Source organism: Falco cherrug, chromosome 2 (genome assembly GCF_023634085.1).
Source record: "Falco cherrug isolate bFalChe1 chromosome 2, bFalChe1.pri, whole genome shotgun sequence".
In the NCBI taxonomy this organism is placed as follows: domain Eukaryota; kingdom Metazoa; phylum Chordata; class Aves; order Falconiformes; family Falconidae; genus Falco; species Falco cherrug.
Window position 1 is genome coordinate 12,929,637 of NC_073698.1, and position 288,358 is coordinate 13,217,994.

At 43.6% G+C, this 288,358-nt stretch overlaps 2 protein-coding genes across 7 annotated transcripts; both read right to left on the reverse strand.

The window, feature by feature from the left end:
- Positions 1-1,174: 1,174 nt before the first annotated feature.
- Positions 1,175-216,514, reverse strand: MAML2 (mastermind like transcriptional coactivator 2). Its single transcript, XM_055701500.1, has 5 exons — positions 215,848-216,514; positions 70,074-71,528; positions 14,185-14,388; positions 11,397-11,508; positions 1,175-5,937 (listed from the first exon to the last, which is right to left on the reverse strand). Exons 1-5 carry the CDS (start codon positions 216,253-216,255, stop codon positions 4,958-4,960), a joined length of 3,159 nt encoding a protein of 1,052 aa, XP_055557475.1. The 5' UTR covers positions 216,256-216,514; the 3' UTR covers positions 1,175-4,957.
- A 4,306-nt stretch (positions 216,515-220,820) lies between these two features.
- Positions 220,821-238,985, reverse strand: CCDC82 (coiled-coil domain containing 82). 6 transcript variants are annotated; one of them, XM_055701503.1, is made up of 8 exons: positions 238,854-238,985; positions 237,490-238,045; positions 236,625-236,844; positions 235,407-235,499; positions 233,255-233,379; positions 232,264-232,434; positions 225,544-225,729; positions 220,821-224,977 (listed from the first exon to the last, which is right to left on the reverse strand). In XM_055701503.1, exons 2-8 carry the CDS (start codon positions 238,036-238,038, stop codon positions 224,912-224,914), a joined length of 1,410 nt encoding a protein of 469 aa, XP_055557478.1. In that variant the 5' UTR covers positions 238,039-238,045; positions 238,854-238,985; the 3' UTR covers positions 220,821-224,911. The 6 variants fall into 6 exon arrangements, with proteins under 6 accessions (XP_055557478.1, XP_055557476.1, XP_055557477.1 ...); XM_055701501.1 differs by having other exon boundaries at positions 238,848-238,977; XM_055701502.1 differs by having other exon boundaries at positions 238,765-238,963.
- Between the last annotated feature and the right edge of the window lie 49,373 nt (positions 238,986-288,358).

The window sequence follows — 288,358 nt, forward strand, 5'->3', positions numbered from 1 at the left end:
AGGAGAAAGCCACATACCTTCGAGGCACCTCCTCAATTCAGCATCTCCAGTTGGGATGGGGAGCATGGGCACAGCTGGGGTGGTGGGGCACAGGGCACGTGCCAGCATCCCTCCCCTGTGCAGCCCCTGGATGCCAGGGAGGGACACAGGAGCCATTTGTGGGTGGGAGTCAGATATAACGGAGGGATTGAGCAGCACTAGCAAAAAAATGGGAGGGCAGCAGGCAGCAGAGCTGGGGTCGTGGGGGGCAGCCAAGGAAGGTGTCTCCCTCCTTACCCCGTGGGGGACAGTGAGCAGAGGGGGATTGAAGGGGTGGATGAGCTTCATGGTGGTCCCTGAGCATCACCAACAGCAGTGAAGCAGTTAAGGTGCAGGGAGCCCTTTTGCGTTTGCTGCATCTGAGAATAGCGCAGCGTAGCCTTCAAGCACGGGCAGTGCTGTGCTATTTGTCCCTTCCAAGTGTCCCCTCTGCCACACCTTGCCACTAAGTTCATGGGGTGGGATGAGCCACCCACTTGGAGATGGAGCCTGGCTAAGGAGGAAAGCCTCTCGAGGAACAGGGCATCTCTTCCTTAGGGCTGGCCTGCTAAAACCAGCCTGGCGGGGATGAATACTTGTATGAAACAATCTGCAACCCAGTGTGATCTGGTACATGCTGGAATTTCTTTAGGCTAAAATGAGGCATAATGTGAGACAGGCAGGGAGGGAAGGAGAAGCCTGTGGTCTGATTTCAGGCATCTCATTCGGAGTGTCTGCTACTGGCAAGAGAGGGGCAGGTATCTCCAGGGCATGGTCCAGGGCAGGGCATGGGCTTGGGAACCTGGTCAGCCCTCTCAAGGTACCTAGTTCTTGGGGCACCCGGCTCTCTGCTTTAACTTTAGCAGGGTCCTAGAGCAAATTACTGTGCTGCAAGACTACAGCAATCCATTAACCAGGAGCTAAAATACCATGTGTTACTTGTTAACCCTCGCTAGTAGCGAAACCGTGTCTCCAGTCAGTAGGAGAACATCGCAGCTCTCTTGCAGAGGCAGACTGAGCTCCCAGAAGTTGCCAGATGCATTTTTTCTCACCTCTCCTAAAATATCACTGTAATTTGAATTTACTCAGACGAACGAGCAGTTGACTAAACACACATTCACTATAAAATTCATATTAAGAAAAGAGACACTTGGGATAATTTTGATTGGTTTACTTGGCAGAGTTTTGATAGCTACTGAAAAACATACTATTCATGTTTAGGTGAAAAATAAATGGAGTCAAATAAGTGTCACTGCATAGTACTAAGAGGTATATACAGCCACATGTAAAAATGCATAAACACAAACATTTCTGTACAGCAAGTTTTCCTTTCAGTCTGTATAGAGAAACACTGGTTTATAATATGGGGAAAATATAAAGCAGACATACATGCAACAAGGACATGACAGTTACATAGGTCCCACCTGCCTCCCAAAAGTTGCAATAATAATAACAATAATAATAATAATTATAATTATAATTATAATAAAAGCCTTTTTCAGGGAAATAATTTGAAACCTGGAATGTTTTCATGTTGAGGTTTCCAGAGAGCTTCAGATGTGAAACATATCTGAAGGTGATTTAAAGGCTTGAATCAAAGCCCTGTGAAGGCAATGGAAAGACTCCATTGGTTTCAGTGAGCTTGGGGTCATACCCAGCTATTTAACCACGACCCCATTCTGCCCTCCCCCAAAATCCAAAGTTGAAGTCTGCAGATAAAAATAAACAATCATATCATACAAAAATTTGTGTATAGAATGCAAAAGGTAACCGTTGACTTTTTGTATAAAATACAACTTTTTGATAGTATATTTATTTCACATATGTATAAATATAACCCAAATAATATGATTTTTATTATTCCTACCAAAATATTATTACTTTTTGTTTTGTTTTGTTTTTTTACAAAAGTTTACAAAACAAATAATTCTTTATATTTACAACCCAATACTGCGAAGAGTGCCCGGTCAATGATGAAAAATAGACTATAAGGGTAGTGCACTTAGCCATTGCGAAGAAAGAAAGAAAAGACACTAGCTCTGTTCAAATACACGTGTTCCAAAGAAATGATATTGGATTCAAGTTTTGGTTGCAAGAGTCTTTCACAAGCTCACATTTCAAATGCATCAGGCATATATTTACAGGACTGCAAATGGCCTCTACCTTTGTTGATTTTACTTAAGACAGGGTGAAATTTTGATCCCAGGGATGGCCCTCACAGCCCAGTGCCTTCTCCACGCCAGGCTGAGGCCAACGGGACAAAGCTCAGCATTGAATCCACCGCCGCATGATATCCTGAAGTCTTGGGACCAGCTCCTCAGCTAAGCAATATTTTTTGCATCATTTGTGGATCTGGAAAACAACCTGGTTTTAATAAAGGAACCAGTGGTGGCTTTTTCAATGGCATGTGAGGGTAGTTGAAGTTATCAGACTTCAGTGCCCATTGCTTGTGATGATACTAACTCAGCCTTGGCCTTAGTGGCATCACAGTCATCTGTTTCCACCAGAGCGTCGGCAGTCATGGCTGACCTGCTCACGGATGGCGCGTGTTCCTGTGTGTGTGACAGATGAGCTGATCTTCCCTTCACTTTAAACTCACGTAGCTACTACTTCAGTCTACTTTTGCACAATTTATACGGGACTCCTTTGTCAGACTGCATCTGTATCTGTGCAGACTTAGGTGGGGAGCCAGTGATCTGGGCTGAAAAACTCTGGAAAGATGGAAAAAATTGTACTGGCAATTCAAAGGGAGCACATGCACCCCAGCCAAAACTGGGGAGAAGAGGGAGCTTTCTGGGCAGCTGAGCCACCACGTTACACAGTGCAGGGATGTGTCATGATCACTAGCTGGGGCAGCAGAAAGGACTCTTCAGCAGGCTTTCTCATCCCTCTGATGAAAAATGTATCTGGGAACGAACAGCATCACAGACCAGCCTGTCTCAACTGGCATATCTAGCTAAATGCCCACGTTACACCTTTCCTGGAGGTGCTGATGCTCGTTTGTGTGATGGTGCTTCTCGAAACATCATGAAAAATTGTGCCCACATGACATGACAGGGTGAAATGACTGGAAAAGCCTTATTAAAACCTCTCTTGAGAAATAGGTCAGGTAAGTGCAGAGGCTATTGTCAAGTAGCCTATTCATCCCACTGCCACTAGCAAGGGTGAATAAAGCACTTGCACGGGGCAGAGCAATGCCTTTTGGCGCTGAGGCATGTGAATGTAGGCATTGTATTCCTTTGCCACATCTAGTTTTAGCTAATTCAGAGGAGGCTGAGAAACACGTCAGACCACATCATTTTAAAGAACAGCATTTTCATTTGAATTGCAAGATCTGTTCCCATGTATGAACCCTCCTGTCTAACTCACTGTGGAGCTGCTTGATAGTGACATAGCACCTCCTTCTGATGTGCTTACTGACCAAGTCTATAGGAGAAAATTTAACAGTGGAGACTACTCCCTGGCACCCAGGTTAAGCGGTGTGGAACAACCTGTATCCTTACTGCTCTGCTCTGTTATCCTCCAAAGCAAGGTGGCTGCAGACTGTCTATAGGAATGGTCCTTGCCCCAGGTTAACTGCCTAGTGATACACAGAAGTTGCTCTGGGCAGTGGTTGCTGGGCCATCCCTAAACCCAGAACAGATGGTTGAGTCTAGCACCCAGAAATAGTCCCCAAACCTGTTTCATTTACAAGCACAGATGTGGCTGAGTGGAGCCTCCTGCTGTGAGTAACCTGGGTGGTTATGACTTAAGTGCATGCTAGCTTCAGGGGCAGCGTCTCTCATACTCTGCCTGATGGAGGCTGTGGGGACCTTGGCCATCACTAGACCTCTTTCAACTCTCCCCATGTGGCCAAGGGAAAGCAGAATGGAGCCAAAATGCTGTGCAATCAAAATGGTAGCCTCTTCCCCAGACAGAGATGCTGGCATTTCTGCTGGGGTAAACCCAGATAGAAGAGGACCCGACTGAACTACCTGACACTCGCCATGGGTTAAGATGAAAATGAAGACAGTGGTTTAGCTGATCCACTTCATGCATTTGCCCTCCTCTAATCTGGACTGGGAAAGTAGTCAGTGAGGGTCAGATCGTGAGCACCCTTCTCACTGAAGTTGTCCATTAAGTCACTGGAGTCCCTGGGACAGGGCAAGGTGGCAAAGTGAGGATCCTGAGCTTTGGTGTAGTTCTTCTCATGTTTCCCTCAATGCCCAAAATCGATTGTGCTGCTGGCAGGACAGTAGCGTCCTCTGATACTCGCTGCAAGCACTGATGAAAGGGAGAAAGAGAATGCTAGAGTGCACTGAATAATGCACTGGATGATGTGTTTCCTTCTTCCCTTGGACAAGACCACTTACTCTTTTGTGTGCTACAAAACACAGAGGATTTAAAGCAAAAATCATTGGGAAGGCAAATGTGAGTTTGCACTGTACAGAAGTAAACAGTTTTTGTAATGCAATGAGATTTACACAGGGCCTGATGCTGTCAGCGCTGAGCAGTCCCAAGGAAGTTAAGGGCTGCGAACACAATGACTGAAGAGCTCTGGACCACTCGGGCTCTTAGTTGCACTCAGAGAAATGATGTTCCACGACCCATACCACTGTCTGGTGCTTGCATATATGAGAAGCTAAACACAATTTTCGATGCAGCCCCCATGAGAAGAACTGACAGGTTTGCAATGCTGGGCACCGGTGTGGGGAACAGACCCTTCATGCATTCTCACTCCTTTGTGGCAGGCATGAATATCACCTGCATTATTGTTTCATCAGGGGAGACTTCAGTTTTTTTCCTAGAGCAACTCTTCAAACAGGGCAGTCGCCCTGCGTGGTATTTTAAAGGACAGCCCAGTTATGGAGTATAAATTAATAAAGCAGGTTGTTGGCATCTAAAGAGAAAACTAATGTCCTTACTGCCTCTTCATCTGCTTCACCCTTGGTACTGTCACTTACGAGTGGTTCCCCAAAATCTCATCAAGGTTGATGTCTTTCATCCAGTCATCATTACCAGGTTCTGTTTTCAGTAAAGAATCTATAAAGTCTGAGTCACTGTTGAGCGCGGGTCCTATACTGTCACCTTGCTGGTTCAGAAAGTCAAATGCTAGGTCATTACCATGGTCATTCCCTTGGTAAGCCCGAGAGTTTTGGTTGGTAGATGTAAAACTGGTTGATGGCAGAGATGACGGAGGTGTCATACTTGCTCCTGGCTGATTCAAGGTAGGCACAGTCTGTCCTCTCAGCTGGTTAGGTCTTATGCTGAGACCTCGTAGTGAGCCAGCAGATTGTCCATTTAGAGTCTGGTGCATTTGGTTTAGAGGAGGCCTCATCTGGACTCCAGATGTTAACTGATTGGGAGGTGCCAATGCACGCTGAGGAAAATGCTGGTTGCCTACATTGCGTTGCAAAGACTGGTTAGGATACGGAGTGCCGGTGGGGAAACGGACCCCTGTGGGTTTCAGTACATCCTGCTGCTTCACTGCAGCTTCCTGTGGGGCCCAGTTCTGGGCAGTGGAAGTAGCCGTGATCATCACGTTGGTCGGCCTTTGCGTGGGGATACCTGTGGCTCCATGGTTCAAGCTTGGCCTTACTGGCTGCGAGTTGACCACCGACCCTGTTCCAAAAGCTGCTATGTTGTTTCCCTGCGTCATGGTTTGCTGTCGAGACATCATGGGGTTATTCTGACTGGGCAGGACTTGATTTTGGTTTCTGTGTGGCTGCATTTGGTTCATTGCTGAAGTCACGTTGTATGCGCTTGGTTGGTTGCAAGGAAGGTTCCCGTAGCAGCTCATACTCCGAGCAGCAGGAACAGAAGGCATTCGGGTCCCGGCAGGGGTAGACATGAGGCTGGAGCTCTGGGGCATGATGCTATGAGTTGAAATTGGGTTAGATAGGGACATGTTGGAGCTCATACTCACAGCAGGTGAACCACCTGGAAAGGAGAAAGCAAAAGTGTTAAAACAATCATAAGTGCATCAATGCATGGTGCCATTCAAACACCAACGGGTTAAAAATCCAGTTTTCTAGCAGCAGAATTTCTTGAAGAAGATACTTTGCTCATAAGAGATGAACTTACTTAAGGCCTTGAAAATGCCTACGGTCCGAAGCTTGGTTTGGCCTATATGAAGCTATTGGTGGTATTTCCATCCCTTCAGAGGATATCAGATAAGCCAAAACCAGTGCTTATTGTAAGAGAAATACTGGAACCAGGAAAGACAGACAGAACCACTGGGCAGGAGAGAAAATGTTTCTGCCTTTGTTTACAAAAGCACTAGACACCTCAGACAGGACAAAGCGTCAGTGAGCAGAGGCAGAGGAGATGAAGAACTTTTCCTTACAAGGCACGGCTCATCCTGGCTCCCTCTAGATACAACGGGGAGTGGTTGGCACCGTCACCAGGCCCCTTTTCCACCTTTCTTAAGACACCTACAGCAGTGGTATCTATCACTTCTGGAAATGCCTGCCCCACATGATAGCAGGAGCCAAGATGTCTCACACATCTGCAGGAGTAGGAGCCTCTCTGCCAGCCAGGAGCTGGGAGAGCAGCTCAGCCCAGTCTGTGACCTACTTGTCTTCCCACACGGTGGCTGAGCAGGCACAAGAACACACCTTAGCGCTGTGCCTGGCGAGTGCCACCCATGTGCCCCTTCTAAGCTCTATTCCCAGCTGGGCTATAGCCATTTGCCCCTGCAGAAGCTGAGTTGCCCGTGAGGGAGCCACACATGATACCTGATGTGCAGGCATTTGCTGCACACGAGCATCACCTTTTGTGCATCAAAAATCTAGAAGTTATGATTTGGCATGGATCTACCATTCATGGCTAATTCTGCCCAGTGGAGGATTTTCCTGTACCTGACATCCGCCAATGAATCACAAGAAGAGAGGTTTATCTTCTCTTCAGCCTCCAAACTTCTGTGGCTGATTTGCGGCTACGTAGTCCCTATTTTGAGGCCACAGTAAGTCATTGATGCAATGTAGGCTGATTGCTGGTGCAGTGCATGGCTCTGAATTAATCCCTGAGAGATCAGTTGAAAAAAACAAATGTTTTCTAAGCACAGCCAGTGTAAATGGCACCGTAGAGAATCCCCACCTCTGCACACAATCGGCTGCTCCACAGCTTAATTCACTACTGTTGCTTCCAGTACAGGCCCTACAAGAACTGCAGCTGGGACAAACCAGGTTCAAGGCAAAGGAAATTTGTTTCTTCACACGACATGTGGGTCAGCCAAGGAAATCTTTGCCACATGGCAGAGTACAACATAAATTATCGTACCACCTTGGATGGCTGCCAAAGTGTGAGAAAAGCTGTTGAATGGGCTTGCTACCAAGGTACCACCACATTTCAGGAATTCCCTGAGCCTCTCCCAGAGGAGGAACGGAGGAACATATAGCCCTGGAGCTTTGCTATTTCATAGGTAGCAACTAGAGCGATTGTTGGACATGGGACGCTGCTTTTGTTTGATCCTTCGTACACACAACAAAACCAGACTGAACTTGACTAACTTTGACTTTGTCATCAAATCTTATTATATATTAGTTTGTGTGATTAATTTTGTTAGTTGGTCCATCATCAGTTCCTTCTTACTGCACAGGTGCTTCAGGACTGTGATCACGCTTGCAGTATTCTCCAAATGAATCAGTCTCAGTGTGTGGCATGTTTTCCAGTCCTTTGGTCCTTCTGAGCTCTTTTCAGAACTTGACAGTTTTCAGCATTTGATTTCAAGGCTGTACATCGCAGCTGGTCACAGTAATAGCTCTAGTACATCTCCAACATGGATGTAAAGTAAGCTCTTTTTTTCCCTGTTCAGCATCATCTCAGATTGTGTTTGCCCTTTTGAATACAATCACACAGCCTGTTTACAGTGATACCCAGAGACCTATCAACCGTTTCCTTATGTGCTATGTTAATTTTGTATCGCTCTAGTTTCTTAACCCAAATATCCAGCATGAAGTCAGATGCTTTAAAGGACATTACCTGAACAACTATTACCTCTATCAATCAATCAGAGTTGTGGTTTCATTGAAAAAAATACCACGCGAGTTTGAAAAGATTCTTTTACATCAGCCCACGTTGCCTGATATTAATTATATTCCTTTCCAAAATTCTTTATTATTTGGGGTGTATCAGCTCTGCAGTATTTTTGCTGAGTTCAGCATTAGGTCACAAGGGCTGCAATTACCTACTTACTCTTTTAGGTTTTGTCATGGCATTAGCAGTCTTCCTTGGAGTTTCAAGACTAAATAAAAAGTGACATTAAGAATTTGGAGAACCTCTCAGCCAGCTCTTTTAAAACTCTTGAAGACAAATCATGTGCATACATATTTTAAAAGTCTATGTTTAGGAACAGCTGCTTAATATACTGTTCCTGCTGAAATTGCAACATAATGATGTTCTGTTCCCTCAGATTGGAACCAAAGAAAAAACTGTCATATATTTCTGCCTTTTCTGCATTATTTTTATACACATGCTATTTCCATTTAGTAATGGATGCAAAGGATTCCTTTTTTCCTTAAGTACTTAAAAATAATCTCTTCCCAAATCATTATTAACACTGAGCATGACTCCACAACCACAGCTCCTTGTTCCAAATCAATATAAACATAGATAACTAAATTAAAAGGCTCACCTTATCTCGGAAGGCAGGTTTTTCCACAAAGTGGCTCTAAGCAGGAGACCCTTGACTACAGAGGATCTAATTGTCCTAACAATTACATTGTCCTAACCTAAATTCAGTCCCTGAGCTAGGCAGTCCCTGGGACAGGAGATGCGATGAGAAGTCCACCTGTTTTTACTGCCACAGGGACAATCAGATTCTCACAATCAGAGCTCAGCGGGCAGCCTCACGATTAGCCCCATCTTTGGCTTTGCTAGCGGGTTCTATGTTGCTCACTGCTTTTTGGAAATGCTGTAACATCTTTTTGAAGCAGGGATAGAGATGGGGGCCCTGATTCTTTGCTCCCTTATAGCAGTACAAAAGAGGAGGAATGGCACAGAAATTGATGGCATTTCAAAAGACCTGGAACAGCCATCTGGGGAGAGCTGGTTCTCTCCCTTTAGCTGAACTATAAGTTTGTGAAGCCACTTCACTTGCCACTGGGATAAAGCCCCTCCTGGGGTGATCCTGCCAGCACTGCTTCTGCAAATGCCGTGCTCTTTAAAGAGCACAAGTGGTTGGGACATGGGTTATACTTGTTGTGCAAAAGATGAAGCTTCCTCTTTCTTTGTATTGCTATTTTTATCCATTTATTTTTAAAGCAAATATTTTCCATTCTGATTTCTTCCAGATGGGAAGAAATGTCTTCCCTGGCAGTGCTGTGTACAGCAGCTGGGCACCCCAGGCTACGACAATTTGGAGAAACGCCTACACTGCCCAGTTCACCTGCTCTTGTCTTCGTGTTTCTTGCCATGACATGGCGCCACGGGGAAAAGCGTAGAGGAATAAAATGCTTAACCAAGTATCTCCAAGCCCCTATGTTATTTTCTTTAACTTTTTGTCTCTTCTTGCCTAACCTGAGCAAAGCTATTCCCAGAAAAAGGGAACAGATTCCCTGCTGTTACTCCCTTATACAAGAGTTTCCTAATCACTCCATCTGGTAGCCTTTCTGCGTGCTCCCAGCACAGCCCTTTCTCCCAGGTTTGCCTGAAAAGCTGCTGTACTCCCTGGGCTCACTCAGTGGGGACTTGAGATTTGAATGGACAAGTGCTGCCAATCCCACATGTTTCAAACTAGGCGATGGGCCTCCAAATATCATGAGACTGGCAAAGAGTCCATCAGATTAAGAACAAGAAGAGCCACATAACAATGGAGATCTACTTATTTTGGAGCCTTTCACAGATGTGGCTGCAGTCATTTCCATTTTCCCTCTCGGGCTAGAAATGGATTGTTTTTAAGTAAAAGCCAAGAATCTCAGTTAATCATTTGATTCCAGGAATGAGCCTCTAAACACCACACCAAATCACAGGATTCCCCAGCAAACTGCCAGGGTTGCCAAAGCATTTGTTTTATGAGCGCAGGAGGTACCAAGCCAGCAAGCAGGGCTTTCTGCCCTGTGGCATTGCCCTCACCCTGGGTTATTATGCTGGCATCAGCAATGCTTGTGCAAGTGGACTGAAAATTATAAACAGTCAGTCCCGTTAGAAAGCAGCAGCTTCCGGACTGCAGCGAACTTATTGCTGCTAGAACTTGTAAACAAAGCAAAGGAGTGCCGGAACATTGCCTGAGCAGGCCAGCCCGGCTCTTCCACATGTAGCTGCGCTCTTGATGCCAGGGCCAGCAGGCTGGGCAAAGGGGTAGCATGTGAGCAAGCTGTACTTGGGAACTCATTAAAATCATAACAGAAGCTGAAAAAGTTTTGCAACCAAGGACAGGCAGGTAGGAAGGAAGGACTCAGATCCCTGCCTGAATCTGCAAAGACAACAGCTATGGAAAACCAAACCAAACCATCTTTTTTTCCTCATTGTGTTGTGTACAAAGATATACTAGAAAACAAAGGATTCTTTTTATACTTAAATGCACAGGCGCTTTACAGTATAAAGAACATTCTTTGATCTCATCTGCTGCATTTACCCCCACCTTCTCTCTCTCCTCAGCATCTTTTCCTTACTCTGACTTTGCTCTCAGGGCAGCCTTCAGCTAACCAGCAAGGTGAACAGTGTGAAAAGCCAAACAGGCAGTCCCATGCTCCCAAAAATACTCTCCAAGGAGGTGAGGGCACAAGACGTGAAACAAAGGACCAGTCCAGAAGCGTTGGGCATTTTCTGCCCTGGGCAGTTCTGGCAGAAAGCAGGGGCTTTTACCCTACTGTTTGACTGATCTGTTGAAATGCTGCTTATGAAGCAGCGCTGAGGCCATGGCTGTGGCATATTAAACAGATCAAAAGTTCAGATGGTAGCTCTGGTTGCCCATGATGGTGTCATGTGAGGTACTTAAAAATCAGTATGAGGGTCCTCACGCTGTCATTCCAAGGGAGGGATGGTTCTCATCTCAGTCTCTGAAGCAAGATGTACCACGTACATGAGAGAAGCATCTGGATGCAGTGAGGTTGCATAGTCAAGAGGATACCTCTATATCAAGGATTTGGGTGCACATCTGCCCCAGGAAGTACTAACGGGAGGGGTACCAGTCGCTCCTTCCCCATGCCTGAGGGATGCAGCATCAGTCTGGATGAACCTCCAGCTGGTTCTCCAGATCATACATCAGCACTTCTCAGTGGTGCGTGACAGTAAGGTAAATAGCACAGGACAGCAGCACCCACCACCCACTGCCTCTGTGGTGATGTAAGTGGATACCCAGAAAATTAGGCCCTGGTCATCAGTGCATGGATGTCTTTTCTGGATGGTCTTCCAGCTGGAAGGAAGGAAACAGTTTCATTTAGCCCATGGGTACTTACCAGAATATTGGTTTGCCTGTTGCATGTTGACCATGTTCCTTCTTTGGTCTTTGTAATCTGGTGGTGGTCGTGTCAAGTGTCTGTTCAGCTGATCCTGTGGAGTTATTTTCTCCTAGAGGATTGGAATAGAAATATATTCATTTGCTTTTCTTCATGCTTTCCTGGCTCTGTGTATTGTCCACCTCTTTCTTTCTCTGTATGTACAAAACTGAAGTGTTCCTTCCTTTCACCCTGCCTGGTTCATAGAAGAGCATCTGTAAACCTGTGCCATCACCCATTGTATGGAAACCTTTATGCTGATTGTATTGTGTTTGAGTCCAGCCTAACTTTCCTTAAACCCACTGAGAGTTTCTTAGCCTCTGAGAACATTGGCCACTGCAGAACAAAGTGTCTTGTGATGTCCACACCATCTTGTTCACCATGCTTATCATCAGACAGAGGGTCCTGATGGTTCCTCATGGCTCCCTCCCTGTCTGTGCAGCTGCGTTTGCTTTCAAAGAAAGCACAGAGACAGGGCAAACACCCAGGTCTAACACAAACACACAGCCAGCCAGGATCAGCTGGGGAGCAACAAGGTCCAGACCTGCAAGGCTGACACCTGCCCCTTGGCTGCATCGATGGTCATCGGCCCATTTCGCTCATGCAGCCCTCTCAGTGTGCACAGATGGCAGAGGATGTCAGCTCATCACCTCCATCCATAGGCATATCCACCCCTCACTCTCTCCTTCCTCCTACACCAGAGTAGCTTCCACAAAAATCAGCAAAACCCTTGCTTTGTCCACCCCCATGTGCCTCTTCACCAAGGATACCAGCAGGACTCATGGCCAAGGTTTAGCAAGAACAGTGCTGGGCTGGTTGGTTTTCATGCCCTGTGAATCACCCCTTCTCTGCTGTAAGCCTGGGTTTTGTGCTGGGTTGGCTGCTAGAATGGCTAACTGGCTCATCAGTGTGAAAAAATCACTCTTGGCTGGCGATGGAAGTCCATCAGAGTAATTTGGGGATCTTCTGCCTGGAAAGAGCATGCAAATGGACCTTCTCATGAAAAATCTGTTTTTTCTTCTGCCAGGAGCACCTTAAAACACTGGGATAAGAGCCTTTCTTGCGGTATTTAGGCATTTCCATAATGCACTCTGCGAGTGAGGGGTCTGATTAAGATTTATAAGGCTCATTTTAACATACCGCTTGACCTGAACCCTTGTGATGAAGAAAGACAAGTTATCTCCCAGGAAATCCCTGCAATACATGTAAAAACTGTAGCAGGTTTTGTGTGTATTTCTGTGCACATGACACAAAAGCAAAGGCGAGCTGATAAAAAAAACCCAACACATTCCATAGAGTGATTTTGATTTCTACTTTATTTATTTTTAAGGAGCTATTTGAGCAATTAACTTTGCATTCTGTTAAAAATTCTGACAGAAAACTGCAGCTTGTAGAGCTGACTTGAAGCTTCAGTTTTCTTCTGCATAAATTAAAAAGTCAACAAATATTTCCCTTATAGGACAAATGAAAACCTTAATTTCAAACTCAAGCTTTCTACTTGTGTTTTTGGAATGGAAATAAGTTTGTAAACAAAAAGATATTCTCTATAAAAAAGTGAATCATTTCTGTTTTGAAAACATCCCCACAAAACCATGAATGTTTTTCCAGTTCTGTGTTGTTCTTTAATTACTGAATGTCATCCACTATATGTCTCTGTATTTCTGAGTCTACATCTTTATAGAGAAAAGAAAATTTTGGATTCGAAATGTCAGGCCAGCATGAATGGGTCTGCCCTGTAGGCTGAGAGATGCAGGTTGAGGTAAATATGCTACAGGCTTGGGGTCTGCTGTCCTTGCAGCCTGGGGGAAGCAAAGCAGGTGGCGGTGCCACTTCCATCCTTCCCCAGCATCCTCCCCGCAGCCCTTCCCTAGCTGCCGCAGAGCACCTGCATTGCCTTCTGCCAGCCTCAAGGACATGCCAAGCTCAGCTCCTCTTCTAGGACTTCTCTCTTCTCTGTGCTCTGGCAAGCAAAACTACCAAGGAACAGTAAATATGAGGATGCAGAGAGCATGTGTTACTGCTCTGGGCAGCTGGGAGTCCCCCCGGCATTGCACTGGCCATGGGTGATGGGACATGAAGCACCTTCAGCTGACTCAGTTCATGCAGTATCAATGGCAATGCCAGTTTAGGGGAACTAACAGTTTCTAGCACTTATCACTGCCAACAACAAATATCCCCCACACCTCATAAAATGACCAGAAACTCCCAGCTGGTCTCTCAGATACCATGGGAGAGAGAAGAACTGGCTACAAATAGCTGAAAATGTGAGCAGAAAAAAAGAGAAAGGAGGGCTTGTATGATCCCAGCCAAGCACACAAACTTGTGTTGAACACTAAAATCAACGTACCCGATCCTTGTTTACACACAGGCAATTTTTACCATGCTGCCTAGGTTGCAGAGCCTGGAAGTCAACTTTCTTCTGTGGCGAAGTAGCATAGCAGTGCACCTTGGCTTATTTTGCAAAGAAAACCACTGGCAATATTCATTTGCCTCAAATTAAGCATGCACTTAGATTATTCTCATAACAAAACCACAGTAGCTTAGATACTTGAGTTATTTCACATCAACTGAAGAAGGTTTTGAAAGGGCTTAGCAAAGTGCTGAAAAATACGAAGCACACTCTAGAAGCTCTAGGCATTGCCAAAATGACCTCCAAGTTTTGAGGGCTTGCTTTCTCCTGTCTTAGCTTTCTTTTCTATTGTTTCTGTGATAATCTTTTCCATGTAAAATAAGGAATTGGAAAACTTACAGCTTCTGCCAACATCTGCTGCTGTAGAAGGAGTTGTTTTTGCTCCATCATTTGCCGTTGCAGAGCCTGTTTCTTTTCCATCAGTTGCTGATTCAACATTGATTGCTGGGATGAGTTCATGTAACCACTTCCAGTGTTTGGATTTGAGCAAGAACTGGAGCTTGGAGTGGGGCCAGCTCCCTGGCCTACCACAGAGTGTTGATCCTGAAACAGAAGAAATGGCTTGTGAAGGATGAAAAAAATAACAAGCATCAAGAAAAGGAAATAATCCTTTTTATGCAATTAGCTCAAGTACAGGACACAGCCCACAGGCTCTCAGGACAAGTGACCAATACAAAGGGTTTGACAAAGTACGAAGGGGATTGAGTAACTTCATCACTCATAGAAGACTCTGAAAATGTGCCAGGTGGTTCCAGTGGAAAACCTCAATGTTGTACCAGGAGCTTGGGAAATGTTAACAGAAGTAATGGAGCCGTCCTGGGGATCTTTCAGGAAACTTGCATTGGGCCATATGGCAGTTGGTTTGACCACAAGGGAACAAACTCGGCATCTGCTGGTTCCTACCATCTGGTGAGCAGCAGTGAGAAGCTACAGACTCATTGCTAGAAGTGGCATCTATTCTCAGAAAATACAGAGGTGGTAAGTCGTTACTTTGCAATGGGGTGAATGCTGCTGACTACATTCGTCCCGTCACCTCCCTGACAAGAGCAACCTCTGTGAGATTGCAAATTGACTCCCATTAGTGGCAGGATTAAATAGGCTTAGAGTTTATCAAATGGTAAACCAAAGATGCAACTGGACAGCACTTTGAAGAGCGCTTTAGGGTCTCCCTGGTCTCTGTGACGGATCTAGATCCGCTTCCTCTTCCCTGTGTGCAGCTTCATGAGGAAGCTGATGGCAACAAGCCTTCTCAGAAGGCCAGGGGAAGGCACGTGGGGACTCAAACCATGCACATACAGCATGAGAACGAACATGGGATGACAATACGCTGCTTGTCTTCTTTTAGCCATGGTTTCCCTTGGCAGCAATATGTTTCCTGTCTACTTGCTCCACCAGTGTTTGACCAAATGTAGGAAACAGCTTTCTCAGTCCACACGCAAAAATACTCAGCCTACGGTGGATCACTTGACAGTCAGGTATTCCTCAGCCGCCCAGCTACAAAGAAAATAGGATACATTGGAGAGGTCACAACAGCCGTGAGAAACATCAGTTCTCTGACTTGACTTTGTTGCAATTCACCATAGGAACTAAACCACGTAATTCTGTGTAACCTAATACGCAGCAGCATTTTTACCCCACAACACAAGAATCCACAGCTGGAGTCTGATGCTCCCTGTTACGCAGCAGTTCTCTCAATACTGAGGTGCAATGCCAGGGTCTGACCTACTATGTAGGTAAAGCTCTGCTCCGTGGCCATTGCCTCCCATGGCATCCAGGGAAATTCAGACAGACCAACAGCACAACAAGGACTGGCCGGGCGTAGCCTACCCATACCCTGAAGACCACGGAGCACTGATGCTTATCGCCTTGCAGTCGCCAGGAAAGCTCATTTCTGTGCCTTAGCTTTTGCACACACACTAGACTAATCCAACTTATCTTTCTACCATCTGGCATGGAAGAAACATAGTGATTGTTATGGGTATTTCTATTTTAAAATAATTCCATGGCTTTTAGATGGGACCACACGAGTGCATAGCTAGCTAGCTACAGTATTTGATGACTGTTACTGAAATAAAACCCATGACTTTCTTCTGGAGCCACCTGCAGCCCCCAAGGCAGTGTTACAAACCCACCCTTCAAAATTTATTGAGCTCTTACACAATTATATCCCGCACACTTTCTTTCAGTTCCAGAAGGAATCCAGGATTGCTCGGCACTGCCACATTTTTCAGCCCTTATGTTAGCTGCAAGATAGAAAATACCTCCTCTCAACAGACCTTCTTGCCAAGTTGTTGCGCAAACTTTTTTGTCTTTCTTAAAATATTTTGAAAAGAAAAATATGTTCCAATAAATTGGCTTTGACTTCTATATTCAAATGACAACTCTAGCTTGAACCCAGCCACATGTTACATCCATTAATAGAATTCATCTGTTATGTTTTTGCACAGATAATGCAGGCTCCCCCAAATGTGCTTTCATAGTTCTGCGTAAATAAAAACACAACAAAGCCCAACTTTTTCTCTCCCTCATCCCCTGCCAGCCCATATAAGCTGTGGGGAGGGATTTTGTTGTAAGATAAACTGTGTAGGGTCCATTCACGGTACCTATCAAAGAAAGCTCTTCTGTAAAAGCAATTGACACAAAACACCAGCTGCTTGGCAAACAGGCCCTGAGAAAAGAGTATAAATCACCAACTTGGAGCCAGTTTGGTTTTTTTTTTTTGCATTTGGTCCTTTCTCTGCTGTTCACGAAATGTCCATGTAAGCCTATGAATCTACGATGTGCTACTTCTTCTGCCTGCTGATCTTCCATCGTCAGTGATGCGATGGCAGAAGGAAGAACAGTTGCCTAATAAATCAGGGGATTAGCTGAGCAGCAGTTTGACCCTTCACGAACCACTGCTATTGAGCCTTACTCTCGTCCCACGCTTGCACCACTGCAGATCAGAAGACAGAAGGGCTACACCACTGCCAGGGATGTGGGGCTTTGCCCCTGCGCTTGGACAATATGTGCTTTCCCGCATCCCTGCCCAGGAATGGCAGGTTTGGGTTGGAGCTACCCTGCTTCCATTGAACTGTTTCATCCTGATGTAAGCCTGGCTTTACTGCAGCAGCTTTACTATGACTCCGAACATCTAAAACTGCTGGTGGCCTTCTGAACTTCATTCCTCACTTTCCATGCCTGCAGTTTATGCATTTTAGCTTTAGCAACCCCTGACCGAAGAAAGCCCATAGTGGGAAAGGCATGTCCTCTTGCGAGGGGCAGCGAGGGGTGGAGGCAGGCTACAGGGGCAGCCCAGCAACCCTCCAGCTGGTGCTTGCCTGCACCGTGACACCATGCTGTTTCCTTGCACGGGGAAAGTAACCTGCTCTTGACTTTGCCTCCAAGAAGGTGACGTGACCACGAGCATGTCCCTGCAGCCAGCTGGGTGTCAGGGTTGGGCTGGAAGCATCACACCTCTACAGGTGTTCTTCTGGGGTTGCCCCCAACTCCCGCTCCACTTGCTGACACCACTTGTGCATGCCACACGCCCCCAGCTCTGCAGATGAGCTGCAGCCCTTGCAGGGCCGTGCCCAGTGCCAGCTGGGGCCGGGGCAGCAGCCAAGGGCTGAGCGAGAGTTTACCAAGCACCACAAGCCCCCACCTGCTCTGCTGGTGCTGAAACCCCAGCACAGTGATGCTCTAGGTGCAAAGAAGGTGCATTGCACCCTATTCTCTGATGTTACAATGAGATATAAAACCTACAAAGAGCAGAAAGAGAGGCAGAGACAGTGAAAGCTCCTCAGAGCTGGCAGCACAACTGGGGTTTTGTTCATAAGCATCACAAATTAGCAGTAAAGCAAAACATTTAAGACTGAGTTTGCCTTTCACTATCGCTGCTGCAAGCTGACTTGTGTTCACACAAATGAAGGGAGGTTTTGACTTCTAACACAGATACAGACTTTCTGAAATAGACTTTTCTTTTTTCCTCTCCCTTTTCCTTTCTTTTCCTTTCCTCTTTCCTTCCTTTTCCCCTTCCCCTTTCCTTCAGACCCTTCCAGTGAGTTTGGGTCTGGCTGGATATCACCTCTGCTGCCCCTTTTGGGGCCATTCCCCATGCTTTCACTGAGGAGTACTGCAGGTTGCCTCACCTTGGTCTTCTGCTCACGGTGCAGGACAAGCTTGTCAAGCGTCTGTCCTGCCTGTGCCCTGCCAGTTCTGGCAGCTCACACCAGCGAACCCCTGCCCAGCATCTCCTGGGCTTGTGCAGCTCACTGCTGCAGGCTTTCTCCCATGCCAGGACTGGTTGCATTGCTGCTTAAATCTCTGACACCAAATGCTGCTCTCCAGGCTAAGCCCACAGCAAGGAGCTGCGGGCAATGCTGGGCATCCGCCCCTCCCTCCCTGACCCCACAGCACGCAGGCTCCTTCCACGCCACTCTGAAGAGGCTCCTTCATGGACCTCAAAGAGGTGGATGAAAAGCTCCACAGAAATGCAAAACATTGCTGCATTTACCAGGGAGAGAAGGGGATTTTCCTTATCACTGCTTTTGTATTGAGCAGTAACAGCAGTGTGTGGCTGGAGAGGGATTTCTGTAAGGCAGAGAGCTGGCAGGGGCCTGTGCATCTGGGACGAAGTACCCCTTTCTCCCTTTCTCCTCTTCTCTTCTCTCCCTTTCTCTCCAAAGCTTGTCAGGAGCCCTTGAAAGCCTTTTGCAAGTTGCATTTCTGCATTCCTAGTTCAGAAGTGGTTCAGGGACAGTTGGGTGGAAAAGGATGGGCAAACCTTTTGCCTCTTTCTCCTGGAAATGCCTTGAATTGATGAATTATTTTGGTGGGACAGAAGGGAAACAATAGTTAATTTTTTATTAAACCACAACACCCTTGGAGGTTGTTTGCTTCCCAGCTGGGAGAGCTGGCATCTGTGTCACAGCATGGGCTTCTGCTTCTTGCAGATTTACCCTCAAAAGCGGGGGGTGAATTTTTTCTGCCTTTCTGTTCCTCTGTGGGGCAGCTCATTCTGTGCCCAGTGCAAGGCTGGGAGTCACAGCGCTGACTTTTTCTCTCCTTAGAAACAAAGAGTTAAAGGAAAAGAAAGAAAAGGCTTCAGATCCATTCATGGAAGCCCGCTCAGTGGCAGATGCCTGCTTTTCCAAAAGCTGCTTGCAGGGGAAGAGCTCTGCAAAGTTCTGTTCATTTGGTGACCAAACTTACGCATGATGTTCCCACTCTGAACAGTTTGATTCAGTTGTGTTAATTGGCATCACAGGCTACTTAAAGTGAGGATGGTGGAGATTGAGGCACCTCTGTGGATTTCTTCAGGGACCAGTGGCTGACCACCTGACACTATGAACTTCTCAAGGGCATTATGCTTTGGCTGCAAACTGCCCTGGATACCAGGAACTTGGAGGAGGAGGAGGAGGAGGAGGAGGAGAAAGAGAACTCCAGAAATGGCTCAGTGAAGTCCTGCAACACTGTTCAGGGTGGTGCAAGGCTGGTGGCAAAGCCCAGACCCGCTGTGACCCCCTGGTCTGAACCTCCACTCCCTCAGCTGTCATGCTCCTTTCCACAGCCAGAAACTGAGGTTCCCCAGCAGCCCTCAGGGCCAAGCACCGGGCGAGTACCAGGCTTAGCGAGAAGAACCGATCTCACTCGTGCAACTTTAGGAAGCCAATCACAGTATGCTTCATCGAGTTGGTCTTAGCACCTGCTAGCCTCCTTCTGAGCCACCTCTTTTCTGCTACATCTAATGCAAAAAGAATCCCCCCTTCCTGCTAAACACTGGGGTTTCCATGGATATCTGAACTTCATGCACTGCCTGCTTGTGTCCTTGCCTCAGATGAGAAAACAAAACTGCAGCAGGACCATGGCAGAGTGCCTGTTGAGTATGAACTCTTTTAGCTATAGTGAAAGAGCTGAAGAGTTTTCTTATTTTTAGAAATAACTCCCACTCTTGACTGGAGCGTAGAGGGATGCTTTCTGCGCCAGCGTACACTGTGAGAGGTCCAAGTAGTTCCTGAGGTTACGCTGACCTGCAACAGCTGAAGATCTGATCTACATATCAGGGCTGGAAATAACATAGGCCGGGCAGAAACACAGACAGCCCGATTCTTCCTTGCCTTATTGCTTGTTCAGCACAACGGTGGGAGAAAACAGCATTTTCATGAGCATTTTAAACTCATCCAACCTTTTTTCGTATCTGGAACATACAGCATAAAAGTGAGACTCCTCTAAGTTTAGGTCTCTGACCAAAAACTTAGATCAGATTCTCTCTAAATTGCTTGCTGGGGCTCTTCCTTCACTGTGCTGAGGGACGGGGCTCTAGATGCCCCAGATTAGATCATAGGAACATTCCCTTATATTCCTCATTTTAGATGCTTCTAGTCACACTTGAGAAAGATGCCTGGAAGAATAAGCATGAGCACCCCTTGATCTGCCAAGTGGATCACTTTCTAAGGGTACAGAGACCTAAAAGCCTCTCAAGTTAATCATGCAGAAGACACTTACAGGTTGAATTTCTCCTAACAACCTGCCAGAGAATAGTTTCATGCATTCCAGCAAGATTGCTTTCATGTGTATAAACAGCATTTGAAAAACCTGAATATTGCAAGATCCCAGGACCTGGTTTTGCTGTGTCTGATGCCCAGAGATACAGCTGGCTGAAGACTGCAAAATATTTCCCTTCAGTGATTTTGTAGAGTGCTTATAAGAAGTTGGTTCATCCACATTGGACCATCTTCTGTGTTTGTCTCCTGTGGACATCTGAGCTCTCAGGACAAAAATTTCAGGGCCAGCCATGTTTCCGAGGCACATACACAAGGAATCACAGACACTAGCATTTGCAATTTCACAAGTCCAGGCTGTCTGCCAGAAATACTTGTGCCTTCATCCAGCCAGCGAAAAGAAGCAAATGCTGTGTCACTCCTCCAACAAACCGAGCGATGGAGCTTGAAGAGGAAACGTGGATTAATCGCTTCAGATACTACAAAACTGGAAACGACCATGACAGTAGGAAGCACACACCTGATTTCTGCAGCCTCATGGGTGTGAGTCACCCATTGGAGTGATAGATTTGGGTATCAAGTGATGCAGCAGATACTCAGCATGCAGAGGAATAAGTATTTCAGCACAGCCAACTGCTGCAGCTTTCACTAGGAGAGCAAGGGAGGCCAAGCTTTTTAAAAGGCCGTTTTTTGGACACGCTGAAATAGGTGGACCCCAGAACTATTTTCAGAAATAGACAACTCTCCTGCTACTCAGTGTTGCAAAAGTTCATACAGAAGAATAGCGAAAAAGGACACTGCACAATCTCCTAGGTGAAAATGGGTGATCAGATACTTCAGAGGAGCCAATCCCCACATTGGTGAGAAACCACATAGATCGTTTGTTATTTGTGCAGTTCTCAATAGAAACCTTTCATAGCACTTTGTCTTTTCAGCACCAACAAGGAAGCTCCTCGCTCCTGAGATTCTTGTGAACTGATTTTCAGCTGTTAAAAGATTTATTTCCAGCCTTGCCGGAAAGCTGCATAGCCCTAGAGCCACTAGTAGGCACTCATAACATTCCTACCCCAAGTCCTTAAACTTGGGCAAAGTGGGAGCTGCATCTTGCAGGGTCCAAGGCTCAGCTTCAGCACTTGCACAATCACATAGCAACAGACCCAGGAACAGTTCCTCATTACCAGCCTTGTCCGACAATCAAGTCTTTAACGAGAACAAAGGGTGACAGTGATTAATCATTAAGACATTTCTTGTTCCTTGCTGCACGTGTTGGAGGCAGCCTCCTGCCGAGGCAGTCTGGCAGATTTCCTGTCTGCGCTATACCAGGGCCCGGGTCCGGACACGCAGAGATGTCTTTTCCTAAAGCCAAGCGTACAGATGAACGTCTTGTCTCTGTTTCTGAGCACGGCAAATTCGGAACGCATGTGCATTCTGCAAAAATAATAAACCCTCAGCTGTACATCTGATTGCTGGATATTCAGGCGAAAAGACCTAAAGGGGATTTGTTCACGTCAGAATTTTTCCCAGAGATTTCAAGGATGGATTATTAGTATTTTACCACGTGCACTGTGATGAACTTTTAATGTGATCTTCTGGCATAACGTATATATGAAAGTATCCATTTTTGAAAGATTTTGTTTATTTGTAATGAAAATAACATGCACGTGTTGAAAGTTCAACAGAGGAGGTTATTGTGAAATGTCTGCATCAGAACAGGAATGTTGGCTCCATCGAAGTTAATGGCAAAACTCCAGCTGACTTCAACAGGACTAGAATTTCCTCCCAGGTCTCCATCCAGCCACAGGGGCACAGGGGCACTCTTGGCTTGGAGTGACCTCAGCTTACACCTCCTGCACACGATACTTACCTGGTTAAGACAGACACCAGCAAAAAGCCTCCACTAATATACCTGGGCAAAAAACTATCCTGAGGTCTCTATGGAGCTCTGGCTTTAAATGCCTCATGCGCTCAAACTGATGAAGACTCCTGTCGGGTTTTTGACAAGATCAGACACATAATGAGTTGTTCTACTTCAGCATTACCATTTGCAATGGCTGTAATATGCAATATCCACATTGCAACAAGCCAAGCCCTTTAGTTTATCATCACAAAATTGCAGGAAACCAAAATAGAGAGGTTTAAGAAACTGCCACTCCTCAGCTAGAACAAGAGCTGGTGTGAATGGACCTGTTTTGCCTGGTACTTCAGGACAAGGTACGTGCATGCTTGCAGGCTCTGTGCCTCCGCTAAGGAGTGGTAATTTGCAGCTTAGACAGTGAAAACTTCCTAAACTGATTGAATAAGACATTTGTGATTATCTGTCTGTATCTTTAGTGTGGGCACATATTATCTGTGTGTATGTATAACTTATTCATCTAAATGTTCTTGTCTCATGGTTGTATGGTTATTATCTTTCCCCAAAATTATCTAACCTGAGGGTGATACAGAGCATGGAAAATTTCAGCCCACTTAGAAAAACTATAAGCAATTGAAATCAGGGTGTTGTAAGAGGAAGCACTGGGTGAATTCAGTAATAGGTGGCACTCTCACATGTGCATGCTTATATTTAAATGTCCAGTTCACAAAGCAGTGCTAAAAATGACACTGAAGTCTTACATATAACAGGCTTACATATAACATGTCTTTTTTGGCATGTCATCCTCATACCTTATTCTCACGTCTCCTCCCCTGAGGCAGCTCTGACAGTCCCACTAACCCAAGGGCATATATACCTGGGCACCATACAGGGGAGTGTGGTCCAGAGGTCCCAGAGCTTGTGGAGACCTGCACTGCTATGATCACATGGAACACTGCCAAGTGAACTAGCTAAGTGTGGAATATATATTCGCAAAGGCCGCTATTTGGTCGCAAAGATAAACCATGCTGAGGGACATTTAGCTCAGGAGGATGCTGCATGAATGCAGCCGTCTTCCAGACCCGAACCCACCTGGTATTGTCACTGTAAGATCAGGTCAACACTGCTGCCGTGCTTGCAAAACTATTACTTTCTAACAGATCTGATGGAAGTAGAATAAAAGAGTCTGTGCATTTTATTCTTGATCATAAATACTAATGTGAAATTCTATAGGAAATTACTGTAATTTTTTATCCTCTTGATTTCCAGGCTATTTTCTAGTTTCCTCAGCTTTTCCTACTGGCATTTATCTAGGTTTTCTTTGCACCTTCCATATGCCTCCTCATATAGGTTTCACCATCTCTGTTATTTGTCTGTAGTTTAAACACACACCAAAAAAAAAAAAAGGATGATGACACAATGTGAAAATTTTCCTTAAGCAATAAACCAAAGCAAAGACCATAAAAAGCCATTTTTTTCTGCAGGAGGGTGTGAGGGAGCAGGCAACCTGAACAAAATATTTAATGAAGAAAGAACAAATAATTAAACACAAAGAAAACAACAACAACAGAAAAACCACATCACTGGGACCAAACACTTGAATACAAATAGGCACAACATGGGTGACATGACTGTCAGAGACACATATTAAGATCAAAGCCCTCCTGCTGAGAATACACAGCAAGAACATGAGCATCCTTAAACCAGAGTCTTCTGGGATCCGCTTTCTAAACCAATAGCTCTAAACTCTGCAAGACAATGCCTAATACTGAAAAGCAACATGTGAAGAATGTCTCTGACATGCATCACCATGCACTCACTAAAGCCTCAGGTGGGACATGTGATGGGACTGGATCTCTGTGTTCCAAGTTACCTGACCTGGGACAATGACTGATGTTAACTAAGATCAGCATTTGGGGCTGGGGGCCAAGCGTCACTGGGCACAGAAAGGGTTGAGGGGGGACAACAAATAATTTCCCCACCGTGACAGCCCGCGGCACTGGTGCAAGTGCACAATGCAGGGTTCAACACAGCAGATATGACTGCCCATCTACTCGGTTTCAAGTGAGTCCCTAACACACGACACCAACTGCAGTCTTCCCTCTTCTTGCCAAAGGGCCTTCTCCTTCCTTTGTAATGATCCCTGTCTTAGTTATAAACCAAGTTAATCTATATGGGTGTTAATTTGTAGCAATTGACATCAACCTTAGGCTTCTGCCATCCCCTCTCGCTCTTTTGATGAGTATGATAAAATGGTGCCAGTGGCTGCAGCAGCCTGAGTGTTTGACAAATCTACCTATTCTTCATCTGTCTGTGCCAACAGCAGTTTCCCTAAAATGTGAAAATACCAGGTTTCCGAAAGAGCACTCCTGGGATTTGCCTCATTTTTCACTATGAACTCAAGATGTAGAAAGCAATGTGATCCTACCAGGTATCACAGCAGCTCTGAACACATCTGCTGTGGGTCAGGTGAAGAGTAAAGCCAGGACCCTGAATTTCAGGAAAGCCAACTTCCAGCTCTTCAAGGAGCTAGTCAATAGGATCCCCTTGGAAACTGCCTCCGGGACAAGGGAGCCGAACAGAGCTGGCAGATCTTTAAGGACACTTTCCATAAAGCACAAGAGCTCTCGATCCCCAGGCACAAGAAATCAGGAAAGGAAGGCAAAAGACGGGCATGGCTGAGTGGAGACCTGCTGGTCAAACCAAAGGGCAAGAAGGAAACGCACAGGCGGTGGAAGAGGGACAGGCAGCTGGGAAGGGCACAGGGATGCTGCCCGGTTCTGCAGGGAGGGGGTCAGGAAGGCCAAGGCGTGGCTGGAGCTGAACTTGGCAAGGGACCAAAGAGTAAGAACGGCTTCTACCGGTATGTCAGCCAGAAAAGGAAGGTCAGAGGAAGCACCCCCCCCGTGATGAACATGAATGGCAAACTGGTTACAAGGGATGAGGAGAAGGCTGAGGCACTCAAAAACTTCTTTGCCTCAGCCTTCGCTGGCAGCCTCTCTTCCCACACCTCTCGAGTGGAGGGACTGCAAGACAGGGACTGGGGCACCAAAGTCCCTCCCACTGTAAGAGAAGATAAGGTTTGTGACCACCTGAGGAACCTGAACATACATACTATGGGACCTGACGAGAGGCATCCCAGAGTCCTGAGGGAACTGGCTGATGCCATTGCCAAGCCCCCGCCATGATGTTTGAAAAGCCACGGCAGTCAGGTGAAGTCCCTGGAGACTGGACAAAGGGAACATTGTACCCATTTTTTAAAAGGGTGGAAAGGAGGGCCCTGGGAACTACCAACCTTCAGCCTCACCTCTGTGCCTGGGAAGATCATGGAACAGATCCTCCTAGAAGCTGTGCTAAGGCACATGGGGGACAGGGAGGTGATTTGAGACGGCCAGCATGGCTTCACCAAGGGCAAGTCCTGCCTGACCAACCTAGTGGCCTTCTGTGATGGAGTGACTACGTCAATGGACAAGGGAAGAGCTACAGATGTCATCTATCCGGACTTCTGTAAGGCCTTTGACACAGACCCCCACAACATCCTTCTCTCTAAATTGGAGAGACATGGATTTGATGGGTGGACTGTTCAGTGGAAGAGGAATTGGTTGGATGGTCACATCCAGAGGGTAGCGGTCAGCGGCTCAGTATCCAGGTGGAGATCAGTGACAAGTGGTGTCCCTCAGGGGCCCATACTGGGACCAGCACTGTTTAATGTCTTCATCAATGACACAGACAGTGGGTTAGAGTGCACCCTCAGCAGGTTTGCAAACACCAAGCTGAGTGGTGCAGTTGACACACTTGAGGAATGGGATGGCATCCAGAGGGACCCGGACAAGCTCCAGAAGTGGGCCTACATGAACCTCATGATGTTCAACAAGGCCAAGTGCAAGGTCCTGCACCTGGGTCAGGGCAGCCCTGGTATCAATACAGGCTGGGGGATGAAGGGATGGAGAGCAACACTGCTGAGAAGGAATTGGGGGTGTTGGGGTACCAGTAGATGAAAAGCTAGACATGAGCCAGAAATGTGTGCTTGTGGCCCAGAAAGCCATCTGTATCTTGATTTGGTTAAATCAAAAGCAGTGTGGCCAGCAGGTCAAAGGAGGTGATTCTCCCCCTCTGCTCTGCTCTGGTGAGACCCCACCTGCAGCGCTGCTTTCAGCTCTGGGGTCCTCAGTACAGGAGAAAAATGGACCTGTTGGAGCAGGTCCGGAGGAGAGCCACAAAGATGGTCAGAGGCTGGAGCAGCTCTCCTGTAAGGAAAGGCTGAGAGAGTTGGTGTTCAGCCTGGAGAAGAGAAGGCTCCAGGGAGACCTTATTGTGGCCTTTCAATACATAAAAGGGTGTTTATAAGAAAGATGGTGACAAATATTTCAGTAGGGCAAGCTGCGATATGGCAAGGGGTAAGAGAGTAGATTGAGACTAGATAAAGGGAAGAATTTTTTTATGATGAAGGTGGTGAAACGCTGGCACAGGTTGCCTAGAGAGGTGGTAGGTGCCCCATCCCTGGAAATGTTCAAGGTCAGGCTGGATGGCGCTCTGAGCAACCTGTTCTGGTTGAAGATGTCCCTGCTCATTGCAGGGGAGTTGGGCTACATGACCTTTAAAGGTCCCTTCTGACCCAAACTATTCTATGATTTTATAATTCTTCTCTGGGGGGTGACAGGGTTAAATAGAGTTTACCCACTTCTGCTTTCAGCCCTTCAGAGTTAGCTCTTTGCCTTGCCAGGTTCCCCATCATGGGAGTTTATCTGCTGTCTTACTTCCCCTCTGGTAGCATTACTGGACGTGGCAATGCCACATGGTAGTTACTTTTTTTATCTGGCTTCAGAAAAACAGAGGTTAATCAAAGGTAACAGAGGGCCACTACCAGTGTAAAATGGCACAGGCCCTGCAAGGAGAGCCTAGCATCTCACCAAGCTCAAAGAAAGGTGCAACAGTATTTGCATGTATTGGGTTGTTTGTTCTTTATCTCCAACCTTTAGAAAGCTGAGATGGAGCCAGCTACAGAGGTCAGAATAGCTTGATCCACTGGGGACTAGTCCTGCCTTGGACAGCATGCCTGAGAGGAATTATCTCAGGAAAGGCTTCCTTAAATCAGATGAAGTCAAAAAAATTATACTTCTGGCATTTATTTAAGCTATTTATTGCCCAAATCTTGCAGCGTGGGAAAGAATAACAGACTATTGAGGGCCTGCCGTATGCCAGCTATCAGATAACGTGTGACTCTCGAGAATGGGAAGGGTGGTGCCAACAAAAACCTTGAACTTCTTCCGCTCATTTTGCATTATTCTTGTGCAAGAGCAGTGAAAACCTGTTTTGCATCCCTGCTTTTAAGCAGACCTACTGACGTATGACAAAGAACAGGTGGACAGAGTATCACTGTCATGTTTTCTTTCTCTGGGCAGGGGAAAGCACAAATGCAATTGTCTATGTCTACAAATCATCCTCGAATTATGCTGTGGCATTTCCACATTTGGGAAATAGCAAAGGTCAGTACCTCGCAGTGCAAGGAAGAGGGGTCTCTGGTCAGCCTGTTAACTCATGCTGTCTCCCCTGCCAGACAAGCCCTGGGCTTTGCTGGGGGGGGGCCCAGTGTTGTCTTCTGGCAAGGCCTTTGAGGAGGCATCGGGGAGATTCAAGTTCTGCCCCCATCTTCACATGGAGGTGGGACTTGGTCCATGGCTTGAAGAGTGAGCAGGCCTCTCTCTTTTCTCTCATCCTTTTGTCTAACATGAGTTCTTCATTAAGTTACCGTGAGTGCTAGTGAGCACATCTTAGCAGCAACAGGTTCTCTTTTCTGCTGCTAAACGCTGTGGCTAAATGTTTTGTTTCAGTATTCTGTGCTCCTGCTATCCTGTCCGCAGAGGTCCTTGGGTCCTTGTTTCATGTGTCAGCGCAAATGCAGAGGAAGGAAACTTCACTGTGAACTTTGCTTTCTTGAATGTTTATCCTGGCTTTGGCTGTCACTCAGCCTCTAATGCCCATGGGGAGGAATTATTTCAGCACCCTCCCCACTGCCGCTGTGTTCCCTACTCCAGCCCTTTCCTCCTCAGTCTCACAACACATACTGAAAATATGTAAATAATATTATCTTTAGAAGCATTTAATATCGAAATCCTTTGTCAACATTACATTGCTCAACTTTTCTCCAACAATTTGGAGAGCTTGAATACAATCCATAAACAAGACAGCAAGCAGCCTTGAGAATGAAGGTATTCAGCAGCCTGATGGACACAGCTACACAATTTAATAAACACATAAACTAAGAAAGGATTCAACTTATTGCGGTCAGGCTTTTCAGGGGACAGAGTATATCCTTCTTACTGTCTGGTGGCACAGTTGGGGTGATAAAAGTCCAGGAAGCAACCTTTCATAGGCATCTGCAATGCCTGTTGAGATGTGTTGGACCAGACAGCACAGACAAAACACTGAAGTACAAATACCCAGCTGAGGACTTAACTGTGCTTGCAGGGAGAGAAAGCAAAAGGAGAAACCAGCTGAACTAAATGAGCTACATGGAGTTGTACTACATTCTATAAATACTTGTTGGACAGCACAGAGGTAAAAAAAGGAATTGGCTTGGTTTGATCTGGCTTGGCCTGTAGAGGTCATCCCTTCACAGCCCTGACAGTTGGACAACAGTACAGGACGAGAGAGAAGTGTTCGCTTATTGCAAGCTTGCATTATTTTGGATTTTAGATATTCTAAACCTGTGTATTTGCTCTACTGAAAAAAATATCTTAATCTGTGACATCCTTCTCCCTGTCCTAAAAGGCAGAAGCTGGATTCACTCTTGGGCAATAGACAGCATATACCTCCTTTAATTTCAACATAAGGTTTAAATGGAATTTACTTGACTCATTGGTTTGTACTATCTTGCACAGACATAAATGTTACCCAAAGGCTGCTTTGCAGGTGGCTCATGCAAGTGACCTTCCTTCTGAGCCACATAAAATTTTCTGGTAAGTTTTTTAGATGTTACAGACAGAAGCAGCCTAGCAGGCTGGAGACTGTATTTAAACAACAGGAGGAGACTCTAATACAGAAGAATTCACCTGCATTTGTTAATTAGGGGAAGAGCAAAAATCTTGTGATATTTTGAACTGTGGGTTCAGAATGTTTAGAATATTGTGATAAAGGTTTGATACTGGATAGCAAGGAGTTGTGATGTGACATTTATGGTGTTTGATAAAAAATGCTTGATAAATTGTACTAAACTTACTAGGAGTCTTGATAAAACAACTCTGAAATACTATGTCCCTTTTGTTTTCACAGATATGGAATTGATATGATGTGAAATAATGTGAGTTTTAACCAATGGCATAATGTACCTCAAATGTGTGTTGAAATATGTATGATTATTAAATTATATTGCTTGGGATGTAGGGCTAGAAGGGCAGGTTTATGAAGTGGCTGCTTAGCATGGTAAAGAGCTCTTGCCAAGTTCATCTTGTTCTCCAGACCAAAGAGGTGTCAAATTCAAGGAATAACCCCTTACTAGTGAGATCTTGCCCTGTAAAAATGGTTCCTGGATTTTAGTAAGGACGTTAGCTGTGCCTCTTGATTTCTGCCCTGCTTCTCTGTAATAATTTGTGTGACTAATCAGAGTTGAATCTAACAAAAATAAAGTGTTAATTAAGCTTTATCTAATCTCAATCTAATATGACAGCAGCAACCCACATCTGCTGTTTTGCTGTGCACTCCTATTTGGACCACCTACTATACATGGATAATTAGGTGTCGCAACTACTACAGCATCTAAATTCAAGAGAGTGCCAAGTAATTCAGACAGGCACCGTAACAGCCAGACGCACCAGTCCCTGCCTTTCCTAGACATGCAATGGACAGGAGCTACTGAATTGTTCCACCTAGGAGCCAGAAACAGATGAATGTCATGTCATTAGAAAGTCAGGTATCTAATCCAGTCACTCAGGCTCTCCCTGTCATTCGTGAAGTGACGGCAAGTCATTGCCTCCAGAGGGTTATTGGCCGAGTCTGGCCTCAGAAACAGATGGGGTGAGTCTGGAGGTCTCTGTTCTGCTGAGTGGAGGAGCATGGCAGGGTAACTTGGACACGAGGCTATACATTGAAATGAGACAATTCTTACCTGATGGTAAGAAATCTGAATAAAAAATTGCAGGGCCGTTAAGGCTGTAGATTCGGATGCATCGGAAAGATTCCACTAGGCTTTGGACCAGGCTCTGTCATAAAGACAAGTTATTATCTGCTGTGATAACTCGAGGGGAAGCAGGCCAAAGGATGCACAAAAATACTGCAAACCTCATCACATAAAGGCGGAAGCAAATGACATGTAGAGAAGAGGCACTTTGGGGCAGTGCAGTTGCATGTGTTATCCCTTCTTGCAAAGCTTCTTTGTCATGCTATTCCTCCATTCTAGCCTTGGTAGAAAATGATAATATAACATAATGCCACTGACTAGAAAAAAGCTGGTTTTGCCTTAAAAAAAAAAAAAAAAGGAAAATGTCACTTTGTTACCTTGCTTCCCTGTGTATCAAAGCTGGCAATCAATACCATGACCCAACAAGATGTTTAAGTTCTTAATTTCCTCGGGCTGGTATCAGTGGCATATCACTGCAATCCAAACAGCTCTTTGTAATTACATTTAAAATACTGTTTTTCACAGTTCTGGGTATTTTCAGTGTGTTCACATAAAGACATTTCACATATTTGAAGCAAAGTCCTTTTTCCCAGCTACGAGGATGAACTGAAATTTATTGTGTTTGGGTTGGTCTGGCTGAAAACCAGTTAGACTTTGGAAGTGAGGAAGACTTGTGAATCTGGGCCAAAGTACCAACTTTTTCTGCCTTTGGTTCCTACAAGGCCTATAGAGCCGACACCATTACAGACAGGAGGGCTGAATGGTATTGTTATTTTGAGTCATCAACATACTATTTTCCATTCCTTCTGCTTTTGAAAACATTAACTTGTTAACAGAACAAAAATGGGTCATTACTAGCTTCATTTAGCCTGCAGAAACTCTGGTGCTGGTAACAAATTCTGGGAATGTTGGAACCCAACCTCCTGCAGAGCTCAAGCTGTGGAAGCATGGCTGGAGGGGAAGGAAGCGTTTCTTTGTGCACAACATAGATTTCCAGGTTTCACTGGCTGTTGGTGAACAGAGTACATTTCATCTGGAAGGACAGAGACACAGTCAGTCATGGAGCAGTCGAGTGGCATTTTGGATGAGAAGTATACTTTAGAAAACCCCTATTACACCAAAAGGCATGGAGGGGAATGCTTGCAATAAAATATTGTTCAGGTGTGGCCCTTAGCAGTAATTTTACATGCCTTCAGACATTAAACTGCATGTGTTCCTTGTTCATTACTCCTGTCTTTAATGAATTTTTGTTTTGTGGCCTGTCTACTTGTGGCTGGTGCTGTTAATAAGTGAGGGGCATGGAAAGGGATGTGCAGAGAACTCCAAATCCAAACACTCTCACAGAGATGTGTTTGCTTCTGGCCTGCATCTCTCGAGCTTTTCTGGAGGAATTACTTCAACTAATGCCCATCTTGTACAGTCACTTTGCAAGGATAAAGGGCGATCTAATATATTTTCCTCCCTTGCTCACATCAGACTTATCTAGTCTTTGTCCACACAAACTGTATGACCTGATTTTCCTCTCTGAGATAAGTCTTCCTAAGCTGCTAAAAGCTGGTCTGAAAAGCCAGCTCAGAGGTCAAGTGAGCAGGGTTTCATGATTTCACTGGATATCTTTAAGGAGAAGATGAAAGCTTTGAGTTACACTGCTAGTCTGCCAGTATTAGACATAAACTGGGTCCAATGAGATCTTGCAGTGCTCAGTCCACTGGTAGAAAGCACATCCACCTTGAGATACCAGAAGTCCCCTAGCCAGGGCAGCTATGAGTTTAGATAAACAAAAATAAATGAAAGGGAAAGAAACATAAAAATATTCCTAAGGGCCAGGCTGACACCTTACAATCTGGTATAAGTAAAGGCCTCCAGTCACCACAAAGACTTTGCCATTTCTTTGCTTCATGAGCTCTGGCAGAGAGAAATTGTCTGCTGAAATTAGGAACAAAACTTCCACCAACCTAAGCGAGGCCATGGGCTCCCCGAGAGTTTGCATGGATTTGCAGGGATCAGAAGGATCCCTGGCCTCTGCAAGAGGCAGACATTTAAAGGCACGGCATACTGAAAATATGTGGTATAAATGGCACAATGGTTATATAGATAAGCAGACAGCAGCTGATATATTCCTTCCTAACAAAGAAGGACACCCCTCTTTACAGCTGAGAGACCTATCAGCATCTTTGATATCATTGTTCTTGGGGGAACTGCTGAATAAAGGGTCTCTGTCTTTTTGAGCATAATTACAACTGATTTTTTTTTCCTGATGAAGAATGTAGTCATTGAGCCATAATGACATTATTTGGTGAGTTAAATCCATCCTCTAATCCCTCAAAAATGGTATAAATTATTGAATAAGTCACTCAACCCTATAAAAGCACTTTAAAAACATTTTGTTCAGCACGATAATGATCAGACAGAATGCAGCAAGAGTTACAGTAAATTAGACTCATGCTCCAAGCTGGCTGCCACTCAGTATACTCATAGCTAAATTCTCACCTACTGAGTAAGACACTCTGCCATGGATAAATTAAGACATAGTCAGTTCTAAAGTGTATTGGCAAGGACCTGTAACTCCTTCCCAGTTTTAACAGAGCACATCCATGTGATTTCTGGAGTCAGAGAGCTGCACAATGTTGTGCCTTGGAGAGATGGTGCGGTACCCCTGAGCAAGCTCAGAAACAAGGCAAGTTAGTTTGGGTAGAGCTAATATTTCCAGCACATTTCCAGCATGTAGATTAGCTTCCTAGTTTCTCTGCTGCCAGCCTCAAGCAGTGCCACAAGTTAACCCTAAGGTGCCTACAACTCACCCAGAGGTGAATCTCTGAGTGAAAGCCCTGGTGTGAGCACCTTGTCTCATCCTACCACTTCCCATCTCTTACAAGGCAATCGTGATGCCCCAGTAAGGCGAGTCCTTGCAGTGTTGTGATACTGGGATAGGGAAGTGGGATCCTTACTTGAACTGAGGTCCCTCATGAAAATTACTATCACTTATCATTGGTGATAATAACAACTATAGATAACATACCCGAAATACTCAGCTGAGAACACAGTTCGACAGCACTAGTAATCATATAGAACTTGTTAGTTTTTATTAGTAGTATCAGTGTGACAAAATGATTATGCATGATGTTCATTAACAAGCACATGCTAAATACTTGAGTGTTAACCAGTGACCATGACAGATAATGCATACTGATAATTACAACACTGCTGTAATTTCTGCATTTTCTGAATTGCTGATAGGTAGCTGAGAACTTATAAAGCCGAAATGCCTTCACTAAGCATTCCCATGTGATTCCTTTTACTCCTGCCTAGTAGAGCTGCTACAGCCCTTAGACTTGAGGCACAGTCATGGACTAGCAGATACTTTTGAATCAGGTTCATTCTGAGGAATTTGACCCGTCTCACAAAACACTGCCCAGGTTTGTTTCTGTGCTGGAACGGAGAGCCAGTGTGCTTGGGAGCCAAGCCAAAGCACCAATTCTGCCCAGTTTTCAATGTATTCTGGGAAATTTCTGCCCACAAGCTAAACTTCAGCTTGTTTCTCTTCATCGTAACTGATGCCTCAGCAGAAACGCTGGCCTGATCTTCTCTGCTGCCCTTCATACAGTGCAAAAATCAGTGATACATCCACAATGCAGCAAGATCCAGTGAAAGTTTTCCATATAAGTTATACTTGGTTGTAACAGCTTTCTCCTCTCCTGGATTCTATTCTATTCTAAGAATAGAATTCTAATAATTCTGAGACCATAAGAACCAGTAAACAGCTCCAGCTACCTGAGTATCCTGTTTCCAACAGCAACTGGTACGAAATACCTGGAGTACAGGGAACAGTGTTTCTCCCCCTCACATACCTTTTCGCTGTCATTATTCTTGTATGCCTCTGTCAGGCCCTCCCAGATTTTGCTTGTTCAGGCTGAAGAGTACTGGACTATTTAATCTGTTTCCAGTTGGAGGCCATTCATACCTCCTGATCATCTTTGCTGCCTTTCTCTGATCCTCTTCTAGGGAGAATGGAACTGCAATGCAGCAGTCGAAACGTGGATGAATCATGGGTTGAAACACTGGGATAATTACATTTTGTAGTCTGCTTTCTATTGCCTTTCTAATACTTTTACCTGCTATTTGCTTTTCTGATAACTGTTGATCCTGATATTTTCAGAGAACTACTCATAATAACTCAATTTATCTCCCCTGAGCAATGGCAGCTAAGTCAGAGCTCATTTTTTTTTGTACATATACACAGGATTGTTTCTTTTAACCATGTCTTTACTCTGAATTTATAGGCATTCACCATTTCATATAGTCACTGAGTTTTCAGAAACCTTTTCTCCACTTTTTGCAGCTGGCTTTTGGGTTTACACTGAATAATTTGTGTTATGAGCAAACTTTATCACTCCGTTACCCCTTTTTCTAGATCTATGTGTCTGTTGCACATCAAAGGTACTGGCCTTAATCCCAATGATAAAATTCCCTTATTAAGAACCTGACCATTTATGCCCACAGTTTTTTTCCTAACTTGATCTGACTGTTTCTCTTAGCCCACCAACGGTCTGAATTTTGTTAGGTAAGAGTCTCCACATCTCCTTATTTACATAACAGAACAATAAGAAAGGAAAGTTCTTTTTAAGCCCAGATGGGGAGCAGAAAACAGGTATCTGCTAAAACAGAACCAAAATCCATCCACACCGGCACTCCCAAGTTACATTCTTTCTGTAACCAACCAGCAGACCACTTCTAAAACCCAGGACAAAACCCAAGAACCCCAATATCCTACATTCTGGCATTCAGAGATGCCAAAACAATCCTACATGTGAGCTAAAGCATCTTGAAGTCTGTTCTAATCTATGCCAGCTAGAACAGTCCTGCAGGGACTGCCATCTCTGGCCAAGACTCTCCTTGCATGTCCCTGGCCATGCAATAGTCCCTGTGCTTACAAAGCAGTGCAAGGTATAAATCCAGTTATGCTGGCTTTCTGGATACTTGGGGATGCCTGTATCTGAAAAATCTCAGTTGCCATTCCAGGACAACTGTCCATAGGTTTCATAGCATTGGAGTGACACATTTAAAAATCTCTGTCCTGATCTTCTACATTGGAAGCCAACATGTGAGGTGCTGACACAATGGACAGTCTTCACACCTTGGGGACAAATAAAGCTACCACATCTGTATTATTACCTTAAGATTTGGATTATTACCTTAAGGTTCCTTACTATCACAGGCATACTTTGAGAAGTGAAAAAAAGATAAGGATCATCAAGAGATTCCTGTCACCATGACCTCTGCTGCAATCTTCTGAGGACCGAACCAAGCATACAGCATCTCTGCAGGGAAGGTATGGACTGGAGACTGAATCAGGCCCACTTCCATAAGCTCTGAAAATGTAAAGACTGATACGGGCTTTTCTTCCCTCTAGATATATCAGGCTGGAGCACCATTACATTAAGAGCAAGAGGTGAAATAAGAGCACAGATTTGTAGAAGATATGGAAAGATCTGGAAGACAAGCTTCTGCCTCCTGGAGAGATAATCCTTCAAAGAGAGCATCCAGTGACAGTAATAGCAGGGGAAACTTCCTGATTTGTTTTCTAAGACCTCCCCAACCTTTTCCTTAGAAGACAGAGTTCCATATTTCAATGTCATCACAAAACCAAACAGCATTGTTTTACCTGAGGCCAAGGTCAACCTGACAAACACTTGTGCCAGAGATGCCCAGCACAGAAGTCTGCGTAACCACTGGGCCTTTCTACTTGTTGCCAGACAAGTCATTCAGAAAGATTTGCTAGATGGCTCTGCAAATATATATACTTCTCCTCTTCAGTGTCTTTTCCTGGAGTCATGCTGTCCCTGGCCGATGTTTTAACCTAGCAAGGAACAAACTTTCTTTTCATTCCTTCTCTGATCTTTTGAGATTCCCATCAGTAATGCTGGGAGAGCAAAGCATGAATCATATGAAGCAGGGATGGAAAACTGGCTGAACGTCCTCTGGAGAAGACAGAAGTCAGCTGACCCATTGTCCTCATCACTGCTTTCCATCTCCCACCCCATTTCCTCTCCCTGATTCTGTCTTGCTCTACTCTGTTGAACATTCTTCCCATGTAGATGGGAGATGATTTGTCTGGCAGGACATTCCCTGAAAACCGGCCTTTGCTAAAGTCCGCTGGGCAGCAGCAGCGCTCCCTCCCTTTTGTAAATGACTCAGATGAGTAGGCCCAATGACTCAGTGGTTTGGAGAGCTTAAATATCAAGGGACTATTGAGAATAGCCTTCCCTAGCTTGAGTAAGAATTACAAATCTCAGTACTTTAGGACTCAAAGATTCCCTCAGCACACTCCCAGCTCTTTCAGTTGTTTGTACCCTCCCTCCCCTGTATTGCAAGGCACAATCAGGTGTACTCTGATGAGAAATTGGAAATAAAACATCCTTCCTTCCTGTGGCTCCTTAGGCATTACACTGGGATCCTCAGGGAACAGAGTCTGCATGAAGACATCAGCATTATCCCACAGTTTCTGACCTCACAAGACCCAGAAATGTTTTCGCGTTTTTCTCAAACTGCACCTTCTCTGTCTCTTTCCTCCAAGAAAAGGGAATATAAACATGTAAGATTGTTGCCATGTATCTTCTACAATGCAAAGGAGACAATTGCCAGAAAGCCTCTGAACTAAGTGGCAATGGAAGTTTGAAAGCTGCAGATGAGAGCAGCAGGTCCTCTCTCCTGTCCACCACAATGAATGCACCTGGCAGCCTTAGGCTGCACCAGCAAAGAGTAGGCAGCAGAAAACCAGACATTTCCAGGAGCTGGAACAGTCTGAAAACCACATAATGGGAGATGAGAGTCTGAGCAAAAACAGAGAGAGGTTGCTTCATGTATGAGAGCAAAAAAAAAAAACATGTAAAGAATTATTATTGATTTGCCTGAATGTTCCTTTCCATATATACAAAGGAAGCACCCAGAATCACAGTGACCAAAATAAAGATGCTATCCAGATAAATATGTGTTTACATGTTTACTGTGATGTAGGTTAACAATAAGGAGTAGAGGGGATGAAAATACTCTCAAATAATCATACTCTTAACGGATTACATTAAGCTTTGATACACTGTTCATACATCCAGGCAGGAAGAAAATATTATTTAAAATGAATGTGATTTTGACATATGTAAGTAATTTTGTTTGTCCACATTTTTGTTCTACTTTCTTGAGGAAGGAAAATATGATGTACTGTGAGGGCCTAAAAACTTAATCTTGACATTTATCTCATTTGTTGAAAACAGATCCCTCTGAATTGATTTAATAAAAGCTTCAAGTGCCAAGTTTCCTGCTTGGAGCAATTGTTTTAAACAGTAAATGAAGGTATTTCAGTACCCTTTCCCCTTTTTTTGTTCCAACTCCACAAAATCACCATTTTTTTTTTACTTCCAAATGTTGACTCTTTTCATTATTTCTTAAAAATTTTCAAGTTCAACAATGACACTGTGGCTACTTTTTGTTTTGTCCTAAATCCTGTCAGTACCTTCTCCTGTCAAATCGATATGCAACCAAGTGAAGATGGGAAAGAATAAATACCAAACTTTGCTGGAGGTACTTAGTTTTTTGGCAGTGTGTCTGCTCAAACACATCAAAAGTAAACATTGGCTTGTACATATTTGCAAAAACCGATCAAGTTTTACGACGATAAGAAGGCAGCTGCTTAATGACTCTCCTGATGCTCCAGATAGGATTTCAGAGTGCTAGGACTGACTCATGTCATTTGGCACATTTTGTAGAAGGACAGCGCACCAAATTTTTCACTAGGAGGGAGGAGAATCATTGCAGCACTGGGAACAGCAGTGTTGCTCATGGCTTTGAGTACATGTAGAATTCCTCAAATAGTACGATTTATAACCTCCCTTCTTCCTCTGGCTACTATTATTAATGGAGTTGTTATTAGTATTGTACTAGTTTAATTTAATTACATTGGGTGTATTATTGCATTCTGACAAAGAAGTCCTCTGTTGTTATTGTCTTCTATGGTGTTAAACTCTTGGGACACAAAGAACACTCTTCAGATACAAAAACTAAATTCAGGAAGCTTGGAGAGCTTTGAACTTCAATAGTAGTTAAATCTCAAAAGACACCAGTTTGTCCTGCCCCGCTTCCTAGCAATCCGATTCTTTTATTTTAACTGGAACAAGTAGCAACTGGGAGTGCTTTCTGGAGCCCACATAAAACCCAGTGGTGGCAGGAATGGCATAAATGGTCTTATTCTCCCATCTTCAAGTTTTCGGGAGAAATCACCCAAATTATGTCTCCTTGTTTCTGAAAGGAGCTGGCAATGATGCTGCCAATAGCATGAATTCCCGCTGAAGAGCAGGTCCGTCTGCTCACTCTGCCCAGAGGAGTAGGTGAGCCCTTGCCCCAGAGCGAGGTGCTTCACAGAGTGACCGACCAGGGAAACCAACCAATTTAAGAACCCCAGCAGACTGAAAATCCTTCAGTGGCCAGTTTCAGGTTTGATGCGAGGAGGAAAAGACTTGAACTTTCAAGCAAATGGAACACAGGTCCCCCAAAGGTCACTTTCTTAAATCCCTGGCCAGCTGATTGGCTGGTTGACCACCTACACATGCATCTAATCAGCTACCTGTGTGACTGTCTTATTATTTTTCATCACCGTTTTATCTTAACTCCTCCAAAACTTTGTCATCTGATCTTTGAAGAGCTTTGAAGATTAAACCTTAGGAGTCTCTAACCATTCCCATCCACTCTGACAGGAGCAGAATCACACTGAATCTATCCATTTTTAAATGCCTCCCTGTAAGGCTCTGACCTGGATCTTAGGTAGAGTGGAGCCCCACAGCGATATGTATTTGTATATGTTCAAACTCTGACTCCAAAGAAGGATGCTTGAGCATATTTTAATTCCTATCAAGATGTGCTGTGAGGTACCGTTTCTCCTTTTCCATGACAAACAGACACAGGTGCCTTTTTTACTGTCAGCTCATCCAGCTCCAGTTTATAGACTGCTTCCCTCATGAATGCTGCTCAATGAATCTTATTCAGATGGGCTCCCATGTGTGTTGTGCTTGTTTTCTTTTTCTTTTTTAATCAGCTGGCATAGCCCCAGATATTTCCTGATAAATCATATCTAATGTCTGCCTTGTGGTCTTCTGATGTGAACAACAACAACAAAATAAAAAATCAAAGTGGTAAAAAGCAATATTAAAAACACATTTAGTGCAATCACACACTGGGGGGAAATGAAGAAAGCACTAAACTCTACCTACTTCTCTACAACCACCTTGAAAGTTTGAAAGTTACAGTGAAAACACAGCGGGTTGCAGAGTGAAGCAGTAATGAGAATCAGAGGATTAAATCAAAAAACAATTAACAGTTTTATTTTTGACATGCTTTTTTCTGCTTTCGGTTTGATTTTATCTTTAGCATTCAAGCATTTGCATAAGTGCTTAACTAAGGTGTTAGTAGCATTACTCAGTGAAGTTCAACATTTTGCTGGATTAGAGATACACATTTATCAGACCCTGTTGATGACAATTATTGTTACTGTGGTTCCCGCTACGAAAAGCTTTCCCTTCCCAGGCATCTGTAGGCTCATTTTTCTTCCCACTTACATTTCTAGATTTTTAACCTTGTATTCTCCTGCTGATTGCCCTAAATCTTTCTATTTGACCTCTTTCTCTCTTCCTCTCCACACGCTCCTTCCCAGCCTCACGCGACGGCAAACAGCGGTGGTGGCCGCGGTTCAGCAGCTGCTCGGCCAGCAAGGACTGGACAGCCATCCCACCGGGAGCACAGCGGCAGCTTCAGCGCTCCAAGCTGGGAGAATGAGGGAGGTGGGGTTCCCCCCCAGCCAGTGGCTAGACGTAGAGCGTTAATTTAATCTTCCGTATCATTTGCTCACAGCTGCCTTTCAACTCTGTTTCTCCTTCTGACAATGTCCAAACGTTCCAGCAGATGGCATCTCCTCCTAACGTCTAAGCTCACCATGTGCCCAAGGACAAGAGCCGGCAACTGTTTCCTTCCAAACCAACCAGTTTTACATTCTATCTGTGCAAACAGGAATGAATCTGCCCCATTACACCTTCATTTTGCAGCTTGAGCTAACGTGTTTCCCTCGATGTTCAGAGAGTGAAGGGTTTTAACCACTGGAGAAGGATCAATATTTATTTGCAGGTCAGCTCAAAAAAAGCCACTGAACAATGCAGATAGTTTGCATCTGTTATGACAGGACTCTGACATGACTATAACCTATTACTTAGTGAAGCCAAATGGAAGCAACAATAACAAGGGCAATGAAGGTGATGTACAAGACCTTCCCTTCTTAAGCAACAGCTGTAGAGCTGGAGCAGTTGCAACTCTCAACCCTCAGCCAGACACTGCATGAACACATGCAGTAGGAGAACATTCCCCCACACCCCCCTGCGTAGCTGTGTACTCTTCATTTCACCTCTAAGGACAACGTGAGCGTGACTGAGTGACACCCAAGAACTTTGTCCAAGGGTTCGGGTTTAGACAGGCAGGATTCAGATCAAGCTTTGACTAGTGCTGCTGTGAGCACAGCCACAGCAGCACTGTCAGCTCTGCACATCTGCAGATCCGCCTCCAGATGCTCCCCAGAGCCCAGTTCCTTTGCAGGTCGTGAAAGAGACAAGGGAGGGAGAAGGGGCAGGAAGCTGAGGAGGAGAGGTTTGGAGAAGGATGGTGGGAGAAGCATTTAGGAAAAATGTGAAGGACATATTGATGGGATGCACTGAAGTAAAAATTTAGGACGCTACCTCTTCTTGGGAGACCATGCCGGCTCTATTCTATCTCCAGTTGGCATTGTTTCACTTACCAGTGAAAACCAGTTTACTGGAGGAATACAGATCTTTTTTTTTTTTTTCAAACTTTGCTGCTAGGCTATCAAATGAAGAAATAGAAACGGTGCTACTGGGCTGGTGTGATCACATATAATTAACTGTCACAATTCGACCATGAAATGATAATGGAGAATTCTTCATTAATAGTCCAAAGTTTAAAAACATGCCTCCAGATAAAATAAAGCAATGCAATTATCTGAATTATCAGGAATTTGCATTGATGCCATACAAACAGAAAATTAGAGTAAGTATGCAGAGTAAATGAGACACTTCCTGAGGTCTAACTTTTGAGAAGATGGTCTCCCTTAAATGCAGTCTGCTGAGAGTACCAGTGAGTCACATTCATAATTGGATTTAAGAAGTACATTAAAAAAAATCACAGAAAGGATAGTAAACAAAAGGAGCTGCATCAAAGATACATATTTTTTCTGCATTAAGGCTAAAAAAGCTTGCTCATATGAAATGTCATTAGCACTGGCACACTTCTCATATTTGTTGTATTTACTATCATTATTATATTGCACCACTTGTGTGCACAGTGCTGCAAAGACAATGATCTTAGAGTGCTTTCAGCTACAAGTTGACCTAAAGCTTTTATAATCTGATGCCTTCCTCTTGGAAAAGCAGATAAAGCCAAGTCAGAAACTGAAGATGAAAAAAATAAATCATTTAATTCAAAATCCTGTGTAAATAAAAACTGGATCTCTGTAACATGCTTGCTGGTACTCTGTTCAGTCATGATTTTAGATAACGAGTGAGATTTAATAAAAGCTTTCAGCCAGAGTCTGTTCCTGTTGCAATCACTGGTCATTTTTTTAGTTGAAGAGGGGCAGATAAACTAGTTGTGTGTTTTTGAAATTACCACCCTGTCATTTAACTGGAGTGGTTATTTCCTTTTACATTTTGGACATGAATTCCATTCCTAAAGAGAGAGTAGCTCAACAGCAAGAGCTGCTAATGCAACATGTGCCAATTTCAGAGCATCTACAGTAGTTCATTTAAAGTGGCCATCTAAAATCCCCTGAATTTCTGGGGAAACTGTCTCGGTGGGGACTTTTAAAACATAACCTAAACTATTATTTCAGTTATAGCACGGCTTTTTCTCTTCCTTAAATGCCTTGTTTGACTTCTAATTGCTCTCAAATTTCTGATTTCAAGCACAAAGTAAATGAGCTGGAGGACACACATTTGGTGGTCAGGTTTTCTCCCCAGAGGCAGTTTGGAAAAAGTCAGAGGAGAAGATTAGTGCACCACAGGACCCTTTTTGATCCCTCAGCAGCACAGCAGGAGGTGGTGACCTGGCACCTGGGTCCCTGAGTGGAAGGCAGGCTTCATCAGGGACTTCTTCAAGTCAGGGAGCTTTAACACAGAAGACTACTGGGAAACAATCACAGATTTTAACAGACCTTGGTCTGGGCTTTTACAGGACACCCAGAAGACTCCTGCCCCGGACTGGCACCAGGCTGAGCAGCTCAGGCAGGACGTGGTAGCGGGAGCATCCAAATCCAGGGATGCCAAACCCAAGCCAGGGCCTCAAGTGAGACAGCAGCTGCTGAGCAAGGGATGACAGGCATGGCCAAAATGAAGTCCTAGATGCTATTTATGCAAATATGTGGGGCCACAGGATGCTCTTGGTTCCTTACTGAGGGAACAACTGAAAGCAGGGTGATGCAGTGTGGGTGCATGTGGCTGCTGCAACTGGCACATGCTCAGCATCTTCCCCTCCCCAAGACAGGCTTGGCAAGGTCTGGAGGGCTTGAGGAGGGAGAATCCCCTCAGAATCACAGTCTCTTTTTTACCCCAAGTACCAGCTAAAACACAAAGACACAGGTTTGCCTTCACTGACAGATGCAGTGGAGACCATGGGGGATTTCAGTCTTGGACAACTAAGATCCCCTTCTGCCTATTCACTAAGACTACAGGCTGCTCTGAGAAATGCCTTTGTGCTGGGCTTGTAAGGGGCAGCCTTAATTATTCCCGTTCCTCTTAAATCGTCTCTTTGTGCTATGGGCTCAGTCGTGATGATTTTTCATTTGAGAGGATTGCATCACATCAGACACGGGGCCATAAATCCCCCAGAACAAGCAGACTAGTGACAGCACTGGCCTGTTTTACAGCGGGAAAGTGTAAAGTTTATTGTCATTTTTAGAAGTGAAATGATTTTAAAATGACATAATCTTAAAGAAAAAAAAAACCAAACCACAACACACACTAAAAGCAACACTGCAGAAAGTTAATGTCTTCCCCAAACAAAGTGACCAGGTTATGGGAAGGGGTGGGAGTGGGTGTGTTGGTGGAAGTGGCCAAAGATGAATGAAAACAGGAAAGGAGAGTAGCTCTGATGTGGCTGCCATGGCCCGAACACCTTAACCCTTTGCTGTCCCTGTTGTGTGGCTTTGAGCTGCCTTGCCTCAAAAGATGTTCCAACCCATGAGCTGCTCCATCTGTGGAAGGGATAGATGCGTCATTCCCCAAGGAGTTGCATCCTGGGGCACATCCCTCCCAGGCTGTCTTTTTCCTGTGGACAGCCAGCCATGGGCACAGAAAAGAGCTGAGAGGCCCTGGGATCACGCTTTAATTTGACGAAACATTTGGAAAGGACATACTGAGATTCGGAGGGAGGGACAGCAAAGTGCAGCCCAAAGATCTGGCTTGGCATTGTGCCAGAGCAGTGTTCAGACTTAGAGGGGGAGGATTTTTCCCATGTGCTCTGTACGGGTATTGTGCTGCTCCTCTGAAGCCAACAGCACCCACCCCACACTGAAAACGTCAAAAGCTCCAACCTGGGGTTTTTTGATTCTGTTGTTGCTCAGCCATGTTGAGTGGGAGCATCTCTGGTGTCACCTGGGATTTCCTGAGCTACCAAAGTGGGCTAAGTAGTGCCTCAAGGAAAGGCAGGGAACACAGAGAGAAAGGGACTGAGCCCTGCTCTGCATGCCCCAGTGTCACCTTTAGTGGGTAACTTCTGTCCTTGGCTGGAAAAGAATGAAAAGGCTCCCTTCTGCTCCTGTAGAAGCTGTGTCTAACATTCAAAGCTCCTTTGTGATCACATCAGAGCAAGGCAGGACCAAACACTTCCAAGGAGTCCATTAGTGGCCAGCAAATGCAGACCAGCAGCCCTGGACAACAGCATGTGGTCAGTATAAATTAGCAAAGCAAGGCTGGGAGGTCTGCAGGGAGCCCTGCAGCCCAAAGCCTCCCAAACAGTACTGGAAGCTAATGATGATTATCACAAAGAAGCCTGTCCTGTGTGCCCACAGAGATGGAGCTCCAGCACCGCACTATTTCCAAACCCTGTCCTCAGGGACAGCCCATGCTATTTGACCATGTAACTCTGCCGCACTCCTGCAAATCAGACTCCTCACTTGGTGCCATTACATCAGTTAGCAACATCTCCCAGAAGCCAGCTTTTCCTATATACCCAGCCTCCAGCCCACAAGTATTGGGTTGCATTTTCAATTCAAAAGGGCTTACAAACTCAGGTCCCTTCTCCACAGCGTGCCAGCCCCAGTGTCTCCAGAGGCTACGATGTCTCGTGAACCTAACAAAAGGCAATGTATGCCTTCCCCAAAAAGCCTGACTTCCACACTCAGAGCAAGTGTTTCAGTAAGTTACAAGGGACATTTCTGTTCAGACAAATGCACTTCTGCAGCCAGCTGCAAATCCATCTAACAGTAATGTTTCTATTTCAGTAGGCAAGTCTATTATGTCAGAAACTGTCTAGCCACAATCGTTCAGAACACAAAAGCAATAGCATAATCCCCTTACTCTGTGTGAGATAAGCAAGGCTCCAATAAATGGAGCACTTCTTCTCTTGAGGATTTAATCCCCATTTGAGTTTTTTTTCATTGTTATTATTATCCTTTCTAATCACCCAGGAGTAAGCAAGGATTTCAAATGAAAACTGCCCCTGAAGATTTCCATTTTTATATGTATGTACATATATATAACAAATACGCATGCTTGTATACACACACACATAATGTTGCATATATATATCACTGCATTCACTCATAAGATTCACAAGAACTTCTTTTATTCTGATTCCGCAAGCAGGATCCCTTCCCAACAGAAATATGAAGTGCCGCAGCTCCGTGCCAGTGGTTTCAAGTTGCAGGCTTTAAGCTTTCTCTGACCTTTGTACAGAATTTTAATTCTTTCTTTTCTTCCTTGCATTTCTAGCTCGAGGGTGATGAAGGAGACCTACTGACTCAGAGGGGTCCCAGCACCCCGAAAAGGAACTGGAAAGAATAAAAGTGGTGAGCTTCACAGGAATCATCACCCAGCCAACAAGGTAAGTAATAAAACAAACTTTATGGAAAATAATTCCCCAGATTTCTCTTCTGTTTTGACAGTAAAAGGGAGACAAGCTCTTTTTCATAAGTCACAAGGCATTTGCAGCATGGGAAAGACACCATCTCCCCAGTTCTGAACCAGGTCGTGGGCTTGAACAGCATCCGTCCCTGTTTTGGGACTCTGTGTCTGACACTCAGTAGTGAGTTTCTAGACTTGATCGTCCTGGCCACAGGCCGGGAGAAGGGAAAAAGCAGCTTCAAACCATTTCCTTTGGCCTGGAAAGAACTGTTTTCAGGATAAGTAGCAGATGGCTACTTCAAATGAGGAGCAAGATAGAAGAGTAAAAAGTCTGGAGCTGAGAGAGTGCACCAAGTTTACAAGAAACCTCTTGGTCATGAATGGTTAAGTGTAAAGATACTCCTCCCTGTACTAATGCCTCACAACTAATGCAGCATTTAAAGGATACTTAAGAGATGATATATATGAAACAGATCTTACTGGGAATGCTTTGTCTCAGGCTCAGCCTTCAAAGCCCAACATAGTTTTGCTTATGCATACACGGCTGGCAGGAAGATCCTGCTCCCTCATCACAGCAAAAGTATGAAAGAACAAAAATTTGTACCAAAAAAATGCAGAACACTGAGAGCTGTAGAGTGCCTGGGACAACTTCTGGCACTAAAAGCAGGAGTGCAAAATGAGGGTAAGCGAAACCAAGTCATTCAAGCTTCTTCCTGTAGCCTGGGCCACACACAGATGCAGAGAGGGCATGGCAATAGCAGGGAAGTACCCTACAAGAGGATATGGTCAGGCCACAGGCAGACGGTAGCAAGGGATCAGCTTGGTGCTCTTTAAGAAATCATTGTCCCTTCAACTTGATGCCACTTCATCGGTTTTAATGAAGTGATTTTATTTTGCATTGCAGATTCCAGTGGAGATCCTGGACTCGTGCAGTTACTAAATACCAGCAGAGAGGCCAGACAGATGTAAAAGTGCTACTTCAAAACTGAAAAGGTATCAGCCTTGAAATTTGGCTGAAGAGCAAATAATTTAAAGCTGGTAAAGAGCACACATTGAAACTTCTGGCTCATCTTGTAACCTTGTATAGGTAAAAAGTATAGCAACTCTTTTGGGATAGGTAACAAAAATGCTTTTGTGGCACTTTCCACTAAAGCAATGTATGCGTGAGTAGTTCTGGTTATTATATACATTCAAAATACCACAACAACATATCACAGTTTACAAATGAGTCAAAGAACATGTACAATTTTTAGTGCACAGATTGCCATTCCCTTTCTCATTGAGTGCACTGAGGACAACATGTCTGTGATCTGGCTTGCCTATATCTGCTTTTACAACAGAAGTGTGAAATAATCAGCAGTAATCACTTCTAGTTATATTGTGAACCAAAAAAATCTGATGAAAAAATCTGATGGAAGTTGGATTATTATTAGGAGTAAAATGATGCAAGTGTATAAATATTAGCATGAAGGTATTATATCACAAGCTTCCAGCCTATGTGAACTGATCCATGATTCAGTGACGTCAATAGGAGAGATGAGTGTCTTGCCAGATTTTGAGCTGCTACAAAAATAAAAATGCTACTAGTGTAGGAGTGAGGATGCACATTGTGAAAGGGTCAAGCATATTGTTTTCAAATCATCAGTGTTTTGTGGAGACACTGATACTTCAAAATGTTTTTTTGTTGAGGGTTTTGTTTTAGCAGGTTTTGGGGGTAGATTTCTATAATCTAAATTAAATACTTAACATGGAAATGCAGAAAAAGTACAGAGGGAAATTTTAAAATTTAGTTCTGATAGAAGGGTATTTTTACTCTACTTCTGCTATACATTCAAGTTGCCTCCACATTTGATAAACTTTAGGAGAGCTCAGACTGCACGGATGTTTCATTTGGTTTGATGATAGAATTAAGTCCTTCATTGAAACATGATTTTTAAAAGGTATAGTTAGCATTCCATTTAAATTCAGAAAGAAAGAGATGTTTTTTTTCCTATATCAGAAATCTTTAATACAACTAAATAAATTAAATAAATACAATTAGAAAAACTATTTTATAGAACCAAAGTCATTGAAGTCACCGCAAGAGTTCACATGGACTCCAGTGGGTCCATAGGATAATACTGCAAATTTCAGTGCATTTAATTGAATTAATTTAAACCTTTCTGTTAAACTAAATGAAATAATTCACAAGGCAAATCCTACAAAGGGACCTGCCTAAAGAGTAGGAGATTTGCCCGAGGTTCACTTCTAACTGATTCTTCAAGGAGCTACTGGAAGCCTCTTCCCTCAAACTGTTAATTCAATGGGCGCACAGCATGAGCCCTCCCATCCCTCCTCGCTCCACTGCCAGAGGTCTGGCATTAGCTGGGGAGGAACCACGAGACAATAACAGTGAGAGGAAATGATAAATGCTTTTTGTCTCCATCCCCCTTTTTGCCTCAAGGGCAAAACTTTTTATTGGAGCCTGGTGGTTTCACCTCTGCTATGTGCTGGCAGCATGGAAAAGCTAATGGAAAGCCGAAATGATAGAGGTAGGAAAATGAGTATAGGCGTAAGGTTCATGCAAAATTGGCACCTACTAGGCCCATCACATTTCCCTGGTTAAATGGAATCTGGTTTTGTTAGCAACAAACACAAGAGACAGATTCAACAGTGTGAATACATTGCCATAATCCCAATTTAGCCAGCCTGTTTCATTAAATCTTTTCTCACACTAGAAACGGACTGGAGAATTTGGCCCTTAGGTTGTTAATGAAGAGTCACAGCACACATAGGAGACTGAACAGGACTTTCTTGGCATGAATCTCCTCAGCTGACAGACCAGCCAACCAGTTACTTTATCATTCACAAAATCATTTGCATGGCCCAAGTCCATCTACAGAAATTTTCTTGGGGAGGAAGAAGAGGCCATCCTTTTCTTTCCACCCACTAGTGATGCCTGATGTGGTGAATGGATACCTGGTCTTGGTACAGTAAAACTCCCTGGTTTCAATATGACCTCCTGCTTTGCCCCACTGCCTTCCCTTTCAGCGTTGTTTAAGACCACATCTCTGTCCTCAAAAAGGGCATGGACTGGCTTAGGTTTTATTAAGGTTAGGACTTGTCCCACAGTTGTTGTTTTCTCAAGCAGTCTGTTGATCTATTTTGGAGATTTATACAACATGCTTTTGCATAGTATCTGCTGTGAACGTGGACATTCAGGAGGGCTGGGCTCACATTTTCTTTCCATTGCAAAATCCCTCATTTGTGCTTTCTAGCTGCCAGGACTGTGAACACTACCTGAGGCCTGAAAGTCAGGCTATGTTCTTTTAGCCTGTGCATCATCACAGCAATAAAAACATAACTAACTCTTCTGCTGGTGACCTGAGAGCCAAAGTGTGATCCAGTCAGTCCTCCCTTAGCTGTCAGTGCTATGTGTTGCTAATAGGAAGGGAAAACAAGAGTAAAAACTTGTTTCTGCTAGTGAAATAAGCAGATATGACTCATAACGCACATCGGGGACCAATCAGTTGAGCAAGAAGATATTTTTTTCATTCCCTTCCTTTCTGTCTATAAACCAGTGATGCTTTGGCCTCAAAATGAGTATTGCAATAGCACTACATATAGTCAAAAGCTTATTTTAGATGTTTTTCTCCAAAAACCTTAGAAGTTGGAAGGCAAATGGAAATTTAGACAAGACAGATTCATTTTATTCTCCTGCTCCTTCATTTTACCTACATTGTTCTTCCTATGCTTCCGACAAATCTAACTAGAAAGGATATGGTTGTTCCTTCTTCCAGGGGTGACTGTATCAGGTTTTGATAGAGACCTGCTGCCAAGGGCTGGAACTGAATTATGTTTTAATTTCAAGATTCCCATCAGCTGGGATCACTGAACTTTTCTAGCTGAAAGAATCAGCCAATAGTCCAAACACCTCTCTGAAGGGACTTCAGTGATGTCTACATAGAGTGCTTAGGCAGCAGCAAGTAGTCTGTAGCTAACGCCTCTGTAGCAGTTCTCAGTTGCATGAACCAGTCATTCATCCACCCTTTCAAACTGTAGCTACTCCACATCAAACCTGGGATGACAGCCACCAGCAGCTCTGGATCAGCTTTTCAAAATCCCCCATTTTTGACTTTTGGCACCAATGTCTTTGGAAGAGGTGGATATGGCAGGTGCATGCTGACTGCTAAAAGCTAGTTACATGCATCTGAGAGACAGCCGTCAAGTGAAGAGCTCTAGAAAACCTGACCTCCAGCTTGCCTAAGCATCTCTATCAGAAAAATGATTTGAGTTCTCATTTTTGCAACCTTTCAACATGTAACAGCTCTCACGTCTTGCTCCTTCTATCATTAGACAGCTCTATAGAGCTGAGTCACACAGGACTCATCTGGTGCATTGGTCATGCGCCTGTCACATGGAGGAAGATGGCTCATAGCGTCCACCCAGGTCACAGACATGGCTGACAGCACCAGCCTTGGCCATGGAGGCAGCTCATAGCACCAGCCTAGGCCATGGTGTGGCCTCTGACTAGGCTGCTGGAACAGGCAAGCACATAGCGTGTTGCATCCCCAGCAGCAGAGCTTCCCCATGTGCTTGGTTCCTGCCCCAAAGCCTCTGGCATATACAGCTCTTGAGGGATCACAAATACATCCAAGAAGCTTTGCCAGGCATGGTCTCTCCTGAGACATGGCAGAGGCTACCACACTCCCTGAAATGGAGGCATACCTCCAGGGAGGCATGAGACAGTAGCTCATAAGACTTTTGAGGTCTGAGTTTGGCGTGTCTATGACACTGGCAAGATGCTGGAAGTGTCGTGATCCAGCCACCTACATTGCTCCAGTGAGTTCTGTAGTCCTGAGCTGGACTGGGTCCTAGGCAGGCATTTGGTACCTCCTTAGAAGCTACTAAACACTTCTGGAGATCTGGCTGCAGCTATGCACGCTGAGGGCTTTGGAAGACTAGACACCCTTTGGCTGACTTGGGTGTATGCTAAGACACTTTCAAATCCCTGTGGTGTGTAAAAGAGACTTCACACAGGGGGTGGTACAACCAGGTAATGCTCCAAAGCTCCTTCAGGATGGCAGAAGGAGACCCAGGCTTGTCCACACCAGGTTTCCATCACAGCAGACACTCTGGCATAGCCTCCACTGGAGATGCACTGTATGCTGACAGGAGTCCTTCTGCTGGTGGCTTTACTGTTGCTGAATGACATAAACTAAGATGATAATAACGCTTGTCTGTCAGCATGGTGGATGTATCCACCCCAGTGCTTCAGCCAGCACTGTGACCAGCAAGAAGAAGAAGAGATGGTGGTAAATGCCCACTCCTGCAGCCGGCATTGCTGTGCTGGCCCTGTGGAACTGTGGGTCAGGCCACTCTGCACCTGAATATCATGAGGCTGGGCTTTATCTACCCTGTAGCACATTTATATCACTCTGGGAGCATCACGAGCTTTAAGACAAGGAGAGGCTGTGATTTCTGCAACTAATTTAATGTCCTTGTACATGGCCACTGTGGCAGCATCAGTGAGGATCCAGCTTGTGCATGTTCCTGAGTCATGGCTTTATGTCATGACACTAACGAGTTTGCATCACCTATGTAAAGTTCTTGGGTTACGGCCAGTAATGAGATGAACAAAGAACAAATTCTCATCCTCCCTCTCTGCTTATGATAAGGGAAATATGCCTTTTCTTCAGTAAAAAGTGGAATTTTCCACTAGGAGGAGAGTTTTTGTGCATGTGACTATTTCACACACCTTTACTAGTTGTCAATTGTACGAGTGAATCAAACTTACCTTCATAATAAAGATTATTTTTTAATTACCCGAAAATTATAGATTTGCATCACGAATGACAACTCATATTGCAAAAGAGACAGAACCTTCAAAACATCACTTTAGATCTCACCCTGCTCCAGCATTTTTATTTCTTGTGCCTTCCATGAACCTAAGCTCTTCAATTTTCCCCAATACACATGGTCACTGGGCTGCAAATGGGACCTGGTGCAGCTCCAGCTGGCCGCCTGCCATCTGCATTGATGGGAGCAGAAACAGCCCTGTTCGTAACCATGTTTGAACGCAAGAGATACAGTAGAGTATAATTAGAAAAGATTAACACATCACTCGATCCTAAAGGGTCATATAATCATTTAGGATGTGGGAACAGTGTCAGTTCCTGATTTAGAGGCCTCAGTTACAGGTATGACGTGTTAGCTATAAAGCAGCAGAAAAAAATTCACAGTGCAATCTATCTTGCTTTCTGAACCAAAACTGCCATGAGGTACACAATGAAATGTCCACCAGAACAGGTAAAATTAATGTTCACTGTATCACAGGGTCCAGTTGCAGTCTCGTTTCAGTTATTTGTAACAATACAGCCCAAAGGCCACTCCAACTGCTGCTCAGCAGCACTGAACTAGGGTGAAAAAGGATTTTTCCCATACCCTGCAAGCGAGGTAAGAGTTTTTTCTTTCCTGTCCAAAGACAATGTGGTCAGAGGAATGTTTAGAAGAGCTATACTTTTCTAGCAGATGCACACTTTCTCCCTCAGATCTCTTAAATCCAGTTTTCAGCATAAGATCAGATGCCTGGGAGTCCACAGATTACTTCTGAGGGTCAAAAAGTAACTAAGAAAAGCAAGGTTTCTCTTTGCTGCACTGGGTCTGCAGATTTCCTTGAAATAATGTGGGCTCACCAGCTGGAAGAGGTTGAAGAGCAACATGCTGAGCAGCCTGTCAGAAAGCTAGAAGATGGAGGAAAGTCACAGAGAAGAATTTCAGATTTTAAAGTTTTGTCATGTCCCGTGTCCCTCCCCTCCCCCCCCCCCCCCCCCCCCCCGAGAAATATCTGCATCTCCAGGCTAAATGTTAGCAAATGCATCTCTTCGAGATGTTCTTTTGCCATGAAATAGGCAAACACAAATTTCCCTCATTCCTTACATCCAGTCCATAGAAACTGCTGGTGAATCATAAGCAAAGTGGGTGGTAAAGGAAAGAAGACAGAAAGAGAAAAGAAGGAAATGTAAGAGTCTGCACTGGATCTGTTATCCGTGAGTAATAAGGGCAGTTACGGAGAAAAAAATGTTTATCCCTTGCAATTACTAAGTGTACCTTTCATCTTGATCACAAAATTTTAGTAATGAGATTATGCCATTTGGCTGTGAAAAACATCATTTTAGCTCTACAGTATCCTTTCCCTGAGGATTTGTGCAAACATTACCTCAAACATCAAACATGCATATTTTAATGAACTGTATTAGTCTGCCTTCTATTAAACTACAGTTCAAAACACCAGTGTTAATGAGTTCTCCCCATTTCCAATAAAATAAAAATAGCTAGGAAAAAAATTACTTTTTGCTGACAGGGGGTTTGAAATGATTTGTGTTTAACAAGTTAAACAAAGCTAGTCTTATTTTTATATTCATTTTTACTGTGCAGCTTGGGGGATGAAGCTCAGTGCTGCCATCAGTGAAGCCTTCCTGATTTTCCCCTGTAGGGACCAGCCAGTTCGCTGTGCTGTGCTGTCTGGTGCATGCAGGTTGAACTCTGCCCTGTCATAGCGCCCTGCAAAGTGTAAGTGGGTTTCAGGGCAATTACTTTGGATTTGCACCCAGGTGTAAATGAGAGCAACACCCAAGCATTGGAAGGAGCAAGCAGTGGGGTTCAGGGCATATTTGCTGGGTGCAACGGCAGGGACACCAGACAGATAAGCCAGCCTCACCATGTGCAACGCTTGCTGCATCGGCCAGCAAACACCGAGCTGCTCCTCCGTCCTTACTAACAGGCTGCCACAAATGCCCAGTTGTTCCTGTTATCTGCTCTGACCGCTCACAGCAGCTTCCTCTGTTCCTTCCAAACTAGGATGCAGTCCCACGGGGAGCTGAGGCATCTCATTTTTGGCAAAGAACCTCATTCCCATGAAAGCAAGCGCAGCTTTTACACCACCGTTTAATAACATGGCAACATTCTCATGCATTAGACTCATTTCCTCGCTGCCATGGCTTGAGAAATAAATACTGCTGTAAAGCGAGCTTCCGGAAAGCGAAGCAGTTTGTCAAGCTTGCCTTCTCCTCTGAGACGGTATTTTAAAAATACTCAAACATACTTTTCTCCACCCTGCTCAGTGTCATTGCAGACTTTGTACCCCTCCATAGTATACACTACACAACATCAACCAGCTTATCTAGTGAGGAAAGATTTCTCAAAAGCAACTTCGGTTTAATGTAAGCACGACTGGGGCTGCACACGGTCGCTTAGCCTTGGCTGCAACAGAAGTGGGTGTGAAAATGTGAACGGAGTCATACAACAGTGTCGCTGCAGGACAGAAGGCAGGGGGTGGGAGTGCAGAGGTTTGTCCCAGTCAAAGCTCATAGCCAGAAGTGGAAAGAGCTCACACTGATAAAGACAAACCAAATTGCAAGAGTCTAACCTGGGCTTAAAAGGCTGCACCCGCTGACTGCAGTCTGAGGTGCAGTTTGAAAGCAGCCTGGGAAATACCAGGCTGAGGTGGTTACGTAGTCAATGCCAGCTGCCCAGGTCTACATTTCTTCTCTACCTGTGCCAGAACGGGCTGGTTTGAGACCAAACTCTCAATGCCCATTGCCGGTTGCTTAAAGGCCAGGACTGTACTCACAGCCTGGCCCCAGAGCTGAGCTCATGCCTGCCTGTACACTACCCTGATGGGGGCATCCACCTCATCCGCCTTCAGCTCTCGGAACAGGGTGAGCCACGGCATCACCACCCCCCTGCCTTCGCCGCCACACATCACAGCATCTCCCTTGGGTGTCTCCTGGGGGACAGAGTCATTCATCCCCTGGAGATCCCTGTCTCTCCATTGACTGCTGAGGTAATGGGGATTATAAGCATAAGCAAGAAGCATCGTTTTTAGATAATTATAGTCCAGTGAGGCAGCTGGGAACCTGAGTGATTAGTAGGTACAATTCTTCCTCCAGGCCTTTTATATCATATTCCCTGAAATGCACGAAATGCCAAAAGAGACCTTCATTTGTGGAGATGAAAATGCACCACATTAAGGTTCCTACAGCACCAGACCTTTCTGTCACCATTACAGTGTATTAACAATTTTTAGTGATTTTTATGTGTATGGCATATAAAATTAACAAACATAATTTATTACCCTCTCACACTGTAGCTGAATGTTTTACACAGAGGACCTATTCATCACTCTCTAACTAGTGCAAACAAACAGGGTTCCACAGTGTTGATTGATGGATATATCGGGTTTCTTTACTGCTGCTGCTGCTCATACTGCTCTTGAATTAATAACTTGGAGTTTACTTTGCACATTGTTGTCTCTTTTTTTAAAGAGCATTTGGAACACCTAAAGCCTGATTCTTATTAACACTAAGTCCCTGTTATACTGAAGTGGCCTGAATATGTAATTAAATTTTTCTTCAGTTAAAGGCTCCTTTCTATGGTCATAATGACATAAAGGGGATCTCAGCCTGAATAAGAATCAGAGACAAATTTTTGTGTAGAAACTTGCAATAGCAGGGAGGAGTAAACAAGTTTAATTGTCAGTATTTCCACAGATCACCCTAGTAATCAGCAGAAGTCTTTTGAACATAATGTAAAAAGCAGGCATTAGTGTCATGGAGGTTTTACATACTCTGCTTGAAAGAGATCCTGCAATAATTAGTTTAGAAATCTAATTTCCTTCACTTTTTGCAAGAAACTTGGAAGTGAGCAAGACTAGTACCTTGACACTGTTGCTTTTGGCTTCTCCATAAAATGCCATTCCAGTTTGGATCACTTATAAATGGCTGAAAATCACCATTTCCCTTCCATTGCTCATGTTCCTCAGGACATTTCTGCCACCCTGTGAAAGCAATCATTAAACTTGCCTTGAAGGCAGCAACAGGAGGAGCACATGCATCAGTAGAAACTGCTGGGGGATGCTCTGCTTTCCTAGAGCTCCCATCTTTAAAAAAACCCTTTCCGAGAGGCATGGCTCACAATCACATCGCTGTGCCTGCTCTCACAGCTGAAAAGCAACCAGTAGATCCACTTTCACAAGCCCTGGGGCTGCTGGGCCAAAATGGGTCAGGTCAGCTGGAGACCAGTCAACTGGCAAAATTACTACTGCAATGAGGGGCCAGTATGACAGGTGATCCTAAACTTCACTGGGGAAGACAAAACTAAGATTAATTCCCCCAAACCAGGCACAATTTCTGGCATATTTTGCATTACTAACCTTTTCTGCTATGATCAAGCAGTGTTATTTCTGTGGCACCATACAGAACTGTGTGTTACAGTGGTCACCTTCAGAGTCATCAAGAGATGTTCAGAGATGGACCGTAGGAACAGAGCCACTGTATGCTGGGACTGCATCTAATGTATCTTCCAAATTTTGCCATTTAGGCATTTTGAGTGCAACTTTGCACTCTTTCTACATACTGTCTGGCTGCCCTTCACAAATACTTCTTCTGAATTTCTTCTGCCCAACTCCAGTTTTGAATTCATGCTTACTTTTGCTATTCACAATGTGGTGCAGCAAAGAGACCTACAGAAAGTGCTTCCTGGTGTTAGGTATAAGATGCCTTCCTCTTGCTTGTTTTTCTGCCTGATGATTTCAATAGGTGTCTACAACTTTCCTGCTAGAAGAAACAGTGATTAATTCTTCCCTGTTTGTCTTCTTCATTTCACTCATGATCTCTCTCTGTATCTCCTCTCTCGTACCTTCTCATCTGAGAAGTCACAGATTAATTACAAGGAAGCTGTTTCTTCCTGTCTATATATTGCCCAAAGTGGAAGCACAGATTGCAGGTGGCGTCTGGGATGCAAACACCTAGTGGTACAGTGGCATTATCCCGATGTAACCCTCTGAATTTGTAAGCTAGTTTAAGTTATACAGATTTAAATATTAGTGAAATTAAATTCTCACTGCTTTGGTTGCTGAAACCTCTACATCTTTAAAAGGAAGTTTCCTGAAAATACTCATTGACATTCGTAGGAATCTTTGCCTATCTGAATTTTTGATGGAGGAGTGCTTGGACAAAAAAAAATAATTCGAAAAATTTATAAAAACTGCAAAGTTTGTGCTACCTCTGAATCCAACCCTATTTTGGAGACTAAAATTAAAGCCATACATATTCATCTAAAAAGACGGACTGTTTTCACAAATACTGATCTACTTATTCTCTTCTTGACTCAGTCACTTTATACGAAGACACCTATTTAGATGCACCACATGTATTTCTTATGCTTTAACTTCACAAGCTGTGTTAGAAAACAGTGTTGATCTCACCATCTCGATTTTTAACCTTTACAGAACAAGTTAATAGTTATACACTTCACAGAAGATGTATGGATAAATTCATGTGTAGAAGACTGTTAGCATATATTACATATTTTCATTGCTTCTGCTATCATTACTATCTCGCTGTTCCTAGTAATATTTGTGCATGAACCTAATTTGGTTTAGTTTTCGCTTGTAGCATTTGTGTGGCTAGAATAACACAAAATCTGGGCATTCTACATCTGTTTTGTTCACTAACATTTACAGAATCATTCCAGCTCCTGCATTGTTTTGTTGCCACAAAAAGACCAGAGATGTAAGAAAAATTTGGGAAAAGCACGATAAAGATTCTCCCCAATATTTACCCTGGGGCATGCAAGAGACCAAGAGGTACCTTGAAGACATCGTTCAAGAGGACACAGGGCAGCAGCCATTCACTTGCTTCTTGCCCTTAGAGTAACATGCTATGTTCTCCAGATCGATAGGCTCAGATGCAAATATCAAGACAAAGTTATCTAATTAGCAGCCTCACAGTTGCCTCTGGGTTTTGTATGTTATTTTTGTCAGGCTTGGTTTTGCATAGCAGTCTCCTCTTTGAAAGACTATAATGAAGGTGATTAAAATGATTCATTAACATTGTGCCCATTTGAGAAAACAGTCCAAACATTTCTATATTCCCTGGTATCAAGCGCAGTGATCTTCACACAAATGTCCAAAGGTCTTTTAGCCTTTTTAATTTTTTCCACAGCTTGACTTTAATTAATGATTCATGTGCAAATTTATATACAATTACTGTACCAACAGACTAGCTTTCAATTTGCTTTGTATTCTTTGGGAGGAAGAACGGGAAAATTTCCTCAGAGCTCATAACAATGGTAGACCATATATTTAAACGAATGCTACAATTAAATGTCTGCAAATCTATCTGGTGTCCCTAGCCATGCCATCTACTCCACTTCGCTTAGTAGTGGCCTACGCAGCTCCCCACTAGGTTCCTTCAGAGAAACGGCCACATGAGGCGACAGCCAGAGGATGATTTTGTATTTTGTTAGGAAAGCAGAGGAGTAGAAAGGGATCCCATTTTTAAACTGAGTGCCTTGCTATCACATACCATCTAACAATTATTCTAAATTTTATCTTACAAGCAGCTAGGTTTTTGGCCACCAGCATTCTTCTTGGGAAAGCCAAACAATTTCCCCAATTTCTGGGAATGTTCTGCTAATTTCAAGCCTAAATTTATATATGGCTGATTTCAAAGGTTGTTACTAGGTGCACTGGTTGGAAAACATGTCAGAAGAAAACCAGGGGTGGATATGTTAAAGCTATATGGGTTTTGCACTGACATTCTCTAGATCTGCATAAATATTTTGGCTATCAACATGTAAGTCTCACTCTGCAGCTTTAAGAAGCTCAGGCTTAATAGGGGAATGAATGATTGTATCTCCACAAACCAAATTTTGTTAGTGTTTTCAGGTGGTGAGTCTAACACTCCAGAAAGCATTTCAGGAGGATTAAAAATCTGAAGATACTGCTTTAATGCAGTATATATATGGCTATGGAAAACCCTTCTGAAGAACTGCTCCAATGCTTCCCAGGGCCCTGGAGCTTGGCCCACGGAGATATGCTACCTCTGAAAAAGGCTGCCCTTGACAGCACTTTGAATACGAAGTAAGATTTTGACAACACAGCTGTACTTAGCCCAAGAAGTAGATTTCATGTTTACCAATGAGGCCTGTAATTTGTGGACCAAGAGCTATTTACTTCTTTTTAAAATAAAACTCACCAGTGAAAACCCTACATGAAGAAGAGAAGATGTCAAAATCAAGGACTGCAGCACGTTTGGGTCTCCTGCATTGATGTGGTGGGTACTGCTGCTTTCTTGCTGTGTTCAGCAGCCCACGTGGCTGTGAGATGTTTCTCCATGGTGTTCCAGCTCCCCAGGGCCAGGTGCTGAGAGGAACCAGGGCTGAGAAGGGACAGTCACTAGGATGGAAGTATGAAAGGAGGGCTGCAGGATAAAAAGTAATGATAGGGCTGAGAGGAAGACAGCAAAGGAGGACTTTGCACTCTCCTTATGCCATAAGGCTGGCATTGCACAAAAGGGCAAAACAGAAGAGGAATTTGCATTTCAGGTATTTTGGGCTTTTTGCAGGAAACCCTAGCCGAAGCCAAAAAAAAAAGCCAATCTGTAAGCTATCGGTGGAAATATGTCAGTGAAACAAGTGAGCTGGTCACACAAACAACTTGTTCAACAGAAAGCAAATAAAGTGGAGAAAGTCAGGTAAAGTACAACAGCTGTGACTAGAAGTGAGCCACCCAGATCATTTTGAATTTGCTCTGGTTCAGTCAACGCAGCAGATGAACAGTTAATGCAGCCATTACAGAACAAATGGCAACAATCAAAAACCAACAGGAAAGGGCCATCGCTTGCCATAATGTCAGCGAAACTACTGTACTGAACATCCTCCCTGCTGGGAAGTGGCAGCACCAGATGAAAGCAAGAGGAAAAAAAGAAATATTTTGGAAAAAAACTCTCCATGCCCTGAACCTGTTTCTTCCTGCTGGAAGTTTTTGAAGTCCAGTTATTACTGTTTAGCCAGTTTTGTTCACAGAAGAGGATGGTGGAGCTGAAGAAAGGCTCTATTCTCAGCCTGTGAAATGCTCGTAAGACCCACTTTGGAGTTTGTGGATCCCACGTGTTAACAAGGCCCATGGCCTCTGCTGCAGGGAGAAAATGCCGGAGAGAGACAGGCAGGTTCATACTTGGCATGCTGCAGAAAGGGTTAAATGTGGTCAGTTCATCACTCTTCTGTGTGATGGCTTGGAAGTTTTCACAATGCCAGATGTGCGAAGGAAAAAAAAGAAGAAAGCAAGCACAGCAACACTAGTAGACATCCTGGTGCCCTGGAAGCAGTTAAATTAACACCCAGCAGGGACAAATTTGCAGCTTTGGGAACAAGCTTAAAGTTAGTCTGTTTTCATTCCTGGAGTGAATTTGCAAGTGTATGACAGTGAAGTATAGCCTGGGAAGGAGCAGGCAGCTTTGGATTAAGGATGGATAGCCAGAATTTACTCCCACCCTCCCTCCTCCCACTCTGTTTTGCACTTAGGCTGTGAAGCTCCCAATACTTCTGCTAATCCCTATGTCTTCCCATGTCTTTTACTGGTTCCAGTAGGAAAAAAAAAAGCCATTCTTTTCTTTTTTTTCCATTCTAGCTGAAACCAGACAAGACTGGAGTCACCCCAGCAAAGCCTGCTTTAGCTGGGATTGCAGTTTATAGTCATTCGGAGAAATCTAGTTCTGCAATGGATAAAGTTGGATGCTTTTCTAACCAGAACCAAAGCACTAAATCCTTTAGTCATTCATCACTCACTTGGAGCTAGGCTGTGGCCCGGCTTGCAACCACTGCAAATTATAGAAAGGACTGGAAAAAGAAAAGACTCTGAGAGTACATCTAACTCATCTTCACAGAATTACAGAAAGCCCTCAAAGTCTCTCTCCCTCTTACAGGTTACAGTACAATGTGGCTCCACAGAAATACCATCTTTCTTCATTCTCACACCTTGGTCATTGCAAGTATTTTGGTATCAGTCAATCGTGGGGAACTTTTCAACCAAGGTGGACTATAGAGTTTCTTATGAAGGCCTGAGAGGATCATTCAGTCTCCATCATTCTTCCTCACGTACACCTTCTGCAAGGCAAGAAGACATTTCAAACCCTGGAACAGGCTTCCTAGAGAGCTGGCTGATGCCCCAAGCCTGTCAGAGACATCTGCACTATACGCTTAAAAACATGCTTTAACTTTCGGTCAGCGCTAAAGTTGTCTGGCAGTTGGACTAGATGATCATTGTAAGGTCCTTTCCAACTGAAATTTCTATTCTATTCTATTCTATTCTATTCTATTCTATTCTATTCTATTCTATTCTATTCTATTCTATTCTATTCTATTCTATTCTATTCTATTCTATTCTATTCTATTCTATTCTATTCTATTCTATTCTAATTCTATTCTATTCTAATTCTATTCTATTCTATTCTATTCTATTCTATTCTATTCTATTCTAATTCTATTCTATTCTATTCTATTCTATTCTATTCTGTTCTATACATTTGGTTATTTAATGGCTACACTTGCAGCTGGGGATGGTGGAAGAGCTGTAGGGTTCCCTGAAGGAAGAAAGCCAGAGAATGGAGAATGGGATGCATTCATTTTTTTCCAGTGGGACAAATAATGCTAATTATTCTTTCTCCTTGACTGATGGAGACTGGCAGGATGAATAGCAAGGACTGAAATATGTAGTGTGTCCTTTCAGCTGGCAATTTGAAGGACTTAGAGTGAGGCAGGTCTGGAAAGCTGCACTTTCTGCCACGTCCTGAAGACTTCCTGCAGATGCTTTGGGAACTTCTGGACAAGCCCCTTATGTCCCTTCACGTATTCCTGGTGTAGGATACAGAAACAGGTTCTAAGTGTTACCAGTCTTCCATTCTCCCCTTTGCAAAGACCAGAGGTGCTTTGTGCCTTGTGCATTAGTAGTTCCTGTTCTGCCTCATTCCCTCCCACACGATTTCCCACCTTTGAACTCCCTCTGCCTTACCCAGACTTATTCTCAGCTTCCTCCTCCTGAGCTCCCAATCCTTCTCACTCATTCCCCCTCACCCAAGCACAATTTGCACTGTGTATCACTGCCTTTCAGGCTTCTTCCTACCCTGAGACTCTTGTCCTTCCTGCACATTTGTCCCTGCTCTGGATCCAGTTCCACCCAGCTGTTTCTCTTGCACTAAACTTTGTGCTCCCTGACTCTCTCCTGCCCTCAATTCCTGTTCTTCCACAGCCAGACTCCCTCTTGCAGTCAGTTGTCCGCCTTCCACTCACTCTCTGACCACCCCTGTAGCTGAGGTTCCCCAGCACCAGCCACCTGAGTTTAACGTCTCCACTTCTTGCCTCCAGCTATGTTCTCCTGCCACTTCCCTCGTATTGGTGTTGGCTTTGTTTGACCCCACAAGCTGGAGAAAGTCACTATAAGAAGAGAAAACCAACACAGAGAGATAAAGGATAGTTTTCTGCCGGTTTTGTGAGAGCTCAGACAAATGCCAGAGCTGGTGCCAGAGGAAGGAGTGGACACCGGGCTGGGGTAGGGGAGGACTCTTTGCCCCTTTCTGAAGCTCCTAGCCTTTAGATCAACTCTGTGGTCCTGTGAAACCTCACCTGAGACCAATGCAAAGCCCCTTGTCCTTCCATTCCTTTGACATACTGGCACACAATTCAATGCACTGTAGTTTCAGTCTGCACCTATCTTGCAGGCACAGCAGTACAGCTGGGCTCATGGATGCTGACAGCCTTCTGCAGCAAGGTTGTGCCTCACGTATGTGTCTGGCTTAGGTACTCTGAGCTGCGCCTTCCTCACTGGTCCCATAGGAAGCTTATGGGATTAACACTAAATCCAGATAACTGGTATGATAGAGAGGGATAAATACCCCTCCTTTTATGGGATTTCTGTGTTTTCTATTGATTTACGATATGATGTGGACCTCACATAAATAAATCCTAACCTCTTCCTATGAACCTGGAGAATCATTCAACTCATGTTTCCACAGCTAAGTCAAGACTAAGTATTACTATCAAAAGACTCTATGAAAGGTGTTTGGCTTTTCAGACAGACCAACTACTTCGCACACTCAGCCCACCTCCAAATTCCAGCTGGATTTTGACAAAACAGAGCCTTGTCAGAGAGGATGGAGAAGTGAGGACCATTCTTAAAGAGATCACACAAAACTCAACATGGTTGACCTGCTCAACCCAGTATGAGGCTGCCCTCAAGACCCCACACCTTCCCTACGCACAAGGTGGCAAACAGAATCTCAGGCATAGCCACGGCATGTCCACACATGCATGGGTGTATCAAAGGCCCCCTTGGAGGGTTGTTAAGACACTGGGTGCACCTTGATGGGTTGTTTATCATCAATCTATAGGTACAAAGGGAAAAAAGAGGCATCAAATACTGCTGTAACTGCTTCAGAGGTCTCCTCTGGGGGACTGTGCAGGCTGTGAAGGCTCAGAGCTGTGGATGCTGCAGCTGTAGAGAAGTATCTCAGACCAAGGGACAAGGGGCAGTCAGGTCAAGATGAGCAGATGCGGGTTGATAGGTTCAGGCACTATCCTGGCACACAAGGCAAGTGTCTCTGAGACTGACACTGGGTCTGGTTCAACTTCAGACTCTGCCAGAGGATTCCTCTGCAACAGCTGATGCGTCCTTATCCAACAACTCCAGTGGATTGACTGTAATGGTTTTGAATGAGATCTTCCTTCTCTTTTTCCTAAAATATTTAATATATAAAATACAGAGTAATATTTCCTTCTTCTCAAGGTTTGGCTGGCTTGCTTATTTAGATTATAAATTCTTCAGGGCAAAAGCTGTCTCTTACGCTGTGTGTATACTTTACCAGAAACAGGCATGCAGCAAATGAAGCAGGCAGATGGTTCTGGAATAGTTCTGTTGGAGCATCTGGCTGATTTTCTGGATCAGCATCACATACAAATGGTAAATTCACCCATGAAAACTCATATTAAAGGAACATTACTAGGTCTGTTGCTGTCTTAATGACAGTCATCTGTGGCCTGGGGCAGGTCTCCACCATAAAAACACCAGCAGTAAAAGTGGCTGAGTGGAGGAATAACTATTTGCCATTAAAATACTCCTTCATTTTGAACCCCTGGAGAGACAAATTACTGGGATTTGCTTTTGAGGACTTTGGGGAATTAAAATAATAGGAAGACTCCAGGGAGAGAAATGGGAGCTGGGCCTTGTTAAAGTTTTTTTGTTCCTTGACTTCTTGAGGTATTCATAAATTGCCTACAAACAAGCAAAAACTTACAGGAAAGGGTTTTTCACCATACCAGCTCCAAATGGCTGTAGAATTATATTGTTTTTCCAGGCTGCCTTTCCAAAATCCCTGCAGGAAGTTGACTCAGGGCTTGACTCTGGCCTCAGATGCACACAGAGCAATAGCAGAAATTCTCATTTCAACCAGGTAAGAAGCCCGTATGGATATCCCAGCTTTATTGATGAGATCACAGGTCAAGACAGACTAACTTGCTTCGTAGCAGAGAACCAGACCTGAAACATCCCTGGACCCTTTCTTTCTGGTCAGCATTGCATCTTCACAGTTCCTTATCCCAGACTCATCCTGTTGTGTCTCCTTTCCAGTTAACCTAATAAGCAAATTCATGTCCTGTCTTTGTTAATGGTTCTCTACTTTACCCTACCACCCCAGACCTGTAAACTGTAACCTCAGCCACCAGCACTATGGATCTTCTCAGCTGCCCTTTCCTCCTTGCAGCCACCATCATGCCCTCTTACGTACACACCAGGTACCTTGGCTGTACATCTGCTTCCCTACCCTAGCACATCTCTTCCAGGAGACAGTGGAGTAAAATCAGAGGAGTGAAGCAGCTAGCACCCTTACTGTGCCTCCTGTCTCCAACAGCATTTTTTTCCCCCATGGCCAAGACAAGTGACTGGCTCATGAGGTGCCTCTTGGGTCAATGCAGTCCTCAAATCAACACCACTAGACATATAGGTGGGTAGAAGCTGATATCCTTCAAATTCCCTCTGTATTCTTCGATTCTTACAGAAGCCAGATCAACACTGTCCCTTTGAAACAGGTGCTATTTTTAATCTGAGTTTATCCTGTTCTTCACAAAATGACATTTTGCCCTACCAATGCACCTCCCAGGCACTTTCACAATGCTAATAAATAATAAATACAACTTCAAGTGTGCTGACATTATCAAAGAATTCATGCAGGTAAGTGCATCGGTGTTTTTTATTGGTATCTTTGTGGAAGTACCTTCAAAAAGCAGACCAAATTAAAAAACAGGGGCTACCTCAGCTACCTTCCAAATCCTCAAACCCAGAAGCATTTGACCAAAGTGGTTAATATTCTGCTGTTCTACCATTGTAAATACTTTATGCAAAGAGTTCAAGAAGCCTTATGGAACTGGCAATGTCTCTGGGCCTTTGAATTACAATGTCCTCAGGGACTGACTGTCCACAGTGTGATTGTCTATATATTTCATTCAGTAAACTGAGCATGAGCACTACCAAGACAACTGTCCACCACAACAATATAGGAACTTATGACACTTTCTCTCTGGTTTTCTGCTCATAAATCAGCTATGACCCTGTAATCGATGGTGGTTATCGGGACATACTCAAGTTTTTATCCAGAATATTTAATTCAGAAGCCCTTGCATGACGGAATGCAACCAAAATGGAGCTATCAAGAAAAGCTGTCATCCAAGTATTATTTTTATAGCAGGCATTGAAAGAAAGGTCACATTGTTATTTTCTTACACTATGGAACAGTTTCTATTATTGCAGATTCCAAAAGCCTGGAATCGTTGTTATTTATGATCTGAGTCAAATTTAAGTCCCGGTTTGTACCAATTACCACAAGCCACTCTAGGTTTTCTCTCTTCATTTCACAAATATTTGCAAAATAATTCCTTCACACTTGAAAACCAAGAGGTTGCCTCACCAAAATATGCTCTTCTTTTCTTCTTTAGTGGTAAACACAAAACTCTGGGAAAATATTGTTTTGATATGAATCAACCAAAGAAGCCACATTTTCTCTGAGAAATTTTGGAGGCTAAATTAGACGTGTAAGTTATCACTCAGCAGTGAACGATAACAAGAGTTTTTATATCTGCACTCTCAAAAAAGCCATTAGATCTTTTGCTCCTGGTGCTTCTTCCTCACATAGCACTCTAACAATCTGACAGTTTAACATACACTTCTTATTAAATCCGTATGGTGCCCATGCTTTACAAAAAAAAAGGTAGAAGGCCATATGCTGCTGCTTACTATGCTGCTGTAAGTCCATTTATGCTTTCCTGAAAATAAATTAAATCACCCTGGGTTTATACTGGAGAAAATGAGAGGACAATCCGTCTCAGCATCTCTGCGGAGCTGCCAGGTTAGTTGAAATACTATCTCTATCCATTGGAGATATTTAAAAGCAATGCATATATAGCAGTTAAGCACTGATTTTCTAGGCATTTGAAGAGCTGGTGTAATGGAGGGGGCCTGCAATGGGGGGGTCACCTCAGCAAGCTCCTCACTGTTGTCACATCCCTTGCTGCAATGCTGCGCTGTGGCTCTTCTCCAGCCACAGCAGCCATGCTGTGTCCTTGGGTCGTGGAGCACCTGAAAGGCCACTGGCTACATGCTGGGAAACTCCAGCCCGTCCTGTGGGAGAGCATGAGGCAAGAGGCGCATATGGGACATTCGTGCTTGCAGCAGGTACTGGAGAAGGGACTGCTCCATATTCAGAAGGAAGGGAGACTGGTTGGATTTAAAAGGGAGTCTGTTAAGACCCGGTGAAGAAAATGATCTAAAGCATGCCCCAATTAGGACAAGTAAGGGCAAAAAAAGCCCCAGCTGCAACTCATCACACCACATTCCTGGGTTCTTGGAACAACAGGAAAAAAAAGATAAAAGAAAAAAAGTAGAAGATAATTCCATCCTCAAAGCAATTATAAAGGAACACGGACTAACAAGGCCCTGAGCTCTGCACAAGGGAACACTGTTGTGGGTTGTAACTATATAGGCAACTCTGACGCTTCTAGAGCCATAAAAATAAGGAACACTGGTTGGTTGTGTAAAGTGGGGGCTGAACCTCTCATGATCCCTTGTTAACCTCGCCCCCAATGTCAAGACTAAATAGAGCACATGCCAACATGTAGCAGACAGAGTGGCCTTGCTCCATTAGGGTTCCCATTCTCATGAGCTCAGCCTTCATTTCTCCTCTCCCTTGAGTGAATGAAATTGAATAAAAAAAATTGGAGAAAAAGTCAGCTTGAAATCTTTGAGTTTAATTTGGCTTTAGGTCAAAATCAGAAGGAGATGAATTATATCTTATTTAGTAGATACAGGCTTTTTCTTTTTTTTAATTGTTTTTTGACTTCTTCACTAGTAGACATAGAAGACATAGAAGACTAATGGATCTTATTGAACAAGTCTTAAGGCTATTCAAAAAACTTTGAAAATATGTGTGGAATTTCTTAAGACTAGTTAAAAGCTTCATGTCTTTTGTTCAGAAACCTTAAATCTCGCTTCAGAAACATCTTTCACTGACTGGACTACAATTCTTCACAAGTGGAAAGTTAGGCTTCAAACTCCTGCCCAAGCCCAGCTACAGATTTTCCCCACGTCAGCCCAGGTTCTGTATAAGTATTGCAAACCTAATTAAACTTGTGGAGAATTTGAAGCTTCTAATTATTCCTTAAACAAAGTAAGTATTGAATTTCTAAGAGTTTTTTTCATGCCTGTGCATCTGTTGCATCCTGATAGACAATGGAAAGGTGAATCTTTCCCACAACAATGGAGAATAAAACAGAGAAGCAAGCAAACCCTTCATTCAGATCAACCTTTCAGGAAACCAAGATGATTTCCATCATTTTTATGACTTTTCCCTAGAGGCAAAAGACATCTAATTAGCAAATCCCGCTACAAGTTTGCTCCAATTTGACACAAAGTGAATGTGACAAGCAAAGAAATTATAAGCCTTACATTTCCAGTTAGCCAGCTTGGGTTGATAAAGCCAAGTTCAAATGGTTTTTTTGGATCTTAAAGCTTGGGGAGTAAAAATCCGGATGATGAGCTGGTTCAGCTAAAAATGTGAATTTACTGTGTTCCAGTCAGTGTTATCTGATGGTAATGTCACAGCAGCCCTTTATGAATATGCACTCATATTTCCAGCTACAAAGCATTCCAGCCAGTTCCAAGATGGTCCTTACAGTCCACAATTGTAATGATCTGAGGAGGAGTTGAATGATACCAAGCAGAATCAAACCTTGATTCCTCATGAAGAAATAGGGCATAAGTAAAATAAATATTAATCATGAAGTTAATTAGAAAATGCTGGTAATTAATCATGCATTACTGTTAATGATGTGTAGGAATCCTCAGAGGTAGGAGATAATCCTCCAGGAAAAAAGACCATGCAGCCTAAATGAGGCGACGTCTCCAGTGGGGGACAAATCAGTGGGAGTTGACCCATGAGGTTGCTTTGACCTTTGTTATCTTTATTGGGAGATAATACTAGTGGTGTCTTCTCCCACTCTGATTTAATATTCAGACTGGGCAAGCAGGCCCTGACCAAAGGGTTGGTGGGCCCTTGCAGCTGTGCAGGCAGATGCTAAAGGAGTCCACAGAACTCACAAATCCTACCAGGTGAACGTTATGTTCAAACCATTCCAAAACTGCAATTTATGGAGCAATTGTATTTCTAAGTTTTGTTCCAACAGCTACAGGATACTCTACTGAGAGAGGCTTACTTGAATTTCTGAACTTTGGAACAACTGGTAAGGATCTCCCAAAAAATTCAGTTATCTCTCTAGAGCATAGAAAAAACAGCATTTTTGCTGCAAAAGCCCCACAATCTGTGTCTACAAAGCTTCTAAGCTTCTCAGCTGTGTTGTGGGTCAGGTAGCCATGTCCTGCAGACATAACCATGGACAGTGGTCAGATGACAAGAAACTTTGGAAAGTACTTGCAGAAGTCTATGATGATAGGCAAAACTCCTTGCTTGGTGTAATATCTAAAGTTTGGCTCTCAGCAAAGTTCATTTAGGGCAAGTTTCTTAAGCCAAAAGATCTTGTGGCTTCACAGGTGAGAGATCCCACTACACTCATGATAAATCTTGCAAGTACTACTACAGCCAAGTTGCCAAGTACCATCTTGTTGGCTTGCCTCCCTGAGCAGCCCAACAGGACACAGAGCAAGGAGCTAACATTGCCTCAAGCAAAGTTGCTCTCAGTCTTCTTATTCCTTTCCAGAATGTGACCTTGCATATTTTTTTCAGAAAAATAGTAGTGTTTGCAAAAGTTCTGCCTGTCTCCCCTGTGCTGACAGATTGCTGGAAGCTTCATCATGGCTAAATGAAGGAACTGCTAAAATTCATCTGCCTGCCAGTCTATTAAGAGAATGGGGAAATGCGCCTAAGAGAGCACACAGTGGCCCAAGAAGGAGAGGAAAAGCCAGCAGAGACCTCCCGTAAAACAGTAAAGCTGTGCTTGCTTCCTGCCAATGCTCTTTCTACATCATCTTCCAACAAAGCAACATCTCCCCACCCAAAGCTGCCCATAGGTTTCACCTGATACCTCTTGCTAAGGGATTTTCTGTTGGAAAAAGTCATGGTTAGTTGGCCAGGGAATTTAAAAGAGTTAAAAGGAGAAAGGTGTCCACGCATATAATTTTATTTACTGATTTTTTTCAAAACATCAGACTGTTCACCCAAATAACTCTGCAAAGAAACTCCAGATCTGAATGACTCATGCACAATGCTGCTTCTCTTGGACTTATTGGAAGACTTAGGCTTTCACTTTTCAGTATTTTCTTGTAACTATTTTTCACATCCACAAATGAGCTCCACGTCTATATTGTCATTCCATACCTTCAAATGTGTTGAGCCCAACTCCCAGCAAAACTACTCAGAGTGGCTTAAATGTTCCAAGGTTAAATATGTTTTACTTGTTTCGCACCTGGTTTTCAGTTTCAGGGCTACAGTGAGGTTGCACATTCAAACTCGACTGGCAGGACTGAAACTTGAGATCCTAGTACATGGTGACTTTGCATAGCATAACTGAGCTATAACCACTGATTTTGTCGAAGTACTGTCTCATGATAACACAGTGAGAGCTGGCCATGTGGTATATAATTGTAGACGTATCTGTGGCAACCTTCACCTTCATATCTAAACATGTATTTTATCCACAGAATATTCCCAGAAGTGTACTGAGTGTTTATAAAGCTCACAGATAAGTCTTAGTTTTTCTTTGCCAAACAGATAACAAATGTGCAAACAGTATTTTTGTCATGTCAGTCAAAAAGATATCTAAAACTAGAATTTCCTAACCCTGCCTCCCGAAGGAAAATGATGCATAAAAATTAACATCGTAAAATATATTATCTAAGATAACATAGGAATTCTTTAGAATTTTGCTATTCAAAAAAGCCTAAATTTTTGTAAGCTAGAACTCTTAGATAGGGCTCCAAAATAAGCTTGCATTTGCCCTACCATCTCACCTTTCTGACAAGTATCTACTTAATACATAGCAGTGACATAGTCACTCCACTGCATTAAGAAAAAAGTGTTATGAACATGTCTTTCTCAAATTTCTTATCAATGTGCATCCATGATAGACCTGAAGAGGTGCTAAATGTGCCATCACCTGCTCTGCAGAAGTATGTGCTGATATGGTTATTATCTGCCACCAGTACACATCCCCTGGAGGAATAAGGCCAGGCTGGAAAAGCCTTTTTTACTACTCAGGCCAGAATGATTCTGTAACAAATAAGGAGGAATTTGCCTTACCTGTCTATGCTGCTGAGAGACTGGATACTGCAAACCTGAGATTTGCTGGCTTTGTTGCATTTTCTGAAGCATCATTTTTTGCTGCATTGCGAGGGGTACGTTAGGTGGCCTTTGAAGAGACTGGTTCGGGAGAGGCTGAGCAGGTTGCGGCTGTGGCTGTTGTTGCTGCTGTTGTGGCTGTTGCACAGGGCCTGAACCCTGTGCCTGCTGCGTGTAGTGCAGAAGGGCAGGCTTGTTTTGGGAACCCAAAACTGAAGGCATCTGCTGGTTTGTTTGCTCTGAGTTAAAGTGAAACAAAGGCTTTGTGTTGCCATGGTGCTGCTCTAGTGGTGGCTGAGCACTGTTGATAAAGTTTCTGTTGAGGTCCTGAGGCTTCTGTTGCATGATTAGGTCCATAGGATTGCTCTGGGGAGTGGTTGGTTTATAAACATAGTTGTTCATCCCTTTCGACTGGTTCCCATTCACTGGTACCCCAAGCATTGCTGAGCTTTGTGGGCTGAACTGTTGCTGGCGAAAAGAAGGACTGGGGATTTTCTCTTGCCCAAAGGGTCCAGGGGAAGGTCCTGATGGAGACAGAGTGGACCAGTTGGCTGTCTGGTTCTGCTGCTGCTGTTGCTGCTGAATCAAGGCATGCTGCTGCCGGTTGGCTGCGATCTGTTTGAGCTGCTGTGCATGAGACACCTCCTGCCAGTTAGCCAACGGCCGACTGGATGCAGAAGAAACCTGTGATACCTGTGTTTGACTCTGAGGCACCGAAGGGATGGGTGAAGAGGTGGACATGGCAGTGGTGGCCATAGTGAAAGCTGGACCTGTAGAAGAAGGTCTCATCTGTGGGGAGCCCACAGAAGCCTGATTCATGCTTGGCGCATATTCACTTTTTATCACCATCTTGTCCATCTGCAGAGATCTCACAGGGCCCCTCTGGCTCTGCTGCCCAAGGTCAATGTTGAATGGCTCATCTTGTTTTATTGTGGCATTTATCATATTCTCTAGCTCAAGATCACTCATTGGTGGTACTGATATGTTAGTCAGCTCATTAAAAAGTTCCTGAAGCTCCAGATCCATCATTTGTTCCCACGAGTCTTCCCCATATCTGTTAGGGAACATGTTCTCATGGGATGTCTGGCCATCTAAGTGTTTGCTGCAGGACATCGTTTCTCCTGGCTCTTTCTTTACCTCTTTCAAAGTCATATTAAACATGCCATTCCCACTAGCATGTGTATTGTTTGCTAGGTTGCTGGCCTTTCTTTGTGATCCTTGTCCCACAGACATAGCTCCTGACATTGCCTGGCTTTGGCAATTGTTAACATGTTGTCCGCCTTGTCCCATTGAGATATTATCACCCACTCTTATCCTCTTAATGTCAAGGAAAGAGCTCTCTGAAACACCATTGGGCCTCTTGTTGTTGACAGGTGAAAGATTTACCACCAACTTTCTCTTCAAGGAGCCTTGGAGCTGAAAAAAGCAGAGACCCCAAAAAAATCATTAGATGACAGAAGAAAAAATCTGTAGTCTATCTGCTAGAAGGATCTTGAAAGGCAACTGGCAGGTAAGCGTTGCTTAGTACAGAAAGCTTGTCTGGGCTTTCTCGGTCAACGGAACTACACAGAAATGTAGGAAAACATGCTGTGAGACATCTCCCTGCCACCCCACCCCGTCCTTGTAGCCACCAGCATTTTTTGAGCACTGCTGCCTCCTGTGGAGCCCCTTTGCCCCAAGGGTGTGAGTGGAGGGAGGTGGCCAGAGCTGCAGCTGACAAAGCCTAGGGCATATCTGCACCAGATTTGCTCCCATCTAACTGCACCAGACAGATCTAAAGTATTTTTAGAAAACAGAGACTAATGCGGTCATGAAATCTACCCTTGTGCCTATCCAGTGCTGCAGGATTTCACTCTCGTGATTTTGGTATATGATCCATTTTTGACTGCTGTAGAGTCCAAAGCTCCTAGGACACGTTTTAATGGCACACACAAGATCCAGGCATCCCAGTCTCACACAAGTTTATACTGGCCAGAGATCTGTATAATTAAAGATATTAGCTGTTAACTTCTTCAAAACTGAAACTGAAGCCACCGGAGCAATGTCAGGTTATGTCAGCCAAGGGTCTGGCCCATTGATGTACCACTGGATTTTTTTTCAGAGATGCATATTAATACATTAAGCCCTAATTGTTTATGTCCTGAAACATCTGCTATAAAACATACAGTCCATGCAACACTGCTCTGAGAACTGTAACTGCTTCCTTTTCCTTGAATATTTACCGTGGTATTTTCATCTGCTCCCAAAGCCCTATGGGCCTACCAAAGGAAAAAAGGGTCACAGCTCTGTTCACCTGATCTACATGCATCTGCCAGGGCTATACACACGAACTCCCATCCCACGCACACAAGACATGCATGTAGTTCTACAAGCTGAAAAGTTTGGACTTGGTACATAAGTCCTCAAGTGCAGAAACCCTCAAGTAGAGTTGCTCTGAACGTGGTTCATAAAAGAATAGATCATTTTTAAACAAGCGTAGCTGTCATATCTTTAGCTCTGTACATTAAAGGTGTGCACACTGAGCAGCAGACACGCACACACTCAGCCCTTGCTCAGTCGTCACACACTGTTGGTGTTTCAGCTGTGAGTCGTGTCAAGAAACTCTGCAGGGAAACACGGCTCATCTTTTGCCTTTCTGCACCTGGGCAGAAGTGCATCAGCCTTGGAGGCCAAACACCTGTGTGTGCCAGTGAGAAAACAGCACCCATACAAACTGCGATACCTTGGGAGGCTGCAATGGGCAGAGGTAACACTGAGAACTCTAATTTTGCAGTTAAGTGAGGAAGGATGATTTATGAGATCTTCCAGTCACATTGTTTGTATCATGCTGTTTCATGTACACAAGTCCATAGGCATGTAATACTCTCTTGTGGCCCCTCTTCCCCTCAAATTCAGGCTCACCGATAGGTAAGAGCTCCTCCCAGATAACTCCAGGTGTGGACACTTTTATTCTGGTGTGAATATCAGTGAGTTGCTTAGGAAGAGCTCAACTGATAAACACATACATCCTCCATACCCACCTATCCTTCGAGTGCATCAGCAGGTCCCTGAGTTTAGCCCTTAAAAGTAAAGCTTATAATTTCTCTCTCTGACACCAAAAATCTCACCTAGTATCTCAAGTTAAGTTGCCAGCATAGCTTTTGAATCACAGATTCACGTTTTCATTTCATAAGGACAGACATGTTGGTGCCTAGTTATACAAGTCCATAGACCTTGTGCCTTCAAAAGTAACTAATTGTTATTAGGTATTCCTCTGGGCAGAGAGTTCTAGGTGGTCACCTGCAAAAAGCACAGACTGTCTTTGGTTAACATGTTCCTTCTGACACATGAGTCACGGTACTTTCCTTTAAAAAAAAAATAAATGTTAAGCTGCATTTCCTTTTACTATCAGTCCTTTTGCTGTCAGTGTGTTTATTAAAATCATTCCCTGTCCCCAAATTCATCTTCCTGGGAAATGGGGAAACCCCCAGGTCATCAGAATACATGACTTGGCAGCATGTTTTGCTTTCAGATGTGCTGCTGACAGAAAGGCTGAACAGATAATGAATAATATATCCTCTGCACACATATATGCTTTATGCGGTTAATATGCATTTCTGAGTTAATTTTGCTTTTGCTTGACATTTTAAAGCAGAGGGAACTGTTTAAAATGCCTTCACATTTTCAAAGCACCTGCACCAGGTTTTCTGATACGAGTAAAAATGCAGGTGTTACACTGCGCTGCGCATGGCAGCTGCTTTTCTTCTGTGTTTGAACTAGCTGCAGGGTGGTAGGGACAGCTGCAGCTGCAGCTGGTAGGGATGAGCTGTGAAGTGGTTTTTCCTGGTGACACGCACAAGTCAGCAGCAGAGCCAGGGAGAGCAACACGATCTCCAGACACATCCCTTAACCAAGCGCTCCCTCCCTCAACATGGGCTGCAGGTCTCCTGGTTTCATGATATCTCTGCTGCTGAAGAGCCCACCAAAAAGGGCACTATACGTTTCTAAAGAAGAAGTAACAAGTGCTGGCTTATCACATGTCCCCAAAACCTTGCAGACACTGCCCTCTGAATGCTGGCAACACCTTGGTCAATAGATGTCCCCACCTTAAAGCAGAAATGAAAGTGAGCGAGGCTGTGAAGGTACAGGGGATTCTCAGGTGACTTCACTGAGGCGGCTGGAAAGGTCCTGATTTCACACACCCCCTGAGTTCAGGATGTGGAGGGCAAGGGCATGGGAAGGATGTGAGCAGCCCCCAGGGATGAAGCCTGCTCTCCCTCCTTGCACTGAGCTGTTACCAGTTCTGTGTCAGGGTGGTCTGAGGGGGACAGGTCTGTGTTTGTTCGGCGAGACAAGCAGTGTCTATCACAAGCCTCTCTGTCTTCCTATTTCATGTGAACACTGCCTTCCACAGGACACAGCCACCCCAGCATTACACCTGATTTGGTTTTAGAAGGGAGCAGATCAGGGTTTGATCACTCAAATCTTTGCAGTTTTCTCATTTTTCAACTACTGATTGAAAGTCAGTACTTGAGCTCATTTTCCCCAAGCAAAGCACAGACTCCTCAGAGGGTAAAAAAAAAAGAGCGTGCCAGATTTCAAGCTCCATCTCTTCCAATTTGCAAGCCAGGATTGATTTGGGTCAGTAAACGTTAAGCAAAAGTTCCTATAACACACAGGCACATTCCTCTGATCAAATGGGCTCGCAATTATGCATCTCAAACTGCTTGATCTGCGTAATACTGAAAAGCTCTGTGATGGGAAACAAGTGACATGACAGTAAGCGGAGAGGAGGAAGCCCTCTGTGCAAGCTCCATCCCTCAGGTGGGTGGGCAGCACCGTATGAAGCATCAAAGAGGCCATGCATTTCCTGGCAGCCTGTGTTATTGTCAGACCTTTTGCTAAACAGTCTCTGGTGAGTCAGCATGCTTTCACACTCATACAGCGAGGCAGTGCTGGACGCGTTGATTTTCTGAAGTTAAAACTGCACGGGGTAGGCCTCTGGAGGTCACGCTTGCAAGGTAGCGCAGTGCTGTTACTGGCCAAACTGCAGCGATGTTAAAAGTGGAGGGCAAAACTCTAGAGATGACTTGGTCTAAACGACCCAGCTCGACACAACGTCCTATGCAGAGGGACAATTAATTTCTATTTAAAACTTATTCTCTGTCTTAAAAGGGATTTAAGAGAGGCAGCTTCTTCTCTAATGCTCCCTGACACCAGGCCAAACCATCAGGAGTTCCACCAAGCTAATAATTAGGGCTCATCATAACCTGCTATCAAATAATTCCTCTTTTTGAAAAGAAAAAAAAAAAAAAAGTTTTTTACTTCACCTTTCTTCTGGTTGAAATTTTTTACTAAATGTGAATCTAGAGGATTTTGCTGAAAACTGATTATTCAGTTTTTTTCAGAAAATGGAAACAAAAACTTCTTTGGTGCAAAAGCACAATTTGTCAGTAAGAAATTCTAGAGATTGTTTTCTCCAAAATATCCATATTTAACAGTATTTTTGTCACATTTTTGATCTATTTCTGACATTACCCTTGTGCATTCACCTTATATTCCTTTCCACAAGGACTGTCCAATATGGACAAGAAAAGAATTTGTCTGTGGCAGCAGGAAATCATAAGGACTATCTGGTTTCACTTTCACTGAAAGTCTTATTTTCTGTGCACTTCATTCATGCAGCTTCTTCAGTTGGACGTCCTTTAGAATTTGCTTTTTACTTCATTTAACAATGTGTAGGAGCACAGTGCTTGACAGAAGCCCTAGGTAAACTAGGCAGCAGCCTTGAGTTCCACAGCTCTCGGGACAAGTAAAACACAGCCTGTCCCTCTGACTTGCCCAAGGATCTCCATAGTGCCTGCAGATCTCAAAAAAAATTCATTTCTCAGCACAGCCCATCCTTGTGCTTGTACAGAGATGTTAGTAACACATTTGACTGTTATCTCAAAATATTTATAGCTAGACACTTAAGACTGGACCAAAACACCAAAATGTTCCAAGCAAGCTACAGAGAAAATATCAGTGTGACAGTTTTAAGTCTCCACACATCCTTATTAGCTAAAGACATAAAAAGAAGATCTACCACCTTTACTCTCCCACCTCTCACATTTTCCTACTAAGGTTTGAAGCTTTCTTAGCCTGTGTGGAGGAACAATGGGGACGAAACTCGTAAGGTATTGCTAACTTAAACCCCAAGTGATTATCACACATTGTGAAGCAGGCAGCATGGCAGCATTAGCGATTCATGAGGAGTGATACTCCTGATGTTAAAAAAGCAGCTTTGGATTTTATGCTTTTAATATAGAAGCAGCAGACAAATCCACTTTAAAAGGTCCCTTTTGGACTTCCTAGACTTTCTCACAATAAGTGCTGACTGTATCTATGGCTGCACTGTAAACAAAATCTTTCATGTATCTGGGGAGGCGAAGGGGTAAAGGAATTACATGAAAAATACAGAAAATATTCAAACAATGGAAGCGGCCAAAAACCAACAGAGAGCTCATTCCGAAGGAGGAAAACATGCTGAATGCTACTTCTTATTTATGCTGTGAAAGCACCTTTGCATCCCAGGGCTGGATCCAGCAAGCCACCCCTGGGAGTTAGGGACTGATCCTGCATGACAGCAGCTCTCATTTTTGAAACAGTGGTTTGCAGTGTTTGCTGCCAGCCTTCTGCAGTGCCACCTCCTGCAGTGTCCAGAGCTCAGCCAAGCTGAGGAGCACCCTTCCAGGCAGGGGTTTGGGTTTGCCAGTGCAAAGCCTCCCTGTTGCAGGCATCTTCCCAGCATACAGGAAGACCAGGCATTCCTCTCCTTGTTTTCTCACCTCTTTGGCCAGGCATGATGGTCATGGTGACTCACACCATGGCCAGCTGCAGAGCCACTGAGGTGTCCCAGGCTGTCACAAGGATGAGGAAGGGCCACTGCCCTGAGCTTCCACCTCCAGGGCCATCACAGGTCCTTAACACCATGATCACACATGCACCCTCATGGTCCATTTCTGGTTACAGTCGTACTTTTTAGCAGCAGGCAAAAGGGCTCCCATTACTGCTGGTTTTACACATCTCCTGAAATCCAGCGGCTCTGGCTGTTCCCATTCTTTCCCACACCTAGGGCATCAGGTTCACCCTGATGTCTCTCCTGAATATCTCAATAGCATGGTCCTCTTCTGAGCACCCCTCCCCAGCCCCTCCACTCTGCACTTCCTCTGCACAGCAAGAGGATATTTATTTTTAATCTTTTGTCTTAATTTGCAACTTCTACCTGACATGGCTGAGAATGCAAGCGTGACAGTTGCCTTCAGAGAGATTTTAGCACTCCAGGTTCAGAAAGTCCAATCTGCTGGATGATGCTGATCTGGGAAACAACATTAATTTTTCATACAGGACTGAGTGACAGAGCGGAGGCCCTGGGCGCACCGCACAGCAGGGAGCAGCGCTGGGAGCTGCTGTGTCCTCACAGCACCGGGGCTGGGTCAAGGGGGTACCTCGGCTGCAAAGAGCTGTGCAATAGTAGCAGATGCCATTTCCCACTGCAGCCTGTTTAAACAGGCTCAGCTCCTGGTGCCTCCTGCTGCCTGCTCTGTGTCAGCAGGAAGGGGACCAACAGCTCTCTGAGCAGCGAGGAGGAGGAGGAGGAGGTGTAGGTGCCTTCAGCCCCACACGGTCAGTAAGCACAGCAGCCCAAGCCAGCGCACCTCCACTCTGTCTCGCTCCTCTCTCATTTAGCTGATCACCTCCCAAGACCTCTCCGATCACAAGGAGCAAGGTTTGCTGTCGTAAGAGTTTTGCTCTACACATCCCAAACCTTCCCGTGGCCCATCCCTGTCTTTCTGATCAGCAATTTGGAAAGATGCTTGGTGTCTATACAAGGCCTCTTGTACTGGTGTCCTAGCTCTAGCTGATCCTTAAGCATAAGCACCACTGTCAATAATAATGCTGACTGAGATTTAACATGTTTTTCTCCCTGTTTACTGTAATAAATGTCACTAAAAGAGAATTTATAGTAACAAATAAGGATGTTCCTTGGCTGAAAAGTATCCACTTAATTCTCATTAGCTGGTAACAAGGCTGGAATAGTAATCAGTACGTTAGAAATCCCACAATTTACCTTCACTTATGGAAAAATTACATATCTTGCCAACTGAACATACCAACCTAAAAATGCATCCATATTATTCACAGTGTACTGCCTAGAAATATAACATCAGGGCTTTGGTCCAAGTTGCTGAAGCACAATAATTATATTTTTAATGCAGATTTTACATCTGATGGATTATAAAATATCATGTCTAGCCACAGTCTTTTAGAAGAACAGGAACACAGAGAAACAATAGCACTTTAACTAGGTCAAGATTGCTAATCAGAATGTAACAGTCATTACTGTATGCAAAACAAATAGGCATGAAAGATCTGTATTTCTCATCCTGCAAGCTGTGTATTTGTCTTCTGCAGAAGTATTTTCTGTTCTTTTTTTCTTTTTTTTTAAGATCCTTTTCAACCATGAATAAATTAACAATCACTTTATGTGAAATCTACAGAAATTTATGTCAACATTTATTACCATGAAATGTGGAACAAAGCATAATGCAACCTGAGCTTTGGGAAATGCGAGTGCTTAACTGATCCTATCCTGATGAGAAGGAAATATCAAATGCATTATAAATGTTGACAGGATGATCAGGCATGTAAAAGAGGTCATCCAACACCACCCTCCACATTGTTTACCAGTTTCGTAAGTCAGCTTAAGGTATTAAAAACACATACTATCTTGCATTGGAAGCTCCTAATCCTTAAAAATGTGGCTGTCGTTATTTGATTTGCCTTTTAGAGATCAATAGCGTAGCAGATTTCACCTAAGGAAAGGCTGCTGAGAGCAGTCTGGTCCTGGGTTTCTGTCTAGCATCGCTTCCAAACTAGCTGTGAAAAGGCTTTATAGCTTCATTAGAGCACATACCCATGCCCACACAGGGGCTTTTATTACCTGTCTAAGCACCTGTCTCCTCTGCAACACTCTGTATCAAAAGTTCAATCAATGGAGGAAGACAGCAGCCATCCATCCAGCCTTGGAAAATAAGGAAATATTTAGACTGTTTCTCTCTTCCTGCAAATTAATGCATCACACAGGACACTCATGCCAACTGTTTGGCCTTGAGGTCTTCTGCAGGGTAAGTTACAGTTCACAAGAGATACAGTCATCACTTGTCAATTTGAAAAAAAAAAAAGATCCCTTCAGCATATTACTCAGTCTGCTTCCAGCATCAGACTCCATCAACGAGGAGGACAAGGAGGGCCTACTTCAATGAGAACTGTCTTCCATCACTGCATCAACAAAGACTCTCCATGAGCAAAATGGCTTCTTATTAGGAGGAAGGAATACTGATCCTCTGCCAAAAACTTCCATGGAAAAGTGATATTTAGAATCAAATCCAGGCCTGTGGTAAAAGAATGTCTCTAACAGGGTTGCTGCACTTGTTTGATGGCTGGGTTTGACCTGTATTAGCATCTTCCCCCCGCCTCTCCCCATCACGCATGCTCACCCCATTAAGAAGGGGTGAAAAGAAGGGTAAGAAGGGGTAAACCTTCAGCTTAAACATGCAGTGTCAGGACAGGCCAAGTGCACCCCACCAAGAGTTCGTCCTATAGGAGCAGAACAGGCAAAAGTTTAGTGGGTTTTGGAGTCGAGTAACAACAATGATTTAAGAGCTTTGAAGATACTCCTATGAAGAGAATGGACAATAGAAGGGAGAAATAAAGAGAAAATTATGAAAGTTTATACAATGAGACTAACAGGAAAACCGCAGATCAGGAGAGTACTTAGCAAACTTGAATGGCAGTAAATTCATCTCAGTGAAATGATACTTCTCCTTCCAATGTGGATAGTGTTTGAGGAACTACAGGACACATCCAGAGCTCAGCAAGATCTACAGAGGGACTAAGCATTTATTTGGAAATGGGAAGATGCTGACTTATGAAAGGTGATGATAAAACATTATAGAGGGAATGTGAAATATTAAACATCAAGCTTCAAGCCAGTCTATGGTTCACGGGGACAGGCTATAGGTGTCAGCGGGCAGGGGAGAAAGCAGTAAGGGTGAGGAAAGGTGGGTTTTGCAGGCTTATCAGGATGATCCTGTGTCTTCCCCTGATATATTTGTCATTGTTATCGCTGAGATGCTGCCAGGGTTTAGAAAGGACACGTCTGGCCAAGTTTCACAACTCCTGCACTTCCAACACTGTAGAAGTCTGGAAGAAAACTGTAAAAATTGGAGTCATTTGACCAGTACCTAAACATTTGCTACTAACTGTACTCCTGAGTTTCAGTTTTTGCCTGAAAACACAGGCAGAATGACAGAACAAGAACAAATAGTAAAAATTGGTCTGATACAATTGGAAGATCATCAGCAGGTACAGGAACGCTAAATGTCTTGTTGTCTTAGACTAGCACACGTTGCTGTTCAGTGATTTTTCCCTATTTGGTCTTTCTTTGAGTACCATCTTGATGATATTTTATGAAAAGGTTGAAAGAATCCAAGCCCAAGAAAATGGACCAAGAATAGAAAGGTTTGTAAACAAGTAACCACCCAGGAAAGAGGGCTCCAGGAGCTGGAAAAGGTCGGTGTAGATAGAGGGGATCAGGAGCAGTTCAGGGTAAGAACAAGACCTCTACAAGATAAAAAAAAACCCAACCATTCAGGTACTGAAGAGCTTACAAGATCATGCTTAAAAGGAATGTCAGAAATTACAAGCAGAGTGGAGAGGATGAGTGGAAGATGTTTGCACAAGTAGACAAGGCAAATGCATGGGGACATCTCTGAAGGAAGTGAGAGTAAGTTTTCTGGTTTTCTTTTCTCTCTGGTTAGCAAAGAGAATATTTGATAGTACATATGATCTAGTAGCAAAAGCTTGGCTTTTGCAAAAAGATTTGCTTTGGTAAAAGGAGTTGACATTGCCATAGGGTTTGTGTGTCTCAAGAGCTGTTGATTCTGTACCAGATGCCATCATCACATGGCTTAAAATGTGACAGTAGTCATTGAATAGGTAGGAAGAGTACGTGAAGACCAAATCTGGTGCAGAAAAGGGATAAAAGAGGGAAATAAAACATGAGAGCTATGCCTTGGCCTGTTTGTGGGAGATGGGCTCAATGGCAGTGCCCTCAGCAACCCTCAGATGGACTGAGGAAAGGCTCAAAGAGACAGCACCACAGCAGGACTTGCAAAAAAATGAGGTGACACAGTCTGCACACGGTAGCCCTTCAGCTCCTTTGTCCTGCCCCTCTGAGGCAAAGCCCTGCTGCTGAGCACGCACCGTGCTTTGTGGCCCACTGCAGACGCTCACGTCTCTGCAGCCATCCAGTCTCCTAGGAGCCTTTGTAGTGACTGACTTTATCCCGACTACAGCTTTCTTCAAGGAATTGTTGGCCCTAGACGCATCATTAAGTCCCATGAGACACAGTGGGATGCTAAGCAGCTGATGTAGATACTCCTGGGAGTTCTGGACAGGAGGCCATTCCCACCAGCTACGCATTACATCTCCTGTGGTGGCAAACCACAGAGGGTCACCACAAAACTTTCAGGTGTTTTTTTAGGCCACTATGATAGTTTTCAGTGAATGGGACAGAAGTGGATTTATTACAACTGATGTTTCCTATATGCCATATTTCCGATGTGCACCAATCACTTGAGTGAATTCATGCAAATAGAAACAGCACTGGAAAATGAGCAGTTCTAGGCCTTTCAAGGATAACAGCCACTCTCAAAGTTCTGTTTTCCTCCACAGCAGCCTTAAGCTTGTTTCTAGAGCCAATTGCGATCACTGACTTTGAAAATTCAAAATGAGAAAAATTCCCTGTCTGGCAATGACTGAGTGGAATAGCATCATCCTGACACAACACACTGTGACGAGGGACACACTCCTGCAAGGCTGGACACAGGTACCACAGCCATCACAAGAAACAGTGTTTATTTGGCTACACAGTAAAAATGGCTCAGCCAAGGACTCTAAGGATCCCTCAACCACAACCAAGCTTTGCTGCATCACTTTTGTAGCCTACATGTCGATGATGCATGAGGTATGGCCAGAAGCAAAACTGTTCAGCTTCTCTGCTGACTTGGATAACGAGTCCAGGCACTTAGAATTAAGTCCCCACCAAGAGTCATGCAGTGGAAGCCCTCTGCAGCTATATAGCTCCATAGCTGGGTCTCTTAAATTCAATCTCTGCAGACCCTTAAGACAGTAGAAAGAGTTTATTTGCTACTTGTCCATTTACCATGTTATTCACAGGAAGAAAACAAAAGTATTGTGGCAAGGGTCTTGGTGGAGAGTTCCTTAGAAGAACTTTAGGATCATAAAATGACTTAGCTATGAAGGAACCTCTGGACATTATGTGGTCCAGGCCCTGCTGAAAGCAGAGCTACCTTCAAAGTTACATCATGTTGCTCAGGACATTGTCCAGGCAAGTGCTGAACACATCCAAGGATGAAGACTCCACAATCTCTCGAGGACTCATTCCAGCTCCCCCTTTTTTCCTTTGTGTCTAGTTAGCAACTTGTGTTCCTCTCATCCTTTTGTTGTTCACTTCTAAGACAGATCTGGTACGTAACTGGAAAACTTTGAATGTAGAGTGAATGAAGAAAATGTATAAAGTTGATTTGTCTTTAAGTCAACGATATATATGATAAGGGAGGAGCAGGAGATGGAAGCCATAAATGACAATGCACTTGAGAAATGACAGTCTCAGTTTCTATGCAGATTCCTTCAGGGAAAGCATCATATCAGTAGGTTTAAATGACTTGAACAATCAAAAAGTTGACCGAGCAAACTGATCCTGCATCAAATGAATCCAAGTTGCTAAATGATGCTTTTCCTTAAGCCCAATCTAACATCCATTGAGATATCCCAGTCTGTAAATGGTCTTTGCTAGACTCTGTTTCTCTCTCCTTGATTATAAGGTTCCATGACAAGGACTTTATCTCTATATATTTTTCTGAAAAATACCCTTCATGCATTTAGACACTGTCAAACACATTAATAACGAGCCCTGTTTTCCAGCTACATTCCAAAAGACACTGATGCACATTCAGCGCCTCTGAAAAGCAGACATCTATTTAGGTGTCAAAATATGGATCCCAATATACTTTAGAAAATAATAGACTGGATAAAATATAATTTTCCATTTCGATAACTAGTGTGAAACTTTTCACCTTTGCAGCACCAGTTAATGGTGACAACAAATCATTACAGTCAAAGACCTACAGAGCAGACTGCTATATAGGGAACTCTGGAAGCAGCAGACTGGTTCATAGTGGACAAAAGACCACATAATTCTTGGTGCTAATCAGTTCCTTTTACCCTTTGTATGCTCCCCTTTCTTTTATGAGCCTTAGCTGAGAAGCTCTATGTCTAATGGGCTCAGAGGGCACTCACCAACTTTCCACTCTCAGAAAGACCGACCGCAAACTCAGGGTTATCAAAGCACTTCAGTGAAACTTTGCTTGCATATAACCTAGACTAGACTTGCTTTGGTAGGTAGATATTTATTCTTATTTATGTTCTGGGAATACACATTTTATAGCCTATTAAAATATCTGCAAAAATTCAAAGACATCCCTGTCTAGTAAAGAAGTCTTACTTTGTCTGCACACAGAATTCTGTAGATGGTGGCCTCTACTCAGGAGAAGCCTTTGGAAAAGCAGGCCATGAAGTCTTGCTTGGGACATGGACCAAATCTGAGCAGTCTCCAGGGCAGTTATTGCTCTGGCAGGCACAGATGAGTTAAGTCTTTAGGTCATCGACCAGGCACTTTTCACATGCTCTTTAAAAAACAGAGGTGGGAAGCATTTTGCCATGTTCCCCAAGTGGAATTCAAATTCCAGGCACCCCTTATAAGTTGATATTTGTCTGCATACATTGTGAATCTGTGCTGAAGATCGATGCAACAGTGAGCCAAAATCTCTGTTGCTGTAAACAGATGCAGCTACACTGACCTGTATCAGTGTTTTATGAAGAACCAGCCCTGGAGCCTGAAGTCTGGATTATGAACCAGCACTTACTGGAAGTGCGGATTGCAGCAGGAACTTTTGTTGGATGTCTATTGCAACAGACTCCTTGCTTCTTTTTAAAGTGCCTCTAGTGTTGCAGGCTTTTACTAAGGGAATACAATGAAGCTGGCAGGAAAGCAACAGCTCTTCACCATCTCAGAAGAGCAAAAAAAACCCAGCAGTCCTTAAGGATACAGCACTGCTAGGTAACTGGGACAATGAATTAACAAGGGCTGACTTTTCCCTCCCTCTGTTTTCAAGGATAGTAACAAAATCTGGCAGGCTGAAAAGCCCCTGCTCAGAGGAGAGAGACAAAGAGGCAGGGCTGAAATTCATCGTGTCAGTTGAAAAAGGCAGAGTTTTGCATTTACACAATATGCCCATTCTTGTTCTCCTTGACTCATGGAAAAATATTGAACATCGGACAAGAATGTAGGAATGTGTCTGGTGTCTGATCTCCACAAAAATCTAAACGCCGTTTGCATTCACGTAAGAAATATAGAGTGGCTGTCCAGGCTCCCTTGATCTGTTAAGAAAATAACAGTAGTGATAGCAATATCGTTGTAATAACAGCCATAATATAATTTTTAAAACTGGCTGTGTAACTAGTACAAATAAAGCATGAATCCAGGCGCTTCTAGCCCTTAATCCCAAACACGGCTCAGCAGAGCTTTCTAGACCATTTGCCTGTCACAAGCATCGCAAAGGCTTCTTTCCACCAACTGCATCTGAAGCCACTGTTTGTTTTCCCGGATAGCAGAGGTTAAAGCTTTTTATTGCTTTTTTGACTTTAGATGCCATAATAGTTGCAAGTGCCTATATTACCATCTATGGCAGACAGTCAGCATGTCTGCCAACTGTCAGGCAGCCTATTCATCTCCAGTTGCCTTTTGCCTACTTTCTGCAGCTGAAGAATTTCCCTCCACTTGATTTCATGTGCTGCAGTCCTGTTCCTGCTGACGTTTCCACTGCTTGTTTTTAAACATAGCCTGGCTTCAAGCCGGGGGGGCATGGGGGCCCACAGCCCCAAAGAAGCTGTGGCTCCTATCTTGTGTGCAGCTTGCCAGCCAGCCAGCTATTGCTCTGGGTCTAGGCATCATCATATAGCTGGCAGTATCTGACTGGGGCTTGCTGGATAAACCCACTCATTGACTGGAGGAAGAGGCAAGCAATGGGGTCACCATGGCCCGCCCTGATGTGCTACACTAGGATGTCCCAAAACAACCTCCTCCTGCTTGTCCCATGGCAGAGCTGTGGAACCTGGCTACTCATCCTCTTCCTAAAAGTCCTCTTCTTTCCCCAATTCTTCTCACCCATCCAAGGCATGTGGTCTGTGTGGTGAGGATATCGGTACACGTCATGTTTGGTCACTCCTGACCCAGGTGTTCCTGGAAATCCCCTCAAGTACCTGCCAGCATCCTTAGGGAACCAGCATACCTCTAAAACATCCAATCTTGTGGTATTTCACCATTTTACCGAGGCCTGCTTAGCAAGTAAGCCTGTGTGGGAAGGTAGGATGGGCAGGTCCCCAGGCCATAAAGTCCAGACCCTACAATCACAGCCCTATGCTGTATCACCTTTTGCCCAAACAAATCGTGCTCTTCTTTAAGAGGCTCCCTGAAATGAAGAGAGGCAATGCTGATATCTGCTGGTCTCTTTTTGCTCCCCAGTACCTTAATGATCTGAAAACCTGCAGACCTGCCTGTTCCTGACCCACGGCGTGAGCTAGTGACTCATAGGAGGCAGAGGGAAGGTGAACAGCTCTGCCAGACCTTGTGACAGGGGTAAAATAGATCGCTCAGTTGCATGAGGCTTGTCAGATTGGTGTGTTTATTTTAATTTTTCTTAGATGTGACCCAGACCGTCATCTCCTTACCCAGGCTGTGAGAAGCCCCTTGAAATGTCACTTAAAATCCTAACCGAAAAAGATCAGTCTCACAGTTCACAATTACCAAGCTCCAAGTCATGGGTTGCTCTTCTTGCCACCACTGCTTTATGAAATTGCCTACAGAAAAGAAATGGCACCTTAAAAAACACTCCCTCACACCCCCGCCCCAGCCAGGAAGCCCACAGCCAGAAGCATTTGCCTACCTCCCTGCTCCCTGAGGAGCCCAGGTCTAGAGCTCCTGAAGTCAACAGAAAGACTGTTGTAGACATCAGTGTGTCTTGGATCAGGCCCCAGCTACCCAAAAGAGATGGGCTTTGCAGCCCATCCAGATGGTTAACAGCTTTAACATACAACCGCTGCCTTATTAAATCTACAGTAAATTAAATGAACACTTAAGACACTCAACTGAAAGTGCTATTGACTGTGGTAATTAAATCGAAATACCCAATTAACCACACCAGAATAGGAAATTAATATATCATGGGGCACCACTCTGTAGTGTCTGAGCCAATCAGATGCTGTCTATACCTTAATTTGGGTTGAAATAATTTCTAAAGGGAGTTTATGATTATTTAGAGATGTGTTTATATAGCACATGCATATATATGTCTGTGTGTGTGTGTGTGTGTGTGTATATATCTACAGACACATATTATACTATTAGATTTAAGTCTTCTGTCTGGGCTCTTAGTCTTATGTTGGCAGAGCCATACTTTTAATTCCAGGTCAGCCACCATCTTCCAAGATAAACTCGCACATTATTAAAACATCTAAATCAGAAGGATTATAAACGTCCTGCAGCGGACATTTTTTTTTTTTCTTTATTAAGAACATTTACATGAAGGTGTCTGCAGTTTCAAAGCCATTTCAGACTGAGGCCAAAGTGAATGTTTGGCAAATTAAAAAAAAAAAAAAAGAAAAGAAAAAAAAAAAAAGAAAGAGCCTTTTTCTCTCTGTTTAGCCTGTGCTGTCAGGTCTTTGCCTGCTGCTCTAACCACAGCCACCCCAAAGCAAAAGTTTAGCTTTAATTAAGACATCTAAGCTTTAGGATTCTTAGGCTCTGAAACTCCCTCCCTTTCCTCCCCCTCCTTTTTCCGACCAGGAGTGTAAAGTTCACCTCACCTACAAAGGTACCCTTTGCCCAAATGTTGATAGACTGCAATGATAAACCTCCACATCTTCACTCCAGCCAAGTGTCCTGGTGGAAGGGCTCAGCCACCCCCGGTGACAGGACCCCCACCCCAGAAACGCGGTGGTTTTGGGGCTGCCTCGGCTGGGAGCAGACCTTCACCCTGCTCCTCTGGGGACGCGTGGAGATGCGCACAAGGCCCTGGCCCTGATCTGGCCTTTGTTTGGAGGGGAATTTGCTCTCCACAAATGATGGGACTGCAGCCTTGTAACAGCAGCACTCAGAACGCCAAAGGCCAAATCGGGTTACAGTCACTCAGCCCTACTGAGTTATTTGGGTAGTGGCAAGAGGAGCTATTTTTAATGACTTCACATCCCAGCATCATAGACAATAACCAGATAGTGTCTACAAGCCTGCAGACCTTAATTTTCAGGTCGGGATCCAGCAGATCCTGAGGAAACAGAGAATGTGACAGGGTGGAAGACGTCTTCCAAATTTGGGGTTCTGGGCATGGAACACATTTCTTTCCATTTCCTCAGCCATCCCACCCACCCTGGCATTGCCCCCAGCATTGTCCCTGACTTGCCCTGGGGTGGTGACCAGGTCCAGTTCCTGCCTGGTGCTCCTAATGGCTTCAGGGTCCTGGCACCCAGCGGGCAAAGCTGAGGCAGGCGGCTCTCCTTAATGAAGCTGGACCCTGCGTCCCCATGGAGCCTCCTTCAAAGGGTCTGAAGTGCTGTCATCCACCCAGGCTGTGAAGCTGGGGAAGGCAGAGGTGACCCTACCATGGTTCTGTAGCATTTTGGAGGGGCCACACAGGTACCATTTCTGTAGGTCTTCTCTTTGCTCTGGTCACGCCTCCATTTTGGCCACTTCCATATGTTTTCTGGACCAAACTGATCTCTTATTGTTCCTCTCCTCGTAAGTGGAATTGCAGCCCCTGTGGCCCTCTGCCACTGTTTATGCTGGCAGAGACCAGTAGATATTGGCAGGCAAACTTGGATGGGATTCACAGTGTGAGAGGGCAGGGAGGGAAGAAAGGGCACACTGTGGCCTTCAGTGGCTTCACTTGCCTGGCAGAGAGCATGCCCATGAATGGAGGGAAAGGAGGTCACAGGTGGGGTGAGAGCTCTCCTTGCTGGTCAGGAGACAGGGCTGAGGAAGGTTTTGAAATACTTAGATGTGAAAGGTACCTTTGGTCTTGTTAGGTGTCTGCAAGACCTGTCAACTCTCTGTAGAAGGTGCTCAGCTGGCCCTAGAAGCTGAATAGAGTGTGCCGCCCACCCTGCCTTGCGAAGGTCAGGTCATGTACCAAATGTATGCTGGAGCAGAGATGCCTCAGGCTTCAAAATGTGTGGACAAGGCTGAGCAGCAGGATGAAGCTGTGCTGCTTTGGCCACCCCTCCTTACTCTATTGCAGAAGGACGCAGGAGAAACGAGGCCACCATTGACCACAGTGGCCCACCTTTATGCCTGTGAGATCCCCAATTAAACCAACACTGACTGAAGCCAACAGAAAACTCCTATCGGGCCCTGAGGCCGGTCCTTGCTGCATCAGAGCCTAAAAGAAGAACCTGGCCCGGACTGCCTGGCTACTATTCAAAACGGCTCTTAGTTATAAAGAACAAATTGTAAGTTCTCATGTAATGTCCCTGGCAGAATCTAAACTTGTAAAAGAAAAGCCTGTAAACATCATTCCCACTCAGGAGCCGTGCAGTGTTATTTTCTGACCCTGATGCACTTTGACATATCGCAGAACCACGCAGGTTGAATCTCACCCTGCCAGTCCTGAATGACAGATTTCAAAAGGTTTCTCTCCTTTTCTTTCCCTCACTGCCTAATATATAAACCCATCTCTTTATGCCCACGTAGATCTAAAATGATGACATACAGCTTAGAAATGACTTCAAGTACAACAGGGAGATGATGAGCAAAAGCAGTTTGTGGGCTTCAATTCTGCATTTACCTGTTGGGAAACCAGCAGTGTGGAGCGAGTCGCTGAGCCCCCTACCCCTCCATCGAGCCCAGGGGCTGCACACAAGGGATTCGTTTACATGCCAGAGGAACAAAGTCACGTCATGTCACAGAAATTCTGCAAAGGGTTTTGCTGAATTTTACTTTTGCATTTTCCAGCTTTTAGCTGAAAGGAAGCACAGCTTCTCTGAACCTGAATTCTCCTCTGCTGGCGGATTATTTATTAAACAGCGATGGAGGCTGAAGCTGTTTTCACTTAAGAACAGTTCGTTCAAAGACTAACAGAGTAGCAGAGTTGCCATAGTTACCTGAGCAAGCCCTCAGCACAGCACAGTTCCTTCTTACAACCCAAGAGTTTAGGTCAACTTGCAAGTTTGTCAGACAAAGCTTAATGATTTGGTATTTCATGCAAGTGAATTGTATTTATCAAGGGAGAAGGTGGCGTGCAAACCACGGACAGTACTGCCCCCCCATCACCTTTTTTTATTTTTTTTTTCTGGTCCAAGAAGCCCATGGGGTTCACACCAGCTGGAAATTCTGCAGGGTATCTGGACAGCTGGGGAGGAGTTTGGAGTAAAAACACATTTAGATCTTGGCACTGGTTTCGGCTGTCCAATCCAGCCCATCATTAACAGCTTCTGTACAGCACTGCTCTTCCTCTAGGGGCTGTAAAAATGAACAAAACCTTTGTTCAACCTAAACTTCCTTTCCTTGTCTGCCGTTCCTGCAGACTTTCCATTCTAGTGGTCCTATTGTTTCACTTGGAAATGTCAGAGAGCTGCACAGCATGCCCATTTTATAAGGAATATATTCCATTTTAGGAGGCCAAAATCGTACACCGTGTTGTTCCACAATTAATTTACTTGAAACTTGCTTGGGCTCACAATGGCTTGTCTGAAATGGCCTTCTTTCTTTCCTTCTTTTTTTTTTTTTTCCTTTCTTCTTTTTTTAGGCCCTCGCATCTGTATTTAGATTGGTAGCTACCACAGGCACTAGCTTTGCACCTGAACAAATAGGATTGTTGAAGACAAGATTAGCTTCTTTGTGCTGGCCGATTTGGACACTGGGCATCTCAATGAATGGGCATTTTGCTTTTGAACATCCCTTACTGGAAGCAGCAAAAAAAGAGTAAACACCCTGATTGTATCATCTGTTAAGTGGGTCGTTCCTACAAAGGGGACTGGAAAATCTGCTTTCCTCCTCACAGTTTCCTTCAGTTCTCCTTGCTGTAGCACTGGAGAGAGCAAAAGGGAGAAGAATGTGCATGGAGACTTACTTGTCCTCAGAGCCTGGTGAAGCTGGGCAATCCACAAACTGGCAGTCCTACACCACCACAGTGCCTAGGTTTCCATATTGCTCTGTCCTTCCCCCTCTTGGTCTCTTCCCCCCACAGCTTTTTATCATGGTTTCACATGTAAGTACATCCCCACCCATCAGCATAACTGCAATTTAATTAGGAAGCAGGTGATGTGAACACAGCAAAAAGTGGCCACATACACTGGCCACTTCTGCAATTAATTGCGTACGTTTTGTGAGACCACATTCATGGGTCTTGCTAAGGGGCTATGATGTGGGATGGATAATGGTTCTTACTTGGGACCAGAGACTCAGAGGGGTTTAGACCCCTAAAGCCTACTCAAAATCTATGAGGACTAAGTGTCAAAGCTGAGCAGCTGTCTAAACTCCCCTGGAAGATCTGAGGCTCGGTTATAAGGTACCCCTCAAGCAGTCCTGCTTGCCTCCACTTCCCTTTCTGCCCAATATGGTTGACACACAGTTTAGAAGGCAGGAGGTCACGTAGACATGGTGCAATTCAAGCAGAAGGTAGCAAAGAAGAATGGGACAGAGAACAAAAGAGTAAAATATGAAGCAAGGAGATAAGGATGAGAAAGAAACAGGAGGGGTAGAAAAGCAGAGGGAAAAGAGAAGATGATGGGAAGGCTGGACAAGGAAGGAAAAGGAGCAATCTAAAGGACATGGTAAAAGGAGGCAATGACCCATCGGAGGGAACGAGGAAGGGAAGTGACAGTGTATCATTTAGTCTGAGGAATACCGCAGAACAGAAAACATTGAAGAAAGAGATCTGCAGCAAAGGCCCAGAGACTAAAAAAGGAAGAAAGGGTGAATGAAGCAAAGGAATAAAGGATGGCAGGTCCAGAGAGGTTGTTTCTCTGTATCGCGGAGGCAGGTCTTCACTGCCCTCAAGTTTTAAGGGCCAGATCAACTTATATGTGAAGTAGTTCGACATTAGTGAACCCTTGCAGGACACACCCATGTTATGATCTACTTTTCAGTTAGACGGTTGCATTAAAATAGCATGTTCCTGGCTGGATAACTGGCATAGGGGACACTGGGTTTCCACAGACAATAAGCATGGAAGAACACCATGCCACTGGAGTTTTGGTTGCTTAGGGTCTTTGTATTTCCCTTCTCTCCCTCCCAACACTGAGCCAATTCCAGTCAGATTTGACAGACTTGACAGAAGTCTCAGAGGAACAAAGCTCTTACACATTGCATGAAAACCAGTGGCTGGGAAGAGGAGAACATCCCACCTGGGATGTGGACAAGGGAGGTGCTGATTGAACCCAGCCGAGCTTGTTAAGCAGAGGCTGGCACAGGTACAAATTGACCCAGCTGGCATCTGACCTCTTTTGCCTGGTGAGGATGTTACAGGACACAGGAGAATGAGCTGGGTGTGTGGCTGTTGGTAAGAAAAGGGAATGTAAAGGGACAATGACTCAAATCTGCAAGAAACCCAGCTTCTTTTTCTGTTTCTTTACCATCACAATTTTCAGAGGTAAATTATCCTGGATGATTTAGGCCATAAAAGCTTTTGACTCATCTTCACTATTTAGCTGTGAAAGATGAGACAGTTCGGTTCAAATCACTCATCTGAAGACATGTTAAATAATTAACAGTATATGGTCTGCAGTGCTATTTACCGTCCCGTGGGGCTGCTAGTCCTCTGACCTTGTAACAGCCTTATTTCATAAACAACACTCAGCAGGACTGCACGCTGACAAAACTTCTTAAAATAAGGAACTGTAATTCAATATCAGCCTAATCAATATGTGTGGTGGAGCAGGTAGTTTGTGCCGGTACTTTTGGGCCTCAGGTAAATAGACTTAAACAATAGGCAAAACTGTAGAGGAAAGAAAGGGAATGCAGTACCAGTGCCAAAGCTTGAATACGTTCATACGATGTAGTAAACTAAGGTCACTGCCTTTGTTAAGAAAATCTTGGCAAATTGCATCTGCTGTAGAGGTCAGGCAATTATGTTCACAAGGAAACACAAACTTGCACATTATTTAACATTTCCAGCCTCTGTAGCACAGTCCTGCGTCAGTTTAAATATACACCATCCCAATGAGTAACAGATACTGCTGAACGTGCTGCTTTCTTACAAGCTCAGTTCTAACAGTGGCAGAAACATTTACAGCAAAGTAGTGATTTCACTGAGAAGAGTGACCTCTTCGAAATGGAAAAATGTTGAGAATGACTCAAAATTAAATTGAGTGCTTTATTTTGCCTCTTTCCAAGTTTTCTATTTTATGCTAGTTTTTATTTGACTTTGTTTCAGGTTTACTGGGGTTTTTGTTGTGTTCATCATTTCATTTCAGGTTTCCCAGTGCTCTCAACATAGGTCAGCCTCTACTCTCGGACTGGCCGAGTGTTCTTTATCACAATATTGGTCAAATAGTGAAAAGATAAACTAGCAGATAATCACTAAATGTTATGGGTTGACATTAGCTGGAAAATAAAATGCCAGGTCATTCAGAATCTTGCAAAGCTCAACTCTTTTACAGGAAAAAAAAATCTATATTTTTTCTACTTTTATCTAGATTCAGCTGAACTGCTATGGTGTGCAGCTTTTGGCTGAAAATTATCTTGGCATCAGAAAACTAGAAGGTGGCAAATATGGCACCGATTTTTAAAAAGGTTCTAAGGAAAATGCTTATACCAGGCAAAATGTATATATAAAAAAATTCACAAGAATGGCTGTAGGTGACACCTGGATAAATAGGATATACTGGAGAAGTCCAGCTCAGCTTTTGCAGAGGAAAATGGTACTTCACAACTCCAGTGAGGTTTTTTGAAGGAGATAACAAGCATGTGAATAAGAGGAATGCAGTTGACATGGCTTAACAGGAAAGCTTGTGCCCAAAGGCACTCAGCAAGATCACTTGTTAGAGGTGCTTAAAGAAACTAAGCTGTTGAGGGGTAAAAGGGAAGCTCTTCACATTGGCTAAAAGGCAATTACCGGTTTTCATAGTGAAGGGATATTACTAGCAACTAGGTAATAGAAGAGCAGATGAAATTCAATATAGATAAATATAAAATCCAGCACATGGGAAAGAGTTCCTGCTCTGTCTACAGTGATGGGCCCTAAACTCAGTCTTAATACTTGGGAATGAGATTCCCAGGTCAGAATAGACAGTGCTATAAACACCATCTCAGTGCTCAGACAGCAAGCCGAATGCCAGCAAAGGAAGAGAGAGCAAAGCAAAGACACACCATGCTGGCACTGCTTAAAACTGCTCCCTGTCTCAAAAAGAACACAGCAGAAAGAAAAACATACAGAGAAGGGCAAAAAGGACAGTCAAAGGGAAAAAACAGCTTCCATAGAGGAATCGGTTAAATAAACTAAGATTTTTCAGCCCAGAAAAGGAAAAATTGAGGGGGTAGTATGATGCAAATATGGAGTAGGTGAGCAGAGCTCGACGAGTCTTCCAATGCAAGAGCTGGGGACATCATGTGAAATGAGCACATGTCAAGCTGAAAGTGGACAAGGAGGTCCTTATGTGAGGCACAGCTATGGAGCTATTTTTAGCAAGATTTCATACATGCTGTAAGTTTAAATGAGTTCAGAAAGCAACTGGCTAAATTCATTGAAGAAAAACCCATCCAAGCTATTAAATGCAAATACATCACTTACTGACGTATGTACCAAGGATGGCTGGAGGCTGGGAGAGCATCCTGGGGAGGGCTAATATATGCTTATCTGGTTATTACGCTCTTCTACTAATGAATACTAAGAGTGACCACGTACAGAACCAGACAAACCTGGTCTTACCCAGTCCAGACTTCTTATCTGTGCTTGCTCTGAGATTTAAATCACAATATTTTTATGTGTGTATATGAAATGAAATGAAAAATCACAGGGTTTTTTGCTAGCTCTGTTCATCTCAAACTGCTCTCATTTTGAGGGTCAGCATTTAGAAAGTACACTGGAAAGGAATAAACAAAATTTTTTAAGGCTTCATGTGCTCCAGCCTGCAAATGCCATTTGTTATATGTATGTTCATATAACAGCCAGGAAAATGGTGCTTTCGTGTGGTAGAGATCATGGGTGCTGGTGTAATAGAACAAACACTACTGAACACTTGTGAAAGGATCTGCTTCTGCAGACACAGATGATTCTGTCCATACTGTTTAAAAGGAAGCTTCCAAACTCCTCTCTGATCACTAAGGCCAAATTCACTCACCGCAGCGTTGAAACAAACCACCAGAAAACATAAGCATTGTTCTGTCAAAAGCATCTCCCTACACAGCGCCGAGGCTGAATCCACAGTGCTGCAGTCTTCACCTTTTAGAGATCAACTCAGCCATGACTTTCAGAACAAGCTGGAATGTTATTTCCCTTGGGTGAAATCTGTTGAAACTGAAGGCTATGTCGTTATTGGAAATCCCAGTGGGGCTGAGATTTTACTCCCAGTCCTTAAGTTTTGAGAATACCAAATGATTTACTTGTAGTTGTGTAATCCTGAACTGGAAGCAGGGAATGGATGATCTAAGAAGAGGTTTGTCATCTCCAGCCACTAAATACTGACAGGTTAAAACTTTAATTTAAAGATAAAGCATGGGGGAAAACATATTCTAGTTCTGCACTAAAAATGAGCAAACAGATTGACCCAGGAGGGGACAAGTGGTCCAGCCTGACCCAGTCCTTGGACGTGACATCGTTTTTCTAGTCATAGTCCCTCCACTTGCCTCATGTTTTCATCCTTTGCGCTCCCCGTTTCTCCTGATAAAGCTAACAATACCACAGTTGTTTTGCTCCCTGCCGCTGCCGAGGGCTCTATTTTTAATCGCAATTAATGGGGGGGCCAAAACAAAGCAAAACTTATCTCTCGCCTGCATTGTTTGTAAAGGGGCTGTTTAGTCTGAGGTCATGGGGCATGCCTCTCGCCAGGCAGCTTCGCAGGCTCCTCCGAAGTCAAGCAGCGTTCAGGGCCTGCGTGACTTCTGCCAACGAAAACTGCCTTGCAGGTTTGCTTCGTACAGTATGGGGTTTCTATCATTTGAGGCCTTCTAAATATTCCCTGCAGCCTCACGCTCTCCGTGCAGGTTTGTGGCGTGGCATAGATGGATGCTGGGAAGATAGCACTGTTTCTTGGGCTGTCTGTCACTGCAGTCACTGCCTTGGACCCTTTGGGCCAGAGTCCATTTGGGAGTAAAGATGCCTTACATAGACCTCGGCAGCTTCTCTCCTGATTATGGGTTATTTTGGCCAGAATCAGGCCATCTTGACCACCGTCGACTTAATGTATCTGACCAAAAGGGATGCATGTGGGTTATTTAAAGCAACAACTAAGTCATGACGGTGCCTAAAAACAACAGCTGATGCTCCTGCAAGCCCATTTGCTTGGGTACCAAAGGCTTATGAATATGCCCCAAAGCATCCCAAAGTATACATAGAAGCAGAAATCTCAGCACCATATGAGCTCAGGAGGGACTTCAACTTTCTGTAATTCAGCACAGATCTCCTTTCAGTTAATGTGTTTGAGCCTTCCTCACCTACCTGAACAGTTTTGAATATAATACAAGCAATGGTGTACCTATGGCAAATGGCCTTCATAGTCCTTCGGAGTTCACCATGCAGGCAAGCAGCTTTGGTCCTGCACCACCTGAGTGGGCAGCTGCAGTATGCCCTGTGGTGACCTCAGAGGAATAGTATTATTTTCTTTGGATCTTTTTTTAGGATTAATTCCTAAACTGCTTGCTTATCTAATTTACAGGAACTGGTTACATTCCAATTTTGCACACAAAGAAATAATAAAACCATCTCAATTTCAAAAGACCTTCCTTATCGAATGCATTTTTCATAGACAAGATATTTGTTGAGCATTAGTGTATCAAGGCAGTTTTCTGTGCCTGTGCCAACAACCACTTTTCCCTGAAGAACTGAATGTATTTGAAATATTTTGAACCCCCACTTTCTGCTTCACTTGTTAAATAATTTCACACTTTTTCCAAAAGCGGATCTTCTTTCATCAGATAGCAATCCATATTATTGCAACCTCCTGGAACAGAGGAATGCTACTGACAGTATGAATATTTAGGTACAGAAGTAATTTTATTTTTTGCTTATTTCTCTGCAGAAAAATGCTAAATTTGCACATTTCTAACTAGCATATGTGTAGATGCACTTTTTGCTTAAGCTGTCCAAACCAGGTTATGTTCTCTGAGAGTGCTTAACTAGTAGTCCTCAGGGTTATTTCTTCCTACTCGCTTTTAACATACAAACAGCCAACAATTCAACTGAAGGTCAGCTTCAGCAAACTTCCATGCGTTCAACTATCCATGCATTCAGGCAACCCTACGGCCATCACTAGCAGATTCTAAAGGCACAAGGCAAAAATGCACAAGGGAAATTTTATTAAAGGATGCCTATATTATTAACTGCTTGCAGCTGCCCTGTTAAGAAACAACATTATCGGACTCAGAAATATTGAAGCTGGTTCCTAAAATGGTTAGGGACTAAGCTGTCTACTTAGTTTGTGTATATATTTTATTTGAGCAAATGAAGTGAATAAGCATGTGTGCAAATGATCAGACATGCTGATTTGTGTGTGATTACTCAAGTCAAATGTTTAATTTGCATAACCGAATGCAAATTAGGTACAAAACTGCAGGGTAATGTGAAGCATGCCGTTTAGTGCCTGACAGTTTTAAAAATCAGACTCAAAACCTCCATGCTTAGTGCAACTAAATCAGAGCAGTGGAATTCAGCACAGAAGATATCTGTCATTTGATTCTGCTTATAATTATTTGCCAATAAAGGAGGATGACATGTAAACAAGCAGCAGAACTACAAGTCTGCTTCATTTTCTCTCTCTCCAAGAGAAACTGCTGTTCTGAGCTTCTAGCATACTCTTTCTCGCCTTGTATTTTAAATACAAATCTCTGACAAAGAAAAACCTACAACTGCTCAAGGATATGCAAGGGCTCCCTTAGAATAGCTGTTTTGTAGTTTCTTTGGAAGTGGAAGTTTTCCATTGTACATGGTCCTCAAATTATTTTTAGCTTTGTTTGTTTACAGTCTGGAATGACATATTCAATGTGATTTGATGTTTCCTAGTATTCTTGATCCACTCTTTTCTAAGGGAACCGGTGGAAAGTCTATGACGTAGTAAAGTGAATGCAGGACCTCGTATGAAGTAAATATTTGTAGAGAACAATCTGACACAGATTGGGAACTGAACTGGATGATCTAATGGGCATTACATTGCTGAAATCTAATGATTCATAGTAGCAAAATGTCAAAATGGTGATTCTAATGCTGTTTAAGAGCACAGTGAGTAGGGTTTCTTGGTGTATTTGACATTCTGGCTGCCTGTAACATACAAGAAAACACAAACTCTGCTCAGGATGTCTTTATATAATGTCTATAGGTTAGTTCTAAACCCAAACATTTCATAAACCAGGCTTGGGAGCAGAAAAATAGCCAGGAGATTAAAATATGGCTGAAGAAATCCCAGATAGAGTCCAGCTGAGGTTGCTGATTGTGGAACTACTGCCTGTTTAAACTGGGAACTACAAACTAAAGGCACCCAAAGCTTCTACAGCCTAGGAGGGAAGAGAGACAGAGTTAAAAAACACAAGAGCCCTAACAGCCCCAAATGACATGATTTTGCAAGCCCAATTAATGATTTATGAGTGACTGAGGTTGGCAACACTGAGGAACTGACTCATGAATGTTCTGCTTTCTCCATCAAGGAAAAAAGAAGCAGAGAGAGATGTCAGAGCTGCCCTTTGGTTGTCTTCCCCAGGGTGGGCAAAGCCCTCTGCAACCCCACAGTGTGATGCATAGGGGACCAGGACTGGAGAAGGCCCTCGGAGGGCACTGGTCCCGCAGAATGCTCTTGGCTTTAAACAACTGCCAATTCACCGTCTACATGGAAAATAAAGGTCTGTGCATGTACCTTGTCCAGATGATGGCTCTGGCTGTGCAACCACCAGAGCAGCAAACATGAAGGAACTTCGGACAAAGCCATTCTCACAGCTCCTGCTGGACTATCTCACGTCCCGTGTACAAATCTGAGATAAAACCCAAACCCTGAAGACAGAAATAAGCTCTCTTTATTCAAACATACTAAAATTTGTTTTTACTACCACCCTGCATACTGCAAAAGCCTAGAAGAGAGGCAAGTATTGATCCTGTGTGATGGAGTGGTAGAAGAACGGTTTTCTAGTGAGCTGTACGAGCCTTGCACATACTTGCACCGTGCGTATGCATTTCTGGGAACACACTGTATGTTAGTCTGCAAATCCCACTGCTTCACTCTAGGTGAAACAGAGCCAACATCAAGGACAAGGATTGTTTTTCAAAGGCAGTAGAGTAAGCAGTCTGTTCCTGAAGAACCAAGATATTAACTACTGTGACAGAGATGCAAGTATATCAGGGAGCAGCTGAAATTAATGGAATCGCACTTTATTACAATTCAGCCAAGAATTTGACCCTCTGTTGATACAAGCTCACTGGTAAATTCATAAAGATCAATATATATGTACATATACATCACACTTGACCTGTAGACTGATTTGTTTGAATTCAGCTTCCAGCCATTGAAGCCCATTCTAGTTCTGTCCATGCGGCTGCAGGCCTTTCTACCCATCTGTGGTACCTCATGCAGCAGCACAAGACTAACAAAGTCCATCTTCACCCTCGTCTTTCATAAAAGAAACAGACTAAAATACCAAAATTCAATTCAGGAGCAGTTCCTTCAGTTTTGTTTGATATAGTACGGATATGCTGGTTCTCCGTGAGTAGAATATACTCATATGAGTTCAGACTCAGAATTCAGCTCCTGCAGCTTGACATGTTGGCATGTGTCAGCTCAGTTGTGGCAACTCCGCATGTGTGTGTTTGCGTGTATGCACATGTGTTCATAGTCCCTAGCAAATGGGATATAATTCAAGTAATCTTAAACCAAATTATACTTCAATGACAGCGGGTTATGCTAAGTCCTATTTCCATGTCTCTGTCAGGAACTGAGAGTGTGCACGTGGACAGTTACCCCTGGTAATCAGAAGAGCACAATTACTGGAGCTGTGGTAACCTAATCTAGAGTCTGAGCTCTGTGTACATACAGGCTGCAGAAGAGGTGTTGGTTGATATAGGTCAGATTTCCCTGCCTTTTCTTGATGACTACTATATTCCTTTTTTCAGTGATACTACACAGGTCTTCAGCAGTTGCCAAATTTCAAGAACTGATTGTAAGCTCATTTACAGAAAAAAACCAAAAATCTTTTGGCCGGGAACTGCTAACCGAAATAGCTTGATGATTTCAGTGTACTTTGTTAGGATTTATAATCTCCAGGGAAAAACACAATCAGCATTCGCAATGCAATGTAAGTATACAAAAAACAAGTAGAAATAGGAATATTCCCCCAGCCAAGAATTCTCGCAGACTGGATCTGCTGATGTGCTGGCAGCTGCAGGGGCTTACAGGCGCAGGGCTTGCATAAGAACATGTAGAATATTTAAGCTGTTAGGGTAGGAACTGACAGACAGCCTAGGAGGCTTAGTAGGAGCAGGATGCCCATGTTGGCATTTTCAAGTCTTAGGTTGTGGCTCTGTAGTGAAACTATTCTGATTTAAACAACAGCCACCACTGAAAGTGGTCCTGCTCCTCTCCTCCCACTCTTCCTTGTGCACTGGCATTTTTCTGGCCTCAGATGAGCTGGATTGGAGATCTGAGCCAGCTGACGGCTCTCTGCTCATTCCTGTAGGGTTAGTTTTCTGCTGATTTAGCTTTCTGAACAGGTTTGCTGGTGGGGGCAGAAAATTGTCAGTGCCAGCAGAAGGGGAGCGGCAGGGGGCACAGGCAGGGGAAGGGAAAGAAGCAGAGCCCTCCCTGGCTGCAGCAGCTAAGCATTAAGTCCATTTAGTGGCATCGAAGTATGACATCGTTAGCATTTCTGTCCCAAAAGGAAGAACAATCAATTCAGCTTTAATTCTTAGGGTTTCAAGCCTGATTTGCCTAGCAAATAGCTTGTTTGATGATAAGCTACTTCACTTTGCTTGCTGCAAGCAGTGCTGGCAAATGCTGCTGAAATGGGACAGCATTTTGAACATCTCTTTTCCCCGAATCCTCACAAAAGCAAAGTGTCCCTGGTCCCATTTGTGTAAGCCCTCTGGGAACAGGGTGTTTTAGGGGAGAGACTAGCAGCCAGTCTATGGATGCAAATGTGGATGCATTTGGGTGCCTTGGCTCTGGGCAGGTGGGCCCAAGGCTTTGTCTACCCTCTGAGAGAAGCTGAGCCCAGACCACCACAGAGAAGGACGAGGAGGGGAATGAGGACATGAGGAAGGGGAGGGATGGGGCCACAGGACTGCAGCGGGAACTCAGGCATCCTGACTACCAGCAACGCAACCTGGCTGAGGTGTCCTACAGCTTTAGCACAGACTGTGCATTCCCTTGAATGCAAAGGAGCTGCACCGTGGACCTGTCATCTCATGGCAACACTGACCCCAGAAGGCTGTTTATATGCAGTCTGACCCACCCCCCCAGTCCAAACCCTGCTTTACACAGGTCCAAACAGCACAGAAAGTGGGCCAAAACTAACCAAAACCAACTAGGCGGTAACCATCATTCACCCCTTCCTCAGGGTAAACCAATGTTAATGCTTTCTAATTGAATTTCCAGATGTCTGATACAAAATAAATACCAAGAAACAGCTTCAGAAACTCAGGCTGCAAGTGACGCAAAGCATGTGGAGTTCAGGTTTATGCTGCGCTCTTCCCTGTGCTGCCATGCTGTCCTGGGCTCACCCCAAAGTGCACGCGGTCACTTTCGGGGTGCCAAGGCTAATTCATTAGTGCTGCACGATGCATGTGGAGTGGTTTCAACAGGGTGAACTAAGAGAACGTAAATCATCCCTGACGCAGCAGCTAATTAGGCCAGAGAGAGCCAACCAGCCTCAGCGATGAACCACAAGAACAACTTAGTCTTATTTTGACACTCCAGGCTTGTGAGGTCTCCTCAGCTTCTGAAAGCCTCCTTAGCTCAACAGATTCTACACGGAGCAAATGGCACATCAGTGCCCACATATTCAACAAATAAACCAGAGAACTGAAAGGCCCCAAATCTCTCGTCTATGCTTTTATTCTCCGCCCACTGTCCCTCTCTCAGACTTTAATACTATTTTTTTGTTATCATCTGGTAATTTGCTGACCTCTCACTTCTTCCCAACAGCTGCAACTTACAGACTTTGTCTAACATTATTCCAATGAAAGTTTAATGAGATCTTTGCTTTAAATAACCTAATGAAATAAGGGTACCAATTAATCCCTTTGGGCCAAAGTTAGTTCCTCTTTATTTTTGTTCTCTAAAAGAGGCTATAAAAGTCCCTCCTGCAGAGGGTGGTCCTGTGGAACTTCATGGAGATTAACCCGTCAGGTTCGACTGAAACTGTGTAATGAGGAGTTGGAAATTTTCAGTCAAAAAAGATTTTCTATTGCAGAAATGCTGATTTGTCAAAACCAATATATTTTGTGGAAAGTATTTCCAAAGGAAAAAACATTACAGAATTTCAGTGCTACAAGAAACTAAAAAAGTCTTCCGAAGTAAAACAAAGCCAAATGTTAAAATATCAATATTCACCATGACATGGAAATTCTGAGTTTCAGCTGGTTTAGCAGAAACTTTCAGCTATGCGAATAGCTTGACCTCCCCAAGTACTTCTGAGCTGGTCCTCAACAGCATCCATCTTATGCAGCTGAACAGAACTCCTAAAGCCAGAAGGGGACCTTAATGTAAAATCTGTCTACATCTATGTGCAAAGCGAGACACAGCATGCCACTCAGTAATTTCAACATTCCTCAATGAGATGTTGCAATATTAGCTCTGCTTGCTCTTGAGGACTCTGACATGGGCTATGGCTCCACTGCAGATTGCAAGTCAAACACTGGGATATTCGGTGAGGTTAATATCTCGCCAGACAGCTGAGAATGGCTGGGCTGCCGTAGCACAGACCTCTGAGCAGGCTCTTTTATTCTACTGCGCTAAATCAATCTGGGATCTCCTTGTGGCTGCTGTTGGATGTTTCGCTCTCTGAATTAGCTCATTTAACGTTCATGTATCTCAACACTGTGCTGCAATCTGCAGTGTAGACAGAGCATTATTTCTAATCTATATTTATCCAGCTTCAGTTTTCAGCCACTGGATCCTGTTATGTCTCTGTCTATCCATCCTAAAAACCTTCTATTCTTAGAAAGAAGCTACAGAGTTGAACAGATCATATCCATCATCTCTTTATGATCCTCCCACTGTTTTCCTCACTTCTAAACCACAGTCTCCCTTCTCTGCATTCGGGTGTCCCTTTCTCAGCCTCTGTTTTACGGTGGGGAAGCAAGCTCGTGGCTGCAAGTGTGGCACTGGTTGGAGATGCAGCTCTCACTGGAAGAGGGTGATCAGAGGGCAGAAAGCACTGGCAAGTGCATCTGTTGTGTTGCTGGGTAGAGCATCACTGCAGACATGCTTGCATTACGTCAGTGTTTCAGATGGTTGGTGGTGCCTGAAAGATTATTCTAGTTTTGGCTTGATTTCTCACCTGATAGGTATTTAGCTTCTGCCATGCCCTGCTTTGTTCTAACAGTTATACACCAACAAAACTACCTTCTCTTCTCCCCTCAAACTGTACTCCAAACTTTTAAGTAAAGCAAGCTACATAAAACAGGCTCCATCATTTGCCTGGCTGTCAAATCACAACTGGTTTTGGAGAGAGCTCAGATACAGATCTCATCATGTGAGATCAGGTTCATCCACAGGGATGAGGAGAATCCTTTGTCTGCAAAAAGCAGTTTCCAAAGTTGAGTGCAAGTTCCCTGCACAGTCCTGACGTTTGTGCTCTGCCCACACAACCAAACTGAACAATGAACTGTGGGAAACATTCCTCTGCCACTCTCATCAAGCTGCCAGAGTGGGATGCAAAGCTAGGATTTATAGAGTTAAGAATTACACAAGGTTATACGACTATATAAAATGCAATTAAGATGCAAAGAATATTTTATAGCCTGACTGCATCAGTGTCATAGAATTTCATAGCTGACTCTGTGTTTTTCCATTTCCTAGAGCACTCTTTAAAAGTTGAAGGAAATGTATTAAAAGCCAACGAGATTAAATTATACATAGTTCCTATTACTGTGCTCTTATAAAAGGACCTCACATGGACATCTCAACCTGAAACACAGGAGTGATGAGGTTATTTTTGCCATAAGCCAAACATATGTCCTTTAGGTTATGTAAGAAATATTTGTGGTCCCTGCTGGTGTTGTCAGAATGTACATCATATATTAGATTCCCAAATACACAGAAATACCATGCTATTAAAGCTAAACAAAAGGGATTTAACGGGTTGGACTAATGAATTTCAGGAACTGATTATCCATGGCAGTATGATACTGGCTGACGTGTTAAAAACAGTGAAATAATGTAGGACCTTGCCTAAATAAGATTTATACACAGTGCCAGCTAGCTGGTAAAAAATAGCAATAACCTTTTAAAACATTAATTTAGGCTTTTATTAGAATACAAAGAACCTCCAGTTTTTGAAAGCAGGCATTGTCTCCCCTTTTAATTTCAACAGCACCATGGCTTGAATACAACACAGCAGGGTGTGTGTTTTCTAAAGTTGGGTTATTATCAGAGTGCTCAATGCAGTTTGCCAATAAGCCTTTATTTGGCAAAGCTTAAAACTGCTGACAAATGAGATTCTTCCTACAGCAGTAAAACAAGGCACAGTTAAATATGCCTAATTACAAAAACACACCAAGAACCACTGTGAAGTATGTACACCACTGAAAAATCAAATGATCGCCGCATCACAACCGAGGGGCTGGTATCCCAATGCCATCTAACCACATGGATTAAAAATATATAAACCCCAAAAACCCGGGGACGAGATCCTGCCTGGCTTACGCCTGATGCAATTCCATTGCAGCCAACAGACCCTGCCCTGCCCTCACTCAAACTGCAGTGACCTGCTGCTGTCAGCCACATTGCTGCTGCTCCTGCAGTCATGCTGGCTCTAGGAGCCACCTAACTACAGTGAAATGAGTGCCCCATAAGACTGGAAGCAAGTCTAAGCATGCAGAGGGAGAAATCTGAAAATAAATTTCCCATCTTGAACCATAAGTTCAATGAACTGATTGTTTGCCGACAAAAGTATGGCAGTGCTTGTTTTTCTGGACCTCTGCTACTTTCTCTCCAGAGGTGTGAACTGATACAGGGATGAAAGTGTAATTAATACCTTGAAACTAAATGAAAAAAATAAATCTGTTTAAAGTGAGGTAGCTCTTCATATCTTTCTGCAAGTTAAGACTGGGTCACCAACAGACTTGTTTCTTTTCTCTAATAGTGTAGGATAATGTGCACTTCGAGTTCAGATGTGAATCTCACTCCAAGACAATTATACATAGCACTGATGAACTCTATTCTAACTCCAAGGGAATTACTAGTGTTTTGTGGGACATTAATTTGCCCACTTGAGCTAAAGGTTGTTTCTAATGTACCTTTTTGTTAATGTACCTTTCATCCAGCAGCATTTCAATAGCTATTTGTGAGAAGCATTGTCTGATGAGAGAATATAAGCAATGAAGAACCACAGTGAATGACTGAGAAACAAAAAGTTATTAACAATCGCATTTCGTTGAGGAAAAGGGTTCATCTATTTGACATAGTATCAAACTTTTGAGCAGAAAACTGTCTTGACCTCAGTTTCAGAACATTTGATAGTATTCCTAGGTAAATCTCAAGACAAAGAGGAGTAAATCAGTACGTCTATATGCAACATTGCTGCTCCATGCTTATGCTGTACTTTTTGTGTATTGTAAAGATTTCATATTTACCAGAAATATTTATAAAAACACATTAGGAACCACAAAGAGAAATAGCCCATTACAGCAAAGGCAAGTACCCAGTAAAAAAACCCAAAGCCTCAAATAAAATGTCCTATAATATAATGAAGGTCTTATTTGTTATTGTGTCCCGTTGCTTCCTTGAGCTACACTGAGTGTCCCCCAATGGGGATTTCCAGCAGCTGCCACAGCGGGTCTCAGTCACTTAGACTGAGACTATATTTAAGATAGAATTTAAGGGTTTCTTGTTTATTCTCACTACTTTCAGGGTCAAACTGTCCTAGTTGCCAGAATAAGTCTTCTGAGCATTACACCCCTAAACTCAAATTTTAGTTTGAAAATTAAACTTGGTACTTTCCCAGTTATTCTGTGCTAGCTGAGGTCTGATACATTTGTGCCTAAATAACGTTAACAATCTTGTCAGAAATGCCTGAAATATCTAAGGAGCCCCAACTTCCCTTTTCAAGCCTTTAAATCATAAGGGAGCACCAATTTAATAGAGGATCAATTCACTTAGGCTCCCGAGTGCACCAAGTCACTTTTGAAAATAAGCCCCAGCCTCTAAGGTCACGTAAGCGCTTTTGAAAACTTTACACACCAGCTCAAATTCAGCTTAATTGTATTGATAATAGAGTTCAGGCTGAAACAAGATTCCTGGGAATGATGCATAACCAAAAAAATGTCCCGGCTACATTGTGAGAACCCAGGTTAGGCTTGCAGAACTGGCAGGGTGAAGAGAGGAGCTTTTCGTTGATCATATGTGATCTGTAGATAATTCGAGACACCACAACAGGGCTCTAGATGCATATCTTCCTGAAAAAAAAGGCAGTTGTTAAAAGGACAGGGGGAAACTTTAGGAGAAAATACACAATATGTTAGTCTGGAAATTAACAGCTGCCCTTAGCGGGATCAGTATCAGACGTATGGAAAGTGCACTCTTCGGGTCACTCAAAGCTGTGCTCATACCTAAAACTAAACTCCTGTTTATGATGTGCTCGTAAACGGCTGCAGTGTGAGCACATGTAGTAGTGCGCTGCGGTCGCCAGTGCCAGAGGAGTGGGGAAACTGCAGCAAATTCAGAAAACAGAAGCAAAAGAGATGAGGCAGATAAAAGGACCAATGCATGAGAAAGGATTAATTATGTACAGCCTGCCTGAGCACTGAATTAAAGTGCCCAGCTAATAGAAATGCCTCCGGAGCAAAGTTACTACCTACAGGGGCGTCTTAAACCAGGGAACATCAGGGATGGATTTGACATCCTGGACATATGTAAGGCATACATCACTTGGCAAGTTAGTGTGTGTCAGCAGAGCCACAGTAACTATTTACCTGTGCACTTTAGCCCAAAAGCTCATTTGCCCTAAACTGCCCTGAAATAGATTAGAGCTAAGCTGCATTTCTTGCGTACTAGGAGGAGGCATACAGATACCACCAGAGCTGAGCTCAGCTGGGGTAACTTGTTTATGAGGCCAAGCGCTAAGGTAAAAAGAAAAAAAAAAAACATGTTCTGGATATCAGCAAAAAGATTCCTGACCCTGAGATCTACTGACTTTTATAGTTGTGTCTCTGGGAAGAAGTGGAAGGCTTATTGCTTGGGTTGTTTAAAAGTAGACTGACAAAACATAAAACAGTGTACTACAAGGAATAACTCTGAACCAGCAAGGAGATTAGTTAGATGTCCCAATGGTCTGGACAGCTTTCTTCATCTCTTATTTAACTTTCAGATGACTTTCTGTAGAGTATTGGGTGAAAGAGTCTAAACAGAACAAAAGCCTCTCAATTTCTCTTCTGTTCCGGGATTTGGTTTACTGGACCATTTTTTTTAACCTCCCTCACGTTAGAATAAATGTTTTCTCACTTGCTGTCTGAAATTGGGAGTGACAAAATACCCCAAGAAAAGATGTTCTCATAGAATTTCCAGCTGGGACAAGACATAAAGGTTGCCAAAAATCTCATGAGAAAGTTTATTATCAAGAGATTTCCGACCCCATCTTTCAAAGCTCTGCTCAGCATTACAATATTGCCAAAACTGACGCCAAGCTCTGTTTTCTCCTGAAAGCTGTCCGTCACTCCCAGCCACAATTTTAGGCACCACTACAACATCTGCAAGAAGTGAGGCTGCTGGGCAGAGTCAGCGTGGAAGGGGAAGCTCTTCCCTGGAAAGCAGCAGGGGGCTCGGTGCAGAGAGCAGGCAGGTCAGAAGACCCCTCAGCTCTGCTCTGCCTTCCCAGCGTAGAAGCCCACGGTTTAGCCCATGTGACTACGCAAGATGGTCCAAGGCAAAACACCCCGTAACACATACAGGTGTAGACTGAGGGTCCTTGGCACCCACAGAGCCCTTCTGTCCTACCACATCGCTTGCTAATCCTTGCAAATAGCTTGATCACTTGCATTTCTACTCCAGCAAGCACCTCAGTGATGCTACCCCTCTCTGTCTTCACAGACTTTAATGAGTGCAGTGCTTCCCTGCCAGATACAATCTTAAATATTGCCTTCATAGCAAGTGCCTTGAGATCTTCAAACAACAGACATCCTGCATAATATCACAGAAAGACTGCAATTAGTACTGAAGTGTCTCAGGAGCCTGGGGTTGTCTCTCTGCTTACATAAATATGTATATATATAAAATATATAAAATATATCTCTTATTCCAAAACGAAACTATTATTTCCCAAATGTTCTCGTGTTCCGTAGAAAAATAAAGATATTTTTTTCAGCATAAAATGGAAAGGCTTTTGGCATTCACAGTTTTTTTCTCACACCTCTTTCATAGAGATAAAATGGGGGGGGGGGGGGGAAGTGGGGGAAAAAATGGAAAAAAAAGAGGATGAAGAAATCTTATTTGTCAGCTTCAGATTTTTCACTTTTTATCTTTTGATCCAAACAAAAAATATAAACATCAAATTTCTGATAAGATTTTCGCTTCCGCAGAAGACATTTTTCCTAAAAGATTGACGTATATGTTAAAAAAAAATCAGCTACGTACAACACACAGCCAAACCCTTGGCCCTGGGGCTGCACAGGTTTTAGTTTACAAGGACGCAAAGTTTAAATACAAGACTGTAAATGTTCTTTGATACTGGACTCATTGGAAAAATCCCAAAAGCCTTGAAGTAAAGAAGAAAGATGTATATTTAGAATTAGCAAGGAAAACAGCAATTAAATAAAGTAAACAATAATTAAAGTATTGCAATGTAAAGACTAGGATATTGAAAACTTGTAACGACTAAAGATCATATGAAAAGAGTGCTTTTTTGGCTCAAACCACAATGCCCAAGATACCGTTAAAGTTAGAACAATGTGGAAGACGACTGTTTTATACCCATGTTACTCTAACTTCACGATGGGGTAGTGATTTAGTTATAACTGATTGCAGTGGAAATGTACTGGCTTAAAGCTGGGGTAATAGTAAATTAGGTTTTGTTTCCTGATAAGAAAGCATCTGAATTTTTAACAATGTGATGGGCCTGATCCTTGGCTCTATGGGTTTATTCCGACTCACACCACCAGCAAATCCTGTCCAATATATTTTGTATCGCTTGAATTTAATTAGAGGCTGAAAAGTCCATGATCCACCTGATTGAGACAAACAAAAGTTATCTATAGAAAAATCTGAGAAAAATCAACACGCACACCCCCCCCAATTCTATTTGAACTTACAAGTCTGACAATGAAAAAAAATAGACACTCTCAGCGCCGGGCCATGCAGCCTTTGATTGCCAGCGAAGGGAATGTGCAGGTGTTACATCACCCACGGCAGGGCCGCCCCACAGCTCCCTTCGGGCAAACCCCTTCTCTTTGATCCCTCCCCTGATCTCAATGGGAGTTCCCCCTTCCTTCCCTGGGACCAAGCAGACCACGGGAACTGGAAATGTTCTTTCTGAAGATGAAATCTGCGTTGCAGATCCCTGATCTCAGCCCCACCTCTCCACGTGAATGAACTGGAGAGCAGAGAACAAGGGTTTACCCCATCTTTCCAGAGGTGAAACACAGCTTCTGTCCAAACATTGGAGAGTGATGTGTCATGGATGGCCAGCAGGAAGGAGATGTCTAGATTACCTGTATGGTACAGACCAGGACAGATGGTGACATAAATTGCCATGGTCCCACCATGGGCTTTGTTGTAGGTCCTACACACCTTTTATCACTGCTCTTCCCTGAGATGATACCCGCATTTCAAAGGTTTGGACATAAACTTTGATTTGATGGATTCTCCTAGTGTGTACATATACATTGCCATGCTCACCGAACAGCAGCCTTTCCTAGGAACATATCTTGCAGCGTTATATGGCAACTTTATTGTAGTCTTTGAAAGAGGCCAGATCCACCTCGCCCGTAGGCTTGTGCAGATCACTACAGAGATTAGACTCACACTTCTGTAGGCAAGACATACTACACTGGAAGTTAAATTAAGTCTGCCTTTACAGTATATCTGTTTGAAGAAATGTAGAGGAGTGAGTACATTTGCTACTGCAGTAAGTTGCCAGAGGTGCCATGTGGGCACAGCATGCCTAAATAGGAGTCAATAATAATAAGAAAAAAAAGACGTTTCAAGCTTTTACGGAGACCAGCAAGTCAACATCACAGGCTCGATTAATCCCTAAGATCAAGGTGCTCAAGGGACATGGATTAGAAACCCCAAAAGGCCACTGAGCAGCAGTCAGTATGGATGTGTCCATGGTAAAGGTAAGGCTTGTCTATGCCAGACACAGGACTTCGCATAAGACCGACCAAGTCTACGGGATGGGGTCTCTGGAACCTCTGAAGACCAACACTTTGTCCCATTGCTCTTTCACACAATATGAGTGCAGCACGAGCTGCACAGACATATCTCCAAAAAAGTAAAAAATCTGAAATAACTAATTCCTCAAGGAGGAAGGCAGTCACCTATAGCCATTGCTTAAGGTGCTCAGAGTATCACAAAGACAGTATAGCATGAAAACCTGAGACAGGAAAACAGAGGAGAGAGGTGAGGAAAAACCCCAAACCCTAGCTATTTTTACATACTTTGGAGGTTTTAATATTATGCCCATTTTTGTGCTGATAATTTGGAGACAAATGCTGGTATATAATTTCAGCCCACAGGAGGGAAAATAAGTCAGAAATATCAGCATCAGTTCTCATCTATAGTCTTCAAGTAAGTTTGATGTCTGTCACTTAGAACAAGAATACCAAATGCTGACCTGAATCCCCTCTCAGACCAGTTTTTTACTTCTTATCTTTTAATTCTCATTCCTCTGCATTGTAAAGAACAGAATCAGTCTTGTATCTCTGAGCATCTTTTATAGCAATTAATTGAGTAGCTTAATTCTGCTGTGACGCTACAACAGGAATAAATGTGGGCACACGTGAAAGCATTCAACACAAAGCACCTTTTGGCAGGCTCACTCATAACTGTCTACCCTGAAGGTTATTCAGTTTATTTGCACCTTTTCCTGTAACACCTTCAGTAATCACTGTCATGGAGAGGATGTTTCGGTAAATGAATGTTCCTCTGAATTAGTAGGTTAATTTCTAAGCAGTAGGAAATACTCAGACGCCCGTTCAATCGTCACCACAGCACTAGCGAACGACAGCAACAAAAAAAGCCTGGTAATCTATGCAGCCGAAGACCCAGATTTCAGAAGCAAGATGAAAATCTACTGGGCCAGATCCTCCTCTCATTTAACATTCACCCAGCAACCCACATCCTGTCATTGAGAACCTGGTGAAAGCGAAAGTTTGCTGAGCAGAAGAGCCCTGTGCAATCATTAACAGCTCCAAGCAGGGACCTTACACAGCTCCTGCCTGAGATGGAGGAGGGAGAAATAAAGTGCTCTTAGGGGCACGAGACAAGTTACAAGTTGCTACCTCGACAGCGAAGCTGCCCTCAGGTAGGATAGCTTCAGCGTGGGAGAAGACAGGAAATGCTTTTTTTGATGCTCTGAACAACAGAAGTGCTTTTTTGGTACTTGGAACCCATCCCCAGCAGGGAATAACATGAAAATAGCAACGAAACCACAGGCAAAGGGATCGATCTGCAAATGGTATAAATTGATAAGGCTGCGAGAACCCAACTGACTGACCCTTTGGAGCTACCTGGGCCTTTTATTTCATTTTACTGAGAAATTTATAACTAATTATCACATAGTTTAGTGAGGAAATTTTTCTACCTTCCTCTTCCTCCTGCAGCAAATCAGACCTGGACTATGCACCAAGGGCTTGTATACACAGGAAGCTAAGCCAAATTACAGATGTGAATTTAAAGTAGATTAGTTAAAGCACATTAAACCCTTATATAGAAGGTTTCATTCAGAAATAAAGTAACTGTAACTTGCTTTAGGAATGAATCAAGCAAACTAAAGGCTCTTTTATGTCTGAATAAAAGCATCTACCCAGGGGTTTAATCGGTTTTACCTCAAACACTTTAAATTCACATTTTAGTTATTTCACTCTATCTTCCATGCAGATAAGCCCAAGCAGTACCACTTTAACTGAGGTTTTGTTTCAGGTGCCAGCTTAACCTTTCCAACCACGCTTAAACCGAAATATGGGTATCTATATAGGACTTTGCACTAGCTTTCCTAAATTGGTTTACAAAATAAACCTAATTCAAGCTTCTGTGTTGCGATAAGGCCTAAATAGGTGAAAGAATGGGATTTATAGATAAATGAGGAGGAATGCCATAAAAGCTCCATTGATTTCTGGCTGTGCTTCTGTCCTAAATCCCATTCTCTCTTAGTCCGCTGCCTCTGTTGAAGACTGCTGGATCTTTCTTTTTTCTTTAAAACTTCAGCTGAGTTTCAACTTGCTTCACCAGACTGACAATGAAGACTTAATCCCTCTTGGAATTTGCAAGATGTAAAAGGCTGTGAGCTAGCCTGGCTTGACAGGACTGTGATTGGGAAATTGCAAGCACTGTTTGCTGGTACAGGTTGTTCCCATCCATCAGAGCCATCCCCACCTTCAGCTGAGACTCTGCAGAGCCAAGGCTGTCAAAAAACAGGGTGGCAGTGCGTGGGGCAACGAATTTACCCCCCCTCTGCATATGAACTTGATCTCATTTCAGCTTCTGGTTAGACACACACTTCTATATGGCCACAGTTTCACTCCACGGTTTGCATGCTTTGTGTTGTTCGGGAAAATACCCCAGACTGACACCACAGGGGTTTGGTTTGTTTTTAATCAGCAGAATAAAAACACCAGGAAAAAACAATCTGATCCCATTCAGACACCTTGGTCATACTTGGTGGAGATGGAGTCCTCACTGTGAATGACACCACAGCTGGTAAAGCACTTAGAAGATACTAACAGCTAACGACAGTGACAAACATCTTTTAGGAGGACATAATTTGCAATCAACTAAGGCAAATATTTATACATGCCATTATCACTTCCTGGCAGGATTATTGTAATCCATTATTTGCAGGCCTCCATGCTACCGTACTTCCTTCAGGGATTTGAATTTTTGTGGAACTGTGGCTCAAAAATGCTCATCCCAGCCAAGATTCATTACTCACATTACAGGGAAAGCTCCACTGACTTCCTCTGTGGCACAGAACTGACTTGAAAGACTTTTTGCTTATACGCAGAATAAAATGGTGATTAATCCATCATACCTCTAGTGCAAAACTGGTTTGGGTCTGAATTCCAAAGATATGCCATACATTGCTGTCATTTTACAGAGCATCTGAGAGTTTACTCACAACCGAAATGTATTCAGGACCAAAATCAATGGTGGTAACACAAAAATGACTTCACTAGTTATGGCTGTAAAAACTGCCCAGACAAGTAATCACATTCTGAAAACCGGTGAGTAATTTCACATTTGTGCCACTTAAGAGACCAGCCTCCGTTCTCTTTGGCTTTAGTGCAGATAAATGCTAACCCCATGAGTTTCCACGGATGTCAGGGGTTGCTGCTCAGCACTCTGCGAGATCACGCTGCTCCCCAAGGTGCAGTTGTGTGCAATTTCAGAGCCAAGAGGCTTTGAGTCACAGCCACTCAGCGCACTGTAGTAGGAGTTTCAAGATGCCACCAGCTTTTCTTTTTCCTCAGCCACAAACTACCGTCTCCACCACAAAGCTGTCGGACAGGACCACAGGAGGGGTGCTCAGGCTGAAGGGACAGGTGAAAACTGGTCCCACCCAGCTGCTGAATGGTACAGCGTAGAGGCTCCATCCTGCCACTGCCGGACTGGGGCTGGTAATCCTGGGGCAGGAATCAGCAGAGATCTGCAAGTGGGAGGTGCTATAATTTTTGCAGTGAACTTCATCAGGGTTTTGTCTGTCAGCACCTTGATTTTTGCAAACTTCAGCCTACAGGAATAGCTGATGTTAGGCAAGACAGCCCTGAACTTTCAGCCTGCTCAGCACAGGCCCATTAAGCCCCACTGTACCACCACACCACCTCCCAGAAGAGGCTTTGACAAGGCACACTGAGAGCTAAACACGGAGGGGTTGATTTCCAGGTAACCTCCAGAGACTAATATGAAGCTGTCATCAGCTCAGTGCTATGCAGATGACTCTGAACACCTTAAAGAGAAGACTCCATTTCTGCAAGAGCGGCAGGGGGACAATAGCATAAAGTGATCACCTTTGAACTGTAAAACATACATAACAAACAACAATTTTGGAACATCCTCACTGGCATTAGCTAAACTGGGATGGAAACATCACTCATTATAACAAATTTTGACTGACAGCCCCAAACCCCTCATCACTCCTGAAGAACACATAATTTTGAGGCTGAGTAATCATTAGAGAATAACAATGTGATAAGCAAAGCTCTTCAGTGCAGTTGCTTCTGCCAGCTCTGGACCACAGAGCAGCTTTGTATGGAGTGAGCGTCTTAGGGTGAAACCGAGTCCTTCTGACAACTTTACTCCCTGCAAGACACAGCTCCTTACACAAGCACATCTAAGCAGGAGACAGCATGCATTCTAGGTCTAGTCCATAGGGTGGTACAAACCCTCCCAACAATTATCGAGTATCACAGACCTCACTACCGTCTGCTCCATGAGCAGGATGCCATTCTTCAGCCTACTCTTGGAAGGATGTTTAATGTACGTGTTGCCACGCACGTTTAACAAACATGCAATTAGACTCCCTTCTAAGCTCTCAACCGCTGACACTTCTCCTGGAAGAGGCTGTCAGAACAAACGGCATGTGACCAAGGGACAGTCCCCTTTGTACAACACACTACTCAAAAGTAGTCAGACGTGACAGCAATGAGCACACAACTGGTAAGAAGTGCGCAGAAGCAAAGATGGAAGCTAACTAATTTGTGAGCAGTAGTGATGTTTCGAGGTTTTTCAAAGCCTAGCTCAGGTCCATGTCTCTGTTCAAATGAAAAAAGGGAGACAGACCAAGACACCCAAGGGCTAACATTCTTGGAAAGAAAGATGGAGCTGTAATCAAGCTGACTCTAGCAGCATGGAGAGCGACGTAACTGCCTCTTCTCTACAAAGACAGAAAAGGTCAGATTTCTAGCTACTGATCAGTAGCTAGAAAGCAGCCTCAGGATTTGGTCTTGGCATCATTGCTGAAAAAGGTTAAGAAGTCAAAGTTTATTATTGTGACATTCTCAAATCATTAACTTATGAATGAGATACGATTTTTAATCAAGTGTAAACATAAAAGGCATCTTGTTATACACTCAGCAATCCAGACGCCCTAGAGAACTGTGGGAAATACTTTCCTCTGCCTTGGTGTATCAACCTGAGACCCTGAAGAAAGGGAAAGGGGCAAGGTCTCTCCTGATACCTGAAGAAATAACAAAGTGGTGAAGCTGTAAAAAATAAATCTCTCTCCAGAAGGTGGAGACAATTTGCAGATGCCCTTTTCCCTGAAGAAGCCAATGAGGCAGGCATTAGGAAGAAATGAATATGACTTCGAAGCTCTCACCCCAAGGGAGTGCAACTTTGGTTCATATTTAGATGAGCTAAGTAGCCTGTGATGGAGAAAGGACGCCAGACATGGCGGTAGGTCGTAGCTCAGACAGCAGGAAAGAAACCAGTGGCTGTATGAGGGATTTGGTATATGAGCGATAGGCTGAATGACTTGTATGTTGTTGCTTTGAGTCCTTTTTGCAACCCTAAAAGCTTCCTCTGCATTTCTAGGAGCAATTGGAAGTGGGACTATGACCATACTGGTATCGAGTAATTCACCAAAGCCAGTATTTCTTCCTTGTTTCAACACCACAATTTCAGATTTGGGGCTATTTTAGCCACTTCTGCATGCAGTCCTATGTGTATTGCATGCATCTAAGGCAAAATTCAGCTGCAGGGCTTGGGGTAAATAAGATTTGAATGTGCCTTCATAAGCCTGTTTCACCCACGACTATCTGGCATAACGATGACAAAGAGGTCTTTAATCATTACTTCTGGTTGCTGTCATTGCTGTAGTCAGTGACTCAAATTTTCTCCTAGGTGAAACCTGACAGCAAAGCAAGTTGGAGAATGATTTTTGTGTGGAAAACGGTAGGGGGGCATAGAGTAAGGCTGTGTATCACATAACATTAAATCATCTCCTGGTGGCAGACAGTGACTCTGTCTCATGTAATAACAGTTTGTTTGGTCTTAAATCTCGATGAAGCAGTCAGCTGTGCTGATAGAAAAACAAAAAACTAAGAGGGCAGGTGGGGCAAAGCAAAAGTTCCTCTGACTGCCTGAAAATGAAGCCCATGTTTCATGAAGGCAACACAAACAGTTAACACACAAGCATCGCGTCCTTCTCCCTGTTGCTCTTGACCTGGTAGCCAAAAAACACAGTGCACATGTGGCGAATTTGATCTCTAGATAACTGCACTCAGTAGAATTGTAACAGTGCATTAGCATGAAAAATAACATACTGCACAGCTGCGTGAAAGTGGATCTGGTGCTTGTCACATATATTTTCATAGAAGATGCCTAGAAGGTGATCTCAGAACAAACATGTCAGAAGGGAAAAGACAGAAAGGAGAAAAAACACCCCCAAATCTCTGTATGTTCTTAAAGGGGTTTTGACATACAAAGTGTAGGTCTACGAGAGTTGAAATAAAGTTGTTTCAGGCGAGAAATCTCTGTAATCCTTTTTATACAGTGAACATCGGGCACCGAGGTTCTCAGGGGCTCTGGTGAATCTTGCTGGGGTGGTGCAAGAGAAGAGTCTCGCTGGCACCCCATCCCTTCCCTCTACCAGCTGATGGATGGGAATGTGGGTCAGCGCCTCAGCCACCCACCCCACAGTCTGGTATTGTGGGCTGAGCTCACCCTCGTCGGGGCACTGGGGACAGGGCATGGGAGATGACACTCCCTTCTGCAGACTCGGCTCCCAAGCAGGACAACCTCTCCAGGGCGGTGGGGTGGATGGCTGAGGTGGCAATCACTTACCATCCCAGCAAAATTCACCGGAGACTATTAACACCCTTAAAGAAAAAAAACCACTGGACTGCCTTGTTTTAGACCAGATTTAGGCAGCAACCTTAAATGTGCAACACTTTCTGTGAGTCAGAGCCATCTATATGTGAGCTTGTATTTCAAATCCTTGCAAAGCAATTCCTCCCTTGTAAAAGAAAGAGGAATGGTAGCTACATGTAAATAATAAATATTGCTATGGCTGCTTATCTTTGGAAGGTTTCAACCCTAACCTCCTCCAAGGTCTTCCCAGCAAATATTTCAGACCTGTATCTTCCCTGCAAAACGTTACATTCCTGGACTGTTTATTGTCCACATGCTGATAACCTTGACAGTCCATTTTTACAAGGTCTCAGCTAAAACTTGGAGGGAGGCTGGCGATCTGCGTGAGCTTTCCAAAACTGGTGTCTCTGCACTCATCCATTTTCCAGCATAACAAATCACTGAGTCTTTAAAAATCCCTTGTCATTAGTATTTTGGCATGTTTCACTTCAAGAAGACAAGCCAAGAAAACTCAGTGATGATGTTATTAAGCTAGACAGGGAGCACCTGAAGATTTCAGCTCCTCTGCAGCATTAGGAGAGGTTTTATTTTATTGAATGCCATGAGTGTATTAGGATGAATACCTCTGTTTGCATCCTAGAAAGCTTTCCTAACTACCAGACTATTGGTTAAAACAAAGGCTTCATCTGGCAACTTTAACTCAAGCCCCAGTAAATATTTTTCATGGATAGAAAACTAAGTGTAAATGACAGATTTAGCTCAGGGGAGTTATGGTCAGGCCTGAACTGCACTGACAGAGCTCTGCTGGGAAGCCTGAATGCTGCCTGCATATAGCCAATATAATCAGCCCTGTGACCTTCTCGATTCCTAACATTTGACAAAGGGAAGAAAGTATTGCATGAAAAGCAAGTATCTAAAAACAAAGCCAGTACGCTCTTCCTAGGGTGCACGTGACTGGGTACCTCTGTTTGGTGGGATCACAGCCACCCCAGATGGTTTTTCCCAGGGATGTACACTCAGACATGGGGGTGATAGGTGACCAGTTTGGAAAAAAAAAACCATTAAAAAAAAAAAAAAGCAATAACCCCCAAGTCTGAGGTCATTTAGCCCATTTTTTACTGTTCACAGAATCACAGAATGGTCAGAGTTGGAAGGGACCTCTGGAGATCGTCTAGTCGAACCCCTTGTTGCCTGTAAGGGCCTGATCATCTCCCCTTGCTCAGGAAGATGGAGGGGAAAGCAACTTCTCCCAGGGGCCAGAGCTCCCTTACAGAGGACAGGAGGGGGAAATGCCTCCTGGCCCCCAAACTTCTTTTTTCCAACAGGGAGAGGCACCAGCCCCCTATATTTCCATGAGAAGATCAAAAAGACCTCCGGAATGGTGTCAGTGAGGGGGGATGAGGAATCATCAAGAGGTGACATGAGGGAAGGAAGCAGGCAGCATCCCCTGCCTGTATCTGCAGTTGTCCCTCTTTGGGGAGGTCCAGCCCGCCCCCCGTCAGACTGTCAACGCGATTAGGGCTGTCACGATGGCTGCACGAGAGCCAGCAGCACTGAACAGCGTGCAAGCCCCATCAAACCTATGCCCCTCCGGGGCACGAAGCCTCCAAAAACTGGACTGAGCTCGTATGTCAGAGTGGAAAAGCCCCATCCTGCATGGTGTGGAGAAGAGCTGGGAGCCTTGGAAAGGATTTTGCTTTTTGGAAACTGGACTTTCATAAGGTGCTTGGAAGGAAAGCCTACACTTTTCAAAACACTCCAGGATAGGGACTAGAGCTGGGCTGTGGGGCTGGCCAGCATTCATGGCCTTGGATAGCCCAGGAGAGCTGGCTCCATCTGGGATGCTAGTGAAATGGGGGAATGAAAGGGGAGAAGGCAGGGAGTCCACCACCATCAGAACTGTGATGAAATCAAAGCTTCCCCATGAGGCTGCTCAGATTTGTCGAGTCAGTGAATTCCAGCAGAAAAGGACCATTTCCTGCATTTTCTGCTGACCCAGCCCAGTGCCGAGCTCCCTCACCCAAGATGAAAGTCCCACTTGGCCACCGGAGCAGTGAGTATAGTGCAGAAAGCCAGCCAGGACAGAGTGTGGGAAGAAGAGGGCACGTGCACTGTGGAAGGAGTTGGCACAGGGGTGAAGCCAATGAGATGAATGGTGCTGCTGGAAAATCAGACTACTGAAGGCATTGCTCCTGGCTCACATGCTCATCCCTTCCTTACGCAAAGAACACAGCTGATGCCAACTGACCACCACAAGTTGCCCAAGCGAGCAAAATTTGTCATAAAATGAACAGCAAAGTCTTACTCCATGCATGGCTGTCAGCATGGCTGTGCAGGGAAACCCCAAGCTCTGCTTAATGACTGCAGCATGGGAGCCTCTGCGAGAGCTGGAGGACCAATTCCGCTGGCCCTTGAGGAAATCCACAACTGTACAACATGAGAGCACAGATCTGTGGGGCAGATCCTCCTGGCAACTACTGCAATCTTAAACAAGATATCAGCCTCCAACTAATGCAAAGTAGCAGCTATTTTATGTTAAAGCCTTTACATCATTGCCTTGTGTGTCCCCCTCCATTTAAATGTCTTGATTTCTTTGTAGAAAGCATCAGGGAATCCTTGCTAGATGTGTATGTGATGGCCAGCATGCTGGGACTGAGCTTCTTTGGAAGACAACGGTGATTTCAAAACCAGGCTTCATATTGAGCAACAGCATTGATGAAGGACAAGGTGTGGGAGAAGGAGTTGGGTCTGTATTTGCTGAATGTGCCAACTAAAGCTATGTTTGCTGAGGAGCTCCAGGGCTGAAAGCCTGAACTCAGCTCTGCTAAAGTTCATTCCTGCTCCGGCTTAACAGAGGAAGGGGTCGGGAGCCCAGCAAGAGCAGGTCTAGCTGTCTGAACAAAATGGGACATGTCCCCGTGTTGTACGTCCACTTTTGGAAATGTGCTGCCCCACAGAACACCTGGAACCCGGCTCTGCAGACCTTACTCAGACAAGGAATTCCTCTCAGCTCAGCCGCACACTGACTCGTGGGCAAAATTTTGCAGGAGTAGCTCCTGCAGTATGAAGTGGCAACTATAGTTATCATGCAGCTACCATTTAGTTGAGTGACAAATCATTCTATTTCGGAATGAATGCAGAAACTATTTGTTTCTGGAGAATCCAGACTACTATCCTGACGTAAGACACCACACTGACCTCAACAGGAGAAGGATCACGCCATTCCGACCATTTAGCCCCATCACAAACTAAGAGTAGGCAGTCCAGCTCCAAGGAGAAGCTGGGGTTTTGCAGTTCTTACTCCCACCAGCAACCACTGTCCCATCTCTGCATCGCAGGGGCTGCCTGCCTAGCTCCAGGCAGCACAGGCAGCATCAGCCCTTGTTGCCGTGGATGAAACATTATTGTGCCCACTGCAGGCCTCACCAAAGTCATCTCACAAAATCTCATTAAACTCAGCTCAGTTTATTTTACAAATGAGGAACTGACTGTGGAGACCTTCGGATTTCTCAGCATAAATCAGCCCCTGACTTGAACAAGCTGGAGGTCTGGCTCCCAGATTTTTATGAGGCTAAACACAAAAGGCAGCAGAGCCAGGGTTGAAATTGGGTGAAGGATGCCATGGTACCATTGCCTCACAAATGCAGGGACTGGCAAGCTGCTGCCAACTACCAGGCTGCCTCACCAGCATGACTGCAGAGATGAACGTGGCTGCTGGGACCAGTGGCAGGTCTGCTAAGCCCATGGAGATCGGCATGGACGTTGCTCTTCAGCAGCTTGACCACCCCGCAGCTTATCAGATAGCTCCCCTGTCCCTCAAATGGTCCCTGCTCATGTGGTGCCCAGATAGCACTTTTCTGCCACAGACAGAAATAGTTTTTATTTTAAAAAAATGGGATTGCAACGATTTCTGAGACAAAATAGAGAATAAGCACAAGACAGCACCCAACTCCAAAGTAGATTAAGTCATTCCAGCTGCTTCTTACTCATGGTACTTTAAATTGGGGCTGCATTTTAAACTTCCTCTGTAATTAGTAATAAATTTGAAAGTGACCCAGAAAAAAGGAGAAGTTAATCTTTTCTTTTAAAGTGTGGGAGGAGGCTATCAAGTTCTGGGATTTTCACGTTTTCTTTTTCTTCTTGTCACCTTATTTCACTCAAAAGTGATAGCTTTAAAACACAGCGATGAAAAAGTTATGTTGTTCTGGTGTCTTCTAAAATAAATTTCACATGAAATACAGTATGTGTTAAAGGCATTTGGATTCCCAGGGAATGTGGGTATACATTTCACTTGTCCTGTTACAACTTCCTATGAATTTACTCAGCTGGCTTCAATAAAAAAAAAAAAAAGAAAGGAAAAATCTGTGGGAATCTTTCTGTGTGTATATTACAAAGCTACTAGGCCTTTACACTGATAATTTAACACCAGCTAAGCACATGTGCACAGATGGGAAAATCTGAGTAATTTGGTTTCATGTGCTTTCTAGCTTCTTGCCGTAGAGATGGACACTGAGCCCTGCCTGAATGCTGAACTCCTGAGTACCTCTGCAGGGCTGAAGCCTCTTCCCAGGGACTTAGCATGGCTCTTGCAGAAGATAAAGCCAGGCTACGGGAGCGAGTAGCATGTTACCCTCTCATGGCAGGATCTTTCTAGGTCAGGAACCCATACCGTAGGTGGAAAGCTGCTGCTAAGGTTTATTTCCTTTAAAGGGACCACCCAAATGCCTGGTGGAGGTGCACAACTGAGCCCCGTTTCCCCGGCAGTGCCCACCAGCAGCATTTTGCTCTTGCTTTCAGATGAGCTTTCCAGCAAGGCCATCGGTGCTCACTGTGATGGGGAGCATCCCTGCTTGCCGTGCTCCAGGAGGATGCTAGCACGTGTGCAAGGGGAGCAAGGCCCTTTTGCAAGACCCAGCCAAGTGGCCTGAATTTAATATTACAAAAGCTGCTGAGTGCTGTAGAAGCTGAAGACCCATTTGCAAAAGGACCTTCCAGCTTTGACTCATAAACTGATAATTCATGTGGGGCTAATTTAACACAGCCAGGTGTCTGCACAGTCCATATATTAGTGTCAAGTGAACTCCAGGCTAGCTGAACACCCTGGGCTGAGCAGAGGCTAGTTGTATGGCATACACACCAGTGCTGCTCCAGAGCCGGGTGCTGGTGCACGGTCTGCGTTGGGTTTAGCCTGAAAAGCTGAAGGGGTGACAGTGCCCAGATTTGCTGCTTAGTGCTGCTCTGCAACCATTCCTACTAAGTTAGATAGGAATCATGAACGATATCCCTCAGGCGCATAGGGCCAGGCTTTGAAAAGATGTAGGAACCTGCAATGTAAATAGGCAGCTGCACCTGAAGAGGTGCTTTTACTCTTCTAGTCTGGTGTCCACGTCCCATTGGCTTCAACAGACTTGGTCTTTACAAAAGCTCCACACCAGCTGGCACCTAGATCTAAAGACGTCTTAATCCCAGTCCCTCTCTACCCCTTTAGGAAACTAAACCTCAGCGCAGATCTAGGCTGGAGGAGGGTAACTCTTGTTGAAGGGGAGTCCAACCGGCTGTGCAGCTGATGTGGCTAGGACGCACCAAATTCTCTGGCTGGTGGCGGGCGGGAGTGCTGTGGTTAGCATCGCGTCGGACGGCAGCCGGTCCTCCGCTCCTAACAAGGAGGCGCAGCTGGGTCAATTGGAGCTTTCAGCACCGAGCAATGCTGGAACGTGCTCCGCGGTAGCTGCAGTGGGACAGCACAACCGCTCTGCCCCACTCCATACTCTGCGTGGGAGAGAGGGGTTATTAATATCAATGTCAGGAAAAGTGGTCAGCCTGTTACAGGACTGGGTGATGAGCATTTCTGCGGCAGCTGCCACCTTGCCAGCACACCAAAGACCACAGACCTCCAGAGATAAAACTGGGAGGCAGTTATGCTGTAAGCCAACAGACTGTCCTCTTGCGGTGGCAGCAGCCTCATATGGAACCCTGCAGCACACACCAACCTGGCAGTACACGGGCGACGTTCTACAATGACCTCTAGTAATGTGTTTGCAAAGGGTGAAAGCACATCTGTAAAACGTACTGCCTCTGGTTCTGTGCTGTGGTGCAAAGCAAGCTATTGAGCAGCTGGAGCTCTTGAAGGATCATGTAACCAGGTTCTAAGCTCTCCTTTAATAATTCTTCAGGCCTTAAAAAACTATTTAGGGATCTCCCATTTACCAAATGTATGATTTCACAACATAGTGTGGCATCCATTTGGTTGCATTACCACTCTCAGCCAACCCTTTTGACACCTGCAGCTGTTTTTCAGTCCTAAACCCTCACAGAGGGACTCATCTAAGCTTGGGCAGTGGGGAAGGTCATTCCACTTCCCCTGATATGGCTGCAACATTCATAAAATCTCTACTTCTTTTGGCACTTGCCCTCCTTTTTAGGAGTGTAGGAACCTAAGATCCTCTAAGCTGTGCTTTTGGAGATGGCACCATTGCTTCTGGGAAAGAAACCAACACACTCACTTGTGAGCCTCAGTTACATTTTTCTAACATCTTAGTGACTTACATACAAGACTTATGCTGGCTTTTTAAAATAAGTTACATGTACATTAGGAAGAAGACCTCTCATGCCCCAGAGCAAATGACTGCTAAATCTTCAGATCTGCTACTTTCAACAAGGAAGCTTCTTCTCCTTCAGGAACTACTCAACAGAACAGTAGTAGCCTTTGTCTCAAAAAATAATATAAAGAAATCACAAAGAATATTTACAGTCCATAAAGCACCTTTCTGAAAAAAAAAAATCAACATTGTATGCATTTTTCAGCCCTGTTTAACATCTTATGGAAATAATAGGAATTGGTCTTTCATATGTCTCTGTCTTTCTGAAGTCTTTACAGAGTTTTAGCTGTTCTTTGCTGAATTGAAAACATAGGCTTTGACCAGAGGCTGGATGGTGTCATTTGTCTGGCAGCAGATGTCACAGCAGGGGCCAGATTTTCACTACATTACCACAACACAGTTCAAACTGCATCTAATTAGTGGGTACCAAATACTGCTGCCCGCTTTCTCTTAAAATCCCAGGAAACAGTCACGGGTAAATGTTTTACCAAAGCAGCACATGATGAAGTTGAGTTTTCATCAGCTACCTCAGCTGGCCCCTCTCAGCCCGCTGCACCAACATCTGTGCCAGCTGCAGAACCTTCCCTGGTGCTGGGGCAAGAGCTGCAGCGGCCGGGCTGGACACGATGGGCACGAGCCAACCGAGTCACTTCAACAATTTTGTCTTTCCTGGCTGTCTGAGATGCAGCTCTTTCTCCCCCATGGTGTCAGAAAATGAAGAAGCTATGGTGGCACCCTCCATGTGTTTGATGTTCCCTTCTTTCCACAAACACCATGCGCTGCCCTGCAACACCTGCGTATCTCCAGCCTGCCATGGGAACCTGGTCATGTTAAATTGGGATTATTTTGGGGGCTTGTGAAATGACAGCGATGATTATGGTGACCTGAAGCTTTGCAGAACAGTGTGCAATGTTAAGCCACGTTATGCTAACCGTGTTAATGAGTTAAGCCGCTCCCTCAACTGCAAGAAGTGGTGGTGTGTGAAACCCCCAGCAGAACAACTGAAACAGGGTCACAGATTACTGTTGAAAGGTACCATCTCTCCAACCTGGGAAGCCATCCCCCTCTCCCCACATGTGAAGGGAGCTGTGGGAGGCAGAGGACAAGTGAACAGACATGCAGATATAAAGAAAGGGCAACACAGTGGATGAAAAGATGGAAAGGAAGGAAACTGGTGTTCTCTAGCTTGGGAAGAGAGGACAGGGGGGTATGTCTGCTAACGTTGTCAGCAAACAGAGTTGGGGAAGGAGGGCAGGTATCATTTCTAGTATGTTGGGGTTTGATAACATAGTGCTAGAGGTAAAAGGCTGTTAACCTTTAAGGTATGTTTTTATACAGGTAAAAAATTAAAAGCAGCAGGAAGAGTTCTCTCTGGGGCTTAACAACTGCTGCAGCCTCATCCAAGGTGTCTCACTACTGGCTAAAACTTCTGGAACTGTTTCTACAGGCTTCTGTGAGCACCTCCTTCTGAAGCAGCTTCCCTTGCACACTCCTCTTTGGGAGATGCAGCCTTCCTCGTCTGCACTCCAGCCACGTCTCCACATCTCCTTCCTATCACTGCCAGTTCTCACAAAAGTCCTGTTCCCAAAAGACAAGCTCTTCCCTCAGAGATTTCTTCCCAGTGCCAGACTTCCACTTTGGGTCAGTAAGATCTTGGTCCGTGCTAAGCAGGAGTAGGAGTCCTCAAAATAATCATCACCAGCCGCAGAGCTGACACAACCTGAAAGCTGATTTCAAGGGATCCTACTGAAGCACAGCCGTCAGAGGATGTGTCCTCAATTTCCTGAGCACACAGCTGATGGTTTCCTGAAAAGGAGACCATTCGATCCCAGAGTTACCAACACAGCGGGGCTAGGGGTGCGTCCAGGAGCCATAAGCAAAAGAACGGCGGATACTGACAGAGGATGCTGAAGGGTTTTTGGTTAAACCTGAAATTTCATGGTAACCATGTGAGAGGACTGAATCCTCCTCTGAACACCTCCTAATCAAAATCGAAAGACATTTCAAACAGCTCCATGAAGGGAAAAATAGTAACTTCATATATTCTTAATCAGAACGTGCATTCATGTTAGTGCTAGGCAAAAAAAGGAGTGAGGTTTCCAAATGACAACACCACAGCAGTAATTTAAGGTAACTGTATGTACAGCCCTACAGTAATGTACACAGTGCCACAGAGAACACAGATACCTACTCACAGTATAATATCAGCACATATTTCATAACAATCAGTGATTTGAAAATCTGCCTCCCAGGGCTGATGCAAGCTTAAATTTAACCCTTGAAAAGCCTCAGAGGAAAGAGGCTTTGTAGTGTTTTCATCCCTTTGGACAACAAAGTGAGAAAAAAGCCCCAAAACTACCAGCTGTGCAAATCAACCAAATAGCAGTCAAGCCATCACTTAACATTTTCATTTGGAGGTGAAACCATATGCATTTTTATCTGTCATGCATGTGCAAGACAAATAACACTGTGCATACTGTTCCTTCAAAGAGTTAATAAATCCTCAAAATACCTTACAATGCTCATGATCAGTCCTGTGGAAATGATACTACAAATTGTCACAACAAAGAAATGTATCAGCCATCTTCATGAGAAATAAAACTAAGTAATAGCACACAACATGAGTATGGTTATTTAGTTAATCTGTCTGCAATTGACCAATTTTCTGCCCTGAACAAGAAACATATAACTATTTTTAGGTCAAATATCATTAACAATTGGGGCTACCTTATATTATGGGTGGGAAGACAACAGATCAGCTTTTAAACAGAGAAAATAAGAAACTCATGTTTCAGTCACATTGTGACTCAAAGGCAAGAGAAGCCAAGAAATTCAAAGATATTGGCTAACTCCCACAGAACTGCTTGAAAAGCCAACTTTTAACCCCATGTGAATTTCTTCAGTGAGTTATAAACCCCTAAACTTGGCTTTTAAATGTTACTTGCTGACACAACCTTAATCACAATGCTGCAGAAGTTGTATGTACATAATAACAATAATGTTAAGCTAAATGTTTCCAGTGTTCAGAACTTTTCAGGAGTCCTGCAGATATCTGCATCTGAAATAAAATATTTAAGGAAGAGCAATTTAACTTGGATATGGTGACTAAAGGTAGTATATGTGGCAATGGTTCTGTCTGAATATTGAATAAAAAATTTCAAAGATCAAAATACATAGAGTAAGAAATCAGTTCTGATTAGATGAGAATAAATACCTGTCCATTTGCAATGCTCTGTCAGTTAAATGTTAGTGCTCAGAGCAATGACCATGTACCACGACTCTTGGGGTCTTTGTCTCAGTCTCACACAGGTCTGTTCCCAGTGCTGGAAATTATTACAAAAATGCTCTGAAAACCCTGCTTGAAGGGTCCTAGGTGAAAAGGATTTCTGGGATAGACTGACATTTTAAAAAAGCTTAAGAGATTTCCCCCAAACAAGGAGATTGTTGGGGCAGGATTTTCTCCTTATCTGAACAGGACTGAAAAACCTGCGCTCCGTTACACTGACACCCTGCCACTGACAGAGCTGGGATCTGCGTGGTCATACAGCCAGGGGGGGACTTTGCACCCCAGCGCTGACGATTTTCTGAGCACTCTCCGACCCCTGGGACTTGACTGGGGTCCTGCTTCCCAAACACTTCTGAAAATGAGGCTTCTTTTTAATTGAACTATAGCATTTCTCATGCCAAAAACATCTGGGAACGGCGAGAGCTGACAAAAAAACACTAACTTTTTTTTTTTATTTTTCACTCCCTTGCATATTATTTGAAAAAGGTTTAAAGCTAAAATAAACTTCTCTGAAGCAACGTGCAGTTCACAGACAATGGCAGCAGCTGCAGACAGCAGAGGTTCATTCCTGTTTATTATATTCATTAGAACTGAAGGGAGAACTGTGGCAGCACCAACTTAATGGTCATCTGAACATAATTATTAAGAAAGCATTGTTCTTTGGAAAGATGCAAAGTGTCAGACGGAACTTCACACCCTTGTCATAAAACCCTCACTTATTTCCTACCATTAATTGGATAAAATGGGCATTGTAGGATCAGAGGTGGAGGGAAATGGGTTAATGAGCGTGCGTAGGAGGGAAATGACACTGGAAACTCGGTTGTCTACAGAGAGTGGGCAGAGGAAACAAAATCAGATGTGAGCAAATTTCTGGAAGGGAATCGGGTTGACAAAACTCATGAGACAGCACTTTGTGTTCTGATCATCCTTGAACAGTACGAAAAGCAAAACTCTGGCCAGTTTGCACATGTGTTTCAAACAACAAGTCGAGAGAGAAACAAAACCCAGCCATGAATCAAGGGACTGTATCGACAGCCACAAAGCAAACTCCTTTTGGAACCCAGCCACATCCTTGCATCCTACAGTGTGCGCCGTGCAGGCGTTTGCATGGCGACTTTTGCTGCCATGAAACTCCCTCCACCTGGCTAAAAGCTGGGGCCATTCCTCTCTGTAAGCCCCCTCAGGGCTCACTGTCTGTCTTTTCTTTAGTTGTCTTTCTCCTTTGCAAATTGACACTGCCTTGCAACCATTGTCTGATATTGAAGGTGGACTTTTCGCTGCTTCCCATAAGCAGGCTCGATGCCAAGAGCAGCACGTGGGTTGCACTCCATCCCCTCCATGTGCAGGCTGTGGGCAGAGTCGCTCTTCAGGCTGTTTGGGGTTGGTGTGTCAATTCCCATGGCTGTGCCTGAAATCTGGGTGTCCTTCCATGGGCCGGCATGGATGGTAAATCATTCCTGAGTCTACAGGCCATGTCGCAGCTCACCCACCAGAGCCAGCACTCTCCAAGGGGTACGGTGGACATGTCTATGGGGCACCAGTGTAGGAATGCATGTCCAGACCAAGTGGAACACCATTAGACTGTACAGACCATCACATCCCACCCCACCATGGTTCAGGATCTGTACGTGAACCATGAAGTCCATTCCATGCCCTCGCCTGGCCAAGCGCAGATCTGTAGCGCATTACATGACAGAGCACTGTATGGGCCTACAAGCTCAACCAGGAATTCTGCTCCCTTCTCAGCCAGGACCCCCACTGATTTCAGTGAATGTTTTACGCTTCAGAGAAGGAACTGTTGAGTTGTTCCTGGGCTGTAAAACTTATTTTCCTTAGCTGCTAAAAAAAAAAAAGGCCTTCAGACTTGAGCTGGCCAACACCAACCTCCATTCCATAGCTATTCCCAGTGTTCATTGGTATATAACTGCAAAGGCAAATTATTGGACCCTTTGGAAAAATACATTCTACCTTTCAGCAGAGAGAACAGTGATTCTTTAACAAAATGTACTCTCTTTTTCTGAGACTGACCTTCCTTTGTACAAAGCTGTGAGTTTTATACTGTAAGTACCAGGGATTTTTGGTACAAGGATAACTGGTCTTACCTTTTACTCTTGTATTAGCTGGTAAAATTAAATTTACTCCTGCTAGTCCTCATGCACAACCAGTTTGTGCATCTAAGTCAAAGACATCTAAAACCCACTTATTCAGCCTGGTCTCCCACTGGAATGATGTTTATACGACTGCACTGCCCACCTGCCCGTCTAATTGCCTCCTCAAAGAGTTTCAGAGCAGTTGGATAATTTCATCTTAATGGGGGGCTGGAGTCTCAGAGGTCACAGCTGAAGCTCTAGGAGGGTTTCCAAGCCTCTGAATGACCATTGTGGCTCCACCTGACATAGCGCTGAGATAAAACCTTGGCATGCCACATTCCCCCTTTTGCTGCTGATCCTCTGGCTCCACTGCAATAGGCCGTTCCCAAACAGGTCCCCCATCAGATGTCTAGAGAGCCAGGACTGCAGGTTGGCTCCTTAGGTGCTTTAGAAAATTTAAACAGATATAACTTTTGAGTCTACGTTTGATTTGGTTTCATCTCGTGCAGCAGTTCAAAGTGCATGGACAAAACGCTGTTTGGCCAGGAGGGAGGAGGATAAATTTCTCCACTCAGCTGGAGTTACAGGGAGCCTAGCTATAGTTGCTACTTCTGGACTTCTCGCTAGATCTTAGGAAGTCATTACACGTTATACAAGTAATTGACTGTGCTACAAATGCTGGGTGATCCCAAATTCCTTGCTGCCTTTTGCTTACTGGGTTGGGTGTTGACAGTACTTGGAGCAAGAGACCCACACATAGAGTGTAAAACTAAACCAAAAGCTCTGGTTAAGGTTCAGATTTGAAGAAATTTTAGACTGAGGTCCAAAATTTTGTGCTTTGAGCTGCTGTGTAGCCTGTGTGTTTCACAGCACAGGGGAATAAGAGGTCTTTTGCCATAATTCTTTCATGCATGAAGAAGGAAATTCATCCCTCGGTCCTTTTGAAAGCACGCTCTGTGCTCAACGCGCCAATTCGTGCTTCTGAAGGCAGCAATAGTGCTGGAAAATTACCACTTAAGCCTCAGAGAAGGGCATCACCCATTAAACACTTTCAAGGTGACCAAAGCTTGGAGTAGATATGTCCCCATCCTCCCAGCCAAATGCCATTCTCAGATTATATGTTATGGTCTCCATTGAAATTAATACAAGTTCTTCAGTGGCATCCAAAAATCTCTCAATGACATTGTGAAAAGCAGAAATTTATCCTGTTTATTTTACACCATTTAAACCAACTTGCTTACAAGCTACCTAGATAGTGTGCAGAGTTGAATGGGAACTTACTGCCGAAAGAAGAAGTGGGTTCAAAAAGCAAACTGTCAAGCCCACAGAGGACTGGTTTAGTGGTGTCCATGTCTGGTCTCGGTATGCTGGTGACTACTGCAAACCGGCAATGTTTACCAGGTGGAATGATCATCTGATTTCCTATGCTTTGGTCTAAATACCCACTCCTGTTCACTGCTAGACACAGGAACCAGGTTAGATGGACCTTTTTCTTGCTCCATCCATCCATACACCCCTGTATCCAGTAAAGTGAACCGTGCTGGATGTTGCCTTATTAGTCAGATGAGTTCATTATTTCTTACCAGAAAAAAATTCAAAGAAAAATCTGAATCTCCCATTTTCAGCATAGGAAGTGAGGAGAATGTTCTTCAAACTATCATCTGAACTCCCTCCAGTAAAAATAGTAACATAGTAAAAAAAAATAAATTATTTTATCTAATAATAAAAATTATTATTAGATAAATCAGATAAATTAGATGTTATTATTAGAGGCATCTGGGTACTTCAAAACCTGAATTAAAATTTTAATGATGTATTAATAAACTGAGTAAAGTTGACACAAAATTCTTCAGTAACTCACACATTCCTTCTGATGACTTAAGTGAAAAAGGACTACAATTTAAAAAATAATTTCAAGAAAAATGTTATTTCATTCTCTTTTCTGAAGGGAATGTGTAATTGAGGATTTTTTACTTATCATTCAGTTTACTCAGATAGTATTGCTATTTTAATCCAAATTAAATACAGTGTGTTTTTCTTTATGAATAAACCTGTTTGCATTACATTTAAAATCTACATGAGGCTTAAGAAATCTATTCCTACAATTTAAATTAAACACAAACAGCATTCAGTCAGTGCATGCTGTTACTGAAGTTTTAAGAAAGTAAAACAACAGGCTTCGGGGAAGTCACTCACTGAGCACCTGGAACAAGAATTTGCTGAAGTGATAAACCAGCTCTTGACAGCTGCAACTTGCTCTGCAGGTGCAGAAAGCACTTCTTCCTCTCAGTTCCTGCAGCATAGTTCAGCTCAGTTATTACTTCACTCAATGATAAGACACCACTTGAGAACCAAAAAAAAAAAGCAAACCAAGTGTCCCTCTCTAGTCTAGGAATAAAAACTACATACAAGATGCTTTCATCCCCCAGTTCAAAACTGAAGGGCAAGCTGGCCCAAAATAATCTGTCCAATCCCATTCCTAAAGGTGGTTTTCCTATTGTTTAAAACATCAACTAGTTTTTTAAAAATTGATTGGTTTTGACATACTTATTCTTGAATTATCTATCAAATTCAGTTAATAACAGGCAACTTTGTAGCTTGGTGTCCTAAATTTATTTTCGTATTTGACTCTGTGCACATGCAATTTGCTACAAACTATCAGCAAAATTTCAATAATAAAAACGGCTTTATTTCATAATGTTATCTATTATAGATAACATTAAAATCTGAATATCTATATGGTAAAGTATGCTATGACTTCAGTGTGTCCATAGCAATCCATTTTTAGCTGCAAATCAACATATTTTAGTTGTTACAAAACAGTAACTTCAAATTTTCCTTTGGAAAATATCTAAGTTATACAAAGCAAACCAAGACTTAAAAGGATTATTTAAATTAAAGTTATTTACTTGCTGATTGAAATCACAATCGTGACCAGTACTTTAACACATTCTGTCTTACATGTATATATGAATAATGGCGTACCTTTAGCTCATAAAAGAGGTCCAATTTCCAGTGCAGCCAACAAATACATAAGATGAAATTTATTTAAAAAACTGATAAACTGAGTTCAAAATCGTTGTGTCTTACTCTCTACCACCAGCTATGAAAGAAACCTTTGAAGGAATTAATTTATATTAATACTGGAAAATATATGAAAAAAAATACAGTTGATTCTACATTAAAATTTTAAAAATGAAAACTCAGAAGAGGGGGAAACAATGTTTTCAATGTATTTGGGGAAGGCAGAGATGCTGGGGTAAGGAAAAAAAGCTCTACATGGACTTCGCTTCTGTTGAACAGTACTGAGAGTCAACTCACACAGGAAGAAGAAAAGGTGGGGATTTTAAAAATTATTCTCCCACCTAAAACCTTTATAATCTAGAAATGCATGCATGAGAATTTGAAGCTGCTACATCTTTTCATAACTGTTTCATAAATCACTTGCCTCTGATCTCACAAATACTACTTGCTTACTTACAACCTGCAGTGCTATTTTTTTCACTGCAGCTGCAAAATCTCTAACTCCAAAGTCATCAAGGCACGGCACTTTGAGGGGTGAGGGGGAGGAGGGAGGGGGGAACCCGTCTGCTTTGAAGCCCTGTGTTCCAGAGGATGTCATCCCAGTTCCTCGCTGACCTATCTCTTAAGGCTGTTAAAGGGTACTAAAAAACCGGTCAAATCTTCCAGTGTTGTTCAGCAGCACTTACTCCAAATCCCATGAAAGTAACCGGTCTGGTGTGATAAAACCAGGTAGAAACAAAAATGCTCTTAGTTAAATTGGGCTGAGGTTGGTGACACTTCACATTGGCCCCTTGCCAGGCCACAAACATACCACCCTTTCCTGCAAGTGCTGGTGATTACAAAGATGACTCTTGAATCACCTAGTTTGATCTTCTGGTTTATCATCGCCCAGATCTTCCTACACTGTCCCCAAAGATTTCAGTTCACTGGTGTCCTCAGGAAAAACTGGCATGTGCCCCAGGTGGAGGACAGAAGAAAGTCAGCTGCTGGTGGTGGCGACTCCTGAAATGACACCTTCCCTCATGACTGCATGATTCAAAAAGCCACTTGTATCTTCTCAGGCTTGAGCATTGAGTCTGAATATCATAGGATTGTTTTCATGCATCTCCCCATCCCTGCTATAATATCACATACACATTATGGTCAGCAGTTTGCAAGGTGGTCCCCGTAGCATTCAGGAGGTACACCCATCTAGCAGACAAATATAGCTCAGGGTCAGAAATAAAACGTGAGATCAAGAACAAGCAGCGTCTAGCAGCAATACGGGGAAATCCATCACAAGGGAAGAAACCCACTGCATGGGTTACAAGTGGGAAAATATTTCCCTTCCAAAGCGGCACCCACAGCTGCCTGGCAGGAATGCAGGAGAGGAAATGCATGGGCAACTGCAAGCATTTACCAGGCAAAGGATAAAGCCCCCAAAGTCAGAAAAATATGTAGAAAGCCAAAGGTAGCTGCAGCACAACCAGTTTGGGATTTTTTTTTACTGGCCTCCTGGGATATATTTGCACAAAGATCAAGTTCAGGTCGTATCTTGCCTCCTTTTTCCACTCAAAACTTACAGCTACAATGATGGGCAGAAGTCAAATGCTTCACAGCATACTTTGTAAATGCAAGATTAAACTTTGGTTTACAGAGTCAGGATTTAGAAGGTTTCCTTGGCTCCTCACACCTCCCTATGGCACCTGCAGATTAGATTACAGTAGACTGTGCTAACAAGATGCTGACTTAAAGGTAAGGTGAAGACACAGCATTGCCTGTGTTACAACAGCGAGAGCAGCACAAGAAGATGGTCAGTTCATTTTGGGAATTCAAAACCTCAGTTTCTTATGGAAGCGTCCTAGGGATTGGAGCAAAATGCCATAGGCTTTTGGATTAAATCCCAACTTTTGGCAACACCAGCATCCAGCCTCACTCAGGAGTGCTCGGCAGAGGAGCACACAGGTCCTTGGAAAGCAATGGGATTGCCACAGCTCTCCTCTAGTAGCATTTCAGCCACCATTAAAAACTAAATGTAATTATATGCTCTCCATAGCATAGCACCATGTCGTTCCTCCTCCTGTTAAATCACACTTTAGGCAATAAACATTTGATGCTTGCCAGCCGCTGGGTTAAAGCCAGCCAGCAGACTTCCATCTAGATCAGCAGGCAGCAAGGCAGCTCGGGGATGCGGCAAGCCACACCTCAGCACAGTGGGGCTTTGGGTCGTAAAGTGAAGTTAAATTAGCTAATTAAGGAGGCGCTCTGCTTCATTTCATGGACATTTAGTAGGCACCTCAGCTTTCTCCAAAGCTGGAAATAAGTTCATAAAAGGGACAGTGCTGGTATCCCTGTATTAAATAGCATATTGGCCATAAAACAAAGAAATCAATGCATCCCCCACCTTTTTATAGGGAAGCAGAAGTCTCTTAAAAGTGTAGTTAGAGTTGTTGTGGGGAGGGAAGGAGGGCGGTTTTATCACTGATGTCATTGCCAGCATAAGCCTTTTATGGTCATGACTTAATAGTTGTCTCTCTGCTTCAAAATCTACAAAGAGCAGAGAAAAAAGGCTCACTTCCTCCTTGGGAAATGGTGTACGTTCAGGGAGGAAGCTGTCTTCCTGTTTTCTCCATAATTGCAGCTTTGCATGGTTTTAGCAAGTTCCACAACTTTAAGCCTCTTCCATATGGAACGTGTTCCTCTAAACATCTGGCTTCTTTTTTATTGCAGTGATAAAACAGATTTATTTTCTACAAACCATATAAAATATTACTTTCTCAGTGTATGATCTGCTGTGGCTTTAAAAGTAAAAAAATATACAAAGAGATCAATAGACTCACACATTTTTCTTTTACTGGAGACAAAATCCTTTTCTAAAGACAACTTGGGGATTAATTCTGAAACTGGAAAGGAAGAGAGTCTGGACACCTACGTTTATTAGCTCCATGTTTCTTGATGCAAACCAATGATACAAACTCAGATCTGAAAAGAACTATACATCTAGCCATAGTACATTTCTTAGGTCTAGGTCAGATTCGAACGTGTACCTCTCACACTGGCTCTTAGCCTGTACACATCGTCTTGTAACTATCACTGGAAGAGAATTAAATGCTTTGATTAGTTTAGAAGTCATCTTTCTGATTTGTCTGGATGATATTAGCAAAGAATGGCTTGTGCCAAGAAATTCAGAGGTCTATACAGTAACAAAGAGAAAAGCATTCGTTGATTATCTAATGGCAGTCTGGCTGCAATGTCAAATTTCAGTGGGCAGGGCACTCAAGCAATAAACCAGGGAAAAAGCCATTATAAATCAACAGATCGTCCTGGCTTCCCATTCCATTAGCTGTTATTTTTAGATGTACCACATGCATGGCTAAGCAACAATGCTGCAGAGTGGTCCTCCAGAAGTTTTAATCTTTTTTCCTCTTCGGTATTTCACCTGCTGCTGCCTGAAATGACACAAGCATTCACTGCATGCAACAAGCCTAAAAATGAGCTGTAAACAATATTGCGAAAGATCTGGCCAGCACTCGCTACAGGGATGTAGTCCAACAGTGGCTTCTTTAGAGAAGTGGAAAAAAATAAATGAGTCATTTTCTAGATGCTTTGACAAATCCTGAATTGAGCAAAGTCTGGCTTCGTGCATCAAAAAATAGTGATGCTTTATACTTCAGCTTGCAGCTTGGCACCATTTCCAGACTTTCACTGCCTGTGAAGCCCATCTGCCCCTGTGGGAAGGGACCAACAAGGGGAAAACTGACTAGGTTTGGGTCATTTATTTAGAGGAAGAGTGGGGATCTGAAGCACTGATGAAAAGGAGGGCCAAGAAGTGGGCAAAGGCATCAGAAGGCATGCAAGCTGTGTGAGCGGTGCTGTCTGGAGGTCCTTGTGGTGCACCTCTGTGTCTGACCACCACATCCTACATCAGGACAATAAACCCGAACGGCTATCCTCACCATACCAACACTCCACCCTGCTCCTGCAGCCGGGACCACCAGGGCTGGGGTGTCCCTTACCTGCAGGGCAATACCTGGATGGGAGAGACTGAGCAACCTGGTACCACCCTGTCAGTGCCCTTTCCAGTTCCTTCTGCACTGGCATCCACCATCTCCTAGCAGAAAGTTTGGTGCAATGTTTTAAGGACAGAGAACGCAGCTCTTCACTGAAATGCACACTGCATCCTTGAACATGCAAAGGTTAAATCTGCACCGTGTGGGTCAAAGACAAGCCTGGGCCACCCAGGCTAGAGACTGGAAGCTGAAGTGAAATCAACTGCTCTGTGCCATTGCTCAACCTGAGAGAGGGAGTCGCTGTAAATCTAAAACAGCTCTGGAAGGGCTAAACCACGTGTCAGTGGCCAAGTCCTATCACTGCGGCTGAACCAAGGGTCTGCCTTCAGGTCAGATGAGAGTCTGTGCGTTTTTAGGGCCTGATGGTATCACAGTCACAAGCCAACAGTGCTCCTCAAGCCTGGCTGAGAGGAGGAGACAGGCCAGAGACTTAGCTTTGCTCCTCCACCATCACATGCCAAGGAGGATCCCTGATGACAGACATGGAGCTGTGGCTGCTTATGTCCTGTCTGGAGGGGTCACAGTCTCCCTCCTGTATATAATAATTTCTAACCAATAATTAACTCCCAGTCTGACTCAAAGTAAAGAAGTTTTCTTGCGAATACGTGCTATTTTTTTGGTGCTTAATAGTGCCTGTGTAATGAGCAGGATAATGTAAAAGTAATTCACTTGAAGTAAATAACATCCTTTTCTCCTTAAAATGGCATTTGCTAGCTTCTCCACATAACTAGCTTTCTTGCAAAATGAACATATATATTGCATTAAAGAATTACGGAAAACCATTAGATACCCTCTTATACCAAACAGACCCATTTTTAAAGCTACCTCACATTTACTTAGTTTTGGAGTGCAGTCCAGTAAGTTGCTGGTGGAAAATTACCAGACATGGAGAGACCTCATTACAAAGTTTATGCCTGTATTTGTCATAAACACTTTTGATATCAATGCTACTTTTTCTGATGTCCACCATACGTTCTCATAAAGGTAAAAGCAGGATACCCAGAAAAAACACCCTTATACCTTTAATGGGTTTGAATGACCAATGTGTAGAGCCCTGTTTCCATGTGAAACAAGTGAATGAGTAAAACCACTCAGAAAATTACTCTCTGAAATGTAATATCCTATAATTTCTTTGAACCTGGTCCCAAACCTCCAATGGACTGAAACACAGCAAGTGCCATAGAACAGACTGCCTTCAGAGGTTGAGGAGTCCTGCTGGAGGTTTGCAGGAACAGGCTATACAAGTACCTGACTCAGAAGCTGATGATCCTGCCTTGAGATAAGATGGGAGAAGTTGGAGTTGGGCCTCCTCTTCAGGTCCCTTCCAACCCCAGCTTCTGTTATTCTAGGTGAGCAGTTCTATTTAGGAAGACAAAACCCACATGCCACAGCTAAAGCTAAGCATATGCTTTTTGTTTTGCCAGAGTGATGCACAAGTGCAAAGCAGATACAGCATCTCTCATGGCTTTAGGATATACACTTTGTTTTTCTAACATTCAAACTCTCGCACAGCAGTAAGAAGGCACAAGCTCAAACAAGCACGGCTGTTGGGAGAGCAGCTTCCGTGAGCCTGCTCTCCCTTGCTGGAAAGGCAATGAGCAGAGAGAGATTTCCATCTGTTGCACAGGGCACACAGCTTGCTTGCTATCTGAGTTGGAAACCTGCACTGTGATCAGAGAGGAATCACCCAGGTTAACGTGTGTTTCAGTGCAGACTGCACAATTTTAACCCTCAGCTGCACTGGAGAGGTAGCACCCACGTTCGTGACCCACTCTCAAAGGCAGATGTGCATGCTCCATTTAATTAGCAAGATGTACAGATTTAACTGCTGAACCTCCCCTTATCAAGCTGGGGAATTTCCTGGTCATGCTAATTGTTTCCTACCTGACATGAAGCTTAGATCCCAAGAGAAAGCCCAAGTCCTCATTATCCTCTCCTTTGTTCTCAAAGCCCAGCATTGAGTCCCAGGGTGGTTTATGCATTTCAGAAGCAAAATTACCTGTGTCATCCTGAGAAGAAACCTAAGAAGAAATGACTCGGCTTGCTGTTCCAGTGCACCAAGTCCTTGCTAGCTACAACTGCAAAAGACCTTACCTAGCAGAACCTCCTACACATTAGTGGCATTACCATAAACCAGCCAACGAAAAAAAAGCTAACCAAAAAAACCCCAAACAAATGGAGAGCTCTATTTTTGAGTGTAGTTGTGTTACTTTAGGTGAGGCAGATCCTAACAACTAGGGAAAAAGTAGACGGTATTTCCAGTTCAATCCCAGTTTGTGCAGGATAAGTCTTTTAGGTTCTCCATGCCTTATTTTATGTTTGGGCAAACTTGCTTGGGGGGGTGTCATGCTGAGTAACTCATTAACATTAGGAAAGAGCTTTGTATTCCTTGAATAAAACGACTGGGGAAGTGGAAGCATGCCATTATCATGTCTAGGTAATGAAGTAAACAGTCCTCAGCTGGTGTCAATGGTAGGGATTAGCTGGTGTATGTAGAGCATCTGTTACATAAACTGGATTTCAGAAGCCTGTAGAGTCAGATGCTATAAATCACTGTATTTGAGATGTCTATTTTAATTTGTGTTCAGTGAAATGCAGTTAAGAGACTCAGGGTAAAAGGCTGGATCCTGAGTCTTTGCTACAAACGCAACGGGGAAGCCAAGCGTCTGTGAAATGAAGCCCTCCACTTTGCTAGTGCTTCAAGTTTCCATGGTACCAGCAACAGTGAACTGGATTTTAAAGCCAAGTGAAGTGGCTGCCCAAGACCCTGATTTCTGAACATGTAGGAGGGTTTGGATGGACCACATGAGTGGAAACCCACCTGGTGAGACAACGTATAGCTGACCAAGTAACTGACAGGTTACTGTATGGAAGAGGTCCCTGAGACCTGTCACAGCCTCTCCCTGCCCTAGGACCAGCATTGCCCAAGCTCTTTCTGCAAAGCAGATCGTGGAGGAAGAGAAAGGCCAACGTCCCTTCAGCAGAGGTGAACAATATGGGTCTCACTGTGACACAGGGAGGAGCAGGGGTCAGCTTTGAGGACACATGCTCCAAAAAACCCTTGAGAGGGCTACAAAAAGGGCGGCAATGGTGAGGCTCACGTTAAGCTTTGGCATCTTGGCATCCTGCCTGTGCTGCTTCCCAGCTCCCTTTCCTGTAACTAAACAGCCCTGCAGGTTGTGCTGACATCTGTCGTGGGACCCAACCTCCACCCTTGCCCCAGGACTACCGTCCTTCAGTCAATGGAGAAAGAAGCATCTCCTGAGGGCAATTCAACCCACCCAAAGGCCAGGACAGGCACTTTCTGAATGCACTTGTCTCTTTCCTCTGACTGCAGAGATAGTCTAGATAAGCAGCTGAGACAAATGGCCCAAGTTTCTAATCACTAAAATGAAGTAAATCCCTCTTGCCAGGGGTGCTGAGAAGAAATCTGGTTTCACTGAAGCTCATGGGGTTGCAATGGACAGGGAATGCTTTCATCTCTGCCTGGTGCTCCACACTTCATTACTGTTCAAGTACGGAGAGCTTGACTTCTTAAATCAAGCAAGATACATTCTGTGGTGTTGCAGGCAATAATTGACTGTACTTTTAACAATTTCTTTACCTAGCAGACCAAAGTTTTTTATTCAAAGTGCTAAATTCCTCCTCAAATTAGCTGCTTTGGAGAGAGAGAAATAAATGGGGGGGGGGGGGGGGGGGAGGTTTAGACATGCTAGGATTTTATGAATGTAGGCAAATTAAGTACCTTAAAAATAAAGCCTGCAGAGTGTAAGGGGAGCTTGGAGGGCAGTCTAGGCGCAACATGCTGAAAAGTTGTGTTGGATCTTTTTTTCCCCTCAGTCATTTTGCTAGTTAATCTTCCTGGGAACAGACTGAATTTTACTCGTCCCATGAGAGAGTGGAGTTGTCAGGAATCCAAATGATACCAAAGGATAAGGTTTAAGGAAATCTACCATTAGACATCAAATGGGAGGAAGTAGCCCAGTCCTTTGTCGATGGACTGCGCTTTTCTTCTCTGGCAGATTTTGTCTGAATTTCTCCACGTTAAATGGGGAAATGTTATGAATTGTCTGTGGCAGAAATCAATGACAAGCTCATCACTAAGGCCTAGGGGAAAGCCTGTGGCCATCGTGGGTGTATGGCATCGAACAAAATGACAATGTTCTGTTAGAAAAATAATACATGGAAAGGGTCAAACACCGTATTTTCCATACTAGCTTCCCTGATGTTCTCATGGCTCCCAGCTGGCTCTCAGTATTTCCCCGTGCTGTGCCATGCAGACTCACCAGCACAGATCTCCACCAGCCTGGGCACCACTGTCCTGCACTCTTCTCCAAGGGGAGGAAGTGCCGTGGCTTTTTCCATCTCCCTACAAGCCATGCTTTGCTTTCTTTTCCTCTGGTTGCCAGGTATATTAACACGCTGTTAAGACAAGGGTTTAGAAAGCGCAAGATGAGTTCATTTCCTTGCTCTGCACTACCTCTTTGTGCAACTTTATGGACAACCCATATACCTGTGTCTCTACTAAGAAATTAAGTACCCCTGGCGTTGTTCTCTGGAGTTCACCACCACCACCACACCACAGGCCACATCCAAATCATTACATTCTTCTAACTTTCCAAGTAGGTTCTGAATACACAGTCAAATTGTCTGTTGGGAACGGTGAGCTGTGCCCGTGAAACATTTCAGTTGGTTTGAGACAGAAATCAACCATGGGCCATTCAAACAAAACAGGTAATTGCATCTGTACAGGCAATCATGTCCCACTAACTTGGGAAATGACGGTGTCACCACTTTTTGTGGTGCTGGGCCTCTGGCTTTCTGCATTCCATCTATCAATGAAGGATCATAGCAGTTCTTTCCCTATGAGATGGAGTTAAGATGTCCTAATATGTCACCTCCCTGCAACAGAAATAATCACAGATAGGAAAGATCAGTATGGGTATAATCTCATATAAGTACAGAGCTTTGTTCCATAAATGGTCCCAATGGAAGTGACATGCTACACACCATGAACAGACAGCTCGGAGTTCAGGCAGGCTCTGACATGCACAACACGCTGAGATGGGTGAACACAACCCTGTCACATAAAGGAAAAGGCACTGTTTGGTCAGCTAAATTGCTTCCAGGACTCTACTGATTGCGCCGCCTAGGTCTCCACTGAATAAAGAAAGAGTTTAGATACTACAATGATGTGTTTACAGTCTGGAACTGGATCCTACCACAAGGGTCAGCTAAGCCATGGTGACTCACCCTGCACATACTGGAAGACTGCAGCAAGGTAATTTGTCCCAGTTTAGCCTGCAATTAACTGGGGTTGAAATAACTCCTTCACCTTGGCTCCAGGCTAAGAACTTATATGCACACAGAGACCTCCACACCTCAGCTAAGGCGTTGTGGCTTCAATCATGGTAATTTGGGCCTAAATGTGACCATACCATCTTTCAAACTAGATTCAAGTAGAAACTGCCATGCATAATGGGTAAAGTTTTTCCCTAAGTGCTGTGGAAAATAAATGAGACTTGCATTCATGTTTCTTACTCACCAAGATTTATCCAGCTTATTACCATTTCATTGCCTTCCACAGAATTATTATTAATTCACCATAGCATATGTTGGAGAAAAATCAGCAGCACTGTCTTCCCCTGATAGTTCTCAGCTACTAAATCATTGGTTTTAAACTCAGAAAGGCAGGAGGCAGAGAAAATAACCCCTCTGTGAAGAATAACCTACTTGAGAATACCTGTATTTCATAATCCTGTTGTATTTGTAAGTGAACCTCCAGTAAATCAAGATAAATCATCCATTTAAGTCACAAATGCAGCCCAATCTGAGAGACAGAAGTCTGTACAAAGCCTGTGACAACTCAGGCAGCTCAGTCAGTCTTATCACTACTCTTGTTGCATGTATACATGCTGCTTTTCCGTAGGTCTTTGCTAAAGTTGCAGAATATTTTTGGACATGTGTATATGGTTGTGTGAAGCGAGGCCACTCCAAACTGAGTGGACGGGAGCCAGCTCTAGTCCAGAATTACGTTTCAGCTAACGCGTCCTGCTGATCTGCTGACAGCAAGGAGAAAATAAACAGGAGGTGAAAAAGAGAAGGCCCACAGAGCAAAGAGGCACTGGAGAAGGAATCCAACCTCTGAGACTGGTTAAACATGCAAGGAGCCCCGAGTCTGTCCTCAAGCCACGCAAACCACCTGGACAGAGCTCGTCAGCTCCTACACACCTGTGCTTGTCTAGTGTTCACAGAGAGGCTGGGAACAAGATGGGAGTGAAATAGCCGGATCGCAAGCGTATGTGCAGGAAATGCAGCGTGCTGCTTTTCCATAGTACATCTGTGGAGATGCAGCTATCAGAGGCATGGAGCTCACCACCAGCTCTTCAGTCTGGCCCCATCTGAAGGCAACCAGGACATGCAGTGTCTCCTCAAATGTTTGATTGCTTTTCAATAAGCCCTACGCCCATCATCACTCCCGACAGGTCACTTTGGCAGCTCCCAGCCAAGAGGGCTGATCTGCAGACAGATGTTGCACTGCTTCAACTAGGAGGGAACACAGATAACCATTCCAAATGTGCATTACTGGAAGGGTTATACCATGACAAGTTGCTTAAGCCAGGATATACGTGCAAGCTGACACATAAGGTGAACAAGTAGTTAAACACTGGAGAAACCCCACTCTGAGCCAAAGCAGTTTAATGGATCCTGGGAAATGTCTCACCATCACTGAAACCAGGATAAGCTCTGCACACAAAATCAAGCCAAGCTTCCCTTGGGCGACAGAGGGGAGAAACTCCCAGCACACTGACAAGCATGAGGTCCACCATGCAAGCAACAGCCACCTTCTCCTGCTCATGGACACATTGATACTCAAATCCTTGGGCAGGGAGATGGACAAGCTGCCCACACCAACCTCAGCCGGTACCTTGAGGAGTACAGCATGGGGGCATGGTGGGGTTGTGACCTTGTTAACCTCACAGAGGAAAGTAAAAATAAGTCAGTGTAGCTGCCAAAACTGTACACAGGCACCCTTGGCTCATGAAACCATACCACAGTGTGACCATCTTCCTCTTAGCACCCTCAACATCACTGCAGACCATGGTGACCAAAGCCACCCTCTGCGCTCCAACAGTCTATTCAGAAAGAGGCCCAGGGATTCGTTTCACACCATCATGGCACGGCAGACAACAAACAGCTACTAACACTGAGTGCACTGTGGTGGTGTTTGACACTGTCTTTCCCAACCTCCTTATCTTCTTTTCCTCTACTTAAAAGGCAACCAGCTCAGCCTCATGGTGATGACAACATCACACTGATGCATGGAATTATCATTACAGTCTTCTGTCATGGTCACTGCTTGTCCCGTCACACAAAGTGGAGTCTGCATGAACATCAACAAGTGCTTGGAACAGGTTTCTGTGCACAGCTTGGCTTTCACACAGCTGTGGAGAATGAATTTCTGTGGTCCCTTGCAGGGAAGCAGTGCTCTTCCAAAACAAACAAAAATGTCAAACCAAATGAAACCAAAAAGATGGGTTTTTTTCTCCTAAGTAAACTCCAAACTGGAAACTTGCATTGTCATAAAAGAAGTGCTGACTGGTTCCCAAGCAGGTAACAAAAATGTTTACCCTCCAATAAACTGTATCATTTTGATCGTAGAGTAATACAGCACAGCATGAATTTGTTCTCAGGGTCAGGTCCTTCCCTCCAGCGTATTTCTGCTCAGGGTAGGCATGGCATTGCCTTAAACTCCCCCAGACTTCCCTGAAAGGCCCCTAAAGTTTCAGAGCTATTTGAATGCAAGGCAAAGACAAATAGATCCCCACGCTGGGGTCTGGCGAGCAAGCTGCATGTTAACGCACAGCCCTGTTGTTACAGCACAGCCATCCCCCCCGCAGCTCCCCACACCGGGCACACACCAGCTCTCCCGGCCGCACAGGATGACAGGATTCAGCTTCCCAGCTTGCAGAAGGCATCCCTTAGAGCATGCTGTCTGGGACCTATGGCCTCTCAGTCCCGTGTCCCAGCCTTCCCACGTACTGCCCAATGCTGCTCTGCATCAGCCTGGGTGCTGCTGCAGCTGGTCGCTGCGAGCGGTCGGAGGCAGCATGCATTGTTTTAAGGGCTGTCAGCTCTGCAACCAGTTCCAGTGACTCTTCTTGATTTACATTTTCTACATCCTTTCTGAGAAACCTCAATTGTCTATTTAATCCCTCAGCACTGGAGCAAAAGCATTCAGCTGTGCAACCCAGTACAGCAGACGCAAATTTGATACCCATTAAAGCTGAGGAGTTATCAGGCATAAAAACCCATATGGGGACAGTATAATCCCTGGTGTAATTCCATTCATTTTCGTGTACTAGTGATGAATCTGACACAGCAATCGGGATTTTCATCTCACGCCAGCTTCCCACATCCCCCTAGTGTGTTCCATAGGAGCAATTCCAGCTTGCATTTATATAGGTGTGAGCAGGATTAGGTTCATTCTGCTAATGCTCTCTGATGTTCCCCGGCATGCTCTGGTCATGAGCAGGGACCACAACTTTGCTGTCTCTGTGCAAAGTTTTCCATACCAAATAATTCTTTTTACAACCACACCATTTTTAACTCTGCTTACTTCCAGAAAGTGATGGGAGCTGGGTTTAGGGGCAGGTGCACAGGCCAACAGCATGAAACGCTATGCTGTGGCAAGATTCAATTAGGGCACGACTCAGCCTTGGTGCAGGAGTCAAGCACAGCTTTCTGCAAAGACTGGAGATGTGCTTCAAAGGACTGTCACACAGAAGGTCCAAAGTTGACAACACAGGCCTGAGAGTCTGCAGTATGCTTACCACTGGGTGCGGCTCAGCATGTGTGTGTCTTGTGAAGTTTTATTGTCCGGATAACAAATTACACATCAGGATGTATGAAAGTCACAAGCATTATACCCTCACTTTATAGGCCTGGCACTAATGTATGCATTTGGGTTTAAAGCACTTTCTTGCAAGTTAAAACCCAGCCCTGCTAAGAATTGGTGTAATTCAATACTTCCTTTGAAAAACCTCCCATAGGAAGATTAGAACAATCTTAGTGATTACAGTCTATCTGGGGTCCACAGATGCCACTAATCTATGGAAATTGTGAACTCAAAGGATTTATGTCTAAATGTGATTTAAAATCCACTACCAAATCTCCATCGTGGTGGGCTTTTTTTTAATGATTACTTTCTTTCTCCTCCCTCTCTCTCTTCTTCCCACTCGCCCACCCCCACCCCCACCCCGACTGAGTATCTGTAAGTGGCTGCAATGTCTGTCTTGAAGACAAACACACATAAGTCAAACAAGAACCTGCCCCCTTTGCTGCAGCCACTGCCCGCGGTGTGTGCGCACCGTCCTCCACAGTAGTTGTAGCAATTGCCCCAGACAGAGGCTCCGCGCCGGAGTCTGTCTGCAGCCCTCTCCCTGATGAAAGGCAGCTGTGGACGGGTTTCAGTTTATTCTGTTTAAAGATCTATCACGGACTCCCACGTGAATGGGAATGTAAAGAGAAGTCACAAATCAAACCTGAACCGTGCAGTCCACTTAGGCAAACGCTATTCGCACCATATGTTTTGCAGGTTCATTTCATTGGAATAGTAAATTGGTCTGAAATTAGGGCCAGATTTTAGAAGGCAGCACCGAAGACGTGTCTGCTGAGCACGCAAACACGTGAACTCAGCCGAAGGGACAGGTCACTCCCAACCTGCAAAGAGGCAGGACACAGGGAGGGGCATATTCCGTGGACTCTGTGGATGGGGTGCTTGTGTACAGCTCTTCGAGGTGACTCCTCGATGTCATCTCTGACCTTGACACCAGCTCTTCCCTGTGCGGACACAGGTTTTACCCCCCAGCGTTGGGCACTCCACACACAGATCCTCACGTACTTAGGTGGACATAACATCCACAAATCTTTAGTATAAGCCTTTCAATCACAGGGCTTTTAAACAACAATAACCTTGTCTTCCCAGCCTGTTCAAATAAACTGTTGCAGATTAAGGACCCGAGTTTTTGTCAAGTTTAATACGTAGAGCACAAGAGCTCTGCAGTATTGCATTCCCGTGTCAGCTGGCTCCCAGCAGCTCTCCAAGGCAGAGCCATGCACTGATGGGATCGCTTGCCCTATCAGCTCCCCTCTCACCAGCTCAGGAGATGCAGATCCAGCAGGTCCTTAATCCAAACCAGGGTTTTGGTTTTACAGCTCTGGAATAAGGAGGTTTGCTTACCCCCAAACCTGGCTTCAATTTTATCTCATTTCCATAAATAGCACTAGGAACCTTTGGCAATGTTTTGCCACATTTTCCAGTGGAGGACAGGCAAAGACTCAAGACCAGTGCTATATAAAGGTATCTGAACAGCGTTTCTCCTGCCTCTTTGCACCTAAGAGTCTCTCACGTCTCCTGCCCAGATGTTTTATCCTCTTCTGCTTTTCAGTCCATATTTTTGAACTGTCGTTCCCTTGTGTTTCACCTCATTTCCTCCCAGTTTCCACCTCCATTTTGTCACTTAATCATGTGGGCCTCTGTAGCCTCTCATTTGCTTGTGGTAAATCTGGCATCTTTATTAAATCCAGACTGTTTCACTCAGGGGGCACATTTACAGGTAAATCTCCTTATACGCAGCCACCTCTGACTCAATAGTACATTTAATCCTGCAGCTGTCAAACGAAAGGTGATAAATCATCTACCTCTGATCAAATAAATCCTGCCTCTTTTCGTTCAACCATGGTACTTCTCCTGCATTATTGAGGATGAGGTGTTGGCTTGGGCTATGATAGCTATGGATGGAACTTTTCAACACTTAAAAATCGGCTCCCTCGTCAGCAACATCTAAACTCCTGGGTTTTAATTTATGATGAATCGGGGTCTGAAGAAAGTGATTTTTTTTTCCTTGTTTTGGTTCTTTGTTTGGTTTTCTTTGGAGGGTTTGGGGGGTTTTTTTGTTCGGTTGGTTGGTTTTTGTTTCCAGATGCTGGAAGAAAGAAAACAAATCCCAAAAGCAAGCCCGGATCAAAACCCTGCTGAAGAGCTAGGAAAGGGTTAAAGGCAACCCGTCTCCTTCCCAGGGAGTGAATCAGTAGGCTGCTCTGCCCGGGCAGCCCCTGCCTCTACACAAAGCCCCATTGAGCCGGGGCAGGACAGGGCAGGAGGGGTTTGCGGAGCAGTTGTAACTCCACAAGCCCACTCCTTTCAGTGCAAAGACCCAGCAAGGCCCGTTGGCAGCTCCCGCCGAGTTTGCAGGCTCTGCCAGCCAACTGCTCCCTGTTTGTTCCTTTTTCTTAAAACAACAAGGCACGCAGGGAAAATAAATACAAAAAGCCCCTGGTATGTGCGTAGCATTAAGCTGCAAGAGCCGCTGCTCCAGTCCAAGGATTTTAAAAACCTATGGTTTCTTCTACTGCGCTAATTTGGCCATGTTGCACCTGCAAAGTATTTTTTGTTCCAGCATCCTTCTTAAACACAGATGTACATGCTGAGCCAGAAGCCTTCTGAAGTGCTCTGTGTTGACTTAACTCTTTCCCTCTGGACTCCAGCAACTTCAATAAGATCACTTATGCCAAGGCTGAATGCTTTGAAAACCCCCGCTCTCAGGTGTACAGCCCACATGCTCCAATTGGTGTGCCTAAATTTCAGCTACCTATATCTACCCATTGACTTCCAAATATAATCTGATCCATACAGCCCGTAAGTCCCTTGACTTCAGTAAGGCTCTTCAGTACCTATAAAAAATCAGGCCACTTGTTTTGAAGTGCTCAGACATGGATTTAGGCCCCAGATGCTCAAAACCTACAGCTTAAATTTAGACATCTGCATCTGTACCACTGGCAAAGTGTTTTTATTTTTGGAAGCACTGAGCCCCAGCAGCTCCCATTAATTTCAGTAAGAGCTGCTGGGAGTAGAGAGTCTTGGAAACCTCTTCTGGGGAAGCTGTGCTAACATTAGACTCTTGTTTTCAGAAGCGTTGGCTTGAAAAGAAATGACACACAATCAGGAGGAAGGAAAATGTTTGTTTAGCCTTCCTCTTTAATAAAGTCATTCCATGAGCAATGGATCTGGTAAACTCAAGTTTCTTGAGGGTTGGTGCCCAGTGTCCTCAAAATCCCACCACCAGGTGTTTGCTCAACTCCCTCTCATGTTCCCAGCCTGTTTGGTGGGACAAACTGCTGTGGCCAGAGGCTGCTGTCTGGCTGGGCAGTTGGCTGCTGCCGCTGAAAACTGAGTGACAGCTGCCTTTCCTCCAGCGCCAGCTTCATTTCTTCCTCTTTCTTCTAACCAGACTAATTTTCATGGAAACTTCGGGAACTTATGTGTTGCAGACCTTTAACCTTCTATCAAATTCAATTGAAAAATTGCCCAGAAGTCATTATGGACAAGAAACACAACTGGATGAAATTTGTTTCCTTAGGAACCTAGGCTAAAAGGAAAAATTAATCAGATACTTGCGGATATCTGAAAAATCCAGGCTAGAGAACTGAGTTAAAACCAATAAAAAAAATCTACAAAAGACAAAGCCAAAAAAACTTACAGGGCCGTGAGACCTAAAGGCAGTTAGCAGTTTAAACGCAGGCCGAAACCTGAACAATGCATACAATAGATAATACGTGGAATTTTCTTCCATTTTAACCTATCCCCATGAGAGACAGCCAAGAGTGGTGGTGTGGGGGGTTCCTCTATACGGAAAGCATGTGGCTCACATGCAGTGTACGACTCAAATGTCACATTCAGGTAAATCCCCAAATAACACACAGAAGTGTCTGTAGCTACAAAAGCAAAAATCTACACCATGAAGGATCCCTGCCCTGTGTGCCACAGCAGTTGTGAAGCATGCTGTGCCTGGGGAAGAAACAGCCTAACAGGAGTTTTTGTAGATGACATTTGCCATGCTTTTAAAACAGTTACAAATACAACCCCAAAAGCCATAAATGCCATCTGTGTTCACAGCTGAAGGAAACACCAGTAATTCGGTCTCTTCTTCCATGAGACAGGAGAAAATGTCAGGGGAGAACACTGGTTTTCTAGAAAGCAAGAAAATGAGGAAGAGAAATCCATAGCAAAAGCATTCAAGTATTTTTTTTATAAAGGATGCTTGGGAAATGAAGCCTATCAGGGCAGTGAACTGTACTGAAAAATGTAGGAAATGCCCCGTCTTGGGATGTGAGGAAGAGCTGCCAGGGCGAATCGGTGGCCTCGCATTGCTCTTTGAACCGTGATCACTCTGGCTGTGGTCTCCAGGACCTGTTTTTTGAACAGGCACCCCACACTGCAAGATAGGAGAAGATTTATTCTCCTTCCCCTTTTAGCTTTCACATAAGAAGAAACTGTTGATAGAAAGTTTCGCTACTACATCTTCCGAACAAGATATAAACAGAAGCTGTATATGCCAGACACAAGGGCTCAGCTGCCCTTGCTGGCAGGAAATACCATTAACAGCTTTGGCTGCAGATAGCGATGCAGTAGGCAGTTAGCCTATCTTGGGAGACGGCGGTGCCGAGACGTTCAGCGGAGGAACCACAAGGCAAGTCCTGCGGTGGCCTGGGACAACACGCAGGAATTTCATGAACTCCATACGTGATCCTTCTGAACACTTTTCTCCGAGAATTGTGAGGAAAATCCCCAAAGACCACATTTTTATGAAGCTGCAGTCTTGCAGTATTTCATTTTGAAAGCTGGCAAATGCAATGCTTCCAAGACATGCTGCGTGCTGCCAAGGATGGGTGACCTGGGCACTGGGTGTCCTGGCGCCCTGGCTGATAGGTGCGATGGCTGCTGTTACGGGTAGCAGAGAGGCTGCCAGGGCTTGCCTCACCTCCGCCCGTCTGCTTACTGGGCTGCATTAGAGAGAGAAGCTGGGAAAGCCTGTGGACAGCCTCCCAGCTTTAAAGCTCTCTGAAACCTTTCATTCTGCCCAACGAAATGGTAGGAGGCAGCAAAAGGCAACCTTGGGGCACTAGCTCCCTATGGCCAAGTGGCTGCCTAGTCAAGCAGGAGGTTCCTCCATCTGCAGGAAGCCAGCAAACCCTCCACCACTGCACCACTGATGCTTTTCCTACCTTTCTCCCATGTTTCTGACCAAGGAATCCAGTGCTAAAACTGGCTATAAACCTGCAGCAGATGTCTACCTTCCAGTTTCACTAGCTGGACATGTTTGAACCCCTTTTCTAGGCTTTAGGTTAGCAAATGTCACTTGAAACCTGGCGCGAACACACTTCCCCCCCCCATCTTCTCTCAGGGCAGTGGTGTTGGTAGGGAAGTGACTCTGAGGGAGTCCTGTCCCACTGAGTTTTCCTACCTGCTTGTGCCTGTTCAGTTTGATGGCATCATAGAGCAAGCTCTGGTCAGTCTCAAGTGACTCACTAGATTGCTGGGGGCTGTTCAAAGAAGGTAACTGAAGGAAGAGGCAACAGGAAAATTTTCTAACTATGGCAGTGGACTAAGCCAGATTCTGAAACAGGTGCTGAAGGATCACGAAGTGAAAAAAGGCCTACATGGCAATAATATACAGCCGTGAATTTAAGAGTGTGAACCCAAGATTTTGCCTCATTCAGGTTTTGTAGGCTGTCCCCAGAAATGCTTACTTAGGGTTAACAAAGAGCACTGTAATACAGACCGATCCTTTCTCTCTCTAGGGGCCTGCACCCTGCCGTCCTTATTTATTCCTTATTCATAGGCTGAAAAAACCCATTGATTTCAGAAGGAGATATTTCAGATCAAGGACTGAAGCATTTGTGCCTAGATTTTCAGTCCACGTATTTTACACACTTCTGAACGCTAACAACAATGCTGTGACTCTGTAGGGATACATGCATTTAAACCAGCATCAAAACTCCTTTATGGCCAAGATTTAAAATGCTGAATGTATTAGAGAAGAGAAACATTTGCACTGTGTTTCTTATTGTTGGTTGCCTTTCTGTAAGTGCTTTCAACACCACCAAATTAGTCCAGAAGTGGTTAAAAGCAGCTAAAGGGAGCTTTGGAGGACTCAGTGTCAGCTGGCATTCTAATGAGAATTAGACAATCGGAAATAGACAGCTCCAAGGCCAAACAATTAGCCAGACAATTAAAAGGCTCTACTGTACAGGGTTTTATGTGGGATAGGATAATGCAGCCGCAATATTTGTGCTAATAAGGTAGACGGATAAGAATGAAGTTAATTTCCCTTCTCAGCAGCTAAATGAACAGATCGCTCCATTTTAGTCAAGCCCAAAAGGACGTAATTTTTCTCTGATCAGAAAAAAAGGAACAAGAAAGAAATAGAAATGGTGGTCTCTGGCTATGGAAATAAAACTAGATATTCATCTGGTGTGGAGCTCACAGAGGTCCAGTGCCAAGGCCACCCTGCTCTGCTCTGTCTTCTGCCTTCTGCAAATGCCACTTTCACCTGTGTCATGGTTAAATCCCTCCCCATTCTCATTCTGGATTTTTTCCACATGTACAGGATAAGACCATTATGCCAACCTATTTTAATATTTTTGATACTATGTTGCTCACTACAGGTCAGAGGTATGAAAATTTCATGTGAAACACGGAAACAAGGGAAGAGTATGAACACAAATTGCCACTACCGCAAAATACGCAGGTAACTTTCCTGCATTTGGAGAAATTGCAGGGCATGGCATACCATGGGGTGTGGAGGATAGAATAGAATCATAGAATCATTTAGGTTGGAAAAGACCTTTGAGATCATCAAGTCCAACCATTAACCCAGGACTGCCAAATCCATCACTAAAACCTGTTCCTAAGCACCACAGCTATATGTTTTTCAAATACCTCCAGGGATGGTGATCCCATCACCTCCCTGGGCAGCCCATTCCAATGTTTCACCACCCTTTCGGTGAAGAAATTTTTACTAATATCCAATCTAAATCTCCCCTGGTGTAACTTAAGGCCATTTCCTCTTGTCCTGTTGCTTGTTATCTGGGAGAAGAGACTGACCCCCCCTGCCTACAGCCTCCTGTCAGGTAGCTGTAGAAAGCAGTAAGATCCTCCCTGAGCCCCCTTTTCTCCAAGCTGAGCACCCCCAGTTCCCACAGCCGCTCCCCATCAGACTTGTGCTCCAGCCCCTTTCCTGGTCACGTTCCAGCACCTCAGTGTCCCTCTTGCAGTGAGGGGCCCAGAACTGAACCCAGCATTCGAGGTGCGGCCTCACCAGTGCCCAGTACAGGGGGACGATCCCTTCCCTTGTCCTGCTGCCTCCTAGCCACGCTATTTCAGATAAAAGCCAGGACGCCATTTGCATCAGTCTATGAGGATGAGCCTCACCCTGAGAAAACCCCCTTCCTGGCCGTGGTGTCCCCTGTGAATGCAGTACACTGAACTATGGAAGAGACACAGGCTGGAGGCCAGAGAGACCCCAGAAACATGCCCAGAAGGCTTACTTTCCCCTACGTTCTGAAGCCCTATGCCTCTTTAACCCTACAGCATAGCAATAACATGCCAAGAGACAGCCAAAGATCCGAGTCCCATTACCCATCCAGTTTTGCATAGGGCTGGCTCAGTTGCTGCAGTGGCATCTTACACTGGTGCTTGCAGTCTCCGTCAAGGCAAAGCCCTCTGAGCTTTAACATCCGCCTGGGCTATGGAGAACTGCACCCAAACCCCAAGGCACAAAGCAGATGCTACCACCTTAGTGCAATGTACCTGGTCCATTTACCTGGACCTGGTCATCAGCTGCTGACTCTGGACAGCCCTGCTTGAGCAGAGGGGCTTGACCAGGTGACCTCAGGAGGTCCCTTCCAACCTCAACTGTTCTGTCACTGTATGGCTTTGTGATGTGCCATGCATCAATGAAGTAAAACACCATGGAGGCTTTGAACATTTTCTCCCGCACTGGAAGCGTCACCTCTGGGAGGGAAGGCTGGGAGTTAGTGGGGATGTGTTTAAGAGCCCCATTCAAAAAAAAAAAATACAGGCACACAGAGCCATTTGAGGTTTCTGGTTCCCTGCACTATCTTCCTCTCTCCTTCAGACAGCGCAGGCTGCTGCCAGAGCCTGCCGTCACGCTTTACATTAGGTTACTGGCTTCTGTGGTGTACCAGCAGCCATGTGCTGCTATTTAGCAGAAAGCACCACCAAAACAGGGAAAACGAGCTACTTTGGTTTGGTGTCTTCTCGCAGTTACAAAAGACCAGAAGCAAGCTGTCACACAGAGGATAATTGAATCCCCAGGAAAATGAGCCACTTGGAAAATGAGTTGTCGGTTCATTTTACGGGAGGAACACTGTTGTTTTTCTGCTGTGATGGTAGAGGTTTTGTATCTTCGAGGTTTACCACACACGTACAGGATAGGTCAGACATGGCCAGCTTTCCACACTGCCCCTCTCTCTCCTCTCTCTTCCCCCAAAAAGCTGTCTGAATGGACACGTGACAATATCACACACTCAGAAGCAAATGTATTTACAATGCATTGGCATGGCTCAGTTCAGTCTATAATTACCACATTATGGCTTCAGCCAAGCCATTTCTCCAATAATGCCCAGATGTACCAATTATTTCTCCTTTATAACGAAAACAGATGAGAAACAGGTGACAAAGCCTGTTTGTAGCAGAGGGAGGGAAAGAAAATTTTGGCTAATCAGAAAATGGCCCTGAGAAGAACCCTGTATGAACAGCATGGTGAAGGTGCCTCATAGTCGCCGATGTCTGGCAGGTCTGCTGTTGAAGATCACAGAGATAACTATTATTTTAATATATTTAATACAGGCATCTGTATTATTAACCATACTCTCTTCCTTGCCACTGGAAACTGGAAGCATGTGTTTGAGGCTGTGGTCCCATCTTGCCAGCCCTGGCACCATGAACTCTGGCCAAGTTCTGCTCTACCAAGTGCCTCACTTTCCAGACCGACCCTGAGCAGGAGGCCCCTTTAGAGGATCAGGTGTACAATGCAGTCCTTACCCCTTCCCTACTCTGGTTTTAATAAGGGCTTTTTGTATGATTGCTCCCTGGTTCCTGCTCTTTTTCTGAGCAGGCACACATAAGAGTTGAGGATCTCCATGGCGCAGAGGTCATGGTCCAGTGGGAGCCACAGGGGCTCAGTTGCCTCTTACTTGGGCACTGTGGTGACACAGAGACCAGGGCAAGGACGTAAGATGCAAATAGCATCTGTCCGGATGGCTGGAAATTGCATTTTGACCAAAAAGCCTTTCCCAATGACCACTGTATCCAAACCTGCTAGGCAAGCAGGTTTGTCCAAAAATTCCTGACCATATCAGAATCCCTGGAGAACAGACACCATCCGCCTCCATTTGAAATCATTCCTCATTCACAAGCAGCAGTAGGGGAAATGTTACCAGGCTGACATACAGAATGCTCACAGCAATACTAGTACTGCTGCCTACAAACCACAGCACTGGAGAAACAGTACTTGCACATGGATTCATCAAGGGGCTTCAAGGATGTGTTTGCTCTATCTGGCATACAGAACTGAAAGCTACTTAATTTTAATTTTGTGCTTCATGTACATAACATCCTCACTAACGACAATGAGGTAGAGTGATGTAGCGCTGGTGGGAAGGTTAACAGATTTACACTAGTCTGTAAAAGAATAAATTCATAAAACACACGTACATTAGCCATTGCCTCCCAGCAAATACATTTAAGTGTGAGGGCTTTTTCTTCTATGACATCATTACTATTACGAATGATGCTGCAGCACTTCTACTAGTGTGTGGGGAAGTGACATTCACTTATGACTAGCACAATTGTTAATCATTTACACGATTAACATGATAGTGCTTCCCCCCACACTGATTCAGTCACATTTGTCAACTCACTTTTGTTTATTTTAAGCAGCTCTGGCAACACGAAGCATGAAGCCTTGCTGTGGGTTAGCAGTGCACTTACCCGAAGGACTGAATCACAAGTCCTCCTTGAGCGTCGCTGAAGGATTTCACTGCAGATGCCTGTGCAGAGCTCAGGCAATCAACAGTGGTTTCTAGATGGGTTTTGACATACTGCCTGTAACCAGATGAGACCTGAGTTCTCCTGAAGTTAATGCAAAGTCCTGCACAGCCACAATTTCACGCAGTAAGATCCAAGAATGTCTCTTACTCTAGGATATTTCTTATAAGGAGGGCCAAGCTGCCCAGCTTTTGTTTTCTGTTGAATTTAGCTATCATTTCCTAGGTTTCCCTATTGTGTGGCTTTGGCTTCTAAGCCCATCTGCTACACTTCAGGGTATGTTTTCATTGTGGTGCGTGGGCCCTTGGCTCATTAACATGGTGTTAATGGAGTATGGCAGCTAGAGCCTTCCTCCACTCACTGATAAGACACTCCTTCCGCAAGGAGGTTTGCCCACAGCAGATTCAGAAGCCGAAGCATTTATCTGCCGTGAAGTGTTAATAACTGTCGGGTTATAATTACCAAATCTCAATATTTACAGAAAAGCAGCTCTCTATTGTGCAGCTAATAGCACAATCTTGAATGTACAAAATGCCAATTTACTATGAATGAGGAGCTGCTTGCTAAAATTCAAAAGCAATTAAACTGTAAGCAGTAGCTGACATTTAATGATTATACTGTTTACCAGGGAGCTGCCACTTACTGGGCGCAATTCTGGCAGTGAAGATGTTTTATGCGACAAAAGGACCTGGGGAGCCTCCTCACCAGCTACACCATTGAGAGGATTATTGTGTGACGTGCCTTGGTTAGGAGACTGGAAAACTCAAATAATTTCCAAACCTCTAGATACAAGAAGGAAATTATTTACAATGAGGGTGGTGAAACACTGGCACATGTTGCTCAGGGAGTGGTAGATGCCCCCCATCCCTAGAAACGTTCAAGGTCAGGCTGGACGGGGCTTTGAGCAACCTGATCTAGTTGGAGATGTCCCTGCTCGTTGTGGGGGTTGGAATAATGTCCGTTCTGGACCAAACCATTCTATGATCTCAGTTGCCTCAAGCAGCTGGCTGGCAACAGATCCCACCACACCTTCTTTAGTTGTTCTGCTGTGGGATCAGGTTGTGCACTGAACAGATGAGGTGGCTCCTCTGTTTTCTTCTACTCAAAAGAGGGAAGGTACATTTAGTTCCCCTGTCTTCATTCCTTAGCTCAACTGGTCTAGCGTGTAAGTCCTTAAATGTGTTATGTGTCTGCATCAATGAGGGATCTGACCCTCCAGATGTTCTATGTTTCCTCATATCTCTAATTACACTGCACACCCGAATAAACAGAAATCGGCAATTTTTTTAATTATGAATCCTTAAGAGAGCTTCTTGTTGTTGTTTTGTTTTGATGGCCCAAAGCCCCTTTTGTTCTTCCTCAAAGAAGTGAAAAGTTTCTTTCAACTTGGGTCGAGCAGAAAAATCTTCGTTCAACTTAAACATTTTTGTTTCCCTGGAAGGAGTTTTCTTTCTTACTGCTCGTTACTATTACAAAGCCGAGACAAATTTCAAAACAAAACGTTGTTACCTAGTGAAAAAACAAACTGCTTCACTTATTTTGAAAGTGTCAAAATACTCCTGCTCTGCCATCACCAAAACCACTTGCTAAATTTCACAAGTATTGGTTAAAAGTTTTGGTTGATCCAAAGCTGTACTTTTTTTGCAGCAAGGAAAGTCTGTACCCTAGAATTTCACCCCATCCTCCAGAAGCAGCCTTTATCTGCATTATCCCACAGCACTCTGGAAATCATAACTGCAGGGCTTCCCCCAATACATTTATATAATGAGAGGGTCACCTGTAGAAACTTTACAATGGATTAAATGCAGCAGAGAAAGCCTGCCTGGTTATCACAGCAGATGTATGGATACTGTGCTTAATCCAAGGACCAAGACCTGCACAGGAGACATTTGGTGCAGGATAAGACCCACTCGGTAGCCAAGCCATGACGACTGCACCCCTTCAGAGGAGCAAAGCTGGCAGAGGCTGCCTTGGTGTCCTCATCCCTCCTCCAAAAGCCTGGCCAAGGAGGGATGGAGGACAGTTGGTGTCTGTGCAAGGGGCACACCCTTGTTATCGTTACTTGGCTTCAGCTAGGTCCTGCTTTTGCCCTGGGAAGTGCAAATCCAGGACGGTGACCCTGAGCTTTAGGCAGTTTTTGCAACCCCTCTTTTCCTTTCTCCCTGCTCCCATACAGCCTGCAGCCCAGTCCTGTGTGCCAGGAGTACAGCCCAGCATCTGGCCCTTCCTGACAAGTAGTGGCGCAAGGATAAGCTGTTCAAAAACAGTTCTTGTGCCTACTCTTAGTTTTTGGATAGGAAAAAAAAAACCACTTTTGCTAATACTCATTACAGCTAGGGATAAAGTTCTCTATCTCTCGGCACATTTGGTAGCTATTTACTTAACTAAATGGTGAAAAAGAGAAGCCTCAATTCTCCAGAGTTGCCTCCCTCAGCTTGTTTATCACTGTGTTGCAATGGCTCTGTGGTTGTGAAATCTCGAGCTGAAAACTCAAAAGGAAATTTCTAGTGACAAGCTTTCCTTGAGGCTGTAAACAAATAGAATTCATTAGGAGGAAGGAAGAGAAGCAGAAAACATCACAATTAACACATGCGCACGCGCATGCATGCACACACAAACACACACATACACACACATACACACACGCTGCTTTTTCAGAACTGTGCTAAGAAAAAAAATAAATCCTTATGCCAGGCTTTTTTTTTTTCCAAGGATAACCAGCTTGATCTAATGCTTCCTGCAGTCGGTAGGAAGCTGAGCTTTCTCGAATTGCAACAGAAGTCGAATTGTACTTTTAGGCAGCCTATTTCCTCTCCCGTGCCCTGAAAATGCTTTACCCTTTCTACACCTGCTTGTGCAAACTCCAAAACACGGCTCTCCAGGAGTTCTCAGGTGTTTGCTGATAGACAACGTATTTGCTTAAAAGAAAAAGAATGAATAATGAATTAAAAAGAAGCTTCTGAGCCAACTGTACTAATGGCTTTTTACCTGTAGCACCAAGAGCTTGTATATTCTGGCTTCATGTTAAAAAGCGTGCTGATTAAACCATAATATTATGTTTTGATCTAGCCTACAGCTGAATGAATTACTGGCAGGAAACACAGCTCATGAATTCAATCAAAAATCCTTTCATTTGTCACAGCCGCTTCCTGTCCGTCTTTTAAACATCTGCTTCTCTTGTTCGCGACAGAAAAAGACTTTGTTAAAATAATAAGCATTCACCGATCCTTCCCTTGAATAAAGTGCACGGTTTCTCAATGAAACACACTTTCCTCCCCCCTTCAAGTTTATTTTATGTATCTTTAATAGCTTCCTCGTACCCCTCTCTTTTTTTCTGCTTTGAAATTCTGGAAAATCTCAAGCTGATAAAAGAAGGCACTTCCAAAGCTTGAGCTCAAGCTGCCCCCAGCCTTTCTGCCAACGGACCCAGCGTTTGGGATGCTTTGCTGCAATCCCTGCCAAGAACCGCTCCAGCCCCTTAAATGGAAGCTACTTCCTCCCTGAGGAGGCCAAGCAGCCATCCAGCAGCCATCCAGCGGCCTGGGGCAGAGGTTTTTCTCCAACGTCCTCGCTCTCCCATGCATGTGAAGCTGCAGCTGGGATGAGCACATGCTGCGAGAGGTGTCACCAGTCCTTTCTCATCAGCCCAGAGCACCGCAGCTCCTCCTGGCCAGACTCTCAGGCTAGGAGAGAAACCCCGAGCAGCTCCTTTCCTCACTTTCCATTTCCAGGCATTCCAATGAGCGCTGCTTGGTGGTATCTCTGATCTAGGCTATTTCGTCAGCTATTTGTGCAAGTGATGGATATCAGCTGTGCAGCCCCCTCCTGCTGTCCTTCAACGTCTCACAAATCCACAATCAGCAGGCTGGTGTTTATGTGCATGTTTGGCACTATCAGAAACGCTGCAATTCTTTACAAGCTTCTACAGGGAAGAACACCCAGTCTTCCAGAGAAATGGTAAATCCCTACTTTGAAGTAAACCTCTTTCTTTGCTAATTACTTCTTAATGATTAATTACCTGCTTTCTGTAGTTCTGAAAGCACTCTGGGTGTTCACTTCTAACTTGACGACCCATTACCCAGCATCAAAATGCAGCTAACTCCGGGGTGAAGCCTTGGAGCTGTCTAACAAACCCTAACAGTGGCCGGAAAACCCGCCAGTGCAGGCCTTGTTAGCCTGGAAAGTTTAGGGCTGGAGAAGCAGCAGTTGCATTAGAAAGAACCAGTAGTACCCCATGGGTCTGCCTGCAAGGTGGCTCACACTGTGTGCCAACCCTGTGCCTCTTCCTAAAGCTGTCCCAGGGAGGATGCCCCTGCGTGACCGAAGTGATCAGGGACAGACAGCTATGTTGTGAGAAGTGGAGCTGAACTACTCTTCCCCCTTCTGAGGAGCCGGAAAAAATAAGCCAGCCCAATTAGCACATTTTGACAGGTTTTTTGCATCATGTGAACTTTCAAAATGTGAGACATCGCTTGCAAGTGACTGAAAGCTAAGACTGCATGTGAAATAGACTGACGACAAGACAGCAGCAGAAAATGATTAGGGATACTTGGCATGATGCTTTTCCAATGCGCAAATGACTATTTGTTTTAATTTCCAATTTTCCACTGTATGCTTTTTTCTTAGGTTTTCTTTTAATGTAATTATCTTTGAAGTATATATTACTTTTCTTGTAGGAAAGCCTCACTTTTACTTCGACTCTTTACTACAATACAGCTTCACCTCATGATCCCAGCGTTATATTTGAATAAAAGCGATGTAAATGAGGGTTATCTCAAATTAAAAATTCCTGCAGTGGGTCAGCCCAAAGGTCAGCCTGTCCCAATGTCCTATCTCCATCTTGGGCTGACAGCAGGTACATGGGGAAGAGGATGGGAATGGGGTAAATACATACGAATAAACCCTTTGTGTTTTACACCGACTGCCAGCTGTTTGTAGCATAGGGATCTCCTGAGACAGAACTGGGGTGTTTGCATTTCGTGGCTGTCAGTGGATTTTTCTTCCTGAGATATGCTTAATTGCTTTTTACCTTGCAAAGTTTTAGCAGGTACAGCATCATGCAGCAATGAGTTCCACGGTTTAACTGCAACCACCCCCTTCACCTGTCTGGAGCTCAGCACCGCCTCATCATATTGGATGGCCCATAGGTCTTGTATTGAAAGAAACAGCCCAAATTGTTTCCTGCTGACTGGCTGGCTGGAGGGCATTCATGGCTGTCAGCACCTCTCTCATATCCTCACTCCCTTTTCTGAAAGGGAGTCCCAAATATCTAGAAATTGTCCTATACCTTGGGATGTCCATGTAACTTTGGTATCTTTCTATTTCTAATATACCCTCTCTGAGAAGGAAAGGCAGAACTGGTGAATTCGTATGGTGCTGTTTTTCCTCTTTTTTCCTAACACCTCCTGATGTTTGATTGGTTTTGCACTGCTACCAAGGAACAAGCTGCTGTTTTCACAGAGCTATTCCAACTCCAGGATCTCATTCCTGAGCAGACACAGCTAACTCACAGTCTATCAACTGGCATCTACAGTTAGTAGTTTTTCCCATGCACCACACTCCACGTTTATCTAAATTAATCTCCTCTGCTCATTTATTGCCTCACTCCTAACTATACTGAGTGCTTTCTGCAAGTCTTTCCTGACAACTTTCGTTTTTATTACCCTTAATAGCTTACTATCAATAGCAAACATTGCCACCTTACTATCCACCCTCTTTTCCATATGGTGGGAGATAAGACGCTGCTCCAGTCCTGCCCTAAGCCATTCTCCCCTTGTCCCAGTTACAGTGACACATCCACGCTTCTACTGGTAGAACCTGTTTTGCTTGTGGAAAGAGGTTTTCCAATACCAGGACAGCTTTGCCAGATGTCTCCACACTAGGAGTACTTTGCCAGATTAATCTAGTGGTATTTTTGTACCAATACAAAAAAAACCAAAACCTCTCTTATGGTTTACAAGCATCCCTTGGACACACTATGAAACCTGGTGGTGGAGTGCATCTTTCCAAAAAGGAGCAGGGCAGTTTAAGTAAGGAGACATCAAGGTACTACATAACATTGGATATTTAACCTTGGTCTAAATCTGGAGGGTAGTTTCTACTAGTCGATGAGAAAAGAACTCCTCCAGGGGTACAAATTAAGAAAGAAAAAATGGAGCTGATAGTGAACACAGGAACACAAATTATTTTCTGTAAGTAAATAAGCAGACAGTTGCTGTCAGAGCTTCTGCTGCACATCCCCACATGGCCATATTAAGATTTCTGTGGTGGCCCATGCAACTGTGGCAGTGAATTTCAATAGGTATTTGGAGGGCACCTGAAAACCAGTTACTTAAGATCTGCAGTATCTTTCTGTTCCTGTTGACCCAAGCTGGGGTACTTCTTGAGCATCCTGTCTTCCTGCCCTCTGCATTATCTGGCCTCCAAGGGGTGCAGGGCAGCTGACTAAGTGCAAATGAATGCATATGAAAAATCCCAGCAGCTGATATCAACCTGACTTTAAGCTAGAAACAATAAGAAACAGGACGGGGCAAGATGGGAGCTGAAGTCACTGCCCATTCACCTGCCAAAGTGCAACAAGATGTCTGGCACAGGGGCTGGATGCTGCTGGTGAGAAGGTCACAGTTCACCAGTGTCAGGGCAGGAGGCTGAGCCGTGCAGTGATTGCATGGGGCGAAGCATGAGCCGGCTGCATATACCTCAAACCCAGGCACCTGCAACCTGGCTAGTTTGCAGCCTCCCACCTTCTTTTCCAAAGCAGGACATTAACTGCAGTTAGCAGGCAGCAGGTTTCAAGCAAACCAAAGTAAGCAGGTTTCCATCCAGCACAAATTAAACAGAGGAACTCATTGCCATCAGCCATTGCAGAGGCCAGAAGTTAAAACAGCAATTAGACACACCTGTGGAGGGAAAGTCTGCTAACACAAAGATACCACCTCTGGCTGAGGACCTTCCAGCCGTATGAATGCATCAGGAAAAGGACCGTGCCATGTTCACCTGTTTTCATACATTTTTTCTCCAGCATCCACTCTTGGCCAGAGCTAGGACAGGATCCTGGACTTCACAAACCCCTTTTAGACACAATATAGTAGTTCTTCAGCAATGTGTGGCTCATTTTAGAATTCTGTGTGCCCTACTCCAAGAAACCCCTCTTGCTTCTGATTTTGAAGGCTTGACTAACAGACCCAAGCAAACTAAGCTCCACAAACTCTGATTTGCCTAATACACAAGGTCCTAGATATATCAGTCCTGCCAGCATTTCTTCCTCTATATTGTTCCTGGGCTGTGTATCCCCTGATTGAGAAAGGCAATGCAATGCACCAGACTGAGTGCTGTGCAGTGCCAGGGCAAACATGGGAGATTTAGAGCATGCAAGAGTATGGCCCTTCATACCAGATGTGATTATGCCAGCCTGAGGTTGAGGTGACTACTCAGACTAAAGAATTACCCTCCTCTGGCCTCTCTACTGAGCATCTATTTTGCCTCCCCAACTGTTAAATGCCAGAAACCAATTTTGTTTTAAATGATCTTTAATATCATCCATTTTAAAAAAGGCTACGAAGCTCCTACGCTTCAGAATTGCAACCTGACACCCAATTTCCATCTGTCTCCTATTAACAAAAGCAATCTAGATAATCTACAGTCGCATGTAGAAAGAGATATGAAAAACTGACTAAGACAATACAGTGTGGACCACCAAGCAGTCAACAGCCTCTTAATATTTGCCTGAGCCAGTGGCTAGTTTAAGGAATGACGGAATGAAAAGGAGATAACATGAATGGAGAGGGCCAATTACATATATTGACAAAGTGAAACTCCATTTAGCAAGGTGTAGAGGGTGACCTGCTTGAGTTCAAGGCCACTCCAAAACTCCCTATCATTATATAAGACATCAATTACATGGACAATCTCAGCCACAGCTGCTCATCCTAAAGTGCCTGAATGAAAAGACAGGACGCATTCCAGGAACAGTTGGATGAGACGGGGTAAGTGTACATAATGAAGTGCAGACTGGCCTACAATCTGCACTGCTGCCTTGCGAGTGTGCACCCTGGCAAGGGACTTTAGGCGAGCTTTATCAGTGGGGTGAACGCAAGCAGCTCCAGGGATTTCCTACAGACCTGAGCTTGTGTGCTCCAGGGAGAGCAGATGCAGGTAGACTGGAATGCAATGGCTGGATTCCCTAGCAGTAATCCCGCAGGGTGGAGGGTCTGGGCTTGGACAACAGCCAGGGATGTGGTAGAAAAGCACCTGAGTCCAGGGGCTCAGTGACTTTCAACTCAGCCCATACTGCTCAAACACCCAGGCAGCCCGGTGCTGCCCTGTTGACTTTAGGCCAGCAGAGAAATCCTTTTGCACCCCAAGGAGGGCTCCCACCACTACGTGTCCCCACAACCCAAGACAGCCCCGTGCCTACAGCCTGCTGAGCTTTGCAGTGCCCTTCCCTGGAGGCACCACGCTACACTGACTGCTGAGGAGGAGGAAGAGAAACCTGTACAGTGGCAGAAGAAAAGGCTGGATTTCTGATTTGCAGCTCCTAGAAGAAATGGGACAGCCGCAGAGGGGGAAACCATGAACAAAACCTGCTGCTGAAGTGCAGCACCTTGCAATATTTCCCATCAGGATCTGTAGAGCTCACTTTGCTGTTGCTAGGGCCCAGGGTGCCTGTTGCTGCTGTTGCTTCTATAAATAAAGTTTTCATTCCAGGACAAACTAAGCAAGGAGCGGTCACTTTTTAGGGAAATATCCCCTTCATCTCCTGAGCCCACAGAGAAACAAAGGATCTCCAGATCCCCCTGCAGCTCGGCTGGCCCAAAAGCAGTGAGCGAGCTTGCACAGTGGCAGGCAGCCGAGAAGGAGCTCCATGGCAGCAGGCAGGGACTGACCCTGGCTGCAACCTGAGGCTGCCTGTCTGTGGAGCAAATGGGAGCTTTCTGCAGACACACAGCCAGTTCCTCACGCCAGGAGGATCATATGCGATTTTTGTGTTCAGAGAATTCCATTGCGTATAATTATTCCTTTGATCGTGTTAAAAGAGCAGCCACTGTGAGCTTGAATCGTGGCTTTGCTGTGAATTACCAATTTGGACAGGGAAAGGAGGCTGTGAGAACAGCCAGTCCAAGGAATAGGCCTCTCTGACAAGTTCCTCTTTTTTTTTTTTTTTTTTTTTAGTTTGTACATATTTCAAACAAACTGTGCTGCTGTCAGGACAAGCAAATCATTCCAGGAACTGCTTTCATTATCGTTAGCAAAGTGGAAGTCCTGTGCAGTGTTTGCTTTGGGCCCAGGCAGCTGCCCAAAGACTGCACTTCAAAGGTCTCTCCTCGGCTCTCACATTGCAGCACCACCCCGGTTCCTAGCCACAGTCTTCTCCAGCTCAGGACCTGCTTCTCCTTTCATTTCTCCACTCCATTTAGGCTCCCCAAACATCAGCAGGCTCAGTCATGTGCAAGTATCTTGCAGCAGAAATCGAAGTGTCTAAGGCAGCTGATTTTTATTACCTCACTGAGTTGCTAATCCAAGAGGACAGTTTGTAGCTAGCAAGTGGCAAGAATTGGGCTCTATAGGAAAAAAAAAAGATGGATTTTCCTGGAGGATGAGGAAAGCTGCCTTTTGGGGCATTCACCAATGTCAAAACGACTCAGAGTCAACCAAAGGTCAAAAGCTACCAAGACCTTGTGCACAACCTACCCAGGACTCCCTAAGTCCCATCACCAACTCACACCATGGTCTATCCCAGGTAAACAATGAGATAGAAAAAGATGAGCCTGGCTTTGGTGTGCAGTGCTTCATCCCACACCAAACCAGACTATCCAACTATGGGAAAGAGAAGAAATCGGTGGCTCTGGCTCTCAGGGCTTGCCCAGTAACTTCACAGCTGGTGCCTGTACCTCCAAGGCTTGCCTCTGACATACTGGCACTTGCTGCATACTGGCACTTGCTGCACACCGCCACTGGAGAAGAGTAAACCAAAGACACATGAGCATTTCAGCTTGAGTATGTCCAAATGCTGAGCTAAGCGGGTTTGACAAAGTGGCACTGACTCCATCAAGCTCTTTGGTGGGGTTCAGAGGCTGCCTTCACTTTTTGCTGCCTACTGATCCCACCGCCATGGGGCATGAATCTGCGCTGTGCCCGTGTTTGAGCAGCTTTGCATCCCAAATGCCAGAGGGTCCCCCTAGGCTGATGGGTGCATGAGTTCTAAAGACATTTTGGCCTCTGCTACAGTCAGATCACTACGGACACTGCTCTGCTACTGTGCCAGCTCCTGGCTTATATTGACTCCAATAATTAATTGCTTTTTCTATTTTTAAATATGAAAGGGTCTCTGTTTGGCTGTCAAGTGCAGTTATCGCAGGCATGAAAGAGCCAGTTTTCAGCTGAAATTTATCCAGGGGTTGTTTGGGATTTGTGCATTAGATCTAGGGAGTGCATTTCTCTCCCAGGCACAGTTCTTCCAGGGTTTCATGCAGATTTGCCAAGTCTCACACAACTCCAACCTCCCTTTCCCTGCAGTTTTGGGGCTGGGATGGAGCGCCACAGCCCTGGGTGCTGCCTTGGCTGAGCTAGCCACGCTCTGCCCCGCCACGCTTACCAGCCTTGAAAGGTGGATCTTTCTGGCTCATAAATCACATTCACTGAAAGGGGCAAAGTAGGTGCATTTCCTCTTTTTGTGCCAGAGTCCACTTAAGGGCTGTGAAGGCATCACCCTCCTGATCTGGGAAACGTCCCGGCAGTGGGTAAGCTGCATGGGTCTCAGCTGGTGTCACAGCAATACCCGCTTGTCTTTACTGAAACAGGATCACAGCTGCCTCTAGGGATGGAGGTTTAAAATGTATTTTTTTCTAATAGGATGGAAATAAACATAAGCTAGCAACATTAAAGTAACAGTCACAGCAAGGCCAGGCTGCCAGTGTGACCTGGGGTGGCTGGAGGCTGTGATGGGGATGGCCAGGGCAGCGCGGGAGCAAGGTACAGCCTTCACAGCATCTCCCTCCCTGTTGCTGTTTATTGAAAGTGCTGCTTGGGCAAGTAGTTAAGGGTATTTCTGTCACGTAAATTAAAACACTAGTGAGCTTTACCTATTTTTTTAATTTACCTTGACTTGCAAAGTGAGTTGACCATGGATTAGCAGGATATTTTCCCAGGCTACTGTCTGGATGAGCACTGATCTCGCTGCACTGCTGCACCGCAGCATGCTGGCTATGGCCACAGAGTACCACCTCCTCCCTCTGAGGCACTGGGTTGGCGTGAGCCATGGTGCTTGCTGGGTTAGAAATCATCAGCTGATGTCTTGAGGATCTGAATCTGTTTGGGTCACAGAAAAGCCAGTCAGGACTTTTCATCAGGCTGTTATGGCATGCCCCACTGCAGTGACAAAACCAGCTTCTTCTGCTGGCAAAGTTTTGTAGTGCTGGCCAGGTCTCGCTGTGGACATCCACCTGACACCACCTTTCAGCTGGTGGTATTCCCAGCCAGTTAGCTAAAATGCCTTTCTGGAAGCAGCCTAAGTGGCTGTACCTACACCAAGGAAAAGGCTGAGGTTAAATCAGGTTTCCTAGCTCGTTAGTCAAACTTGACAGAAGACTGACTCACTTTTGGTAAACAGCTGTGCTTGTTCCAAGGTATTACCACCCTGGGTGTTTAATGCTGTTGGAGTCACAGTCCTTGTAGCAGAACTGGCCGGAGAAAACAAGCAAACGTGCCTTGGGCTTCCCAGTTCACTACCTGGCATCTTAGCGTGAAGCAGCCTCCATGCCTTTGTCTCAGCCCTGAGATACATGTGGCTCGGGTACACGTTGCTTTCTGGCAGGCTGGGGCAGAATAATCTAGCCGAAAAGGGAGGATGGATGGCACTGCAGCACAAACCCCTGGCACTAAACTTTCAGAGTGAGGGTGGTACTTGAGGGGCAACTCAAAGCCACCCAGATCCAACGTTCCTCCTTCCACTCAGCCTGGCATTAGGGGGCAAGACAGGCAATAGTGCCACAGTCGAGCTGTCAGGAAGTCACAGGGACATCCGTGGTCTGCACAGGTACCCCCCATTTGTGTGTGTGATGGTGTGATTCCCCGGAGCACACCTGAGGGCTCACACCAAGAAGAGCAGGCTCCAAGGCTCTTGCAAAGCTTTTGCAGTATAATGGAGGAGAATTCCTTTTTCCTTTCTGGGAAATCTGGCAGCAGGGATAGGAAGCCAGACATGCCACGAGGGTAGCAATCAAATAGTTTCCTTAATCAGGGCTCGCTTTGTAAGAGCTTCAGCAGGCTCCTGAATTTTACTGTTTTGGACGGTTCGTATTGGTTTTGCTCTGAAATCTGGAAAAAATACGCAGCAAGTGAGATGGGTATGCAGATTTAAGTGACATGCAGTACAAAGGATGTCTCCAGCGTGACAGTGCGTGGCACTTCATGCTTCCCCCATCTGCACAAACTAGGAGGGATTCCCACACCAGGCAGTGGAGACTCACAGCCTCTCATTTTCTCTCTGCCTCACCCTGACTATTGAGATGAAGCAGGCACTGAGATAGCAGTCCTTACATTTCTTCACTGAGCTGAATACCTCCTTTCCAAGACACTTATGCACCAACTCCTGCAGAAGCCAAAGCCAACAGTGTAATAACACCTGTGCAGCACTGCTGAGCAAAAGGTCAAAATCAGGCTCACTGTATCACTCATGCTCCCTGTCTGAGCACTGAAGGTAGTCTTAAAGATTATGTTAGGGCTTTTGGAGATTTATGATATAATTCCAGGCTGTCTATGGGCTTTCCCCCCACCTTGTACAGCTGCCTACAAATTATAATAAATTGGAAACACTGAACGCCTGAATATCCAATATCCAGGGTCCCTGACACAGCGGTGGCTGATGTTTGGAGTTTCACTTCTCAAAGTGAGTAATGTCAATGTGTATGACTGCGGTCAATTTATCACTGTGACAAAGACCCAGCTATAGTGACCAGGGACAAGAATATATCAAACTCCGTGACAAAGACCCAGCTATAGTGACCAGGGACAAGAATATATCAAACTCCAAAGGTTTAATCCTGGATGCATTATTCCACTCTGATTTCACGAAGTTACACTATCGTAAAATGGGAGAGCTGACTCTAGGGGCTGGAGACTGTGATTCCTTTATTGATCTGTTCCTCCTTAAGGGTTCCCTCATTGGGTTTTTTACTGCAAACATCACAAGAGTTTTGTGGGTTTTATGAGCTATGCATTTTATGAAGCAAGTTACGCACATGCTCTGCTCTCAACTGCACCACGGTAATTCTGGAGTGATTCCATTTCTTATTTGGTAACAGGGCAGAGAAATCACTGCAACCTCCTGAATGTCATTCTACCTTTAGGGCTGCAGGATGGTAGTTTTCACAAGTAAATAAAAGGATTGCAGGAAAATACAAATGCCTACTCTGGTGGAAGAATTTAACCAACTAAACAAGTTCCCAGCAATTGATCACACTTGTAAGCTATCAAAGAGCAACAACAGTTCTGCTCCGACACAAACAAGAGCAATATTTTCAAACATGATATTTGCATCTGAAGTAAAAAGAAGAAAAAAAAAAAAAAAAAGAAACCAACAACCTCAGCAGCAGCACAAAACATCCTTTGTTGCCGGACGTGAGAAAAACACTACAGTTCTAAAAAAAGCCATAGGAAGGAAGTGGAAGAACCTCAGAGGCGAGTGGGAGTGCGAAAGGAATGTGGCTGCATTTTTCCCCCTCCCTGCATGTAAGCTCACTGTTCGCAGGCAAAGGGAGAGCTGTTGGGGGAGTTTTACTATTTGGGAACTTTGCTCTTCAGCAGTGCAGTGCATATTAAAGCAACTGACTCTTCCATGTTCTCTTTCTGGACTTTCTAGTTAAAAAACATCCCAACTCCCCAAAGGACTAGCAGGTTTAGCATCCAAGTTCTGTTCTTGGTTCTAATTCTGTAAGCTCAAAAGGTTCTCATTTCTGATAATTACTTAAATTCTTGCATTGAGTTCTACCACCCTGATGCCCTCACTCTTTGCAGGCTCCTTGGTGCACCCACAACTAATAAAACACAGGAAGGAGCAAGCACTGAGGACTTTGGCACTGAAATATTTGGAAAAGCTCTGAATTATACTCCTTGTAGCTCCCAAGCCACTGAGATTGCCAAAAAAACAAGCAGAAGAAAACAGAAGAGTCATCTGAAAACAATGTCATGAAAAGGAAATCAATTTCGTATGCATTTCTGAGATTAATGACCAGCATAAAAGAGAAAGAACGCAGGACCGCAATCTTAGGAGGTCTTCATGTCATGATATGGCAGAGACTTATGGGCAGAATAACACGTATTCTCTACTACCAATTACCTGCATCTTTAGAACACCTAACTGGACCACTGGGCAGAAGAATAGCCTGATGGCCCTAAATAATTAATTACTTGCTAAGCCACAGTCACTGCTGGCAGTATGTCTCCAAGAGGCATGCATTTGCTGAGCAGCGCTGTATGGGCCACATTTGCTTAACCTGAGAAAATGCCTTATCATTTCAGCATGAGTTTGAATCCTCTGGAGACCCATCAGTAAGAAAGAAAACTAGAGACTGAACTGAAATAGAAAAAAAGAGACTTGAGATAGTGAAAATCTCGATATAGAAGGGATTTTTTTGTTTATTTATTAGTGATGTTTGTCATCCCACTGCCTGGCTAAGTCTTGCAGTATCTGTGAAATAGCCTAAATTTTGTTTTATGGGGGAGTGATATAAACTCTGAAAGGTTTCACCTTTCACGTTCCCCCCCCTTGCAATGGTGCAGTATGTTCACTCTCTTCCAACAAGAAAGATTATTTATATTTAGCATTTCTCTTCACTTGCTCTCCATTATTAATGAGGTTTGCACGAGAACATACTTTCTGTTTTGTTCTAGAGCTTGTTTGCTCCTCTGCAGCCCGCAGCCACGCTGTGCATCTCCATATGCTGCTGCAGAGAGCAAAGGCAGTCAAGGAGCACAGAGAGGACAAGGAGCAGTAGCAACAATGCTCCTGACAAGCCAGGCTAGCCAAGGGTCTGTCTCCCCCTTCCCAGGAAGGTGAGAGGGGAAGCAACTTTGCTTCTTCATAAAAAAAGTGATAGAGCCCCCCACATACCCCGTGGCTACTCTGGCTGCCATGGTTCATGTTCCTAGTTGCTAGAGATTTGCTGTTATCTCAGTGTTAATGTGGAGGAGCTTATCTCCATGTCCAGCGCTTCCTGTGGGAAAGCGCAGACCCGACTGCTGCCTTGCGTTTAGCTGAATTCCTTTATGCTGGTGCAAAATAGGTAGGAAACCATGTCCTGCTAAAAGACTTCTCAGCCACCTCTGCGCGGCAATGGGGAACAGGCACCTCATGTTTTTCTTGCCATGGGCTTCGTCCCAAGTAGCAAGACCAAGCAGGGGTCCCAAAGATGGTTTCCTCCAAGCTGAAGTTTTTCCAAGTTACCTGAATAAGCAACCATGACAGCCTCTGCAAATTGGACACAGACCATCTTTTACAGCTCCCTGACGAGGGAGAGTAAGGCGATACTTCTCATTTTACACAGGGGACCAGCAGCCAAAGAGACCTGAAAGATGTGCCTAAAGTACACGTGGGAAGTCTGTGGCAGAGCAAAAGGAGCCGGGACTTCCAAACCGGCAGGATAAGCCCTTTCCAACACAGGCCCTTCTTCCCGTCCGTCATAACAAAGGCCTGACTCAGGCCCTTGGCTCTGGGTACTCTGCACTGACCTACTCTTCACCCAGACCTTTCTCCAGGGGTGGTCAGAGCTCTTGAGTTTTTGTGTGGACTTCTCAGCACTGGCAGCTGACAGCAGCTCAGGGCATACCAGATGCCAGGGTGATGAGTGCCTTCCAGACATACCGATAGACAGTTCCTGTGGTTCCGCTTTTTTGTTTACGCATGCAAAACCAGCCTGACTTTTCTTCAGCTCCTTCTGCACAGAGACACATCTGGAGCCCTGATGGCCAAGGAGAGCCACAGGAGCAACTGGGACCAGGGAGAGCCTGGTGGAACGTGTGGTTACAGCACTGAGCTGTGATTGAGCAGCTCGGTGCCCAGTTCTGTCTTCATCTTCCTGGGTGATCCAGAGCAAACCTCAGTGGACTTGAGCCACAGCCCCTCTGCTTTCCCTGGTTGCCTTCAAAGTCTACCAGGTCAGGATTCAGGTTTCTCTAAGGCTACGGGCCAGCCATCATGACCACTGCTGCATTTTATCACCAAGCTCAAGGAGAGATCTACACTGTCTACAGATAGACCACTGGTCACTGCATCAGCAATGGAGAGGGACAGGCTTGACAACTAGCGAGCATTTCTAGTGGGCAATGTGAATGCTGCGTTCAGTGCCCCGCTTGCTTGCTGTATGGGGCAGCTCTGCCTCGCGTCTTAGTTCTGCAGCTCTTCAAGGTAGGACCGGTCTCCTACAGCCTGCGGTACAGCAGGGACTCCCTCCAGGGTGGGGGCCCACCATTCGTGCCGTAATACCGAGAGTCTCGTAAGAGGACGCCGGCTCCGTGGTGGGAGGCGACACCCACACACGCAGGGAACGATGCTGGGAAAATTCCTCGGCGCTCCTCCCACGGCCCGTGTGCCCCAGCTCTGCCAGCAGATATCTGCGGGGGGCCCTGGGCCTCCTGTGCGCTGCCTTCCCCGTAGACCCTCTGATCCCACTGCTCCCTCCATCGTGCAGCAAGACCAGTACAACGTGCTGATGAGGGTGCAGCTATGGTGATATAAGGCTGCTCTGCATTGCCTGCTCTTGTAGGCTCGACAGCAACCAGACAGGACAAGACTGTTCCCAGAAATCATTCTGCTTTCACATTAATGAGATCATTTTTTATGAAACAGTGTGAAAAGTTAGATCAGATGTGTTTTTCTCTGTGGGAGATGCATCGCTATTTGTCATTCATAGGATGACAGTGCGAAGAGCTGCACGCACAGTTCCCCTTCACTTTCCGTCTCCACGCTGGGGTGAATGGGGTGTTTTGCCTGTGCCTTCCACCACCACCAGAGTTTATTTTTAACTCACTGACTGTCACTGTGCCTGTTTGGTGACTTCCAGTGCTAACAGCTTGAAATCGGCTGTTGCAAAGCTGATACTCAAGTTAGTACCAACCAATTCAGTTTTTGGTTCCTGCTCAGCGGTGGTGAGTGAGGTGAAAGTGCTGTAACCCATTACCCAGACCATTTTTTTGTTTTGTTTGTTTTCTTTACAGCAATCTCTTGAGTGGTTGCAGAAATGCAAACAGAAAGCGCTCCTGACAGATTGAAAACAATTAAGAACGTCTCAGAGTCACTGGAGCAGAGATTTTGTTATGATAATAAAGAATGTTCTTCACTGGTGTATTATTTTAAAAGGAGAAAATTAAAAAGAAATATATCATGAAGGAGCTGACAGTGCTCAAAACCCACATCCTGTTGTTATCCATGGGCCTGGTACTATACACCGCTGGCAGCTGTGAGATGAACTTTCCCATTAGGCCCCTTCCAAGCCCTTAACCCTGACCCAAAGGGACCTTCTTTCCCTCTTTTAAAGGGAGAGAGAGAAATCAATCTCCCTGCTGATTCAGCTGCGGGCCTCTTATGTCCAAAGAATATTAGCACTGCAAAAAGAAGGGGAAAAAAAAGTGCAGATTGAGGTTTTTTTAATGATGTGGATCGGTGATATTTATGGACTAAGGTTCCTATCCCTGGGACCCATTTGATGCAATCAAATTACTTTCATAAAGCATCAAAGACTCAGATTCAAAACCGAAAACCCTTGTTTGGTCTTAATTCCTTCCAGCATGCTTAGAACTAATAATTTCCAAGACCAGATTAAAGTCACGGATGCTACTACTCCTAGCTCTTGTAAACTTCCTCCTGCAGGACTGCCTTGCTTGAGAACCATAGACACTTTTCTCAGGATTTTTAACAGCTACACACATGTCTTTTTAATTTCCTAAGACAAGGCTAGTTCCTTTCAAGATGTTCCACTGGCTCACTGCTATTACTGTCAAAACTTGCTTGCTCTCCCACTTTCGCCTGTTCTTTCTCTGCTTACAGGCTTCTAGGAATATATTAGGCTGTATTTTTTAAAACAGAAGCATTGCCTTCTTAGCTGCCTTGTTTTCAAAAAAAGAGAGAGAGAAGAGAGAAAAATGGAGACAAATTCAGAAAGAAAAAAGAAAAGAGGCATCAGAAAAGAAAAGAAAGTGAAAGACAGGAAGAGGTAAAGGAAAAGAGGAAAGAAAAGGAAAAGGGAAAGGAAAAGGGAAAGGAAAGGGAAAGGAAAGGGAAAGGAAAGGGAAAGGAAAGGGAAAGGAAAGGGAAAGGAAAGGGAAAGGAAAGGGAAAGGAAAGGGAAAGGAAAGGGAAAGGAAAGGAAAGGAAAAAAGAAAGTTAAATGAAGAGAAGAGAAGAAAAAAGAAAAGAGAAGAAAAGAGGAGAGAAGAAAAAAGAAAAGAAAAGAAAAGAAAAGAAAAGAAAAGAAAAGAAAAGAAAAGAAAAGAAAAGAAAAGAAAAGAAAAGAAAAGAAAAGAAAAGAAAAGAAAAGAAAAGAAAAGAAAAGAAAAGAAAAGAAAAGAAAAGAAAAAGAGAGAAAAAAAAAAAGAAAAAAAGAAAAAGAAAGTGCCACCACACTTAACCCTAAAGCTCAAATCTTTTCAATCTTTGTAAAAAGCTAACAGTGCCTCATTTAGAGGCAGAAGTAAAAAGTTCACAAGAAATGCCCCCATCTGGAAACATTTACTGGCTTAAGGTATCTCTGTCTTTTGCCATGTTTCTGTGAAGTCACATTTACCAGCTAAGCCAGCCTTTCTGCTCAGATAGTCAGGATACAGAGGCAAAATAAACTTTAGCCCAGAGCCTTGAGGATACTCATAGTGCCTTGTAATATGCCACTGTCACAGAAGTCCCGTTAGTGCAGCATGGCCTGCAAGACACGCTCTGAAAGGGAAGAACACAGCCGTTTCAGGAGGTCTTGTAGCAGCCAAAGGTTTGTGTCTGGCCCTGTATACCCAGAGAACAGACACTGAGCACAGAGTTCAGTGGTCTTTGAGGGGGTACCTCAACCTTTGCCTCGATGAGCTGGGGCATTAGGGCAGGTCCAGGCAGGGAAGCTGGAGGTGGACAAATGGGGGCAGCTCTCTGGAGAGCTCCAGCCAAGGTGAGCAGCCTTAACAGCTCAGTGAAGATCAGCAGGTTAGCACACCCAAAGAACATTCCACACTCGTTGGAGTCTCCACTCACAGCTCTTGCCCCCTCCATGGTCCAGGGGTAACTCACTTAACTTCAGTGGGCTTCACATAGATTCCCACTGGCCTAACTGTGTCCAAGCCATCATTTTGTTTTGCAGATTCACGGCAACTCTCATATCCTCTGTGTGCAGATGGTTTCCATGGATGGGGTCAGTTTCTTCAATGCAAGAGCTCTGAGAAGGTAGAAGAGGTGAAAGCCTGATGAGAGATATCTCTGGAGCTTAAGGTCCTGAAGGCTTCAGCATCTCTAATGCTTTTGCTGTGGTCCTGGATACAGAAAATCAGAGGGAGGGAAGAAGAGAGGGAAAAAGGGAGAATGCTACTACTTTGTACGGCGAGAAGCCTTCTCTTCAGCAGAAAATGGCAAAGCTGCCTCCTCTTCAGCCTTTCATAAATAATTCTGGTGGGGGCAGGGGAGGTGCCTGGTGTTACCAGATCAGAAGCAGGCTACTGAATTCAGCAGTCCAGTTAAATCCAAAATTAATCCAGGTAATTCTTTGTTTCCGTGACAGTAGAAGTATGGATAAATGCACTTTAAACCCACTCCATTTTTATGCTATTTCTAGCTTTGGTATCTAACATGAAGTATCCAGGTTGGAAAACTCTGACCTAAAGGTTTTCTCCACTTCATCTGTGAATGAACTCAGCAAAGGTTTTCCTGGCCTGAGTAGGAAGTGGTGAAATTTAACTCATTCATATGCCAAAACCACTTTAAGATCCTTGGTGATGAAGCATTATGGAAGAGCTGAGCGCTCAGAAATTGTGACTCAGCCTTTCCTCTCGCCTGTCCCACCCCAAAAATTACCATCAGGAATTGGCTCAGAGTGCTAATTAGTATTATGGCTTTTTTAAACAAGTAGCAATGGAGGATGGAAGTATTTTATTGGACTCCAAGGTCTGGAGTGACTGTGTTCACCTTTCCAAGCTCTTCTCTGCTTCTGAAAGGGGACAACTCTGATTTTTATTTCCTCTTGGTGCAGATCTAGATGTCAGACATAAGATGTGACCTAGGAGGAACCGCAGTAGCTCCAGTGCCTGGGGAAGGGCTATGCAGTCTGTGTGTCTCCTAAAGTACTTCCTCTAATGGCAACACGACTTCACAGCTTCCCTTCTTGCCTGTGATCCCTGAGCATGCCATGGACCAGAGGTGAGATGAGCTTGACACGAGGATCTCTGAAAAGGAGGGAGGTCGTGTGGCTCCAGCTGCGGTGTGGAATGGCCCATGGTGGAGGACTACACCTCTGGAGTAATCACAGGACTCAGGAACCTGAAGATTGAAATAACACTGTCCAATAAGGCAAGGCTGCTGCTGCAGTCAGGCGACCTGGCAAGCTGCCAAGGATAAGGTGTTATCATCATTCTAATTAGCTGCTGAGTTAGGATCCCTGATTTCATCATTTTGTGGAGTGCATAAAGAGGACCCTAGGGGGAAAGAGCCTTAGCACAATGCGCACTTTCGAGACAAAAACTGGGCTGCCAGGATCACATCATCTTTTGGCTCGTGGACTTACACAGTGGAGGGTAGCAATGTGCTGAGAAAGGAAGTCCCTCTCTACTTCTGAGTAGCCCCTAAGTTTAGGAATGTAACAGAAGCTTTGAGGGGAGTGAAAATTAAAAGAAGAGCTGGCTATTTGTTTAAAAAAAAAAAAGATTAGGAAAAAAAGAATATAATCACGTGTAATCAGCTAATTGTGAATGCTTTTCTGTTGCTATCAGAGACAGAAGTTACAAAGAGAACACTACTGCACATCATGAGCCTTATAAAAGTTATTATAGGAAATAGGAAAAGTAGGTTTCTGTAGGCTTCACATTTGGAGGGAGGAAACTTAGAACAGAGAGTGAGGAGCTGGCAACAGAAAGGACAGTCTGGGAGTTGGAAGTTACAGCCATGCGACACTGTGACCTTTCAGGCCTTGACTTCAAATGATCCTTGGCAAAACAAGACTGTCCAGAGGGCCAGGCATGGTGGCAACAGGGTCATTTCACGTGAAATGTGAGAAAACTCCGTGTCAGACAAATAAGAAGCAGTTAACTCTGCAGCTGGCCTCATCAGCACAGCTTCCCACCCCCGGGTGAGCTCTGGCATCTGCCACCACCTTCTCAGACCTGCACTTCTGTTCCTGGGCACCGACAGTTCTGACACAGACTTGGAGACCTTTGCTCCCCTCTTTGGCACCTTCTTGACTTGTCCTGACTATAACCCATGGGTGGAAAAGAAAAGGTTAACTTAATTAATCTTTTCTAGTGCCCGTCTCTCAAAGAAAATTAGTTTTCCTGAAATATGCAGATACAGCATCTTATCCGTCATTCTGTAGCCAGTGGAGCCTTTTAAGCCTACGTGTCTTCCCTCCAGCAATCCCACTGAATGCAGTGGTTCCACGAAGACACAGGCACATAAAGCACCTACACCAAAGTCCTCTGCTGCTCTATCTCACAGTCGCCGGGGTCCCCTGAAGAAACGGTCTCACAAGAAGCTGTTGCTACGATGTATAATCAAGCTATTGTAACCAAGAGCAGCTGTTCAACACTAAAGGTACGAGAAGCTCTAATAAAAGTGCTTATGACTGCCTCGGGGATAACAACCCTTCCTGTTATTATCAGTGGGGAAACTGAGGCACAGAGAGGCAGGGATTTGCTCGTGGCCACACAGAAAGTGAGTGGCCGGACTCCAAACTCCTCCACCGACGCTCTCAGCTGCAATCACTCCTCCAGGCCATGTTGCCTGCCACCAGAAAAAAACCAAGAAGCAGGTTTGCTTCTGCATGTCTTGTAAGCTTCAGCAGCTTACAAGACTATAAATACAGTTCAAGGTTGCGGTGATACAATAATAATCCGCAGGAGCGAAACCTGAGCCATTTATGTGTGTGTGTATAATCAGGGCTGGGAGATGTGTTTATAACGCTGCTCAGAGATTTCCTCTCCATTATACTTGGAGCTAATGTGCACTGTGCAGAAGACAAAGTATTCTCTTCATGTGGTTGTGCTTTCTTAGTCCTTTCTCATCTTCCAGATGCAGGGTTTTTTCTTTCCCTCCCTGCCACTCATTCTCCTCCTTGCCATCCAAATAAAATCTTTCTTTCCTTCCACTCCTGCCTTCCCGCTCGCCTGGGACAGAAGCAGCCAGCCAGCGGGTTTGCCCAGCTGGGAATAGCACAGCCAGAGTCCTCCACTCTCGCAGAACGAGTAGTGTGATACAGAGGAGTCGGAGGCAAGCGTAAGAGAAGGGAAAAACCTAAGGGTAGTAAAAGGATAGACTGGCTTTCAGAATGCTGCCTGGGAAGTCTCTAAATTGTACAGCCGACATACAGGTATACAGCAAACTGTAATCAAGCATATGGAATAAAGATGGCTATCTCCGCCTTCCCTCCAACACAGTTTGGGAGTCAGCTGAGAAGACAGGTCACTACCTCCTTTCTTCATGCACATCCCTCCAGAGATGTTTTTTCTTGCAGGTTTCTTTTCCTCTCTCCCTGAATGCCTTGCTTTGCTCAGACCACAAGACACAGCAGGAATCGGGGACAGGCTGCTAGGTCAGCACACCTGCCCCTTTTTTGGTTGATTGTAATCTCACCTTGTGTTTTCAATTCTCATCAATTCTCTTTTCTGTAAATAAGTCAAGGCTTCATTTCTATCCATTCAGTTTTTGCTTCATGAGCTTGTCCTATGAATTCACCCCATGTGTTATAATGCTGGATCATGTTTAATTTATGCCATTCGGTCTCTCCTTGAGATCAGCCTCCCTGGGCAGCAGCCCCAGCCTTTTTCTACCACTGTCCCAGGACAAGAGCTTGGAAACTGGACCCTTCCCTCTGGAGCGCTCTTGGCTTTTCCAGTCTCGTTGGCTCAGCTCCCTTCCCTCCCAGCCCACCAGCAGTTCTGGGATCAGCAGCTACACTCACAGCACCACAGGCAATGACCCAAACTGCTTTGTGCCCTTAGGACAGTCAAAGTATGCACTAGTCTGGGGTGCTTTCATGTACCAAATCCCCATGTGGCCTGACTTCTCAGAGTGCTGGGCAACTTAGGTCAAATTCAGCAGATAACAAAGATGATCAGCATCCCTAGGCATTACAGCCAGGCGTGTGGGAAACGGTAGCACCCCAACCGAGGGGACAGGTTAAACTGTAGACCCTCGTTCAATTCCCAGAGGAATCAGCTGAAATCTTTAGGTGAAGGTGGTAACTAGCCACAGTCATGTCAAATAAGTAACTCCCACAAGCACAGTTTGCACCAACTGGTTGAAATGCATCACATTCCTCCTATTCTAATCCCTGATTAAACAGGAGGAAACTGCACATAAATTCTGTTATTACATGGGCTGGACTTAAACCCCTATCAGTTCATATCTTGTTGCAACCATAGATCTTCTTCAGTGACAGCAACTTTTTATCAAGAAGTAACCATATATTCCTAATATCTGGCAGCTGGCCTAAGGTCCATAGTTTATAAAACTTGTTTTCAAGTAAGCCATAAAATTCATTACATATATTACTGCAAGCCCCCAGGGTTTAAAATGCAAGAGTTGGACCACAAAATCATGAGATTGCCTTAGAAAAAAACAATTCTGGAGATTTAAGAAAGAAAATAATGAAAAGAATCCAACATTTATTCACTACCAGGTTTCTGAAGCTGTAATACACATGGACTAAATGTTCACAACATTTTTTCCTTGCAGCCACGGCGGAGCCAAATATTCTTGAAAAAAATTGAGATTTCTACTTCCTCGTTCTCTTTCAAGGGCTGCTGTTTTACCAGAGAAATTAGAACTTGCCATCGTAAGTGTATCAGTTCACTGCACAAACCAAATTAAGTTGGTCATTATGAAGTAAATCTTTTTGCTAATAATGACACCGACTATGATGGAGTCCTGCCAGAAGTCTGATGCCATTCTGGTTAAGATTAGAACATTATATTGTCCCAGGCATACTAGCAGACATTTGAATAAGCTGTCATAGTTGGCAGTAAAGACAGACCTGCCCAATCCAATACATTCTTCTGCTGACGAAATGGACCAAAATGATACAATGGGATCTTCATGGGCATTAGAAGGAATTGGAAAGGGTGAGGCGATTTGGCAGGTGTAGAAATGAGATGGGGAAAAACAAGATAAATATTTTCCCTGTGAATAATTGTCCACAAAATCTGCAAGTGAGACAATAAAACCCGGCTTACTGGAATAACTCTGGTCTGTGAAAGGTCTTTGGTGAAGATGATGCAGAGCGGTGAGAGGAAAGGAGCATCCCATACAAACATGGCTGTGAGGCAGCACTGTGTGAAGGCAGGATGCCTTTGGGAACACCAGTGTCCAGTGGGGACTGTGCTGCCCAAATCCTGTTCAGTTCTGGAAGTGGAATAGCACAGCCAACAGCTTCCAGTGGGAAAAGCTTGCCCCTGGGAAAAGCAAGCAGCTTCTGGTGTTTGTTATAAATATTTTGGGCTGTACTTGGGCCACCTACTCTAAGTATCTAATGTAGTACCCTACCACTTTGGTACCTAAGGCCAATAAAAGGACTCACTTTGTTTGCTATGCATATTGCCTGGCTCTTGACATGATCAATACATAATCCATTCACATGGAACCTTCTGTCATCATGACTCAGCTAAGAAAACTACCTGCAGACCGGTAAGGATTTGGTCAGGTGGTGTTTGGATGGTCCAAGGATTTGAGTGGAGAAAGCTTAAAGCTGCCCAGAAGTGATTGGGACACTTAAATAAGGCACAAAACACAACTAGTCTCCTGCTGTCCTACTCTCTCTCTGCAGACTGCACAAGAAGCTCGAGTAAGCCAACCCTACTACCTAGCAGGTGGTTTGGATTGTAGCTAAGATAATGCACGTTGCAGACGGCCTGAAGATGACCATTTTATGATCTGCTTGCTATTGATTCTGATTATGTTCATGTCAAAATTGATCTCCAAGCCCGCACAGATCTCTGGTACACCTGGCATCCAAAGATGGATAAAGAGGGAAAAGGTTTATACTTGCTGAGAGAAATACTGACGAGAATACTTGCAGTTATGTCTATAAAGCCTTCTGGGCAGTATTTTGCCCTCAGTGGCTGGCTGGGGCTCAAAACATTTCCAGAAAAGTGCATCAAAATAATATTTTTCTAGGTCATGAGATGATGGCTGTGTAGGTCCCCTGAGGGTGCTGTAGCCCTGTAACCAATGAAGGCTTTGTAAGCCTTTCTGGAAAGGTTGAAGCCCAAGCAGAAGGCAAGTCTGGCCATGGTCTATCTGGAGTAGATACACTCAGTCCTGAGCAAGCAGGAAGGTCTGGTCTCAAAGAGGGGAGTGCTATCCTGCAAGGGCAGCTCTGCGGAGTACTGTGCATCTTCCCCTCCGCTGTGTGAGAGCAGCACACAAGAGTCACACACACAAAAGGAAGGATTTTGCCCCTACAGGAAGCCTTGAAACCTGTATTGGAAGTCTTTCCTGAAGACACATTTATGAACAAGCGTATTTGCAGAAGTATATAATGGGAATGTCAATACCTAGTCAACTACAAAGGATCTGTGAAACCCTTGACTTCATAAAGTATGGAAATATTTACTTTATCCATTGGATGGTGCCAGAGGTTTTGATATTTGGCTGTACTTAAACTGCTTTACTTTTGTAAATAATTGATAGGACAAGAGGAAAAAGATGCTTACGAATGGCTCTGGTAGACACCAATGGTCCCTCCTGCATACTCAAATAACATGAAAGTTGTGACACAAACTGACAAAAGAAATTTATAGATACTGCTGCAACATTAAGCCAACCCAAATGTGGTACTTTGTGACATGCAACTGAATCATAGAGTCGTTTAGGTTGGAAACGACATTTAAGTTCATAGGGTCCAACCGTTAACCTAGCTCTACCAAGTCCACCGCTAAACTATGTCCCTAAATGCCATGTCTACACATCTTTTAAATACCTCCATGGATGGAGACTCAACCACTTCCCTGGGCAGCCTGTTCCAATGACTGACAACGCTTTCGGTTTCAGGAAGTTTCCCTAATACCCAATCTAAACCTCCCCTGGCACAACTTGAGGCCATTTCCTCTTGAGGGAGGTCATCTCCATATTTTGATTCCCAATACAACAAATAAGCCAAGCTCCCTGCCCAGAGACACCCAACGCTTGCTGATGAGCAAGCCATGGAGTGTCCTCATATACACGGATGGGGCAGGTTCCCCCATCCTCTCCTACTTTTCAGGGTTCAGGAGTGGGATGGGTAAGTGTTGCCTGGGCTCTCATTACACCATGGAAACTGTGAGGCTCTCCTGGGCTTAAGGCCAGGATTTTCGCAGGGAGCAGAGGGAGCAGGGTGCATAACTTTACCCCTTGAAGCTGCTCTGAACATCACCCCAACTGATGGCTAAAATTTTGTCCCCAGTTACACCCTCTTGGACACTGGTAAGGGCTTCTGGAAGTGCTGGGTTTGAGTCAGACGTCAATTATCAAGGGTTATCCCTTTCCCTCCTCACAGGGAGGCTCTTAAAAAGAAATTGTAAAGGTAGAGGGTGGTAACACAACCACTTCTTTCCTTATCCTTCTTTAGCTCTGCCCCTCTTCCAGAGCTTTGTTTTGGCAGATGTACCTGATTCACAGAATTGCTTGCATTTCCTCTGACCTTAAACAACAACAAAAAAAAAAACAAACCAAAAAAAACCCAAAACAAACAAACAAAAAAAGAGCAAAAAAGCTCAGCCCTTAAAAGAGTGTGCAGAGGGAGAGAAAAGCCTCTCTTCACTAAAGTACCCAGACCTCATGCTCATCCGCAACCTGTATGGACATATTCTCTCTCCAGGCCAATCCAAACACACAAGAAACTCCACACTTGTCAACAGTGTGACTGGAAGAATTGGGCTATGTGGCATTTAACAGACACTCTCTCAGACATGCAGGTTATTGTGATGATCGTGCCAATCTACAACCCTCCTCGACTCGGGGGATTTTGCTACATGTATTCAAACACATCAGCATTTCTGTTACCTAAACCTTTACTCACCAGAGCTTATGCATCTGCTGCAAAACTTCAATGTGAAATTAGCTGTGCAGTTTATTCCTCTGCATATGCTTTTAATAATTGAAAAGCAGCTATGATCTCCTCAGCTGAGCGGCATTTTGCAGCACATTTGTCCATATTGAGAACTACGTCTGCTTAATATTTGCAAACCAAGATAAACAGAAACAAAAGAAAGGAAAAAACAATTTACAGCTTTCCAATGCACACACGTCCAGCGACATTCTTCTCTACCAGCAAATACATCACAAGCACACTAGGCCAAGAGCGGCAGATGTGAGGAGTGGCAGGTCTTTGAAACAGTTTATTTTACAACCAATTAGACCAATTGTCCACAACCTAAAAATTCTCTGTTGGCAGTCACACCAGGAAAGCAAAGACCTCTGCTAAAATGGCCTACTAAGATGTGGAGGTAAAGATAATAGCTAAGTCTGTTTCTTTTACATAGAAAAGGATAACATCTGGTTAATTTATGCATAAAACTCTGCTACCTCTTTTTTTCCCTAAATGTACTTACCCATATTTCTATACCATATAGGAAACTGATTATGGTATTTGTGCATGCAGTGAAAGGTCTGAGGAGAAATCTACCACCTATATGGTCTGCTTGGCCCCTGGAGTTTTTCATATTCTTCCTGTATGGCTCAGGGATGTGGGAACGGAGCTGCTTTCTCTCAAAGGCATTTCTAGCAAGTGCTCACTGGAGCCCCACTTTCTGCAGAGATTTCAGCGAGGCCCCAGGACTCGCAGCTCTTAGAAACCCTGCAAGCATCCCCAACCCTTATGAACCCTTGCCTTTCTTTATGTACTTTTTAAATCTTTTTTTTTTATGTTATATTATCATATCAGCTTTCTTATATGATAATATAACATAAAAAATGGTATTTTTTTTAACGGAGAAATTGTTCCTCTCTGTTGAACATGGACTGGCTGCAAAGGACAGCAGAGGTAGGATAAAAGGGAGCCCACCACGGCCAGCAAAGTGGGAAGCTGTCTTGGCTCCTCTGATTGTTGAACTGTGTTTAAGCATCTGCCCATGACAGTTTGACAGAGAGTTTGAAGGTAAAGGGAGAAAAATTTACTTGATATTTAGTGCATTTGAAAAATTCTTCCCCAAAACTGCAAAGAGACTTCCTCAAAAATTCAAGTAGTGGCCAAGGGAGCCACTACAAAAATCAGTTAGTTGCAGAAGAACCAGAGGATGTGGGGACTGACCAGAGAACCCACGAAGCAGAGACAAGTAGCTCATGTCTGGTGTGAGTGAGAAGGGGAAGTCAATCAAGAGACAAAAATACAATGGTGTGGCCAAAGCAATGAGTGAGGAAAATTATGTTTTTGATTTCATTCTGAATAAATTCATTTGCCTTTCTGTTCACACTGCCTTTACATTTGGAGGCTTTCTAGAGATGGGTTTCCAGAGTGCACTCTCTGCACTCTCAAATTACAAGTAATTATGAATTACTCCTTTCAGCTTGAACTGAGGTTTTACACAAGATTTTTAACTCATGCCTTTGCGAAGTTCTCAAATGTCCAGTCTCTAGGCCTGAATACAAAAGCTGGGTTACAGAAGTTGTCCCAGTTTGGATGGCTTACACCAAGAAACGCTCAAGGACTCAGGCTGCATAAAGAAGGTCAGAACTGTGAAGAAGCATTAAAAAATGAAACTATTCCCCAAGTGCTCATAGTGTGACTTGAACTGGTTTTACCAGAAGTTCTGACTTGCTCCCAAGACCAGAAACATTCCCAGGAATGCACATCTAGTCCACATTAGTCACTATTGAGCTAAACAGCAAAACACACTGTGTATTTAATGAGTTATCCTCAATTTAAGGCCTATAAAGAACCTAGTTTTCCAATAGACCTTTTCTAATTTAGCCCCATTTGCTGAAGATTGCTCATTTAATGCAACACATCATTATGTTTTTATTGTTAGCTTTTTATGAACTGTACCAGATTAGCTGCAGAGAATTTACACTAGATGCCCTAATTAGACCTTTATAGGTAGCCATAGTTTTCTTTTCATGTACCCATAAAGACTGATAAATTAATCTGCAGGAACGTGAACTCCATCATCTTTTCTCCCTCTTCACCACTCACTTCTTGTTCTGATAAAGCCCTAATGAACCCACTTGCACAATTCCCTTCTGTTTTGTTTTCCTTTAAAGGCTAATTTCAACTAGACAATTCAACCAACTGCAATATTTTTCCATATATGATGCCAGAGAATAAGCAGCAAGCATGATCCTTTCTTATATGATTTAATCATTTCCATTCTGAGCAGAAAATGATCTATCAACAATGGCAAACAAAGAGGTGTGATCCATAAGGTTTAACTTTAGATCATTTATTTAGCAAGAGGGAAAAGGCAGACAAAACAATGAACAGTAAACCCCTCAGCTGCTAATTGTCAGTTAATTAGCAAAAAATGTCAGAGTAGGAATAGAATCTCTCCAAACACCAGTAGCAACAGAAAGAGTTTTCTCATTTACAGTTTTGAATATGCCACTCACACAGAAGACAGCACTTTTAAAGGATCCAGCCTCTGATTCAGCAAAGCCCATGTTTAAGCAGCAAAATCTTAGAAACGTCCTTAAATAGATGCTTAAAACTCTGCTAACCAGGGGTGGGGAATGGATGGGGAATTTTTGCTTTAGATGGGATGCCAATCTATCTACCTGACTGTTGCAGGATCTCCATTCGACAGTTTTTGTACTTCTCAAGACAGAAATCAGTGAAGACAAATAACATGGTCTATTCATTAGTGCTGGCACCCACTTGCAAACTGAAGACCATAACTTTTGCTGCACCAAGTCCTTATCAATGGCTTGTCTTCTAAAATATTGGCTCAGATTCAGCAATTGTAGAAGGGATTGTTGGTTGCAGTCATACCTGCAAAATGGCTAACTGCACTTCTAAACACACGTACAATTTCCTTCTTGGGGATAGAAATTAAAGAAGCTATATCAGCAATATCAGCCATCAGCTACAGATGTGGAAGCAGCATGCTTGCTGATGAACTATTTAACATATATCAGGTAAAGATGTGACTTTAAGTTATTAAATGAATGAAAAACGGTATTAGTGGTCGCTACTGACAGAATGTGGTGCTTAAGAGGTCTTGGGCATGTTTCAAACAGGACACTACAACAAAGTGTCAGCTGTACTCCGTGTAATTTTAAAAAACCCAGGGGTGGAGAGTATTCACCACAGATAGTACCCACAGTGAGTAGTAAAGGAGCTGAGTCACTGCTGGTGCCCTGTGGGATTACAGTGTACAGAGGAAATCAGGGTGAGGCTCTCATGTACCGTGGAATCAGAAAGTCCCATCACAAAGCTCTCCTTAACACAGCTCATTGTAGTTTTCTTCGGTTTCCTCTTTTACTAGGGTGGGATATTTTTTTTTCTTGGTTTTCTAAGGAAAAGAAGCACACATGGTCCTATTCTATGTGTACTTAATATGTGAATACTTGCAACTGGCTAGCCTTAACCTCTAATTCTCATATTTGCTGGCTAATTTAACCAAACGTTGAGATATAAATGAATCTGAAAACATTTTATGTAATTATATGGCTATTGACAATAGGCAGACAGACAGAGAAAGCAGAAGTGTATTCATGATCCCACTGAAACAAAGGCATGGGATGACCGATTCCTTGGTAGACACTGGTGAATCCAAAACCAAGGACAGCCAGGACTCGTTCACAGCCCACAGAAGAACTAGATGTGCTTCAAGGGGATGTCTCTGCAACACCAACTATGTCAGTGTGTATCTGGCACTGCAAGATGACATCAGGACCTAAGTCCACCCCGTGGTCAGGTGCCTAAATGGAAGACATCCGACTGGTGTCTAGACCCATAAGCGTCCTGCACCGACCAAAGGCAGGCGTGCCCTTCCTGCCTCTGCCTCTCTTGCAGCCTCTCTTCTGACCTCTGTGTGGAAGAGGAAGGGGTGCCTCACACCATGTCGGGACCCTCATCCATCACACAGTGTCTTCAGGTGCTCTTTTCCAGCAGATCTCTGCAGATCTGCTTTAGCCCTGTGCTGAGCAACCAGCACCTTAAACTGTTAGCAAAATGGCAAAATTTAAATGTCCTAAATCTTGCAATCACGGATTAGAGCAACCCTGATCCTGATTTGTGCCTCCTGCTTATTAACTTCTCATAATTTTTATCCAAAACAACAAAGATAAAAAGGAATAACAAAAGAAGTACATAAAGAAGTGGGTGAGAGTGGAAAACATTTTTCAAACTCACCCTAGATATAATTGTTCCAAAAGTGTAATGAATTTTTATACCAAGCATCGTCTTGCCAGCCTCATTTAATTATGGGGCCATATACATAACCCCATCAAATTAAATAATCAGGGACACAGTTTGGCTCCTGGAGTCAGCCAGTGTCTTTTGATTACACTGGGGGAAAGAATATTGGGCCTTTGGAACAGCTATAGCCCATGTGTGATTTTTCACATTATTATTGGCAAGCACCCAGGACATGTTTTTGCAAAAGCATGGCTCACCAAATAAATTTGAAAGTCCTGTGAGCTCTCAGCAAGAAAAATGCTCCTTATCCCCATCTTATAAGTAGTTCTGAAGGGAGTTTGCACAAGTGAGGATACGTTCCCAGTAAATAAAAGACAAGATGTTTTAGTAGCGCTTGCATACATGGCAGCAATGACAGACCTACCATGTGTTCTGGACAGACACTGGCATCACAATGAATGGCATCATCACTGTGTGTGTTACAGGGCTCCCAGAAGGAGCAGGTTCATTAGCTGTGTCCTCTACTGCTATCATCTGCCTTTGTTTAAACTCAGAAACTAAAATGCTGGCCCAACAAAGAATAGTTACTGTTGCCCTCAAAAGCCTAGTATTGCTTTCTGACACCTGATGCACCACAACATGCTCAATCGTGTCCAGGTCCAGGTCCCACCTGAACTGTATGCTCACAGAGTCGCCTTTGGGCTGGCCATAGACTTTTAGAGGCAGGGGTCCAACAAGAAACAGTTGGCTCACAGCCTCAGCTACAGCTGAGCCACGTGCACGTGAGTCACTGCACCCTACAGCAGCAATTCACACCGTACCTGTTTCCCCAGGCAGCACTACTGCCTAACCACGACAATGAATTCTGCTGCCCAAAAAAGAGCATTTACACAGTCTTTAGGAAATGCCCTAATTCCGAAAGGTGCAAAGGGGGCTTCTTAGGAACTACAAAAGCCCCAGGAGCTCAGCATCGTCCCTAAAGGGACCGAACATTCATGGGATCGGACATTTTGGTCAAGCCTATGTTGTGGTCAACTCAGGTATTCTCTGTGCATACCAAAAGTCATTACAATTCATCTTTAAGGATGGCATGGGATCTGCTCAATGCCTTTGCTGCTCAGCAGGAACAAAATAAAACCGCGATCCACATATTTTTAAAGCAGGATCTGTCCTATACTTTTTGCAAATTTAAAACATTTCTTTGCTTTAAAGCACTAAAGCTTTTTGTGTCAGAAATCATTCAACAGACTTGGAAACATCAGCAGTATCCCCAATGCAATAGCACCACTCCCCAAGCATTCAAAAATCATGAGTCAGATGCCCCCCTCCAGAAGAAAAAAATCACACAATTGGCTTCAAAACATGCACATAAAAATGTAATCAATTCCAAATATGGTTTTGGATTTCTTGGGATATAATCGGGGTCATGTTTCAACCATTTTTCTGACACCAAAAGCACTAGAAATTTTCTTTGTTTTTCAAATCAGAGCTGAGAGATTCTCACATAATCCATTGTTTCTAGGAGCTGGGGTTTTAAGCAAAATAGCAAACACTGGCTCATGATAAAATCACAGAGCTGGCAACACCGCTAGTGTGATACTTTTCTCCTACCATTAAAAGCCTGGAAAGGCTGTTGAAAAGGAAGGAAAAAACAGAGATGTTCAAAAGTCTCTAACAAGACTCTCCTTTAGCATAAAAAGCACCTTTTCTTCGACTTCTGTTCTATGCATTCAATTTGATAAAGATCAAATTATTTTCATTAAACCATGACTGCTGACCAGCACAGCCATTTACAGCAAGAGCTGCCCTTCTAGAGGTGTCACTGGGATATGAGGGCATTCAAGTCCAAGTACAGGACACTGAGATAAACCCTGAGTACAAGACATGCCATGCGGCCAAAGAAAAAAGTGGATACGTACCCTTGCACCAGGCAAATCAGTCCCTCCTCTCCCTGTGCCAACATTTCAGACCTGGAGCTCCAGGCCATGCCTCCATGCAGTCTCTAGTGTAGTGCAAAAACCTCTGTGCCGTGCCCCATGACCACCTCCTGTCCCTTCAGCTGGCACAGAGCTTGTCTGGCCATGCATGGTGGCATGCTGAGCCACGGGGCAAGCTCAGGCAGGTGAGATCTCAGTTCTTTTGGCTGGGTCCAAGCCTTATATGTGAACTTGCTGTCAGTACAGAGTAAACCTCAAGGGCTGCCCCAGGGCCTCTTTGACTTATATTACAGAAATACCCCAAAAGCTTTTACCTCTATCTTAAATGGTCCTATTTGTCTTTCTCCTCCTCTAGCAAACACTAACGGGCAGGGCATAGTTCACCTATTTATAGAGCTCTGGGCATGAGCTATTCACCTTAAACTGGTTGGGTTTGGGTTTTTTTTAATTCAATGCAGAGGAGTAAGTATTTCTCAGATACAATTTTTCTGACCTATTTTGGATGTTCATAGACCAAATCTTACCCAAAGTGTTATTTCCACAGACCACAAAGGGATCCAGGGAGATCAGCTCTGCTGTAGATGCCTAAGATGTCTTTAGAGGAGGTCACTGGAGGTCTCAATAGATGCATGTACAATAAGATCTCCTTATTTAAGCCAAACCTCCTGCAAGCTTTTATGATACGACCGGCACATGCCTTATTAAGGAACAAGCAGAGATGACCATTTCCCACATCACCATTCAAACCCCACAGTCACTCCCTAACCACATGGAAAACCAATCCGGTAACCACCAACAAAGCATGTTTTGCATCCAGCTCAGATATAAACTGTCTCTGTGCTCAAGAAAACAGCACTATGCCTAAAATGTCATTTATAGCGTCATATGTGTCTTCTTGGACTCTTTGGACAACATGAAAACCACTGTCCCCAGCCAGTTTTTAACAAGAGTTGACTAAAGCCAGTGAGAATTTGGCTATAGCTGTGTGATTATAAACCCACAGTTTTTTCCTAATGAAAAGACAAAAACATTTTTTATCATAGATTCTGCTCCTTGCTGTCCTGGGTGTTTTGTTAAGGTTTGTAGGAGTTCTCTACAGAAATAAGCAACCTGTGTCACATCTGGGAGGACTGAGTGGCCACAGGAGAACATTGCTCACTAAGCTTCCCAAAAGCCACTCCTGTCCAATATAGTCACACATAACAGCACTGAGCTCAGTTGAAAGGTTGTCAACGCTCACTAGGAAGAAAGTTTTTAAAGAGGCAATTGGAACTTAGTGGACACCTTTCACATGAGAATATAAACGTGTCTTCCTCAGCACCCAAGTCCCCTTCAGGTCTAGGGACAAACATAATGGTGAACTCGTATGTGAAGAGTAAGTGACTATTCTGATGGGGCCAAAACTGGAATCCGTGTCACCAGGTAGATCAAAATATGGATACTCCTGTTTTCCAGAGACAGGGAGCTGACACAATATTCATGGAGAATGCTAAGTCAGGCTTTGAATGAAAGGCAGTTGTTGTCTGAATCCCCTAACGCTGGGTTTGACCACAGTGATGACTGCCCGGCTCAAGCAGCTTCATAAAGCATTCAGGGAATTTGGTGATGGACTGACTAAATGGCTTGATGGTTGTTTTTGGTTTTTTTTAAGTCAATTTAAAACGGGAAGGAAGTGAAAGACCGAAAAAAAGCAAGCATAGTACTGCATTTTGATCCTGGAGTGATTGTAGTAACTGTAATCTTTTCTATCTAGCCGCTCTTCACAGTTAAATAATGAAAACGATGTCAAGACATAATAATTTGCTAAACATCCAGAGGGAAAAGAAAACCCAAATAATAGGCAGCAGAGATTTGAAATTAGTGTTTCCTTTTTTGTTAGAACACACAGTATTACCAACGGATAAAATCTTCAAGGAGAAGTAACTCAGCATGCCAGAATAGGGCCACTGTGATGTGGTTTGAAAACAGGCTGAAGGTTCATAACCAAAGGCTAATGCTCATGTAAACGTAATGAGTTCTGCCCTGTGAGGCAATGCATGAATCAGTGTATAAAGGTGGTGGTGGTGGTAGGGTTGGTACTTATTAATGAATTGAAAGAAGAAATAAACAGTTCAGGAATTAAATTGCCAACTGTTACAGAACTGAAGAAACTGCAAGAGACAATGAAAACAGGAATATTGCATAGAAAGAAACCTGTAGTTAGAAAGTTTAAGAACCTGAAATTTAATTTGGGCACAAAAATAGCAACTTGTTGCCTGTGGAAAATAATTACTTGGCTTACACACACTCAGCAAGGTGGAGTCCAAGTGCAGATTCTGAGAAGATGAGAGTACAAAGGAAGAGCAGATGAGTGCCATAACCATGCACACCCAAAGCCTCAGAGGTAGCCAAGTTCTCAGCTCACACTCTTTTTTACATGAGGTAGGTACCTCTGTCCTCCTGAGAAATTAGTCCCACGGCACAGCGTCACTGACCGGAGGGCATTAGTCCACAGGTGCACTAGCCCAACACAACAACTGGCTTCTAAGTCTTGGCACTGCTGTGCCCAGAAGAGACAGGCAGAAGGGGACTGAGCACAGACACACAAAATGGTTCCAAGTGGTTCAGTCCCCCCAGTGCTGGTTGCCTGAGAGGGCATCCTTGGCTGACAGCGAGCCAGCAGGGCTGCCCTGCCCAATGCTGGTATGCAGTGGGTTTGCTAGGGCTCAGCACCTGTGGCTCCAGCCCTGAGGGCTTCAGGTGGCCCATAAGGTGATGCTATGCTGGAGAGCAGACAGGGTGAGAGAGATGGGGACTGTTCATCCCCTGGCAAGCTCAGGATGAAGAGAGAGGATTGCATCCAGGAGGTAAAATGGCATGATTCAGGAGGAAAACTGAAGAGCTGTGTGGAGAATCCGGCAAGAAATAAGTGGGAGAAGCATACAAGGATGATAACGACCTGCAAATGCTTGAAGGGTGTAAAAAACAATCAGAAAAGCAAAGAATTTATGGCCCACTTTCCACAAAGTGTTCAGCCTCCTTTAGCTATTTACATCTGCCTGTCTAGTACTCGCAAAGAAATGAGAGCTGAGCCCTTCTGAAAATCAGTTACATAAATGTAATGAGAAATTGAAACAGGAATTAAATCAATGCTGAGTCTTGAAAAGGAGACACCCTGATGCTGTGATGCTGTAGGACAGCACCCCAAAGGACATTTCATCACTTGGCCCTTTCTAAACTGGACCGAAGAAAACATTAGTACTGGTCCTGCAGGGAATCTGTGCTTCCGCAGGGGAAGAGGTAAGCTGTTTGCACCGGCAGGTGTTTTCCTCGTCAGCCTCAAAATTTTAATTAGGCAGCACAGGTTCACTTTTGGGCATGATACAGGAAAAGCGCATTTTGAGCCCAAACCCACTGCCTCCCTGAGCTCTCACCCATTTGCAAACAATTGCGAAGGTGGAAGAATTCAGCGAACAGATGTAGCCTGCCCCCCCAGTCCCATCTGTTCACATCAGAAAACCACCACGCAATCTGGCAGGGAGAGCTCTCTTTGCTCAAGATAGATGCTGGCCTGGGCTGAGAGGGGAGAGGGAAGGGGGTGCTGCGGAGGGGTGGTGGTCGCGGGTCAGATCAGAGACGCACTGCTAGTGCTGTGTGGGAAGCTTGCACAGCATCTGCCAGTACCATGTCTGGCTCAAGTCGGAGTGAAATCCTCCAGCAAAGTCTGTCAAAACACAAAGAACCTGCATGAAGCTTGTTGCATCCCCCTGTGCACACATCTTCCCACAAACACCGCCGCAGCAAGGAAGCGTCTCTCGCTCCCCAGCCAGCCAAAGGAGGCTTGTGAATTTGGGGATGGAGACACGAGAGGATGTGCCAAATACACAGTGTGGAAGGGAAGGCTGAAGTAAACAGGCCTTCAAAGGTGCAGGCGTGAAAGGCAGGGGAACACGGAATGCAAAGTGGTTATTTGCTGCTCTGTGCTGCAAATCATTAACAGGGGTGCTTGGCACCCTTGGCTGGGATAATATCCCAGTGACCTGGGGGCCTAAGTGACGCGTGCTACATCCTGTGTATCTAGCAGTCCCTGCTTCTCTAAAAGCCTGACTCAGGGCATGGCCTGCTCACCCTTCCCTTCTTCATCACCAGCTTCCTCCTGCAGCCTTTTTGCTTGGCTGGAGCTGCTCCAGGCCACTCAGGAGCGCATGAAGCAGCGGGGAGGTGATGGAGCTGCAGTGTGACAGGCAGCGGGCAGAGAGCAGAGACTGCTGCCAGTTCATCCTCCTCCCAAGACTCCTCCTTTTCTGTCTGTGGAAGCAGGGTGACAGCACTTTGCTCCTGTTCAGGGGTGTTGCAAAGATTAGATCCATGAAGCATTGAGCTAGTGCACCTTTAGACAAGTATTTAGGCTGTAAAGTAGCCGTAGCATTGCCCTAACTAAGCCATCTTCTGGTTGTCCCTATGACAAAAGTAGCGTAAAAACAGCACGCAGCCAAGGTGCAACGTTAATGGTGAGAAATGTACACAGCCTGCTTCTAATAGGGAGATAGAACATCAATGAAAAATAGCAAAGCTGTTCCTCCCCCACTGCTGGCGTAATTTCAGAACTTCACATGTGAGATCAGAGAATATTAATGGAAAAAGGCAAAGCCATAATGCTCTTCTCCTACTGATAGCTAAGGTACGAACTATTTTTATTATTTATTTTTTTTTGTTAATAGATTTTCTTGCCTTGGTGTTTAGGGGTGCTTAATATCCTCTGGGAAAGATAAACATCAGTGATTATTTTAGGCCTGTATGACCTTGCTGAGGAGTAACATGACTCCATGCAGGGCTGAGAGCAGACTTGGCAGAGCCTAGTTGTAAGGAAGTCTTCTATTGTGCAGACTTGCTTTGCCTGTGAAGCAATATGTTTTTTTGTCTTGCAGAGCGGAGCTCAAAGAAAAGGCTCAGCCTGCACCAAACTCTTGCAGAAAATGACTGACTCATTTTCAGAAAATCAAACAGGATCACAGGAGGAAGTAATAACTGGCCTTCAGAGCTGAATACTTTTAAACCCTGCTCTTGATTCACCCTCACAATGGCAAAGGAAGAAGATAGCAAATGATGGTAGAAAACAGGGCACATTCTGTTCAGTTTCAATCAGTCTTTGATTTATGACAGATTTCACTAAATCTTTAAAAAATGCCCACCCTAAGATCTCCGGTGAGGTTTTCTTTTAAACTAACAAAGCAGCGTTTCAAATTCCTGACCACGTCTTGGTTGGCCAACAGCAGAGCCTCTTTCCTGAACAAAATGATTTGTTGTAGCAGAGTGGAGTAAGCCACAACAGCTGTAAATCTGCATTTGCTTCCCTGCACAGCCCTGCTGCTGCACCTGCAGATGAACTTTCAGTTCTGAAGCTGAAACAAACAGCCCGCGCAATAAATGAATTTATTAGCTGTCATACGTCCAAACTACTGCAGGGCACTTGAGTCACGGATGGAATTATGACCAAGGGACAGTTTATAACCAAAGCAGCAAAACGCAATTATTTTTTAATGCTGCTTCCACCTAGTCTATTGCTCCTTCTAAGTCCTCTGCAATTTTGCCAGGGAAGCCCAGGGCGCTGTAGTGGTCTGATCGCTTCTCCTTCCCCTCTCCCCTCTTACTCAGATACATAGCTGTACATGCCATGTACACCTGTGCCATGCAGCTGCAGTCCTAGGCAGCATCCCTTGACCCTTCCCACCCAGCCAGCTGCTGCACCCAGCCCTTAACAAAAAGTCACCTGTCCGGGGTAAATTAGTGTGGCTGTGAGCTATCCTAACTGTGCTTAGCTTTCAACACAGCTCAAATCCTTTTTGGATCAATAAAACTTAAGGCTGCGCTTTTGAGCTGAGGGCCTGTTTTAAGACAGCATAAAGAAATGCAGGCCTGGTGCAGATCTCCCTGAATTCAACGGAGTCTCTGTGATACCTTGAGTGAAGAGTGTGGCAGGATCTGAAGACCTTTGGTTTACATGTGGGTCAACCTCTAAGAAGAAGTGCTACCAAACAGCACAAAGTAGAAGTTCCCAGGTACCCAAGAGCTTCCAGGATATCCAGTTCACAAGCCCATCTCCTCCCAATTACAGGGATTTAGGTGATCTCAGGGAGGCAGAAAATCTGCCTTGCTCAGCTGCAGGAGAGGGCCAGGAGAAGGAAGCCATGTTCATGTGTAGCATGAGTTCCTCTGCCTCTGCAGACGTTCTACCTGGCTGGGACAGGGGTAAAGAAACCCCATAGAAATCCGGAGCCCTTGCAGAAGTTTGTAGTAGCCGTTCGGAGCAGCAAGGTTCTGTTAGAGGAAGGCTGGTGCATATGGACATCTCCTCATTCCTCATCTGCGCAGCCTGTCCGCACTATTGCCAGCACCCTTGAATAGCCCCTGTAATTAGTCCCTGCCTTACCATGACCAGCCAAACCCAGGACACTTGGCTAGCCTAAAATGCTGCTAGCTGGTAAAAGGTAAAGAGCTCTGTGAGAAGATGTCATTAAGACAAATGGAGAAGCCTTCAGTGTGTACAGGGGAAGCACTGCCTAATAAAAAAAAGGTGTCAGGATGAGGATATAGTTAGGTTTGAAGTAAGTTTACAGCTTCAGCCCAACTTCCCCTCCACCCACTGGCCTGAGGCTCAGACAAGCCCAATGCCGAGCGGATCCCCTGCGGCCAGAGGAAAGAGTGCGCAGAGGTTTCCTTCCCTCTTCTGTCCACCTCACTCCAGTTCTGCCAGCTTTCCTCCCCTGATGCTTGCAGAACATAAGCACCATCGCCACCCGTATCTGGGGGCCTGGAAGTGGTATAAGCTAACATAGCTAGACCTGCTGTTGGACATTTCCTTAGCTGGGCCTGGCTCAATAGGTATTAAGACCATTTTTCTCTTGGGGAAGGAAAATAAAACAGGCGCTCTGGAAGCTGACTTCCCAAATTTCTCTGACACCACAGCATGCATGACACCAGAAATTTGCTGCTGCAGTTTATACCAGCCAGCTCCTCTCTGGCTAGTGGAGAAAAAGCTGAGAAATGTTAAGGTCCTTAGAGAAGGACACATCAGTAATTCCTTGGATGGAGCAGCATACAAAAGAACATGCATTTTCAAGACGTGCATTTTAAGCGTGACTCCCTGAAAGATAAACAGCTTTGTGGATGCTTTGTGCACTCCGTAGAAGCTTTTCCTTTGGAAGACAGTGGCAGAACTGGGTCCAAGTGTCAGTAAGAAGCCCAGCCTTCATGTTCATCAACTATTAAAAACAATCCCTTCATTTCATAAGACCTCACTGCTTTTAGATTTATTTACATCTGTTCTTCCCTCATTTTTGTTGCTGAAAAGACTTGGAACAAATCATCTCCTGGAGTAAACCCATGCATCTCGGCTGATGTCAGTAGTGCTGCACCAGTTTGCACCAGTGGCAAATCTGGCTCCAGCCACGCAAGAATCAGGAAGCTGAGGTTACAGGAAGGGTTATTTGCACTACAGGAATGAATGACAGCACAGTTTCAGTTTCCTGTGTGAGTACATTTCTTGTGTCCCTCACTTTTGGTCTTTCTCACATACTGCATCCCAAGCACAGCATGCTGCGAGGAAAGATTAAAAGATGTTACAGATCTGATTAATCTGGAGTGTCCCTGAACATGGAGCTACTACAGCTCTGTGGTGAGGACATGAATTTCTGTACGGAACCAGCAATGTCACAAAACAACTAACAGCAATGAAGAAAAAAAAAACCCACTCAGGATAAAAGTAACTCTTCTGAGCAGATGATTAGCTTTAAAGGAGCCACTCTCTGCTGGTGTAAGCTGTCACAGCTCCATCAAGCCCAATTATTAACACTAGCTGATTTGTCCTGCTGTATTTGAAACACAAGCTTAGTCCACTTCTTGTGGCAGCAGTGTAACTGCTTGAGTAAGTAAACTTCTTGAGACATCACAGCCAGCAAGTAACTGGAAAATCAGATTCCAAGATAAATCCTGTTAAATGCAATAAGATATAGCAAGGAGGCGATGGGTTCTCTGACAAACCATAGCTGGATCCTGTGGTGATACTTAATCTTCAGACCTTACCTATATCACAGTGAAATCAATAGGCGTTTCTGTCACCTCCCATGTTGGCAAGATCTGTACCCAGCTTCTCAGCTAGAGCTCCCAGTTCAACCACAGAATACTGCAAACCAGCCTAATATCAAAGACTGTGACGGTACCCAGGTAGTCTTTAACCTTTGGAAGTAAACAGGCGATGCTGTTGGCTGCAGTTCAGAGGAGTCTCACATTGACAGAGGTTTTGCAGGATGCACCTTCTGAGTATGATGATCACAGGAGGACTGCAAGTACCAGAAGTTTGTCACTAACTGCTGCAACGCCAAGATCTCCCTGTGTGCTCCCTGACCAAATCCAATAGAAATTTTGCTTTCTCCTGTTCTTATATAAATCAGAGCTTTGCTAGATGACAATTTACGATGAACATTTACATACACACCACAGTATATATCAAAATAGCATTCCTAGATGCATCTACTATTACACTGAACAGTCAGGTAGGAAATCCTGATTTAAAAATAGAAAATCAGAAAATTAACTCTGTAACAGTTCTTTCCTATAGAAACTGGATTTTTATTTTGAATATCCAGAAGCCCTGAAAGGAAGAGGAGTCCAAAACAAAACCTGGCCATTTCCCACCTACTCAAATACATTCTGGGAAGAGGCATGTGCCTCCATCTCAATTAAATACAACATGAGGGCATGGCATGGCAGCCAGGGTTGCAGGGAAAAGTTGCACTTCCACAAATAAATTATGCAGCTGTGTTTCAATACTTCAGAATAACCCTGACAACCTATACCTAGTTTCTGTACACTCAGAGGGAGTGTGGTGAGAAGGCAGCAGATAACAAGGGATTTGGGCAGGGTCTGGTCTCCTGGATGAGCCCTGTGGCCTCAGTTATTCCTTCTTTCATGTGGGAGTAATGGGACTGGCTGCTTTAGCAAATTGCTTTGAGATCTGCCCATGGAAAGTGATTTGTAGAAAGCCTGCATCACTATTAATTCCACCTCCAGGAAATAACGGCACTACTCAAGAGTATAGGAAGCTCAGTATGCAGATAGTTTTTTGCTGGACATGGGCCTTGATTCATTTCCCCCCCTGTTTACTCTATGTATTTACTTTTCGCACTTCATTTAGGATAGATAATGAAAACAGTATAGTCTGCTTCCACTTTTGTTTCTGGAACAGATCAAAGACTTTAATGGACTCGGACTCAGCAGAACTCTAAATGCTCCTTTCTGTACAGATACAGCCAATTAAATGGCCCTGTTGGCTTCCAGAAGGATTACTTGAGATCTCATTATTTGCACTGCTCTGAATTCAGTCCATAGAAGAGAGCAGACACAATCTGCCAAAAAAAAAGAAAAAAAAAAAAAAAGTGGAAAATAGCAAAGGATTTCTTTTTGCATCTCCTGTATTCAATGCAATCAGCCTTAGCAAAGTGCACTGCACTCCTCCTTGTTAAAGCAGTCTGTCCCTTTTTTTTAATCCCTGTCTTGGAATTGTTACAGAGGGATAAAGTTCTGCATGGCTCGCTCACTCACACAGTTGTAGTAAGTCAGAGCAGGTTGGCTCCCTGCCCAAAAAAACACAAACTCCCCTGAAGTCTCCAGCTTTTCCATGGCAACACCACAGTCATCAACACAGCAAACAATTCCTTCAACCCCTTCTACCTCTCCCCTTTTAACCCAAGGAAGGATAGCATTGCACCCAGCCCATGGACCTGTGCTAATTATTGGGCATGAAAGGAGATAGTGACAGAGCTCGTGGTAACAGCCTCTAGGTGAGATCAAAGGCAAGGCAAGGCACTGAAACACTCAACACTTCTCAGTGTACTTTTGCTTAAACAGAAGATTGTTGCTGCGTGTACAAGACGTGAAATGCCGAAAAGTGTAAGCGCATTGAGACTGAACAGGGGTGTGCAAACTGCACTGACAAAGCAGGAGTCCAATGCCGAGTAGCGTCCCTTAGCCCAAGAGAACCACATGTCACCCCAAGGTGTCTAATGGCCTGGTCCTTGCCATGGTTATTGATGTGCCCTTCTGCTGAGCCGGTGCCTGGCTTTCAGGGGGTAATAGCAGACTGATGTTTCTGCAGATAGGATTGTTTGTTCCCCAGCTCTGTGCTGTGAATAGCACTGCTCATGATCTGGGGGGGGGGGTGGTGTGTGTGTGCAGTTACAGTGCTGGGTCCTGATCTACTGCTGCTTTGCATTGGTGTCCTTCACATCTGTCCAAAATAAAGGCCAACACCAGGACTGAACACCACCACATTCATCTGGTAGCATTTTACTCTCACCTTAGTATAGGTATATAAGACCTCACAAGCTGCAGAGAAATAAAAAAATGAGGCCCAGAAGGCCCCCAAATAATCTTATTTAAACTAAGAGCTAGTGGTTTTCAAGCTGTGGTCTGCAGACCCATGAGAGTCTAACAATGACCTCTGAAGGGTCTGTGAAAGCTAAGCAAGAAAAGCAAATCAATTGCCACAAGGCTTAAATTAGTTGTAAATGAACCTTCATACCCATTGGAGAACGTTTAGAGGATCTGCAATTTGTAAAGGATTGACAGGTATGTCCACAGGCTTTATATACCCCTGTAGACATGGCAGGAACCTGCTCTTTCCAGGGAAAACTACCCTGGTTTCGGATAATTTGAGAGCATATGTGACAGCATGGATAAGAGTCTGGCAGTTTTCTGCCATTCAGCCTCACCAGTATAAATTCAAGACTGGATATAGTCTTCCCAACATAAGCAATATTACAATTTCTTTGGACTATGATTTTTTCGCCTGTTTAGTTTTAAGGCCCTCATTAAAGTAAAAAAGCTTTGTAGGATGGAAATGCCATAGGCTGACTAGCTCCTTGTGGACAAAGTAGAATTCTGAAGGTAAATTGGCCCCCAAACAGCCATTTCCAATTCAAATCCTGATGCAAAAGAATGTCCTTCAGGGTTTATAAAATTATTTAGCTATTTTTATAACATTTGAAAAAATGATTTCTCTGGAAAAAGTTCAAAACGGAAATAATACACTAAGTATTCAGACCTGAATGGAGACTTAGGTAGCACTGTGCTTTCAGCGTGCCTGGCCTCTAAGTAAGCCTGCCTGAAGGTATGAACCTCTGCTGCTGGACCAAGGACCTGGGAGTGTCAGTCTCCTTGGCGAAATCCCACCACCACTGGTCTTTCTTCACCACACAGTCCCTGGTATAGACTGCAGCTTGCCTGGGTCCTGCCTTGCCAGCCTGTGGCAGAATTTATCCATCCTTTGGGGTGAATGGTGCAAACAAGAACTGTGGGAAGGATATTGGTGCATTAAAAGCACTTCAGTTACAAGGGTTTCAGTCCAGTTTAACGCAGAACTGCTCTAAACTGTGCCCTCCGCCAGATTAACTTGTTGAAACCTACATTACAGACATTTTAGTGTGGATAGTAAATAGCTTAAGCAAGAGGGTGAGCTTTCTACGCAATAGACATACAGCTCAGGTAGGATTTGCAGCAGCTAACACAAAGCTCGATACCCTAACTAACATTGAGTTTAACTCTCATTGATATCAACACTACTTCGCATGGTGCCCACAACGTGATGAGGTCTTACTGATTATATGTTTGGTGCCAGTTTAAGATTGCTTCACCCTGTCCGCTGGGTTACATCTGCATATATTTGATGCCATTTTAAGATTGCTTCACCCCGGCTGCTGGGTTACATCTGCACAGTACAGGTGCCAAAATATAACCCGCTGGTCAGTGTGTGTTATGCATTCGTTTCTGTGGCTCATCCACAGAGGAAATGAGTCTCTCAGCTACTACCCTAAAAAAGCTGGTTCTTCAGCCCACACTATGATAGCTCGTAAATTTAATTCTAGAGGTCCCAGACCTCTAGAATTTGGTGGTGGTGAAAACAGTGGTTAGCATGCAAGTCTCTGTGTGTTAACATGAACAAGAACATAAAAAAAGAGGTTACCCTATGATTATGTTCTGATGACCTGAACAAAGCCAGTCAATCCAAGCTGAGTTCTGTTATGAAAATTATTTTTAATTTGATTCTTCCTTATCTTAAGAACATAACATTTCACTTTAGGCTTGGGCCCAGCCCTTTTTTCTTCAGTGGCAACATGATCACTGTCCTCTCTGTCAACAGGGTCACTAGCACAACTCCAGTGGCTTGTATCAAGACATGACTTGGGACTCCAGGGACTGTGTGATGCACTGCCACAACGGTCTCAAAACCTACAAAACCTACAGACTGAGAAAAGCAATCTGAAGCTTTGTGATAGACTTCCTCAGCTGCTGGCGAGTTCCCTCCAATAGGCTGGAGATGTGACATTCCCCCTATCACTACCTCAAGTGCCACTGGTGATGGCTGCGGATTTACATCAAGATGTGAGCCCCAGGGGGATGCCTCAGCCAGAGGATATCAGATTGGATTTGAGCAAGACCACAAGAGCAGCAATCAAATGGCTTATTAACCAGAGATGAAATTTCAGCCTTGTTGCTACTGGTACAGATACTCTTCTTTCTCTCACTGGTGTTAATCAGAAGGAAATAATGAGACTGAGTAAAAATCTGAAGGGTCCTGCCCTAGCCAAGGGTCTACATGTTCACTTTCTGCTTTGTACCCAGCCACTTGAGTGCCTTTCCGCATGCAAAGCCATCCTGTGTCAGCAGATCGGACCTTTTCACTCTGCAACACCAGGCACTCATTCTTTTACAGACTGATGGGGCAAGAGCTCTTACCCATCTTCCTAGTGTTCCTGTGCAAGCCAAGGAATCACTCACCCCACACTGGGAAAGCAAATGTGAAGTCTTTCGTACCATTGTCCTACTTTACAGCGCAGCCCTGCCCGCTTCACATCAAAGGTCTCTTGCCATTAGCCACAGCAGCCCCAGGTACCACTTGCTCTGGTTTGTATGTCTGCACCCTCCACCCGCCCCCATCAGCGTGCTATTTAATGCTGGCCCACGGCCTTTATGCACACCACTGGGCAGCATCACCAGTGCAAGCCTCAACTGTTTACTTAAGAACCAAACGTTCCTGCTCAGTTCTGTGTTCTCTTTTTCAGGACAGTTTTCATGAACCAGCAGACCTTCTTCTGCCTGCTGTGAGTGGGGAAGGCACTGACTCCGTCTCCTTCTAAGCAGCCCACCCAGGCTACTGCAGAAAGACATGGCATCACCACATCCCTGATGTGGCTAAAAGGCAGAAAGCTTTACATGTTGGTTCATGTAGGGCCAGTCTTTATTTCTGATGCTGTGCCCCAGGAGCGCAGTCCCCTGTTTGAAAGAGCCTGAGGGTCTTCATGGGCCCTCACAAGCACCTCTAGGTGCTGACCTGCCCTGCTTGGTTTGGGGATCCCTTCTGTAAAGTGTGCGCTTTCTTAGCATTTACTCACTTGAGTTTCTGCTGGAGCATAACCGGACAGTCTTTTGCCGCGGTAACTGCTATGTAAGAGGAATTGCTGGAAGTGTTTCTGTGAAGCAAGAGCAAACAAATAAACAAAAGGGGGGGCCAGCAAGGAGGAGGGTTGATTAACTGGAGCATCTTAACCATGGGCTACTGAGGAGTGCCACAAGTAAAACTAACTGGAAATCAACACTGACAGTAGCTGTAGCTCATTTCCATCAGGCACACCAAATGAAATCCAAGGGTGCAGAAACTACAGAACCCATTCAGAAAAATGATGTTATTTATAACGTTCCTGAGCGAAACATCATAGGCATTACTGACATCTATGGCCTGGCATTTGAATTTTTCTGGAAAAACCCTAGAAGACATAGGAAACCTTTGAACAACGCAGTTCTGGGCTATAGTGTCTCGCTGTCTCCCACACCAAGCAGGCTGCGCAAGCAGGTCCTCACCCACAAAGTCAGTGGGATAGGGGAAGGATAAGAAGCTCTGCTGTTTGCAATGCTCAGGGCCCTGCTTGTACAGCTCTTTTAACCTTTGCTCAACAGTATGTCTCATTTCTGCCTCTCTGTCTCATGCTTTTACCAGGGGCCCAATCTCCTTCCTGTTATTCCTTGATAACAAGGTAATAAATGCAGTAAAGATACTGATAAGTTAGATTAGATAAGAGAGGGTTATGAGAGACTCTGACCGGCACAGTTGATCATGGAGGCCTTAAATATGTCTTGCTATAGGCTCCTTTTTTTTGCTTCCAAGTCCATTGCTTCTCTAATTTTGTACCTTTACAGGCTATTTCAGAAGCTACGTCCTGACAGCAAGGACCAAGCATCCATGAGAAACAGTGAGCCTGAGAGATGGAGTTTGAGCATTAACACTGCATTTCCTGGCTGGGACCTGCCTGTGTGTGGTATGCCCAGAGTCCTTTACAGGTAAATCCCTTTTTAATAACGTATTGCTTTCATATATTTTTTAATATATTTTCAGTAATATATTTAAAGAATGAAAAGCAAAAACAGAGGGAAAGCAAAAATGTGACAGATCAGAAGAAGGCAATGATAATTCAGCCCTCTCTGAAGGAGCAATACTTAAATCATTGGCAAGAAGAGACTGGACAGTCTCTTAGTAGCACAATTTGGGATTTTTCCTAGACCACACATACTAGCAAGTAAGGAAACAGGCCTTTTACATTTGTTCTCTATTATTTCTAACTTCTAAAGAAACAACGAGGCCTGTCTTTATACAAGGCATTTAAAAATAGTGTTTTCACTGTACAGCAAACCAAAATGTCATGTTAGCACTGCAAGCATCATTTCAGAAAGTAAATAGGCAACTACTTCTTAAGTAAATACAAAGAATACTTTGACCTCTGTCACTGATGGATGACTCATTGACTGATGCACTGGTGTCACATGTTGAGGGTATTTTGTGAGCAATGGCTCTGGTCTATATTCTTGACTCAAGCAAAATCTCCTAGGGATAAATTTTCCAAAGCACTCCAGAGATTTTAGGCTGAGATCCAAAAATACAATTAGATGTCCAGTTCCCATTGGTTTCAGTTCAATACAGAGAAGATTAGATACCTAGATGTTATAAGTAAAAAAAGATTTGGACTCGTAGCTGTTCCCAGATTGATCACTGGGATGCAGGAGAGGAATCCAAGAGACCAAGGGTCCAACTCACCATCAAACACAGTCATAGAAATACTTCTGACTTCCCTTTCTAAGATTTAATTGCTCTTCACTTAATTCCAATTGCTTTAAATAATCTGCACATGAGCACACAACACAACTACATTACAGAACATTACAGCGGCAGGTAGGCAGCAGCACTGCCAAAATGTATTTAGAGCCCAGAGCCACTCAGACTCTGGAGCAGGAGTCAAATGTAGAAGATGACCGGGAGAGCCTCCACATTTTCTGCCTTGCCCACATCACCCTGTCCTATTTAACCACCATTAAAAATACAAGACAGTGGGTGTACTGCTATTCCTAAAACTTTGGTACACTCCTAAGGCCAATAAGGATGCCTTCTCCAATATGGGGTCCCACTTTAGGGCAGCAGCACTCAAACTGAAAAGCATTTAATCATCTCTTTAACTTCACACATATTCTTTAAGTATTTTTCTGAACTGGAGCCTGACCATTCACAACTTCATGCCCAGTTTGTGAGTACCCATGGCCTATGGTGAGAAGCTGGAGAACCTACAAGTGCTTTGACAACTCAGAGAAGTTTTTGCTCTACGTTTCTTGTGACAATGACACAGGAACTTTGAGCTTGTCCTTTATAGAGCTAATGAGAGGAGGACAGAATACAGTTGTGGTCATTAGATTTCCAGCTGAAGCAAAGAGAGAAAGACAGCTAGAGAGGCAGTACAAGGGAAGACGAGGAGAACATGTGGAAACCAGGTGTTCGGCATCTCTGTTAGCCTGGCCCTCTGGCCCTTCCAAGCTAGAAAAACATTACAAAGCAGCATCAGGAGCATGAAAGGAGGGCAAGGAGGGCAATAGCCCAAGTGAAAGAGGGGTGAATATGGAGGAGGAGGAAAGGCTAATAGCTTTGGGAGGTGGAGGAGGGGGGCAGCAGAGAAGGACTTTACCAAGGGAAGGGGATGAGTGTGACTTTTGTGACCAAAAGAGGCAACATAAGGCTGTGGTGAAGAGTCTTTCTGACCTGTGTCAAAGAGCCTGTGCTTTGATGGCAGACTGGGATACCCAAGCGCAGACAGTATGTCCTGGGAGAGGGCTCTGAGAACCACAAAATGGAACGTTTCAGTAAATAGTGCATTCAGCACACTGGTCATCCAAATGCAGTTACCCTTCACAGGCTTGACAGAATGAACACACACTCAGTACACTAGGAAGGGAGTTATCGACCTCACTAGCCATCCTGGCCCTATCGGGGCCCCTGAGATGTATTGTGTGTGGTATGGATGTCAAAGGCCTTACATATGGTTAGTATATATAGACAGTTTCAGAAGCCTGTACTGTTTACTCAAGGGACTGGATTAACTTCTGCAGAGCTATTCTGGTCCACCTGTAAATACATCAACTAAAGGGCCTTATGAAAAATAGTTACTGTGTATTGGCAAGTGGCACTTTTTAAAAACTGACTATCTTGTGTTATGAATGCTAGGGCTTTGTTTTGTTTTTTAAGTAGCAAAAATGACAGGATCATGTTATACAACTACCGGATACCAATTTATTTATTTTTTTTTTTCCAGTTCAAACCTGTTTTGTTCCCTCAGTTCCCTAGTGCTAAAAAAGTGTATGTTAAACTTGCAGTATAAACTGCTTCTGGGAATTACTCCGGTCCTGATGCCTTTGCTTAGATCGATAGCGAGGTCTGCATGGCAGCTGACCAAGGTGACAAGAAGGTAGAGGACTGTGGTGCTCCCTACTCACACAGGAGCCTCACAGACTTCAGCCCAGGCGAGCCTACAGCTTCCTTAGCTGCCGAGTGTAACACTGGTGGCATCCTAAGAGCTCAGCACGGCGGATGGTCATGCATACTCTGAGCATGGCTTTCACACTGCACCTGGGACTGTGCTCTCAGGTACACCATTGGCACAGACAGCAGATTGTGCATTCAGGTTGTCTCAGGGCACCCCTCGAAAGACAGTCGAGACTTACTCAGAGGGGTGGCTCAAAATAACTTAGCCTGGAATCAGCCTTTATCTCTGTTCTGTGAACTCATGACTTTGATGGAAAGCAAGTGGATTTTGTGGTAAAAGGAAAAAAAAGCAGGGAGGCAGGGGGATGGGGCCAGAATGTGTTTGCAGCTGCTGGCCATCAAATTTCAATTCAATCAACATGACTGAGTTCCAGCTCCTGAGAAAGAGAGCTTTTGACGACATATTGACATAGCCTGAACTACAGTGGTCCAAGTGGCAGTGCTATAATTATAAGGATTATATTTAATACTGCACTTGGAAATGAAGGTCTGAAACACTGTGACTCTCTCTCTCCCTAAAAGCTGGCCAAAATATTGTCCTAGGAACCATTATGGTAATATACAAAGTTAGTAGGAAAAAAGAAACATCGGAACTCAAATCATTATGAAAGGGGATCATGTGGCTGGCAGCTCAGGTCTGCTGGGAGTTGAGCAGTAAGGAGGAAAAATGAGTGTGAAAGGAAGGGCAATTAGATTTGCAGGGAAAATGGAAAGTAGTTTTTAAAAGTACAGAATTAACTGGTTTAAGAAAATAAGTCAATTGATAATTAATACGCTACTTAACTTTTGAATTCAGTCTCTTTTTGTAGCATGTCATGGACTTCAGCCAGGCTGAGGCCAGTTTGTTGAACAAAGACCAAACCCTGCAAATACTTCTAGACTTGCTTAATTCTACACATCTTGATTTCAGTGCGATTACCCATGTGTGCACAATTAAGCATATGCATAACTGTTTCCGGGAACTGGGCCATAGAGGTAAGCAGCCCCATGTTGAAGACCAAGCCTATCTAGCCTGGAAGGATGTTGAACCAAAAGCTTTTAGAGAAGCAGAGAGAATGCATTTCTTTGGAAGACAAATATTGACTACAAACTAGCATAACGACCAGAAATAAAGAGCTTCATCCCACATTAAGCTGATGTTCCACAGTGCCACGTCCATAGTGTTTCCCACAGGCAGTTTCAGGAGGGGCCAATCAGATCAGAATTGAGACTCAAAACCTCAGTTGTTGAGATACCACAGCAGTGCGGAAAAGGGAACAAAGGAAAAAAAGGGGGGAGGGGGAGAGGGGAAGGGGAAGGGGAAGGGAGGGGAGGAGAGGGGAAAGGCGAAGAGGAGAGGAGAAAGGGGAAGGGGAAAGGAATGAGGAAAGGAATGAGGAAAGGAAAGGGAAAGAGGGAAGGGGAAGGGGAAGGGGAAGGGGAAGGGGAAGGGGAAGGGGAAGGGGAAGGGGAAAGAATTGGAGTGTCTGGAGATGGTTTCTAAAGCAACAGAACCCTAAATAAATAGTCTGATTTTCCAAAGTGAAAAACATAAACTGAACAGCCCATGAAGCATTTTCGCCAACTGTCACTAGGGTGGCATTTCTGAAATCTGGTGGAATGACTCATCCCAAAACAACAACTGTTGCCAACAAGGTCTTTCCTCCAGGTCTTGTTATTTGAATGAGAGTGCTGTAAAACCAAAATACACAGAAAAATTAGGGGCAACTCCTTGTCTTGGGGTTCAACTCTGAAGCTTCCCATGAAGCCATCCACCCTCTAAGGTGCCTCCCCAACCCATCAAACTGGAACCTAGGTGATCCTCTGGGCCAAGGAACAGATTGGCCCTGCTGGAGTGAGCCCTTTCTTCATCAAAACAAATTCTCCTTCTGCACGTAGTTACTACCTCTCACACCATGCATATGTGCAGGATGCATCCTCCTGAGCCATTCTGCCCTCCACATTAGGATTTCACATGGCAGCAAACATTACCAGGGGAAGCATGACCTTGCTGACAGGTAGCACAGTTCTCAAATGGTTTGAGACAGGCACCCTTAAATACAGTGGGAGCAGACCTGGCCCAAAGAGTACACTTGGGCAGTAATTATAAACAGTCCCATCAGCACCAATAAGCATCCTTCTTTGGCTAGTACAAAATACAACAATTTCAAAAACACTTTCTGAAGCAGTGTTGTTTTGCTGAATAATTTATGTTCCTGAGTCCTCTGAAAATGAGCAGCATACACTTCAGCGCTGCAATAGCTATTCAGTGGAGACAGTGCACATTGTGTTCAGTAAGCTCATTGCTTAAACACTGTTGCCATGACTATAGGAAAGTGATTATACTATTGTTTACAAGAGACTCTCAATCAGTCATTACCACAGTAGCCAGAGTTTTGCCTCAAGTCAAAATTTTTGGGAAGAAAAAAAATCTCACAGGTATAATTGACTTTGTGATCAAGATAATTCAATTGAAAGACTTTGAAAACTGAATACATCGTACGGTGAGGAATGAAAATAAGTGAGAATCCCAAGTGTCTCAGGACTGTTGACTCTCTGGTTTTCTGACTGTTTCACAGGTAAATTTCATGGAGAAGAAAAGCCCTGCTAAGTAACCGTTGTAACTCGTTTTCAAGGAAAAAATAATTTATAGGGCAAGCACCAATGTAAGAGTTTAACTGTGATGAGTAACTCCGTAAAAACAAACCACTTTGTACACAATGTAAGGAAAAAAGACTTAAAAAATCAGACTTAGAAGAAACATTGGGGATTACAAAATATTCAGTGTCCTGGAATGAAATCAATACCTAGAGCACTTAGCTCTGAATCCTCTAGTGCTTATGTCCAGTACATGACCTTTTTAATCTCAATAGCATGCTGATGATCAATAGTTTCCAAAACTAAGTAACTCTGAAGCTGTCGGAAAGTCATCCTCACATTTCCTATGGACAGTAACAGGCCACAGAACACAAAGCAAAGAGATGATTAATAGAGTGCTGGACTAGGAGTCAGGAAATCTGGGCTCTGTTCCCAGCTCTGCCACTGACCTGCTGTTTGACCTTGGGCAAGACACTTGACCTTTCTGTGCTTCTGTTCCTCCTTTCATTCTTTGTCTATCTTGTCTCTTGAGGCCCTAAGGTATGCAGGGAAGGGCACGGTTCTCACTGGGTGTTTGTATAACACCTACTCTAGGGAGGTGCCTGCAGATCTCTGTAATAAAAGCCAGGGTACCACTGGGATGACTCTTGCACAATAGCATGTTTTGTTTCACAACAGACTAGCCACGATGAACCTTCTTGGGGTTTCATCTGCTACTCCAGGATCTTACAGGGTCTTTCAGCCAGCTTCAGGCTCAGGCAGCAGTAAGTGGGTTTGCAAGGTCTGCTTCCTCACTGTGTCAGAAGCACTTTCATGCCAGTTTCTAATTGGTACTAATTTCTCTGCACCTGGATTCAGCTGGGTTTGCATGCGCATCAGAATTATAACTTACACAGATAAAAACAGATACAGGAGCCATTTCTGAACAAAAGGAATTTCTTCAGGGAAATGCCAACACCTGTATGTGAACCCACAGGCGTGAGATACTTTCAAAATAAAACCAAATTAATTTATAACTTTTCAGTAAGTGCATTGGAATTTTGTGTAAGTTATTAAACTAAATTAAAAATATTTCTGAGTCTTTCTGCCACCTCGAGCCATAAACATGAACCTTCTTCCATTACTCCCAGATGGGAGGCAACACATGCAGGACAAGGTGGATTCCACCTGCTAGTGCTGGGGTGCAGCTGCAGCCTTGACAGAGAGCAGATGAGTTGCGTATGTGCTTTCAGTTCCAGTCCCACTTTACTCCTAGTTTACTGGACCACCAAGTACATGAAGTGCTTGGATACAGCTGACTTAATTGGGAGGCTAATTTGAGTACAAAATGATGCAGAATCAAGAGCAAGTAAAGCAAGAAAATACGAAGCATACATTTAAGATTATAAATGAAAAGATGGGAAATGCTTTTCTCTCCTAAAAAGAAGGGGCACTGGCACATCTTGCACTTTGTGAATCTCGGCAATGCGATGCCATAAAAACCCAGCTCTAGGAGTCATGTGATTATGTAAAAGACTCATTTGGGTTTGTATTTTCAGTACTCATACCTGTGGGTCAATGGCTGAAAAGGTGATTTGAGTGCACCTCAAAAGCTCAAAACACCGAAGTCAACCAAGAAGAATCCATCAACTCATATACATTGCCTGCAGCTTTGCCAAAGCAAACATTCAGGTCTCCTGTCTTAGGTTCTATGAATAATGAATTTGGCTTGTAAGCCATAAAAATCACCATCAGATCTCAATGCACTTTATAAAAGTGATAAATAGAATTTTTCATAGAGGAAACTGAGGTTTATGGAAGCAAAATAACAGGAGTAATCTGTTGAATAGATCCTAGAGTCAAAAGTAGAAACACTGAGCTTTTAGTTTATAGAACGGTCACCTAAGAATTGTTTCTTGAGAGTTGCAAGTATTTGTGTTAGGTACTGGTGTTAGCACTTCAGTACAATTACAGATTGATTACCTGCATCTAATAATACTTCAGAGGAACTTGACAAGGCATGACAAATTCACAAGTTGGCTCTCAAGTGGCTATAGGAAGTTTTTAATGGGAAATCTGGGGCATAAATAGTTTATACTTTTATCTAAAAAACAAACAAACAAACAAACAAAAAACCCCAAACAACTCAAGGAGAAAGGATCTGTCTCTTAATACTATTAAGTTGAGAAAGTGATCCAAATCTCACTTGGCACCAAGTCCTTCCTTTCTGCAGCCAAGACCACTGCCTTTTTCACTGCTCAGAGCTGTTCCAGACTGTAGCAGCATGACATGAGCAAGATCCTTTTCAGGTTTAGAGCTACTGATTCATATTTCTGGAAAACACGGCCCTATCATGAATCCGATCAGCTTCATCCTACTGTTTCTGGGACTACCATCACTGGGAAGCCATACAGGAGAACACTGATGTTCGGACAACAGAGAGAGGCCAAAAAGCAAAGATCTTTCTCCTCCTCTTCAGAGCATCCAGGTGGCTAAAGCTCTTCTACACACCGTGTAGCTGATTGCATGCCCTCTAAAGTGTTGCACAGTGGTTTCTTTAATCACCTTCCTGAACTCCACAGAAATGATGGTATCAGGTCATTATCATGTAGAGTTGAGCCCTTAGCAGAGACCAGAGTCCCATGTGCTAGGCAGTGAGATGGTGGCACCTGAAGAGTTCAAGCACAGAAGGGAAACAGTGGCACAACAGGGGACGTGCAGAAGGCCACACAGACACTTGCTGACAAAGCTGACACCTCTATGCCAGTGCTTTGTTAGCTGGAGCAGCTTGCTAGCTTCCAGCTCCTCCTGCATCACACAGGAGGTGCAATATAAATCGGGCAGTGGAGATACTACCCTTCCCAAAGTTCTCATAGGGACCAGGATGGAGCTCTTCTTTTCCAGTAATAATACATGGGTGAAGTTTCAGTTTCATAATGCAACAGAATTGATAAGAAAGGCAGACTGCAATTGGCCTCTGAAGATGGTATATCTTGGTAGAAGGACTGTTGACAGCAGTTAGGCTGAAAGGCATGTTACGGCCCTTCTTAACCTGCTGACTAACCTAGTTGCTGGTGTTTTTTCGGTCACTGCAAAGTAACCAAACCCCACAAAACACCTTCTGCAGGCAGTGTTCTTTGTGAGGGGAGAAGTAACAATAGTGAGATGTCAGTTTGGCAAAGCAGCTTCTCTGACTCAGACGCACCTTTCTAAGGTTCAGGTTTCCCCACAGAGCGGCTAACATTTTTGTTGGACTCACACTTCCTGGTGCAGAAGAAACAGAAGCTGTGTATCGCTCTCCTTTGTGGTAGTGCTACACACAAGGGACTCAAATTTGAGTACCACAGGGGATACAAGAGCTCTATCAGAGGACATGCCGTAACAGACCGAGAAGCTCAGAGAGTGTGTCAAGCCCAGGCAGACAAACTGTTCCTCTGCTCGCTACCTACTGAAACTTTGGTGGTGGAAACAGTCTGTAAAACAGTTTCAGAATGGAGAAGACTTTCATTAAATGTATTCAAAGCTTAAAAAGCTTCAAAGAAGGCAGGTGATTTGACTGGAGAGCTAGGACTGAAAAGGCTCCTACACTAACATACATTTAACAAATTCACTTGCTGAACTCTTCATTAAATACAGCTTTTATTCAGCTTCCAGGGGGTCTTCTTGATTTTGGTTCAAGAAACGTTCCCACAGCCGAGGGGAACAAAGGTTTTAAATGGTGCCTATGTCCATCCTAACCAAATGGCTCCCAGCAGGCCAGAGGGCCCGTAACATCAGATCAAAGTTTTCTACCCACAAAGGCAATATGTGACTTACTCATTTTACCTGACTTGGCTACGTAAATTCTCTTTATCCGAACACAGCTTCAATCCCATGGAAGCACAAGAAGCAGACGACAGACTCTTACCTCACAAACCAAACATTTCATTGCTTTGGCACCAAAGATTTTTACTCAAAAGATCCCACCCAGCTTATTGAATGGTTTGTGCTTTAATCCACCTGTGCTCACGGCACCATAATGTCACTTCACCCCATAGCTGGTCACTTTATACTGCTTGTTTCAGCATGCTTCTAAAAGTTACATTCATCCAGAACCAGAAAATGCAGCTTTTTCTGCAGGGGACCCTGGCAGCCAACTAGCAAACAAAGCAACAAGCTTGGGAGACAAGAGAAGTGTAAACTTGGGCCAAAGATACCAGAGCACAATCCTTCCTTTTAAAATACTTGAGGATCTCTAATGCTAGCACAGGGAAAGCCAAACCTCAGCAAGCACGGTGTGGATCATAAAAAAAAAGTTATAAGGAAACAAAGAGCTTCCATGATCATTAAAGGATTTCCACATAAAACAACTACCTAAATTGAGGTTTTACAGGCCAGACTTAGCTCTCAGCACCAGTTAGGCAACCCTGTCCTTCCACTGAGGTCTTCTGGGAACTGGGACAAACCCATTGACTCTTCCACATTTGTACTGCCATTGATGAGAATTTAGGGGAGTAGGAGGAATGAACCCATTCCCCTCTTCCCTGGCTACATTGTCATTATGGGGCTGTTCTCCCTTTTCTTTTTCACCTGCTTGCAGAATACATCTGGGGAGCAGGCCGCTTTCACAGTCACTCTTCTGAGTACAGAAAATATTAATATATTTAATTAATACTTTAAATTAATCCTTATAATAATAAATTCTGCACAACTTCGAGTTGGGTAAAAGTAGAACAAGTCACCTGTGACTGATGAAAAACATCACTTAACACACTCAGAGCCACCAGTGTGATGACCGCAATGAAAAAAACTGACCAGAGTAATAAAATAATACCCATGAAACAGAGTTCCCGGCTCGCACAGAGCAAAATGAACAGTGCTCAGCTTATGGCAGAAGAGCGAAGGAATGAATTGGCCGCCAGAGTTTTGAAACTGCAGTAGAAGAACTTTGGTATTACCAGTTCAATGCTTAAGCTGCTAAGGAATGCCCTCCAGAGCTAACTGTTTATGTATAACATAAATAATATAAACAGCTAAGTGCTGGAGGGCATATACATACATATAGATATGTATAAAAGAAAGACAGAATATTTTATGTGTTCCACTCTGCACCATGAAAAGTAACACCACCATATAAATAAACAAATGTCAGTTCTCGGGAAATGCAGGGAGGCAGAAAGTACAAAAGCTTTCCTAGCCATGTCCCGAAGAATAAATTTCTCCTTTACATGCACCCACATCCATTGGTCCAGATAAAAAATCTGCTCTCTGCTCTCCAATTAGAAAATGCTGCTGTCATAGATGCTTTCTCAAAAAACAAAGTAACACTGACAAATTAAGCCCAAACCAAACCCCGCTAAAAACTCTCTTCTGATGGTTTTAAACTGTCCACTGGGAAAAGATACTTATCAAGTAACAGTATCAACAATGTCAGATAATCACTTCAAGCTCTTTGATACGTTGAAGTGAATGTCGTTTCAAATGTTATCGAGTGTCAAATATTTACTCTTGAGTCCAACTATGTAAATGACCCATCCAAGGCCACTAAACATGGCAGGCGCACTTGTAACAAGAGCAGTGGGACCTGCAAAGCAAAGGAAACAACCCAGATATTTTCTTGAGAGGAAGCGCGGGGACAGTCTTGGTTTTGCAGACAAAGAATGTCCTGATAGCCAGAACTCCCCAGAGTTATGACTGCCTTTGCCCTTATCTGTGTGGTGTTTTTTTTTCAACTGGTGGGCCTACAGCAAGGCAGGTGGAGCTTTACAGACTCCCCATGGAGTCAGAGATGTGTCCAATCTCACAGGCTTAGTGTGAGACTCGCACAAACACTCCTGTGTTGTGCTTCCTTGTGCCAGAGCTGTACATGCCACAGCTGAAGCTCAGAGCTGCGCCTTGTTCCAGGACCCTGCACACCTCAGATCTGCTGTCTGCTGTAAGGAAAACTTCTGTAATTAGAGGAACAGCGCGTATAAGGCTTCCACTGGATTTCCTCTTGGGAAACACCCCACAGAGGATGAATTCTACTTAGAGATGGTTCTCTTCCCCGTCCATTTAAAATGCACAGGTCAACAGGCTTAGTCTGCCTTGTCCTTCCTCTTCAAGTACCCTTGGAATAACTGGTAGAACAAATTCCTCCTCCAGCTATGGCTGTAGCAAAAGCAAGACTCCATTATTTCCTGGCCCATCCCTGCCCTCTGAATTTTCAAGAACATGAGCACAATGCTGTACTACCTGGCATATGACCCTCAGCCACTTCAATTCAAACCACTCAGACACTGTTTCCTTTTCAATATGTGCAACAATGTTCTAAGGAGCTCCTGGTAAGGGCAACATGAGCCTCCATGACAGAGATGTGACTTTGAACCGATGCCTTCCACTGTTCCTTAATTAGGCAGTCCTACCAGAGCAGCAAATGAGGAAATGTCTGTGTCAAGCACAGAGTGGGAGGATCAGCGATGTGCAGTGATACCATTACAACAATACTGCTTCATGAGCCAGCATTTCTTCAGTGTCAAAACATGGTTCAGGGCCCCAAACGTCATGCTCAATGAAGTCACGTACCTTGTCAGCAGGATTACTGAATGCCAGTGTGCAAAAACGAGGGGGACTTTGTCAGACCTCTACCTTCTCAAAGACACATATGTGTGGGGTTATCTAGGAGGTAATGCAACATGCAACATGGAGCAAGGGCTGTGCACGGCAGTCTCCAGCAAAGAGCAGGTTAATCATCATTAGTGGTATTTCAGAAACAAGGACAACCACTCTGCATTTAAAAGATGAAAATCTTTCAATATTTTCTTTGGAGTTGTTTCATTTAGCACTTTCAAACAGCTGCCTCCAGCTATTTCATAACAGTACCAACTAGTAAAAAAAAACCCAAAAACAAAACAAAGCAAAAAAAACACACAGGCCTGTTCCCTGATTTCAGAAAGTGGATTTTTCTGGGACGTACATTATTAGACTAAGGCCTTTCTTTTCTTACCCATAAGACAAGGGCAACACATTTCATTAATACACACTGGAAAAATAAGATAATGGCTTTCTTGATTGTGACAAGGAATGTGGGGAGATTTAATCTGAACACTGAGTCAGGTTGAAGCGCCTAAACTCCCCTTGGACACAATGTTATCGCATTAATGCTTACATCATCACCCTCATGAATGATGCTGAGTAACACAGCCTCAAACGTCGATCCACGCATCACGGCGCACTCCCGGGTAAGAAGGGAGAAACAACCACAAAGGTCCCGTTTTAGCATACGTCAGGCACTAAGAAAGATAGGTTTGATGTCTGGAGCAGAGGGAGCGATCTATTTTCAGCCATTCGAATAGCAGCCACGGGCCTATCAGGACGCAGTCACTCCTCTTAATATTTCACATGTGTGCCGAGAATTAAGAGTTGGAGGGCAGCACAGTGCAGCATGTGCCTTCAAAAGCCTGGTACATGGACTGCTCGTAGTAAAGTAACAGAAGACAAGGCTTCGCCTCCTTGACATGTTCAGCGCAATTTCCAGTTGAAAAAGGCCAACAAATCATTTACAAAGTGGCAATGCCTGTAAAACTCTTGTAACTCAGCTCCGCGAAACACACTCGGCGGTGATAACAAACCATTCCTGGCGAAGCTGGTGCTCGGGGCAGCAGGCGCGAGACACCGGTGCTCGGCCGCACGCTCCCGCACAGCACCGCTTCTGCGAGCACCGGCCGGTCGCTGGGGTACGCGGCCGAGCTGCACACTCGGGCTGGTGTTTCTCAGCACGGCCTGTGCCTGCCTCGTGTGTAAATACTGGCCGAGTTCGAGGCACAAGTGGAAAACCACTGCCTGAAGCCCTGACAAACGGCATAAGATGGGGCAGGGGGGTGGGGAGGGAGCGATCTTAAACATGAGCGATAGTTTAGCGCTACTTCTCAGCCCTGCCTGCCCAGGGATGCGCTGACAGCGTTTGCCACCCGTGCCCTCCTCAGGGATGCCTGTCGCCACCGCCTTGGCGGGCTGACAGCAGAGGCACACGGCACGTTGTGAAGACCACAACTTGCTTCTCAAAAAACAACAACCCACCCCAAGCAGTCCCAAACCCCTTCGAGGGAGGACTCAGCCGCCCCGCTACCGGGCCCGGCAGGCCTTGCCCACTGCTCCTCGCACCCGCGATGACATCACGTGGGGCACGAGGCACGGCGAGCGGGGCCTGGAGGCCACGGACACCCCCGCCATGACCCCCGTCGGGGGGGAACGGGCCCCGGTCTCGGCGCCGACCCCACCCTCGCGCCTCGCCACCCGAGGGGGGTGGGTGCCCTGAGGGGAGAGAGGGGTGGGGGGTGTTCTCCTCACAGCCGCGCGTGGCCGTCCCTCCCCGCCGACAGGGGGCGCTGTGACTTACCGCCAGGAGGGCCGAGGCGCGCTGCTCCCCCGCCGGCTGCTCCCCGTTGATGCCGCCGTTGCTGAGGAGGTGCTGGTGGTAGTCCGGGGGCGCGGCGGCAGCGGCGGCGGCGGCGGGGGCGGCCGAGCTGGCGGCGGCGGCCGCCTTTGGGTGCTTGCCGGCCTTGCGGGCGCCCTGCCCCTGCTGCACGAGGTGGAGGAGCTGCAAGGTGCTCTCCCGCTCGCGGTCGGAGCTCTCGGCGCGGCCCCGCTCGTAGCGCCCCTCGCAGCTGAGGTGGTGCTGGCGGCAGACGGCGATGCGGGCCCGCAGCCGCTCGACGATGGCGCTGTGCACCCGGGGCGCCGCCGGGCCCCCCCCCAGCAGCCCGGCCCCCAGCCCCGCGGCTTGGGGGGGAGCCGTGTCGCCCATCGCTGGCTGCCGGTCCTGGCCCTCCGGATGGGTCGGTCCTCACTGCCGCATGGAGGGGGGGGGGGAGGCGGGGGCAGTGGCGGGAGCCCGAGCCCGGGGGCTGGCGGCGGGGCGGAGGGCGGTCAGCCCCGCGCCCCCAGCCCACCCCCACCCGGCCCCCGGGCGGTGACGGCTCCGCGGGGGGCGGGGGGGTTGACAGATCGGGGGTGGGACGGGGATGGGGGGCGTCCGGCCGCCGCTAGGGTTGTGCCAGCATGGGCCGGGCGGGAGGGGAGGGGGTCGGGGCAGGGCAGCCCCCGCCGAGGGGCTCCGTGGGGCGGAAAGGGCGCCCGGGGAGGGGGGCCGGGGGGGGGGGGGTCCGCCGGGGGAGGAGGGCGGAAAAAAAAAAAAGGAAAAACAACTAAAGCGAGCCGCTGCCTCCAAAATGAATCCCTGGACGAAGGAGATCTCCCTCGGGAATGAGTGAGACTTGGCAGGTTTATTGATTTTATTTTATTTCGGGGGAGCCGGGGGGTTATTCCTTGAAGTGGAAATTTAAGGCATTGCCCGTGCTCGGCGGCACGGAGAAAGCCCCCGGCGGGCCGAAAATCTCGTAGATTTTGGGGAGGGGGTGTTGTTGGTTGGTGGGTTGGTTGGTGGTTTTGGTTTTTTTTCCCCTAAAGTCTTTAGTAAATGTGCAAATAAAGAGCCGGGGAAGGAGGAGGAGGAGGCGGCTCGGGTTAGTTTAGTCTTTGTGCTTTCTCGTTTCTCTCGCCCGCTCTTTGCTGGCCACTCTTCGGTTTATTACTGTGTCCAACTGTCTGCAGCTAAATTGTAGTTCCTCTAAAAATAAGAGACGGATCCCCCGGTCCGGAACAATGTCAGTCAGTGGACTTGGAGACCACGCTTCGCCTTCAGTTAATCCAGTCACTGGATAAAATCCGTACTGCTTTCACTGCTTATTTCCCCCCTTAGTAATAAAGCAGCAAGCTACGAACCCAGGCAACGAACTCCTCTCGCATACTTTCCCTTATACTCCCAGATATCGAATAGTTTCAAGTACAGTTTCAAGAAAAGCACGGGGTGGGGGGTGGGGGGGGGAGGTGGGGGGAAGAGAGAAAAAAAAAAATAAGGCAGCCCCTCTTCAGACAGTAATTACAAACGGAGAGTTGCACTTACAAACTTCCAGCATTTTGCACCCAGAACAGTCCAGCCACTTTTCCTTTGTGTGTTTGTATATTCCATCCCCGACTCGCCGGGGTGGGTGGTTGCCGGTGGTATCGGCGCTGCCTCTGCCGGACGACGCCGCCGGCCGCCCGAGCCGCCCGCTGCCCTGCGCGCCGTGCGGCGGGGTCCGCGGTGCGGGGCGCTGCGGGGGCGGGAGGCGGGTGTCACCGATAGCGCGGCCGGGGACGCTGCGCCGGGGAGGCCGGGGCGAGGCGCGGAGCCTCCCAGCGGCCGCGGAGGGGAGTCGGGCCGCCGCCGCCGCTCCCCGGGAGGTATTTGCATGGGAGGAAGCCAAGGAAATCCCCTTTCCCTTCTCGCTCGGTACCTGGGTGCCGGGCCGGGGCGCGGGCGGGCGCTGCGCCGCCGGAGCAGCCGCCGAGGAGCGCAGCCTCCTGCTCTCCCTCCTCCCCCGGCGGCGAGACCTTCAGGCGAGTACGAGGGAGTTCTCAGATAAATCACGGCGCTGCACTCCTCTAACCAGCTGCATTTCTCTGGAACGGACGGTAGAAAAACAAGCCGTGCCTTCTAGGGCGCTCTCACGCACGGGGCGAGCGCACGACACGAGGTCAGCCTTGGGCTGTGGGAGCTCCGCGCTCCGACATGAGCGTCTTGGGTGTTCGGGGCAAGTCACGTTGCGCCCTCGCTTCGGTTCCTCCCCGGGGAAGCCACAGCCTTCGTGCTCCTCGTGCCCGACTCCTCTTACTCAGAGCAGGGGTGGCCGACAGCGAGATCTGGCCCCTGGTGCTGGCCTTGCTGCAACTGGCAGCCGTCAGGTTCTGCGTGTTGCTGTAGGTGAGCTGTGAAGGAGGATGCAGAAATAGCTGGGAGCTGGTCGGCTTTATTAAAGCAATACGCTGTTGTGCTACCGTGGCTGTAGTATCCGAATTCCCAAATACCCCTTTGAGGATAAAATGGGCCCCCTAGCACGCAGAGACACATCCCTGACGGAAAACCTTTAAGGTCTTTTGGGACTGTACAGCCCGTAATACAAGGGTGCATCATCTCATTTAGTTTTTTTGTCAGAAACATACACAAATTTCATCACAGCATATGGGGAGCATTAAGCTGAGGATGAGGACCAGCTAAGAGTAACCCTCTCAGGTGGTTTTATACCCTTCCAAGGTCATGCACGTAAATACTTTGAATGCCAATGATGAAATGACACATTCCTGGAAATTCCCCCAAAACACATAAAAGGTATGCGGCATTGGATATATAGGGAATATGAAAGCCCCTGCTTCCATGACCCCCATCTCCCTCAAGGTGCAACAAACATCTGTGTGGGTTTCCAGGATGTGGCTGTATGAGCACCACACAGAGTCTCCAGCACATTCAGGCCCACGTTTGCCCCAGCAAACACTTCGATTCTTTGCTGAGGGACAAGGTCTGAGGAGACTGGGTTTGTGGATGTGCTACCTTCAGAGGAAGGCACTACTGCTAACAGGAAAAAGTTGGGGGTTTTTTGTTTAACCCTGAACAACTGAGGAAGAGTGGGTTATTATTTGATACATAACAGTAGCATGCATCTATTGAGAACAATGGACTGGCACAGTTAGAAAATAAAATGAAATTTTAATGTTTGTAAAATAATAGACGTTACCTTTGCTTCAGGCCTTGCTAGGGCTTTTATTTGTTCTTCCTAGCTGAAGTGTCACTGCTGTGTTTAAGAGGGCCAGTCACAGAACGCACATGTAACAGTAACACATGAATCTCATGGAGAATAAGCAAAGGGTGTTTTAGACGAAGGCTTGGCTGGAGTTTTCCAAGTTGCTGTGGGAATACAAGATCGGTGGTACTGCTCCAGAAGATAGCTGAAGGAGTTCTCTCTCTCACACACAAGATTTTGTAGAACTCAGAGAATGATCTTTCAAATTTTTGAATTTTAACTTCATACGTTTAAGATTTGCTTATTGCCAAGCAGCATCTCATTTGTTTTGTCGTTTAATATATCCCTTTCAGAGCGAGAGACAGCCGGTTGCAGGGCTGCGCTGCAAGTCCCGGTTGCTCAATACACAGCAAATGCTGCCCCCGATGTTTCAGAGAAGGAAATACCCTGAATCTATCCCTCTGCTTTTCAAGCTTTGTCCAGAAGGCCCTGGCGAATGTTAGCTGCCCCTGGATACCACTATCATTTTTGGATTGGCTAGCTGTCAGTTTGCCCAAAAGCAAACTGTTCTTAACGTTACTGTAACATCCCTTGCAATTCATGTCATAGGCATTCCAATAAACACACACAATGAGACATTAACATAACAGGTCTTGAATAATTAATTACTTTTTCCTTCTGTCAACATTAATTTGTGACCTTTTTATGTGATACTGTAATCTGTCATGCTTGAGCATTTTTTCTGTGTGAACTCACTACTGCTGTTGAAGCTCTGTGTTCCCTAAGTCAGCAGCCCCTTCCAGATCAGCAAAGCACTTACTTGTGTTGGGTTCACAGCCAGGAATTCTCACCATGGAAGTCCCATTGTGCTAGTAACTTTCCAAAAATGGAACAAAAAGACTGTGCTGAACCTATGTCACTTAAAAACTAGAGTACATGCTTAAATCTAGGCACATACCTCGTCCATCTGTGTTTAGCAATCACTTACCAAATTACTTCAAAGTTATATTAACTCCACCCAAACGGCATGCACTTAATATCAACCCTGCTAAGCAATTAGCAAGCTGCAGCTCTGAACTTTCCGCCATTTCCATTATCTGCTTTTCAGCGAGGGTTCTTGGCCATTTAGAACAACTACAGTTACACACACACTTATTTCCTGGGGTATTCCCAGCTAGGCAGGCTCACGTACCATGCTGCTCACCTGGTAGATTGTTTTAACTTTGGAGCAGAGCCTGACTGCACCCGAGTCAGTTTTCTTGTCCTTAAATTTTGGGCACAAGGTGCATGCAGTTACTTTCTGTTTAAACTGTAAAATAAGCCATCTTGAACACACACCATGTTTTTAATTAAGATTACAATCCCCAGAGCAATCTAAAGAAACTGTGTCTACAACTTATTTAATAAACAACAGGGAAAGCAAAACAAAACAACCCCATGCCATCACACCTATAAAAATACCAAAATTCACATAAACTATGCAGGGAAGTGGAGCCACTGAGGGGGTTATTATCAGGTTCTTTCAATACCATTTCACACATTTCTCCTATTATTCCTTGCCTTTCATACTTTCTTACACTCTTTTGTCTAACCTCTAAATTCAGATTAGAAATTAGTATTTCTTATTTCTCAAAGCAGAATTAGAAAGTCAAATTTATAAAGCCTATTTTGTGTGTGCCGGAAATTTCTTCTGGAGTGGTATTGTATTTACATGTGTTTTTCTAACACACCCACTCTATTTATCCAGACAGACTTGAAGAAGGATAAAACTACAAGTCTTTATTTATCCAAATAAAAGTAAACTAGAGGAGTTAAGCATGGGAATTGCCTGTAATTGCCTGCTGAACTGCTGGAAATAGCTGCTTTTAGGAAACAGGAGAAGCCTTCACTGGTGAAAAAATGACAGTAACAGCTATCTACTGTTAGCAAAGCTGACCATCCCATTTGATCCACAAATTACTTGCTTTCCAAAAACTGAAGGACATAGGGAGAAAAATCACTTTTTTTCATGCTTCACCGTGAGAACTGGACAGAGAATATAAACCAAAAAGGGCCTTCTCTCCCAGTACATCACATTAGTAAGCCTGATCCTATGCATAAATACCTTGTGTGAACTTTATCATTATTACAGTCTCCAGTTACAGAATTTAAACTAGAGCAGATTATCGAAACATTACAGGAACTACAGCAATTTCCAAGTATGATCATTAATCACCCACGCCAAGTCTAATCACATACTGAGCTCTCTTCATTGTTCCATTAAGACAGGTACTTTATCTTAATTACAGCTACTACTTCAAAAAATTAACAGTAAAGACAATTAAAAATGTTCTATCAGAACAAACATTATATTCTCTCACTCCCTAGCTCCACTCAAATTCTCTAATGTGGAAAAGGAAGTAGGAAAGACTGGTCAGATTTCTGCCTTCTCCCATCGTGAGATATTTGCACATTTTTCTGCTAGAAATATTCTTACTGAGTATTTCTAGACATAGGAAGTCTCAGGGGCAAGAGTCCCCTTTGTACTTCATGCTGCAACAGTACCAGAATTTACAGCCTGTCCTGGAAAATTTGATCTAAATTTTTACATATACAGCTCTTCTAAACAATCTTTTCATTTCCTGTGGTGAAGACAAATGTAAACATAATGTAATGACACTTCACATTCTCCGTCTTGTAGAAACTCTTCAGGTAAAACAACAGCCACAAAAATATTATCACTTCCCCCAATCTCAGTGAGGGGAATATCAACGTTTAAGAGAGACTATACACACACAAACATTATGTCAGCCCCTGCCAAGCCAAATGAAGTATCAGTTTCCTACTAAAATAGATATCAGTGATGTAAATTCTAGGCATTTTCTTAGTCCAACTGGTGACATCACAGACAAGATTAGTAAACCTATGGCAGCACTTTCTTCCAAGAAAATCGAACAGGACATTGCTAGAGACCGAAAAACATAGATCTGGAAAAAAAAGTCTGCAGGAACAAGGAAGAAGGTAGTTCACACTTTTTAGGTGAACAAAGAGGAGGTGATAAACATGATCTAGGATGCAGTAGATACCAAAAAAATGAATAAAACTATCATTTGATATTGCCAATTTTCATTTTCAATCACAGTGTATGTATTCTTGAAATATTATCAGCAATTGGCAAGCCAAAATTTCCCAAACTTGTATTTTAACTTGGTAGCAAACACTCTAAATGTGGCAAAATGTGAAACTGACCATTCATTTTGATAGCAAAATTCTTAAATAAAAATACAGTCTTGAGAGTTTTCAGAAAATTCAGAAGGTAGCAGAAATTAAGATCTGTCAGGAAGGCTCTGAGAGGGCACGCTCCGTTACAAAACTTGTTTATTTTGCAATGGTTCTCCTTTGTGAGAATAAAGTTACACAAAATTTAAATGTTATTATTCTAGAGAAGCCAACAACAGAGATTTGGTTAACAGAAAGAAGTGGGGCATCACTTTTCCGAAAAGGGATATATTTGAGACGGATTCCTGAATACTTTTAATTTGATGGGTGTGTTCCCACCAATACTCCCAGAACAGGGATGCAGAAGGAAAAAGAACAGAGATTTCCCTCAGCTTTGGTAACCAGGGAGATAGGTGTAAGATATATGAAATCCCAGAATATGTACATATCTAACTCACAGTTAAGGTATGGAAATAATATCTTCAACATAAGCTTATTTGAGAGTAAGTCTCATTCTGTTTACTAGCATTTTTCATCTTGCTTTGTAAATCTTGTATGTGGTACAAGGGAGAACTGACGATACTAGCTCGCTCTAATAGCATACATACCATTGCTGAACTTCAACCCCTTAAAATATAAAAGCAGTTAATTTCTTACAATGAATGCTAGAAAAAGGCTACTGAATGACAAATCTAAGGTACAGTTTCTATGGAAAGAAGCCAGCAGATGTTCACTATTAAGTGATACACCTTGCATCAGTTTCCCAGTCAATCAGCGTATCTGTTACCAGTAGAGTGGCATAATAAACGCGGGGACTTCTTATGGACAAATCCATGAGAAGATAGGTTTCAGTAGTTTCACTTCTGAGAGAGCAACTTCTTAAAAGAATCTAGAGTGTTAACAATATCTTCCCTTTCACTAAGCTGTTCAGCCACAAAAGACTAATAAAAGAGTATGTGCATACAGCAGGATGTAGGAACAGTCCCTAACTGAATTCAAAACTGTGGACTCTGCATCTTAGGCTACATCAAATTAATTTTATATGCAGCAAAAAGTACAGGGACAGAATCATAGAATGGTTTGGGTTGGAAGGCACCTTTAAGATCATCATGGCCAGGGACGTCTTCCACTGGATCAGGTTGCTCAAAGCGCCATGCGGCCTGACCTTGAGCACTTCCAGAGATGGGGCGTCCATAACTTCTCTGGGCAACCCGTGCCAGTGTCTCAACACCCTCATAATAAAAAACTTCTTCCTTATGTCCATCTATACCTACCCTCTTTCAGTTTAAAACCGTTGCCCCTTGTTTTGTCACTACAGGCCTCAGTAAAAATGTCTCTCTCCATGTTTCTTACAAGCCCCTTTAGGTACCGCTGTAAGGGCTGCCTGGAGCCTTCTCTTCTCCAGGCTGAACAACCTCAGCTCTCTCAGCCTGGCTTCACAGGAGAGGTGCTCCAGCCTCTGATCATCTTCACGGCCCTCCTCTGGACTCACTTCAATGGGTCCATGTCCTTCTTGTGCTGGGGGCCACAGAGCTGAACACAGCACTCCAGGCGGGGTCTCACGAGAGCAGAGTAGAGGGGCAGAATCCCCTCCCTCAGACCTGCTGGCCACACTTCTTTTGATGCAGCCCAAGACACAGTTGGCTTTCTGGGTTGTGAGTGCACATTACTGGCTCACGTCCAATTTTTCAGAACGGACAATACAGCACAACCCTTCCTAACTTCTCAAAAATCTGTTCCTCTGGCCCCAAAGAACTCTGATTTGGGCTTCATGCAATTCAGGTAAGCCATGCGTCATGCTTCTGAGTAACTCCTACCTTCTGTTAAGTTACACTGGAAGAATTCTTGCTTATCTTGCATGGCCACATTAATCCATTCTCAGTATTTCAGTTGCTGCAAGTTGTTGCCATGACATTTGCACAAAGTAAGTTGATGTTTAAAATCTCAGTAAATTGCCCCAGCTGCTTATCAGACAGCCCTGTGGGCCCAAGTGTTCATTTAGATGGCTAAGCCAGACTCAAGTCTGTATGATGTCTATAATGTGACTCATCACCTACCCTCTAAAGACAGGAATGACTACTGTGCTGCAAATGTAGTCAGGACTGCAGAGTATTTCCTCTGTTGCCTTGCAACAGTCTACACTGATTCCTCAGAGGAAACAGAACTTTGCATTTGGGTCCTGTTTATTGTAACTATAGTTCTAAATGGTAGGACTTGCATGTAATGAGCAACAAGGAAAGTTAAGATGCAAGTTTGTGTATAACATAGCCTTACCTTTCCAAATATACCTATTTCAAAAGGTCTCAGCACTTCCTACCTTTCCTATGTTGCAGCTCAATATAAATAGGTGGAAGTTTTATTTCACAAGTAAAGAGATACTGGGATGTTATTTTTAAGAACAGAAGTATACTTAACGTGACCTATGAAGACTGGAAGGACTGATTTGGCAAAATTTTGGGTTATTATTGACACAGATGAGAAAAAAAGGACACAGCACATTCTCAAACAGTAGTTTAAAGGCATATGGATTTAAGTATAACATAGCCTAAAAAGAATCTTGAAGACCAAGCAGAGATAAAAGTGCATGCAGATAAAGCAGGCCATTCAGATTTTTACAAGATGTCTTTCAAAGAGCTATATGACCACTTAATACATTTTCTCTTCTTGGAAACTGTCTGCATCATTCATGTAGTCTTCAAGATCATTGTATCTCTGCAAGTAAAATAAAACCTGTATTATTTTATCAATATTTAATAACCAAATTACATAAGGACTGATTTTTCTTTTTCTTCAATAGATTAACAAGCATGTCAATAACAATTCAGAAGCAATGATATCGGAAAGCTTGCTAGATGCAATTGTACTACAAGTAATCTTAAAATAGTTCATAAAGTGTTTCTGAGTAATTCAAAGTACTTCAGCATAAACAGAAGAGTAAAATATTCTTGCTGTGCCTCACACACGTCTTTCCCAATCTTTTTAAGTTACAGCTTGAGTATGTTGTGCTGCTGCTTTCAAATGAAACAGGAGCCTGCCCACCACAGCCCAGAGATCATGCAGCTGTCAAAATGCTTCATGTCAAAAGCTGACACAAACTCTGTGTGACCGCAGCACTATACCACTGTTGGAGAGACCGGGTCAGCAGAAGTGGATGAATGGTTTAGCAGAGTTGTATTATTGAAACCCAGTAATTCAGAACTGATCAATTAAATCAGACATTTTATCCCAGCTTACTTTTATCTACTTGGAAAAGGATACATCAAATAACTCAGTCATACCTTCTGTATCCACCCACTGTCTTCCAGCTGGCTGAAAAGCCGTTTTACTGTGTTTCTGACCGGTTCATCCTCAACACCATCCAACTTGGTAATGGAGCTGCAATCCACATACAACTTGTATTTGAAGTGCTTCAAATTATGATAGACTCTTGTACGATTTGCACACACTATGCCAACCTTCAAAACCTAGGCCAAAGTGAACAAATCATTCTCTCTGATAGAACTGTGATTATCTTGACAATATAAAAAATGGCTGTCAGTCTAGTAAGATTTTGTCAGTCTAGTAACTTTTTCTGAATAATTTTTTGAAATAAAGAGAATGACACTACATGAATAAAATCAGTGCAAAACCATGCAGTTTTCACAGCCACAGCAGACCAATTTCTGAGCAAGCAGGCAGCCAGCAAGTCTATGCAATGGCAGCTTATCTGTACTATTTTCTTACAAACACAATCATGTTTATAATTGGTAGTATCTTTTCTATCTCCTGGTGGGACTTTGTTACAAAATCACTGACATTTTAGACAAGCATCATATTGTGAAAACAGAGGAAAAGAAATTATTTGATTACTTTTGCATAATATATAGTGCTTCCTAGAGACATGAAATACCAGTTCTAGCATTTTGTAGACTGAATACTATTCAGTATTTCTTCAAAAAATAGATATGAATACAAATAGACATATGCCTAGAAAAATATTTAATAAATATATACAGAGATTAGATTTCATAACAATAAAATCTGAAAACCAAGGGTTTCTTCAATGCAGGTGTTAATCTGCAACTATCTGGGAGGTATAGCTAGGCCATAATGCTGCAGAAATCAAAGTTTCCGTATCTCCCATTTATTACCAGTTTTACTTCTACAATTTCCATGAAGGAAAGGACTGTCTTACTTCACAGTTTACAGCAGTATTTATAGATAAAAAATGGTAAATGTGCTTGTAAATACATAATCAGAGCATGGATTAGAGCAGATTCATTATCATCTATCAGCACTAAGATTAAATACAGGCAAACTTTTGCACGTTGTCTTGAACTCAGATTTTATACAAAGATGTTAGGCAGCGAAGGTGTTTACCTGAAAATACCGAGTAATATATTGGTTACAAGAATCTTTGGCAATCCTAAATCTTCACTGAGTATGGAAAACTGCAGGTGTGGGGAGGGAGAGAGTTAGAAGTTCATTTGCATTTAAGGACATCCTGTGTTTCACAAGAGTAACTTTTGTTCCATTTCTACAAGAGAAGTAGTTCAAGTGCATACAATGGCAAATCAGAAGAGGAATCTATCCCCTATAAATGACCCACAGGTGCACCAACTACTACTCCAACCCACGGAGACAAAGTCTACCAGGTAAAAAAATCTACATCTGGCTGGTTTTTGGAGGTCAGGTACACTCAAAAGCAACACCATTAATACATGTGTAAAGAAATTCAGCTCCTGATACATGTAGGAGAAACTGATTCAGTTTTATTAACACACACACCCCACCCCCATCAACTTACCCTTCAAGGGCAGTATTGTTTTGGGCTGATGCCTTGTTACACCTTTGCAAGTAACAAGCTGGTAAATCGCTAAAGGTCAAAGCTCTTTGCATCAGCAATGCAAGCTGCAATTGTATTGCAACTTCAGATTACACACACATACAGATCAAAAAACCAACCATGTTATATATTGCAAAATGATCTCTTTCTAAGCCACAACAGTGATACCCTTTATTGCTGCCATTGGGAATAATCTGAACATCCTTTTAAATTATGAGAAGGTTAAGTTTTAATCAGTGCTTACAACCTGCATTTTCAGGAAGCTTTCCCAAATGCATGACTAAATTTGCATCTGTGAGCAGTTCCCCAACACACCTGACCTACTTGTACAACCTAGCACTAGCTGCATCTGCTGACAGTGACAGTAACAGAAAAGCGTATTTATATTTCTAAAGATTATATAAACTAAATTTGTATTTATATGTATTATTTAGATATTTTCCGAAATATAAAAATATACTTTATTTCTTAAATACATTAACCAGCAGCTCAACTGATACAAGCAGGCGTAATATCACTGAAGTCAGAAGAGACACACTTGCTTAGAAGAACTTTTGATCGGACCTACAGCAGATGGTTATTAACTGACATTTTAACCATCTTGAGATAAAAAAATCCTAGTACTATACTGCAAATCTCTAAAAATCATGTCTATGCATTTACATGCAGCTGCATTTTCTATGCTCCCCAAAACTGAAAAGCTAAGGCATTGCTTATATATAGTTTTGTGCTATAGGTACCATGAAGTACAAGACCTACCAACCAATGTGTAACCTTGATTCATTCAAATTTCCAGAAGTACCATTTCAGATACTGAAACAATCAAGAACTGAGCTGCAGTGTTTCACGGAGCATTTAATAACTTTTCATGTATCCCACGCAATGAGGTGCAGCATCTGGAACATTATCTGATGTAAAATAGGAGATACCATCTTGCATCAAACTGATGGCCCAGTTTCTCCCTTGCAACAACAGCTAGCAGGGGACATTTAGGAAATTAGTATAAGATGCAGGATGAACACCAGAATAATCCTAACATTACCATACAGTTCCTAGAAGTCAACAGTTAAGACAGTCTGTATCATCCCAACTATCATGTTCCGTAGCGTGGAAGAAGCTTCCCCAAGAACCTGTCTATCTCTTTTGGGACCCACTAAAACTTTTTGCTTTTGAACTATCTTGTGGCAATGATTTTCATACTTCATTTATGTGCAAGGTGTAAAGTATTCCTACATCAGCTATTTGCCTCTGGCATTTCTCCAAATGCTGTATAATGTAATTATGTATTGTGTTTTTAAAGCAAGAAAGATAGTCTAAAAATACAATGCTATTTCAGAATGCAGCTTTGGAAAGAATCTCAGTACTGTACTCAGTTCTAATTTTTTCCTCTTGCAGTTCTCAGTGACTCTGTCCTAATGCTTAACTTATCTACCCAAGCTGGCCGTATCAGCCAAAGTTGTGTTAAATCACTTTGTATGGAATGCAGGAACATTGCCTGACAATAGCACAACATGCAGTGACTGAACCCCTGCCCTCTAAGCATGATTATAAACAGAAGTAGAACACCAAGAGTGAGAGCAGAAAACAGTTTATAATCCGGGTCACACAGAAGTAAAGTGTGGGGGACACCTACACCTCTAAACTGTTTGATTCTCCCTGACTTGCAGAGGAATGAGAATTGGCAGCTACACAGAACAATCCCTGCAAGCCTAAGCAAAACTGGAACAGCTGTTTCTCTTCTCTTTCTACTGGCAAAGCAGAATACTTCAGAGATGAGAGAAAAGGAAAGTTTTATGCAAAAGAAGAGAGTTGCAGGTCTGTTTTTGTTCTCTCCACATCCACTTTTCTTGGGTATTTTCAAATAAAACTTTAGAAAATAGTCCAGCTACATGTTTCCATTCAATCTGATCTGCCAGTGCTGAACTGCCTTCTCTTTCAGTCAATTAAGTTCCTGAAGTGCCAGTTTTATGTAGCTCTGTGTGCCTTTTTTTCTTTTTTCTTCCTTTCTTTTTTTTTTTTCCTCAAGTAGCAGGACAAGTTGATCAACGTACTGCCAGCAGAACTTCAAAGACTACTTAAGAACAGTACCTTAAGAACAGTCTAAATTACAGGTCACCGTAAGAACACAAATATTGCATTACAAAGGCATTATCAAAAATTACTAGAAAGTGCTCAATAACTGTCTTTCCTGGGTCTGTGCTACAGCCCCTGAGCTATATTGAGCACGCACATGGCAGGCATTTCACCAGATGCTGGGGTATACAGGGTAAAAAAAGCTCTCATTTTGTACTGTTAAGTTGGAGGACAAAAATGAACTAGCAAGTTCGTTCAATATTCAGTGGGATATTTCAAGTTTTTTCCAAAGTGAAAACCAGCCAGTGCTTTATGTAGGACAATGTTTGGGTAGCAGTGAGGGAATTGCTACTGTTTTTTCCACGGTTAAGTTGGAACTTGAGTTAAGATTAAATTCTTGTGCTAGTTTACTAATTATTTGTGGTAGGCAAGGCATACACTTCCCATGAAAAACTGAAAATTTTTAAATTCTTGATACACATTTACAGACCTGTACACAAAGGAGAATAATGACTGTACTACAGACTGCAGTATCAGTGCTAGTATGATTGCCAAGGACTTAACTGTTTTCTGGCAATAAATAAGGGGAAAGGCCTTACTGCAAAAGCCTAGCTCTCTTGACTATCATGTACACACAGACTTATCAAAACAGAGTATTAACAACTGCTGCTCTGAAATTCTCTAGTCTATTTAAGAAAAACTGTGGCACAGATTTCCCTAGGTTCTGCATTACACACAGAGCCCAATAGGATGACATAATGATAATCATATTGACACCTCTCAGATCTCTAAGTTAGAATATTTGCAAAGATCCAAACAATACAGGCTTGAGCTTCAGTAAGGTGTACTTCCAGTTTGATGAAGGCTTCACTTTATATAAGAAATCCTGTTATACTGCATTTCAAAATATATTGTAATTACAACTTGTTCTGACACTTTTTTCTTTTCAGGAAATACTTGAGGAACGTCAGCTGCATTAAAAAACTCCTCACAGTCACAAAGGAAAGTAATATACCTTCTACATCTCCTGAAGGGGAAGAAAGGCAGAACTTGGATACCAGCTTGGTACACAGCCGTAGGAGTATTTTATTCTTGACAAATTGTGTGCTTTGAGTTTATCATAACAGGTCACAAATTACATTACTTAGGAAGGTCATATGCATACTTAATCATAACAATTACTGGTAGCAGTAAATTTGAAGAAGAGATCCCTAAATACTAGGAACACTAAGGTTTTTAAGAGTCAAGGTCTTAAAAAGTCTCAGCTGTGAAATATAACAAAACTGACTGCTAAAGTCATCTAAAATTACTGCCTAGTGTAACATCATGTAACAACATGAAAGATGCGTTTCATTCAAAAAATACAATTTAATCCAAAATGTCCTAGTAGAGACAACTGAGCGAGAAAAAGATGCAAGACTACCTAAATGGAAATGTCTTCCAGTTTGGACAAATAGTTCTGATAATGCAGTAATGAGAAACATGCTGTGATAAAAATGTATTGAAGTAGTTAGGAACAAGTTTTCTCAACAGAAGATCAGCAATTTCTGGTGTCAATGCCACTGAGATTTCAAGATAATTTGTCCTGAGTGAACAGCTACATGAGAAATAGCAGATATGTAAAAATCTGAAGAATGAAGCAGTAAATTCTGACTGGACTGCAACTGCACCATTAGAATGACAGTGGCACTATTTCACCCACCATTCTGACCTAGAGCAAACAAGAACTGTTGGGAGTGTATTTGGATGCTCCAAATGCTAGAGGCATAGTAGCCACAGAATTAGCAAACCTAGTGACCCATGTAGAATAAGCCTTACTTGCAACAAAACAGAAAACACAATCATTCAATGGAGATGATTGTCCATTATACAGGAAGTTACTTTTATCATGTTTCTGCAAGCTAATCAATGCAAAATTCCTGCTGGGGAAGTCTTAAGGGCATTACAGGCACACACAAAGAAAGGTAAAAGGCTTTCAAGTGATCTAATTTCTGTGAAAAGGCATTCTGATATTTAGAATATACATAAACCCAAGGCAAATGCTATTCTTGATTTAAAGCCTCAGACTCCTGGCATACAGAGATAGGATCTATTAAAAATAAAAAAACCCCCACAGAGTCATAGTATTGCTCAGGTACTTGATGAAAACCAGGAATGCCAGGCATGTTCAGAGCATCACTTAGTCACTCATTTCTTTACCACTGGTTTTCCTTTCTTTAAGATAGGCATCCACTTTAGGATTTTCAATCTTCTATTAAATGTTCTCTGACACAACAAAAAGCTACTTTAGAAATAACTGATTGAGTGCTCATATTAGAACTTTGGTTAGTATGTTCATCTTCATGTGTGCGGTCAGCCTCTTCGACACACAGTTTCAGACTACCTCTCCATGCATCACAAAAGACAAGCATGCTGGGTAGGATGTGTAGGATACTGTGTACCTAGAGTTTTCTTCTTGCCCTGGATGAGACTCAGACTGTAGAGATTTGAAGCAGAGGAAAAATTGAGGCAAATGTCAATTCTGACTTGAGGGGAAAAGTTCTCAATAAATCTTATTGGCCCTTTATCTTTTATATCATGAAGTCCAGCTCATGGCTGGGTATAATTATTAGCACTTACTGCAGTTCAAGTACACGTGCTGCATCAGGTACTAGTATTAAAGTGGCAAAAGTGGGGAAAAAACAACATACCAATTATTGTGATGCAGACAAAACCAAAGGTCATAGAAAACCACCAGATTTATTTTCTTCATAAAAGTTTGGTTTACTTGAGGATACTTTTCATTGCCTCTTTCCCAACATATAAGGGGGGGGGGGGGGGGGGGGGGCAGAGGAGAACGCTTCTATTCATCCTTTAAACTTTCATAAGAACTTCCTTTGTAATTCCTTGCTAAATGCAAGACTATACTCCTCCAAACTGCAAAATGGTCCTCCTATATTACAAATTAATAGAGTTTAGACATGGAAGTATAGCAGCTTTGCACTTGCCTCTAGCGTTATAGATATTAGATGTGTTGATAGGATTTTTATTCTTTCTATGATTTTCTGTAACACTAGACAAAGCTTAAAAAAAATTATATAGAGTAATTCTTTGAAGTTACCTGCTTGTCATCTGACATGAAGTCATCCGGTTCCAAAGTTCTGCTATTATAAAGGTTCCCAGAGAGCTGCACGTTAAACTTACAATACCGATTCAATTCACAGGCCTGACAAAACATACTTTTTGCATCTTTCATGGTTATGTGAACATCTGGATAACAATCCACACGCTCCTGAAAAACACATTTCAAATAACATTAAAGAATCACCCTAAACTGAAAGACGCCTCAAATAGGCTGCTGAATACTCCCAAGAGAAATCAAAGAGATTCAAATATGAAGTCTTTCACCATTCAGTCACAAACATACAGTTTCTCAAGCATTTCCCAGCACTTAACTCAGTTCTAGTTCATTAAGTCTTTTATTCAGCTTCAGACCTAAAGAACAGCTCCTGCACCCTGGCACTTATTTTTTTCTCATTTTTCTTTTTGGAGGGTGTGAGGGTGCAACTCTGTCTCTTGGTCTGTTTTAAATAAATACACTGTACCTCTTTACTGGCCATACTCCATTATTACAGTGATTATTAGATCACCAGACCTATCACACTAATACCATTCTAGCAATTTGCATACAATGTCTAGGTTACTGTATATTGACTTAATTTTTTTTTAAGTAGAATCTTCATTATGAATATACTGGTTTATCTTTCTGTGGGAGGAGGAAGAAATTTTGTTATAACACTTAGCAAGTCACACAAATTACTCAAAAACTAACCTGCTGAACTTAACAGGAGAAGCATTCAGGTAACAGAGAACAGATTCTGTTCTGTTATCTGAATGTTTACCTGGTTATCAACATAAAAAATACTTCCGTTCATAAGTATCAAAACAAGTTATGTAAGGTAAAGAACAAGGAGTTTCTATTAACAAAGTATATACAATTATAGCAATTATTGTACCTTTACAGAGAATTACAATATATATTAAAAAAAAAAAAAAATCAGTAATGATATGATTTCAAGCCCACTTCACTATTTAAAGTATAAGGTACATACCTTGAATCGGTCTTTCCAGCGACTTCTAGAGATTAAATTATCAAGACGAGGCTGAATGAAGCGGTCATCCAAATAATGGAGTGAGAGCAACATATCTTGCGCATACTTCTTTTGTCTTGTTCCATCTGTTAAGTGACAGCAATTACTAATTTGCCGATCACCCTACATTGTGCAAGTTTCTTCAAATAAAATTTTCAAGGACATTATGCTTCTGCATACTAAGAACTATGAATTATTTTAATAAATTATTACTCAAACCACTCACTACTGTTATTCATAAAAGTGACTCATGCATCTTTGATAAACAAAGTATGTATCACAAGAGGTACATGAAAAAACTCTACAATCAAGGCTAAAGTGAAAAGTTGTCATCCTAAATGAAGACTCATTCACTTGATCCCATTTAAAAGTATTGGGGGGGCGGGAAGTATCTTGCTTTTGGTCCAGTTTATGTAAGCTGTTCATAATGTATAAGGGAGGAAGTTGTAAACCATGAAAACAAACTACTATGAACTGCTTCACAGCACAAATTTTGACAACTCTCTTTGTCACTTATAATAAAAGAACACACAGAAACTGACCTTTACGCTTCAGCAGCACAGTCAGATGCCTTGAGTTAGGTGGCATAAGTACTTCCAAATACTTACCCAAGCAAAAAAAATAAGAAAGTATTAGGACAAGTAAAACTACCACTATACCACAGCTATCTCCCAAATACATGCTGGACTCCTGAAATTAAATAGGGTTTTCATAGATGCAGGCCCATTCATACTGTCTCGAGCTTCAGCATGTACAGACATACAAATTAATTCAGCTACCTTCCATAGCCTTTTAGCAATGCTGTTACCAAAGAAACAGAACAAAGAAAGACCACTGGCTATCTAGCTTTCTATATAAAAAATTTAATTGTCACTATCGTTATAACCACCATAATTACAAATAATGTTTTTCTGCATACACATCGTACACACACATTTTCAGTAAGTCAGCTGTACAAAAAGCTTGAAGAGGCTATGACAGACCATAAAAAAAATGCCTTGCAACAAAAAGCAAGTCTGAACTCTAACACTAAGGCAGCTGCTCTCGATTCAAACTAATTAAGATATTCCCTTCGCTTAACTAACAAAAATCCATTCTGTGTTATAAAAATATATCTTTGTAATGCAAGGCTACGGTCATACCATACAATGTTCTTCAGAAAGACAGAACACAACCTCCAGCTCACACACATAGCTGATCTACTTCCAGCACCTTGGCAATAAGTTGTTAATTTTGTAGAGCAGACACAATTTGAAATAGAAGGAAACCTGGCAAAGTTTTCTTATGACTTGTCATAAGCTTGTTTTCACTTGGTAAAAAAAAAAATCAAACCAAAACAAAACTAACCCCTGGCAGTGTAGTAGAACTAGCAGTTGTATATGAAAGACATTTTTTAGCTTTAAGAATACACAGCCTTTATTCTGAAGTCTGTGGTGTACTCCATTCCCTTTTAGCTCCTGATGAAACCAAAACTTCCACTTTGCTGACTGTTCCCACAACCTGACACTGACAGTCCTCTCATTAATCCCATCTTTACAGTGCTTCTGAAACTACATGTGAGGCTGCCATTCAACCCAACTAGGCCAAATGCCAAAAAGCACTTCCTCAGCAAGAACAAGACAAGTACTGACTGCAGCTAATTATTTATCTGAAAGAACAAATGTTACAAGCAAAAAAAAAAAAAAAAAAGACAAAAAAAAGTCAGATCTGGAGTAATCTCCATAACTAAAGTTATTTATTATCTACCAAATTCCTCAGAAAAAGCTATGAAGCATGTGGCATTTTGACAAATCAGCTGACCTTGCAACGTTCTTCATTGAGGTATCTAATTTGAAATTAATTTTGTATGACCGCTCCTACCAATCAGTAACTACATCCCAGAATGCCTTCTTGGCTTAAAAGAACTAGGTATACACATTTTTCCAGGATTACTCTACTCTGTCAGATAGATTCCTTCCTGCCTACCCCGCCAAGTTACAGAGCAGCAAAACCAAGAACAGATCTTAGGACTCACAGTCCTGTAACTCCAATCAGGAGACACATCTTTCCCTAGAATAAATGTCTCTGTACAACTTTGAATGCACTATTGTATAATCTAATGCAATTTACTTACCATATAATGAGCTCAGAAAAGTGCCATCAATCGCATTTATGAGGAAAGCGTTTACTATTCTTTTGAAGTGTACGTAATGCTCACAGCGAGATACTGGAAAGAAAGCAATATAACCAGAATTAAAAAAAAAAAAAAAAAAAAAAGGTAAGCAATGTTAAAAGTACTACAAGAAGAAACTGTAAATTTAGAATTAAGTCATTTAAATAGGGATCTAAAAATAATTTCCATGTACAACATTCACACCCTCATGACATTGCCTTTTGATAGTGCCCCTCATCCCAATGATCTTAATTAATTTTAGCATCCTAAAGTCACACATCCTTTCAGCAAGATCACTTCACAGTAAGAGCCACAAACACTAAAAGAAGAGAATAATTTCTTGTATGAATAGCAAGACATAATGCAAACCAGAGAAGGCCAAGCCTGTGGTGGAGAGGTTGTTTATTTTTTGTTTTTTCCAACTTTCTTTCAAATACACACAGTTCTGCTTAGGTCTTAACTGAGGAAGAAATACCACAAATGCTTGTGACTGTCTCTGCTAGCACAGACTCTCCAGTCAGTACATACCTGCTTCTGAACAACAAAATATGCAAGAAGTTAACTAGCATAGATTTCTGTTTCAAATCCCTCTGCTCCATCCAGATAACAGTTTTCTTAAAAAACAACTTGAAAAGTTTTCTGCCTCTGTGCAGTTCAGCTGAAATTGAGCAATGAATTCAAAAACCCCTATAGTCCTGTGCTCCCAAATCTCACTGCCATGGAATAAAAATACATTTAAATAAAAAAACCCCCAAGCCCCCAAAATCCCAAAGTCATGGCAAGAATTCCACAGCACTCTCCAGAACAGAATTTGGCCAGAATCAACACAGTTGTTCTTAACATACAGCACAAGATGAAGGATGATTTAGGCCTCCACAGGAATGACTGCATCATAGGTAGCCTACCTCATCCTAAATCAGACCGATGTAGAAAGTCTGTGCAACAGGGTTTTCTTTCCTACCCCCCAAAATTATACCCTCCTTTTGATAAGATACAGAAAGACTGTAAAAGTTTACTGGGGAAATCAAAGTACTTATACAATAAATTGAAACCTTTCAGGAATCTGCTTTTACGCTATCATACCCCATTATATAAAATTTGTATTTACAGTCCATTAATATTTATTACAGCACTACAAGCAAGTTTTACATCTAGAATTGTCATTAATTTTTATCTTACAGTGTGGGACGTAGTATGCCAGCAACTCACTACTTGATTTATTAATTTCTTTCTGTTGTGGCTGGTTTTCATTCTTTACGTGCTCTGTGTTGTCATCATCAGCATCTTCATCTTCCTCTACTATGAAGTCTTTCATGCTGTCACTATCAGTTTCACTACCTTCTGTTGGTGTGAGGGGCAAGGGACAGAATAGTTCCTCTTCTGCTTCACCATTAGAATCCTAATTAAAATTTTAAAAAGCATTTCAAACACAAGAATTTTAATTGTTTGCACTGATGAAATACTACATAAACTGGGTATGATTTTTGACCTTCTAATAACATCACTAGTTCAATTAACAAGGAATATGATGTTTCCAAAAAAATACATCATTCTGTATTAGATGATAATTACTTTCAGCTTTAATTCAGCCTTCTCCATGTACCTCTCTTCACTATATTTGTAGAAATTAAGCTAACAGGACCTCTAAGTTACTTCAGCGGGTATTTTGCTTCTGGATAAAAATTATTTGCTAGTCCTTTCATGTGTCTCTTTATGGCAACAAAGGAATGATAAAGTTTTTCCTCTCTGACTACATAGATCAGATAGATACCTGCATTCTAAGCTGCTTAGTCATCAGAATGCCTGAAACAGCAAATGAGATTCCTACATCCTCAGTGATTAAAATTACTCAGGATAAAGGTTTTCAGCAGTTAATATTGTTATCTAGTTAATGGGACAATTGTTAAAATGCGACAGAACTACTGATTTGTCATTAATAAAACCCAAAACAAAAATAAATAAAACTCCACTGATTCCTATTAGTCTTCCCCTTTCCCTACATCCAGTATTTTCTCCAATTGAATTTCAAGGATAAAATCCAGACCTCACAACTTCCACTGCTGCAGGATGTCCGAGTTGCTCTTTGTCTTGCAAGTTCTTCCAATTTTGCAAATACTTTCTGTTTCTTATTAGTAGAAACATTTTCTGTAGGGCAGGTTTTACCAGGCTGCTGTTCTTGGGAACTCTCATCTTCATCAATTATACAGTGGCGTTTAGCAAAAACTTTTCTAACAAGTATATCACTCTCCTCACTTTCATCACTGTCATACAGGACAGAGGTGCTCAACCTTTTACGCTTCCCAGGCACGATGCACTCATCCTCACCATCTTCTGTTACTTCCCCATTGTGGCTTTTCTCTTCCTGATCTGAGGGGCTGTTCTTGAAATCACTTTCATCTTTTTCATCTATTTCATCTTCTGATGCGGTAGGCTCTTCCTCCTCAGAGGTAACTGAGGATTCGTCGTTGCTGTCAGATAGTATGAATTCCCTTTTAGTGCGTCTCCAATCAACTCGGGACTTGGATGATGACAATTTTGTTCCCGCTGTCTTATTTCTTGTTTCATATCTTCTAACAACTGCTTTTATCTCCATTGGAAGGCTGTGACAACACACCAAAATATAAACCAGTAAAACAAAGCACTTACTATAATATGCCAGTAAAAAAAAAAACCAAACCCAAAACTACACGGGAACGCGTATTTTGCTGCATACATTTATGACTTAACAATATCATAATTATGAGACACATACAGAAATCAGCATCAAACAAAACTAAACATGCACAGTAACTTCTGAAGAGGGTATGCCTTACTCAAAAAAATGTGGAAGAGCAGAACTGTCCACACCCAGCACGAATGAACTGGAAAAAATAAGGTCTGAGGTGCAGCTACAGATCCTATCATCCCCTGCAACACTGGGAGCATACAGCCGAGCCAGACAGCTCCCCTGCCCCTCACAGCCGAGGCAGACAGCTCCCGGGCTCTTCAAGAGCGGCCTACACCGCTCGTCCAGGATACCCATCACCGGGCCTCCCCGGGGAGCGGCCGGGCGTCCACAACCGCTGCCCTCAGCTGGGGAGGGACGATCCCCCCCCGGCTGGAGGGCCTACCCCCACCGGCCCGCCCCGCAGCAACACCTGACGCGGCAGAGGTGGGTGCCCTTAGGCGAGGCGAGCCGAGCCGTGCCATGCTGTCCCGGTCCGCGCCCGGCTCTACGCGGCGGGGCAGGGCAGGGCCGGGCAGGGCCGGGCCGGGCCAGGCCGGGCCGGGCCGGGCCAGGCCAGGCCGGGCCGGGCCGGGCCGGGCCAGGAGAGCTCACCTCGCACGCCGCCGGCGCGACCACGCTGCGGCCACCCCTCAAGCCCCTTCCCTCCCGCCAGCAGCTCGCGCAGCAGCCGTTACTTTCACCGCTAACGTTTCCCGCGGTCCAGCACCGGAGCCGCTGAGGAGAGACCACCGCCCTCTGGCGCTACGCGCACCGCGATTGGTCGCTGCCTCCGTCACTCAACTGCCGCAATGTTTACGGAAGTGCTGGCTGGCCGTGGTAGGGGGAAGTGTGTCACGTGGTGTGCCCCGCGCTGCTGGTTGGCGCGCAGTGCTGTAGAGCCGGGGGTGGCAGGTTCGAGTCCTCCCCCGGCGTGGGGCGGCACACCGCGCTCCCCCTCGTCTGCCGCCTTCGGCCGGCCGGGCTCGCGCAGTGGGGGCTGGGGTGCTGTGGTTTAGGAGTGATGACGGTTTTGCTCGCCCTAGTGATAGAAAGTTTAGAAATAACTAGATTAATAGGATATGGAAAACTTAGAACAATTAAAACTCTCATTGCATGAACAAAGAGGAGCTTCACAGCGTGACCTTGCAAATTAGGCCCGGTCCTGGGCCCTTTGTACCGGTAAGGTGGACCTGGGATGCTCCTTGTGCTGATAAGAAGACACTGGTATGCGAACACCTGTGCCTTGAGATAGGAAACTGGATCTGTCCTGTTTTTTGGTTTCGAAGAAACTTGAGACACGACTGAATCTGCACGAAGAGTGAAGGTGAAAAGTTCAGAGCGAGGGAGACTACCAAGCCTTCATCCTCAACGACCCCCACCAGGAGAGAGGGCGCAAGCGCAAATGGGAGGGAACTTATGTTAATGGCTTCTCGGTAGGCTAATTATCCTCACCCAACCTATTCTTGGGCATCTATTGAGTATGTATGAATGTATACTTTAAATCACACGTGCACAAAGAAGTCAGGGCAGCAGGTGCTTTTGGAATTATCCACCCTGATGCCTGCTGGTGAATTAAACATACTTGCTTTATAACCTATCCTGAGTTATAAAGTTTAATTCCGCACGTCACTAGATGCGTTCCTGAGGAATATCTGTGTGGGTTTATGAGGTATGGCACCTCCCCAGGGGGGTCTGTCAGTGACCACTGCAGAGGCCCGGTCTGGCCTGGGGCTTACCCCACCAAAGTGGCTTCTTCAGAGCTGACAGCACTGCCCTGCCGCCGTGGGAGCAAACCCAAAACTTGCATTCAACCTCCACGTGATGTGGGAGGTGAAAGCGGGCTATGTCAGCTGTAGCTGCAGGGGCGTTCTGGGGGTGCCAGGCTGAGGCCCAGCTGGAGCAGAAATCCCAGCAGTGTGCACGCTTGGGAACACCTCTGCCAGCCCACCTGTGCTCCCTGGGCCTCTTAGAAGAAAACAACACTTTCTCTGACGTCTGTAAATCACATTTTGGATATGGTGCCTGCAGCTTCTTGTTGGCCCTCCCAGCCAGAAGCAGGAGCGTGCTGAGGGCCCTGGTTCTCTGTGGTTCGTGCTATATCCATGCGGAAAATCAGAGGCAGGGTGACACAGAGAGGTCCTGCTGGTGCTGGCGCTCAAGGAGAGACCTGCCAGCTCAGCACAGGGCTCTTATTTTTTTGGTAACAGCAACTTTGCAGCCCGCACTGAATCGCTGAGCACATGTGCTATTCTCAGCTGGGGCTGGCCTTTGTGTGGGGAACCCCAAAAATGGAGGTTAGGGGGTGGGGAGGTGGCCAGAATGTTGTCTTAGTCACAGGGGAAGGTGGGAGTATTTCACCAGAGGAGTTTGGGACACGAAAGGTACAATAAATTCATAAGGAAGTAAGCTGCACCATTTTTGCCACTCAAGGAACAAGACATTTTGTAGGTGACCATATGCAGGGAACTATTAACATCTACAATAATGAGCTGCTGTTGGTTTTCTGCTGAAAACGTTTATTGAATAGGATGCTGGATTCTGTTCAGAGTTATTACTCTAGCAAATGCATTCTAATAACAAGATTTGTGTCTTAGATTTGCTCTGCTTTGATTGGTCTGTGGTAGAAAACTACTGCTACCTTGGAACTCATTCTTCTGGCATTGTACTGTTTTAACAAGATCTTTAAATGTCTTCATGTATTTCTTTGAAAAAAAGTGGTAACAAAACCACAGGGTGAGGAAATACCTGGAAATGAAAGAAAATTCTTTCTCATCTTATTTGCATAGCACGGGGTGGGCAGGTGTTTATATAGGTGGTGGGTTGAATTCCCGCCCCCCCCCCCCCCCCCCCAAATGTTTATACTGCAAAGATTAGAACGCTTACAATTCAGGGATTATATTGCATTACGGGATTTATAGTCGTGGGCTGACATTTCTTTTAATTGCTTTAAAGTGAAGACGTGAATTTTCAAATAAATAAATGGATCAGAGTTTACCCAGGATTTAACGTTCCAAACCGTGGTGGAAGTTAACATTTCAGGTCGCTGCTCTGTCCCTGGTCTTCATCGCGTTTCTTGCTTCTAACGCCGCCACCTAGTGATAAAAGGCGCCAAGAACACCTCGTAGTTGTACTACTGTAGTACAGGACATGGGAATAAGGTCATTACAATTAATATACTGTATGTAACTGATGAAAATGTGTAATAAATGCATTTTTTTTAACTTAAATTACATGAAGAATTTCAGTTATGAATACTGGTTTCCGAGAGACAACCAAGAAGTTTTTCTTATGCACAATGCTGAAACACCTTGATTTTTCAGGTGATTTTTCAGGTGAGTCCCAGTGCTAAGGGACTCTGCAGTGTGGAGTCATGTTGTGTCCTCAGATTATAGAAGCAGACTTCCAGTCAAGAGACACAAGTTTTCCAAACAGGCCAATTTTCCTTAAAGCTCCTTTCTACATTTCTTCAAAGTGTTCCCTACGCATTAAGCGAACTCATCTGCCACATAAAAAATAAATGCAATTGAGTTTCATGTGTACCATAACCTTTTTACTGGATTGTGGTATTAGTATGCCATGTGATGGCTACAGCATCTCTCCAGTGCTGAATTTTCTATTTTACTGGGATACCCTCCCAGTCCCTTATGATTTTAAATAAGAGACAATGAATTGGAATCTTGAATACATATTAAGTGGCAGCCCCCACTAGCCACTTCTGTTGCTAGCTATTTTCACTGCTGAGTATTTACTGTGCTGCTTTCCAACTGATCTGTTAGTTGTCTGGCTATTGCTATGTTCACGTTGCAGTTTGTCTGAAGCTTGAGGTCTTCTGGGGTTCAGTGATATACAGGATTATATGGTCATCTCTTCCATAAAACAGACCCTTCCTGCTTGGGGTATGCTGCTCTCCCTAAGGCAAGCTAATGGGAAGCTTGGAGCCCACATTTCCCAGGGACTGTTTCCTGCAGCAGTGCAGCATTTGCAAACCCTCTATGACTCCCAGGCATACTGAGCATTAGGCTGGCTCATGCCCAAATAATAACGCTGGAATTATTTACCCCAACTGAAAAAAAGGAGGGAGAGAGAAAAAAAAAAAAAAAAAAAGGAAAAGCTCTTTTTCATTTTTTAAAGTGGAACACAACCAAACTTAGGAGGTAAGGCCCGTCTGGAACTGGCACAGCCACCAAGGTGGCTGTTGTTCTATGACAGATAGCAGTAGCTAAACAGCTTGTTAAAGCAGGAATGGCAAGTCACCTCTGAGTTTGGCAACAAGAAGTTTAGCCAAGGGAACCCATGACAATGAGCTCTAATGCTTTTGAAATAAATTTTCAGCTGCCATGAAGAGTTTCAGCATTGCAGTTCCTTAGAAGGGATTGTTCTTTTTACTGTTCACCAGCTTACATCAGTAAGGGGCTCCCTGTCCCTTCACCAAACACACTGCTCAGTCTACTTATGTCATGTGTTAAATAGAGATGTAAATTAACCAGACAATAACTGTTTTACCACCAGGAAGAGCTGCTAGGACTCAGGGAGACCCCAAGTAAGACTGTGCTTGGAGTGTAGAAATTGAATACAGGGTCATCTTCCTGTCTTTCATTCTCTTGTTCTTTCTCTCATTCTTCACCTCTTTGTTAAACTCAGCCTCCTACAGGGTACATGAATGAAGAGAATATTACAAGAGACTTGTTATCTTGCAATTCTCTGCCTCCTATTCCTTGCCAGTGGAAGACCATTACCCTAATTTTAGGGAGAATTCCTGCAAACGATCAGCCTGCCCAGAAGCCCTGGTAGCTGCTGGCAGACTTTGATGTGATTCTTGTCATTTTTTGATATCACTCTGTAGCCACTAGCAACAGAGAAATTGACCTTAATATTAGAATTTCTTAGGAGGAAATATTTTAAGATTCTATTTCAATTTATATTTTAAAGAACATACATCTCCATTTAGAAGAAAAGTTTTTCCAAAAATTTAACAAGTTTTCTGGAACATAAAGTTTTCAAACTAATTCCAAATGCCTTTTATTGTTTTTTTAAATACTTTTGTTGATAGCACAACTTTTCTCAGAGACTGCAATTCATTTCTGCACAGATGCCTTTTTAAGGAATTAAATGGGGTTCATGAGATCCTTAATCCTGATTCTGGCTCTTTGTGCAGGGTTGAATTTCATAGAAAGAGTGAATTTCAGACAAAAGAGACCAATGGAGTTAACATTTAATCTCTTTTTGAAATACTGAGAGCTTTTGGGTCTCATGAGATTCTGAAATCATGTTCCATATACAAAAGTTTTCTTTGTGTGTCTTGTAAGCTGGATCATGATTACTAGATGACTTGCATGTTTATTTTGTCTGCAGTGCCTTTGGGAGTTCTTGTTGCTCCTGCTATTTAAAAGTCCTAATAATTGATAAAATGTGTAGTTTACTTTGCCTTTTGTGTGTATAAGTTATTTTTTTTTCTCTTCAGTGCCTGAAGTATATAGTCTAATAGTAGGGGAGTACAAGGTTGAATGTAGTTAAGGTTCATTATCGCTATGTGAAGATCACCTGTATTTTGCTCCAGTTCTACTCCAGTAAAACTCAATTTATTCTACTTGCACTGCTATTAGATTTCAGAAATAATGTGGTCTTTCACAATCACATGGAATATGAATTACATCCTTCTGTGTTAATTAGGAGACTAAAGAGTAAATAGGGTTTGATGTTCATCTGATGTTTATCTGCTTACAGAAGATCAAGGCATTCCTAACCAGTGCTGGAGATGTTCTATTTGAATGATGTTGAGGTTTAGATAGTGTTGGCCATAACTTAACCATATTGATGTGCTGAGCTTTGAGCAACAGCAATTCAAGGCATAACTTACTATCATCCACAAGAACAGTGTAATGAATGTCAGGTTTTTTTGTGCAATGAGAGAAGTGGTATTTTAACCTACTTTCAGAGTTTTTCACTTTCATTTTGATATTTCTTCAAGAATTTACTTTAGCTTTTGGGTGGTTTCTTTTCTCTTTGTGACAAAGCACAGATAATCACTTGGTGTCATTCCTTTAGCTGGAGTACAAACTTTTGCCAGGAAGAATGTGATGAGTCATGATGTGTGACCAGGAAAGCTGCACTACTGAAATTGCCAAAAGTAGATGGAGTTCCACCCATAAAACTGAATTTAGCTTCTCTTATATATTTGACCTTAGACAACAGAAACAAGGAATGCTTAGAATAAACTGTAGTGGCAAAAACATTTAGCTGCTTGTATAAACTGCATCTGCACTAACTTTTTACCATGATTATAGATCAGAATCTCTCCAGGCTGTAAACTTATCTTTCATTTTTGGCCTGGCTTGATTATCAGCTAAGAAAAGCCTTCTTTTGTGTGTTTCCTTGCATTATATATAAGAAAAAATTATAAAGTATTTGAACTATAATGAAGAGAGCACCTGACTGATTAACCTAAGCTACATGTATTCCAAAGAGAATACCAAAGTATATGCAAATAAACCGACATCCCTACAAATAATTTCTTATTGTGCCATTTATTTCTTCTTTAATCAAGGGAATGAAGGTGAAGTAATCCTGTTTGTAAAGAGGTGGCAGTTTACATATTGTATCTGTAAAGGTTAGAGATCTATTAAGTTAATTTGCATAATAGCAAGGTCAGAATAAAGGATTGTTTCATTCCAGGGCCAATGGTTCTTCTCCAAGATGTACTATTTGAAAGGTAGTATAGCACCCTTCATCTGAAGGTATTGTTTGTATTCAGCTCCTTGGCACAAAGAAGAGATACAGATACCAGGGCAGTTGCAGACAGATGATGAGTTTTGGGTCTTAACCTGCTGCCAGTGGAGCCAACAACAAGAAGTTCAACTGGCTTCAGCCCCATAGACTCATACCCTGGAAGATCAACACAGGAAAAAAGAGGTGCATAAAAAGATGCCTAAGAGAAAAAGAGAAAGCAGGTCTGCCCAGCTGTTCTTTGATATAAATACACAATATATTTTAAAATTATGAAAACTAGATGAACAAAGTAGATCATATGGAGAGCTCTCTCATCGTTAAAGTAACTAAAATGGAAGATGGATTTTCAGTTTAGGTGTTAAACTCTGAAATCCTTAAGTTTTTCTCATTACCATGGAATTTGCACATCTGCTATTGTTCAATATTTTCCCAGCTTTCCCTTATATTCTTTTGTATTTACTGACCCTTGTTCAAGAACTGGCCTGTTGTGCAGCAATGCTGAATTTAGGGGCATATTGTTAATCTATAAAATCTGGGAATCTTTCAGCATAATTGGGGATATATGGACAAATAGTATTAATGGTATGTATTATGTATCAAAAGTACCTAAAAGCAAACTGTAGACAAGACAGACACAGATTCTGGTATCTGGTAATCTTTGATTACATTCTTTTGCACAAGTTCCTTGTAAGTACAATAACTTCTTGTTCTCTTAACAAAATATGTTAACTGAATGTCCTTAGTATAGGTACAGTCTTCGCAGAGACCAGATGGAGCAGTGGAGTTTTTCCTCTCCCTAACTCTGTATTTAAAGTTTCCATCCCTCCAGAAATAGCCTTTGAGTTCACATGAGCCCAGCTACCTGGTACTGAGGTTGGGATGTGGGCTTTGGTAAATTGAAGGGAAAACCTAGATGAAAGTGTGTTACAAAAGCTTCCTGTCTTGAAATTCTGCCTTGAAATTATCAAAACCACAGGACGGTAGATAGAGGCCAGTACAGGATCTCAGCTGCTGAGGTACTCCACTTCCTTTGAGATTATATAGATCAGAAATAGCCTAACTTCTACCACCTTTCCCCGCACTCCCAAATACTTAGTGCAGAATACCAGCATTTTCAGCAAAGTGAAATAAGCCTGAAAAAAATTTGTCACTTACTATGTAAGCAATCACAGGCTGAGTTGCCCCTAAACTCTGAATGATGAAATAATCTGGACATGTGAAAAGCCTCAAAGACCTGTGTCCTTAGAGGTCTGGGCTAGATTTTTATCTTAGATTTCTTAGGCTAATGTAGTTTCTAAGTTCCTTTCCCATGACTTTTCTAGTTCTGATGTTATCTAAGCATATGTGGCATACTTTCCCGTTCAGATCTACGGGTACATAGTTCATTAACTGGTCTCTTATATTTTAGCTACACAACATACTTAAGAATTGTCACGGCTACTTTTGAAGCAAATGGGGATATTGTGGGAGGGAAAGAAAGTGCTTCGTGGGGAGTATTGGGAAAGTTGCTTTTATTAGATGTGGATGTTTGCCAGTAGCTTGTGCTGGCTGTAATTTTCATTTGTTGAAAGGCTTTTACATCCCCTCTCGGCCCACCCCACCCCCCTTTTTTTTTTGTGTGTGTAATTTGGCTTACTAAAAAAAAAACCAAAACAAAATAAACCCCAACCTTATTAAAAATCTAATTAGTACTTTTCATAAATACCCATAAAAGATTTAAACAACTTTATTCTGTCTGAAGAGAAATCTCTTTTTCTGTCCCATGATTTGAAACAATCGCTATATAACAAACAGCAAGAAAACTGGTCACAATGAAAACTTTCCTTAAGATTTATATGGTTGCTCATACTAAACCCTTATGAATTTCTTCCATTTGAATATAATGATGTCGTGCAATTACACGGATTTTTGTTTTCACACAAGGTGCCTCCTTCAGTACTAGGGCATAACATACTTTGAGATTATGCTTTTCTTACAGTATTCATTTTTGGGTCCATTAAACTTAAGCACATCACATTCAAAGTTGGTAAAATGGTGTTTAAACTCCAAGCATCCCATTCACAAAGTGCTTAACGTTGTTTGTAAACAGACAAGGTAGGGCAGTACATTAGAATGTAATTGCATGGTCGCTGGGTCTCTGTTTTGCCCATGTGCTAGTGTAACACAAACCACAGTGAGTTGAGGCACAGGAGGGGTATTTCAGTTTCAACTTGCTCTTGGGGTTATGAGTATTCACTACTTTTACTAGAGAAGCACCTACCAGTTCACACATAGTCCTGCAGTGTTAGTTGATTATTGGTATAAGATGGTTTCTGTTCCTTAGAACATACTGTTTTAAGATGAAGTAAGAGACAGAGGGTGGATAAAGGAAACAAAAAGGAGCAGAGGGACACAGCCAGTTATTCATGATTACAATGATAAGCAGAGGTCACAGAACCACAGTTTTGTAAACACCGTGAATCAAATCTCAGAGAACTTTGGAATTTGATTGTTGTTTTTGCTGAAAACAACATTTTTGTAGCCTTAAGTTATTAAATCACTCACTTCTCCCTCTGACAGTGCCAGAGAAGTAGGAAACATGGGCAGTTATCTCAGCATTTTAGCTGGGGAGCTCAAGAAAGTAAAAGGAGTTGAGAGAAGCTCCTAAAAATTTAATACATACAGGAGACAACAGCTGTGTTTATAAAGATATCATGCAATATAAGCTTGCTTCACATATGCATTCAGGCAAACTCAGGGTAACCACTTACTCCACTTGAACATGATTAAATTATTCGTGCTGATAATATTTCCTGTAGCTGGAGAGTTTTATACTCTAAACTGTCTGTAGTTTCTGCCCTCCTTTAGACCACTAGAGTATTCTGCTTAGTTAAAATTGACAGCATCGTTTTAGTCAAGGCTATATTTAAACAAAGAGCAAAATTCTGCATAGCACCCTCCTCTAAATCTGTAGTTGATCCTGTACCTGAATATTGTGTTCACTTTCATTTTGATGGTGTTTTTTGACGGGACTGGCGTCTGCTTTTGTTCTGCTTCTTACAGTTGAGTAGGCAATGAAGGGAACTTTCTGAAATGTAGGTTCAGTTCATGAGTTCTGCCTATAACCACTCACTGCCCCATCCCTGATACTGGATAACCCCAGGGCTAGTGATTTCTAATCCCCTTACTCTTCTTTGCTTCCCATCTGCCACCAAATACTTTGTGGCATTTTGGGTCTCACAGCTCCAAGTTTGGTAGCAAGGGTAATGGATGTATCTGGTACCTGGGTAATAGCAACAAGGTTGGTTATCAGTCTGTTCAGGTATGCTGATGACTATTTTCTATCTGTGCTTCATAATAGAATAGCTCACATTGCAAATACTTCCACTTCAAAGAAAATACATGAATTGGTTATGTAGGAAGAATTGTAATTTACTTTTTTCTTTCCATGGAGGCAAAAGGGATTAAACCTTTTGCAAACATTGTTCCGTATGAACATCTCACATAATTTTTTTTCTTAACATGCTATTAATTCCAGACATGTGAATCCTAGAAATCCATTCTGAAACAACCGAACAATGTTTCAAAACACTCTACATTCACTGTTCTTAACTTCTGAAAAATGAGAGGTTCAGGTCATCAGGCATTAAAGACACACATTTAGGGAATTGATTTCCCACTGAAATCCTTGTGTATCTGAGTCCTATGTAGGTACTTTACTGTCTTTAATTTCAGTAAAAATGATATGCTTTAATGGTGCTGAGATTCTGAGCTTTTCTTCTTGTTGGTCTTTCTACATATTTCGGGGTGAAAAGAAGCCTCTCTTCCAGTGTGAGAACAAACAGAAGTAAACTGCAGAAATCATGGCATGGTAATCCACCCCGGATTAAGCAAGTAGGAATTTAGGGGCGTCTTTGCATGGTGAGGAGACCAGGGGAGCAGTAACATCGTGGTGACCAGTGGTGGTGGTGGTGGGAGCGGGAATGGTGGGTATTTCATAGTGATACACCATAGTAAGATCGTTGTGGGGTGCAGGTTTTCTAGCATGCTCTGGGTATTGCAGAGCAGAGGTTGCATGTTCTGGGCCCTAAATCAGGGTGCAAAAGGAAGCTGTGGAGAGGGGAACAGGGGAAAAGTGCTGGAGAATAAGGAAGAAAACAAAGTTGGCTCCCTTGCGTGTTTACCTATGATTAGGGGTACATGATTGGGGGTTGGGGGAGGTGATGCTTGACTCAAAAGCAAAGCTGCAGAATAGATGGTCCCATTGCCAGTGAACACCTGGCCCATTGAAGGGGACCAGAGCTCCCATGAACTTCAGAGTTTGGGACTGTATCCTCCTCTCCTGTGACAGTGGTTCACAGGCACCTGGCAGGTCTTCAGTTAGGCTGCTTTTGCTGTTTCAACAGACAGAGAACTGACCCAGAATAAGCCCTTTTGTTAACTGCTAATATAAAGGCTTTTATCTTTCACGATGTATGCAATTGTGTTGCTTTCTTGTTAGAATGTGATTCTAGAGAAAGAATTTGAAGGGAGTTGTTAGCATGGGAAGTTACATTTTATAACAACAGTCTTTTAAAACAGTCATTTAAAGCAGATTTTTTAAAGTGATTTTTGAGGAAAGGAGAAAAAACTGTTACTATGGGATAATATAATTGTAACCTTTCCTCATTAGTTGACAGGTGCTGATTTATCTTTATCTGGTGATCTTACAGTAGATTATGTAACAGTGATTATATTTTGGGAGAGAGATGGATTTCTGGATTTATTCAATATGGTCTCAGGGAACTGCTTGCTGTCTGCTGGGTTTGCTCTTTTATTCCAATTTGATGAAAAAGCAGTAGTTACTAAAGAAGCCTGGTGGTTTGGGAACTGTTTAATAAACAGGTTTGTCAAAAAAGAGGTATTTTTTGTACAAAACATTTCATAGAAATGGATTAGTTTCAATTACCTCCTAAACTTAAAAATTGCTCAGAGCATTTTTCAAAATTACCAAGATATTAATTTAATATTTCCAGAATTGGGAAAGCCCTGTCTAATGTTTCAAAATAATTTTGTTTGAAACTATAGTTTATTGACAACATATAATAAAATTTATTAGAAATTGCACATTCAAAATTACCCAAATAGAGTGGCTTGTACCTTGCATCAGCCCGTCCCATTTTGCTTAACCTTTTTGTACAGATTTAAACATTTAAACAAGGGGGGATTTTAATATTTTTTTTAGGTTTTGCCTATACCTCACAGTTTGGAATAAGATTTACTTTAAAAACCTTTCAAAGCTTCTCTCTTTAAGTGGGCCAGTTCCCACTGGTCCTATTAAAATGTAACCACACTGAAAAGAAACCAACAAAAAAGTCTGATTGTTTGTCTATAAATCTACAGCCTTGGGAGATGGGTGAGAGAGGCAGGGGGAGATGGAGAAGGGGAAGGATAGAGAAAATGACCACATGTGTACTCGTGATCTGATACAATGTAAGATAAGTTAATTTAAACTTCATGGCAGCTTTGCTTTGTAGCAGATCAAAGAAACAGAGAAGGGGCCTGAAAACCGGAACTGTAGCTCACAGAAGACTGCTGAATTTGCAGAATAATCTGCCCCAGGATCCAAAGCCAGCTCTGCTTATGCTTCGTCCTGAAGGAACCTGCTTGCTCCAAGTGGAGCTGTGTGCTGGGAGCTCCCCGCGCAGGGCCTGACCCCAGTCTGAAGCCTGAAGTGGATAGAAAGCCTCCCACCGTGCATAGCTCACACTATGAGCCAGAATTGTGATACATTAGTGTTTCCTTTAGGCTTCTTTTGGGCTTTTTTTGATACTCCCAAGTACTGTAACTTCTAGTTATTATTTGGCTATGCTGTGCAATATATCCTGTTTCAAGATGACCTTTTTTTTTTTAGGTGCTCAGGAGGTGTTTTTCAGACGTGAATCAGGCTTCTGCTCTGAGCTGTACTTACATTGCAAAATGCCTTTCTTTCTACTGTTTACAGAGAACTTTGTCCATGCATTTTTACATTAAACGTTTAATATGCTGTCATGGGCAACTCCGTCCCCCAGTTCAGCAAAGCACTTGAGCACTATACATATCCTGCTGACTTCTCAAGCCCAAGTGAAACGTGTTTAAAAGGTTTCCTGAGCTTGGACCACTGCAGGAAAACTGCTGAGAGAGGAAGAGAGGAGAAACTGCAAGCGCAGAAGTAAAGGTGGACTTGTCATTTTGTAGCATGGGATTTGCCCGGTAGATGGCATCTGAAACCCACACACTGTAAACGGCTCCCCACCGAATTTTAATGTCTTTCAATTTGCCTTGCTGAAATGATTTTTAGTTAATACATACCCTATGTTTTCATTAATACTGGCCAAATGAGGTTACTTTGACCTTGATTAATGAAATGTATAATCATTTTGGAAATATTTGGAGTCGGAGACCTGCCAAATACTTTTTTTTTTTTTTTTTTTTTTTTTTTTTCCCCTCCCGGATCGTGCAGTAATCAATACAACAGAATCTAAATTGCAAATCACGCAAAGCGTATTGCATTGCACACCTCCCTCTTCGCCTCCCTTCCTGCCTCTCCCCGCATAATTTAATCCACCCTGGAAATGATTTGCAGTTGTCAGTACAGGGATGAGGAAACAAGAAGCCAAACTTGCCCTTTCTTGCAACTTTTCAAGGAGAATAAGCAATGCAAATATACAGAAAATCACCGCGCCCACCACACGCGGCATTAGTCAAAAGCCGACCAAGAGCAGCGCTTCTGCTTTGGCACAGCCCCAGCCCGCCCTGGAGACTTTTAACCACCAAAAATATTTGGGAACCTGGAGGCGGAGCAGGTGCCGCGCCGCGCTCTGCCGGCAGGGGGCGCTGCTGCCCCGCGGCCTCGGCCAGCCCCGCTGCCCCCGGCCGGCAGCCGGTCCCGACCCCCGGCGGCCCCGCAGCAAGGACGGTGCCCTTGGGGGGGCTTGGACACGGCCCCGGCAAGGCTCCCCTCCGGTACTGCCCGGGGAGAACACCTAACAGAACAGCAGACTGGTCTGTAAACCAGAAGGCTTTTTTCTTTTCTTTTCTTTTCTTTTCTTTTCTTTTCTTTTCTTTTCTTTTCTTTTCTTTTCTTTTCTTTTCTTTTCTTTTCTTTTCTTTTCTTTTCTTTTCTTTTCTTTTCTTTTTCCTTTTTCTTTTTTCTTTTTCATTTTGTTTTTTTCTTTTTCTTTTCCTTTTCCTTTTTTTTTCTTTTTTCTTTTTCTTTTCCTTTTCCTTTTCCTTTTTCTTTTTCTTTTTCTTTTCCTTTTCCTTTTCCTTTTTCTTTTCCTTTTCCTTTTCCTTTTCCTTTTTCTTTTTCTTTTTCTTTTTCTTTCTTATTTTTTTTTTAAAATACATATATTATTAAACAAAATGGGATTTCTATGTTGTGTGAGGAGGCAGCAACGACTGGCTCCTTTCCTTGTAAAGTTCTCAATATTCTGTAATTTACTGTTGGAATGGGTTTAATACAGAATTTCAGTTATTCTGTAGGAAATGGGCACATCTTGGAAGCAGGTTAGCGGTATTCCTATTTTGCGTGTGGAGTTGGTTGTGTTCTTCTATAAAAATCAAATATTCTCTTGGCTTAACGTTGAAATATGTACTTTAAAGGTGCATGCAAAACCAAGATTTGCTTTTACTGCTCCAGGAGATGTATTCTGCAGTGCTTCTGTGGCTGTGTCATCTCTATGTCTCTGTTTGTCACATTTGTATCACATTTGTATCACATTTAGTGATAATTAACTGATTTGTGAAGCACTTGAGCACATTTTTAACTCCAAACATACAAGCAGCCCTGCTGAAGTCAACAATGCATTCAAGCACGTTAGGTTAATCATGTACTTAAATGCTTGACTGTGGCTTCAGTGACTGTATTACAATGCTTGCAGAGGAACTGTGAAAATTATTAGGTTTAAATACGAGTGAGGAGAGTCCAGGCTGAGATCAAGTCCTGTGCTTCTGGAAGAAGCCAACACTGTGAGGGTCCTGCTGGGCACAGGGTCCTGGGTTAGGGTATCCGAACACAAGGTCAGTGCTGATCTCAGTAGTCTATTTGGAGATTAATGGCACTGTCCTGCTGAAGGGGCTGTCACAGCATGTTGTAAATCCACCGTCTTATCGTATGTAGACCCTAAAGGAGCTGCAAAATGCTTTAAGGGACGCTGCATGTACACTAGTGGCCAACTTTCAGCATGGGATTCCCTGCTTACACACATCCCTCCCACAGCTTCAAATACCATCTGACTTTGTGTAAGCTGATCTGAGATATAAGTCAGATGACATTGATTTAAAAGGATAATCGCTACAGAAGTATTGACCCTCTGCATATGAAAGAACTAAAAGGAACAGCAGGTAACTTGCTGTGTGAAGCCAGCTCCTGGGACATTCACAGGCTTTATATTACCTAAACCTAACCCCTGCTGTGCACTGAGCCCACTCCAGATAAATGACCACCACCTACATGAACATTGTATCATCGGTTCTACAAAGCAGTAGCCTGAATTATGGTGTTATGCTCAAATCTTGATGAAATGTCAGTATTAACCAAACTTGAGGGAAGGTGGAGAGGAAAGAAATTAAGGCAACACAATATGCAGGGAATAACAACAGGTTTTGCGTATGTTTTTTAGCAGCATAGTAATGAATACACTGTGGAGGCAGATGACTGGGGAAAAGCAAGAAGAATCTGCTTGGCCCTGATTTAGAGGTGGACAGAACATGAGGGTCCTCAACTAGATAGTTGGAGCAGTCACAGTAGGCTGAAGTCCCTCCTCGGTCAGCTGAAGGTATTATTGCACCTTAGCAGTTTTGGTAGTGACAGAAAATATTTTCATTGTGTACATAAGATAATGTCCATCCCAGCCCGACTCAACCCAGTCAAATGGCCGGTCTGTGAAAGGGAGGCTGAATCAAATAGACTTAACTCATTACTGGGCTCAGGATTGGGGCCCGTTCTGTTTAGTATCTTTATCAATGATCTGGATGAGGGGAGAGTGCACCCTCAGAAAGGTTGCAGGTTGATACCAAGTTGTGGGGAAGTGTTGATATACTTGAGGGTAGGAAGGATCTGCAGAGAGGTCTGGACAGACTGGACCGTTGGGCCAGGGTCAGTTGTATGAGGTTCAAAAAGGAGAAGTGACAGGTCACAACAACCCCATGCAGTGCTACAGGCTTCGAGAAGAGTGGTTGGAAAGCTGCCTGGCAGAAAAGGACCTGGGGGTGCTGGCTGACAGCCAGCTGAACATGAGCCAGCCGTGTGCCCAGGTGACCAAGAAGGTCAGTAGCATCCTGACTTGTATCAGAAACAGAGTGGCCAGCAGGACTAGGGCAGGGATGGTCACCCTGTACTTGGCACTGGTGAGGCCGCACCTTGAATCCTGGGTTCAGTTTTGAGCCCCTCACAAGAAGGTACAAGAGGTACGGAGGCACCCATTTGCAGGCCCTATGAGCTCTCTAGAGGGGCATGCCCCCCTTAGAGGGGCTCATGGGGAATGAAGCTCAAGGGCTGCAGTGACTATGAAATGGTGGGGTTCAAGATTCTTAGGGCAATAAGGAGGGTGCACAGCAAACCCGCTACTGTGGATTTCAGGAGAGCAGACTTTGGGCTCTTCAGGCATCTGCTTGGTAAAATACCATGGGATAAAGCCCTGGAGGGAAGAAGGGCTCAAGAAAGCTGGTTAATATTCAAGGATCACCTCCTCCAAGCTCAGGAGTGATGTGTCCCAACAAAGAGGAAGTCTGGCAAAAAATGCCGGGAGGCTGCACGGATGAAGAAAGAGCTCCTGGAAAAACTCAAACACACAAAGGAAGCCTACAGAGGGTGGAAGCAAGGACAGGTAACCTGGGAGGATTACAGGGAAATTGTCTGAGCAGCCAGGGATCAGGTTAGGAAAGAAAAAGCCCTGATAAAATTAAGTCTGGCCAGGAACATCAAGGGCAACAAGAAAAGCTTCTATAGATACATTGGTAATAAAAGGAAGACTAGGGAAAATGTGGGCCCTTTCCAGAAGGAAACAGGAGACCTGGTTACTTGGGATGTGAAGGCTGATGTACTCAATGACTTTTTTGCCTTGGTAGATAAGGGAAAGAGTGACTGATGCCCTCTACCTGGACTTGTGCAAGGAATTTGACACTGTTCTACACGACACCTCCTCTCTAAACTGGAGAAGTGGATTTGACAGATGGACCACTCAGTGGATAAAGAATTGGCTGGATGGTCTTACTCAAAGACTTGCGGTCAATCGCTCAATGTCCAAGTGGAGACCAGTGATGAGTGGCATTTCTCAGGGGTCAGTACTGGGACTGGTGCTGTATAACATCTTTGCTGGAGGACTGAGTGCACCCTCAGCAAGTTTGCTGACCATACTTAAGCTGTGTGGTGCAGTCGACATACTGGAGGGAAGGGATGCCATCCAGAAGGACCTTGGCAAGCTTGAGAGGTGGGCCCATGTGAACTTTATGAGGTTCAACAAGGCCAAGTGCAAGGTCCTGCGCCTGGGTTGGGCCAATCGCAAGCACAAATACAGCCTGGGCAGAGAATGGATTGAAAGCGGCCCTGAGGAGACAGGCTTGGGGTTGTTGGTGGACAAGAAGCACAACATGACCTGGCAATGTGTGCTTGCAGCCCAGAAAGCCAACCGAATCCAGGGCTGCATTAAGAGAAGCATGGCCAACAGGCTGAACAAGGTGATCCTCCCTCTCTACTCTGTGCTGACGAGAATGTACCTGGAGTGCTGTGTTCAGCTCCAGGGCATCCCGACATAAGATGGACATGGACCTGTTGGAGTGAGTCTAGAGAAGGGCCACAAAGATGATCAGAGGCTGGAGCACCTCTCCTATGAAGCCAGGCTGAGGGAGCTGGGGTTGTTCAGCCTGGAGAAGAGCAGGCTCCAGGGACACCTTATAGCAGCTGCCAGTACCTAAAGGGGGCCTACAGGAAAGGTGGGGAGGGGCTTCTTACAAGGGCATGTAGTGATAGGATGGGGGAGGTGGGCGGGGTGGGGTGCAGCATGGCTTTAAACTGAAAGAGGGTAGATTTAGATTCACTATTAGGAAGAAATTCTTCACTGTGAGGGCGGTGAGGCACTGGCACAGGTTGCCCAGAGCAGCTGTGGCTGCCCCATCCCTGGCAGTGCTCAAGGCCAGGCTCTGGATGGGGCTGTGAGCAACCTGGGCTGGTGGGAGGTGTCCCTGCCCATGGCAGGGGGTTGGAAGCTGGAACTAGATGATCTTTAAGGTGTCTTCCAACCCAAACCATTCTATGATTCTATGATTATAAGAAAGACATTGAGGTGCTGGAGTGTGTCCAAAGAAGGGCAACAAAGTGGGTGAAGGGTCTGGAGCACAAGTCTTATGAGGAACAGCTGAGGGATCTGGGGTGGTTTAGCCTGGAGAAAAGGAGGTTGTAGTCCTTGTCGCTCTACAAATACCTGAAGACATTTATAGTAAGGTGGGTGTCAGTCTCTTCTCCCAAGTAACAAGTGATAGGACAAGACGAAATGGCCTCAAGTTGTGCCAGGAGAGGTTTAGTTTGGATATTAGGAAAAATTTCTTCACCAAAAGGGTGGTGAACAGGCTGCCCAGGGAAGCGGTTGAGTCACCATCCCTGGAGGTATTTAGGAGATGTGTAGATGTGGTGCTTAGGGACATGGATTAGTGGTGGACTTGCCAGTGCTAGGTTAATGGTTGAATTTGATGATCTTAATGATTCTATGATTCTGTGGTTATACTGGATGCTTTTAAATTTAGTCAGAGACAGGCATCTGGTAAACGTCACTAAACTTGTTTTGTTATTGGAAAACTATTTCTTGCATATTGTTTTCTACTACATTAAAGTTAGCTCATAAGGTAAATTAGAAACACACTTGAAATATTTTGCTTTGTAGATAAACACACAAAACAACAAAAATGCTAAATAGCTTTAACAAATATATTTTTAGTGAAGTTATTGAGTACAGTCTTCTGATGCAAATGGATAGCTTGAAACCCACAAACCTCACCTTCTGCTTCTACTTCTATTTTTGACAGAATATTTTGCTTAGAAAGTGCAATCAGATTATTTTCCCTTTCACAGAGCTGAAAAGCCAAGCAAAACTCCTAAGGGAGTTCATTTCAGTGATGTGTAAAGTGACCAGAACCTTTTTTTTTTTCTCCTTAATTTCAAGGTAGTACAATATGTAAATTGGCCAGAATACTCTGGAGAATTTCTTTTGGGAGTTCTTCTGAAACCTATGATGTCTCACACTTTTGATTCCCTTTTGTCTGCAACTGCATGTGCAGCACAGTTCTACAGCCTCTGTCCTGCTCCCTGACTGCTATATTTTTTAACCTAATTCCAGGCACCTACCCTGCAGAGATTCTTTTTTCTTTCTGAGCTGATTGTCCAGGGTCCCTTTCCAGTCAATGGAAACAAGAAAAAGGCATTTAAAGGTAGGGATAAGTCACCTTACTGTAATGCAAAAAATTAAATTAGGTAGAATGCTTTTGATTTAACAGGAAATGTGAAGTGTTGCAGGTTCAAGGCACGGAGAATCAGGGAAATTAGGATTTCAGCATTCTGGTTTCCTTTCTTTCTGCAAAGGCCATGCATTTGACTACTGCTTCCTTACAGCTGTTGTGAAAACATAATTCATTGATAACTCTGAGGTGTTTGGACAGTGAGGTCACACTAGCTAGGTAAGCACAGGGATGTTTAGGCAGCTAAAACATTCAGAATGAATCACAAGTCTGTGCATCAAAAATAAGGTTCATTAATCTTGGAACTGAAATTTAACTCATGTGCTCAGTGAATAGACAGTCTGATTTTAACAATGTCATTGCCTCTCTGTTCTTTCCTTGAGGACAGGCAGAAATTCAAGACAGCCCATCTTCCCAAACTGTGGGCAATCAGGGAGAGAAAATGCTGCTCTGAGATCCCCAGATTCTCCATCATGCACACCGCGCTGCCAGGGTGTTAGCAAGTCAGCATTCCTGTACTGTGTTAGAAGAAAAATGTTTCCCTCACATCATTGAGGCATAAGATGAAACACAGTCTTTTGTGGAAGATACATGACTAAATGCCATGAGATCTGTGATCTCTTTCCACCTCTCCCTCAAGTCTCTGCAGCTTATGTTTTCAGATATGAGTGACTAGAGTTAAGTACCTAAACCTTTAGGCAGAGAACACAGACAAATGACTGTTTTTTTTAGGACTGCTCAGTCACTAAAGCCAAGTTTGAAAATTAAACATGTAACTTGTTAATGTTTGGAATTTGTCATGAAAGCTGAAGGAAGGCACTGTACAAGTGCCAAGAATAACTATTCCGTAAGTATAACTATTACAGTGCCAGAAAAAGAATATTCTGAAAGGTCTGCAGCCTATTTATTATTTTTTTGGAAGTATAGAAAGGCATCAGTAATCACAAAATGCCTCTAAAATCTCCTTGAAGTGCTATAAAGACACAAAAATACAGCTCAGCTAAACCTGGAGTGGTTCAGCCAATAAGATATGCAAAGCCTGACTTCCAGCAGATTCAGGTTTATTACAGCCTCAGCTAACTCATCCACTGAGAATCTCACTTTCCTGGCCCACCTGGTAAAGCTGCTGTATGTGGACCACGAAGTGTCCCAGATCACATCTCAGTTGTTCTTAATGTGCATTTTGGCCATCACAGGGGACCGTGCTAATTGGTTAAGTATGTTCTAGTGTCTGGCCACCAGCTGCCAGACACAACATTGCACAGTGCTGCCTTAATGCTGCTTGTTACAATCAGTTAATTTGTCTGGATTACGAACTCTTCTGCCATCAGGAAGCGAAAAACACTTTAAAGCTATTTCAATCTGTCTGCTCTGCCTTCCCCTGTCAAAAAGTCTAATTTGCAATTAGGAATTTCAGCAGCACTTTCTTGTGCTCAGAAAGCAGCGGAGCAAAGCTTCCAGAGAGATTTATTTCCCATAGAAATAGAGGTATCAGCGATTCCCAAGAAGCCGGTCTTTCTCAGAAGTTAGTAAATTGTTAGTATTGTTGTCATTGATGGAGCTATAAATGTACACAGAGCTGAGTTGTCTCATCCAGAAGAGAGGAGCGTGGTCACAGGTGCCTCACATGGCCGGTCCTTCCCTGGGGCTGAGCCCAGCGATGAGGTAGGAGGTGGCAGCACTGCCGGAGGGGGGTCGGGGAAGAGCTCTCTGCTGGGAAGCCCCAGGCTCAGGGTAGTCCTGTCCTTTATGATGCCCTAATGACGTGCTGGCTAGTGTAACAAAGGGATGAAATGTGTCAAATCCTCCTTGCTTCCTTTGGGACTTGCTGCCAGAGATCTCCCTCTGCGCTTGTAGCTGTGCCTTTGCTTTTTAAGTCATGGTCCTCGGAGCTGAGCTTCCTAATTTATAAGACCCTAATTCAGGAAGATGCTGAATTACCTCCTAGAAAAATTTTGATTTTCTATGGTTCCCATGTACTTCTCCTGAAACCAGCAATGCCTTTGAAATGATGGCCTTTGTTTATTAGTTCTGTTGTCACTGTTATTGGTACATGCAAATTCCTTCCAAATGAGCGACGCGTACTTCTAACAGTGTTGTTCTGTAATTAAATCCTGGGGCCATGCTTTCTAAGGGATTTCAATCCAACGAGTAATTACTCATTGAAATAGTCTTTAAATAAAGAAGACAGGCATACTGCATAAACACAGAAGGTAGGAATCATATTCTCACAGGTAAAAGTCATTTTAACTGTCCCTTTCTGAGTTAGTTGCCTTGAGCCCTTTGATAGTCAATGGTGGGAAATGAACTATTTCAGGGTGCAATGCCTCAGCCTTAAGCAGACATCTGAAACAGATCGGATAATTAGTCAATGGAGGGAAATGAACTATTTCAGGGTGCAATGCCTCAGCCTTAAGCAGACATCTGAAACAGATCAGATAATTCATGCCCTAAAAGTACCTATTTCACTCCAGTGACTATAATGGGAGTGCAGGATAACTAGATCAAATGTAGACGTCTACACTGTAAATACCTAAAATTAAGTGAAAAGAATCTTACAGTGAATATATTTTGGGGTGAAAAGCCAGCATCTTTCTCCCCAGGTTACAGGGCAGCTACAACGGAGTCCACTGCTAAGCCCCGAATTCTGTTAACTGCCCCCTTTTCTCTGGTGTTAAGCCATCCTTCCAGTGCCCTTCTGGGTCCTGGGGCTGAGAGCAGAGGGGCTGCATGGGGTGTCAGCTGCCACCAGCGTCCTCAGTTCTTCCCCAGGAGGAGTTTGATGGCTGGAGGTCCCTTCTCCTTTGTTTTGGGGTCAGTTTCAGTTTATGTTTGTCTGTTTTCTTAATACAGCCAGCATTAGATGGGCTTTCTTTTATTTAGTTGTTGTTCAGTTTTGTGGTGTCTTTGTTATAGGTAAACTGGTTTAGACAGTTGCATGCCTGCAGTCACCACTGACTGACCACTGGGATTTGTGTTTACAGACTGGGACCTCCAGTACCATCCTGTATTTGCATTCTTGCAAACTGTATTTTATTCTAGGATCACAGGTAGTTTAATCTACATAGAAAATCTACTTGGTATCACTATAAACTAGAGCTAACCCAAAGCAAACCTGACTGCTGGACATTTCCTACCCCATTTAAATAAAACAAGCTAATCATCAACCTCGGCCAGGACAAGCCCAAACAAATCTTGACACCCTTTTCTATCAGGTCAATAAAAAACGTGTGGCCTTTTACTAGGAATGGCAAAAAAATCATATTTACTGGGCTACACCAAACACCATCCACAAGCTGGCTGTGTTTGCACAGTGCTGTGCCTCATCTGTTCTGCTCCAGAAGCTGTGTAGCTGTGTTGACACTGCTGCGCTAATACAGCTATACGACCGCTCAGCAGCGTTTAGCTTGTGTCTGTCCAACTCAGCACATGGACAGAGAGAGCTTCCATCTGTTTCCATCCATCTTTAGATGCAGGTCCGCAGCCTGTCTGTCTCGTGTAAAAATGCAAGCAAGTAAGCAGAAAAAGATTCTTGAAGTGTTTCTTATAGCGATGGCTTAGTGTTTAGGAAAGCCACTGAAGTAATTCTAAATGCCTGGATATTTGAAAACAGCTGAACAACAAATGCCCTGAGCCCTGGCCACCTTGAAAGTGATTTCAGTCAGGCATTGGGTAACTGAGGAACACAGATCACTAGGCCCTTTATAAAAATCTCAACTCAAATATTTGTGCTTCCACTTATTCATTAGCAAAAATCAAGGAACTATTAAAAAAATCAGGTACACAGCAAGTTCTTTAGCAATTATAATTCCCAATGTACTGGCATGATATTTCCTAAATGCGATTTTAGGATGGCTGTACTGACAAATTAGGAATCTTTCTAATTGTTTAAATGACTCCTCGCCACAAATCAGAACAGAATACATATTCTAGTAAGTTGATTATTACCATCTATTTGAGTATTTCACAGTCCACTTAGTCCTCTGATAGAGTTCCCTGAAAGATCTCCCCCTCACATTTCTTCCTGTCTAGCGGATTGTTCTAAGAAATGTTTTAACACCGCAGCAGGTGATAAAATATTTCTGGTAATCCTTTAAGATGAATTATAAGCTCCTGGGCAGATGTGTTGACTTTCATTTAAAGGACAAAATATGGCCAAATTCAACAACCATGGAAAAGTAGCAGCCACCGGACAGTATATGGATAGATACACTAAAGGGACTGGTAGTTTCGCTCTGATTTGCATTTGTGGGATTCAGCTGACTACATACATATCATATAGGTGACTACATTTCAGCTGGTCACCTAGGCTCTTTTCCAGATCAATGTAAAGAAATGGTAGCTTCTAATATGAGTCATCACATGAAGAGGGCTTCTAAAACAAACCAGGCAAGTCATGCTCCACGTGTTCCTTTTTTTTTTTTCTTCTCTTCGCTATCATGGGAGGCTCCAATGACTAGCTTAGATGTAGATGACATCTAAAGTTAGATTACATAAATCCTATATGCAACATAAGGGCACTGCCTCATAGCTAGAGTTTGCAATGTTGCACATGGAGTCTCATAAAGTGCTGAACATATACGACACTGAAGCTGAGGTGTACATCTTCACTTTAAAAGACTAAATCAGATAAAACCACCACAGACACATGGTGCAAACACAGAACTGAGGCAAGCTCATCCTGCCAATTCAAATGTAATGCTTTTTCCTTTGAAAGGGATGACTTTGTGCCAGTGGACTCTATTCCAGAGCACAAATGGAGTCATGTTATTCTCTTCTTACAGTGGACTCGGTAATGACTGTCATTTCCAAGTGGCAAGGAGCCGATGTAAATACCATATAATTTTTTTCTAACGACAGAAGTACAGTCACGTGGTCTTGTCTGACCCAGATCAAATATTTACTGTTTGGTAATGCATGTATCAGTTTCAACGAAGGTGGAACCAAGGGTGTGCTGTAAGGGCTTTTATTCCTGAGCAATGACATACTGCCATCTGGCTCATCTTCTGACTGATCTGTGCTGGCAGACCCCATTCTGAAAAGTGAACAAACCTTATCAGGCACAGACATATTTCTGTTCACTGATCACAGTTACCTGCTTTACTCTCATTTGTGCTGTCTGACATGTCTTTCACCCCAAGGAGAGCTCCTTTCAGATGTTACCTGGGGAATGAAGCTAACATGCTGGCATCTTCTAGCACTGATGCTTGTTTCCATAACAAGCTTCAGACTCTGAGATGGTTGCTAGTTTGAAAGCCTTATTGTCCTGATAAATGTTTCTAGCCCATGTTAAATGGGCTGTGAGTTTGATCCAGATGGCTTGCTGGATACATCTTTGAGGTCGAATGCTGCTGACACTTGAGCCAGTAATGTGCATGAGCTACAGCATCTGGGATCAAAACCATAATTCGCTTGTCAATAAGACCAGGCCTCTGCTAGTTGGTGGTGGTTTTGCAGCATGAATTTCTGACTTGATATATACAGTAACCAAAAGAGAACTACTTTTGTGTGGTAACTTGAGATAGTGATACAAACCATTTGAAAATATTCTCCCTTCCTTCCTTCCTTCTTTTCCCTTGTACTCATGAAGGTCAACAGCTACATCAAGCAAAGCTGAATGAGCTTCCTATAAGTGGATGATGACATTTCTCATTAATGCTGGGACAGATTTCCCAGAGTTATACACATTTTTAAATCAACTGGGAGATTTTTGTTCAGACTGAATAATAAGGCAGCACACTTAAAAATAAAATAAAGCAGAATATAAAATTGGGCTAGGAAACCCAATGTTGTTTGCTGTCAGACATAATTCATTTTGCCAGAAGGGGAGATGTCAAACAGAGCTTTGGTGAGGACAGCAGAAATGTTTTCAGTCAACAGTCAGAGTAGAAATCCTTAGCAAGTTCACTTTGATTGAGATTGCACCTTTCTTCCAGTAGTCTAACAAAAGAATGCATAGAGAGTAAGTGATGTGAGACAAAACAATATTTAAATCATAATAGTAAAGAACATTTGCAAAGTACAATTCTAATTCATAATTTTGTGATTGCACAACAGGAAGCAATTTAGATAGTGCATCCTTCCTGTCTGGGAGAAGCAGCTTTCTGTGTGACTAGCGAGGCTATTTAGAACAGTTAGCATTTTAAATATGAAAAACTTACTAAACTGATTTAGTCAGGGGTGGTCATACTTCCTGGGAAGAGTAGACAGTTGCTAAGACTGGCCTTCTTTAGGAAGTGCTGCAAAATCTGGCCCTTTTTAAAATAGACCTTCTACCACAGCTAAAATACCACTTATAACTCTGCATGTCCACCTATGTACCAGCTTTTCCAAGGGTCATCAGCTTTCCAAATACTAATCATAAACCTTGAAAAAAATCAGCAAAATAACCAGTCAAGCAAGATACTTGTGTCCCAGGCAAGAATAAATAGAAGTTCCATAGATATCATGGCACTTTTGCTGTTACTAATGATATATGGAAGATGTTTCAAATATTGCAATGTACAGTAATAAGATACTCAAAATTTTTTCAGTGAATGTTTTTAGCTGTATCTTTCCACTGTGTGTTAGAAATTCAAAATCTGCTCAGGGAGGAGAACTGACAAGGCAGCCAAACAATTCATTCATATGTATTTTTTTCTTAGTTAAGAAAACATAACTAAGCTGGTCCTCCATTATTTTTGGAACTTCTAGCATTACAGATGGGGTCTATGAAATGTGCTTGGATTTGGTTACCTGTCATTTGGTGATACTTTCTAGAAAAACTGCCAGCAACAAGCAGTATTCTGTATTTCTTCCCTGAAATTAGTCAAGGCACTTAAGCTGACTCATGCGATACAGATAACTGATATCAATGAAAGTTATGTATAAATAAGAGTTTTAAGTACAAGTATTAGATACGGTGAAAGGTCAGTTTTGGTGCCTTATCATCTGAATATTTTGCACATGGATATAGGGTTGATTCTGTAATATGCTTTCAAGTACTTGTTTTCACAGAATCACAGAAGTGTTGAGGTTGGAAGGAGCCTCTGGAAGTCACCTGGTCCAACCCCTCTGCTACAGCAGGGCCATCTAGAGCCAGCTGCCCAGGACCATGTCCAGATGGCTTTTTAATATCTCCAGGGATGAAGACTCCACCACCTTCCTGGGCAACCTGTGCCAGTGCTCAGTCACCCTCACACTGAAAAAGTGTTCCCTGATGTTCAGCGGGAACGTTCTGTGTTTCAGTTTGTGCTCATGGCCTCTGGTCCTGGCACTGGGCTCCACTGAAAAGAGCCTGGATCCATACTCTTTGCAACCCCCCTTCAGGTATTTATAGCCACTGATAAGGTACCCCTGAGCCTTTTCTTCTCCAGGCTGAACAGTCCCAGCTCTCTCAGCCTTTCCTTGTCAGAGAGATATTCCGGTTACTTCATCTTCTTCATGGGTCTTGGTTATGTTGTCATACTAAAGACAGTATGTCCCTGTCTTTATTGTGCTGGGGAGCCAAGAACTGGACACAGCTGTCCAGATGAGACCTCACCAGGGCTGAGTAGAGGGAAAAGATCACCTCCCTCGACCTTCTGGCAATGCTTTATCTAATGCAGCTCAGGATACCAGTGGCCTTCTTTGCAGCAAGGGCCCACTGCTGGCTTATCTTCAAACTGGTGTCCACCAGGACCCCCAGAAACTTTTCTTCAAAGCTGCTTTCCAGCTGGGTGGCCCCCAGAATACACTAGTGCCTGGGATTGTTCTTCCCCATGCGCAGGACTTTGCACTTCCCTTTGTTGAACTATCAATACCTTTTTCAAACTACTTAAGTAATAAAGCTCCCATCATCTCCCTTGTGGAAACTACTGCATGATCTAATAGATCTCACTGTTTAAAAGTCTTTTCTCACTATTTTGGCAAGACATTAATTCCACAACTAATACTATTGGCAGCAGCTTCAGGATGAAATGGAAAGACAGGATAAAGTGGGAACAGTGAGAACAGAAAATTATTTCTTAATTTTGCTCTAGGCAGTGTTTCTGCCTGCTTCTCATGTAAGCAGAAAGGGGATTAACCTGTGCCCATTTCTTTTTCAGATACAACAAAGGTAAATTGTGAAATAAGCCTGTAATGATTCTCCATTTGCTTACCTCCAGACATACTCTTTCCAGCTAAATATTCAACTTTCAACGTAAGGATCAGAATTAAGTTGGTTTGCACTTAAAATAATAGCCTTTATCAGAGTAACCAGAAAAAAGAATATTCTCTTCTAGCAACGGTAGTATGGCAGAGTCCTGTGTTATAACCATGACTGGTTATAGTCAAATCTTGCAATCCTGAACCAGGAAGGGTACTCATTAAATAGCATGCATACACAGCAAGTTGTGCTTTATATACCTTTGTCCACTGGCAAAGATATTTTATTCTAACTCCTGCATGTGAACAGGCCCACTGAAATTAATAGTATTAGTTGCATGCTTAGGATAAATCTTGTTCACAGGTGCTTCTTTAGGTGTAGCTACTACCTTGCATGATCAAGCTCTCCCAATAAATCTTGCTTTTTTTGAAGGGACTATATCGCTGTTGACTTCAGTTGAAATGGAGGTAAAAGAATGATATTGTACTTGTATACAGTGATGAAGTAAGTGAGTCTTCAGTGAATAAGACCCCCTAAACTTTTCAACTACTCACATTGTGGTGGGGGCTTGATGAGAAAAAGGGGTGTTGCTTCTGTTTCAAAGACCTCAGTGAAAGCTCACAAACAAGGAGCTACAACATATAATATCCATTATGCATTCCTCCTCCAGTAGAAACACAGGAGATAGCCTCTTCAGTGATGGCACAGCATTAGTCCTTTAAACATCACTCTCGGATCAGTCGTAAGTAACTCAATTGTCTTGTTACAGCACTTCTGTCTTCCTTTCAGGCACCAAATGCAACTCTTTCTTTGGGTCTTGCTCTTCGTACTCTGCAAAAATGTTATCTGTTCTATGCCCTTTTTTAAACTTCACATTTCTGACAGGTGTGAGCGTTTCCACATGAAAAAGTCTGACTGTGTTCTCCTACACCTGGTCCTTCAGTTGCACATTGAAGTGGGGAACAGATGCCAGGTTCTTCTCTCAGGAATCCAAAACCTGTATTCTGTTTTACACTTCCTCAGTGTACACTGCTGCACTTTTTTCCTCTCAGATAGCCAAATTGCAACTTTCCAATTTTCTTAGCCTTTTTCCCAAGATAGGGAGCCTCACTTGTGCGGCAAAGCACTTTGTCTTCGTCAGTCCCCAAACACAATGGATTAAAAGTTTGATAAAAAATACTAGTTACCATTTGTACCTCTGAATTTAAAAATACTGTCATTATCAGCAGTGTCACCATCAGCCTTCCTAGAGGTCAGGTATCAAGATTAAGTCTTTTCTTAGTGTTTTGGGGGCACCCATCAATAATGAACAACTTTCTCCTGAGATCCTCCATCCCTAGGTAGTCATTCATCCACTGTGAGCCTTCCTTTGATCCTTTAAATGGGTCCTTGATTCACCCATTTAAAGCTATTTGTTTCCTTTGGTTTAGTGCTTCCATTGCTTTAAAGTGAGGATTGTTTTCTAGACTATAGATAAAAGTTTTTATTTGTCCTATTGCAGAGGTAACACCACCTTGGCTGACTTCTGAGAGCCTCTGGAAGAGCTTAAGGACATCTCCTGAGGAAAGGACCTGGCTGGGCAGCAAGGAGGAGATCTCGTTCTCAGCTTGGCCTCATCATTAGACCCTGGTTCAGGTGGAGTTCTCTAGAAGGAGGGAGACCTTCCAGACTTTCAAAATAACTCGACTTGCTCAGCCAGGCAGAGGCAGAGATTGTTGAGGAGAGCGAGGAGCAGGCACGGAAGGGATGGAAGAAAATGATTTTTCTTAGGAGCTGAAAAGAGACCACAGCATTTTTTGCAACCCAGCAAGCTTGCTAGATTGAGCAGCCTGGAGAAAAGCAGTCACCCTGCAAAGAGGGGACAAGGGGAAGGCTGCCTCAGATCCCTTTTTTATTTTTATTCTGTTGCCCAGTGGATCTGGGTTTCCTCCTCCATTTTAGTCATTTCAGTACTCTGGGCTATGCTCTAAAAGAGTTTGGTTGGAATGTTTAGAAGCCCTTGTGGGCTTCCTCTCTTTAAGGAAACAGCACAGAAAGCTACATGTTAAAGCATCATCACAGTGTGGCTTGTTGGTTCAAGCTAAAGTAGGTATATGTACAGCATCAGCACCTCAGCTGATGTAAACAGGCTTGGCCCTGTTTAGTCATTAGGTTGATATCAGTTTGTGTCAAAAACTATAGGATAACTCAATTCTGTAGCATGGGAAAGAGATCTAATGTTCTTCATGCTCCTAGTGCACTGTCAGCATCAAAAGACGTATTACTTCATTAATTCTGCTGTAAGTATACTGAGTGTTCTCACATTCAACTTCACTAACTGTAGGATTTTGTGCCTGGAGGAGGGATGGCTAGTGGAAGGAACCATTTAGCTGGTAAAAAGTGAGTATTCTCTGAATACTGGAACTGTATTCCTTATCTGATAGGAAATTCAAAAGCTATGAAATATCCTCTTATTTCCAACTTGGAAAGAAAATTGGTGAAAACAGATTTAATGTGAATGAAGCTATCATATTGGCTTCTTTGTTTCAGTTTTAATGTCAAGAATATATTTTATATGACGTAAAAATATTTACAAGCAATAATTTCAAATAATACATTGAACTATTTAAAAAAAAATCCAGGTTGTTTCTTTCTTTTTTTTTTTTTTAAAAAAAACCACCTCAAGAATTAGACTTTATCAGGGTATTGTCCCAAGATGTGTTGGCTTAACCCCCCCCCTGCATTTCCCAAGGAGAGACATGCTCCATTGTTTTTTTGATTAGGTGCAATTACTTATATTTTTATTTCATATGATCTGCATTTCATTAATTTTGAACTTCTATGTTTGTTATTCAGAAGAAATCTTCAGTGTTAGCTTCATATTTTAGTGGGGATTTTTACTAGATGTCATAGATGGGAAGTAAATGTAAAAGGTACTTCAGAAGCAAAATAAACATTCATTTGATTCTTACTCACTCTTGGGAGGAACACATTTATATTTCATGGTTTCTAAATTCAAAGTACTGTAATACCTAGATCTGGATGGCTGCTTTCAGGGAGAAATGATAAACAGTTAGATAGCAGAACTTGAGAACAGTCCATTCAGCAACAAATCAAAAGATTTATATTAAAGAGTAAAGCCATATTAATCTTGCCTAGGTTGCATCAATGTATGAAACTTACTTCAAATAAAAGGTAGAAGCAGTAACCTATGAAAAAGGGTGATTACACTTCAGCCCATAGAAGAAACGATAACATGGTGGTAGAAAAGGAACTGTTTGTAACTTGGAACTATTTTTACATAATAATTCCTATAGATACAGAAAACTCAGTATCTACAATAACTGACTAAAAGGTTGATCTTATCTGATATTACACATGTATACTGCTTCATGGAATAGACAGAATACAAGGGAGAAGACGCATTGCAGTGTATAAAAAGTCTTTGTCAGATATGGAGTGCTTTTGATCTTCATATTTTATCTTCTGTGAATTTTTGTATAGTGTGGCTTTCATATATTATATATGGCATAGAGTAGTGTTTCTTACTGATAGTGAAGGAAAATTGAATATCTAATGCAGTGTGATAAATGAGTCAGAGATATTTTAATATATACAGCTATTTGTGGACTTTGCTTTTTAAGGTATGCTTGAGTACAGAAGAGCAAATAAAAAATTGTAGCTGATAGATAGATTTTCTTTATTTTAACTCACCGTTTCATAGTGGCAAATACAGATAGCAGGTTTATGATTGTTTTTGTTAGAGGCTCCCAAGTTCAGTTAGCATAAAATATTTTCATGGACTCTATCAACCAGGACTTGTGAGATTTGGGTTACAATTCCACTTCTGCTTCATGGGGCAAGACACGATCTCTTTGTTTTCCATCTACAAAATTGATGAAACAACTGATAGCAGTAGCTGATCAGCCATAAGTGAATCTGCCATGCATTCAAATATGGATTAGATGACCTCTCGAGGTCTTTTGCAGTCTTACTTTCTGATTCTTTTTCCCCTGCCTCTTCTGTTTAAAACACAAATCAGTCATAGCAGTCAGTGTCTCTTACCTCGTATATGTGCAATTCCAACACAGTGACATCCAGTGCCAGCAAGGGGCTCCCAGCACTATTGCAGTACAAATAATAATAAAAAAAATACAGCCTTGATGTGAGCTGGTTATTACTACTTAAAAGCATTACAGCAGATTTGTACAAACTATTTTTTATCTCCCAGGAAGAAGTTTTCACTGAGACAAAGGAAGAGGATTATCACCTCATGAATAAACAACTGTAGAGAGTTTGCAAATAAAAAAGCAGAGACTGCAAAAGGCTTTCCAGGAATCAGATAATTTCTTTTGTTAAGTTGCTCTAAAGGACTTTGTGTTTCTTACCATTGTGCCTCAAAAAATATATTTCTTCAGCTATGGAGAAATTTGTTTTTCAACATGGTAAAGTATGGTGGTGTTTTTAGAGCTGCTATGAATCTTGGGTAGGAAACATGGGAACTGTTCTGATATACGGCAGATGTAGTGCAACTACCGTGATGAAAACCACCCAAGGAGCTCATATTTTTCTCTCTCCTCTGCTGTGTTCAGAAAACCCTTTAGTCTGTATCATCAGTCTGGAGTTACAGAGCTCCAAAGCTGGATGTCAGAAGATTCAGAAAACTTCACTTGTTCCATCTCACCCCTCATGTAACTCCATGGATTTGGGTGAGATTGTACCAGGAATAAGCTGAGCCCAGTGATCCTCACTGAGCCTGCTTGACTCCATGAAATCCAGCATGGATTTGTAATGACTGCAGAGGCCAAAGAGTTGTGCAAGTGGTGTTGTGGAGTTAGGAAATGGGGAAGGGGGAGGAGGAAGAGAAAGAAAGGGGGGAAGAGAAAGCTGATTTCAGATGACTATTATCTCTGCTTTTCTCTTTGCCTTTTATCTTTCCCCTGCTTTCATTTGCTTGGGTTTTTTTGGTTTTGGTTTGTTTGGTTTTTTTCGTGGTTTTTCTTCTTCTTTTTTTAGTTTTTTTTTGGTCATTCTTTTTTTCATCTTCACTTTATTTTCATGGTTCGGTTATTTCAGCCAGCCTTTTCTCTGTGGTGCTTGTTCAGTTTTTTAGCACCATCACATCAACATCTTTTAACAGCTACACATATTAACCAAGTTACAGTGACCCCCTGGGGGTAGGCAATTCAGCCTTTTAGTAGCATTTGGGTAATTTCCTTTACTCTGATCCCATGCTGTTCTACGTATGCTTAGTAGCAAAAAGTAGTTTTGAAAAAATTAGAAAATGGACTTCTGTAAGTCTAGTGCAGAGCAGGTAGAGATCTTGGGCTACTTAAATCTATTTTAAAATAATAAACTCTCTCCATGAAATGAGAAAAACTGGACTGGATGCAGAGTTTACTGATGTTTGCTAGTGTTGTGCTGTTGCGGTTGTTATTTCACTGTTAAGCACATTACTGCAGTCAGTGCCCAGGGATAACGGTTGCGGACTGTGACTTGTGCTTGCTACACACACCGGCCATAAAGCAGAGCTCCTGTTCAGGGGAAGGTTTTCCTGGATGAAGATTATCTTTTTGAGGTGAGTGGGAGGGGAAAAAAATAGTAAGTTTGCAGTTCTCTGAGTTTCTTCTATCAGCAGGCCTCTGTGGCATTTTCAGGAACAGATAGGAAAAGTCAAATTAGAAAGCAATTTGAGCTTTCCAGTTTGCACAGACACGGGATTTACACTCTCGTCTGACTTAAAGTTATGATTTTGAAAGTATTTTAGAGGAAATAACTTTTCTAAAGATCATTCTTTACTACTTGAAATAACAATTTGTAAGAGAAATCAGTTACAAGGTCAAATGAGAAATTGTTACTTCTTCACTGAGGACTTTCAAGAACACAGGAGAAATGTGAAGGCTTTTTTATGTTGTTTTTTGGGTTTTTTTAAACTTTACAAAGATGGTGACTGTAGTGAAAGCTGTGCTCCTAGGAGTATGAGGTAAACAGAGTGATCTATGGAAGACACTTTCTGCTGTGAAGTCCAGAGGTTAAACATATTTGAGGAAATAATACTGTGCAAGGAGATTTGATATACTGTTCCCATTGCAGAGAAGTCTCTGTGTAGTGTTCGAGAACTTACCTTGTTTCTTCAAGGAGGAAGAAGTTTCTCATTATGCTCCTAACAAAATAAATGAAATAGCTTGGTAATGTTGGAGACTGTAACTAGTAAATTAATATGTCATCTTTGCCAGTTCAGATATCACCTGAATGTTTCTTATATGAAGGTTGAGGGATACTAAAAATAAAATTAAAAAATCTTGCTAGCATTACTGTATTGATCGAGGATACAAGCTATTCTCGTTTAGCTGATGGTTGGATTCATCACGTGTTCAGTCTTCATTCTTTCTGGCTATATATATATATATATATATATATATATATATATGCATAAATGAATTTTTGTTAAAATTAAAACCAAGTTATAGATCTGTCAAACTGCTTCTATGAAACTCATTCTCTGTCAAGAGCTTTGCTAAGCAACATGGAGCCCAAAGTAACCAATTTACAAAAGACATAATTTAAAGGCAAAGTTGTCATGACAACTTTAACTCCATCTCTGCCTTTTCTTCCATGCACGTGTTATGAAGGAAGGGGTGGAGGAGTTAAGGGAACTTAAGCTGACCACCCTAATTTCTGATTTTCAGAGTTTAATCTAAACACTGGTTTTATTTATTTTTAATTATTACTTCTTATACAGAATTGTGCTTAGTCCTGTATTTAGACTTGTAGGATATTTTGGGATCTTATGGATGAATGACAAGCCCAATACACAAGAAGAAAAAAAGGAAAAAAACCCACTTTAGGACTTCTTTTGAAAATTGTGTACAGCTCCAGTTAAAGCATTGTGTTAAACCCCTCTTTCAGCAATACTTCCTGTGAAGAGAGAATCTTTGATATGATTATTCTAAATACGGTGTCCTTGGTTTTGATTTCATGGCGGTTTCCTGGGGTTAGCGCCACTGAGCTAAATGGCACTATTTCTGATTCAAAGTAGCATAAGTAAAAACAAATTCAGGTAAAACTGTTCTTTAACAAATATAACAGACTTTCTTTCCCTTTTTCTTTGTGTGAATAAAATAAAATAAACACAAGAATCTTTGAGTCCAATCAGTCAGTAAAGGACTAATGTCTATCCCAAACCCAACCAGGAACCATCTTCACTTAGTTCTGTGTTTGGAACAGCTACTGCCAGAAGCAGCAGAGATGTTGGATGACCGACTTGTTTTGTTGGAGCAGAAACTGCTCCAGAATAATTTAAAATAATATCTTAAGTGAAAAAGTAATGGACAGATGGCTGTGTTTCTTTGCTGGTTCTAGCAACAGCTAAGCATGCTCACTCCCACTCACTGCTGCATGCTATTCATGGGGACCTGCCAGCTCACCCGCTCTCCATGCATACAGCTGATTTGTGAGGGCCCTTTCCAGTCTATCCCTGACCGTGCACTTCCCGAAGAGTCTACCTGGCAGGTCACAGCACTGCTGCTAGGACACAGGAAATTTGGCATAATATCCAAATGCATGATGTTGTGAGTTGGGATTAAATTGATGAACTGTTTCATTCCAGTACACTGTTCAGGGCTCTCCTGTGTAGCAGAGAAATTGCTGTAGTCTGTACTGATTCAGCTGGATCTGAGCTTTAAACTTTGGGCCAGATGTTGGTACCAGCTGATGTAAGCAACCTGGAGCAAAAGCTGCTAGAATGCAAGAGTCTGAGCATGAATTGCAAACTGAAGACATACCAATGAATGGCTTCAGCAATAACTTTTGGCTACAGATACCTAGGGTCCATCTGTGCTAGGAAAATGGTCAGCTGCTGACAACTGTCGTTAACAAGAGTGCAACAATGGCAGGAAATTCTCCAGGGCAGGATTAAAGTGCAGGAATTAGGAAGAAGCTTTCCCTGTTGTTGCCCTGAATGTACCTTTTCTGCAGATAAGGGGCTTCACTCTGCTGTGGTGCCTTGCCAAGGGTACCTTTACCATATTGTGAAAAAGAATTATGCTAAAGGGTAAGGCAGATGGAAGCTTGCACAAAATTATTTAACAACCTAGGAGAAAGTATCACCAAGCAGAAACTGGTCTGCATTTTGAAATAACTCCTTCGGAAGAACTAGTCAAAGCTAAACTCCTGAACAAACTTGCTGCCTATGTCTGCAGGGATGAATGGTTGAGGCAATCTGCAGAGTAAACAGTTGTTTCAGGAGGAGTGGAAGAAGCACAAATTGGAGAATGCGAGCCGAGGCAGCAGCGGTCAGATGGGTGCGTGGGGAAGTGTACAAACACTTCAGACAAACTTTTGAATCTGCTTCTGGTCTGTGGATATTCCCATCCCTGTGGCAGATCTCTGCCGTACATCCTGTGCAAGTCTCACTGATGTTGAGGAAGGTCAGTTTGGAATAACCTAAGTGAGATCTCAAAATGTAACTGATCCACAGTGCGGGTAACACACCTTATTACCTGGAAAGGTCCATGCAGTGTTGCTGGCTGTGTGTTTTTGTTGGGAGATGTGTAAATGAACTTTAAATGGTCACAAAGCTGTTCATAGTCTAATAACCGAAGGAGAAGAGAAAGACCTATTGTGATGAATTTTACTGTCTTAGGCACAGAAGGTCTCCTGACACCTTGAGAAAAATATTTGAATTGTATTTAAAATAATTAGACACCTTGCCCAAATACAGGGAGGAGTGGGAGCAAAGCCAAGAAATCTTTGCTGGCTCATTTCCAAGCATATGGAACAATTAATAATGGACTGCAACTGCAAAATTAGAGCTGGAATTGGGAGTTTTGGGTAGTGTGCATTGGTTCAAGATGAACAGTGCTTGAACACCACAGTGATGGGTACATACAAGGACCTAATAATGCATGCATTCCAGAGATATAAAAGTGTAGAAGTCTGCTGTTGCATAGGGGAAGTAAGTGAAATTCAGCTATTACTTTTATTGGTTGTGAACACTTCACTAGAGAGGCTTCATTATCTAGCAAGAGCTGGCACAGAAGCCTCTTATATTCTTACTGGCTGTGAACATTTTCCATACAACAGGGACTTGTACTGTCAAAGCAACAGAACTGTTTTGCACTCTTGAATCACTAACTGTGGCCTCCAGGTCATAAATTTTATGATTTCATAGCTCACTTGGAAAACCCCATTCCTCTGTCTCCCCAGCAAAGTTTGCTAGGAGTTCAGGTGGACCATTTCCCTTCTTCGGAAAAAGGGATGTTGAATTATTAGCTTTTCTTGGCATGCGTGGGTTGTGTTGTTCCTATTGGGATCCTGGGCAGAGCTCCATGCACAAGTGAAAGGCTTCTGTTCCCTTGATCTTTATGGGACTGTCCTTTGAAGGCTAGCATTTTTAATGTACGCACAGTCATTTTTTGATGTCAGATACCCCACTAGTCTAGCATCTCTTCTGGCCTCGTTCTGCATTTTTTTACCTGTGACTGACGTTGCTAACTTCAGGGGAAACAGTTTCAACAGTATGACTGTGTGCTTGAATAAAAATCTGGGAGAGGGGAGCCTTCCTTTGTTCTCCTTTAAAAATACCAACTGTAAAGGTTAAAGCTCTTGCTTTAACCAAAGAATCAAATATAAGTTAATATATGACAGACATTAAATCTAAAGATCACAGAATTGTGTGGGTGTGTGGGAGCTGGGAAAAATGCCTTGTTTGAGTTTAAGATGTGTTATGCACAATTTCTCCCACTTTTTGTGATGTCTTGTATGCTTTATGGCCAAAGCAAGCACGGCAATTGCAGCTGATCTGGTCCTACTCTGAAGGGCTCATAAACTTGCACAGGAGAACTGTGAAGTTGAGTCGGAGAGGCAAGAACTGTCTGTTCTGTATAATCTAACTATTTTAGTTTTCCATGTGTTCAGGCATGCATTTACCCAGTAGAAGCTTGGTTATGCAGCTTTTTAAAAGCAGCTTGATGTTTTTATTTGCTAGACCTGCTGTTTCCCTGGTTTACCACAGTGGCTCAGGTACAGGCTACAGCACCTGCTCTAGGATGCGCATATAGAAATGCATTTATCTGTTTTATTTTTACAGAAGAAACAGAAAGTCTGGGAATAAATTTTCCTGATTCTAGCTAGATATAAAGGGTGTCTCAAGGTCTGTCCCAGAGTTTCATCCTTGTTATGATGGAGTAATGAACATTCCTCCAAAGTTCTTACCTCTGCCTGACATTAGACACGACTGGAATGGAGAAGTAGAAGTGGAGAAGAAAGGGAATAAGCAAGGGCCTTTTTCAAGCATGCAGTGAAATGCTTCCCCTCTAAGCAAGACAAAATAGGAACCTGTGAATTCCTCTCGAGGCTCCTTCCTAATGTGGCATAGCTAAATGTTACCCTCCATTGAGAGCCGTGTCTGACTGTCACTGTCAAGCCCTAAGGAAACAAATTCAGAAAACCCAAGAAGTTTTTGCCTTTGTGCTTCCAGATTGTAATGTTAATTGCCTGATTTAATGCAACACAAGTCAAGAATTTCATCTGGAGACAGTTTGGCTGTTCTCAGTCTGTGTCTTAGATTTCTATTCCTTTTCTGAAATAAACTATCATCTATAACTGAATATTTCGGATTTGTCAGTTTGTTGCAGATCAAACAAAGTAGGTTTTAAATGCAGGATTTTTAATATGTGTCTTCTTATGCCTTACTAATGCAATCAACCAGCTTAGGAAAAATATGTCAGGGATAACAACTTACAGAAAGAGTTCTGTCTTCCTCCTTTTCAGAAAATATAGGTTATGCTTATGAAGATTAACTGCTTGCTTTGGAAACTGGAGTTATCTATTTTTATGCAGGTGAAGTAAAATATGAACAGCAACTGTTTATGTCTCTTATGTCCTCCAGGGCCTAATTCTGTCAGGTTCAGACCAATATTGCCCCATGAAGCCTGAGCCTAACGCAAGCAGAGCCCAGAACATCAGGGAGTGAAGCCAGGCAAGAGCAACGGTCTGGAGTGGGGCTTTGGCTGGTCTGTAGGTTCATGGCACATTGTGTGGTGGACACACAGCTTTTATGAACCTGTTCTTGCCTTCCACACAGTCTGGAGGGTCGTAAGGACAACTGACAAATCCCACAAGCAGCACAAAGTCATTCACGCTTTTGAGGTGATACCCAGTGGGAAGGAGAGGGAGCACATCTTCAACTCTACCCTGGGTCTCTTTTCTCCAGCTGCCTTTTGGTAATGTTAGCCAGAAAAAAACTCATGATGAATAATAAATAACCAATTAATTTCCTTTTTATTCTATTGGACATTTTTAACCTTTGCACAGAAGGTACTGGGGCTTGGGTATGTACCTTCGTATTGAGTGTGCTGAGGACTTTCAGGGTGGAGCCCACACTAAGCTGTTTCCTCTCTCTGGTTGTGTTGCTGCATGACATGGTTCTGCACCAGCACAGAATTTGAAGATGTGGTTGATGGAGTGACAGGTAGGAGAAAGAGATGCAAATGCTGCTTCAGTTCATCTGGTTACTTCTACAATTACTCCTTGCTGGAGTGGTGTTTTCAATGCGTGCTAACCCAGACCTATGCTGTAAGTGCAGAAGAAATGAGGACCTGATTTACTGCTTTTGACAGATAGTAGCTTAAAACACACACCTCCTAAATCTATTTATTAATTGGATTTTACATGCTGAATACCTAAGCCTTGTTTGCAGCGGGAGATGTGAGGATTTGCAATTTGCAAAACTTGTAGGTGGTGATTAGTTTGTTAAATCCTGTTCAAAACTGGCCTGGCTTATTTCTCAGCTGTGAGAGAGATCTTTAGGCAAATGTCCTAATACATTTGCTATGTGAACAGTTTGCAGGTCAGTGACTGTACATTCAAAAGTGTTTTACTCAGCGATAAAATCTTCATCCCGGTTTCATTACCGTAAACACGTGGTGACAAAAGTACTTCAGAGCTTTGCACCACATGTTGGCTTTATATTAATTCTTAATTACAGTTCTCCTGGGGTTACCCACAATGACTCAAGGTCTTGCACTAATTGAACAGGAGGAAAAAATAAAATTAATGGACTGCAAAGGTCAGTATGTGGCTTCTGACGCATATAATAACTTATTGTAAATACATGAGAGTGGCTGTACAAGGCTACTACCTGTGTAGGCAGATGTCAGCCTATAAAGATCTGAGACGTGGGGTCTACTGCCTGTTTTCATTCAAAAAAACCCCACAAGCCTTATTAGTGTGTTGGGCATTCATGATATCTTTAATTTCTTCTGCTTTGCTCCTATGATGTATTGTACCCTTTGAGATTTTTGGTTTTTGTATTTCTGGTTGTGTTTAAGAAAACATATATTGTGTTTGACCAAAGGTCCTTCTAACGCAGTGCTGAGTTCCCAGTAGCAAATGCCTAAATGAGAAGAAACTGAGCTATAATGGTGTATTTTTTCTCAGTAATCTGTCCTGACTTCCAATTCAAATTTGCTAGAGGCTCTTGCAAGTGTTATGTGGCTGGCAATGCTTCACGGATATTATTGGACTAGTCTGGATTGCAAGGGTCTGACCTCTGTGGCATACACGAGTCCTTCCAGCCCTTGGGTCCCATCGTCACAGGCTTGCTGTGGGATGGATGAGGCTTGCTGTAAGTACACTGCAGAGTGGTTCTGCATATTATCAGGGACCACTGTGATTTCCACATGTTGATCAAGCAGCAAAATCCACACAGGCAAGAGAGAGAGAGACATCATAAAATGTCCCAGCTGTGGGAAACGCATCTCTTGTTCTTTTGGACTTTTTTCAGACGACAGTGATTGAGTTACAAGACAGAAATCTCTAGAAAACTAGATTCAGACATTAAAAAAATGGTGTTTCTCTCAAATTGTTCTATCATTTTCCAACGTTTCAAGAGCTGCTCTTGAAAACACAGAGGAAAAAGAAATTAATTTCAAAGCTTAATAGGGAGAATGGCTGGGAAGTCAGACCAGCAGAAGCACAACTGGGACCTGGTACATTTCCTAGGTCTCTACTGAAATAATTTACTAATGCCAGCTGTGATGGTGACTATTTGTCCACTGGAATGAAACCAGTCATTAGATACTAATGCCTTCTAATCACTGATGACCTGTTCAGGATTTGAATCAATGATTTACAGGTTAATGGTCTTGAATCCTATTACCAATGTGCAGGAGACTAATTGAGAATTGTGGAGCAAGTGGGACTGAACTACTTAGTAATACTCGTTAAAACAGTAAGAAGTATTTTTCTTACATATCAATTGCCTTTGAAATGTTCAAAAGTGCTTGTACAAACTTAGGATCCTAATTCTACCCTTGGTCCCCTGCATACCAGGAGAATTATTTTTTTCCAATCACCAAAAAGTATCATCTGGGGGTTGGTCAATAAATGAACAGAATCATGATCAACGAAGCCACACTTGTTCCAGGTCCCTAACCATAAGCTTTGAAAGTTGCTTTTGAACACCCACAGTGCAAGTGCAACCAATAATTCCAGTGTGACTTGTGTTCCTTAGAAATTCCATCTGTTGGTAGAAAATCTGGGCTCATGTCTCTGATTTAACCCCTGGTCAGCAGCATGAGCTATAGCTTGGATGAAAATTGTGCCTTTGAGGTGATGGATAAAGCAATATATCACAAACTCATTCCACTATACCTCTATGGCTTTGCTTGTTCTTACACTGAATGGTTTCCATATCCTAGGTCTCCAGTTCCCATACCTGAAAACCATGAAAGAAGGCATTTGGGTGAGAATGGGATCTTGCCTTACATGTTAAGGTGAGACCCCTACTGCCGTTAGTACATTCTTAAGTGTGTAAATTTGTAAAGTTTTGTAATTTGTAAGTCATATATGTCAGTATACAGAGTGTGAACGAGACTGTGCATGTGTAAAGGCACCAGAATTAATGCCAAAGTAGTATTTAAAGTAATGGTGTATACACTGTAAGTCAAAAGGCTGAGAAAAGCAAGACAAAATAGAAGGATGTAAATAAAAGCAAGAGCAGTGATGATTGCTCCAAGATCACAGGCCTCATCACAGACAGGGAACCACACTGATGCAAAACAACTCATGATGGATGTGAGCCTTTTTTGGCAAGAGAGACTGTGAAGGCTCTGAAGCTCCTGTGTCTCATCACTACTCAGCATCAACCCAGAAGACTGGATGAGGGCTTGTTGGCTGGTGTCCCTCACCCTCTGTGGCACCATAAGTCATCCTGGACAGGGTACTTGGACAAACACCTCTAGGTGCTTATAACCATAGAGGAATAAGAGAAATTTGAGAGAATGGGTGTGAGGGAGGGAAATCTGTTTCTTTGAAAACAGAAGTCTTCTTCCCTATCTGTATGGTTTTGCCTTGAGTTTTGCAGCTTTGTCTGCTGCGTAGGAATCCTACTGAGGCACCTGAGCCCGTTACGGTCCTTGCTATAGCTGCCTTTATAAACCCCACGTTGTTACCCCAGTCCGGGAGGTACTGAAGTTTTTAAAAGGAATTTGCAGCAAAGCAGGAAACTCTGGCACAGCCCTAGCCAACGGGTTGTTCTCCTCTAAAAATGCTGTGAAACAGTTTGGGGTTAGAAGTAAGTGGGATAACAAATGGTGAGATTATTGATTTACTATTAGGAAATTTTCATGTGGTAAAGTTAACTAATTTCAAACCCCAGCTAATGCTGTATTGCTGCCAGTCATGGAATGGCCTTGTCAAGGTGTTCTACTCACTTAATTCTTGCATCATAACACTACTTTGACCAGGTTTTTGACACTTTTTATAGACAAGAAATAAATTAGAGCTTTAGAGATAAAGCATATCTAAGGCTTTTTTTATTTTGTACAAATGCAGATCTAACATTATGAAAGGGACTGCTAAATTATGGTACTGAGGTTTTATGAAATGTAATTATAGGTCCAAAGATATTTTGTGTGGAAGGAAAAAGCTTACTGTACACTATTAAAGTGTTTTATGTCCAGAGATGACTGACAGAATGCATTATGGGTCTAGAATAAGCATAATTGTCCAGGAAGAAATAATTGAAAATAATCCTTTAGATGTCAAAATAAAGCTATACATCATGTGAGACTGCCAGCAGTTATTACATATCTTTGGTTGTATAGACAAGCTTCCTTGGGAGCTCGTAATTTATGCTTCTAGTAAACAAAAATACCATTAGTTATTTAGGACTTCTGTTTCAGCACATCCACGTGGGCACCGCTGGACCACTTGAGTTTCAAGTGGCCACACATTTTGACATTACCCCGCTGGAGTAACTGGACTCTGTGAACCACGGTGAGCCGGGACACCCCCAAGTCCCCTGTTCTGCTGGCCACGGGTTCCTCCCAGTGTCTTGGCAGCACTGCGGGCTGGGAGGGAGCATGGGAAATGCTAATGAACTACAGCAGCATGAGTGTGTGTGCGTTGGCTGCAGCCCTCGCAAAGCTGGGGTTCCCTTCCACTCCTCCCTTCCCTGCAAGGGCCACATGCATCTGCTCTGAGGGGTGGGAAAAATACTCTTCAGACATGAAAAGTAACAGTCATGGCTTTGGGCCCACTCACATCTAGGGATGGAGGGGCAGGGCTGCATCTTCAGTGGGCATTTTTAATTAATGTTGTCTCTTAACTGAAGAGAAATGCATAAATGTGTGACTATCTTGATCTTTGAAAGCTGAGAGTCTTTGAATGAGAATAGTCATGTGTTTTGCATATGGGTTATGTTAATTGCTTCAGTAAGGCTGGTAGTAAATTAGCAAGGTTTGGGTTTTTTTGTGAATAACAGTAGCAATGTACCACACAGGAACACCGTGAGAGTTAATTAACATTGGGTAACCAATTTGATATTCCTTGGATAAAAGCTCTGTACAAGCTGATTATGCTTGCTGTTCAGGAGAGGCTGTGGTGCCTTTGCTCACACGCAGCAGTGACTTAACTTCTCAAGAAAGCCCAGAAGAACTCATAGAACTTCTTTCAGCACCAGTGACATACACTAATCATGAGCTAGCCCTCCCTTCTCCTATGTTACTGGCGATTAACACACATTTAGTACCATGGCAGTGAAGAAAAATCATATTTTATTTGTAAGTGTGTGGCCATGTAGTTAAAATACAAAATAATATCAAGTTAATTGAAACTACAATCCATATCTATATACGAATGCTGCTGTAAAAAGTGTGTTCCACTCTAAACTGAAAACCACATATAAACTATGTAAAATGAATATTGCTGAGCTGTATGGTAGATAGAGAGTTTTGCAGCCAGAATAATAGTTATTCTGTCAGGGGGGATCATGGCTAGACAGGCTGGAGGAGAAGAAGGAGAGGAGAAGGGGAAGGAGAAGGAGAAGGGGAAGGAGAAGGAGAAGGAGAAGGAGAAGGAGAAGGAGAAGGAGAAGGAGAAGGAGAAGGAGAAGGAGAAGGAGAAGGAGAAAGAAAGAGAAGGAGACAGAGATGGAGAAGGAGGAGAAGGAAAAGGACAAGGACGAGGAAGAAAAGGTCAGCAGTGGAAGAAGGCACATCTTGCTGGAAATGCTTTTTAAGAATTGTTTCAACAACTGCTGGTGATTTTGATAGCTCGTTCTGCTAAGTGAGGTAGTGTTGCAGCACAAGCAAGCTATCAGGCTGCAACGAGGCTTTACCATCGGTCAGATTTTACTGTCTGTGTTGTTTCTCCTTCCTCCAGAGGCCAGACCACGCTGCTCCTCCTCCGTCAAGCCACACACTATCTTTGAGACAAGGCCACAGCTGCATATTATCAATGCTAATCAACCCACTGCCTTCATTCCTCTACAATGTAGAATTACACACCTTTCCATATATGTGTGTTTACTTACATAAATACATGCCAGAGATGCAGTCTGTAAGACCTGTGCTTTATAACATAGTTATATGTGCTTTATTACATAGTTATACCAGCAAGAGCAAAAGGAGGCATGTCTGTGCTTACTTAAATGTTCAGGAAGTGATGATAGTATTTTTGAGAATATCTGGATGAAGGGTATAATAATGAAAGTATAAGGGTCACTCATGAAGACCTTTATAAGAAATTATTAGATCATGTGGGGAAATATGTGAAGCGTGTTTAACAGCATGAGAAGCACTCAAAGAGCAAGGCTGGTAACAGTGAGAGTCAGAGAACAGAAGTCCCCTGGAAAAAGCAGCCTAGCTGGACACACGCTGTCCAATAATGGGTTTGGAAATCTGCTGGGAACAATTTTTCATGTATTTGTTTTGCTTGAAGTGGACAGAATTATTAATATAGCAGGAATAAAAATCTGAAAGGAGCTGGGGGAAAGCTATCCCCGAAAGTTATGATTCATAATCTTAAAGGAAATATGAGAAAGAAGCAGCCTAACAATTAAATTTTTGGATGTGAAGAAAAGAAAATGTGTAACAAGAAACTTGTGACTGCATTAGTACTTCCTAAAGATCCAGGAGTTTCAAACAATGTTTGATGATAGATATTGGAAGGCTTGTGGTCAAAATAAGAGAACAGCATGAAATACAGTACATATCAAGGAATATAAACAAAAAAAACCTTAGAACAGCAATATGACAGGGACCTCAAGTGTTTTGGAAGATGGGCTTAAAACTCAAATGAATCTTGTTAAAATCATGTCTAGATGGTTTAAAATCACAAAAGTGGAATGTAATAAAGACCAATCTTAAGACTATGTTTTAGGAAAGAAAAATGCAGTACAAAGTGGAGGAAGCAGTTACTCTGCAGTGCTGTGCAAAAAGATCTGGTGGTGGTATTGGATCATAGACCAAAGATGGGTCAACAATGTAATGTTGGCATGAAAAGTACTGATGTCTCTCCTGAATTCATTGACAGCCATGTCCTAGGTGAGATGTGATGTTAAATGATTTCTCTTACTTCACTTTTACAAAATCTATGTCAGAGTCCTGTTTTGGATATGACATTTTAAGAAAAATGCAGACTAACTTGAAAGGAGCTCAACAGAGAGAAATGTGACTTATAAGAAAAAGCTGGAGGAATTGTCTTGTCTAGAAAAGAGACGGAAAAGTGAGGAACAGGGCTGGAGTCTTCAACCATATTAAAGGCTTAAGGAGGCTTGTGATCAATGGTTCTCCATGTCCATGGAGGATAGGATAAGAAGCAATCAGCTTAATTAGTAGCAAGGGAGATTTAGGTTAGATATTAGAAGAAACTTTCTAACTATAAAGATAGTTAAGCACTGGAACAGATTGCCTCGGGAGTCTGAGTGGTCCCAGGCACTGTCAGTTTTTAAGAAAGATCTAGTCTGTCAGAGATGGTCTAAGGCTGGGTGAGCTTGGCTGAAAGCTGGAGGAGCGGATGGCCCTTTAAAATTGTTCCCTTTCTCATAGTAAAGCCATATATATTATGTAGATAACGTAATATACAATGAGTAAACTTTCTCATAAAAGTTGACGGTTTTGCACCTTATTAGCCATCATGTTCAGAAAAGCCTTTTAAAATCTTACAGCTGGAGCCTTGGCAGGGTAGCAAAAGACACATGCAGCAGTCCTGGGAGTTTCAGGGGTTTGGGAGGTACCTCAAAGTCTGAAACTGGACAGCTCACTGCATAGCTCTGTTTCACCAAGTTGAGTCTCTTCACATTACCTTTCCAGAAATTAAAATGTAGTGAAGCACTGATGCTTCACCCATGTGACTTTCTACCTACTAATGGGCGCTTTACTGTGGTACTGTACTTCCTACTAGAAGTGACTACGGAGTGTCATGTGCTATTGCTGGGTAATATCTTTTATTTTCCTTAAAGTAATCACATATTGCCTGTGGGAAGCATGGCAATAGAGCCAAAATGAATTAAAAAAGTCCTGGAGTCTTAACTGAGGGCTGGGGGCTTGGTTCTGTAAAGTATGGTTTGGAAGCCAACTGTAAAGTGAAGATTTTTTCAGATGCACAGAAAGGAAAAGAGTACATAATTTAGATAACATATTTCTAGATGAAATAGCATAATCAATCTGAAAGGATGACAAATTCTGGTATCTCTCCAACTCTGTAAATTCTTAATCAAAAATGATTCAGCCATACTTACATTAAAAGCAGCTATATTTAGATTAAGAGCAGTTTCCTTTATGGTAGTTTTTGGAATGGTTGGTCACAAAATCATAAAGTAGTGGAACAACACAGGCTGGGAGGCCCCTACTCTAGTCCATGCCCCTGCTCACAGCAGGTCCAGGACCTTGTCCACTCAAGATGTGAATATCTCCAAACACAGAGATTCCATAATCTCTCTGGGCAGCCTCTCTGATAATTGACCACCTTCATGATAAAAATATTTTCCTGATGTCTAATTGGGATTTCCTATGTTGCAGCCCATGACTGTTGCCGATAGCTCTTTCGCTGTCAGCCTCAGCCTCTAAGAAGTGTCTGTCTGTCTTCTCCACACCCTCCAATTATATATTTCTTTTTAAGGCAACAAGAACATCCTCTCTGAGCCTTTTGTTCTCCAACCTGAATGAACCCACTTCTCTCGCAGAGCAAGAGCTCCAGCCCTTTACTGGACTTGCTCCAGTTTATTATTTCTTGTACAAATCTGGTCATAGTACTCCAGGTATGGTCTCATGAATTCTGAGTAGAGGGGAAGGATCCTCCCTTTCAATCTGCCCAGGAGGCTGTTGGCCTTTTTTGCTGCAATGGCACATTGCTGACTCATGTTGTTGCCCACAAGAACCCCCCAAGCACTTTTCTGCAAAGCTGCTTTCCAACCAGTCCTCACTATGCCTGCACTGTTGTGTAGGATTGTTGTGTCCCAGGTGCAATTTTAAAGGCAGATAGTAGATTTGAAATGCCATGTCAAGGAGCTCTGGGGCTGTGTTTACACTAGAAGAATAAAATTAAGCTTGCCACAAGCCTAAACATTGAAACCTGGTTGTGCACACTGTTAAATTATTAGCTGAACTACTGGCATGACTCTGACCTTGTCTATTAGTATAATAACTACCTGGACATGGTCTGGTGTTGTCACAGATCAGCATCCATTCCCAGTACCCAGCTTGTATCAGAGATCAGTACCTCACCTGGTGGTTGCTGGATTCATACTGTTTATTAGTTTAAAATACACCTTGAGAATCCATTCTAATTTTGAGAGAAGGCTCCTTCACCTGCCGGTGGATGAACTGTGTGCCTAATGAGCTTAGTGCACAGTCTGGTAGGGTTTTGGGTTCCCTGTTGAATAGTTACATGACTTCTGCTTTGACAGCTCTAGCTCAGTGTTAATGGTCACTTTGTAATTGAACATTCCTAGATGTATGATGTTGGGAGCACATCTGAAGGTACAAATGAATGTCTTCATGGCATTCTGAGGTTTAATTGTGGGAAAAGGTGCGTGGATATTGTCCAAGTGAGTAATTATGTGTCACTGGGGATTGTGGGGTGTCATGCTTAGTAAATACTGAGTGAAAATGGAAACAAAGCTCAAAGAAACAGTTCAGTTCAGGAATGCTTAACTTTGTTTAGAAGCATTTAGGATCATTCCAGCCATAGTCTTTGCCCAGCCTGGATAAACTAGTTGAAAATAGGCAAGGAGAAGAAGTTGTTGCCTTTGCTGTCGTTGTGGGGCCTAGGAGCTGAAAAAAGAAGAAACAAAAGCATGCTCTGTCCTTGCTCCATGGCACACAGAGAAGTTGTAAACTTTCTGTATGGGGCTGGTGGGTCTTTGGACAGCTGGGCTATTGCATTTTAGACATTTTGGTCCCTGTGGGCAAGAGCTAGATACAGTGATCTTGGCTGTGCTCAGTGTGGTATGTGTAACATGGAGTGTGTCTGGGGTTGTTGGTTACTTCTATTTCATCCCTGTTAACCCCAGTGACTGGAAAGGAAATACAGACATTCTTGTTTGGAGTCTATTCTGCTGCTTAGGTATTCACATGAAAGAGTCAGTGTACTTGATACCAAGTTTTTAATTTTGCCTTATAAGCATAACTGCAAGGAAAGTTTGCAAGTACAGTTATTTATTTTTAGAATTATTAGGGACAGACATTATGCAATATGGATGCTCAGTAATTTCTGAGAGAGGAAGAGGAGTAATTAATCCTCTGGCTCCTTTGCTGGCTTTCATCCAGCTGTCAATAGAGTGGGCCTTGCAAGATACAAGCGATAGAAACCTGCTGTGGCCACCCTCACAGTGCTTCCCTCTGGAGTAAACAGCTGTTTCCACACAGTCCTCTCACAGTGCCCCAGTGACGTCTAGAAAGCTTTTTTTTTATGACCAGTTCTGACCATTGGGAATGGCAGGATGGACCTGCACCTGGAAGAGTATGGTGAAAGACCACTGTCCATCCAGCTACTGGAGTTCTCTTCAGTGGGTATCCTCAAGCAGCCTGGTTAGCCTCACTCTTGGAGCATGCTTTCCACTCTGCCCTTATTGTTTCAGTGGATAATAGCATGTATCAAACAGTGCTGCTTTTGGAGGGTTATCTGATACGGCAATGAAATCCATCAAGTCCCGAACCTGGGCCAGAACAACCTTACAAAAGAATGCAGACTGGGTGTGGACTGGATGGCGTGGACAGCTCTGTTTCTGCAATGATTAGGGTGTCCTGATGGACAAATTGAACAAGAGTCTGCAACATGCCCTTGCAGTGAAGAAGGGTGCAAACCCACATCCTGGGCTGCGTTAGCAAGAACATAGGCAGCAGGTTGAGGGCCATCATTCTCTCCCTCTGTTGGGAGTTATGGATGGCACCTGGAGCACTGAGCTCCCCAGTAACCTGGAATATTCCCATTCAACCCCTGCAGCTCCATTGCTCAGGTGACTCCTATTTTGCCTTCTACACATGTTCAGAAAGGCTTGTGTATTTTAAGAGTACAAGTTCCTCTGGTTTTTAAGGGGAGTGTTGTGCTGCACATTCCTGTGAGCCTGTCTGGCAATCACACTTGCGCTAACGAATGTTCAAGGCAGTCCTTGGGCAGAGACAAAGGTCTGTGTATGCAGGCTCTGCGGTCAGAGGAGATAAAGGCAGACAGACTATGTCTCATCTCCGCAATTATTATCTCCATTAATAATTCTGTTCAGCTCTTGATCCACCCTGGGATTATTGGAAGAGCTTCCCTGGTGTGCCTTGAGCCTTAAATTCACCAGCACTTTCTGCACCACCAGGACCAGACTTCAAGCGTAAGTTATGAGAGAATAAAGAATATAACAAACTCCAACACAAGCCATAGGTTTTGGGCTATTTAAATTACAGCTGGGAGAGGGGAAAGCGTGTGAAATCTTTGGGGGGTGCTTGCTCAAAGAACTGGAAAGATTCAGCACGGTTTCTCTCTCTCAGTTTTATGACTTCCTCACTCAGATGCAACAATAAAAATGTTCCACTGGATTAGCTGCATGGCTGAACTGTGATTTCTCTGCAACATTTTTTCACACTCTGAAAGCCTAATGACAAGCAATCAAGAAAATGTTAATTGGGACGATTGCCCCCAGGGGACACCAGGGTCCTGGGAAGTTGAAGGTTTTCATTAATTCTGTAGGGCTGTCTGCAAAAAATACTATTTCTTATCCCCAGGAAATGTCTTATAAATGGGGCAAAATATGAATTTTCAAGTAAAGGTAAAGTGTCCAGACCTTTCTACTTCACCTCCTAGAAGGGCTTTTTTTAACATATTTTTGTCTTCAGGGCTTCCTTGCTTCTTGATGATTCTTCACAGACTTGTACTGAATGTGGATTGGCGTTAGGAGGATAATTATGCTGCTCCTCAGTGCCTACTCATGAGTCCAAGCACACTGAAAAGGAGCCGGTGACCAGGTCCCTGCTTTGCAGACCTGCAGCCACAGCACAGTCTGTAACCCCAGGGGCCAGACATAGCTCCTCCTTTTATTGCTTGTCACCCCAGCCACCCTGACAGGCTAGAACAGGCACACTGTGGCTTGTTTCCGTATGTACCTGGTTATACAATAAACGTGTTGGCTAGATTTCCTTGTTTGTTTGTTTTTTGGGGTTTTTTTTGGTTTTT

What these genes read in the sequence shown, in the direction of transcription:
- MAML2 (XM_055701500.1), bottom strand. Translation starts at nt 216,255, where the DNA reads ATGGGCGACACGGCTCCCCCCCAAGCCGCGGGGCTGGGGGCCGGGCTG. An exon ending in GCGCCTCGGCCCTCCTGGCG is followed by an intron (nt 71,529 to 215,847) that starts GTAAGTCACAGC and finishes TGCTTTTTTCAG; the next exon opens with CTCCAAGGCTCCTTGAAGAG. An exon ending in ACAGGCAAACCAATATTCTG is followed by an intron (nt 5,938 to 11,396) that starts GTAAGTACCCAT and finishes TCTCCTTTCCAG; the next exon opens with GTGGTTCACCTGCTGTGAGT.
- CCDC82 (XM_005440760.4), bottom strand. Translation starts at nt 238,467, where the DNA reads ATGGGTATCCTGGACGAGCGGTGTAGGCCGCTCTTGAAGAGCCCGGGA. An exon ending in GGCATACTACGTCCCACACT is followed by an intron (nt 235,500 to 236,624) that starts GTAAGATAAAAA and finishes CTTTCTTTCCAG; the next exon opens with TATCTCGCTGTGAGCATTAC. An exon ending in TTTTCTGAGCTCATTATATG is followed by an intron (nt 233,380 to 235,406) that starts GTAAGTAAATTG and finishes GTCACTTAACAG; the next exon opens with ATGGAACAAGACAAAAGAAG.